The 208,694-nt window shown below is 42.7% G+C and overlaps 1 protein-coding gene across 1 annotated transcript; it reads right to left on the bottom strand.

Annotated features, from left to right (window-relative positions):
* Positions 1-41,991: 41,991 nt before the first annotated feature.
* On the bottom strand, positions 41,992-173,066 carry SGCD (sarcoglycan delta). The gene is made up of 7 exons (XM_086621499.1): positions 172,881-173,066; positions 117,073-117,174; positions 92,971-93,058; positions 90,194-90,313; positions 75,121-75,193; positions 43,828-43,951; positions 41,992-42,165 (listed from the first exon to the last, which is right to left on the bottom strand). The coding sequence occupies exons 1-7, from the start codon at positions 173,064-173,066 to the stop codon at positions 41,992-41,994; spliced, it is 867 nt and encodes a 288-aa protein (XP_086477625.1).
* Positions 173,067-208,694: the final 35,628 nt, after the last annotated feature.

Here is a 208,694-nt window from a genome sequence, read left to right as displayed (position 1 = left end):
CTGCAGTGTAGGACACAAGGCCTTATGATCCATTGTGAATCTGGCTTTTTTGGTTTGGGATTGGAAGTTTGTTCTGTACAAGGATTTTTTTTGCAGAGACAACAGTGATTCTGGGTGTGCTTTGTTTTGCTTCCTCAGCCATAATTTATTTATTCTTATTTGCCCCTTTCTGAAAGAATTAAAAATTAATCTGGAGTGTCATGTCTGGAAGGTCATATACAATTTTTATATATATATATATATACACAAACACACATGGGTCATATACAATTTATATATATACACACACACACACATACACAATCTTTCGGTCCCTCTTGCAAATTGCTAACATCATTCAGTTGCCCTGAGTGGACTTTTAACAGTTTCTTCAATTTTATGATTTTTTAAAGTTTCCTAATTTGCTTTAGCTCATTTCATGTCCCCGGAGTTGTGGATTCTCTTTAAACCCTGTATTTCCCACCAACTGTTTGGAGGTCTCAAGTACTGGTGTACAGCAACACCTAGTTTTAAAAAAATTTCCTGGAAAAGAGGGTGTCCTTTTCAAATCTCACCTGCATTTAGTCATCACTTGAAAAACGAGGAGCATAAGATTTTACAAAAGCATTTCAGTTCCCTTTCGCTCATTCAGAATCTTGTCGCTCTGAAACAAATTGGAAAAATTCCGCAGTACCTTCTTGAAAAGTCTCACCTCTCTCAGATTGTGTGTGATAGAAAAGCACCTGCCTCCTACTTTTAGTCTTGAGAAATTTCCATCTACCCACAGAGGAATACGAAGCCAAAGCTGATGACTCTGTCTGGAAGTAGCCCACTGTGATGTGACAGCTCCTCCTCCCCGGAGCAGAGCAGCAGCCCCAGCAGCCTGGGAGAAATACTGTTGGCTGTAACAACTGATTCACTTGGTTTTCCTTTTCCTCCCTGGAAAGAGTTTGTTCAAAGCCCTCTGCAGTCAGGGAGCCTGAGAGAATAGTTTTAAAAGGTCTAGGAAAGGATCTACTCTTTGCATTAGTCGACGAACTGCAATCTTCAGTGTAGAGCAGTTAATTGAAAACCAGGGAAGGGAAGACTGTTAAAAGGCGAGTATCATGTGAATCTTGGCTCACGGTAGTTAAAGCCCAGCTTTCAAGCTAGTTTCTTCCCTGTTGCTCTCTTGAAAGAGGTGCAAGTTCAAGGGACAGAGATCTGAGGGGTTTTGGATGGTCATAAAGCTGCTTGGTAATGAGTGGAACATCTCCTGCCACAGAGCAGAGCAAGCGCGTGGTTCTCACTGCGAAAGCTCGATGGGGCTTTGACAGAATGCTTGTTAGAGTAACTGATTTCCTCTATTTCTATAAAAATAGTGTATAAGCTTCCCAAATTGCTCTTGCATCTGGGCTCTTTCCTCTAGCAGTCTGGGTTTTGGGTCCAGCACACCGTGACATGGCCAATGCCCCGACTCCGTGCCTCCTGCTGCCTCGCAGGTGGATGCTGCCTTTGCGCTTGACAGATTTGTCCAGGAGCTTCATGATTTGGAAGATCACTTTCCAAACTGTGGTCTCTTAACGGTGTATAATATTGGCACTGGATGTGAACCTCCCTTTAGGAAAGGCTGGTATAAATCCTTTAAGAACAAGTATAACCAGCAAGTTTGCCCATGTGTGCCAGTGTGTGCAGTGGACTCCCTTTTCTACCCTCTGCAGGAAGGATTTGAGATCTCCTTGGCTGATGTTACATTTTCTGATGGAGATGCATTAAAAATTGATTACTTTTTTTTAGCAGGCTCCACTACTTTCCTGCTGGGGCTATTTATGTAGAACTAGATTTAAACATCTCCTATTTACTCATAAATTGTATTGACCTGGTAAAATCCATGCCATTTTCAGCAAAATCTGTTCCATTTGGAAATAAATCTCCTGACTTTAGAAAGCTTTTCTAAAAGCCCTCATCTGAAGCACAAGTGAGGCCAAAGCAAGCTAGAAACTGGGATCCAACATTTTCTGTGCCTCTTCACCAAACTTTACCAGTGGTGTTTTCCCAAATTAAATGCCCCCAACCATCAGAAAATTTTACTTCTGGGCACTTTTATTTGTGGATTAATAAAATCCACAGTCTTAAGACTTGAGTGCTTTCATCCTGCTGCACCATCTTTAACCTCTCTGAGATCCAGAAACAAGGCATGCAGCTGGACATCACATCCAAGGCGACTCAGCCTCTGACTTGCTCCCAGGGTGATACCATGCCTCAATAGGAAGTTTCCTATAAAATCTAATTGCTGCTGTTTTCTTTTAAGACATGACTGGAGGAAGGAGAGATGCTGAGGGCAAAAATCTCATATTTATAAAATAACCTGTGAGTTAGTGTGTGCTCATGCATTGGAAATTAGGAATTTGTTTCAACCTTTCTCCTAAGGGAGTCTAAACCCACTTCTCCCAAGAAAGTGGGTGTGCCAGTGGCTGCTTTGGAGTAGGGACACTTTCCTCCATCATCTCGAGCTAGGATACTGGAGAAAAAAAAAAAAAAGAAAGAAAAATAATAGGTCCCACTGGTGGCAGAGAAAGTACTGTCAGAAAGGAATGTGGTCCAGTGAAAGGGAGACCTGGGCTCTGGACTCTACTCCACCATTGCTTTGCATTTTCTATTCAACACCCATTCAACCCAATATATAAACTTTTGAACCAGGAACAAAGTCTTTTCCCTCTCTGTGAATGTCTTAGCAAGCAGCTTATACCCACATTGATCCTGTGCCCCTTTTGCCTGTTAAGAAGATTGCAGGTGGATCATTCCTCTGGATGGTTCAGCTTTGGCTGGATTACTTCCAAGGCAGCTACTAATCCCTGTGTAATGCCCCTCTTCCAGGCCTTTCTCTCCACAATCTGGACCCACTCCAGTAGCCAAGCACCTTTACTCAACCTCAGAAATTGCCATGCCTAAATTTCAGATGCAGAAGGTACTTTCATCCAGCCCCGAGTGTATGCACACAGGAATAAGTGAGCTACTTGATGAACTGATTAAAGATTTATAGTTCTTAGAGCACATAGCCGTCTTTTGGGGAAAATCCTGGATCAGAAATCCATCTCCGTCCTCACTAATCCACATATTATTCTCTCTCATTACTTTGTATTGATTCATTTCCATTTCGTGTTGCAGCATTGAGTCACCAGTGTGTGTCTGATAGTGCAATACATTACTTAGCTGTCTCCTGGCTCTCTTTGGTATTTGGTGGTATCCGTTGGCATGGTTGACTCATCTCTGTCTGCTTATTTAATGATGGTACCTAATTTTTTTTCTTAATAATACCAACATCCTAGTGGTCCATTAGCTGGTTGTATTCTGCCTGAACCCAAAGTTAACTGTTTTGTGCCTTCTCTTTTCTTTCCATTATACTACATGCAAAATGTTATCGGGGATTGGTTTTGTCTCCTCTGACTTTCCAAGTGATACAAACCCCATTTGTGGTGTCATCCCATGGGAATTCGCACAGGAAAACAGAGCAGAGAGCTCTCCTCTGCTATCAAACACCTCTAGGCTGCCATTCAACCACTGGAGTAAAGTACCCAGGATATTTAGGGAGCTTTACAAGAGAATATCTACCCAGACTGAGTGCCACGCAGACCCAATGTAGCAGGACCAGACTTCTGGCTATTTTCCCTCTTCATGCATACATTTTTGACTAAATGTTTCAAGTCAGGGATTCCCCTCCCTCTAAGGGAGGGAGGGTGGGACCTGATTTTTCTGATCAGGGTTCCTAGGCGTTATTTCAATATAAATAGAAATCCTTTTCTCTTCCCAAAGCCCACCACATCCCAGATACTTGTCTCTAAGAATACAGGAGGAAACTAGCAAGTGATTCTGGCTTTCTAGTGACAAGCAAGTCGCTGCAGCAAACAGCAAGCCCAGTGCTGTGCCGGCACAGACACGGACACAACGGAGCGACGTGTTCTCCAGCTGCCTGCTCGCACAGCCCTGGTCTTTCTCAGCGACCCGTCCCTCTGCAGAGGGGCTGCTCCGAGTCTCTCTGGGCATGACCCACTTGCTGCCTCTCATCCATTGTGATGGGCTTTTAATATTTTAAAATGTCAGAGAAGGTGTACCAGCCCCAGCAGTGATGAAATCTTTCTTCCCTTCTAGCCTATGCCGTTCTATGATTCTGTGATGCGATGTTCCCAGGCTTGTACCAGTGGTGTTGTAAGGGACTGCGGAGCACTTCTGTTTAGTTTCAAACCTGCTTGTAGCAGCCGGGCTGTGTCAGCCCCCGTGCTCACAGCAGCGCAGTGCCGTGACCCCTCTCAGCAGGCTGCTTGCTCATCTTGCCTCCATCCCTTCAGGGTGTCTCTCATCCGACTGGCCCTTCCTGAAATGCATAGCAGGTGCAGAGCAACAGTTTCCTCTTGGGATTTCTCATCATTTTCCTTTGCTGAACTGCCAGAGCAGCAGTGGCAATACCTCTAGCATTGCTCTCCATCAATTAGAAAATCCTGCGAGCTCCCTAAATTGCAGCTATTCCTGTCACTTCCTCTGGATTCACTATGATAGCAAAAGACAGCCAGGCTGTGCTGTGTAACTCCTTCCTTGCTTGGCCAGCACTTCCTGTTTCACAAATTTTGAGGACATGGCAATACCTTAACTCCAGGACTTCAGTAACCTGACTGTGCCAACAACAGCTCCATCCCACCGCTTGACAGAAGAGTCTGCTGTTGGAGGGACATCACAGCAGGGTTTAAGAGAGGCTTGGCTGCTGGAAATAAGTGTTGCTCAGAAACACCTCTGTGGGCTCCTTACAACACGGAGATCTTGCAGATAATCCACTCAAGTATTTTTAGAAGGACTAAAGGCTCTCAAATTTTTAATTCCTTTTTTATATTACACCTTATCAAACACATGGGCCTCAGCTGTTATAGTATCCCTAACCAGACTGGAAAGGAGGTCCGATTGTCCAAAGTGACAGTTTCTGCCACCCCTGTTCAGACTTTTGCTCCAAATCATCTGAGAAGGGCTGCACCCCTGGAGAGCAATGCAGGTGTTGGTGCACCAGGGCTGACCTCCCAGCAAATGCAGTTTTTATTTCCTGGGTTGTGGGTGGCATCTGATCTACGCCTGTCCCTGCTGCAATGAGAAGAGCTTTGACTCAGTTGTCTCATTCCACCCAGCACCAGTATTTCTGCCCCTGAAAACATTTCCAATACTGACTGGCTTTTATTTTCTTGACAAACAAATTTGACCTTTAAAATGTTTCACAGTCTTTTGCTTTTCTAAACCTTAAATTATTTTGTGTTTCTCTTCTTCAGCTAGTTAAATTTTTTAACAGGCTTTTAAAAAAGCCATTGGCACCAGGGTGAAACCAACATCCTGGGTTTGTCTCGCCAGTGGCACAGTTGGGAGTAAAGCTCACCTTCTTCCTTCTGCTGACTTATGTGTGCTTGAGCTGGATACATCCCCAGTCTTTAATTCAAATACTTCCTGTGATAGAAAAATCTATCAGGTGCTAATGGAAGATGTTCCTATGGTTAATTATTCTCTTTGGTTTGAAAAAAAATTAGAAAATGACTCCCCATACTTAGCTTGGATTGATCCAGTTTCAGCTTCCAGCCATTGGGTTTTATCCTGCCCCTGTCTACTAGATTAAAGAGCTCTTTCTTAATAGAAAATCATGTGGATACTTTAACGACCTCTTAACCTTCTCTTGGTGAAATCAAATAAATTGAAGCTTTTTGGTCTTTCACTGCAAGGCAAGCGTTCCTGACGAGGGTCAGGGCAGGCCAGCAGGGTCCAGGTCAGAGATCACAATAAAAGAAAATATTTATGTTCTTGGCCCACTTTCTGGAAACCCAAAATAGATGATCTGTGAGAAGGAATTAGGCATTTACTACATTTCCTCTCTCCCCTCTTCATGATTCAAATTAGCAAAGAACTAATGGATAAAATTAATCATGTGCTCTTTCATCCATCTCTTTTGTGAAAAGGCAGGTGAACATTAAACTACATCGAATACTACTTTCTTATGAGCAAATTGAGATTCCATACAAATACAGTTAATTAAAGATTGACACCAGCCAATTACGTGAATATATACAAGAATGATTTGAGTACGCATGCTACAAGATTGGAGGAGGGAAGAAGGAAACCCATCCATGGCCCTAAAAACCCATTTAAACAGCTTAGTGCAGCATTTCATATTTAACTTAATAAAGGCATTTACTGTTAGAGATGATAAATGTGCTGGGAAATAGGACTAAGTGATTAAAATAGGAAGTTCTTGAGGTGTAGCACTTGACAAGGGTGGACATGGGATGGAAATGGGTTACTGGGAACATCTGACAGGAAGGGCTGTGCTGGGCCTCAGCAGACAGGCAAGTGGGCACCCAAAGAGGTGTCCTGTAGTCCCTTCTTGGCTCTTTGGCTTCCTACCCTTCCCTCTTTCTTCCCGCTCTTCCTGATGTTGCCAACCGTGTTGCTAACGAGCCCTGATCATGCTGTTGCTCTGTAGGTCTGCAAATGAATATAAATGAATCTCTGCCCAGAGATTTTTGCAACCTATGTGCATTTGCTTGTCCAAAATAGCAGTACTGGAGGCTAGGTGAATAACAAGTTGGTCACAGGAGCCGAGTCCTGTTGAATAAAGGTAGCATAATTTAGCCCTTAAATTATAGGAGATTTGGGAGATTATTGAATTATGCTAGTATAGCTGGGTGAATTTCATGGTTTTAGTGACCTCCAAGCAAGGACAAAAAAATACTGCTTTCTGTTTAAAGCCATTTTCTGCAAAAATGTTTCTGGACGCAGAAGAATGAAGGCATGGTAGTTTCAGAAACTATGTATGGGACTTAAATTTGCAAGTTTTTCATTTGTTATAAAACATCAATAGGATGAATTCAGTGTCTCCATTCCCCTCTGGAACTGACCTTCTCCTGGGAACGGGCTGCTGAAGCATTTAATATTTAGATTGCTGCAAAAACTACCTGCAGCAAAAACTGCACCAAGAAAATGGGAACACGTTATTAGGGTTTTGTCGCAGCGTGCCTTCATTGCCCTTTCAAGTCAGGTTAAGGAACATTAGGCAACAAAACCCTCTCAAATCTCACTTCGCAATTGCAGAGCTCGCAATTCAGAGCACGGTGCTGGGATAGTGAAGGTAGGTTTGGCTCTGCCTTTCCTTTCCTTCTTTGTTGAAGGGATGAAGTCTTGTCTTTCTGGGCATAAATCACTTTTAGTTATGGGAGGTTAGGAGGAAACGTCCCTGGAAATGGGTTACCCAGTGAATGACTACTGAAGAGGCTTTGCACCTTTCTTTGAAGTATTTGGCTGTCGTCACACCCTTGCTTGACAGTTGTGAGGACAAGAAAGCTGTGTTGGCTCCTAAAATTCAGAAGACTTTAATGCAACAACAGCCACAAATACGTTAGAGGAGGGTGCTTATGAGGAGGGAAGAAAATCCATGGAGTGATCACAGGAGTGTCTTGCTGGTGTCATAAAAACTAAAGAATAACAGCCAGAAATGGACTGGAGACCATCCTCCTTGGAGGATTTAGTCTTTGTCTGAGATCTCCCAGAGATGGCATGTACCAGCTCACACTGATAATGCCACACAGGTTGGGTCAGAGAAAATCTGAGCTGTGTATTATGCATACGTTTAAACTATGTGACACACAGGACAGAGGAGAAAACAAACACTGTTTATTTTGATTTTAGATGTATAGGTGCTGTCTCTGCCAGGGAATTAAAAAAAGAATCTGTGAAAGGAAAGGCAGTGTCTTTTGGTTTGTATTGTGCAGAATAGGGTAAGGAGTAGCACAGGAATGCTACTAATGATAAGGTAGAAAAGGAGGGACAGAGCTGCTCCTTGACAGTGTAGGGTTTCTTTGGCCGTTAGGTGACACTCTTCTGCTATATTTCCAACAGCCAGCGCTGCAGGTGGACAACACTAGGCAGACACAAACTCTTTTATTTTGGGTAAAATAAGCGAAACTGTTTCCTCAGTCTACAGGTTTAATTCATGTGGGAACTTTACAAGAAATTTTCTCATCAAGAACCTTCCACTTCATCCAATTTCTGATTAATTTGATTCTCCACTTTAATGTGATTGAAAATTCAGGAACCAGCTCCCTTGCGTTCAGAATAATCACTTCCCATATATTTTGCTCGATTTAAATCTCTTTAGGTAGGTATTGTGAGATAATTCAATCATCAGCTCCAGGGTGTAACTATTTAATTTGTGCAGAGGGTGGCATCTCAGCACCATGGAAGGCAGAGAAGTCCAAGAAATATACATGACTAACAAGAAGAAAGAGAGGGATGATCAGGGAGTTATTTTGCTGATATTTCTGGTTATGCCACTGAGCTACCTAATGACTTGGTCAAAATGAGGACCCTGAAAGCAGCACGGAATAACCCCGAATTCAGAGAGGAGAGTTTTCTGTTTTCTGGTGGCAAAGTCTGCATAAGCATGTTTGTTCCACCTGCTTTTCCACTGCCTTCTACAACTATAACAAAAGATAAATATATGCTTGTCCAGCCCTTGAAAGAGCATTACTGACTTCTCACATCACATCGACATCATAATGACTCAGTTGACAGTGATGACTTACATGGAAAAAGCAGTAGCACTAGTTTTTTTCAGGGACATTTGAAAAATTTATAGAAAACTTACATCTTAGTTCTAGGGAAGTAACTACATTAGTACTAATTAAAGACTACATTTTAAATTTAAAAAAAAAACCAGTCATTTATGGACTGCAGATATAAAACTCCCTTTTTTTTTTGCTCCTGACTAAGATTTTGTTTGTTGTTGCTGCAGTCAGCAAATGGAAAGCTCCTGTTTTCTGCAGCATACCTTGCTGGGAGGAAAATTGTCAACAGAAGAAGTGAAGGAGACTAGTGGGGAAGGTATTATATATTCCTTTTAAATCTTTTTAATATCCATGTATAAGAGACATATAGCCTGCAGTGACCCCTCCCCAGGTGATGGAATGCCTCTGCTCAAGGTCACTTATTCATGCCTCTATTTGTTTGCTCTGGAGCCCACCTATATCTTCTTGAATAATTCACGAGCACGCTTGGGTCCAGGAACTCTCTTTAATGAGTTCAGGAAGCAGCCAGGGCTCAGTGCTGCAATCAGTTTCAGGCTGCTGAAGTGCAGAGCATGGGGCAGCCGTATGCCAGCCCAGGGCTCCAGCGTGTGCCTAAACAATATTGGTCTTCCAGCAACTTACACTCGGTGAGGGCAGAATAGGGAATAGGCTCCAACGGGAAGCTACCAAACTCATCCCTGTGTTTCTTCTTCTTTAACCCTTCAAGATAATTAAACTTGCTAAGAAGTGAGGGGCAGAGATTTAATTTCTAGTGGAACGAGAAATACGAAAAGATCCATGAATGCACTTGCTGTGCACCAGGCTGTGCAACTAGCCACCAGCCTTCATCCTCCTGCTGCTGAGCACCTTCTCTCTGGGAGGAGCCAGTGAGGAACAGGATTCACATGCCCACTCCAGCCTAGCTGGTATTCATAAGCTTGCTTACAAGTTCTCAGAGAAAAATCAGCTTTGCAGATATGCTCCACTAATCTGCAATGACTTCGGTGTTGGTTTTTCATTCCATTGGCATACTTATATTTACTTTTTTGCAATGCTTTAGGTATTTTTTTTGCTGTCTTCCTTTCTGCATTTGTGTGAAGTAGGCAAGGCAATTTTCTGTTTGAATTGCTTCTGGGGAAGGCACATTTAAAGCTATACATGTGCTTGAAAGACATGTTAAAGACTTCAAGGGTCATCTTGGGGACCCAGTTGCATACCTCGAGTCCTCCAGTACGTAAAAAAGGGCCATAATCTGGATAGGTTCTTCTGATCCTTTCAGGAAAGGTAAGAAAAAAATAGCTTAATTTGCAGTAGTTTTTTGGATGGTTATTATGAAAAGCTTTCTAACTACAAGTTCCTTGGAACAAGCTGAAGGAGTCTTTTGACAGCAAGTCAAGCCATCACCCATCAAATCTTGGTATATTAGATCCTGCGATAAAAGAAAAAATGGACTTGATGTCTTTTTGGATTTGCTGTTTCTGACCTGATCTCCCAGATAAGGGTAAGCAAGCATTGCATTATTGACCTCAGTGAGTTTACAAAGACTACGGTCTGTTTGGCTTTTCTTCTACAAACCTGAACTAGACTGGTGGTTAGACGAGATTTCTGTCCTCCCTCATGTAGTGATCCTTTCTGTAAGATGGTTTTGCTCCCTTTGTTAGTAGCATGGGCTAAGGTGGGATTGTCAAACCTGGGAAATCATGTTTTCGGAATACTTATTTCTGTCGCAAAATGCACTTTGAAGAGCAAGGTTCATGTCCCATGAAGCTATATTTTTGGATGATAATTTTTTTGTCTGGTCAGTTGAAACATTTGATCTTTTACATAAAGCAAAATAAATGCTGGAATGAAGAGCTATACCACTCTGCTGCTGAAGAGGTTGAAGTGCTTCATCTTGACATTTTCAGAATAGAAGACAGATGTTAGCAAGATATTTATGGGATGGCCTGTGTTTTTCTTTAATGAAAAATTATTAGAGAGCAAATGTCCACAGAAGGTCTGAACTTTAATGAAATGGAATTTTTCTGATAGAAGATGTTTTACAGAAACTTACTGTTGCTTTTTTTGGCAATGGAATTTTTCTGATAGAAGATGTTTTACAGAAACTTACTGTTGCTTTTTTTGGCAGTTGATTGGCATACCCTTTCTGTGCATATGCCCTTAATCCTGCCTGCATCTTCCTCCCAGAAGATATTGCTCTGCATACTACTCTATGCCACATGCCCAGGGCTTTTTCCTCTAAGAAGGTGGTCTGTGAGAGCTGCCCAGTTTTTCTCAAATGGGGCTATGGGATTTGTGCTGGCCTGTAAATAAAAGTGAATTGTGTCTTTAGAGACCAGTTGGCTGTAGCTTCAGTACTAGTGGAATACTATCCTTGAGGACCAGCGCAGGAGGTTTGTGATCAGTTGCTGGAGCTGAGGTGAACCCCATGGACTATTTCATGGTGGCTGCTTGTGGAAATCATGTGTAATAGCATGTGTGGATTCTCTCTGTGACCATGTCTTGTTGCAAAGCCTGGGCTTAGAGATGGGCTAGCTGAGACATGTTGGGGAACTCTGAAGTGCTCTGCACTGTTATACTTCAGAGAAAATGGAAAGAAGAGGCTATATTTGTGTGTATGTAAAATCTGGTGAGGCTGGTGTCTTTTCTCAATGTGGCTATGTTGTGCTTGTTCTTCTGTGCTACTTATGACTACAGAATGTAATGGTGATTATCCTTTAATTGCCCGCTGATTGATTGAAAACATAACTAAGGTGTTACCATGTAAGTCTATTTTCACTGGATTAGAACGATTAACATTAGCAAATTGATATTAAACAGAGATTCATGGCAGTAGCAGCTCCGGTGCAATCACTACTTATTCTTTTGAAAGCCCTCGGCAGAAGTTACCATCCTACAGGCCAGCATGGGAGGAGCAGCACTGGGTCTTAACCTTAGCCTTTCACTGGTGGGGCAAAGAGAAGAGCTTGATGGAAAAAAGGGCATCCAAGACCTGAAGGGATAATGTGAAAAAAAGATGTGATGAGTGGAATCCCCCAGCCAACAGAAAGTATTGTGGGAAGGTTTGCTCATTGTCACACTCATTTTCACTCCACTGTGAAATTATTCAGAGGTGATGGTCTTCGCAGTGTTGCTAAGAGTCCACTGTTTCCCCACAGCTGCTGGAAGAAGAGGTGATCCAGCTGCAGGGGTTGAAGATCCTGGAACTCGCTCGCTCGTGGGCTGTCAGGACCGAGCTGGCTGCGGTGCGCTCTGAGCACTGGCAAAGCTGCTGCTGCTCTGGGCAGGCACGGTCCAAAATCTGCATGCACACAGCTGGCTGGAGCTCGCTTTGAATTTGTTGCAAGCATCAAAGTCTACCTTCATTCAGCTGATGTTTTAGGAAAAAAAACAACGCAGAGATCCCCACGTTTAAAAAGCATTGAGCTCACTATCTTTGCAGGATGGTTTCCCTGAAAGTCAGATCGATATATGGACCAAAGGAAAATTGCTGCTTGATACTCACCCTGCAGACTCGGATCCCTGAGGCTGGAGACCTACGTTTCAGTCTTCCTGCTGCAGGTGGCACTACTGTTCCTTTTCTTTCAATCGTCCCAAATCTGAAGTGATGAGTTATTTGCTATGGTCCAAAGGGCAGCAGAAAAGCCTGACCAAATTTAACTAAATCAGAAGGGCACGAAAAGGATTTTGAACAAAATGTGAGTGACTTGCTTGCCCTGCCCATCCCTTCTCAATTACTGAGAGCAAATAACTTGCATGTAATGGCTATGGGGGAGAGGCATGGAGATGAATCAGAAAAGTCTTTTTGGCAAAAACAGTGAGCTTCGGGCGGAAAAAGAAGATGAATTCCACAGTGTTTGCACAAATACGGTGTGTGCTTGGCTGGCCTGGGACTTCACAACTGGCCTCATAGCTGACACTGAGCAGCAGCAGTCTGGCACTCAGGGCTCTGTCCTGGGGACTCTTTCACATTTAATTGTCACCCTTTGCACCCTGACTTGGCGGAGCAGTTCTCCACAGCGCCAGTCCCCCAGAATAAGTGCCAGCACGTTTGTCCTAACTTCCCTAAGGACATATGAGACTTACCCCTCTCAGCACCACGGCGATGCTTCCTCTCCTCCAGTCTGATGTCCTGGCGGGTGCGAATCAGAAGATCCCCAGGACCCATCACATGGATGATGTCTCTAGGATAGTCAAGGTCAGATTTCCCTGTCAGGATCTGGGCAGCCAGATTTCTTCCATTTCTTAAAATCCAGATGAAGCTTTGTTTTCCCTTGTGAACTATGTTGGGGTAGTGGGAGAGAGGAAGCCAGCAGCAGTTAGTGGAGCAAATGCAATTATCAGATAGTGTTCAGATAGGAGGATGGAGGTGGTGAGACCTCTTCCCACCATCCCAAATAAGTCAGCAAGGGAACATAGTGTTTAGGCCAGTTCCACCTGCCCAAAATAGTCCATCAGATCAACGCAGATTAAAAAAGAACAACAAAACTTGAAGACAAAAATGTGTGGGGCTGAAGAAGCTAAGATATTTGGGGCTTTTATCCAAGGGAAAGTTAAGAGGTGACTCAGTCACAGCCTGTAAGTTAACAACAGCAGACAGAATAGTTTTTTAATTGAAGGGAAAGAGTAAAAGTAAACTTCAAAGGCTGTAAATAGAAGCTGCATAAATCCAAATGGGAAATAAAGTTGGTGAAATGCCATTCAGTGGCTACCCTGGGCAGGTAACAAGAGAGTAAGAGTGAGATGTATTTCTTGCCTGTGTGCAACACCATATGCACTAATCTAAAAAGCCCATAAAAATCTTCCTGCAGTTTAGCTTGATTCCATGCAGTACAGGAAGAGTAAACAGAGAGGAAAAGTATATGGATTGAGTTGATGGAAATTTACTTTCAAATGATTGAAAGTGAGGTGACATAAAGCAGATGGAATTTTTTCTCACCACTGCTAGCTTAAGGAAATGAAGTCTTTCATGATGATCCAATTTTTTTATTAATTTTCATATAAAGAACACAAAATATTGTGGCTGTGAAAGAGCTGAATATGAAGCAGAAATAAAATATGTACATAAACCAGGATAACTGACAGGTTTAATACATTTTCAATTTATATGTGAATATAGACACAATCCCACCCTGCATAAACCAAACACCTAGCCACAGGGTATAACATGGGAAGCATAAAATCAAAGCAATATGCAGCACTTGAGCTGGAGAAAGGGTGGTAGAATGGTGGCAGAGAGCCTGTTGGCTTGACGGGATCAGCACCCCCCTCCTTCCATGCCCATCGCTGTAGAAGACACCAGACTTGCTCAGGACCTGGCAGGCACAAATCTCTTTGTGCAGTGTCTAACACTTTCTTCATCAGCGGCTTGGATGTTCTGCTAGAATCAGAGAAATCATCAAGGTTAAGGAGTTGATTGTAATGGCCAGGTGTGACAGAAGGCAATTGGAAGGCAAAGCTGCTGTGACCAGGCTGTAGCTGCTCCCTAACAACTCCCAGATGACCCACACAGGCCACAAGATTGTTCTAAATTGCCTCTGGCCCTGTGTGACTGTGGGCACACTGGTGCCACAAAGGCGCCCTACCACCTTACACCCCGTCATGCCTGCGCTTCATCCACAATTTTTGGCTTGCTTAGGAAAAAAAAATGAAAGGAAGGAGGAACAAAAAAAGAGAAAGGAAAGAACAGAAACACAAACAGAGAGGAGTAGAGTAAGACAGAGAAGAGATTAAAATTTTCTGCACTCACAGCAGAAACCTGCCCGACCCCCAGGCTCCCCGGCTGTGCCCGACGCTGCCTTTTTAATTATTGGCATAATCAGGTCACGCAGCTAATCGGCACCCCGGTGTGGGAGCGCAGGCTCAGGCTGCACCTCTCCTCTGCCAAGGCTCTTCTGGAATTTGTTTAGCTGCACGACACGGCGCTACCTCATTAGGAATGAGACCGGCTCTCCATAAAGGATAAGTTCTGATGAGTGGGTCTTTTCTCTGCTGCTTCAGCTACTGTAAGGGCTTCTTGAATTATTTTAATATAAGCAGCAACAAAAGCCTCTCAGACGGCTCTGCGCTCTCCTTCCTCAAATGGCCGTTTATAAGGATTCCGCTGTCCTACCCGATGTTTTTCGGCACAGAATTTGCAAATATTTAGCAGACACCAGCAGGGCCTGCTGCAGCTGCTCGTCGCTCCTCGGGGACGACTGTGCTCATGCGGCAGAGTCGTCGTTGTGTCGCAGGGAACCGGCACGTTCTGCTGAGGCTGCTTCGTCCCCAGAGGGGCTGGGTGGTGGTAACACAGCGGGAGAATGAGGTTGTGCTATGCCTAAAGAAAAACATCTCCAAGGAAAATGGGCTAGGGATTTCCCATGGCTTTTGAGGAACATCCCGATCTAGACTCTCTCTCTAGACTCTCTCATGGTTTTCCAGCAATGCCTTAATCTAGATCTTTTCTAGGAATTTCCCATATCTTTCCAGGAATCCAAAACCATTCTAGGAAATCCCCATGGCTTTCTAAGAATGTAACAGTTGCTTTCCAGGACTCCTTGCCTTAGAAGGTTTGGGGCAATTTCCCTGTTTTTTTCAGGAATTCCTCAAGCTAGAGTCCTCCTAGGAATTCACCTAGTGCTTTCCAACAATTGCTTGGGCTAGAATCTGTCTAGGAAGTTTCCTGATGCTTTCTGGGCAATTTCTTGCTTCTTCTAATGACTTTTTCCAGCTGCTTTTCAGAATTTTTTGTGACTTTGTAGGCCATTTTTTCACAGCCTTTCAACATGTGCTTTCTACAAATATTTCTATGGCTTTTTGTGACTTCTTCCCATACTTTCTAGGATTTTTCCTACTCTTTTCTAGGAATTTTCTGATTTCTTTTTAGGAATTTTCCCACTGCTTTCTAGGAATTCAATTGGTGCTTTTCAAATTGATTGTTAAATTAATTAATTAAATTCATTAATTTAACTAAAATTAATATGTTACTTTCTAGGAATTTTACTGATGCTTTCTAGAAATTTTCCCATCACTTTGTAAGAAATCACATGGTGCTTTCCAGGCATTTACCCTTAGATTTCTAGGAATTCACATCAAATCTCCTAGAAATTCCCCCATACTTTCTAGGAATTGTCTCCTGTGTTGGCAGACTTTTCTGTTGCTCTCCAGAAGTTTGCATGGTGCCTTGGGGGCATTGTCTTGTGCTTTCTACTAATTTTCCTGCTCCTTCTTAGGCATTTTCCTACTACTTCCAAGGATTTCATCCACTAATTTTGAGGCTTTTTTCTCACTATTTCCTAGGAATAAGCTTTGCTGCCTCAATTTGGTTTTGAGGTGAAAACTCTGTAAGCCACTTTCTGCTCTGCTAGTATGTCGTGACTGGGGTAGTGGTGCCCAGATTAACAGCATCTACCATCTGTGACTGGATAAAACAGACCAATGAGACAGGCCAATGGCGTGGAGAGGAAAATATGGCAACTCTTACACCTTCACTCATGATTATAACTTGATTCTGCTATTTCAATTTCTACCTATGTTACATCAAAGCTAAGATTTGAGGAGAAACTTCTTTGTTTTTAAAAGTTGACTTTTTCCATTAGAGTAACACTTAAAGAAATTTTGCAATTAGAATTGCTAATGTTCAAGTGTGGTAACAGCCAAGCACGATGCAGCCTTTCTGTTTGGCACAGCGCTGATGAGTTGTTAGGAAAAAAGGAACTGATTCACTTTACTAAATTAGAACTGATGCCACGGGCACTAGGAACATTAACATCCATGTGATTATGCAAAATGTTTGTACTTTTATCTACATAAGTATGGTACAAGTGTACAAGACACAGAGGCTGTCAGAAAAACATCCACAACTTAGCCAAAAGAAAAGTTTCTTATCTCCTTGGTTCCCAGCAAAAAAAAAAAGAAAGGTGCAGTGATAGGTTCCATCTAAGTCTGCTTTCCATAGTGTATCATTAGACACAAAATAAAGCAGAAATCAAAGTCTGGGGTCTCCTGATTGTTCAGAAGAAGAGCTGGCCTGCCGTGCTGGGAGCACTGCTCTTTTGGTTGCAGTGTGAGCTATGCAGCCCAGAGAAAACAGAGGGTCACCATTCCTCCCTGTGAAATAAGACATGAAGGTAACCATGAAGTCTGCACAAGGAAGTGGAAGATTAATGTATGACCCAGACAACTGATCTAAGGAGAAGTCAGGCACACTTAACAGTCCCTTTCTTCATACCCCTTGCTAAAAGAGAATTTCGAGGTGGTGTTTTTGTTTTCTATTTCCATGTAGTTATCACCCTTCCCTGCAGTACCAGAGGACAACTCACCTGTCTGAAGTTACTCTCAAGACCTCAGATAAGGTAAGTCACATACAACACTATAGTGGCCATTGATTAACCTTTTCTTCTTGCCAACTTGGACTTGTCTTGGTGGTAGGACTTGATACAGGACAAGGCAGGTAACAGTCTGTGGAAAGACACCAGCATGTTTCACCCTGACAGACCCTCTCAGGCTGAACTAACTGAAAGGATAAGCATTTTTAGAAGTGATAATGTGCCTATTCCACTTGTGTTCACATACCTATGGTGACACTGAAATCTTTGCAGACCTGTGATGACATTGTATTCATACTTCTCTCTATTTGGGGAAAAAGTTAAATCTTTATAATTTAAACACTAAATCATCCCACATGTTCAGAGCTGCCGAAGGAATTGCAGAAATAACCCAAAATATATGATTTTACTTTCAACTGTTTAAAGTTTTAATCTGAATTTAATTACATTTAGGGAGTGGAGGTGGTAGTGGAGGTGTTACTACAGAACACTAAAGATTCAGCACTTGCTGATTTGAAGGTGAATTTTCAAAGGAGAAACTGTCTTAAGAAGGGTTTCAAGGTCAGTCACACTTATTTTTAACCAAAAGGAAGGCTCTTGAAAAAGATTCTGATCAGCAAAACCCTTGATACTTCACTTTTTGGTTTCATAGATTCTTTTTAGAAGACTTTGTTGCTTTTTCCTGCTCATTATTTAAGACGCTTCACGCCTATGCTCAGAGAGATATTTGACCTTTTTATGTTAAAAGTTGTTCAGGTAGCAACTCCTTTAATAGAACAAGCATCTTCCTTCAGTCAGCTGAACCTTGGCTGACATGTATAAAACCATCACAGTCTGGACAGTAAAAATCCATAGTCCTGAGAGATTCAACAGGCTTGGGAAGTAAATGACTTTTCATCACTATTAACATGGTTCTGGAAGTCAATACCTCTGCTTATACTCCAGGAGATGATTTGAGATAGATATACATAGAGATGAAATTCCTCCATGAGGTCAGTGGTGTAAAAACTTTGGCATTTTATTCAGTTTTCTACTTTTCTGCCAGCCATTGGAGAAAGGTGTTATTTGTGAACCAAAGTGTCTCAGTTAACCTCAAAAATATCTTGAGAGCTTTGTATGCTGTGAGTTTCTGGGCTGGATATCAGTGTAGAAAGGGGTTGCTATTTTCTTTAACACACAATATGAGTATTAATTACTAATACTGTTATCATCAGCCAAGTAAGTATCAGCATAGTGTGGCACTGCTCAGGCTAGGTTCTATCATACCTGGAGAGAGTTAAGGTGAAGAGATGTCTGCTGTCACCTGTGACAGATTCAGGATTTAGCCCTTACATATTCTGGGTTCGTTGGTTGGGTTTTCTTTGAAAAAAAAAAAAAAAAAAAAAGAGAAAGAGAAAATTGGTGACTCTGAAGCACCAGCCTGTTGTAAGCCTGTAAAGCTGTATTCCAGCACATCTCCTAATCCATCTCATTCACAAAATCATCAGCTAATCCTTTCTACTGGTTGTGATGATCCACAAAGCTTCAAAGCAGTTTCTTTTTCGGATAGTACGTTAAACAATCGGTTCTGCTGTAGGTACTGTACTGCTCAGCAGAAGTAGTCATGGTTAAGTGAGAAACTGTGGTAAGTGGGATGTAGCTGTAACAGCCATGGAACACCAGTGGTGGCTGCTGTCTGCCCTCACAAGGGATGGTCTCAGAGCAGGCGTTCCCGTGGCCACTGTTGCAGTTTAGGCTCAAGGCTTTGCAAGCATAGTTCATGCTGTTGGAGAATTACCTCTTCTTTTACTAAGATCATCTTTATCATCTTATATGTGATACGAGAGTTTATGACACAGGACTACTGACGGGCACTGCTCCAAAGAGCGCTGGGAGCCTGGATGTGGGACGGTCAGAGGTGGATTGCAAATGAGCCCTGTCCCAGTAGGATGCATGATTGTCCTCTTCCCTGAGACTGTCCAAACAACTCACAGCGATCATTTAGAAATGACTGGGTGAAACATTTTATCAGTCATGAAATCTATTCTAAATCCCAGAGAACTGCTGAGAAAGAAGCAGTTTGTACGTGATCACAAACCAGCAGTTTCTTCAGACTTTCTGTATATTTACAGCTCTCCTCCTCAGGAGTTTTCCTATTTCAATTAGAAGTCAGGATGCATAAGAAAAATGCTTTCTCTGTCTCCTACATAGATTTAGTTCAGCACAGGAGAATCAGGGCGAGTCAGCTGAGCAGTGGCTAGTGTATGTAGGAGGAATTTGATTTATATTAACTGTCATAAATACGTTGAGCTCCAATACATGATTCCAATGGGAGACTCCCAAACTTCTGTGTCAACATCACAGTGGCAACAATCAAAAAAGAAAGAAGGAAAGACTACCACAAAGAGCAAGCTCTGGGGACAATCCTTCATGGTGTGACTTTCTGCATTGTTAGACAAAGAGGGAGCAACTAATTGGAGCATTATTTTCCTAACAGAAGCTCACATTTTACTCTCTGTTACATGTCAGCAACTACACTAAAGTAATTGGAATAACACCTCCAGCAGAAGTTCAGGTACCGTGGTGATGAGTGCTAATAAAGAGACTGGGTAGATAAAGCAGGATGCATAGATGACAGATCGGTTCAGTTAAATATATTTTACAAGTTAGAAAGATTTTTCACCTGTGTCTTTCTTTTGAACCAAACACTAAGACAGATAGCTTTGGAAGTCTTCTTCCTAGAGAGGTGTTCATTTGCAGGAATTATATGTTTGCTGTACTAATGCTTTAGAGATCCACATTCTGTTTTCTTTGAAGTCAACAGAAATTTCGTAGTTATACATTTTGAGCCTGGTTATGAAATCTTATTTACTACTGGAAATTTAGACAATATACATTTCTACCATATCTGCTATACGATTAGAAAGAATTTTCTATGTAATACTTTTACAGGTGTGCAGGTCATGAGTTTTCAGAGTAGGATAATGACACCTGGATGCTAGTTCTGAAACATGGCTAGAAAATCTGTAGGTAAACCTAAGCAGCATGTCTATAAATGTTTCATTGCTATGAATATTTGCTGAAGATTTATTCCCCAGGCACTAACTACAGAGGCTAGAAACCAATTTTTAAAATTCCCTTTTATATTTTACCCAGCTAACACTCAAATAAGATTAACAAAACCTTTCTTGACTATGATTTTTCTTTTATTTTTCTTTGTTCAAAGCATCTGGAACTAGCTATTAGGGAGTTTAAATGATTAAACTTGTGATAATTCTATGACAGGCCAAAGTTGACATGAACTTTATTCTTTGAACTGTATCTCGGGTAAATTACTGTGTCTGGGAGGGAACTGGGCTGACATGCCCAGAGAAGAAATCAAACTGGTTTATATGCAGTAAAAGCAGTCACCATATGCCTACCAAAATCTAGATAATCCACTCAGAGTGGGACTTAGCCACTGTTCCCAAACAGTCTGTGGGCATCTCTCTAGGCAGTTTAAAGGGAGCTGATTTGCACCTCAGATTGAAGATTTCTTCACTGGTGTCCCCTGAAAAAACATAGCAGTGCCATCTAGGACAGCAGCTCCTCCACCTCCTCTCTTCCTACCTCAGAACTGGTATCTTCCATCTAGTGGTTACTCAGGAAGATGTACACTGGCTGACAAAGTTTTGCAACTTCATTAATGGGTTACTTTATGGAGTAGGGCCTTCAAAACTGATGCTTGTGAGAGCATTTGCTTACAATTGCTTGTAAGCACTAATTGAGCTGTTCAGCCACTAAAATACCGCTTGCACTGAAAGACACCGGAGTGTTGAATTGTGATGATCTTCAACCACTTTTGCTTAGGAAGCTTCAGAGGAAATAATGTCATGCTTCGGTTTCGTATAGCTCAATAGTATATCAAAGCTTCATTCAGTGCTGCAGAAGTACGGATGTTCATCCAGAAAATGGAAGCGTTGACCTATACATAAATCAACTTGCATGAATTTTTAGAAATCAAAGTTCAGCTTTATAAGAGGAATTATCCCTTTCTTTTTAGCAGTGTATGGAAGTTAAAGTCACTGCTTGATGGGTTGTAGCTGACAACGAAAATTATATGATCTGACAGCCTTCCTGCTTAAAGTATAAGGTCAACTTCTGTGGTTTCAGGAATAATTCCTTTTATAATTGTTCTGGGTAAATATAGGTTTCTTTTCTAAATTTCAGCCAGACTCCAATATAAAAGCCTGTAGATCAGACACAGTGGGAAGCATATTGTCTCTTCATAGGTGTCTCAAAGCTCATTCAATGCAAGAATTCAGCAAAAGATAACTGCTACAGGTATCTTCTAGTGATGTCATGTGGTCTCTGCTTTATTTCTTTTCTTCCTTAACTTCTGCTTTTCCCAGATTTTGTCTAAGCCTTTTAGGCAAACAGCTTCTGCATTATGTAATGCTCAGGGTATGTTGCAAATAGAAGGGTTCTGTGTTAACCTTTGCAAGAGGGCTGTAAGTTTGTATTTCTCCTAATATGATAGATACTGGAGTAGAACTAGGAAAGGGTTCTGTACTCAGGTTACCTGAATTTTCTTTGTGCTAATTATTTCACTATGTGTTAGAAAAGAATCTCCCAAGAAACGTATTAATCCCAGAATTAGAGCTGCAGGCAGAGATACTAAATGGCTTACATGGAATTGTTCTAAGCACAAGGTTTCCTGGACCCTCGTGCATTAGTCTCGAAGTCAATCTTCCTCAAATAGTTTGCTTTGTTTATTTCTATCATAAATTCACAAATTTGTCCCAAGTTCCACTTTGCAGCTAGAAGCCAGAAGTAATAACACTTTGCTGAATATTAATGTTTCCCCCTACAAGGAGGCTCCTTCAAGTCTGTGTCAGTGAGTGGCTACTCTGACAGTGTGAGGGACTGACATAGACAAGAAGTTTCAGAGCCCTGAATGGAGAAGTTCAGCTCTTTTCTCCTACTTAACTATATGTCAAATAGTTAATTCCACATTGGAGGTAGCTAAGATGTCTCTAAATTCTTGGGCTAGAGCTACGTGAACTCACTCAGATGAGCCTCAGGGTTAGTATCTGTTTAACCTGATGTCATCTCTCTGTGCTGCTCTTCACATATTGGTTTCATGTCTAGCCAGGGGGGTAGAAGAATGTTGTTTCCACATAAAATTCATGTTACTTGCTTGTCTTTATCATTTTGGAAAGCAACTTTTTGCATCTCAGAGATATCTGACCTGAAGTCTGCAGAATCTACTGTAGGGAATGTCAAATCAACATTTCCAAACTTCTGCTAGTTAGAGGGAAAATAATCAGAGGAAGGCAGCTGTCAGTCTTTTGCCAGCTGAACATCTGGGAAATACAAAAGTAGTACCAGAAAAGTTCGTGCACTGAGGCATTTTTAACAGCTATTTGCTAAGCAAACATTGGTAATTAACAACTTGAGAACATTGCCTATCAGGTTTTCCATGTGCCTGGCATCTCATTACCTAGTTTACAATTCACAGCTCCATTTGCTGCTCAGTATCAGGCTGAGAGGACCACCTTAGGAGGCGCCCCAGGGAGAAACCAGAGGCTGTACAGTAACATTTGAAAAAGAAAGACAGAACAAAGCAGTCTTGGATGGAGCATCTTCTGCACCCATGATTTTGGACTCCTCTCTCCCGATTATCTTTATTCTGGGGCAAGTCCCAAGTTTCTTGGAGTCAGGAGCTAAATTCAAACTGGTGTTCAGTTCCACCCAAGGACCATACTAAAAATAGCTGTTTTTTCCTACTACTGCTCAGTTGTGCTGTTATTTTCCTTCCTTTGGAATGAGCCAAGTCTGAAGACTGGAGGCTCTTTCCAAACAGCTCTCCTTTTTCTTGAGAAGTCATTGTTACTTCTGTGGTAGTACTGTTGTTGACGGCTCCTTGCTTCCTCACTTCTCCTCAACACATGGGTGCAGGGAAAGCTCCATCCGGCCTGAAAGGGCAAAGGCACGAGAGCCAGAGATGGAGGGCCTTTTGGTTTGGTGTTGCTCCAACATTGCATTAGTCCTGTATGTGTTTTGTCTGCTGTGTTTAACTTTTGAATCTTAGTGTTAGGAAGGAAGGGAAGGAACTGCCTTTCCAGGGAGCCGTTCCATACAATTTATCTTTGCATGAAAGAAGATGGACTAATATCAAAATACCAGTTCTCTTTACAGTGATGATATTTGCTTGTCTTCTAACCCTGTTGTCCCATTTTGACACTGTCTTCACATCTGCCATGCAGCAGCAGATGTCCGGGATGTAGAAGCTTGGCCTCAGTGATCGATAATTAACACTAGTAAGAGCATTTCTTCCAAAGACTCAACACTTGCTTATTTACAAAGATAAAGTCCTGGAGGGCTGGACCTCCCAACACTGCCTGTGGCTTTTCCTGTTATAGGATTCAGCCATCTACCTGGGCTTCACTAAACCCAATATTTAAGACCATGAATACCACAAGGTGAGAGAGAAGTTGTGTGAGAGTTGAATATCTTGGCATCAGAGTCTTGCTCTAGCCAGACTCCCAGCTTGGGATTTGACTGAGGACTGGATTTCTTTGCAAGAGTGGGAACTGTTCCTGGTCCCCAGGAGTCTTGCTCCCTTTTGAGGGACAGCAGATGCCCTTGACTTCCCACCCTCTGCAGAACCGACTGCTGAAGAGGCTGCAAGCCCGGCAGCTTAGGCTGCAGGCAGTTGGCTTTAAGAGGAGCATTTGCATAAGGGATGTTTCAGTCTGCTTTAGCCTCTCTCTCTCTGCACCTAATCAGCCCTCTCATCTTGAGGGATGGAGGTGTTGTGGAGAGGTGTCAGGATGTCAGAGGCTTTCTGTGCCAGCTCCCCCCACAAGCCAAGCCGAACTAGTTTCCCCTCTCAGGCAGATTGGGACATAATCCATCCCATTTTCCACAATGACTGTAATCCTAGCAGTGTTTATTCAAGCATGGCCATGCTACAATTAGAGCCCAGGGCTTTGAACATCCAAATGATGCCATTGGCAGAGCTTGTGCTCTGATGAGCAAACTGCCAGCACCTCCTCTATGGTTTGAGCAGCCTTTCCCCAACCAGTAACTGAAGTGCCTTAGTGTGGGCTTGAACCTAAGTGGAAGAAAGGGCTTTTCCAGTCTCACCTCTGACTTTCATATGCTCCCCTCATTCCTTCAGCACACCTTGTCTCTGGGCTTTTAAATAATTGACAATGCTGAGCAGCCCTTCTTTTTCTTCTGAAGCTTTAAACTTTCACTCCAGGCAGGACAATCTCCTATCTGAATGCTGGGTGAAGTCCTCAACACCAGCTCCACAGCCAGAAGAGAGAAACCTTTAATCCCTCTGGAAATTCCTCTCCATGCAGCATGGAAAAAAATCCTGTCTCCTGTTGATGAAGAGAAAAACCCATCCTGCTCACTCGTCCACCTCCAAAGAAGAAGCTTCTTTGCAGCCTGCCAGCGGCTGCTTCAGAAGGATGTGCCTCTCTTTCAGTACGTGACTGTTCCCACTGAAGCTCTTGCCTCGACACTCTGCATCAGGAAATACGAATTCATCACTAATTCTTTCAACTATCTTTTTGTTCGAGCCTTCCTGTTCGAAGAGGTGTTTGCTAAGGTCAACAGCTGCCTGAAAGGCTTAAACTGGAACAATGTTCTCTGGAAAATGCAAGTTAAAGCTAGCTGTTAGCAGTCTAATGCAGACAGGCTTTTTTTTTTTTTTTTTTTTTGGCCCAACAAGCATCTAATGCCTGTTAGTTGACCTGTTGTTATATTAAAGATTCCCAGTTGCCCACTCCGGCTCCGCGTTCCCGTCACCGACAGCGAGGCGCGGCGTGGGGCCGGGCTGTCCGTGCGGTGCAGCGCAGCAGAGATGTGAGAGCGGGTGCAGGACGGGGCCGGGGGTGCACCCGCCCGACATCGTAGTCTTTTGTGCTGAGCGAGGAGTTTGTCGTCTGCTGCTTTGGTGGAGGACGACTGCCTCCGCTGCGCCACGCTGCTGGCTGGCTGTGTGTTTAGTGTAAGGGACTCCGAATCCTGTCTTTAACTTCATCCCAGTATGCCAAGGGGCACAGAAAAATCCAAGGTGGAAAATCACTGCTGAATCGATTTTGCAGTTCAGCAAGGATCATTTAGAATTGGCCATTTATCCAACTGCAGCCAACCGAGTATTTTATAGGAACATTATATATGACTTCATCTCAGCATAGAGCAGACTCAAACAAGCTGGGACAGTTCCAGTGTCACTCTGTCGCGACATCCCCTGGGGATTTTCTAGATTTGACCAAAGAGCAGTTGTTTCTAGATTTGCCAGAGTGTTTGTGGATTTGCAGCTGTGCTGGTTTTGGTGGGGATAGAGTTAATTTTTTTTCATAGTAGCTGGCATGGGGCTGGTTCGGGTTTGTGCTGAAAACAGTGTTGGTAACACAGGGATGTTTTTGTTAGTGCTGAGCAGTGCTGACACAGCACCAAGGCCTTTTCTGCTTCTCAGCCCACCCCACCAGCGAGCAGGCTGGGGGTGCGCAAGAAGCTGGAAGGGACACAGCTGGGACAGCTGACCCCAACTGACCACAGGGATATTCCATCCCATATGGCGTCGTGCTCAACATATAAAACTGGGGGAAGAAGGAGGAAGGGAGAGATGTTCAGAGTGATGGCGTTTGTCTTCCCAAGTAACTGTTACGTGTGACAGAGCCCTGCTTTCCTGGAGATGGCTGAACACCTGCCTGCCCACGGGAAGCAGTGAAGGAATTCCTTGTTTGCTTTGCTTGTGTGTGGCTTTCCCTACTAAACTGTCTTCATCTCAACCCACGAGTTTTCTCACTCTTACCCTTCCAATTTTCTCCCCCATCCCACCGTCACGGAATGAATGAGCGGCTGTGTGAGGCTTACTTGCTGGCTGGGGTTAAGCCACGACAGCAGCCCAGGCATTGTCATCATGGCTTTTAACTATTTTGTTCAGGTGCAGAAGCCCACATACCCTGGGCTCCTGCGCAGCACCATGTGGCTGGCTGGTAGCTGGCAGATGGTTGTTTGTGTGATGCAGACTCAGTGACTGGTACTTCTCCATTTCTTTGGGATGATAGGAGGTGAATTTAACATTTCTGGATTTTCTTTAGTTCCTCCTAAGGCAAGTGTCAGGCATGTGTGATGAAGCTTGTTCTTTCCATTCTGTCAACAGTAGCAATATTCCCAAGTCCTTACTGCTCTCATAAATTGATTGATTGTGGTCAGGTCAGATGCTGTTATTTTCTGGAGTCCATGTAACTTTACAACCGCCTGGCAGTGACTTCTGATGCACCTGACACCAAAGCCATCACAGTGTTTGATCAGCTCTGCATCTGAGGAAGGAAACCAGTTTCTCAGTGGTCTCAAGTATATTGTAGTCATTCCTGTTGCATCCAGATTTGTGCTCCAGCCCAAATGTAGCTATATATTAGCACTATAGCACTACATTAATGTAACACTATAATAGGTGCATTATAGCTTTCAGCCTACAGCCTGCTGCACGATGGGCTGGTTTGGGCAATGTGCTCCTCACCTAATTATTTTTTACGTGGTGAGATGAAAACAGAAAAAGATAGGTCCTTCTTTAATAAGCAATTAGGAGTCATTTTATATGGGCCACGCAATGTTAATGGAATTTAGCAGCTTATAAATGTTTTGTAGTTGCAAATAATTCATTGTAATTTATTTAATGAATTGTTTACCCTGAATTTCATGCCATCTCTGCACCTTCTAAGGCTTATCTTAAAGTCCTCCTTGCAGTTCTCATGCAAAGTGGGGATGAAAATATTCTTCCGAGGGCAGTAGCCCTCAGATTACTAACCTTTATTCTTATCTTCCTGTTTTAGCCCTGATTTTAGTCTTGTATTTCTCAGGAAGTGAGTAGCCCACATCAGCTCTCTTGAGCCAAATCAGGCTATGGTTTAGAAGAACCTGGATCCAAACTGTCACTTACATTATGCCAAACTTTGACCTTTTCATTTTAAACTGGCTGTTGTGTCTCTTAGAAATGAGAGTGACAGTCTGTATGTAGCCAGAGCACCTACTGATTTCAGTGGGAACTGCTTGAAGTTGCTCCAGGGTTGCAGAGCTTTAAATATTTCTGCTGTCATTTTCACTGTCTCCCATCACCTTCTTGAAGAAGGAAAGAGCAAAGCAGTGGATATGTCTTAAAATGGCAGTGGGGGAAGAGTTAAGGTGTCTTGTCTCTGCTGAGCTCCCTAACGGTGATCATCTACAGAGATCCAAAATTCAAATCAGAAAACTAAGAAGAAAATGAATGAGGTAGAAGTTTGGTCGATATCCCCTCGACCCAGTCGTTTGTGAGAGGGGAAAAAAGTGAGAAGTAAGATCCATCAGTCACTGCTGCAAGTTGGCGGTTGTGTCTACCTACCTTTCTCATCCCTGAGACACATGGGCCCCACTAGCTTCCATCTGCCTCTCTGTGCTCTTACCTCCCTCCGTGATACAAGTTATATGTGCAAAGTCCTTGTCCTGGAAAACTGCCAAAACCCAGATTTCTCCTTGGCACATTGTGCTCATCAGTTTTGTTCCACCCAAGTGTTTGATTTGATGGACACCAAGCACATGTGGAAGAGGCTTCAGGTCCAGAAGTCAATGGAGAATGTAGAAAGGAAGAAAAAGGAGAAAAACTGGAAAATCATCTCCTGATTCTGCTGTTCTCAGCTGCTCTGCTCAGTCTGCTCTCTTCAGGAGGAAAACATTAACCATCTTCCCAACAGCCAAAGTCTGAGCAGAGTTTGAACTGTGAAGGTGTCTTAAATGTTTCATCTGGTTCCTAAGGTCAGATGACGTGAACTCCTTTAAACTATCATAGCATCTTTCTGCTTTTACTTTCAGTCTTTCTGGTGGAAAAACAACACAAAGAGCTTTTGGGAAATATCATGGCTTCACCTTGTCATTCAGGTGTGAGTCAGACTTACCAGGGGATGCAATCCTGCTCTTCTTCCCACAGAGAAACGCAAGCTGTCTGGACACAGGGTTTCCATTGCAGCCCTGCCAAAAAAACCCTGTGCCCCATCTGGCTCGCAGGACAGTGCACTACCACGCTGGACTTGGGGCCAGAGGTGCAGCCAGGGTTAAGGGTAGCTGAGATGAATTTATCTTAAAAAAGTGCCCATTATAAAAGTCATTGTGGGAGGGGAGCTAAGCCATGCTCAGCGGTACTGTGCTTGAAGGGGGGGCCGCAATCTCAGCCACCCCACTGAACCAGGCAGGACTCTGGTGTTGCTCCAGAAATAAATAAAAAAAAAAGATCCAAAAGCATTTATAAACTATTCACTGTATTTGCTAGGGTCAAAGTACAGAAGCCAGGAGCTATGTGGGGAAGTGTCCTGCTGCTCTGTTTGCACAAGTAAAGGTGACCCAGCACAGCTCGTGCCTGGCGATGCCGCAGGAAGCCCAGGCTGGGCCAATCTGCTCTGCTTTTGGTCTCTCCCAGGCTTTTCCTGCCTATGTTCTCCTGCTAGCTCCCACCTCACCCCTGCCCCAGGAGCTATTGAATGCAATTCTCAGCTCTTCCAAGAATCCAGCCAGGTTTGTTTATGCCCGTGACCCGTGCTTGTGTGAGAGAAATAAGGCGTGCAACAGCTGGCCAGCCTCACGGCATGCCCCGCAGCGGCGCGGCCAGCATCAGGAGCGTGGCTCAGCTGCAGCCCCGCAGTCAGTCCAGGGATCCCAGCTGAGAAGGAGGAAAAAAAACTCCACAAAAGCATTAATTTAATGTCACACTAAAGGCCACTACTGGTATGGAGCTCACACTGCAGAGCCCATTCCAGTGCTGGGCAGGGACAGCCCTTTTTATAGCCTGGCTATAAAGAATTAATTTAAAAGTAAGAATGGCCTTTATATCTCCTGATTTCCTTGTTCCCGTCATTAGCCTTTAAGCAGTAGCTCACTGTACGTGTGTTTTAGCTTAGCATAAAAACAGAGCGGTGGGGGAAAGGTGCGAGGCCGTGGGCGACCTCCTGCCAGGGTGGTTACAGCCCTAGCATGGGTCTGCAGCCCTCAAAGCGCTCGTGGCTGTCACTGGCACTGGATGGGCAATGACACGTGCCAGTGCAGAGTGCAGGCGGGGTCACAGGGTATGGTGGGATAGTCGTACATCAGGCCGGTGTTTGCTAGGAATCAGGTTTTTGTCTTAAACTTCCTTAGTGTGCAGCTCATGTACACTGCTAAATGTCGTCCTGCCACGGGAAGAGTGCGCTCGTGTCCCCTGCCATCACCCCAGGCAGGGCTGCGCTGCCACTTTGTGTTTCCTTTGACTGCTAAACCCTTCGTTGCAAATTAATTCATAAATAATTCATTGCATGTTGCATTCTGTGCTTAAAAGTTCATCGTGTAGGTGGTGGGTTGTGGGTTTTCTTGGAAGTGACAATGCTTTTCTCCTTTCTTTTTTCTTTGTTAATCGTGTGTGTGTGTGTATGTGTGCAGAGATCCCATAACATTCACAGCCTGATGGTTCCGCTGTAGATGTTTTAATGCCTTTATAGCAGATGATACTTATTTTCAAATTTGGTTATTATGGTTCAAGATGACTGTGTTGCAAAAACTCTCTTCCAAGATTGGGGTTTATTGAAATACCCGAATGTTTTTGGAAGTTGCTACAACTGACACAAAAATAACGTTATTCAGAAATGTGTCTTCCTGCACCCCCATGCACGCATGTGTGTACACACACTCTTTGTCTCTCACACTTCCCAATCAGTTGGTTATTATTCCTAAGCCTGCTGATACTGGATAGTAATGGGAACTTTTCATCACCCTGTATTTGGCAGTCAGCTGCTTTGCAGAGATGGTTTGCAAAGGCAGGTTGTGTTTGTGGGGGCATTAAGACAAACACGGCCCTCTCTGGGACCAACATCAGCTCTAACACTGCTTATTTCAGCCCTGGGGCCTCCTCAGTTTGTTCCTGTAAGAGCACTGAAACCCTTATTAATGTTATGTGGGACACACTTGGGTGAAAATCGTATCTCATTCCTCCTGACAGACTTCTTGCTATGGAGGGGAGGGAATGTCTTGCTATGGAGCACCCATGTGCTTGCACGGCTGTGTCCTGCCGTGCTGGGAGGTGCGGGGCATCTCCCCATCACGCTGCCCGGGTCCTGAATGCATCGGGATGCAGCAGTTTGCAGCCATTGGGGTGCGATGCAACCAGCTCCAGCTGCAGCAGCTGCCAGCAGACCCCCCTTCCCCAGGGCAGGAGAAGTGGCGTGTTGGATGGACAAAGAAGGGAGGCTCAGGCTGAGCAGCAGCCGTACAGAGACACAGCACCGTGTTTTGGCATGTACTGCTTCTTATCTTTGTGTTTTTTTTTTTTTTGTTTAGATCTCCCCAGTCTGGCAAAGCAGAAGTAAGACCCATATTCAATGAGTAAAATCCCACCTCAGCCATGTCCAGCATCCTTTGGCTGACCTGGAGCCCTCAGCTGCTAACCTCAAGTTGTAGGAAGCGTCGAGGCCAGGTAATACAAATACGTTTTTATTTGAAAAGGTGCTGAAATACTGAGCAGCATTGAGGTCTTACTGTCTCCTGTGTACTTGTGAGTTATGTTGTCATTTAAAATATTTCTGTTTCCTGGTCTGGATCAGGTAGTGGCATGGGAAGAGGGTCCAAACCCGGCAGGAGCCCAGGATGCTGCCAACTCTGCCCTGCAGCTGCATGCTGCAGCCGGGGTGGTGGTGTCAGAAAAAACATGCCAAATACGGTTATTTTAGAGATTTAAAAGGTGTTTTGTGCTTTTCCCCTCCCTATGTGCACCCACCAAACACAGCAAAGCAGTCACACGCGTTTCGCAGCAAGGAGGTGGTGGGCTTTTCTGCCTGCATTGCTGTGCTGCTTATGAGCTGAAAGCAAAGCCTAGAAGTAGGGTAAAAAAATGTCCTTGTAGGTGTGAGAGGGGAAAATATCATGGCTGATGTTACACAAGCTTAGTTGTGTGATGGCCTGAAGCAGAGCTGTTATGTGAAGGGTTATTCACAAACCCCAATTTTTTAAAAAAGTGCAGATCGTACCGGTAATGTATATTACAATAGCCCGATAGCGTGAATCAAATATTTAAAGTCTATCTATGCTCTGCTTTTTATTCTGAAATGACTGCAGAAAAGAGCCAAGTTCTAGCTGCTGGCCAGACTTCTTGCTTTTTTGCTATTAAATGAGGCCATATAATTTTCCTCTGGGATACATTGGGCACTGGAGCTATTTAGATCTGAACCTTCATCACTAAATTCAGGAGGATTTTTCTGTTCAGTTTAAGAAGAGAGGAATCAAGGTCACAGCACTGAAGAAAAACTGTCAAAAACAGATACTTCTCATCACTGATTTCTGGACACTGTTAATAAAAATAAAAATAATTGCCCTGATTTAACAACTGAACTTCAACAGCAGCAACTTGTCTGTGTTAGACTTAGATAAAAAAACAAAATCCTGGCTGCATATAACATTTTAAAATGTTGAAGTTGTTATCATTTTACAGAGTATGAAATGGAATCATTTAATCTCTGATTCTTTTCTGGTTTTGTAATTCTTTTTTTGTTTGGTTCATCTGTTTGCTATTTAGGGAAAAAAATGAAACAATGAATTGTCTATAGAGGTAGAAAGGAAAGAAAGCAAAAATTGGGAAGTACTCCTTTAAAAGTGAAAGGCAAGATACCTAGGAAAAAATTACATTTTGATAATTTTCTCAGGAGTCAATTTTGAAAGACGAATCCTGTTTTTAACTACAGCTTCCCAGGCTTTAAAAAATGGTTAACATATTGTTGCTACTGAGTACTGCACTTTGCATTTCTAGCATGGGGGCACTGGAAATATGCTGCTGTTAAGGCTGAATTTCATAACTACTTGCTGCTTAAATCACAACACATTTACAGGCAGCTGATGAGGAATGTGCTGGGACCAGGGACGCATCCAGCCGCGGCAGCGCTGGGTGCTGCTCGTGCCGCTACATAGAGCTGCATCTCTTATGGGTGCTGTGAAGTTCCCGCCAACATGCTGCTTAATGGGGGTTAATTAATGAATTATTTCATTGTCAGTTTGCTCGAAATTCCAAATGCAGGCCAAGAACTGCAGCTGAAGTTCAGATGAAAGATGTATTTTTTTTTTTTTTTTTTATTTAACAAAAAGGTGCAAACAGCCCAAAACCCAGCGAGCGAGAGAAAGACTGTGCGTGTCCACCGAGCAGTACTGAGTGAACTTATTTGGAGACTGGTAAACAGTAGCCCCTACAAACTGGTAAACAAGTATCCCTACAGCCTGGATTTTGGCAGCATCTCAGCTGCGAGGACTGGCTGTGCGCTTGGAAGGCACGCACGTCTTTTCAGCCGGATTGAATTCTGGCTATTCGTTCAGATAATGAGCCTCAATCAATGCTCTCATTTACTGACAAAATCCAGGGCGAACGAATTCATATTTAAAACCCAGCTCCTGCAAAATGCCCTCACAAGTGATTGCCTGGCATGTGCAGAGTCACCCATGAGCATCTGATTAGTTAGCCAATTAAAATAAAACTGATGGATCGTTAAAGCAGCCAGAGGTTTTCAAGAGGCTTTCTGTGAGTTGGACCAGGCTGCTGGGATGGGTTTTTTTTAATCATTTTTTTTTGCAGGCAGACTTGAGCTCGTGCTCTATGCTGTGCTCAGGCAGGGGCTCGTTCCTGGACTCATGCACCTGCCTCTGGTCCTCCCTGGACAACCAAGAGTTCCTGCTGGTTTGGGGCACAAGCAGCACCAGATCCCCTCTGCCAAGAGAGGCAGCGATCCTCTCTGAAAGGGTTTATGATGCTCAGGCAGGACCTTAAAGCCTGCAACATTTCTTGGCTGTGAGACTCGAAAGCCAGGACAACGGGGAGAAGTTCAACAAAACTGTAAGCTAGACGGTAACTCAACTTTCCCCAAAGAGAAGATTTTTTGTTTTTCTGACAACAGGTTTTCTTCCAACAGCCATCCGCAGAGATTCTCACCTCATTCTGCAGCATTTTTGGCATGAACAAGTCCAGGGACTTGATGCTGTGAAATGGATCACTAGTGTGATCCAGTCTGGCATATCCTACAGACATAGAGATATCTATATCCTATAGACATTCAGACATAGCCTATCTGTATCCTGCAGACGTACGAAAGTTTGAGGTCTAATTCATGTTTGCTGTGCTCAAACAAACAAACAAAAAAATCTCAACATCTCTTTCCTTCTTAACAATCATTATTTTATTAATATATTTTACAAGATTGCAGTTGAAATCATTTAAATACAAATATTTTTTTATACAGAAAGTGTAATAAAGTTAAAATAGTTCCTTGTGTAATTCATAGCATTATTGCAATGCTTACAAAATTTTGCATAGAGTGTGCAAGGATTGATGTTATTTGATACAAAAAAGCTTTATATTTTCCCACACAACCACACACATACATAAATTAAAAAGAAAAAAGCCAAAAAAATCTGAATTTCTTAATGAGAACTGTGATAAGACTTTAAATTAATTTTGTCCTGTTTACACAATCAGGGTCGTTGGTGGTTATCAGAGTAGAGGTCAGACAAGGTATTTTACCATCACAGATGAAAACTGCTATAGCATATGGGTCATGCCTTTTATGCTACGGCTGTAGATGAACAGGGTTTTACTTTGACTCGCACTGAATGTTGTTTTGCTGTTGGGTTAATCTCCAGAACTCTGTTGGCATTCGCACACAAGGAAACTAATTCAAATAAGAGGTGGGGAAAAAAAAAAACAAACCCCGAAGGGATCTGAGTCAGATCCAGCAGGTCAATCCCTTCCCCATTCCCAAACCACTGCACAGTGCAGACCCAGACCGGCATCTGGGGTCGCAGCTCAGGAAAAGCTCTGACCTAGGGAGAAATCCAGGTGTGACTGCTGTCAACTGAGCCCTTCTTCAATAAACACAGCATATGATTGCTCAGATCTGCTCTTTGTGAGGTTCCTGGCATGCTCTGACTCTGCTGAGCAAGGGCAGGATCTGTTCATTTCTGTGCTTGCTCTGATAATCCACAAAAAGGGACAACAAAGTGAATTCCTCCTGCAGCGCTGGCCCTGTGAGACCTCGTCTGCAAAGAGCACAGCCCTGTCCTACCACCGCTGGCATCCACAGACCCCCGGTGCCGGCCCGGCCAGACCACCTGTGTCACACATCACCCACCACATCACCAGCTGAACCCAACCATGGTTTGTGGTGGTGGCAAGGAACGAAGCTGGATGAACTTGCCTCTGTTTTCAGGCAGAGGCTTGAGCTGGCAGCGATGGGAAGAACAGCCACAGCTCTTTATCTGCACCTACGTGAAGGGTGACCCCAGACGCAGGAGGAGCCCCAGGCTGCCCCAGCAGCACCCAGGCTGGAGTTTAGACAGGGCAGCCAAACTCTTCCTTCTGATTTCATAAAAGGTGCTAAACCTTTAGGGCCAAACCCTCAGGTGGTGTAGGCTACCAGTGAGTTAAATGGAGCCAAATCCTGCTGTACACCAGCTACAGAGTCGAATCCCTGTGCTGTGAACGGCCCTGCTGCACTGCTCCAGCCCACTCTGCCAAGGCCGGCATCATGCCTTGCTGCTGTTCCCAGTGCGGAGGACCTGGCGATGGGATGGAGATAAAGGAGAAAGGGCAAAGCCACCCACCAGCCTCCCCCATCTCGCAGGCTTCCTGAGTGGAGGCAGCAGACAGGGGTACCATCCCTGCGGCATCCCCTTGGATGCTGTACAGATGTTACCAGGACAAAGCAGCGGTGGCTTTAAGAGCTGCTCAGCTGCACCTTCTGGAGTTACTGCTGATGCCTTCAGGGTGGTCCAAGGCTTGTTAGAACAGCAACCACCAGCACTATTTATACCACTTAGATTGCAGATACAAAACATCCGTAAAATCACTAATACTGCTGAAGTGTTTCATTATCCGCTACATCAATAACAGCACTGATATACCGAGAGCACAAGCCCAGCGGAGGACCCAGATGAAGACAAAATTATCAGGGTCTGGTTTAGCAAAGGAGAAATCTAGCTGCAGTGCTGGCGGGTGGTGGTGGTTGCAGCTAAGCAAGTGTGGGAGAAACTCTAACAGCAACATTTTTTCATCTACAATCCAGCCTTTGATAAAAATAGAACCGCCCACAAATAATTATTCTTTTGCTCTCCAGCGTGAGCCTGCCTCAAGATGTTTCAAGGACTCCGTTATAAGGAAATTTTTTAAAAGACCAAAGAAACTGCATTGCTTTAGAAAGTGATAATGCATTTAGCAGTAGCAGGCTTCCGAACACGTTATCTCCTATCGGCGGTTAAGCCTTTTGAATGGGGTAAAAATGTGGGAGTACAACGCAATTTAAAATTCCTGGTATATGCAAAGATGCACATGACCTGTGCTTTGCAATGGGCCTATTCCTATAACGGCAAATACGTTAGAAATGGTGAGACTTTCCATTTGGGTAGGACCTGATGAAAGGCTCCAAAGAGTCCTTTTTAATTTTAGAAGAAAAGGCTGTTTAACTAAGGCTGCATGTTTTTATCTAAAGCATTTGGTAGCAGGGCACAATGTAAATGTAACGCTTCCGCACAAAGTTCTCCTTCTGATATTTCCTCTTGCTGGCAGAAAGAATAAACCGACTAAATGCAAGACAAACATACAATTACGTATCGCTTCACAGTGGACAAATCCTTCCTATTTTTTAACACTGGTCAAAACCCAACAAAAACTCAATCCACAGATATGAGTTGCCTCAAAGGAAATCTGGCTTCCTCTGAGCAGGCAGCTGTCGGTACCGACTGGTGGCAGAACATCCCAGGCACCTTGTGGCTTCGAGCAGGATCACGGTGAGACATTCCCTGGGAGTGACACCAGTGCTAACTTTCTTGCAGGAATTACACTTTGTAGCAAATTAATTTTTAAGGGACTCACACCTCTAGCTTAAAGTGACTTGGATAGGAAATCTCAGCGGTGTGCTATGATTATATTTTCTTCTTCAGTTTGGATAAAAATCCTGCACCTTTAAACATGCATCTTTTCCTGTATCAAGAAAGTGTGTCGCTTTTCACAAGGGCACAATACAATTCAAATGGTAGGACAAGAGAGTCTGAAATGATAAAGCCTCGGGGCTGTATGTGCATAACCACGGGCTTCTCAACCACAGCAGACTTAAAAGCTTTCTAAATACAAGCTATTCATTGCAATTTCCATCCAAGCCCCAAGCCACTGCGGTTATTGTGGATGGAAACAACACCCTGGCAATCCTGAACAGCCCAAGCGGTAAGTGGTTTCAGTGACAGTAATTCCACTGTGCACCATGAAAGATCAAGCATAATTGCTACTGTATTTAGTAAAATGGATGTTATTAATCTAAAGTATAACAGTGTAAACAGAGAGAGAAGTTTGCTGCATTACTGTGATTAGGATGATGTCTCTCGCCATTTCTTCCCTCTCCCTCCTACCTGCCGGGTTTAATTCACCCCGTTCTTGCTGGAATAACCTCATCAGAGCCACGTCAGTGTTTAACCCTGCTCCACTCACAGCTGGAAAGTCAGCTACATCAGGTGTGAAAACACTGCAATTGCAGCACAGAATTTACCTAAAAGTCCCAAATTTCACCTTAGTGCCACTGCTACATGCAGGGTTTGGTTTTGGGGGATATGTGAGATCGAGAAGCGACACGATGGGGGTTCGGGGGCTGCTGGACACCTGCACGTCGCCCTAGGTGTGGCAGGACACTGGCTATCCAAATATTACACAGCAATTTCAGAACTGAGGAAAAGGGTTAAAATGGGGAAAACGGAAATGTTGCTGGGGTTTTGTTCCTCAGCGGCAACGGCAATAAAAAGGCTGGTATTTTTGCGTTCGAAAAGCACCAATCCAGTGCTTGGCAAAACTTTGCAGGAACGCGCCCTGCGTTTGCTGGGGTGAATTCTGGATGATGACATTTCAAAATTTAAAATGTCAGCCATAAAAAAAAAAAAAATAAAAAAAGAACGCAGCCACTAACTTTCTTTGTTTTTACTGTATGCACTTTTAAAATGAAATCATTAGGGCACAGTTACTCTTCTTCACTGAGCAGCTACTGGAGTTCCTGATCTGCTAATGCTCCAGTGCAGGTAAGTGAAGAGCCAGTAGCATTTACTCAGTTTATTTATCCTTTCAGCCCAGGATGATGTCTTTTAGCATTCTGGGTTATTTCTTCACATTTCAAGTTTCAGGTAACCTTGTCCTCTGCACACGTTTAAAGATTTTTCACATTATTTCCCTTTCTCCTCATCAACAAAGTTAAGAGTTTTCCTGCCACTTTACTCTCTCAAACACAGCTTGGTGATAAACCTGTATTTTTCCTGCCCAGTTTGAAAAAGCACCATTAAAGTTAATGCATTTCAGGCGTGAGGGCAACCAGAGAAGCGATGAATTTCTGTAAGTCTTTGGTCTTTGTCTCACTCTCTTTTGCAATGTGAAACTTAAAGCCATAACAACAAACGCAAAGAAAATTGGCTTTTGCTGTAAACAAGTAAATGTGAGCCTCTGTGTGTGCATATATATATATTATATATATACACAGAGATACATGTATTTGTGTGTGGGTGTGTGTGTGCGCACCTTATGACAACAAAAGCTAATTTCCTTTAAGAACATGTGTATTTGCAGACTAGGTATGATGTGAATTAACCTGACATCTTCACAAGTTGCACAGGAATCTCTCTTTAAGCTTGGAGAAATTTCTAGGAATTTTTTATTTTTTTTTATGATTTAGACATAATTTTGCTATACTGTATATTGCAGATGGTATTTTTAGGTTTATGTCTTAAACTTTTTTGTTTGTGCATATATGTGATATTTCTGATTAAAGAAGAAAAAAACCACCTCAAACTCAAAATACAGCTGTTTGACAGCACATGACTGAGAGAACCAAATATAAATCATTCTCATGCATGCCTGTTTTTTAAAAAAAGTATACCTAGGAGAGGCCTTATACATATTTGAGTAGTTAGTGTCTTCCTTTTTTGATGACTTTCTTTAGTGTTAACATTTCTTTGTACTCTTAAAATACCCATTGCACTGACTACTGGGTAATATATTTCAAAAAGTGGTTAAAAAAAACCAAAAAACAAAAAAATCCACAAAAAAAACCTTTGAGAATGGATACAGTTGTATAATCAGTATTAGGATCTCTGCTTTTGCTAACGGCAAAGACTTTTTACTTTAGAAAGCCCATCCTAATTCACTTGTGACAGCAGAAGGGCCATACACTACAAATGGATAAGGTAGCGGTGTACAGGTGAGCACTGACAGTCACCTTCCTGACTGCTTAAAGCAAATTTAACAAGGTCCCAAAGCCCTATAAAGTTAAGAGTTACAATACATAAACGCATTTATCTTGAACTGCAGTATTTGTGATTGCCTAAGGTACATTGACATTAGTATCGCAGGCCCTTGATTAGCACTTCAGAGGGGTTTTAGTGCCCACAGCTGCAATGTGGACTCGGACACAGTGATGATCTGTGAGGTCCCTTCCAACCCTAACCATTCTATGAGTTTATGAATCAGGAGTCAGTGCCATGACCACCCCAAGGGCTGGCAGTGTTTCCACTGCCCTCAGTGTCCTGAATTTTCACCTATCCAGCTCTTGTCCTAGCTCAAGCCATGAATTCATTGGCATCTCTTCCACTGAACTCAGTAGAAACACGTTCACCACCCACCCCAGCCTTGCCTCAGAGTTGGGAGGTAAAACTAAACTCCGGTTTGAGATAAATGCCACCTCCCCAAGTAGCAAATACTCAACTGAAGTGAACTTCAGGCCCAATTCATAAAGAAATACACAAACCCTTGGTCGTTTTCGGCATTTTATCGCTGGCAGGTAGAGCATACGGATGAAAATTCCAGCCAGGGAGGCGCTAGTTTAAAAGGACTGAGGGAAAACCAACCCATAGAGGTACAGCAACCGTGAGGGATTTCTGGGCAAGGCAGGAGGAAAAGGGACTCTCATGCATTTACCTCATCCAACAGGTGAGTCAATCACTCCCCAACAGCCCTCAACAACAAACTATGAAGCGTGAGATGGCTGGATGGGTTCACATGCTGCTTTTTAAACAAATTGCCTGTTTTTTCCCCTGGGATCTCAGGCACGCAGTCCTGTTTGCTCTGGTTCACCCCTCACTGAGCACATGGGACTCGTGGTGTGGCCAACGCAAGCACAGGCAGTGTCGTCTAAACCACTGTCCTAAAACTTGAGTGGGGCTCAAATGATTTACAGGTGTCTATACAGGGTCAACTTCTCTAGCAACAAATTCTTGTTTTTCAACACAGTGTATCATTTTATGCTTTTTAAGATAGAAATATGATTGTAAAATACACTGAAGCAACTGGAATTCCTTTAAGTAGACATAATTAAGGTACCCTTTGTTCACCTCAGAGAAGCATCTGCAGGGATGGCACAGGTGTGTAAGGTCGCTCCCTAACAGCTCCCCCACAGAAATTCCTACCAAAATAAATGGCTGAATGTCCTTTAGCAATTTCATGGCCTTTGTGATACAAGAAGGTGACAGCCTCATCCAAGAGCCCAGCTGAGAAGACCAGCCACTCAGAACTAATTTGTTGGGATGGAAATCCTCAGCAGAGCAGGCAGAGGGTGCACAGGGGATGAGGACTGAGCCACCAGCCCCTCGGGAGTGGAGCATGGGAATCAGGATGCAGTGTCGCTGCTGGGTCAGTCCTTGTATCCAGCCCTGCCTTTCTCAGGGCACAGATGGAGACGTTAAAGTTAATGCAACTCGTTTTCTGTACAGAGTACTCTGTCTGCAGCACGTATCTTCACCACTGCTCGCGCGGGATTTGTTTATGAATTGGGCTGTGGTTGCTATGAGGTTTGTGATCAGTACTAAATGAAACGGGTAAAAAACTCTACAGTAAATGCAGGACTATGAATGGGACTTCGGTTGTGGTCCCAGAGGTAACGTACACAGTATTTTGCCATATTTAACATGGTAAAAAAAAAAGTCTGTATCACTCTAAGTGCCCCTACAGTCTTAATGCATTTCATTAATATCCGTTTTAAGTTGCATGACCAGTTCCCAAGACACCCTCCTGTCCCTCCCCCCCAAATAAACTAGTTTTAATAACAAGATAAATATGATGTGCTTCTCCTTGCTGAGTGCATTGACTTAAGGCATAGGCACAATTCCCCTCTTTGAACAGAGATGGTATAGTCCTGTGTCCCAATACAATTGTTACCCTGGGTGACCCTTTGCATTCAAACGTTGACTCAAGACATAATAATTACAGGAATCATTCATTAACAAATAGTTTGAATTCATTAATTAATCAGAAAACATTACTGAAATAAAAGTAGATAATTCGATCCTCTTTCAGGAATAAATTTTATGGGAGTGTTGCTTTGTTAGGCAGGAATATATCTAAACTAAACTTCATAGAAATCCTTCCTTTGGGTCCAGCCAGTTTTGGATTAACCAGAATTGTTCATTTGAAAAAAAAAATAATCAAACCCTGGTACTCTTCAGACCACAAGAAAATATGTGGAAATCTGTAATGAAAGGAATGGGCTGAATTATTTCTAAATGTTTCTGTCAGCTACATTTTTTCTCGAAGATCACTTACAGAATACCAGTTTTGCTTAGATATCACTAGGGATGGGCACAGACCTGTCACATTTGCACATGAGGTAATACTTTCAAAACGTCTCAGTGGCTTAGAAACCTTGCTGTCCTCGTGAGATTTACTGCGACTCCGACACTTCTGCAGTAATTGGTACATTTGTTTTTCAAGGACTTTTACATGCATGTGGATGCAATTATGGGTCAGAATTCAATGATCTGGGCTCTTCTCATTATTTTTCAAAACTTGAACTGTGGAAGTAATGTTACCAGATCAGATTTTGTGTTTTATCCTGCCCGAAAGTGACTCATGGACTTAGATAAAGAAAAATGCACCCATGAAGAGATTCAAACCACAGTTTTTGGGGCTCAAATTCTAGAGGCATCAGCACCCAAAGCCCTTGCTTTCCAGTAATCTGGCTTTGTCACAGTCTTTATAAATCCTTAATCCATTCTCAGCATCTCTGATATTTGCAGTCTCCATAAAATCTAAGTGACACCTTGGACTGTATATTCTGAAAAGAAAGATGACAAAAATTCTGGCACAGCATGGACAATACACACCTAATTTGTATAAGCTTCTCTGTATCTATGGGTAGAACAGGTAATTTTCTCTGTTTCTATAGGTATTGATAGGTACTGTCCAAATCTTAAATCTTCATGCCTTCACATGGTATCTTAAATCTTTTCAAAATTAAAGGTGCTAATGGAGGGTGTGTAGGGTGATCCAGGACACCTGTTAACTAAGGAGGTTCAAGATTTTTCTATTTAGTCCAACTTTCACAATTTTTTTCCTTCCAAGAACTACTTGCAATGCCAGTTTTGTTAGCACAGAGATGACTTTAGGTTAGCGTTAGAGCTGATGCATCACATCTGAACAGCACAAGGCATCCTTGGCCATGCACAGGCAAGTCTCAAACCTCTTCAGAAAAATACATGATTATTCCAGCAAGATCTAGTCTTTTCTACTGGCCAAGTGCAATCCATATCTCCCAACACGGAGCCCTGTTTCAGGTGAAAACTGAAGAGTGTAATTTAACCTCAGGTATCTTGGATCACTCTAGGTGATCAGTACAGCACATCTGGCAATTCTGTCCATGCCACTGATTTAATGGTGCAAAAACAATCAGAGATGCTTCTCTTCCCTTTGTACGTTGGTGGGTCTACATCAGTTCCAGGGTCTTGCCCAGCCAGCAATCCCATTGCTCTGAGAACGTGATCAAAAATGAGGGGGTGATCATTAGACTATATTAATACGGAAGGGTCCAGGGGAGCATTGAGTCCAATTCAGCAGATTGTACCAGTAAATTTTGGTGTGGGAAAGAGAAATGCTACACAAATGTAACAGGGTCACCCTGGGATTCCTTGTACTGAAACATCATTTTACACAGAGGATATATATATATTTTATATATATATTTTTATATATATATTCACACACACGCGCGCGCACACACAAAAAAAGTCTTTGATAGGCTTTCTGTGTTCTAGTAAAAATAGTTGGCAGCTGCAATCTGTGAGACCAGAACTGGCTTTTGTGCTGCCTGCGATGCCCCACTGCAAATTGTCTCTCAAAGGCAGACGCTCGTATTTATCTGGCAGGTCGAGCTAGTGCCTGCCTGAGACAGAAATAACCTCCCATTGGGACACACACAGAGCTCGTAGATTTTTTGCCTGGACCCTGCAGAAGAGGAAGATCCTTGAGGCAAGTTAGGTAGTTTGATTTTTGCAGAATTCAACGTTATCTGAAGTTGGAGGCAGGGAGAGAGAGAAAGAGAGAGAGTTAGTGGTGAGCTCTTATTTTTGATCTTATGTTTAAAGAAGCTTCTTTTGGACAACTCGACTGCTACAAAAACTGGGTTGGCAAGTGTATTGAGAAGGGAAAGTCTGATACAAATCTGGGTGAGCATATTATCTACCTTTACCATGAGCCACCTACGACCTCCAGTTTGTTTCTGCTAATCTATCCACTGGGTTTTCTTGGCTAGTAGCTTCCTGGGGCACCTCCGAGTTTGGGTTAACCCAACCAGAGGAACCCCACTGCGAGGCGGGGAGCGTGTGTGATTCACATCCACACAATGACTCCTCTCCTCCAGTGAGACTTCTGGCACTGTGATCCCATCGCCAGTTACGTTTTCCAGCTCTCAGCACTGGCTTTTATGTATTTTTTATGTATACGTGTAATGCTTTTATGCATGTTAAAAATAACTTAAATGCTGCAACAGACCCAAATTTCTCCTTATAAATCAGAACATAAAAGTGAACATGTGGCAGCTCTTAGACACATGGCAGCTACAGGGGACTGCTCTAACATCACCAGGAAGAGCACAGTAAGACAACCCACACAGCAGAATATTACAGGGAGACTGACGGTATCTGCTCTTATCTTGCAATTACAGTAAGAGTTTCCACTTCAGGTTTAGTATCGAACCGTCTAATCTCCCGAGAGGGACAGGTCAATATAAGCATTTTAAAAGCAAATTAGAGTTTAAAACATTAAGGCAACTGCTTGCAGTAGTGAAGTGCCTTGGATTTCAATTGTAGTATATTAGGTAGTTTTTTGTTGTTGTTGTTGTTGTTGCTGTTGTTGTTGTTGTTGTTAACACCCCTGGTATGGGCTTGGAATGTCTTAAAATGCAAATGTTTAGAAATAACAAGAATTGCAACAAAAATCCCATCCTGTTTATTACATGTAACAGTAAGATAGGAAAACGTTAGCTTATGTTGGAGCCCTATTGCTGGGAGGTTTGCCTTCAATGGGAAGCTCCTCCTGCCAAGGCTCTCAGTGGGTTCCCCACATCCTTCGATGTCTTCCATCATTGTGGCAGGAGGAGAGGATGAGAACCATGTGCCCATGTGTTTTTGACACCAGAAGAGGCTTAACTCAACACTTATTTTACTTTTGCTCTATGTTAGCAGTTTTAATTATTCTTTCTTCCCCTCTGGAAGTTTCCCCAGTGCAACAACCTGTGTCTCCTAATGTTCCCTTTATTTCCAAATGAAAATATCAGCTACAAAAGCTTTTCAGCTCAATACCCATGAATTAAGCTCTTCTTATAGAAAAATGTATGACAAAAGATTTAATTACGTTGGCCAAGTAAATCTTGTTTTAAAGTGACAAGGAAACAAAGAATTTAGGAACGCTGTGTATTTTACAGTCGCATAAATCTGCTCGAAGAGCAGATGCTATTATCCAAGCACTTTAAAAATAATGAATCAGCCTTTGCCACAGAGTGAGGCTCGTTTGCATATGATATGTTCCATCACTGCTAGCAGAAACTAAGCTAGGATGGCCTGCTTCACCAGTGCTTCAAATCGAGCGGCTCAGTGACTGAGCAGGCTACAAATCTGCAGGAGACCCGTGGCTTGGTTCGGTTTTGCTGCAGGGCTTCACATCCTTCACTTACCTCTCCATCTTTGGATTCCAGCCTGAGCTCTGTCCTGCACGTGGCTTTCAAGCTGCCGGCCTCGGCGTTGATCTCAATGCCTTTCGGAGCCTCCATCACCAGCGCGCGCGTGGGCGACTCCAGTCTGTAACAGAAAGGGCAGTTACAGAGCCCGGTGGGTTCAATGTTCCCCCTTAATCTCAGGCTGTTGTCTCGCACAGCCTGACTGCCCGTTAATGGCACCTTAGGACCTGCCGACGTTCAGATCGACGCCTGGTTTAATCCATGGAAAAAATTCATGCACAGGGTGGTAAACGTTTCACATCAGCTTTGCCATGCTGTAAATGCTGGGATGAGATGCAAGATGCAAGAAAGCTTCCCCAGTGATCAACTCGCTCATGTGCAAGATGTGAGGTGTGGAAGGGTTTAAGGGAATAACGAAATCAACAGAGAGGAAAAAGAAAAGGCTGAAGGCCCCAAAATTCCTGGTCTCCAGCCCTACGCTCACACCCTACTGCTCACAGCAAGGCCCCCCTTGTGCAGTGCTTTGACCACTCCTAACTGTGGATACACCACACAGGGACCTGACAACCCTGTCTCAGCACTGGCTAACACAGCCAAACCTTTTCCTTCAGGCAATTGGGGTTAACACTGTAAGACGTAGAAGCAGGAGGTTCAGTCTTCCTTGCTGATTCTTAGGTCTCGTATTATACTCGCTCTTCTTTATAATACAGTCTCTTATTACTTTCTGTATTGCAAATGATAATAAAACCCAATTCTCCCTCTTTGGGAATATCCTCTTAGGTGATTTTATCACCATTTATTTACTGTACCATCACAAAATCTAGATTATGATCTCCCCAGGTGAAGCAGGCAGGAAGACTGGAGCAGAAACTCCTCTGCTTGGGGCAGGCAGCAGCGATCACGCTGACAAAGCCGAAGCCCAAAGGCAGCACAAAGCACCGAGCTCACTCGGGCAGCTCCTTGGATTCGCTTGCATTACTGCCACGGCACTTCAGCTGGTTCTCTGCTTCATATATAATCATTTGTGCAAGTAACTGTATTCTTAAATGGACTCCTGCTGGTACTGAGACAACATTATGGGAGACTGAGGGAATTCAGCTGTATTTATTGGAGCCAACAGTTCAATAAAGCAAAGGCACAGTTCCCTCTGTCTGGCACTTTTCAAGTTATGACTTTCCCTCTTGCTGGTGTCTTCATATTGCTGCTTTTCAAACACCTTTCCCTCCAGACCCCAAACTCATCTGTAATTTCCTGGCTGACTCAACTAAATCTGAATTTCAGGGAAGAACTGAGGCATGCACAGCCCAAGGAATGAGTGTGGTCTCATGGTGTAGCAGACTCTGCACCATCTTTCTGAGCTACTTTCTGTTTGCTCTCTGCAGGGAAGCTACATCTTACACAAACGTTCTTATCCCTCCACTGAGATCACCCCTTGGCTGGTTCCTGTACGAGGAACCTAAGGTTAAGACTGCTGCTACTTACTTTCCCCACCCCCGATTGAATTGCAGATCACATGGAGGAGAAAAAGCTTGCGAAGAATGATTTACATTAAATAGTGCTACCTGGGATATGATTCCATCTGACCTTCCAATTGCAATAACTGCCTTTCCAACAGCTGTTAGAATTTCTTGATGGTAAAAATACCCAGAGCAATAGCCTCAGGGCTCTGGCACATGCACCCTGGTGGCCTTCATTACAGTGGCTTAACATGCTGTCTGCCCCACATTTTCCCTGGAGGTTTCTGCCCAAGGACACAGTACGCTCTCATCCTTGGTGGTGTAGCTCACAAGCAGGTATCTACCCTGAAAAATGAAGGATGTTCTGCTTGCACTAAGCCCCCAGGAACTGAGCTGTAGTGGCTGAGACGCAGGCACATATTCCCTCCTGCTGCCTCTGCTCCAGAGGTAGGATCCTCAGAGGAGAAGCAGAGAGCTGAGGCCAGTAATGTCTTAAGTCACTGCAGCTAAATTCAGCAGAGGATGTGTCCAAACCCCAAGACAGCTGAGCTAATCTGAGGATAAAATAATTCCTAAGAACCATGGGCAGGTGACTCTTCAGCTCTCCAACATCTTAGTGACTCTTCAATTTCTTTGATGTCTTGGCTGTCTCAGTATATTTGTTCATCTGTTAATCTTGTAGCTCTTCTGCCCACTGAGAAATAAATCTTGTAAGTGCAAAACAGTGTTCAGACACCACAGTGCAAATGCACTCATTTGCAGCAGCAGCAGCTCTCAGTTCCTGCCCTGTACTGGAGCAGCCTCCCAGTCCCACAGCAGCGCTTTACTGGAGAGTGTGGAGAGCTGGGAAATTGGTGAATGTCTTCCCATGGTCAGGGAGATCCAGAGGGACCTTCTCCTTCCATGCATACAAGTCCCCATAACATCAAACTCAGTTAAATTCACGCTTTGAACAAGCTACCGAGTACCTGGGAGTCTATTAGATAACACCGTCCCAAAGTTTGATTCTCTTTTCATATCTAACAAAGTGACTGAGTTGTTCTCCCTCCTCCACTCAATGAAAACCCACAGGCAGGATAACAGCATCTTACAAACGCTGATGAAAACCCACGCAATTAGACGCATCTTAATCCCTCCAGAGCTGCTTGCCTCACGGAGGCACAAACGACCCTCTCGAGCACCTCCTGATAGCCCACCGTGTACCACGGGACCAGCACATGATGCCAGGGCTTTGCTCCGGAACCCACCCCGCTCCCTGCAGCACCACGTGTGTTTTTTAAAGTTAGCTGGGCTGATCCCCGCTCTGGCATCCTAGATTGCAAGCTCAGACAGCTGCAATCTTGCTGACGTGCTGACTTAACCAAAACCCATCCCTTCAATGGCAAAAATATCATTTTGAAGCCCAGGAGGGGTTTTTTATTACCTTAAAACTATGGAAATGAGTGCAAGTACTATAACAGCAAAGTGCAGCTTCCAATGATGAGAAACTCAGGTTTGCAGCCCCCCTGGTTTTGTACTTGTGCCGCGGGTTTGCAGTCTGACTCCTCTCTCTTACACATTTGATATTGGTGTAACTCCACCTGTTCGCATGGGACTTTTGTCCCAATTTATGTTACCGTAAATGAAGACAGAAAGGTCTTAAAAAAATCTCCCTTAGTGTTTCAGGGGCGTATGATTGTAAGGGATTTAATTTGGTTATTTTCTGATATCCGGAATGAATCCCTGAGACACCTGTCTTTAAACCAGGAGCTGAAAAATCTATGCAAAGCCAGCGAAAGCAGTAGAGGAGTTTATGCTCTAGGGAGCTTGAGTAATGTTTACCGAATACTTTCATTTGAAGCAAGTGTTTAAGAGACACTTTGCTTTTAAACCTAATTCCGTCTTCCAGAGCAGAACCAATTTGGAGACTAATAATGAAAGAAAATGATTTAGCGATGAACAGATCATTTGTTCAAAATCAACATTTGTTTTCCAGTGTGATACTCTGGAGCTTTCAGTAGGATTCACACCTCCCAGTTAGGCGTAAGCCTGTACTTACAGCAGTAGGCTGGGAAGGCGGCTGCATGAATATAGATTGTTTCATTATTTGCTCCTGCTCTTGAATTTTCCATCCCAGCAATTGGCACATAAGCCCTTTTTATTGACCATGGGTGCTGCTTATTTTTACTCCAGTATTTCCAGGACCAGATTCTGACCTCTCTCACAGAGTGGTGCAAGGAGGGTTAATTCACCACTACCCAGAGTCACACCACACTGAATTCAAGACTGAGATAAGCTACTTCCTCCTACTGCCATAAAATTGCTCCTGTCCCACCTACAGTCTCCTAGTAGGCGGATGAACAGACACTCTCCTGTCTAGGCGACTACCCACAACATGGGAACCTCTCTTACGGATCCCAGGGTGTCATGTAAGTCCAAAATTTTAAAAGAAAAAGGCACAAGTAATAGGATTTTCAGAACTATCAAAGTTCCCAGGTTCCACTTATTACAATGGGTGTTGGGTACTTTTGAAAATCCCATTGAGCACCTAAAAGCCGTAACAAATCTGACCCTTAATCTCAGTTCTTAGTTCTGCAACAGAGGTAATAGCACTTCCCAACTCCCCAGGGAGGATGAAAAGATAAATATATTAGTGGTTGTGAAGCGGTTACATATCGCAAGAACTGAGGCCAGGTAAGGACCATAGCCAAAGACAGGCAGCTGGGAGATGGATAACTGATCTTTCCAAAGCTGCGATATTAAGCTCTTACCTTCATCAAAAATACTATTAGTCTTGTTCCTGCCTCTGAGCACGCTTGGCCTGCATATCAATGGTGTATGTAGGGGAAGCCTTTCTCCAGCTCACCATGCTTAATGGGCAGTGCTAAATGTGCCTCTTTAGCCCTTTTACTCAAACCTATCACCAAAGAATCTCACATTTTGAAGTACGTGTACATCTCACAGTGAACCCCTCTCCTGCTGTCACTGGAAATTCTGTCCTCCTGGGAATCAACAAGGGAGTAAAATTTTCAGTGCCATCTCTGTTTTGGTCTGAAAACTTCAGCAATAATGTAAAGGAGGTCAGCATGTGAGTTTGTATTGTCGTTCCAGTGAAAGTTATTCTCTTGGAACGATCATTACTTACCCGAATTCTAGTTTTCATTTCCTTCATCATCAACAGTCACATTAATCACTCCAGCAGCATGGATTATATTTCCTTCTTGTCCCTCTCCTCTCCTCTCCTCATCCCATCCAGGATAATGCATTGTTTTCCCTACTATTACGAACAGCTTTTTGAACTTGGGGAGAAGAGAGGATATTACAGATGTGAAGGCAGTACCACCAACAGCTAGAGGCTGCTGATCTGATTCCAAGAAAGTGGACATAATTTCCTTAAAAAAACAGAATCATAGAATCCTAGAACGGTTTGGGTTGGAAGGGACCTTAAAGATCATCTAGTTCCAACCCCTCTGCCATGGGCAGGGACACCCTCCACTACACCAGGTTGCTCAAAGCCTCATCCAACCTGGCCTTGAACACTTCCAGGGATGGGGCATCCACAACTTCTCTAGGCAACCTGTTCCTGTGCCTCATCACCCTCAGAGGGAAGAATTTCTTTGTTAGATCTAATGAAAATCTAAATCTAAATCTAAATCTACTCTCTTTCAGTTTAAAGCCATTGTCTCTGTCCTTGTAAGAAGTCCCTCTTCAGCTTTCTTGTAGGCCCCTTTAGGTATTGGAAGGTTGCTAGAAGGTGTCCCTGGAGCCTTCTCTTCTCCAGGTGGAACAGCCTCAACTCTCTCAGCCTGTCTCCATAGGCGAGGTGTGTAAATAAAGGTTAATGTGAGTAGTTCGGGGGGAAAAATATTTGCCCGGGTCCAGCCTTGATGCAAACAGGATTTGCAATTCATGGTTGGCACCAAAGGCTGCAGCACAGTGGAGGGATGATCCTCAACAAGTGAAAGGAGTTAATGCGAGCTGGAGACCTATTGCTGCCACTTTTAAACTGTTTTTCTTTTTTTTTTCTTTTTTTTTTTTTTTTTTTAACAAGGAACGACCCCAAGCTTCAGAATTTCTTTTCCCCAACAGGAGATTTTTCTGCATGGGGCACAAACTTTGCTTGCAGTATGGAAATGGAAAGGGAAGTTTACGCTCAGGAGGTGAGGAGCATATGATGCAGCAGTGTGGTAACATGAGCTAATTTAATTTTGCTTAGAAACCTCTGGACTGAGAATACAGCATGTATTACTGCAGCTGTAGCCCATTACTTCTAATGACTCTAATTATTTCTTATGGTATCCATCTGACCAGCTATAAGATTTCACATTGAGCATAAAATTAGCCAATGTTACCACTGTGCCTGCTTACGTCTCATACAATTGGTAAATTATGCTAGCAAGTAAACATAGAGCTCCATCAATTTGCCGGTAATGAACCAGTATCACAGGTTGAAATTTGTTTTCACTTTTAACTCCCTTGTTTCAATGAAATCAATGGGATCATCCATTGCAGTGACTTACACTTCTGACTGCATTATTTTTGTGTTATCTTATATATATGTATTCACAGAAGAAAACAACAATACTTTTCTCTGTATTAACTGGGAGTTAATTAGCTGTTACTGAATTGCAAAGAAACCGTGCTTAGTTTCTATTTCTAGAATGCTTTTAAACTTTTTTTTAAAAATTGCCTTACCTTTGCTTGTAGTGGAACAGAAAAATTTTGGGAGGAGGACGAGGGGTTGGGTTTGGACTCACTTGGTGAGAACTTCAACTGATAATAAGTTCAAGCAAAGTCCTGTCACGTCCCAAAAAGCAAAAGGCTCTGCCTCAAGCTCTACCCTTCATCCCTAGATTTCCTTCCTACTGGAAGGCACTGCCATTTCACGAGAACAAAATAAGCCAAAAATATGGCAACAACGGCGAGCCTAATAATATAAAACAGGAATGCGAAAAAAAGAGAGGTGGCCTCGGTACATCAGAGTGAGAGGTTAAAATCAAAAGCGGAAAATGCACAATGCCTTTTTCCAAGATACTGTGATTTTGACAAAATTTGACCTACATGGCACAGTATAAAAGCAGCAAGTACTCTCGAAAGCTTACAGAAGAGAACATCACTAATAAGAAAATATGTATCCTTGCTATTTATTGCCTAGCATTGACATAAATCTTGTTTTCAATTACATTTTAATGAAGCACACCAATTACTGTTTGAATGGGGACATCTGATTACAGTCTCAATCAACAGAAATAAATCTTGCTTATGGAAGGTTTCCAGGGTATTTTCTTTAGGAGCATTAATTACAGAAGTAAACAAGGATATATTATTATCATGTCATCTAATTGTAAATCCTGTCTATCGCTGTAAATACTGTTTAGTTTGAGAGCAAGTATCACCATGCAGTTTCCAGTGTTTATGCTCCAAATCTAATAAGTGACAATTCCAGTGCGGCCATACTCCAAAACAGATTCTTATGGCTGGTGGTCCAAAGCCTCATGTAATTCCTAATATGATCCAGCAGACAATGAATGAAAATTCTTTCATCTATCATCCACAAACTATGGTTAATTCCTAAGGAAAATCCAGTTAAATCTGTCAGAGACCTGACAGGAGCAGAGGTCTAATGATGCTTTATTGGAAATTACATTTTTCTAATTGAGCCAGAGATAAGTCTGGTTCAAACGGCAAGGGGTGCAGCAACTTTGCCTCTCTGTATTTGGGCAACACAGATGCTAAAGAAATTTTGTATAAAGCTGTGTCAAGAGAAAGAGAAAAAGGAATTGAGAAAAAAATACTAATTACCCTTGTGCTTAACGTTGTTCATAAGCTTTAATATTCCCTTGGATAGGGATCTTAGAGAACATGCTGCATGAATATCCTGCTTGGACTCTGCCAGTGCTGCAGTCACTGATGGATGAACGAACGGGTGGGAGTGTGTGTGTGTGTGTGGTACCTGTGTGCTTGCCCCATCCTCCCCTCCTGCTGCACTGCTTCTATCAAGTCCTCACCATTTCTCCCTGCTCAAACTCTGCTAATTCAGTCTCAAGATAATGCCTTAAATATCAGTTTACAACTTTTTTTTTTTTTTTTTGAAATAGAGCTCTTACCTCTGCAACACAAGAAGTGTAATAAATCTGCTACTGGTTTTGCTAACTCCAGTTTAGCGCCAAACCAACCAGTTTATATACTTCTCACCTAGTTTGAACTGCAGGTACTGTGTTTAGTGAACTTTTCCTAAATAAAGTCCACACTAAAACAATACTCTCCTGAACATATAATGGAAATATCTTAACACCTCGAGAGAGACTGCAACTCCAGGAGGAGCGCCACTTGAGTAACAGGGCGGTTTGACACCATTATGAAGCAGGTCAAAGCCAGCATTAGGAAGATGCTCGGCTAATATTCAAACAAGATTTGAGTGGGTCTATACAAATGAGGAAGCAGAGGAGTTTGTCGGTGTGGTACTGGCTTGCAGCACTTAGCAGGTGAGAACCAGCTTTCATGTTCCTCTGAAAAAAATGTCATTCCTCAGCTAGACGAAATGTTTGAGCACGCAGTTTCTCCCAGCACACTGCAAATCCCCTGTTACAGTCTTCCAGCACACTTTGCACTAGCTGAAGCTTATTCAGAGCACTAAAAAGCAGTAAACCTAGAAAATATGGGCAAATCAAAATAGAATTGTAAATTCTTTGTGATTGCCTACCGTGCTACAGCACAAGAATTGCTGAAGGAGATGTAATTATGTAGAGTTGTCCTAAATGTTTTAGGGTTTTGGTTTTTTTTTTTTGACTTTTAAAGTAATCTCTGGAATTAGTATAATACAGTATTTAGAAGATGAAAGCAGAGATCAAACAGAAGATATCAAATTAATCTAGAGAGAAAAATGTGCTGTGTAATACTATTGAGATCTAGTTTCATTATGAACTGGAAAAGCGGTGAAGGGTAGAGATTGTCAAAGAAAAAAGTAGGAGATTAATGTTTAACGAAGTGGACGTATGGCTGAGAAAATTAAAATCATCTGGATAATTAAAAAATTCTGTTGCTTATAAATCAAGGAAGGAAATTATCATAGAAATTGGAAGATAGTTGAAAATGATGTGTGGTAAATACAGGTGTGGTTTAAGAAGATGATGCGTTTAAGTGGCCCGGGATTCAGGGACGCAAAATGAATTATTCCTACTTTAAGTGTAGAGATGACTGCAACTTCACTCTCCTCACTGGTGGGTTGTAAGCAGATTGCTTTTGCTCCGAATCCCTACTGTGCCTGACAGACCCGAGCGGTGAGCTGTCTACAGGATCCTGCGGTGCTCAATCTTTCAGCCTTAATTGATAAGCTGGAACATCCAGAGTCATTAGTGTGTCATGTGGCAGGAAACCTCCACGTTCACATGGCCTGGCTGTGGCCAGAAGAAGACGCTGAGCGGCTGGGGGCCACATCCTAAGCAGGCACAGTGTCCTGCGCACCTCGGCAGAGGGGTTATCAGCCGAGAGCACGGGTGTGATGGATAACACCACAGCAATTGTAGGTGGATAGCCCTGTACGTTAACATACCTCTGCCAGGAGCCAGCCATACGAGGCACTATGAAATACAGGAGCAGAGAGTCAGCTCTGGGGAGGAAAACCAAAGGACAGATGCCCGCTACGCTGGCACAATCAGAAATGGAACAGTAAATGACATTATCACAGAGCTCTAACTAAGCCACAGCGCTGCTACTGATGCTCCTAGCTGAAACTTAAGAGCCTGACATTATTTTTATTACAAAAAACTCACCACCAAATGTCTTTCATCACAAGTTACACAGCCTGGGTCAAAACTGGTCAAGTAATGCTCTGGAAATTCCTTTGTGGCTGCATGGGCTAATCAAAGGGCTTGGAGCTGCAGCATGGCCATGCCTCTGCTCCTGCTGACCGCAGCTCCTCCGCACTCCCAGCGTGGCAAAGTAAGACTCGGTAGTTAGACATGCCCCATCTACTACCTAAATCACCTTTTTTTTGGCTTGTCTGATATACCTTGTTATGTAACTCACTGCAATAAAATAAAACAAATCGAAACAAAATAAAATCCTCCGCCCGCTGGGTGTATTAATGAGCACACTCATTTCACACATGGAGAAAAATAATTACTTTTTATGTTACCATAATTGCCTAAACTAGAAACGCATTTTTCAGAAACAAAGGTTGGGCCGGTGTAAGTTTCTAATTACAGGTTGAAAGCTTCTAATTAAAAGGCATAAATTGGAAGAAACCCTTTCAACCAGAATTACAGAAGAGGCTGCTAAGATTGGGTATGATCTTGACGTCCTGTCACTAAGCAAGGGAGAAGAAGAAACAGAAACAAAGCGCTGCAGCTTTTCAGTGGGGCCACTGACACCGCTTGCTACCTAATGTCTAACAAAATGCTGCCAAGAGGAACACGGAGGAGATGAACACGTCACAAAGTAGGTTTGTGGGGCCACCAAATTTCATAGCAACCCTGAGCTGTTGGAGTGGTGAGAGGGACAGCTATATTGGAGCCTGGAGGTAACAGCTGAGGTTTAAATGGAAAAATTGAACTTTTTCCTGAAGTTCATACTGGCTTCCGGATGGAGGCTGGAGGACAAAAGCCACATGAGTTGGCCTAAAATCATAAAACCCAATGGAAAGATGGTACTTGAGTCAGCTAAAACATGCTGGATTAACCCACAGAATATTTGTTAACAGAGACAGTACATAGTGCTCTACTTTGGGGTGACTTCCACGGGCAGTACAGCTGGGGGTTGACCTCTGGGCCCATTTGGGCCAACTCCCCACTACTTTCAAGGCTTGTTCTTCTGCTCTGCTTTGGAAGAAGACTGCACCATATGAATTTTTATCTTATTCTTGTTTTTCAGGGTGTTAAATAATCCTGCTGAGCAGACCAGCATGTCACCACTGACAGAGAAATCACTTTCTAGTGATAACCCAACGTACTCAAATGAGAGGATTACTGGCAGTGGTGCGGCGCTATGCAAATATTGCAGTCATTATCATCAGTAGCTTGCACGCAGTCTTCTACATCAGAACCACTTTATGAAGAGAAGAAATGTTCATCTAGATTTCCATTTTTAAATTCTTTTTGAAGTGTATCTGCCATGGGATTTCACCTGCCGTGTGGTCAGACATAAAGGAAAAGGGTCAGGTAGATTAAAATCTCACGTGGATAGCGCACAGGTTCAGCCTACAGTGCTTTCTGCCGTGATGATTTACCTTTTCTCTTCTCTGATCGTTTATTCTATTCCTTCTAAAAAGACTGGACTTGATAGTAAATCACTTACAACAAGAAATATAGTGATAACAAAACTAAAAAGGATTTGAAATGGTAGAATATAAAACCTCCTGGGAGAAAAGGTATGTCTGTATGCATCATATACTTGGTGGCGATATCCTTTGGAAACATGTACAGGCTAGCCTAAGTGGATTTGAAGAGCTTATTTAGCATGACAAATTGGCTACAACCTGATGGCTATTTCTGAAAACCCATTTATAGACCTTCAGACACTCATACTCCTGTGGCATATCCATTCATTGTACAGTCAATTTATAATGATTCCACCAAATTAAATCTTTATTAACAAACTTATTGACTCTGGCTTTGACTTTTTGTCCCCCCTTTTAATTAACTGCAGTAATGAGACAAGCAACATCCAATTCAACAACTGACCAAACATTTAGTTTAAAACCTGCAGTTTATTTCAAGCAACTTCACAAAAACTGAAGGCTGAATCGCTATTTGCTAAATGTCAATTTTTACACTGTTGAACCTTTTCTGAAGCTTGTCAACCACAAATCTGTAGTCATTTTTCCTTCTCTGATCAGAGCTATATAGAGCATATAACAGCTTTTCAGTCACTTTTCATTTTTATGCAGAAGATGTACCATTTGCTGTCCCCAGTATACTTCATAAAATGGTAAACATGCATAAATTGTAAATCTAAAGGGATGCATATGCCAAATTTGTGGCCTCTTTTACAGTCAGAATTTACACGAGCAATACACCTGTATGTCTGCACGTGCGTGCGTAAGGCCACAGAAAGGATCCAAATTCCTCGAGTCCAGCCCATTATTATGCAACAATACTGCATCACCCTCTTTTCAAATGAGTTGGGCTCCTGCTCAGAGCTAGGGAGAGGTTTCATCCTCCAAGAGTCCCAGCAGACGGCTCCTTCTCAGCCTTGCTCCCTGATTAGAGGCACAATTCCTACTTCCAGCTGCAATTCCCTGGCCTGCTGCCTGGCAGGCACAAAGCAGCCTCACTTTATCACAAGCACACATACGTTTCCTTGAACAAGAAACTATGACCATGCACAAAGATGTAGGACTTGACTCCAGTAAAAAGAAATACCTTTTACAGGGACAAAACCCCTGGCAATCCCTGAATTTGACCTAACTTTTCCTATATTTATTATTATTTGTTAAAGCTGGGATAGCAAAGAGGAACAACAAAAGATGCTGCCTAGGGTCAGGATACTGCCACTGAACAGGGCAATAACCAGTGCCTAGTCTGATTTCTGGCATAATTCAACCTGGAAGTCAGTGGCTTATTCCTCTATCAAACCTAGCTGAACTGAAATCTGCCTTTTAGCAAGACAGCCAACATTTAATAAGCATCCACTGACGTAAGATTCCTCTACATCCCTCCATTATAGCACTGCTTCGTACCCTGTTTTGACAATTCGGAAATTCTCCCGTGTACAACTTACAATGTGCAATATAGAATACAAATAAGTGAAAAAATGAACATATCTTCTTTGGAGAAACACCAAGACAAAGCCAAGGAATGGGCAAGACCACTGAGGACAGAGAGAGGCTCAGTGCTCCTCCGTGTGACCGGTTGCCTTTTGGCACTGAGGAGTTTGGCAGGGCAACAGGAAGGATGGGAAGTATTTGAAGAAGTTAGTTTCAAAGCTCTTCTATAGCCTAGAACTGAAGATCTTAAAGCTATTTGAGATTTCCAACTAATTTCTTGCTTTCAAATATGCAAAGGAAAATAGGTTGGGAAATGGTGCAGAGAAGAAAATAAAGGGATTGCGTGGGTGGGTGGAGGGAGGAATGGAGCAGAGAGAAAAAGAGTTTGGGAAACAAAAAAACCCTAACCTGCTGAAAAAAAGGAGTATAAAGATGTCTCCAAAGAGACAACTTTAATTCTGGGAACAGGATGTTTTGCAAATTCTCAGTATCAATTTATCTTCAGCTAAAAGTGAAACTGTTTTCTGTTTATCTTTTGCACATAATTACTCCTGAGTAAAACATACATTTTAAGGTAAGGTTTGGCAATCTTTCAAGAGATATGCTAGACGATATTTTTCTTAGCTAAAAGAGAGGCTGAGCCTGGTGGTGGCAATTCACCGTGTGCTGGGAGATGACCATACTGGCATCAACCCACCTCTGTGTAGGGCAGCTACATCCCTGTCCTGTTCCACCTGGAACCGGTGGTTACTGGGAGCTATGAAGCACTGCTGCTCACAGGAGCTTGTCTCAAGAAGCTGTGATCCCTTCCCTTGGCTCTGCTTATGCTATTTGACATATAGAATCATAGAATCGTTAGGGCTGGAAGGGACCTTCAAAGGTCATCTAGTCCAACCCCCCTGCAAGGAACAGGGATATCTCCAACTAGATCAGGTTGCTCAGGGCCTCATCCAACCTGGCCTTGAACGTCTCCAGGGATGGAGCATCCACCACCTCTCTGGGCAACCTGTTCCAGTGTTCTACAACTCTCAGGGTAAAAAATTTTTTCCTAATATCCAACCTGAATCTACCTCCCTCTATTTTAAAACCATTACCCCTTGTCCTATCACAAATGGCCCTCCTGAACAGCCTCTCCCCATCTTTCTTGTAGGCCCCCTTGAGGTACTGGAAGACCGCTATAAGGTCACCCCGGAGCCTCCTCTTCTCCAGGCTGAACAGCCCCAACTCTTTCAGCCTGTCCTCATAGGAAAGGTGCTCCAGCCCTCTTATCATCTTCGTGGCCCTCCTCTGGACCCTCTCCAACTGGTCCATGTCCTTCTTATGTTGGGGACTCCAGAACTGGACGCAATACTCCAAGTGAGGTCTCACGAGGGCAGAGTAGAGGGGGAGAATCACCTCTCTCGACCTGCTGGCCACGCTCCTCTTGATGCAGCCCAGGACGCGGTTGGTCTTCTGGGCTGCAAGAGCACATATGCCACTGTGCTATCGCTAGCATCCATGCTGTAGGTTGTGGACCTTGTTTGGCTTAAGGTATAGAAATCTGTTCTCCGGCTCCCTGAGCCAACCACAGCAAAATGAGAAAATGTTCAACATCTCTTGACTTCCATGAGGGTCCTTCCATCTTTCCTTGGGTAAGTCTGCATTTTGACTGTAATAACCTCCCTTATATGACTTTTTAGAAGATCACAAAGAGACAATTACAGCTGCTAATGGAAGAGGTCAAATGGAGGTGAAATGAAATGGATTAAAAAAAAGAAATGAACTGATGTCAGAAAAGCCTCTGTACCACTCAGTGGCATAATCACTTCCTTGAACAGGTTTTTAGCTGGGAATTTCATTTCATTTTACTCTATTTTATTTTGATTTTAAAAAGAGAGGCAGGCAGGTAGGCGGACTGACTTTGTGGCTGAAGCACTGGAATTCAATTTCCAGCCCTCTGGAACTGCCTTTGTGACTATGTGCGAGCGCGTTCAGCGGTCTCTGGGTTTGTTGCAGTAGAGCGGCAGCAGGGATGGCTCAGCACAGCCCAGGAGGAGTAATTCTCCCCAACACAGCAAAGTGATACAGGCAACTCTTTGCCACTGATTCCTCCTAGTACACAAGCCAACTCATCCGAAAACTTTCTTATAGCAGACTGCCACCTCTGCTGCAGAGCACGGCTCTGAGCCATCGCCTCCACAATGAACTTCACCAGATGGTCTCATGCGGTGGGAACGCCCCCAGGCACACAGAGGTAACCCCACTGACTTCCTAGGTACTGTCTTTAAAAGAAGTCAATAGAGTTACCTTGGAAACATAACATGGGAAAGGATATTGGTCCTTAAAATCAAACTTAATTCTTCCTTTGCCTGGCCAAACAAAACAATAATAATGAAGAACCACATGTTTCTTCCCTTCTCTTTAAAATGCTGGTGTGTTTCTGTTCTTTCAAGCAAAAAGTATGTGAGATGTCTTGATTTCTAGCATTCGAAGCTGCCACTCTGCCAGGTGGAAACCTGCTCCCCATAGACAGAGAAGTGCTACGTGCTAAGGCTAGCCCGTCACACCCCTAGCAGGGGAACACTGAAATTCAGCATTCCTTGTAACACCACAATGTTCCAGCAGCCAGGAGTGGTTAATTCCAGTTCCAGAATAGTGAATCTAGTCCTCACTTTTTGGCCTCAATGAAATTAGGACATTTGTGTCACATCCACACACCACGCTAAGGAGCCACGTCCAACACCGGACCTTCCAGTCTAAACCAGTACCTCCACCCACTTGACAACGTTACCTAGCATCACTGCCGGGATAAAACACTGGAATGAGACAACATAAAAGATCACTTGTTTTGACACTGAATGTCAAGCCTGCCATATAGAACTCAGAGAAATCTATATATCTGTATCACAGAAATACAGTAGACAATTTCCTTCAGAGAAATCTTAGTAGGGAGGAGGCACTCAAAGCTGAGTACCTCCTGTCCCTCCTTTCCAAGATGGATAAGGACTGTTCTCAACATTAATGACGCACAGATTTTTCCAACATTTCCTTTCGTTTTTCATGATTGGACTTCAAGGTTGCCCATATTTCCAAACACAACTTTTCAAGTTGGATCCAAACATTTACCAAGACTCAGCTGCAATTTAGGAAGGTGAAGAACCAACAACTCCAAACCCATGGCCGTACATCAACATGCCAGGGAAGTGTTTAATACTACAAGCTTAAAGCTTCAAAACAAGAACTTTGGTGTTTCTTGAGCTGCTATCCTAAAATACATTCTCATGTCCATACAACATCCCAGCATGCCAGTTTATTATGGCAGTAAATATTTGCTTTTCAAAGCTTCAAAGCAATTTAGAAGTGCTGGAGAGGCAATGGCCTGGGAGACAACCTGGGTCCTCTCCTGCCTCAGCCCTTGCTTTGCTCTACACGACCAGAAAGGTCATTTCAGCGTGCTGTGCCCGTTCTCCTTTTCTTGTTTGCTCAGGACACAGTTAGGTGCAGGGACTATCGCTTTCACTGTCTACACAGCATTACACACAGTAAGAACTTCCATCTACAGCATTTAGGAACTAATCCCACAGAGGAAAATCGTAGTCAAACGTGCTCTGGTTACCCAAACTGAATTAGTTGTGAATTGGAAAGGAAAATATTTAAAATAACAGGATCATTACAAGATTGGAGATTTGTAAAGATGTTAACATGCCTGCTGGCCTGTTTTTAGAATTCTGCTGTTGCATGTTCCTGTGCCCACTGCATGTGAAGCAGGTAACTGTATCTTATCTTCACGCAGTATCTGCTGCCAGATCTTCTGGTCTAAATGATTTTCATCCTTACATAACACATCACGTTAATGCTCAAGGGAAGGACTTGGACTCAATAAAACATGGACAATGGGATCACGAGTCCCATCTCACAGGTCTCTCAGTAGAACCTGACCCTGGCGTAAACAGGAGGGGAGAGGGAAACGGCTGCCTCTTATGAAACTTGGAAATTGCCAAAGAATTACTTCTCTGTCCCTCAGATATCATTAAGTTCACTGCAGTTCTTCCCTCCATCTTACTCCAACGATTCCCACAGTCCTATTTTTTCCTGTGTACTGCTATAGAGCAAGTCACTACATATAAACAACATTTGCTGTTACTCTAAAACCAAACATTTGCATTTTTTAGTTTACAGATGACGACAGTAACGCAGTACCCAGGGCGAAACCACCGCAACCACACGACTCCCTCAAACCAATATAAACATACTCTGCCACTTCAAAAGAGTTCACACAACTCCATCCCAGCAGTATTCATGGTGGACGAGGCAGGATCTGCCTCAGGTCCCGTGGTGGGAATGCCTGCCTGGGGCCGCAGGGCACGGCCAGGGCTGGCAGGACACGGGTCTGGCAGCAGGGATGCGGAGTCAAACCTGGGGGCAGGTTTTACCCAGTGATGCTGACTACACTCCTAGTATGCTTCTACAGATGACAGTGCAGTGAGCATCTTTAGCTCCTCTAAAGGGTATCTTTTATAAAGCAGTCACATCCTGACAGTCATGCTGCTTTAACTTTACTGCTCTAGTTAGAGGTATAATGTGGAGAGAGCTTAAAGAGATATAACTGGACAGGTCTGTTTTAATTGTTCCCACTAGACCCGTGCTCTGTGACCTTGGACATCTATAGAGCCATAAATATGAGCTTTGATTGCTGTTCCCATAGTGACTGGCAGGAAGAACACACTGGAGGGTGGACTAGGACCGCTTCAAGCAGGCAAGCAGCAACTGGCAATGATTAAGTTCAGAAGCTCTGGGACACTAATGTCGCTGCAGGCCAGCCAACCTGGAAGATAAACATTGCTGGGCACTGCGAAAATGATTTTTCTATTTGCTTTCCACTGAGAGAGTGAACTAGGCTATACTGCAGGCACTGGGCTTGGCAAATGAGACCGTGAGCTCTTCTGAGGCAAATTTACCAGTCCTTTCTGCTGCTGGAGATGTCAAAGCTACTAGAGGGGCCTGTCACGTTTGTGCTGTGCACACTTGCTGTTGAGGAGCAGGAACACCAGCCCTTGAGCTCAGTTAGACCCACAGAGCAGGCACGGCTGATGCACGGAGAACATTTCTACCTGGAGCAACACACAATGTGGGAAGCAAAATCATCCTGCGCAAAGCTGGCAGGTACCTAGGCTGTCCCTCTGCCAGTGCCACAGCCAGCGTGGTTATTCTGTAGTGCTCTGCATTGTGCATCAGGGGCCATCTCAGGGTTTGGTGTGGAAACAGGAGATCTTTGGCATCCCACTCCAAAAGGGTAAGGACCTGGGGGTGCAGTCGGGGAGAGGAATGCAGCTTGTCCTGTCACTGACATCCAGCTCTCACTCTCATATCTGTGCTCTGTGCTGTGATTACGGAAATAGAATTCAAATAGCTCTAAACTCTCCTATTTCAATACAAGAAATGTTAGGGTTTGAGGAAAAAAGTCGAGACACATGCTGGTGGCCTGGGTATATATAACAACAGCTCAGGAATATTTACATTAGCAGAGCGCACAGCAGGAAAAGCTGAGCTGTGCTAAGGGCAAAGCTGCCGGAGTATTTCCGAGCGCCTTGCTCCATCGCACAGCACGGCGCGCTCGCTGGCTGCCCATCCACACGCAGCTTCAGCAGCTCCCCGGCCATCAGGGCCTCACACATCACAGAGGAATGGAATTTACATGTGGTCAGATCTAGCATCGCCCATAGATCACTCAAAAGTTATAACCCTCAAAAACACAGCAGCCTCACTGTGTCCATGAGTGTATTAAGGTTTGGAATGGAAAATAGCTGTTCTGCCATCCAGGATAAATCAGTAACTATTCAGATGGAAAATAAGACTGAACCTACCTGTCTAAACACTTTGTACACTATCCAAAGTCTCCAATTCACGTATCTTAAACTCTTCAGATTTTGTTACTGCAGTAACTTTAATGTGAAAAGAAAACAGATAAGCCAAGAAAAGAAGAAGCACAAGGCATCACTTCTCCCTTACTACATATAGCACTTCTACATACATGCATAGGTGTGTTAAAAACCCATGGTAATTCTGACATGTTTTGAAGACAAGATTACACGGTCTTTTATGAGAAGTTTAGTGGCATCCCAAAGGGACACACCGTACTGTTCTCATGCAACAACTGATCATCCCAGTCTCTTTCCTACGCCTCTAGCCTTTCAATGAAAGTAGATTCCCATCATTTTTCAAGTAGTTGAGTCAGATTTGCAAAGTCTGCACATTCTTATAGTGGCCACAATCACTTAAAGCATCAGCTTTTTTTTTTTCTAAGTTTGGTTCCTCTTACTTTTTTATTATTATTATTTTTTAACCAAGTAGAAGAAAATGCCAGAATTGTCCAATTCTTTTTTAAAATGACCAGCTCGTGACTCCCTGATATTATATAGTATAGATCATCATACTCTGAAGAATAAAGTCTTATAAAATATGAACCTCTGAAATTAGTTGCTCAAATGGCTTAAGTTACATTTGGAAATATTGACTAATAATAATTATTTGCTCTGCTTCACTGTTAATCTCTCTTTCAGAAAATGAACTGCTTGAACTGTAGAAAAACGACATTTTAAAGAAGAATTTTGCATTTTTCTGACTGCAGCAAAGCATGTGGAGAGTGGCTGAAGGGTCCTGATGGATAACACATATACTAGCAGCTTCCCAGAATACTTAACTCTGAACAGAATGAAGCTCTGAAGAAGTGGCCTGGATAGGTCCATAAATCAACGCCACATTGTTCATTCCTGGCAGCTACTAAAAATTAAGAGATGGTCAATTGTAAGGATTGGTCCTACAAAACTCTTGTAATCATTCTTTGAAACGAGCCATAATCTCCACTTGGGGAAGCAAGAGAACCGCTATATGCAAGTGTGTGGTGCCTCTGTCGCAATTTCAGCCTAGCTCTTGGAAGCTAGTAGGTAAAAGCACATCCAAAAATGTTTCTTTCGTTAATACCATTTCTTTTCCCCAGGAAATTCAAATCTAAAAAAGCAATTAATTTGTTGTGGAATAGTTTGGTCACACTGGTAGGTTAGCCAGTGCTGTAGCCGACCATAGCCTGGCCTAGGAAAGCCAGTCTTTAAGGAAACAGTATCCATTTTGCTTCACTTGGAAGCAGAGAACTGGCATCCAGCTGGAGCGAAGCTTCCTCAAAGAGATGATTATGAAACCAGCCTTCACTTTGGTATCGCACAGACGTTTTGACACGCCGTGTGAGTCAGAGAAACACTTTTACTGTGTCTCTGAGCACCTTTGCCTGCTGAACTCCCATCACATTGACACCAATTCCCCTTTCAAGTCACATCAGTTCACGAGGTATGATGCAACATCATTGAGAATGTGCATGTATTTATTAGAGGTTACAGCATAAAACACACAGGCACCTTGAAATATATTTCAGACTGTGACGGAAGGCAGAGTGACTGAATATATGTCAGAGGTTTATGATGAACTCTAAAGTGTCTTCATTTAAGAGGCAGCATCCTTTTTTTATAGGCATCTTTTATTGCTTGATTTATTCTTTCTATCTGTACCTAACCTCGAGACTCATAGATTTAGACTCCTGGTGTGATGTTGCTTGAATGCCATGCACCTTAGAGCTCTGCAAAATGTTCTGACAAAGTCCTTGCTTGGTCCTCTCTCACTGTTCAGAACAATGCCAAAGGATGGAGAGATTAAATGATACCCCACCGCTCAACTGAGAACCCATAAAATCAACATATTTAGTGGGTGTTTTAGAAAATTTGTCACATGCTAAGCAGGACAGGACTTGGAGAGATTTAGTGTTCTATTTTCCACTCTCTTCAGCTGAATTGCCCTTGATGTTTTCAGTAAGAGGTTTTTTTTTCAAAGAATTAGGCATGAACCGATGGTGGGGATGAGGAACCGAGCGTAAGTAAATGACCAATTACTCTCTTCTTGATACATTCAATCTGATCCCACATAGAAAAAACTGAGAAATTATGGAAGTATGCAGGGCATACATGGGCCAAGTCCTTCGCTAAGGCAGCTACCAGATCCCAATGCTGAATTCAGGACCCAGGTTGCTTCCAGATGTGCCGCTTATGGAGAAAAGCCTACACTGTGTTTACAAGAAGATTCCATTAACTTGGATCGAGTTATACAGAAGTGATCAAGGGACATAACGTGCTGTGTAAGGGCATCATTACCTCATGATTTCATATGAGAACTTTTTTTTGTTAATAAAGTCTAAGCATTGCCTACAGGATTTAGCCTATTAATACTAACACCACAACCATATTGGTAATTCCACATTACCAAAGTTTTTGTACTTCAAAAAGTATTAGTGAATTAAGCTGATGCCTGCAGAATGATGCACACCTAAAGGTCTGGGTTTGGCGAGGAGCAGAAATGCATTGCCCAAGTCTCCTGGCACCATGTGGTTGGGACTGGCTTTTTCCACTGTGCTCCCAGCACAGCTCCTTCTGCCCCAGGGAAACGAGAACTGATTATCTGGTACTGAGAGGTTTGGAGGCTTTAGATAGAAATGAACAGCAATTATGAAGGACTTAATTTTTGTACCCTAAAAGGCTCTGCCCGAAATGTCATTTCTAATTAATCAGAAGTATATAAACCAGACAAAAGCCTGTTAGTCAAGTAGTTTTTAACGCAGGGAACTCTGGGTTTCAACCGCTGGCTAAAAGCTCAGGATCTTTTCATAAGTTTTTCTGTGCTTTTCAGGTGATCCTTCTGGCAGCACTGGAGTTTCCAAAATGAAATTCTTCAGGCTTATAAAAAACCTTCCACCTTCAGACACAGCTCCTCAGCTGATTCTTGTAAGATATCCTGTTTTTCTAAAGAGACTTTTATTGTGATATGAATTTATTACAAACCATTTCACATGTACACATTTTCAATCATATCTCATGGGTCGTAAGAGAGAGAATTTAATTTTGGAAACCTTAGGAAGCAATAATAATCTTTAACCTCTGGCATTGCACAAGAAGATACCACATATTTTCTATCAAAATGAACAGCTCTAATAACCCTCCATTGATATCCACTTATATTTATTACTCCTTCATTAAAGTTAAGACACCAAATCCTTAATAAAAAAAAATTAAATTGACACTTTGCTTCTTTCTCTGTCTTTTAAAATGTTAATACTACGGGAAGTGGACAGGACATGACATATTTTTATCACTGCCACACAGTTCAGCACTAGCGGCATAAACCCTTTGTGTCTTGCTTTTTGCCCTTATTATATCAAATACAAGCAGATTTTCACCGAGTTCACTGGCAGGGAACATCTCCTTACAGCAGCACATCCTCTCATTATTCGGCCCTCTCAGCTGTTCTCAAACTCACCAGAAGGTCATTTCCCCTCTGCTTTACAATCTCTTTTATGATCTTTGATGGCCTAAGTTTTGGGTTTTTTTTTGGTTTACTTTCTTGCTTGATTCCCCAGTGTCACTTTATAACACGTCCTCAGCCGGCCTTCCCATAGCCGTCCTTAATGACATGAAACCAGGCAAAGAAGGAAAGAATGTGGTTTTCTTTCTGTATTGTGAAAAGCAAGAGATAACTCATGAACTGAGGTCAACTCAACATGAGAAATGGAGAATTGCAACTGCCAGAGGGTCCCAAGAGCCCGACATCTGTTTGTGTTAGCCTAACCCAGGGGAAAGCTCCTCTCCTTCTGCAGCTCCTGCCCACTCCCTGGAAGATTTGATCCATCTCTCTAGAGAATCAAGCTGTATTTCTGAACTAGTTTTTCACGATTCTTGGAGCCATTCACCTGCTTTTTGGCTGTTACTGGGTTGAAGTCACATTTCTGCTTCCTCCTCTCCTGCACAGCCCTGAAGCCACGCAATACCATGTGAAACACATGCTTACAAGTTTGGCTTCTTCTATCCAAGGACACAATGTCCTTGTGCGGCTGGAGTGAAACACGACATTATTTGACTTGCCAGCAAAGCCGTGTGTATGTACTGAGGTCTGTATTTATAGCAGCCACCTCTGCTGATGGATGAAACGGTGGCTGCCACTCTGCCTCTCAAACCAGCAATGCTCCACCTTTAAAATGCTGCTTTCACACATTTGGCTTCAAAAAACCTGCTGCTTTTTCAGTGAGTCACACCAATGCCAACACAGCTGGGAACCAGAGCAGGGGACTGGCAACTTCAGAAGTGTCAGCAGAATCTGGGAATGAGGCGGAGAAGTCCACGGGCTCTCGACTTTACTAAGACCGAGAAGAGAAAGAGGAACCTTCTGCCTGCGCTGTTAGCACAAGTAGCTTCTGCATTTCCACTTCCTCCCTTCATGGGACACGAGTATGCAAAAGGTGCAAGATGGTTCACTGATCATCTCCAGTCCAACGCTGCTGAGCCAACTCTGCTGAGCCCAGAGAGTGCACAGCAGCACGCAGCTAACGCTCACACACTAGTAAGATATTACTACCCTTCTAGGTGAAGTAGAGACCAGGGGAGCAACTACGGGTTGTGCAGGGGTCCCCAAAGATGAGAGGTTTGACTGTTGAGTCCTATTTAGAAAGGGGTTCTTATCAGCCACGTGCTGCCTCCAAATGGAGAGGCAGAGCTGAGTCCAAACACCATTCGAGAGCACGGAGTGACATTCCTTTAGTATGAACTCAGCAACACTGTTTGGTTGGAAATTATTACTATTCAAAACAGCCAGAGGTGCCACAATAACCCATGGGATAAATCCATATTGCAAAATACACATGAGGGGTAGAGAAGCAGCAGCAGCCACTGCACATTAAAAAAGGAAAATCAATTCAAGTCATGAGGAAACGACATAGCTACTTCTATTTGGCCTAGAGAAAACAACTCTATTCCACATGAAACATAAATTGAGAATAAAGATTCTGTAGGCACAGTGAATATTTATGATCTTTCTTAATAAGTATACAAAATATTGCTTTCAAAAGAAAGGATCCCATTACGGTTATGGACACATTTTTCTCCTCTCTTTAATAGGGTTATGCAACAGCTATTGATTCCTGGCTACAGTCTGAAGTACAATTAGCGTATTTGTAAAAGTGTCCTTTTTAATCACAGTGGACTTGTATAGCTCAAAGCACCTGGCTCACACTAAATAACCAGTATGACTACCTTGATACAGCCAAACCCTCCGGCATCAGCAGACGGCAGTAGGAAACAAAACCCTGAGGAACTCCTCACTTGGGTAGGAAAGCATCTCAACCATCCTTTGTACCAGGTTAATGAGAAGCTCGTGTTAAACGCTGGGTTTTCGGGAAGCTGGTTTGTAACTGCTGCTCTCCAGCCGAGGAAACCCCCGCTGCGGTTACCGCGCTGGGCTCTGCACGGCCGCGGCGCGGGGAGCTGCGTTTGCCAGGCGGCTCCCCGGCTCGTGGGCGAAGCCTCGGTGGGGAGACAGTCCTTCCTTAAAAGCAGGTACCAAGTGCTGAGTAAGGCAAAGATTTTTGATTTTGACTGCTTTGCTTTTCACTTTGGGTTTTAGAAATGTGAGATACGCAGCTGGAGAGAAGTATAAAGGGATAGAGAGAAATATTAAAGAAAACCATGTACTTCTCTACCCAAAAGCAAACATGGTGCTCAGTGGATTACATTTCTCTCATTTCTTTAAGATAAGACGACTGTTCAAAGGAAAAGCTCCTTCTCTTCTGAGCTATTCAGTCATTTTGAACACGATTACATCCTAAATATCACAGTATTTGCAAAGGATTGGGATCACAGTGATAGGCGGGTACCTTGCCACCTTTCTATTTACTTCTGTATTTCATGCTCAATATCTGTGGTACAAATAGCTCTATCTCAAGTACAAACATTATGACAAAACAATAGTTATTGAGCCTCTCACAGAGCATTACAAAAGCTGCATCCCAGCCCAGCCCACCAACTGATTCACGAAGCAGCATTTCCCGACTACCCTACGTAACAGCAGCACTAGCCAGACCCTGCTGCAAGGCGAACGTGTTGCCCGACTTGCACTGAAACAAGTGCTGGTTTACCTGCCCTTCTCTCTGGGCAGTCATCTAATGATTGTTTTTAGGACAGTTAGGGCTGCAGTTAGTCAATAACCTGCAGATTCTATTACAGTTGACACCCCAAAAAAGGTCCTTTGAGCCTGCAGACCAGGATTTCCTCCCAGGGCACAAGCAGCATGACAAGCCACTCTGCAACACGGTAGCCCTCCTTAATCATTATCAAAATGTAAATGAAAGGCAACATTTTCTACAAATGCCTGCATTCTAGAGGCTAAAGGGTATTTTCATCATTTTCTGAATACCACCTCAGGGAGCAGACTAACCTACTAGACAGATACATCATGTTAGATGTGTCACCACATCCTTTTAATCAGTGCATAGTCAATATTCTGTATTATATGAATAACTAATTAGTTTTGCAACTTAATTCCACAGATGTCATTGCAAAATCTATCTGAGGAATGTCATCTGCACTTGAAAGAAGGACAAGCATTGTAATTAAGTATTAAGCCATTTCACCAGTGTGAGTCTGCCATGGAGTGTGAAATGGTTATAATTCACATTTTTAAGACCTTGCATTTATTAGCATCTATTTTCTACTCAAGGTTAGCAGTGTGCTGCACACAGAGTTAAAAAAAGCTTCCATTTTTGTTATTCAAATGGATACACATTCATGTCTGACTGTACCAATTGGTCACACCGATAGGGTTTCTCTCAAGTCCCAGAGGACTTTTGGCTCACACACCTTTGTGCAGGGCACTCGAAGGTTAGATGAATGCTCTGATTACAGAGCAAGTGACGTTCTGCTGTTGAAAGCTAATGACAGTCCTGGGCGCAACACACCTGGGCAGGATACAGATCTTGTATACAAGAAAGATACTAAATCTGAGATAAGTCAGGATTGATGATTAATATCTCCCAGAAAAAAAGCTTTCTTTGCAGTAGGAAACCCTTACAGAGTAAATGCAGAGAGAGGATAATGAACCAGGCTGTTGTATTTCATTCAGAGCCCAAGAAAAGTTAAACTGGTCTCTGCCTGGAGCCACTGCTCCTGTTGTGATAATGCTGCTTAATTATATGCAGAAGAAGAGTCTTGTGCATCCTCCCACCAATCACCAAATGAGAGGGATGTTTCCACTGCTCTCTATCCCATAGGCTATGCCATTTGGCAGTAATTTCCTTTAGGAATCTGCCTCCTTACCTCCCTGTCCCCACTCCTCTGCTTCCACTTGAAGTGCCATGTAGCTCTGGTGGGACAGAGCTCCTGCAGCACAGGGGACACGAGGGCACCTGGGAAGAGCCATGCACCCCACTGCAGGCTGCCCAGCCACAAATTCCAACCACCTTTTCTTTTTTCCCTAGCTCCAACTTATCTCATTTTTCACTTCAGCAATATACTGTGTTCGAAACACCTTCATGCCAAGCTTCCATTCCTGCCAAGCCTGCTTTCACTGTCCATAGCCTTCTCTGAAGAGGATCTGCCTCTCTATGGACAGATCCCATTAGCAGCACTGCGAACAGGGCAGAGCCGTGATTTATCCAGCTGGGATAAGGCAGCAAAGCTCTTTCAGTGCCTCCCAAGCATCTGATCTGTACCTAGGCTTCACCTGGTAAAAACAGGGAAAGAAAGGACACCAAAAGCTAAATCCCCTGTTTCTGATGCTGGGTATGAAAGAGGTGAAGGCCATTAAGAGAAGATTTGCTGGGGTAAGGAAAGAGAACAGCAACCCCTCTCTCCTTTTCTTTGCAATAGAAATACTTTAATAGATGGAAAGTCCCAGCAACCCTCTGCCTCCTTAATTCCAAGCCTTATATCCAGTGGTATAAAGAGACCTTAATACATTGCCCACAAGAAGTTTATGGAAAGACTACCTTTGATTTGGGAGGGCTGTGGATTGTCTTCTATAATAGCTGAACAGGCAGAAGCTTTGAAAAGATGTCAACAGGAGGAAAGGCTAAAGCAAAGTGGCCATGGCTGAGAAATCAGTTTGGATTCTGCTGTGAGAAAGTCTCATCCAACAGCAAGCATTTCAGGAAGCCTTAGCTGTCACGGGAAAATTATTAGATCAGATGTGCTCTTCTGGATTAGAAAATGGAGAGTGATAAGGACCTCTGCATATCATTCAAAAGCAACTCATCAGAGTTCACTTGAATTAGCTTGAAGTTTAGAAACCGGGAACCTGTTCTCTCATTTTAGTTGTACGCAAATAGCTATGTGTTGACTTCAGTGGAGACAGTCATATAAATACAACTGATCTGTGTCATATGAAAATAGTTGTATTTGTTACAATGTAGAAAGTAAAGCTCATCCCACGGCAAAATTCTGCTGTCTTTTAAGCTGGTAGGACTATCAAAATTATTGGGATTGCACTGGTATAACAGAGAAAAGAATTGCATCCTTTCTGGCAAATCAATTGGAAAATAACACCAGCTAGATACGAGGCTACATTGACCATTCTTCCCTTGCTGAAACCTCCCAGGAACCCCCAAGTGTTCGCTGTAAACTAAGCAGTGTTTCAGTATCACACACTAGTCTCTATAAACGACTTCCCTTTCCTACCAATTACTTCCTCTTTCATACCATTCATTTTTTGCATTTCCTCAAATTTTCGTCTCTTAATCTTTATTAATGGGTTTTAGACAGAAACATTATTTGTGTTCGTACTTACTGAAAATGTCTCTGCTGCCTTGTGAAACACAGCTGAGAGAAACCTTAATTCGATAAGAATTATTGTTTTGCAAAATGAGTATTGTTACATTAGCTGAGCACTGTATTTAAATTGCTTTTTGTTACAATGGGTCTCACTTGGACTATTTGGATAGTTCAGTTCAGTACGTGGTAAGGTAGAATTGCACTAATAAAATCAAGCTGCAAGTACATTTCATCTGCCATTTGGTACTTTCAGTGCTTCATAATTAACTTTGGTCAAAAATTACCCCTTCAAGCCCAAGGGATTAATTCTCCCTTAACTATATTTGTGCATTACAGGAAAAACAGTCATCCCTTGGTTTCCTGGCCTTGGATGAGTGGTTTACTGCATTTGCAACCTACAATACTTGTGGAATGAATTCCAGGTGTGAGGTTGCACCTCGTGGAGTGAATTTCATGCTGCCTGATTTCTTTTTATTTAACTCTGGGAAGAGAAATGCCCTCAACCAAGTTTCCATGCTCTGTGTGCCCCTGCCCAGCATGATCTGGCCGTCGGAGAGGTACCTGAGGGCAGCTTTGAGCCCAGGGACCAGGATGGATGCTATTACACCATGCCCATTTGCTGTGCACCCTCCCAGCTTCCAGCACTTAGCAGTTTAACAACTTCCTCCTAATATTTTTTCTTATATTGGATCACCTACTTTTTATTCTCCTCCCCTTAAATTATTTTCCTTACTCACTGGCTAGCCTAGCCTTTATCCCTTGCCTTGGAGGAGTGCTGATCTTGTCTTTGTCAGACAACTTCTGTTAGCCTCCTTGGCATATATTTGCCTTTTGGAAGAAGATAAATAGAGGAAGGCAGGTGATTCCTGCCAGTGTCAAGGAGAGGGTCTCAAGACAGTATCTTGCCAGGTTACCTGAGTGCTACTAAAATAATCCAGTGAGAAAAGGTCATCTTTAATCCAACCTTTATACACAGGCAATCACATTACCATATGTCAAAGACCTGCATTAAAAAGAGTCAATGCAGATGAGTATAAATATTTCAATGTACTAACAAATCTTCCAAGCCCTTCCCCTGAACTATTTTGGGATGATACTGAATGGCAGTGTTAAACATTTCAAGAACTTGAAAATAATTTGAATTTGTTTCCTTTTTACTGTTTTTGACTGATTTAGAACCCAATGAACAACTATCAAAATTTTCAAGAGTCTAAAATTACTTTAAATAAGTAAAAACATGGAAATGCTCACAGAAGTATACCAAATAGTTTTTCAACCATTTCTAGTCTCAGGTCATTATTAAAGAATATTCTAGATCCCAAATAGAAAACATGAACTGTTAACAACACCCTGCATGAAACAAGACATTTATGAGCTCTGGCATTTCTACGAGAAATTATACTGGGCTGAACAGGATTCTTGTTCCAGGACACGAGTTTATCTGCAACACAGGAGAGCACCTCCTGAGAAGACTCAGCAGCAAAGTCCAGACCTGGCTCAAACAAGCACCAATGCGATTTTTGCAGCCTTGTGGCTCTCTGATGGGCTTAGCATGTGACGAGAAAGCTCCGCACATATTGCCACCTGATTCTTCTCCATCTAAACCGTTGCAGACAAAAGTGTTTTAAAAAGAGCACTCAGAAAAGAGGACCACCCCTTGCCTGTTCTCCAGGATGGTGACCACCCTGTAGAGCAGCCAGTTACTAATAAATGAATTAGGCTATATGAACCAAAGACTGTCAGAAAAATGGGGGCAGAAAGTCTGTTGAGAACGTGTGCGCCATCACTCAAAGTGCGTCAGTCTTTGTGACACATGGGCATGACTGGAGGCCTTTTGGAGATGGGAGGAAAAGAGGAAAGAAATAGAGATGACTCGCCTGATGGCGCACTGCCTATCTTGCAGGGGAGATCAGCCTGTCTGAGAGGAGGAGGAAGGGAAAGAAGACATACAGATGGTCTGACTCCCAGCAGTGACAGGAGCCCTTGGTCTCCTGTCTTTCTGATAGTGACAGTTGCTGTCACCTTATTTTGAAGTCTCCTACAGAAGAAGTGGGAGTCAGTATGGTACTGAAAAGAGCAAAGGGATAAATCACGTAACTAATTGTAACCATTTGGTCTAGGAGGAGTGATGGAGGTTGGTGGCGTCTGTTGAGAGCCTGCAGTAGCTGAATGTGCACTTTCCTACCTCCTTCCACCTATGAAGAAAGTTTGCACTACTTATTACAGAAGAAGGTCTTTTAGGGTCAAACCAGCTACTGAGTGCATGTTTACAGTGCTGCTTTCCTAGCAGCGTGTGACAGCTTGGGACCCATAGGCTGCCATCTCGTTCAGTCAAATTTTACTACAGCATCTTTTTAAATAGACCAAAAGGACACCTTATGCACACACACTGTCATCAAAAGAGGAAGCTGCCAAAAAAAGTCCCCCCGAGGGTAAGATTATTTTTTCTATTAACTCTGTACTGGACCCAAAAGGCATCATTCTGCCTAAGAAGCAGCCAGTGCTCCAACACGTGTATGCGTAGAGAGAGATGGACAGTTCTTGGTTTGAGGAGGAATAGAGCATTTGCTCTTAGGAAGCCTTGCTTTCTCTACCCAGTGCTACCACTGGGTCTTTTCTTTTCAAGGTGGTGGAAAAGACATTTAGTTTCACCAAGAAGCGCACAAAATGTTTTAGGAACCCGTGGGACTTTCTTTTCAAAGTAAATCCTATTCAATAATTTTCCCTTAAAAAAAACAAAAACAAACCCCTACCAGATTTTTAAAGGATTTTTTTCACCCATCCCACTAATTCCAAAGAAAGTTATCTAACAGCTACATAAAATAAGTGAAATAACAACATGAATTTAAGGCAGATCAAATATACTGAATGAACCCTTAGCATGGATACTGCCATTAATTAATTTCAATTTCATTTAGCTTAATTCTCTTTGAAGCAGAGCATACTCAATCAGATTAAGGTCATTTTAATTCACATTTGGCCTCTCTAATATGACACCCTACACTTACTTGGATTAACTTCCCCTCCTATATTTAGAAAAATCCTAAGTAACCACAAACCTGGAGCTAAATCTTGTGTCTCTTTTGCACTACTGAAAACAGGACCTGGTTTTGTAAGTTATTTAGATGCTATTGGATATTTTAACCATGATCATTTTTTTTTTTTTTCCTGAAAATGTCAACAAAGATGGGCTGTGCCAGAAAGCCTTTGTCACCTGAACCTCACCTACAAATCCACCCACCCACTGACGGCTTCATTTACTTGCTCTGCCTGGAGAAAACACACTCTGCCCTCCTGGGGCTCCTGTCTCCGCAGCAGACCCTGGAGCTGCCCTGGCACTTGCATGTTAGGCTGAGCAAAGACCCTGTTTCCTCTTTTTTTTTTAAAGGAAGTATACCAAGACTGGGAAAACCACTAGGCAGGGTTAAAGTCACTGCATGGAGAAAGAGAACAAACTTTCTTAACAAACTGAATCACACCACCACTGCACTGCTTGTCTGACATACGATCCCCAGAGTGCAAAATTAGAGGGTTTCCAGAGAGAAACTGAAAGATAGCAATAGGCCCAAGGGAAGGCAGCCAGGATATTCTTTTGTCTTCAAAGGAGATCTAGCTGGGCCCTAACTATCCCCAGTATCAGAGCAGAGAGTTAATGAGAAGTCTTCTCCCATCTTGGTGCATCCGCAGTAAATCTGCAGCACTCCTGCAGCACTCCTGCACAACTTCAGCTGTCTGAAGGTTGCTTCATCCCCAGCAGTTACCAGGAAAGGAGAGTTTGCAACCCAAGAGCTAAGGACAAGATGTCCTTCTGGAGATTTTTTTTCACCTTTTCTCTCTCTCTCTTTTTCTAAGTAAGGCTAATTAGAGCATCGATGGCAAATCCTTACAGCTCTCTTGGTCAGAAGGTATCAGGAGATTCAGTCAATAATTTATTAGGCCACATGATTAGTGTCTTTTCAGAGACCAGTCATCCAAACTAACCTGTAGTGCCACACTTTAAAAAAAAAAAAAAAAAATGCCCAGCATTAGCTTGAGGGCAAAGCTGGTTCTCAGGAGCTGTGCTCTTTATTCCTTCCTGATATATTGCTGTCAGCAAGTGGCATCTCTGCAAGTGTCAGCAGTTACCTGCGTGCACAGCTAGACTCTGAGTAGTGCAGGGAGGGTTTGCTTTTCTGCAAGACACAATGCTGGAGAGTATCATCCTTTTGCCTGCTGCTACTCCTTGTGATTCAGCACAGATTCCAGTACCTCCCTGCACAACCAGGAAAAGATTTCTCTATTTTTTTTCAAATGCTGAGCCCAGGGCATGCAGAGCATGTTACAGAGAAGAAACGATGCTCTCATGACCCGTCATTGCCTTTAGCTTGGTCATTTTACACGTAAACATGGCAGGTCCCTTCTCTTCCATGGCATCCTCTCGGTGATGCCTTCCAAAGTGAATCCCCAAGCTCTTATGCAAAAGCAGAAATGATGCCCAGCAGTATGCACAACTCCAACAAGGCGCCACTGAGTTACCATTAAACCAGATTCCAAAGTTTACCTTAGTTCCTTGAAGGGGTCTGCCCTGACATTGGGAGTTTCTATAGATTTAGGGAACACTGTGCCTTCTGCTCCTGAAATCACAAAACAAAACAGAAGACAAATTGTAAATATTAGAAGCCGTTATCAGGGGAGTGATTGTCAAATCATATCTAGGTGCAATTTAACCCATCACCTGACCCCATTTCTCTCTTACACTCATCCCTTCTGTCCCCAGGAAAAGTCAGACCTTGGTCATCTGAAATTGGTTGCCTTCATTACAACTGCTCATTTCCCCCTGCTTTTAGAGACGGTGGGGAAGGCAGCGCTACCCCATTTGCTGACTTTTTAGATTGTGAGCTGTAAACTTCCAGGTAATATGAACAGCCTTCCTAAGTTTCAGGCCACTGCAATCCTCTTCTGTGGCCACCTGCATAGCCCAGGTTGGACCATCTCACCCAGCCATCTCTGCGTCGGGTCTGTATTTTGTGACCAAGACAGGCTGTGTCTCTCTAGAAAGATGTGCTCTCCCCACATTGTTGTTTTAAGCCAATGGAAGCACATGTCATCTTCTGGCAAGCCTTTCCACTAATTGTTCTAATTTAAGAATGTGCATCTAATCCGAATTAGTCTCACTTCAGCTTTCAGCCAGTACATCTTCTCATGTCCTCGCACGCCAGCCAACCAGCCCTGCATGAGCAGACTCTCCACCTTCTGTAGTTACCGACAGCGACTCAACCACCCAACCTTCTCCAATTCTCTGAAAAGTTACAGCTTTCTTAATCATTCACTGTGAAGCAGATTTTCTGGAGTTCTTATTGCTCTTTTCTGAACCCATTCCACTTTTAAAAATCTCTGTTGGGACACAGGAGTCCCCAAGTGCTGTCACTGATGCTCTATGCTGCAGAACGTCACATTCTCGCTCCCATTGGAACTTCCAATTAAAACACAGATAAGAATGGTACTAACTGCCTTACACACAGCAGTGCACTAGAAATTAATGTTTGTGTTGTCTAATATATAGCTGCCTATCCAGTGGGCAAGTATGACCTGTATCCTTAAATTTAGACCTGTGATCTCGTGTTCAGACACACTGTGAACAATTGAGTCATTCATTGTCAGTAGTCATCGCAGCAATTTCAGTGCCAGCATGCAAACAGCACCAGTGGCATTTTTTTATTTCCTTATTTTTTAATTTGATAAAGCTATTGGTGCAAACTACAGATCCTGATGAGATCTTTTACATATACTGTTTGAGATCTCTCTTAACACATGCTATTATAATTGTTACCTATGTGCAGTCCAGAGTCATCACTACAGAATAAAAAGTGTTCTGAGTTGATGCAAAACATGTTAATACAACATCCTCTGTAAATTCTGCTATAAGTGAGAAACACCTACGGCTACAATAACACTACAATTTCTTTGAACTGAAATAAATTAACTAAGCAGCCCCACTGTCTTAAAGAAAAAAAATCACAATGAAAATAAGCACTCTAACATTTATTAAAAAACCCAACTCCTTTTTAACCTACAGAAAAACAAAGTAATCCCAAAGATGATAAAAGCAGTCTAAAGTTTGAAGCTTTATACTTGGGAATTGAAATTGATCCAATGGCATAATACAGATATTTAGCTCTTAACTTTACTATAAACCTTCATCATTACAAGTTGTCAAAAGCAGCTGTAACTTGCCAGCCATGAAGGTTATTATTATCAGATCTGTCCTCTCTCAACAGTTTCCAAATGATTTAAGTCTCTGCTTATCCACACAACTGCCTTGGCTATTAGCTTTGCAATGAAACTTAGCAAAAGACGCAGCCTGCATGTATCTGTATAATAAAACAATGATTTTCGAGGGGAGGAAGATGAGGAAGTGCAGCTGGAGAGGTGCACATAGATGTTCTGGTACCCTTTCCACCTGTATTGCTTAAATGGTGACTTTACGTTAGTAATTTTAATTCATTTTTACACACTAAGTCAGCTACTTAAGTTATGCAAAGCCCAAAATAACAATCTGCATGTAACCAGAAATACCTGCAGAATAAGAAGAAACTTTAGCACATTTTTAATGACTTGGGGTTTTCCAGACTTTCATTACTTTATTTAAATGCAGGAAGTAACTTTGGAAACAAAGTCAACAAAGACTCCCATGCAGTCATTTCAGGAAGGCTGAAAGTAAAAAAGCCTGGCTATTCCTTTCCTCCATCTCCCTGTTTTCCTTTCCCTACACACAGTTCCTAAACCCTCTTTTCCTGTCTTCTTTATTCCCAGATGCATGGATGAGTCCCTTATGCACTGGGAACAGGAATGAGATTTCCAAATTCTTCTGTTTCTCTCCTTTGATACTGATTAGAAATGAATGCTACCTGCCTTGATAAGGCTTCCTGCCTTGACAATATCATTTCTTATTATTCTGTTTTAAGAGCACAAGATCTCTCAAAGGGCCACCTGTCCCTGTCACTGAGCAGGACATCAGCCATGAGGGGATGCCTAGGGACCACGACCAAGACATCCCTCCTTTGACTCTGGCTGTCAGCAGCTGAGGGACTTCTTGAGCTGTCCGTGTCATCCAGCCACTGGAGAGACACTGATAAGCTTTCCTCACCTAATTATAATTTTAAGAGTTCCCTTTTCTGTAGCAGGGTGTTCATGGATGAATTAAACACTCTGGAGCAATTCTTCCTTTGATTCAACCTGCTGCCTGATGATTTTACTGGGTGCTTGTTCTGCCTTGGACAATGAAAAACAGTAAATGACCATCCTCTTCTCTTTGTGCTGCTGGGAATTGTTATAGACCTCACGTGTCCACTCCCACCAGCCCTCTCTCTTCTACGCTGAAGAGTCTCAGTCTCTGCCTGGGGAATTGGCAGCTCCCCCAGGGCCTCCCAACGGAAACAACTACCTTGGAGAGATTCAACTACACTGGACATCTGTGTCAAAGTCTGGCTCTTGGCCACTATGGAAGTCCCTAGCCAGACTGTGATAGCATCAATGTTGGATGGTGTTGAAAGTGAAGGCATTAGGCTGGAGGAAGTGACCTCATTTAGTGGTTTTAGTAAAGGTTTTGGCAAAAAAAGAAGGAAAGTTTGAGGGAAATGTGCTGTTGACACTGAAATGGGCTATTCTGGCTCTGCAGAGGAGAACTGGGATGTCATGGAGAAACAAACGTTTGACCTCAGGGAGTGGAAAAACACAAAGAGGGTGAAATTTAAAAACACGAAATCCAAGGTCATGTGCTTAGAAAGCAGTAAAAATTCCTTCTCCAAGTTGGATGCTTCCAGGATGGGAACGTCCCCGGATAAAGGCTGAGTGCTACTCATGATTCATGGCAGCGGGACAGATCCGAAGGGAAGGCAAACGTGACATTAAACTGAAAGGCAAGAGGCAAGTCTAATAGGAACATGAAAAAAATCACATTATTGTAAGAATCATCAATGAATCCTTGAACTATTATGTAGCCCCAGCTCATCCCCAGTGAGGAAAGTGTACAGAGAGGAAATACTGGCATGACTGCACGAAGAGAAAAAGTCTATTCTACAAAAGAAGACTAGAAGGACTTGGCTCTTCAGCTTAGCAGCATGATGGCTAAAGAAGGATACGAATGCTGTGTATAAGTACATCAGGAGGATAAAAAAAAATCAAAGAAAAAGAACTACTGGCTCTAGGTCAATGTTGGCGTGTCCCAAATACATTTGGGAAGAAAAGTAAGTGTTTTCTAGCCAAAAGAGGGGCAAAACCAGGAGCAGCTTTTCAGTTCAATGGGACAGACAATCTAATGGATTTGACAAATTCATGACTATAAGATGTGCTGTCTCAAAACCACAGGACAAGATTTGCAGGACCAGAAAGTGCTTTCTAGTCTTACTCCCCTAGTCTTATTTTCACTGCCCTCTACTTGAGGAACGCTGGATTTTGGCAAATGATATTAATGCACAGCTCCAACAGTTCAAGAATTAGCTGCTACAATCCCCTTCTCAATCAAAGCTCCTATATCCTCTTCTCCTTTTACTGAGTATAAAACAAATGTAAATTAAACTTATTATCATACAACAATAACATCAACAATTCTGCTTCCTGAATTATCTGTTATTAAAACATTTGCTCTCTACTATGAAAAATGCATAATACAAAATTTCTATTTCATTGCAAAGTACTGAAAATATTCTTTTTTATCTTCTGAGACGCTCTAATGCTGCTAAGGGTAACTTACCTGCAAACAGTCAAAGACAGGAGAAAACAATAATATAATTTGTATTTAAACATACTATACTGTACATCCCTAGGCAATAAATTATTCTTTCTCATAGTATTGTATCAGAGCGACTTCTATGAAAAGCCATACCTACCGACTCCCTCTTCTGACACTGTGTAATTTACCACCTATAAATGTTCATAAACAGTTTGACTGAAAAATCCATAAAGCCATTTCAGCTTTATTTTAAGTTCCATTTAATGTCCCTCAAAAATGATTTCATCAATGTGTTTCCATTAGCTGGTTCTCTGCCCAATAACTTAATTCCACACAATCAGTCAGGAACTTATAAAGCATATGACAGGATCTACCTAAAGCGTTTTGAATGACCATAAAGATTCACTCTAAGAGTGTTTCTTTTTCCCCTTCTAGTGCATAAGGTGTAGGGGCACAAATGTCCAAGACTCCTATATATGTTCACTTCATGCAAGAACAAAAACCAGGAGTCCCATGGCAAGGGAACATTTATAGGTCAATTTCAGGGCTTGTTTTTTTTTTTTTAATTTATTTTTTGGTTCTTTCTCTTCTTTCATCTGAGACTCAGAAGACTGCATGAGAACAAGTCTGCCAAATAAGAGTTCATCTTCTCTGGCACTAGTAGTTTCTTAGAAGTCTACTGCCACATCCAAGAGACAAGCCTGGCTGCAGTTTGGACCAGTGCAAGTGTGTTGCTGGAGTGACATCCAGCTTCTGGAGACCTCCTCTCACCTCCCTCCTCCCATTCTGCAGCCGCCATAGAGGCCTCCAGTGCCACAGGTCTGTTGCATCTTCTGAACAGCTCCAGCTCTTGCACAGGAAGATGCTGTCCTTCCTTGCTGCAGAGCACGAGCCTGGCACAGCTATCTGCCCTCACTGTTTCCAACATGGAAGCACAAAAAGAGCCAGTGGGCTGGGCTTTTGGCAATCATCTTGCTCTATGACATGAATCCAAGGCAGTTTTTTATCCCAGTTTCACAATGAAACAGAGCAGAAGTATCATGTTCTGTGTGTAGATGCTGGTCCGCCAGTCTCCTGTCAAAGAGTGCCTTTTGAAGCATTAGCCCTCTTCATCCACACGTGGAGTTGGTTGATCAATCTCATGAACTTCGTGAGAAAAGACTGGGAGATTACTAACACCTCACCAAGACAAAGGCTCTGGTGTGAGCTCCATGTTGGCTGGATGCCTGCAACTCCGCAGGGGAGAGATGAGTTACAAGTGTTCCAAGAAGGGAGCAAATCCCTGCTGGAACATGCATCTTCTTAGGCAGCAACAAATCCAACCACAGGAAAGGAGGCAGTAACAGTTCAGCTTTCTAAGTTGCCTCTTACTTTCCCCGTGAGCTGCAAAAGCACCTCAGCGGCATGACACTGTCCTGGCACCTTCCCTGGTGCAAAGGCCAGGGTCATCCCTGCTCTCTGAGGCCAGACCTGGCTCCAGCCATCAGCACCTACCACTCCCTCTGCACAAAACTGGCTCTAGACTTCTACTGCTATCAGCTGGAAGGGAGAGAAGATGAGCTCAAATGCAATGTGATGAGAGGTATTTTTAGACTAATGATTGATGCTCCTACTGTCAAGGGTAGGTGGCAATCAGCTGAACAGCACTTGGGCATGAACAGAATGCGAAGGGAAAGAAATCAGGTTTCTGCTCAGGTGCAGATGCACCTGGTTAGCTACCCCCAACTTTCCTTTTTCTTTTCTTTCTAGAGAATACATTTCTTTACCACTCCATATATTCTCTTAGTAATAATTCCAGACCCACAGTACACCTTTAGTGTTGCATATCACTGCTTTATAATGAAACTGGGGTCTGAGAGCCCTGTGACAAACTTGGTGATCAAATTGGCTTAAATATATCTTCTCCTTAGTGCTCTGCCTTAATGCAGTACTGTGCAAATGAGAGAAGGAGAAGGATTTGTTATGATTATTTTCTAGCTAAAGTCAAGAGGCAACACACAGTGTGTTGGTGATCTTCATAACTACCTCTATTCCCACTATTATCAATCAGGACAGATTCAGCGATTTGCTCATGGAAACACTGTCTGACGAGGTTCTCTCCTCTGTAGGTCTCATCAGGGTAATATGTGACAGTCTCAGAAGGTGTCTGTGCAAACAAATGTCGACGAAGTAAATCCAATGTAATACATGTAGAAATGATTTCTGCCCACTTCTTTTAATTCCTAGCTTTAAAAGCCTTATTCATCCTTAATTTATGTTTTTAAATGGATGAACATAGTAATTGCTGTTACTCCTCTTGAATCCCATCGAATCTGGAATCAATAAGAGCTCCATTTCAGGGCTCAACAATAATAGCCTGGCTAGGTTAAGCCAGTGTACTGAACAAATGCCATAAAGCTTCATTCATGTTTCTTTCTAGGATACTATAAAAATAGTTCATTGTGAAGGTCTGTCTGTCTGCCCACCTTTGCTGTCGAAGGGTTGAGGAGTTGTTCAACAAAGGTGTTTATAATAAAAATCTAATATAAATTATTTAGAATCTTTTAGGTGTTGGTCTTGGCCCTGTAGGCACATGAGGAGTGCGTCAACCCCTAGGCATTGGGCCGTGGTTGATTTAGGCCAGATGGGAACAACTGTGACTCCGACCGCCAGCTCTGCTGGGTGGAGGAGGTGCAGTTATCTGACTCACAGTCCCAAGAAATAATTGGAGCTTGGTTTTAAGCTAGAAAACTTGAAAACAAGACAAGCCACAAGCTCTAAGATGAGCATGTCAGTCATTAGTAATGCGTGCGTCTACAGACACGTGTTGAACCTCAACAGCATACTCCAGTGGTTGAATGTCTAAGAAATATAAGGGGAATAACAGAAAAGAACAGAACAGCTTGCATCCAAACTGAGAAGAGACATCGGAAGAAAAGTTGCTACAACTTATGCTGACCTCCAGATATTTCCTTCTTGACTAGTTTTGGGGTCCTTCAACACTTTTTTCTGCAGCTCAACAATAGCAATGTCATCACTGAATTCCTTTGAAGCTCTTCTTGGCATTCTTGTGCAAAGTTGCAAAGAAACTCAGGAGAGCACCTGAAGTAGGAATACACAGTGGAAATTTATCAAGGAGAATACTATGTGAGCTTCAAACAGATCAGGTTGTGAAGGCTGGGGAAGACACTTAGGAAATAAAATATAAATCTGCCACACTTTTAAACTTGATTTCAGTGTTTGGTAAGCGTACAGTATGTTTCTTTCATAATCCTTTTGACATTTAATCAATATTAATCTGATGGTGAATGATTCTTCTTTTTCCTTAAACAGGATTAAGGTAACACAATCTGAACACACATTTCAGCTTGGACTAGAAGCCTATACACTTTACATAAATGCTATTCTTTTTGCCTGGAATGTACTTTGAATTAAAAGCAAACACAAGGAAAACTTCTCAGTGTATCTCCCTCCCAACACACATCGTTCCCTCCAACAAAGTTTACGATCTGGGTGAGTGGATTTTTCATACCTGACTTTTACATTGATACAGCAATAGCGCAATTCCTAACTGAGAGCAAAAAAAGAGCTTTCTTGTGGCTTTAATCACTGATAGGAAACATATTCTTTTTCCCTGCTGCTCCTTAATTTTGCTAAACATTTTTTTTTTTTCTAGCACCACAGCTCTGCAATGAATGTAAAGAAATTTGATGAAACTCCACTGCCATGACCGAATGCTACAAACAGTGGAGGCTGTTCCCAGTCTTGCTACTGCCAGTGCGAAAACCTGGTATCGTCATTTGCCAGTGTATTTCCCTACTTTCCTCATTTTATTCTCTGTCCCTTTTCTGCAGGACCAACGACTACATGACAGCTTGGCAATCGCTCTGGGACTGCATTAGTATTACTGCTTAATTACCTACAGTTAGTGTGGAGTGAATATTCATAGCTGCTTCCTAAAGAAGTTCATACATCTCCAGCAAAAGGTCAAATGCCTGACCAAGCCTCATGAGCAGCACGGTCGTGGCACGCTCTTTTCTCTTGCCGAGAGCACAGAAGGGAGCTCTGCAGCAACTGCATCCTCCAGCTGTCTTGACACAGCCTGAGCGAGCAGGAGCTCATTTGCAACTGGATGAACTGGGAAAGGCCTCTGACCCCAGGCTGATGCTACAGCGTTCACTTCCAGCTGCTCAGGGAAGTACCCCAGTGAGGTACCCCAGCAAGGTACCATGGCCATGCTTCAGCAGCACCGAGCCATCTTCGAGTTAGATGCAACTTCCTCTCCATTGCCTTTGTAAAGTAAAAGGATCATAGTAGGAAAATGTTTCAATATGCCAAGAAATGAGTCTTGGAGCACCATTTCTCCTTTGAAAAAGCTATTTACAGACCTGTAGTGAGGATACATTTTTCAGGAAAATGTAGCAAATCCACAACACAAAGTTCAAGCCTGCATTTATCCTCAGGAGTAAAGCTGCAGCAGCCTCAATGGTGAGGCCAGAAAGCTCCATTTCCTCTAGATCAGGCCTGATTTCAACACTTGGCTACAAAAGTTGTTCCCTGTGCCACAAACAAATCAGCAAAATGCCATTTTGAAATCATAATGGCTGCTGTAAAGGGCAACCGTGCACGTCCTGACCCATAAGTAATCGCTTCTGAAGACAGATGCATGCAGTAAAAATGGGTGGTAATTCCTGGGAGTTAAATCTCTAGCTCACACCACCCTCTAAAATGACTGGTAGCAGTCAAATAGCTTTGTAGATTATTTTCATGAAATATAACTACTCTTGCACTCATCAAAGTTACTCTGCTGTAAAGATAGCAGCAAACACAAGCTAGAAAGGATGCGCCAAGAAGTCACTAAAATTGTAATATTGAGGAAATGTGAGCAGAGTCCTTTAACCAGGCTGGCACTATATCTGCAGTTCTCCAGGGATCCTCCTAGACCAAGCTAATTCAAGGTTCCCTGAAAACATATGTAGATATGAAGCTTTAAAGACAGCTGGGCCAGCTTACACAGACGTATTAGTTCACCACATTCACATTAGATTGTGTTCTCCTCTTGTCCAAAATGAAGGACACTGCAAATGCTTTTTTAACCCTTCCATGGGTAATGAAACCCAGCACTTTGTATTCTGCAAATACAGAGCAGGTTACCCCCTCTGCCCCCAACAACAGAAAATCCAAACCCAAACCCTCCCATTGAAAACAGGTTTCTATGAGCCAATCATGCACTGACCTCATTGACTATAAGCTTGGGCTATGTTGCTTTTATTGTTCATGTTCCTCCACTAAAGCCTCTAAAGTCCTTAATAGATAGCTCATAAATAAAATGCTGGAATTAATTACTCCAAACTAATTAACAAATTTGCAATAACATTGCAACAGCTGACTCCTCTTTTCAAGTCCATTCCCAGGCACCTGCAGAGAACAAAACATTTCTGAAAGTCTAACCTGTGGTCAGCATTTGCATGCCTCACATGGTTCATTGCCTGGAGGGAATATGCCACAGTGGAAAAAAGCTACAAGGTAGAAATAGAGCTACTGGCTAATTACTTGAAGGGAGGGTTGGTGAGATCAAAGGTACATTTTAGCCAGCCATGGTGCTGGGGAGGACTGAACTGCATGGCAGGTGGGTCACACATCTGCAGCAAAGCTCCTGTAGAATCACAGAATCATAGAATGTTAGGGATTGGAAGGGACCTCAAAGGATCATCTAGTCCAATCCCCCTGCTGGAGCAGGACCACCTAGATCAGATCACACAAGAACGCGTCCAGGCAGGTTTTGAACATCTCCAGAGAAGGAGACTCCACAACCTCTCTGGGCAGCCTGTTCCAGTGTTCTGTTACCCTTACTGGGAAGAAGTTCTTCCTCATGTTTAAGCGGAACCTCCTATGTTCCAGCTTATATCCATTTCCCCTTGTCCTATCATTGGATGCCACTGAGAAGAGCCTGGCTCCATCCTCATGACAGTCACCCTTTACATATTTATAAACATTAATGAGGTCCCCCCTCAGTCTCCTCTTCTCCAAGCTAAAGAGACCTAGCTCCTTCAGCCTTTCCTCATAAGGGAGATGCTCCACTCCCTTAATCATCTTTGTGGCCCTGCGCTGGACTCTCTCAAGCAGGTCCTTGTCCTTCTTGAACTGAGGGGCCCAGAACCGGACACAATATTCCAGATGCGGCCTCACCAGGGCAGAGTAGAGGGGGAGGAGAACCTCTCTCAATTTGCTAACCACACCCCTTCTAATACACTCCAGGATGCCATTTGCCTTCTTGGCCACAAGGGCACATTGCTCGCTCATGGTCATCCTGCTGCCCACCAGGACCCCCAGACTTTATATTGGGAGATTAAAGGCATCCTATTCCACTCGAAATACAGCTATTTTAGTTAGGGTTTGCCACAGGGAAAGGCTTTAGCCAAATTTTTATCATTAGGTTATATTAGAAGAAAAGTTTATGCTATAGCAGTACAAATGTCTAAGTGAGAGGCACATTTTCTAGGGACGTAGAGTGGGGGCAATTTGGGAGCAATCTCTGTATTATTCTACTACAGAAAAGGGATCTTGCAGTTTTATGGTTAATCCTATCCTTATTGCAAAGCAAAATGGTAATCTCAAGAGTGATTTGTAACAGGACAGCGTCCAGCCCATGCAGTCCTACCTCCCACGCCAACCTTCCTCCACCACTCAAAACCAGGGACTGCGAAAGCCTGTAAGCTGCAGGAACACGTCTTTTATGTTTCTATCTCAGCTCACTGCAACGCATGTGGATTCCCATCAATATTTAGTCTTAAAAAAAAAATTGGTTAAATCCATCATAAATATTAAACACCAGAGTATACTGGCAAGTTTCCCTGAAAACAAACTTCAAAAAATAATCTCCAAAAAAGATGTCAAGGCCCTTGGGAGAACTGACACTGGCATGTCATCAGATGTTGTCTTATAAGGCTAAATTATGCATCTGACCAGAGTTTAATATCTGTAAAAACTCATGCTAATTTAAATTGCTTTAGATTTAATTAAAAATGCTTTTGTATAGAGATAATAGTGTAACTCTGTTAATTAGTATCAAGTGGCATCTAGAGGGCATATTTAAAAACTAATCCGGAGAATAAATAGAGCTAATTAACAGTCAGAATAATGCTTTATGATTGTCTTTTGTTTATAAATGCTATAACGTTCAAAATGCTATTAAACGAAATTGGTAATTAATATATATCAAAGTTTTCTTTTAATGCATTTTTAACTAAAGAGTATTTCTTATGCACCATTTTTCAGACAGTCTGAACACGTTTCATTTCTGGAGGGAGGAGAGGGGAAGGAGAACCGCTGTATGACGTACCACATACCAATGCAATTAGGACCAGCTCATTCATCTCCCATAACGCAGACCGTATGTGTTTATGAACCCGTGGGGGACATCCAGAGAGACATCAGTTTGCGTCTATGTGGTGCTTGCCAAAGCTCACTGCTGACCACGGCAACGGCCAGCGCACGGAAGGTTTGAACTTGACCCCATGCACCACCCCAGGGGCAGCACCGTGGTGCTGTTTAGCGGGCAGAGAAGTGGCAGATTTTGCCTTCGCAAACGGGAGCCTTGCAAAAGCAGAGTCGCGGCTCTGAGGAATGAGCACGGCTCCAAGGTTTGCTTTCAAAGGACCATGAGGTGCTCAAATACTGCAGGAGTGAAGCTTGCAAAAGAAAGTGGAGCTAACATTAAGGAAGGATGTGCTGCTGTCCAATCCCACCACAAGAGTGGAGGAGATGGCTGGGCAATTGCAGGCACTGACAGACGAGCTTGGAAGAATAAGGGCAGAGCAGATTTGGCAGAAAGCTCAGTTTCTACATGACTTTTTGTAGGCAAACATGAGCTCCTTCTGAGTCATCTGGACCAATGCAGCTGCTGAGCTCGCGGTTGGCTTCGAGCAAGGCAGAGGGAACTGGTGCTTGTGTCTGGAAAAGGTTGTGTAGATGTTATCTGAGCTGACCACTGCCAAAGGGCTCAGAGGGCTGCCCTTGTCCTCAAACAGAAGTTCCCGTTATCCTCCAATCTCTCCTATGACAATCACTTTGACTAGATTCACTAAATCAAATAAACCCATTGAAGTACTCTACATTACATCATGCATGAAAAGCAGAGGGGACCAACGCTGTCTTTCAGTGTCCTTTAATGGTTAAAAATCAGAAATAACCCCCTAAAATACAATTAAAATAATAAGCGCTTTCATTTGGTAATCTGCACTACCCAGGCTGTGCAATTTTTTGAAGCATCAATGCAGCACATATCCTACTTGTATTTCTTTTTATCCATAATTCTGTGTACTCCTCCCTTTTTAATGCCTTGCTAATGTTGAAAAATTCTTTAGCTACCCAGAGTAGAGTCCGTTTCAAAACAGGAAAGCATCTCTTTTCTTGTGACAAGGCTTCAGCATTACTTTGTACAACAAACTTTCAGAATAAACTTTGAAGAGTGTACAAAGAAAAAAGGTAATTATTATTAATAAGATTAAAAGCTGTCCACAAGCCAAATAACTGCTGCTCTAACCTCTGTGAGGTTGACTTTCCTGCCAGACTGCAGACACACACTTCCTTCTATAACCAGAACGTGTTCAGCAATAACAAGTTGAGATTATTTACATTGTGTAGACTGGTGTCAGCAGACACATACCGACAGCACCTGAGATCTCAAACACCAGAAAAATGATCAAAGGAATTTTTCTGCATACTACAAGCTGAACTAGCCTCAAGTGTAGACAAAAACACTGGAAGAAATACGACCATATGGTATAACACTTCCCAGCATGGCAAACAGCCACGGCAAACACTTTTGGAGATAAAATTAGATTGGGGAAGCAAAGCTGGAGAAAAACAAAGCCAAGCATGGACTCTGAAAGCATTTCAGCTCAAGGTCATTGAAATACTTGCCATGTAACATCACCAGTGGTATCATTCTATCTTTTCTGATAGATCTGTGTAAGCCAAATAAACCCTGAGAAACACTCCGTTGCAGATAAAAATGAAAGTGCTCTACAGTGGTTAGCAATATTTTTGATGCTGTTTATTCTGGAGACTAAACAAGGCAGAAACTCAAAGTAACTATCAAAATAATTGCTGGTTTCTCCGAAGTACAAAGTAAATAAAAAGCAATATTTTTGTAAGCATGCAATCCGAAAAGGAGTACTTGCAACTTGTAAGGAAAAGTTTCTGTATTTTTTTTGAAGAACGAATGAATCTCTCTCATTTTAAGGTCTCCAAGAAAACACTCATAAACTGTTGCTTCCTGACTTCATCTCCCCTGCACAAAAGACTGTACAATTAATTAGCTCTGAAGGGTGCAGTGGGAAGGGAGATTTGTGGTAGAACACGGATTATGACAGATGTTCCCCAGCTCTGTAACACTGCGAGAATTTCAAATGGTCCTTTTCAAAGTTTGAAGCTAAAAAAGACACTGTTATTTTTGTGATGTTCAACATTTACCCTGTAAAAATCACCTAACTTTGTATAGCTGGGGACTGAACTAGTCCAGTATGTACCAACAGTGACTGGCAAAGAGCTCCATCTGGCCTTTCTACAAACAGGAATCATCTAGAATAGCACGACATCAGCCAACGAAAAACGTTAAGGGTTGGATATAAAGTCCCATTCATGATGGTCAGATTCTGAGGCACTCGTTTTAAGCTCCTTTAGATTATACATAATATACTAATAATACACTTCATAATATGTAGAAATGGTAATAATTAAAAATACCTCATTCTAAGCTCCTTCATTGATCTTTGTGTTTAGGAGCTTACTGGAGAAGTAAGGAACAATTTGGAGCAAATAGATACATCCAAATCAAGCCATTAGAAAACAGGTATCAGTGCATCCACAGAGCCCAGTGGCACTGCTATGTGACTAACGGCTAGCACTAGCGAGCTACCCAGTCTGGTACTACGAGAAAATATTTACAAGCACATCTCAGACTAATCAAAGAGCACAGTTTAAACTGGAGAGCAAGAGAATTCAAGTTCCTAAGAGATAATTTCATATAACTACCAAATATATTTTAAAATTTTACAATTACCATAACTGCTTATTTTCTCTAATCATAAAAAACACCTCAACGAACCAAACAATAAACAACCCCCACTCCCCAAACTCAAAGTGCATCCTCAGTTTTTACTAGGAACTATTGATGTAAAGCCTAGCAGGCAGGAGAGTTGGAGAGGCAGATCCCACACAGGCAAAAGCAGAGCTCAAGCTGCCCCGTCTGTCTCAAAAGGCAGACGAGGAAGCGGTGGCATTGGCAAGGTTGACCCCTCCTCCCGCACACAGGATGCTTAACCTTACCCACAGCATAGCTGAAGATGGCTCAGAGATGCACACGGTGCTCTTGCATGTGGCTAAGGAAAGACAGCCAATATAAAGGCCACCAAACTAGTCAAAGAATTAACGTGGGACCCCAATTCATGTTGACTTTTTTTACTGCAGGACTCCTCCCCGGTGTTTGCTTTAGAATGAAGGAGGAGCTGGTGAAAGGGCTGTGATCAAAAACATGAAGCCTGAGGTTTCCCTACGCACAGGGACTGCAGCCATGGAAGCATCCTTAGAGCGACCCCTCACTGTCCTTCATCCCCAAGCCAAGAGATAAAGTCATTCAGTTTCCAAAGTTGGTTTTAAAGCTACTTCACTGAGCCAGACAGACCACTTCCAGGGGAGATTTTTTTCTGGAGGGGAAATAACGTATTATGCAAGTTAAGAAACGCCTCAGATAGAAACTCCTGGCCATTATCTGCTTGGGGAAGATTCAAAGCAATAAAGACAGCGAAAAGCTTTGTCTCCAAAAGAAGCTTTTTGCAAGCATGAAGGAAAGTCAAGCAAAACTATACTAAAATTTGAAGAGGCGCATATTAAAACAGTGATTTAGTGAATAATCTTTTACCTAAAACTCTCAATCTCTCTGCTCCGACCACCACTTCATTGTCATCTGCAGAAAACAGCAATTTTCCAGAGAGGGTTTTCACCTCAAATTTTTGGCTGTGTGCTTCCACTGCTTGGGGACCTAGAAGGAAGAAGAGATTTAGCACAATCTTTTAGTGAAAAATATAAGAAAATCACGTAGTAGCTTCATACATTTATTAAACCCATCTGCTGAGATTATCCTAATAGCTCTGCAGACACAACCTGCATCTGACACATCAAGCAGGGAGGTCTGTGCTTTTCAGAGGATGACCTCTCATTAGAAAAGGGCGCTGTTTTCTACCCAAATGACAACCCCTCAACTATTTCTACTTATGTTTTTGTTAATGTTTCTGTGTGTCATAAAATCATCATTAAACTTGGGATAGCTGGGGATTTTTTACAAAAAGACAGACCCACATGTGAAACAGCAACAATTATACCCAGCCATGCTTTGAGAGTATTGGTGTAGCTATAAGAGGCATCAAGAGTTCCTGAGTACATTTTGTTTGGATTGATGCTGTGGTGTAAAAAAACCCTGGTTTTCTGCCTCTTAAATATACCTGGATTAAAATGGTATCAGTGTTATGCACAGTCCAATTTCATAGAATCATAGAATGGTTAGAGTTGGAAGGGACCTTAAAGATCATCCAGTTCCAACCTCCCTGCCATGGGCAGGGACACCTTCCACTACACCAGGTTGCTCAAAACCTCATCTGACCTGGCCTTGAACACTTCCAGGGATGGGGCATCCACAACTTCTCTGGGCAACCTGTTCCAGTGCCTCACCACCCTCAGAGTAAGAACTTCTTCCTTAAATCTAATCTAAATCTCCCCTCTTTCAGTTTAAAGCCATTGCCCCTTCTCCTGTCACTAAACACCCTTGTAAAAAGCCCCTCTCCAGCTTTCTTGTAGCCCCTTTAGGTACTGGAAGGCTGCTAGAAGGTGTCCCCAGACCCTTCTATTCTCCAGGCTGAACAACCCCAATCTAAAGAAGAAAAAAGACAAACAGCACCACAGGAGCAAATGTTTTCTTTCAGACCATCTCAACCAGGTGCAGGCCAAGACAACAGCAGGGTCTCTCACGTTTCAGAAAGTTTTTAGATGAGTAAAACTTTCCTTTGTAGCTGTTATTTGAATTCTGCTGCTTCTCCTTCAGGCTGCTGTGCACAGCGATGCTGGAAAGCCTCTGGCAATGCGTTTTGTTGTGGAGCCTGATAAACATCAGCTCCCTGAGTAGCAATTCTGTGCAGCTCTGTGGCTCAAAGGCTACAAAGAGCAGACCCCTCTGTTACCTGACCTAGGCTAAACTTCGGACAAATCAGCATCTAACAGCCCTGTGCAACCCAGTCCCAGCCCCTGGCACAAGGCAGGTCATCAGACTTTGCATTACTGCTGGTCATCTTCCTGACTAGTCTCGTTTCTCAAAAGACAAGAGGAATAAGAGCTGACAGCCAGCGTTTTCTTATAGGAAGTTTCTAACTCCATCTATGCCCAGCATTTACCTGCACAGGTCACCTGTATCAGCATCAGGGCACATAAAGAATCACGTGCATGGTTCAGACTACAGAAAAGTGAGGCTACGCCAAGATCCCTGGGAACACTTAAAAATCCTGCAGCCATTCTGAGAAAATCCAGTACTTTTGAGTTTTAAGTTTGATTTGTAACTTGCTAATTAACTGCCTCCCTACTCATCACTGCAGCATAGACTACATGTGACGATGTCTTTGCTCCACTCTGAACCCAAAGCTGCTGCTGAACTCAGGAACAAGCTCAATAACCAGAATGTCACGGTGGGAGACGTCACTGACTGCGTCCTCCCAAGTTCTTATGAAATGGAGGTGCCTAAGTGAACCAAATATCCTCTTGAAAAACTATGGAGAACCAACAAACTAAACACGTTCATTCTGAATGTGAGAATCAGGGAGCTTGGGGTTGAATTTATTTCCTTCCTCCAGGCAATTTTCATGCGTGCTGCTTAAATCACTGCTTACTGAAGCTGCATATTTAATTATTTAATACTGTGACTAGAGGCCAAGATGTTATATAAGCAAACCAAACAACTCAGTCTCACGTAGAAACAACATGTTTATGGATTATTGGCTCTGCCACACAGCAACACTTCTCCCAGTCCCTAGATAAATCTCAATAAATAAATATCTATCCTATATCATATATATATATTATATATTAGCATGTATAATGCATTAGCTCTTTCAACCCAAATGACACATGCATTCATTCAAAGGCTACTGTGCACTGGGGATTTATGAAGCACCCATTTCCCCATCAAACACGCTCATGCTTGGGAGCAGGAGAGCGTTCTTTATCAGCAGAACCGCACAGAGGGCTCTAAATTGCAAAGTGTCCCAACCCAGTCGCAGTTAATCAGCAGAGTTCCCAAGATCTCAGGCAAGTTAACAGTGTCTCAGGAAAAGCCTGTGCCTGTTACAACAGAAATGTCAGCCTGCATATGTTCTTCTTGACCCCTGAAGTCGTACAACTAACCTTTCCATCTCTGGATTGGCTTTCAAATGAAAACAATGGTCTGCTGCATTACCAGAAAGCACCCACCAGCTGCCTCTCCAGCACCGCTTTCATGTCTCCAGCTTTGTTTCTACAAAGTGGAGTGAAGTTTTCATTTGTACTTCACAAGACACCTGGGCTCCCCTCCTGTGTGCTAAAGCCAACACAGCATCCCATGACACACTCTCTTTGATCCCTCCTTGATTCCTCCACGCAGTCTTTCCCCCTCCTTACCTGTTACAAGGCGAGTAAGGACTTTAGTCTTCTCATTGAGGATGTTCACTGTCACATTTCTGGCAGACTGGAAGTACAGTGGGTTGCCCTGGAACGAAACCACGAGAGCAGGCATGTGAGACGGGGCAGCTGCCCAAGAGGAGCCTGCCTGCAACACCTGGAGCTTTGCCTAATGCTGCTGGGCTGCTGTTAACGGCCCCAGGGTTGGGCATGTGGTTGAGGTGCAGGCTACCCTGCCTTAATTTGTACTGTCTAACCACAGTCCACACCTCTGGCCCAGATAACATCCCAGAGACCAGCCTTGGTTTCGGGATGGTTAGCTTTATGGCCAGTATAAGCCAACCAACCTGTTAGTTTAAAATGTACAGGTGATATGGGACCTGACCTAAGCTTCCCAAAGGTCATGGTGTTTTGGGAGGGTGGCTGACTGCAGTGGTGCATTTCAGAATCAAATCTGCAATATGGCACACAGCTTCAGATGACTCCAATGGGTGACTGTGTCTGGGTACCACATGGCCATGTGAGCGAGCTGTGCCCAAGGGCTGCCAATAGAAAACCTTATTAACATGTAGAAAGTGCTTTTGATCTCAAAGCACTTACGAACCATCCGGTACGTACCACCATCACATTCCAGTCTGGGACAGACCCACCCCATCGGGTCTGGCAGTACACAACACATGAAGTCTTCCCCACTCCCCACTTGACCACACAGATTTCTGCTCATTTTTTATTTTTATGCTTTAAATATACTTCTGAGAGAAGAGTTAGAGCAGCTGTTAACACACAGAAGCCACACAGCTACCCAGCAGCATCCATCTCAGGTATTTCTCCCACAGAGTGAAGCCAAAGAAAACCCACAGAGAAAACCATCTGGCTCCTTCTGTGTGCAAATGCATCCAAGACACCCGGGAACTCGTGTTTACTACAAGCAGCCCCAGTCTACACAGTTGGTTTCTCCAGGGCTATTAGACACCTAAGATGCTAGCACACGGTGACCTCAACTTAAATCAGCCAAAAATCTAATGTGTGAGGTGGAAATTCACTGCCAGGATCTCTTCATAATGTCTAAAGCCGGCAGCTGATTAAATTCATCAACGGACTAAGCCATAGGAGTGGTGGAGGGGATAAATTAGCAAGAAAATCAGCAAGGAGTTGAACATTTTAGGTCTGTATGCTTCCTACACCATGTCTCTTTCCAATCTTTCAAAATCTTTCTGTTAGGAATGAATAATCAGGATGAGGATGGAGGTTGGTGTAGGCCAGGCATGTTGTCCTTGCCTCTTGAAGTTATAAGGAACATAACTAATATTTGCACTGATGCCGTTTTTCTGGATTGTGGCAGAAGGACTAGGCTGTCTGCATGTAAAACATCCCAGAAATGCACTCATGGGAGTCCTGTGATGGACTGGAGCTTCAAGGAACACTTCTAGTGACAAGTAAATGATTTCCAGCAGTGTTTGCAGAAAACAAACCTCAAAAAACTAAAATAAAACCAGCCCCCCGTGAACAAATATTCACAATAACTACATTTGGTGTCTTAACTATTTGTGCTGCATGACCCATGGGATCAGCCCTTCAGCAAAAAAGTGGGAAAGGAGATTTGTTTTATTAATTACAACTAGACCACTACGGCTACATTCAGACTGTTTACAACTAAATAAGAATAATAAAGAATTCCACTTAATCATTTCCAGACCTTGGAAAAGTTTCAGAAGCTCTTAGTGCCCCTGTCTCCTCATACACTAAATGAGGACAAATCATCCTTATATACCCCTGTGATGTGCTTGACAGCTTAAGTAATATAGTATCTGAAACTGAAACACGATGAATAAGTTAGAAGTAAGGAGCAGCGGTAATGATTTTGTGCTTTTTTCTTAATTTTTATTTGTGTTCTTCTAGAACCTAGAAATTAATGTCAATTACTATTTTATGGTTAATAGCACAGAAAAAAAGATGGCTTGACTTGAATCCCCACTTGCTCTGGTATTAATTCACCATAGCCCTGATCAGGGACCTAATTTGAGCACTCCCAGCGACAGCAGTTTACTGCTGTATTTTCATTTCACACTTAGAGATGAAAGGTATTTTTAAAGGCAAATAGCTACAATCTGCATAATCTACAGTCATAGGTGAGACTATAAGCAGATCAAGCACAGCAAGGTCGCATTTTTGACTTTCAGTATTTGACTTTTGTTTATGGAGTTATGCAAGTAGCTAGAGTGTTTTGAAAAGGCCACGAAACCTTCTAGTCCAAATTCAGGTAGGAAAAATCATTCAAACCCCACGGCTTTTAAAACTTTGTTACTGATCTACATAACAGGAGACTGCGCTACAAAAGTACTATAAGAGAAGCCAAGTGGTTAGTACAAAAAGAATGAAAGAAAAAGGGGCTCCAAAGAAGTCTGACAAGATAAGCTAAAAGCTCGTATCCACCTATGAAAGGCTCAAAATACATAATCAGACCTTGAAACGCTTATCCCAGCGTAGTCATCTCATTCACTGATTCAGAGCTCAGATTCACGCAACCTTCAAAAACCTAAATTTCCCTAATGGAAGAGTTATGTTTTTATTGGTCTGTAGGGAAGGAACATTTCAAGCACTTAATGCAATGCCTGCTCTCATTTCCATAATTCTTCTTCCATTAAGAAATGAAAAAGCTGAAAAAATTACTCCCTTTTGCTGAAAATTCGGCAGATTTTCTGTCCATCATCTTCTGTTTACAAAGGTAATAACACCAACAACTTTTACAAACCAAACATTTAAAATGCGTTTCCTCTCTTGCAAGCTTGGTGATGACGCCAGCTTCGTTCAATCACACGGGAAAAAAAACCATTAAAGCATTAAAAAATTCTTAGTTAGAATTAAGTTAGAAATTATAACTGAAAAGGTGAAAACCTTCACTTCTCTTACACTCATGTTATTATGACATAAAATTAAGTATTCTGATGCACAGGAGCAAAAGTAAGTCTAGATCAATATGGCATCATCACGACAATAAAAATAATCATGTAGTGAAGTAATCTCACAAACTGTCATAACATTTGATAGACCTAGAGTTAGAATATCAGCATGCAATAAATAAGCATGTCTGACTAATTATAACACTGTAAGTACGAGACACACCACATGTCTGAAGTATAATACACAACGATCCAGTTCCAAGTCTTTCCAGATAAATAATATTAAAGAAATAAATATATTTTACTCTTGGGATTGATGCAAAGAAAATAGAAGTGAATGAAAAACTGGATTAAGTATTCTTTTGGCATGAGAAAATTAGAGAAAACAATCTTTTTCTCTTTGTCTGCCTGTTTTTCTCCAAAAGGTTCAACCCGATTCTTCAGCAAAGCACATTTGTGATAAAATACATCCGATATCTCTGATCACACAACAACCCAACATATTTCACTGCCTGCATGCTGTCTGATGCACTGAGAAATCTCCTTCTCTGTCATTTGTTCCTCTTCCCCTCATCAGAAACATGACAACGAGGTTTCCCCTCACCTCTCTGCGCAAGAGCAGCCGCTGCTCGCAGCCCACACGCTGCCACCGACCTGTTCTTTACGCCCCGACTCGGCTGTTACGACTTCAACCTCTTCACAACAGCCCTCTACGAGCTCTGGCGCTGCGGCGCCTTAGCGGAGTCGCGGTTCCCGTCCGCCTGAGCCGTCCCATCGCGCGGCACTGAACTGCAGCCTTTGATTTAGCTTCCTGGGAAACTCTGCAAATTAAATCAGCGGTCACCTCCTTTCTGACACTATTTTGCAATACTGTTTCTTTCCAGCGGTTTCTTTGATCTGAGGTAGGCCTGAGAAACTGAGGTAGAAATATTGATGGGAGTAGGATGCATTTTTTTTCCCCTTCTGCATGTTTTCCTGACTTATTTCAAGCATTTTCCTTGCAGGACGTTGATGAAGGATCCGACTCTGCTCAGCAATTATTTAAAATATTTGGAAATCCTTTTAAATTTTAACAGGTCATTTTAAAACAATGCATCATAGTCAGTGTGTTTATAATTTGGATGGCCAAAAGGAGTAGCTTTGATTTGATCCTGTGGATTCAAAGAATTCACACAGCAAGTGCAAGTGAAGCTTGTGGAAATTAAGGAAATGGTGAATTTCCTGCAGACTTGACAAAGTAGTGGGAAAAATTAAAATATTAAAGCATAATCCAGGTTGACAAGGAGCAGTCTATGGAGAAGCCATTCAGAGCACTATGTATCTCTCACTGATGTCACAGAAAGCAAACACTGCTATAGACAGCTGGACGGTCAGAAGGCAAAAGCACGTTTTCTGTAAAGCAAGCAGCCAGCCCACGACGAGAGTCAAAGCTCTCCTTCACCTGGTCTACAGGCACAAGCAGCACATCCACTTGCCTGCACCCTTGAGTGCTGTTTTAAGGAGCTGCTGATAGAGAGAGGAAGGATTCATGTGGGTTATAACAAATATATTCCTCTCCTGAAGTCAAATCAGTCCTACTATACTAGTAGCTAAATACAATACTAGTAATAACATCAATGATACTCACTGTCCTGTACTGCCATCTCCATTGGTAGGGACAACTCATAGCTGCACAAGGTAACATTTTGGTTTTGTCTGGTTTGGAGTGACAAGTATCCATTGTCCTTTAACTGAGACACAGCAATCATTTCAGAGCACAAGACGTCCTTCACCAAGAATGGCAAACTTTGCAAAGGAAAAGTCACAAAGACATCCCCTCTGCCGAATCTCCCGACGTAACCAGACCCAGCAGCACACACTGCTCAGGACATAGTGCTGCGTACAAGCTGTTTTTTGCAGTTGTCAGGAATGCCCCGAGACCTACCAGAAAAGCTGACTGTTTAACTGGCACTCCATCATTTTTGGTCAGTTGACACAGATGTGCCTGAATTAGTATCCCTGATCCAGTTTTGCATGTTCCCAGACGACTTGCTCATCCTTCAAAGGATGCGGAGTAACACCTGCAGTGCATGGCACTAAAAGAGTTTCCTAACTACAAAGATCTCCAGAACATGCTGTGAGCACATGGTCAGAAAAGCCAGACCTGACACCGAGCAGGCATTTCATTTCATTCCCCTCCTGGGTACAGAAACTCCTTTGGGGAGTGTGCGATGCTGGAACAGCTCAGAGCTGCCCCAAAAACCAGAGAGTTGGCAGGAAACAATTGGGTAAAAAAACTTAAGAATTGGTAACAGATGCTGTAGAGATCAGGCAACTGGTACCACCGTGAATCACAGTAAACCTCACCAGAACATTGTACAGACATCGTGCACGTCCTGAAAAAACAAACAGACAAAACACTGGACAGCATCTATCTTTGGCTGTGAGGAAGACGAACTTGGGAGTATGTAGTGAACCCCGTCCCTAAGATCTTGCTAGGAACAGCAGTCTGGCCTTCATCTAAGTCAACAGAAAATCTAGACTTCAGATCAGACTTGCAAGCCAACCATTACTGTTTCTATTTCAAACGTAAACCCAAAAGCTCTTCCTCCTGTTTCTGATCTAGCTCCCCACAACGAGAACAGGATTTTGCCCAGAAGCCTTCTGGCTCAAAAATTTACGTCATGTAGCTAAATCCCTAGGTGCTAGATTGAAAACATCCCTTAACATGATTTGAACGTACTTTTTGCTGTTTAATCACTGAGTCTCTTTTGATCTTGACTTTGTCCTTCCAACAGCTGAATATAATTTTCACGTAACTAAATCCCTTTTTAGTAAAACTTCTGATTTGACAGGGTAAGCTTTTCATAGCATAATGAAAGCAAACCGTGAACGGAATTGCTAACAAATATTGAAACAAATGCTACAAAATGCCCCACTATGTGCTGTATTTATGTGTAAAGATGATTGCTTTTAGGGAGGAGGAGGAGGTAACAATAGGTCCAGTGCAGAGATAACAAAATGCAGTCTGCATCTTCTTCTTCCAGGAAACAAACTTTTCACAAGTGTAATGTGCCCAAGTCACGTAACCTGGATCAGTAACGGAGCTGATACATCTCTGACCTGCAACTGGCACTCAAAGACATAAACGTAGTACCATGAGCTTAGTCAGTGTACTGTGTTCAAACTTTTGACATTTTATTAAGTATTCAAGTGCTTAGAACCAAAAAATTCAAGTCCCAAACAAGGTACAGTCACGTTTGCAGAAAGATATGTTTTACAGCACCATGAAGCTCAGAAAACACTGTGGCCCCATCCACCTTGATACATTTTAATGGCATAGATAGTGCACATGTTGGAGTTTTATGTTCAATACCACAAACTCTCCTCTTATGGCATTTCCTGGAGTTCATTTTAATAACAATAGAAACAAAAGATAAATTTTCCATTGCTGCATTAAAGCAATTGCATCTCTGACTCTTCTTTTTCAAGTGCAAAGAAGGCAGGTCAGTGATGTGAGATCTAAATGACTGGGTTCTGCTTTTGGATAGCTACGCAAGGGGGTTTGAATCCTTCAAAGTGATTTATCTCTGGCAATCTAGCAGTTTCTTTCTTTAGAAGAATACCTGTAATAATCTCATAAAGACAGTGCTTTGAGGGAGTGGTTGCTTTTTCCCAGATGCCTAATCAGCATTGAAAAAATCTCCAAGACATTACATCTGCCTCAACTTCTTTGCCATTCTTTTTTCTTTTTTACTCCGATGACTTATAATATGAGGAAAACCACAGATGACATGATGAAACAGTAAACATACACATACAAATAAAACGTGACTGTGCTTGCTGAAGTTCTATTCAGTATCCATGGGGGTGGGAAATCTGGATTTGTAATGTCTGAAGGCTGCTACACATTCACAAAACTTTCTGTATCGGTAGGACTGAACTGATGTTGGATAAAACCCCACGCATCAAGCGTGTTCAGCACCAGAGGTCCTCTGGGAAGACACCTTTAGACAACATCTGAAATGAAGAGAACAGCACAACTTGTAAAATGACCAAATAATTCTGAAAATGATTCAAGCACTTCACGGCAGAGTTCACCCAAAGGTGTTATACCAGAGTCAATCAACCGGGCACTGATGATCAACTTTGCATCACTGGGGAACAGCTCTCCCTCGTCCAAATCAAGCAGGACTCGAGAAACCCTTACGCTCTTAAACAGGAGAACCGCAGCCCTAGGTTCTCAACACATTGAACACCACTTCCAGTAAAAATCAAGCAAGTATTCACTAAACATTCCAATTTACTTGAATTCCTCTGCAGAAATACCTAACTGCAGCAGCTGCTCAGTGGCAGCTTGCACTGATCTGATCCCCATCAATAGGAGGTGTTGTAGCAGCGGGACTATGGATTTGTGCTAAGTTATAGTCCATTTTCTGCCTGGGGCTATCCTAGTTATGGTCAGACTCCAGTGGTGACAGATCTCTTGCTGAAGTGAGCACACTGTAGATGGGCACAGGACCATAGGAGAGAGGGAGAGAAAAGAGCTCTCCTGAGGTTTAAAATATTCTCAATCATCCAACTATATAACTACTCCAATGCTCATAACTTTTACTCCAGACAAGTGTGCAGACCTCTGTTCAGGTGTTTTCATTTTTATGGCCTTTCTGGTATGCTTACTGTCTGCCTTAAACAACTTTTAAAACTGCTGGTAAATCATACCTCACTATCTATAAAAGGCAATATATATTGCCTCACCCGAAGACAATATTACAATTATACAGAAGTAGTAATTTCTGACTTACTTTCTCTTACTTTCAGCATTACTTGGACCACAGCACAACTAGAAACAAACAGGATCTCACGCAGCTAGTGAGATGAATATACATTAAAGAGTACATATGGTTAATACTAAGAAAGGTACAGTAATATTTTCCAAAAATCTGATTCAGCAGAGGCACTTGGGTTCGGCAACGCTCACACCACCTTTTAGGCATTTTGTTACTGCACTGCATAATGCTGAGTTATGTATCCAGATATTTTTCCCCAAGAAGGCTAATAGCATCACCATCTCTGAACATTCCTTTGAAATTATAACCTTCCTTTGCTGCATGTCATGGATTGCTTACTTCTTGTATTAGATTATAAATGGCCGTGCCAACTTAGGTGTGCATGTACGGCACGGAACACAGGCAAGATCTTAGCAGAGGCCCCTGGTGTTACTGAAATTCAGCTGCTGCTAATAAGAAGAAGGGACAACATTTCCATCTGTCTGGATTGGGGAAAGAGGATTCACGAGTCTCTGATTCATCTGCATCCATATGCTGATATGCAGACAATACTTATGGACACACAGACGTATGCAAGGTAGCCAGCAACAGAAATCAAATCAATCACAGATCACAGCATGTGATTTGCCTAATTATGAGTAACACCTCACATTTTTTATGTACGCAAAAAGCACTTTGTGAATAAGCAGATGGCATTGCTATGGGATGGCACCGTCCTCGACAGTTGCAGATGCAGAGCATTTACACAGCACACTGAAAAAATGACACAACACAAGCTGCTTCCTGGGAAAAAGATTCAAATTGAACAAGTGTCACCAAACAAAATACACATATTTATTGATGTTCTGAACTTATCTGATCCAGCCTCTCTCCTCAAATCAAATACATACGCGCAGGCTAGGGAGTGATGCTATCTAGACATCATTAAAGTCTCTTAGATGGAACTGTCACGTAAGCTGCCTAGCACAGAAAAGCAGAGATGCAGACCAACTCGAGTCTAGTTCCAACCCGCAAACAATTTAAATCCACACAAGCAGAATCAATAGGAAGAAGCCCTGCAGAGAAAGCAATTACACTGCAAAAGCAACTATATTACAGCACGGTTACGGCTGGGAGGCAGGACGCAGAAGGCCATCCTCACTTCTCTGATTACCCAGTGGAGTTCTCTCCAAAGCATCTGGCCTGTGAAATGACAAGGTTCAGCCTGGACATGTTCCTGCAATCAGAGCATTTCTGTTTCTGGGTTTCTGTTGTAATTATAAGGCTCTTCTTTGCAATACCCATCCTTCAGGTTTGCTGTGCTCCATTGGCAAATGTGAACCTGTGCATCATGAAAAAGGTTTGAGGGGCTCAGAGCGCTCTCCTCTTCAATAAATTCATGGGAGTAATAATCTCATTTCCTGGATCTGCAATTATTTATTCGTTGGAGACTGTGCACTTGCCACTGTACAAGACACAAAGAAAGATCATCTGACCCTTCCAGGCGACAGGAAATTCAGGTTTTCTATTCAAATTCTTGCTTTTATTTGTGGTTTGTCTGCATTTTTTTCACAAGCTGCTGTAAGCACATACACTGGTGTGACAGGTTTGAAGCAGCTATAAAATGATTGATGAAAACCCTATTTTGGCCTTGTTATAGGAATATTTATTGCAGAAATACACTCAGTTAGCTCTGTATGGGCACATCTGGGAAAATGGGAAGGAAAGAAAAGAAAGGCCGGGCCTGCAACTGTACCTCTGATAACAAAGTGATTTGATCTTTAATTTTGATACATAATTATGGGGCCACATTTGCACATAATGTTCTTGAATTGCTTTTACCTAATCACTTTGTTTCTTTTGCTGAAATGATCAATACTCGGCGTTAAGAAGGATGCTCTGCTGATCTATATGACTAGACAGAGGCTTCCCCACAGGAATAAACACAGGGGCCAAACTCCGACCTGCAGTGCCATAACAGTCCATGTGTGGGTTAATGTCAGACTGCAACTGTCTCGGAGGGGAAGAACTGCAGACCTCCATCCATCTCAGAGAGGCAGAACCTCTAACAGCCAAGGCAGTAGTACACTTGAAAAGGTAAAATGACAGATGCAGTTAAGCATGTGACACAAAATTGGATTGATCTGGAGGAAAGATGCTAAATCCTGCTTGATGTTGCTACTCCAAACACACACACCTCAGATAGCAGGACAGCAAAGGTCTGATCAGTGGGACAATTGCACGAGTAGGAATAGGGTGCTCTGTGTTGGGATTTGACTGTATCTTGTGGCTGTCATTCAACAAACACTCTTGAGTACCTGCTTCAGGGTGAAGAGAAGAGAGGAACTCAAGGTATTGCCATGGTACAGGGCTGATGAGCAAAAATACATCCTCAAACAACACCACTGAGGAGTGGTATTTCAAGAGATGTCAGGCTCGCAGGAAGAGCAGCAGATGCTACTTCTATGCATGGAAGAAGACAGGAATGTTGTTTGGGGAAAATGGTGAGTAATGGCAAAAGCAGCCAAAGAGATTAGGATGTGTGAAGGTAAAACAGAGCACAGGGAGGGATATAAAAGCCAAGGACCCTCAGTTACTCTTTGGGCAATCAGCAGGGTGGCTCAGCCTGTCTGGTTGCCTCCACTTTTAAACAGAAGGTGTTTGCATCCTGGTGTTTTTACTCCTGAAGGTCTTACAAAACTCTGGAGGAAGAAAATTGATCAGTGAAGACACCCGATCAGTGGCTCCTACCAGAAGCGTGTTCCTGTTTCTTCCACTTCTGCTAAGCCACACTTCCCAGAACGCTGCATAACAAGCAATGTTGCAGAGAGAAAGAAAAAGCCTGCTGCTCTGCCAACTGTGTACCAATATCAAGGTTCATAATTTATAACTAACAGTTGTAACCTTAAAGAAACATATACAGCAAAATTCAGTTTGCAGTAGGAGTTGGGGATTTCAAGAGGTACCAGCAATACACAAAATATTTTAGCTGGAAGCAACAGCAAACATGCAATAAATGGTGCTTCTCAACCCAGCAGCATTGACAACATACATGCCATTGCCCTGCCTGGCCTTTACTTCATTCAAAGAGTGAAGGATGTTCTGCAAAACACTGGAGCACATAGCCTCTGAACACTCAACCACAAGAAGTATCAGAGGAACTTGTCCAGGTTCCTCCCATCAGCCGACCGTCTTGGAAACCAAGTCACTAAACCAGCTCAGGTTGATGACTTACTCTTGATCTTTCACAGCGGTTAACGTGCATTTATGTGCTGGTTTTGGCTGGGATGGGTTAATTTTCTTCCTAGTAGCTGGTATGGGGCTGGTTTGGGTTTGTGCTGAAAACAGCGTTGGTAACACAGGGATGTTTTTGTTAGTGCTGAGCAGTGCTGACACAGCACCAAGGCCTTTTCTGCTTCTCACCCCACCAGCAAGCAGGCTGGGGGTGCACAAGAAGCTGGGAGGGGACACAGCTGGGACAGCTGACTCCAATTGACCACAGGGATATTCCATCCCATATGGTGTCATGCTCAGCACATAAAGCTGGGGGAAGGAGGAAAGAGGGGACCTTCGGAGTGATGGCCTTTGTCTTCCCAAGTAACTGTTATGTGTGACAGAGCCCTGCTTTCCTGGAGATGGCTGAACATCTACCGGCCCACAGGAAGCAGTGAAGGAATTTCTTGTTTTGCTTTGCTTGTGTGCGCAGCTTTTGCTTTACTTATTAAACTCTCTTTATCTCAACCCATGAGTTTTCTCACTTTTACATTTCCAATTCTCTCCTCCATCCCACTGGCGGGGAATGAGTATGGGGCTTAGTTGCTGGCTGGGGTTAAACCATGACAGTTTGGGTTATGGATTATTTGGCCATTCACTGTGTGGCTTCACCTGTGTGTACAACACAACAGTGAATCTGTTTAAAGGGAAATATCAACTGCTCTAAGGTGATGAACAGCTATGCCCACTTCGCACTTCTAACCAGCAAAATAAACCTAGAAAAATCATGATTTTAAGAAAAACAATGAGTTGTTTGCACTCTTACAGATCAACCTAATCAAAAGAAAGACGACAGCTTCTGGCTAAAGAACTGAATGCCCTGCTGGGGAGATATCCATGTTCTGTCAGGCAGATGACCTCTCTTCTCCCCTCAATCAACCCAACTGTCTGTAATTTTATTTCTCTGCTTTTACATATTGATGTCTTACAAAAATTCTCATGGGAAAAAAACACATCTTATTCTTCAGCTGTGCTGCCTTGGGCTGAGGTCCTGTCAGAGCACATCCAGGAGGAAGGCTCAGCTTCCATTAGTACTTGGAAAAGAAGACTTGCCAGGCACTGCCAAGAGTGATACAGATGAGTCAGGGGACAGCAAGCTTCTCTACAAATCAGTAGCCACCCATTCATGGTGCCATTGGCAATCTTTTGCAGCTGCTGTTGGTTTCTTAGCAGAGAAACCGAACTTGGATGTTAACCACTTTTATTCATTAAATGCATAAAGACAAATCCATCCCTTGTCTAAATCGAGAGAAATGATGAAACAGTGTATTGTTTTGCTCAAGGAGAAAAAAAACTATAAGCAGAATATCAACCTGTAGCTGGAAAGAAAGAGAAAAATCCTAGGTCATAAAAGCAATTTTCATTGCGTACTTTTAGACTACAAATTAAGAATCCAACAAAGTATCCTGCACTAAGATACTGCGCAAATCTTGGCATACATTTACTCACCATTTTCACAGACAGTGATTTACAAATCAAATTTTAGCACTGCTGCATTTGAAATAAACTTTAAATAAAATCTTCCCTCACAGTCCATAAAGAAGGACTTTCCAAAGAAAGACGTCTCTCTATCCTTAGAAGGGATGTTTCTTGGGGAAGCTGGATGACAGCAGCGCTGTACAGTTGATGCTATCTGGGGAACCTCAGCAGTGAGAGGACAAAAACCATGGACCCTTTTGCTCCACTCCTGCTCACGGAAAATGCAAGGTTTGAAAGTGAGGAATCTGCTGCTATTCCATGGAAGGATGGTAAACAAGGATTGTGCCCTGATGGATGAACAAGGAAGAAATATTGCGAGCTGAAACACCTTGAATTTTCCTTCTGTTCCATTGATTATTCTCTTTCAGAGAGAAATGAGAATCAGACTCCCTGCTAGTACTTCGTACAACCTGTCTCAGAAAATTATCCCACCTTTTAAGGCCAGACTGGAAGTAAACCTAAAAAGTCCATTGGACTCAGAATCACAGCAAATCAAGAGGAAATCAATGAACACATGACATTTTACATTGAAAGCCTCCAGTAAAAAATGAAAAAAGGAAGAACGAAAATAAAAGGGTATCACAGAAACTCTTTCCTCTGCTCCCCCTGAGAAGGACGTTTTTACCATATCATTTTTTATTTGAAAATATCTGCCAGCTCTATCATCACACTTCTTTACACTTGGGGCACGTGATCTACTAAAATGAGTGTGCACATGGACACAGGACTATTCACACCAACCCTCAGCTGCTGTAGGAGAGAATGAGCAAGCTGCTTTGCTCACCCTCATCCCTATCTCCTGTCCCACTCTCCAGCTACCTATTGACAACGCAAAACCATTTGGAGGAAAGGGCAGTGCCTGTCCCCACATTTGTACAGAGACCAGCAGGATGGACTCCAGCCAGCGGCTTTGCTCTGTTACACACATGCAGCACATGTAGAGATTACAGGGCGCAATCCAGCAAAGAACACAACCATCGTGGTTTAATCCCAGCTGGCAACTAAGCTCCATCCAGCCGCTCACTCATTCCCTGCCCCTGGAATCGGGGAGAGAATTGGAAGAGTAAAAGTGAGAAAACTCATGGGTTCAGATAAAGACAGTATAATAGGGAAAGCAAAAGCTGCAGGCACAAGCAAAGTAAAACAAGGAATTCCTTCAGTGCTTCCCATGGGCAGACAGGTGTTCAGCCATCTCCAGGAAAGCAGGGCTCTGTCACGCATAAAGGTGACTTGGTGACACTTGGGAAGACAAACACTATAACTCTGAACATCTCCCCCTTCCTCCTTCTTCCCCCAGCTTTATATGCTGAGCACGACGCCATATGGGATGGAATATCCCTGTGGTCAGTTGGGGTCAGCTGTCCCAGCTGCGTCCCCTCCCAGCTCCTTGTGCACTCCCAGCCTGCTCACTGGTGGGGTGGGCTGAGAAGCAGAAAAGGCCTTGACGCTGTGTCAGCACTGCTCAGCACTAACAAAAACATCCCTGTGTTACCAACGCTGTTTTCAGCACAAACCCAAACTAGCCCCATACCAGCTACTACGAAGAAAATTAACTCTACCTCAGCCAAAACCAGCACAACAACGTACACCCAACTCTATGCCTGCGAAGAGCCTCACTGATGTCAATGAAATTACTTGAGTCTGTAAATTATGCAGATAATTCAATATCTGGTTGGACTGAAGCCTAAATGAACGATTCACTGACAAGTCAGAAAGTCTATCTCTGTGACTAGATTTATAGCCATTTTTATGACACACGTGCAGTAGTGTCCTGCACTCCAACACTGTGCCACTAATGCTGCCGTGAGACAGTCTCTTCCCAAAAAATGCTGGCATACATGGGAATAGATGGTCAGGCACAGCCTCAGAGAAACAGAGATCAAAAATAGAGATGTTCCAGCCAGGGAAATGTTAACAGCTAAAGGAATCTTACTTTTTCTTTCAAACAAAACAAGTTAGTTTTCCCAAGAGCCTCAACCAGTTTGCCCTAAAAGAACAGGAGCAAATTCAGAGTTGTTCTTGTTTCTCCCTGCGTTCTTTCTCCAAATCCAACATCTGTCATTTAGAAACAGAACAACCAGAGAATCTCTTATTACATGCATAGCCACTTGTAAATGAAACCTGGAAGGTCTGTCTTTCCTTTCCTGTTGCAAATCAAAGCACACACAAACTGAACTGTCTGTAAAACCAGTTGTGTGTGCCTGCACTTCCTAATGGCAGCACAGCTGGTCTTGTCAAGTAACGCTTGCCTTACAAAATACATAACTTTGCTGCCAAAATAGTTTTGATCAGCAGAAGAGTTGCAGAAGTGTTTGCTGCCCTGTGGTAAGAAGACACGAAGCTCTGCTTGAGGCTTCTCAGAAATATCAGAAAAACATTCTTTTTCTTTATAATTGGATCTTGCTATTTGTCTTTTAGTGTTTCCTTTGTCTACTTGTCTCTATCTTCTCACTATCCATACTGTATAAAGTTTTATTCCCTTTTCATTTTTAGTATTAAGAAGTTGTTTTTATATTTCAGCCTTTCCCAAGCAGTCAGAATCCTGATTGTCAGCAGTGATGTCTAGACATAGTAAATCCTTAAACTCAAGGACTTTGCTCTTGAGAGAGAAATGCAGCAGTACAAGATTGCACACATTTTTCCCTGAGCAGTTTCAGGTGCTTTGTAAGGTTTACTTCTTTTTGAGGCTACAGCTTGTTACGATGAAATTTGGATCAAGTTTTCGACTGAGAATTCAAGGCTACTCTACAAATGCGTTCAGTCCCATGGGCTGGTTCAGGTCAGCTGTAGTCAAATATCAGCACAGCTTCTCTTTTAACAGTAATACCTGTCTGGCAACACAAGTAAGCAACAGCAATCCCATAATCAGTAGGTGTGACTGATGTGTCCCTCCCACAGTCACGAATCACCCAGTAAACCCTCTGTGCTTTTCTTCACACTCATGAATCCCCCAATAAACCTCTGTGCTTTTTTTTTTAAAGTAAGATTAAACATAGAAAAATAAGGATGATGTACAGCTCCTGAAGGTTTACAAGCCTGTAGGAATACTGTGAGGCTGTAATAAATGGTTAATTAGGAAAAAAGAGCTTCCCAGCAGCTTTACAGTTAATTCATCAAGGTAGCATGCAAACTCACAATGCCAAACCAAAGCTGAAATAACAGACCTTAGAAGCCTGGTGCATGTCCAAGGAAGCCAGGGAACTGCCTGCCAAATTCATTCAGTTCAGCCATTTTTTCTTTCAATTTTAAAATCAGTAATTCCATGAGTTTTCTTCTTTCTTTTTGAGGGAACAAACTAAATCAAATGCTTATTCTATTTTTTTTAAGTTCTAGTGCCTGCACTTCCATCTCAAGGCTCACAACTCAGCTGAAAACATGATGTTAGTTGATTTGCAACATTTCTGTGGAAATACAGCCCCAACACACAACTCAGCCCCACCACACAACTCAGCCTCACCATCCTCCTCTTCACAGCTGAAACATGAGCCATTTCTGGGATCATGGCAAAAATGCAATGCAAAAGCTTAGTGACCACAGAGCACCCAGCCTTAAGGCAGCAGCTCACTTTGAGCTGTGATGAACATCGCTTGTTTTGATGACCGCAGAGCCCAGCTACAAACGTTTAAAACAAGGAGAAGGGAATCTGTTGCTCACCAGCCTAGGCTGCAGCTCCAAGGATGTCATTGCATCTCCCACAGCCAGGAGGAAATGACCCACCTTTTGTAGGCAGGGTCTAAACCTTAATTAGGAAATTCAATCAATTCAGCCCAGCTGGGCAATCCGGGCAATAGCCACAGTTGCAATAGCCCCAGTTGCAATAGCCCTAGGAATCGGTTCAGAACAGCAAAACAAACACATGATCTGAACTGCTCCCCTCTCCTTACACAACCAGCTCGAGCAGAGAAACTTCACCTCTCCAAGGAAAAAAAGTCAACAAAACTGGGAGATCATTTAGGACATTCTCCATCTCCTTCATACTTGGCTCCAGAGCTGTTACCTAGTCCGCATCAACTCCATGGCCCAAACTCCCTCCCTAAAAGGTGAAAACCACTGACTATAAAGTGCTTATTCAGCTTATGGGTTCAGATACTTCTGCAATGACCATAGCAGGTTTTCTGGACACAAAATCTCCACTGATGTTAGGATAAGAAAGTACAAACACGTTGTTCCCAGAGTTAGTTCAGAGGTGTACCCATGACGAAAACATAGACAAAAGCCGAGGTAGGTAGCCCGCTTGGCACAGCTGATTGACTTTAATAGGTGTTGATTACACTGCTCATATTGCATGAAATTAAAAAGCTTACAAATGTTATGAGCCATTACCCTTCCATTTAAGAGAGCTTATGACAAGTTAGCAACATTTAATGAAATCCTTTTCTAAATGCCATAGGCAGCCTCCACAAGATTTTGCTTTGAACTGCAACTTGTGGAGTTATTTCAAAAAGTTTGTTTACTTCAGAGCTTCCTCTCTCGCTTTTCTTTGGGATACTTGGATTTTGCAGCTGGCGGGATACTTCAGCTCCCTGTTGTGCTCCCAGTGTGCGGCACATAACACCAGCTTGTTAGAGGGGAACCGACAAAGCAGCACTTGATTCCGATGTTCTTGGAAGTACCCCTTCAGCCAGCCTCCAAAATTTCCTTCAAAATTCAAAGCTGAGAGACTTCTGGTTGATTTTACTCTGAAGGTAAAGGGAAATGTTTTCATAGTTGCTGTAAAATTTACTTAAACTTCCACCTTTTCAACACACTGGCAATATCAGAGCGCCACTAACTGCCCCCAAAGTGCTGGGGTGACCAAGGTTCAGTCTGAAGTAGGCTCTCCGCGTTTTATTGCTTAAGAATGAAATTTATTAAGAGGAGAGTATATCAATTTTATAAATCCCACTGGATGCTCACAGCCTACCGCCGTATGCAGACTCAAACCCGCTTTGGGTGGTGATGCCAACAGAACCTGTGCAGCAGGTGAAGGCGCATCTGCCAAAGCGATACCTTTTGCAACTTGCTCGGCTGCCTCTATTTTTACTGTTTGCCCCACTGACTGCCACCTCTCCTCTCTGCTGATAGCTGTTGGGCAAGCAAGGCTCAAACTGACCAAAGTGAGAGACATTTATAGCAAAAGCACACTGGCACAGAATCTAACGACAAGGTGTCTGGAGTGAAGCCGCAGTGAATGCTTAACAAACCTTATAGGGTGAATATGAGATGGCCAGGCACGGCTGCGAGGAGCTTCCTTTTGTTGGCTGTGCCATCATAAGAAATCTTGGGGTTTTTAAATATTATTAGGGCTTTTAAACAATATTTTAACATCTGCTGCCAAAAATCAAGGATCAGTTAGAGGAAGCGTTGTGCTTCAGAAGTCAGCCTTGGATAGTGTGCGGTTTTGCTACCTGAAGCCACAGCGGCAGCTGAACTGCCCCAGAGGCAAATGTCAACATCTCCATGAGCTGCCAGGAGCTCCTACAGGTTCGTTCGTATCCTAATATGAAAAAAAAGAAGGTTCCTCTCGTCTTTGAAGAATCAATCGCTAAAGGAATAGTTAAATGCTGGGAAGAATAATGGCCAAAGAGGTGGTGGGGGTGCGCAGAGACCACTAACTGATGGCAGCATGGTGACACAAACTTCATTTCCACCCTGCAATGGTTTCAGTGAGCGTGCTGAAATCCTTAAACACTTTGCTAGACCAAATCATCAGGAACTAATTCAATACCCTTTTATTGCTCTGTAAACTCTGACAAAGGAAGAAAGAGAATTATTCTGTCTCCTTCCTCAAAAAATAGCAGCCTTCTTTCACGCTATCTACCTGAGCCTTTACTGAAAGCTAGATTTCTCCTACACAGTTTGAGCATTGTACAAAGTTGCAATTATCTTGCCATCTGCATTGCCTTTCCTCACGGGTGAATGTTGCCTTTTAATCCAAATTAGTATGTTATATTGTTTATAAATATGTATTTATGGCTATGAGGCAGGTATGCCCCATTGTGGGCACATGTCATTGTTTAATCCAAATACATGGTTTATTGTTTTTCAGGGCGTATTTTTAGCTTTGAGGCAGGTAGACCTGCAGAGCAAATAATACAAAAGAATATGTCCATTACAGAACTGCTTCTGTGCTTCAAAATTATACCACTCTTCCAGATCTGAACATAGTGAGACAAGTAGATTGGCAAAATAATTATTTATCACTCTTAAAAGCTTCCTTTAACATTTCTATCATTCAAGTACTGGCTGGGGAAAATGTAAAGTACAGACAAGCATATTTTATGCACTTGCTAGTCTAGCTTTTACGGTGATGAGAACTTACTAAACACCAGGAAAGGGAGCAGCAGTTATCAGTCCTAATTCACAGCCGTGAGTTTTTTAGGCCAAACAGGTGCCCTTGCAGAATCACAGCCAAGTGTTAATGACAGGCCCAGTCCTTCTTCCACTGTAGTCACTGGTCATTGTGTACCGCTTCACATGAGGCCAGGTTTGCTGCAACGCAATGAGTGAGCACGCTGCTCAGTGAGGCACTCATTGCCACGGTGCGCAGGATAGGGACCTCTAACATCACCCAAAGAAAGGAAAATAATAAAAAAAGAAACTGTACTTTGCCTCAGGCTTTTTTCTTTGATGTATAGGATTCTTCTTTTAAACTATTTTTTCAGTTGATTAAAAATAATGGGAAGCAGACCTTCAACATGAAACTGGCTAAAGACACTAAGAGATCTCTTTTAAAAGACATTTAACATCTCCTCAAAATCTGTGCAGTGATTTTTGCCATCACTTATACCTGTGCAACAACAGAATAGCTTGGAGCTTCCCCCCGGAAGCAGAGGACAGACAAGAAAAGTTGGGGCCCATGTTTGGATCTGTGCTCCCAGACCCATCCATCAGGATGAGAGTCTGAGTGAGCAGGGCCCCCATCAGGAGCTTTACACTACAAAAAATCTTTGTCAGGCAAATCCACACTCTTGTCTTTACAAGGATTCAGGGTAAGAAAATTCAAGCCCACATGCAAACATTTGCAAACTGAGGTTTGTCTTTTCTATCTCTGCACTTGAAATAAACATTGAAAGGGCAAACCCATCCTAATCCTATCACGGCAATGTCTTTTTCTGCTTCCTAAAGCTGAGATTATCATCTCATTGGTTGTCACGCAGCTCCTGGGAGAAGTAATTCAGTTGATTTTCCTGTGTAATCACAGCACAGGATTTTATTTCAGTTGTTATTGGAATGGAAAATGCACGTAGCCTGTTCTCTGTCTTGCTCCTTTTAAGTTACTCACAGACCTGGATGTGGAAAGCTTCAAAATACCCCAACTGCACTAAGAAAGCTAAATCTATGCCCACTGTAAGCTTCAAGCAACCTGCTTATTAGCTCCTCTTCTCAACAAAGGCAGGAAAATTTCCAGTTTTACATTTCTATCCAAATTACGGTAATGTAGACTGAAGACCACAAAACTGTTGCCATTGCTTTCCAGCACATAAAATTAACAATTTGTGCTGCTGCGTGCAACTTTCAGTCAAAGTTTGTCTGATTTATAAGCAAGCAGATGGTTCACACGATAGTCCACAATAAATTACACCAGTTAGAAAGACAGCTACATTTTGAGAGTGACAGTGCAGCTGAGCTACAGATGGGTTTATAGATGACCCTTCCAATTTTTAATAATCTCCATAATTTATGTGCAAGTAAAGAAATGCGAGGATTCCTAATGCACCTTCTTGACTAAGTACAAATCACTTTTATTTACACAGGCAATACTTCATGGTCCAGTTAACTTCTTAATTAAAGGCAGCAAGATGCTCATGTTCCATGCAAGTGGCATGGAAAATACTGTTTAGTGTGCAATATGTTCAACTGGGAGTTTCAGATGTTCTGAACACTCCTGGAAAAGGGAACATTATCTATCTCATTTCTTTAAAACAAGACTACAAGAGTGCAAACGCTTCTACCACCAGTCACTATCCATTAACCTCCAGATAAACTTTAGGCTCATGCAGTAACGAGGTTATGTTTATTTGCAAGCTCTGATGCTTCGAAATAGGCTCCTAATGCAGGAGGCACTACAAACCCAGTATTACTGAGCCAGGACTTGGATGGGGAAACAAGAGGAACAGAGACCCTCATTATATGAAGAGAGAGGGATTTGGGGAGTCACTCTTGAATGGGTGAGGAAAAAGAAAAGTGAGACTGGAGGGTGTCATTCCTGAGACAGGAGGCAGCAGTGATGCAGAAAGAAACTGGCTGTAAGCAGCTTTAAGAAGCCCATTCATGTCAGTGATTTTAATGGCCACTTCTCCAGCATGGGACCAAACTACGTTGGTCCAATCCTTCTGCAAAGACTTTTTGAAGGGACTCCCAGAAAGATGCCTGTGTTGGGTTGTCATCAGTTGTGTGCCACAGTACAACAAACTAGGTTCTTCTTGGTTGTCATTTCACTTGCAATGAGTCACCTTCCAAAGGAGCACAGCTAATTACAACTACTCTGTCCAGAGGTGATGGAAGGCGCAGTGCCTACTAGAGCTCTTCAAGGCACAAACTACAGAAACTCAGAGGTTCCCACACAGCCCGTCTCTTGGAATGACATTTGAGGGATTCTCCTTCTCTCTAAACCTGTCTTCCCTCCCTGCTAAATTAATTTGAAAAAGAAATTAACTTTTAAGTGGAAATTCAAAACTATCTGTAAAGCAGAAGGCACAGCACCTAGGAAAACAAGTCTGCGTGTACTTTTAATCAACACTTTCCTGGGACTTCAGAGATGCAGCACAGAAGAGGCGTAAGTGACAAATTCAGGCTTTGCAGAATTACCACAATTCATGTTTTGGAGATATTTTGGCAGGGATTGCTCAGCTCTGCCTGCGGCAGGGCAGCGTGGGGAGCAGCGCTGCAGAGACACACGAGTGGGAAAACCCACTGCTCGGAGGACACAGGACTGCAGCTGCTTACACAAAAAGGGATTCTCCCCTGACATTTCCATGAAGCACTAACACCCCTTCATCTACTATAAAGAACAACAGTGAAATTATTTTTTTTTTTTAAATGAAAGTCTTCTATAAATAACCAGCATCTGAAAGTCTTTTGAGCTTTATATAAAATCAGTATCTTTTACTGTACACAGCTTTTAGGTTGTTATGCTGGTTTCGGCTGGGATAGAGTTAATTTTCTTCCAGTAGCTGGTATAGTGCTGTGTTTGAGATTTAGGATGAGAACAATGTTGATAACACATTTTAGTTGTTGCGGAGCAGCACTCACATTAAGTCAAGGACTTTTTGGCTTTTCATACTGCTCTGCCAGTGAGGAGGCTGGGGGTGCACAAGAAACTGGGAGGGGACACAGTGAGGACAGCTGACCCCAACTGGCCAAAGGGATGTTCCATACCATATGACGTCATGCTACTGTGACCATACCATATGACGTCATGCAGTTGGCCACTGTTCGGGGACCAGCTGGGCATCGGTCAGCGAGTGGTAAGCAACTGCATTGTGCATCACTTGTTTTGTATATTCTATTATTATTATTATTATTACTATCATTATTATTATTTCCCCTTTCTTTTCTGACCTATTAAACTGTCTTTATCTCAATCCACAAGTTTTACCTTTTTCCTCCCTCAATTCTCTCCCTCATCCCACTGAGGGAGGTAGAGAAGAATGGCTGTGTGGTGCTTAGTTGCTGGCTGGGGTTAAACCACATCAATTTTTTCATTAAACATTTGAAAAATATTGTATGTCAGTTTATCTCTGGGATGCTCTTTACTGTTATTTGTCATATTGTTTCTGTTACACTTTGCATATTTAACGCCCTATTATGCACTTTTGACAACCCAGAGAAGATTACTATGGAATTAGTATGGATGTTCATCTGTACTACTGAGTGCTGAATTTGTTTTAGCAATATTCATCAAGTTCAGGAATTGCTAGTACGCTTCCCTCCAAGAGAATATTGGGTCATACTACTGTTCTTTAAAAAAAATAGTGTTGATTATTTAATAATATTTTTAAATATTCCATAACTATCCTCCTTGGATTGACTGCAACTCTTTCATTTGCTTACAAGAGGCCAAAGTCACACACAGCACTAGACAGCAGAAGTTGACTGAAACCAAGAGGATTGTCCCTGTTGTCCCCAGCCCAACAGTAATTCCAGCACTATTGTGAGCTAAGCCAGGACAGGCTACTCCAGTTTAACTCCACTGAGAAGTCAGAGAAGCTATGCACATGGTTTATACGTAACTGGATAGTTAATACAGTTTCCAGGACTCATCTACCGAAGCCGGCAGGGATGCTCCAACTCACTAGGCTGTAGATCAGACCTTCTGGCTGGTAGCTAGATCCTTCTCTGCTAACAGCAAAAATAATCCTGGAGGTGGGATAATGCAAGGAACACATACAAAGGCCTCTCTTTATCTTTCTTGCATTCATTACACTGTCAATGGTGGAGAAACTGGTTTCATAACCTCAAGAAGGAGACACCTTTTGTCCCCCTCGCTGTATTAAAATGTAGATCAATATGATAATACGTAAACTCCCCACTAGGAAGAAGTGGTTTTCGGTTCTCTTAGTAATCAAATATTATTTCCAGCAATCCAACTAGAGAAAAAGAAATGTAAGTAGCAATTTGTCAGTCTATTTATCAAACCAAGAGCTGCACCTTTTTCCACACATTTTACATTACAAAGTGTATGACATGTAAGGTTCTGCAGTTCCATTTTAATTCAGGGATGAAAACATTTATAGATATGAATGTTTTCTCATTAACTTTTCTTCCTAAATGATTATGCTTGTTCAAATCAATTCCTAGCCATCTTACAGAGGTTACAACCTTCAATAATTAAATCAGATATTGTATTCGATGTTGTGTTGATTATGCTACAAGTTCCAATTTCTACAAGACCACTGAAATACTGAGATAAAGGGTTGTTAATTTTATTTAATTAGCTATCTGCCATTGTTATCAAAATGGAAGGTTGGTACCTGACTCAAATTAACACTTTGGATCAGGAAACAAGATAGATGACATCTTCTGAGAAGGATCCTGGAAACTCTATAATTGTTTCAGTTATTTTAAAGCTGCTCAGGACAAACAGGATTGCAATAGAAAGAGCAAAAGTCACTGACAGTCAATGAAGTGCTGCTATGAAAATGCTATTTCAATCACACTTGGGTTCTTTCTCATTTTCAGTTGTTAACATCCTTGCCACTTTTGTCAAGCAGTCTCTCTTTGAGCAGCATTGAATTTTAACTGCACATAATTTCAAAACGCAACGTGAAATAGGACTGAGCACACAATATGGGTTTATTGTGCCAGCTAACAGCAGATCAGGCCCTTGTGCCAAGGCAGCACCTCTCTGCTCTCTGCAGAAAAGGAGTAACTAGTTAAACGTGAGCTAGATTTCACCACTGCCTGTCACCACTCTACCTCGGAAACATTAGGTCTGGCAGTTGAGGGTTGTTTATGATGTATCTCAAAAGGAGACAAAAACACAACGTGACATCTCAGAGGTCCGGGAAGCATTTTAACTACAAATTCAACCTTGCAACTGCCCAGAGGATACAGTATCCAGACGAGGGACCCAAAGGACACCCACTCTCTCACTCCCCAAATTACATTTGCATAGAGTGACCAAAGTAATTTATCCAATAACCACGCTACTCTGCCACTTCATGGTTTCTTTCAATTATGGCCACAGAAACGTGCTTATTCCTTTCCCAGCAACTTACTGGTCTCGACCGGATTTCTTTGGCGTAGAGAGGTTTCAAGAATTCTGAATCTCCTTCCAGCTTTAGACCCTTTTCTGTGATTCTCAGGTTCCCCATTCCATCCTAAAACACAGACAAAAAGAAACAACCCCATTAGTTACAATTACTAAATTCACCAGGCTGCCAATAGCTGATTTTTTTCTTACCCATAGAAGAGAACATGTAAAGCACCGGGAGGCACTAGAGAATGTAATTACTTGTGTTATCCTTTTAGCTCTGTTTCTGTGAAAAAAACCTCTGTTCAGAACAATCTGCAATGCCCCCCAGTAAACCATTTACACAGATGAAAGATGTTCTTTTAAGCTAGTCATCTGTACTCAAAGAGATGCAGCGATGCTCTGTGCTAACAGGAAGCTACTGACGGTAATATTCGCTGGATGCCTGTATATTAATATACCTTCTCATTCATAGCGAAACCATGTAAAGACTATGTGATTAATTCTACTTAACTCCATCTAGAGAATACGTGATTAATTCCACTGAATTGACAAAATCAGGTTTGGCTATGTAGGAGTATTGCAATAAAATGTGATAGGGAACTTGACCTCTGTTATTTGGGGACATCTCTGCAAAATACAGACTCTTTGGTGGGGTTTCTTTAGGGCTATCGGTCCTTACAGCAAAAACATGTGGAAACCTGTTGATCGGTTTCAAGTCTCACAGTCTTTCCTGCGCTTTCAATCTTGTCAAGATGCTACACAGCTTTACTGGAAAATACATTATGCAAATATTTGCTCTGAGAGAAGCAAGGACAGAACAGGAACATCTTTCCAACAGACTGCTCTCCTGTCTTGGGCTAACTCCTGACTTCTCTCTCGCACAGTGATCCGCTCAGGATTGCAGCCTTTGCTCTGCTCCTTGCACAGCCCAAGCACACCCCAGTGATGTGAACCTCTATATCCAAATGTTTGGGTCTCCTGAGCCATTCTCTTGCCTTTCAAATAACCACTGCAAACTCCCAGTGACTGGGCAACAAAGTGACTGATGCAACATGCATTTCTCGCCTCTCCTCATTTGGATTCCATAGTTGCAGCTACCAGTTCCCACCCTCTCCCCAGCCCTGCACCGCACCAGGCTCCCCGAGTCCCCACCGCTCCCTCCGCTTCGATGGCAAAAATCTCCTTGACAAATGGGGTGAAGCGTTGGCTGCAGGCCTCCAGCAGATGACTGCAAATAGTCCATTTTCTTTAGAAATTGTTTAGTTATGTGTGTCCAAGATGTAATGAAACATCTGACAAAGCATAATAGCAAACAAAATATATGTCGAAATTTTATATGAGTTTTTCTTATGGTTTTTATTCAATAAGACAGGTGTATGGGTACATTGGCACAGAGTAGAATTGGACCAAACTATATTTTACCTTTAACTTGTGAAAGTTGTAACTTTCACTAAGATGAGGGATTTACGTTCATTTAAGCTGTAATTGCTTAGAAAGGGGGGTGCACGTGTAAGAAAGATGGTGTGAGGAGGCAATTGCAAAGGTAAATGCATTATGGAAAACACCTCCTGTGCAAGGTATTATTTCTAAGATTCAGGGTCATCATCAAAGTCTGCAGGGATTAAGGTAAATTGAGTTCTTTTCCTGAGAAAAAGATGTTTTGAAGCATATCTTTTAGAATGAATTTGACTGACATCACTAGGATTTGAGACTGACGCTAGCAAAAGCTACGTCTCCGCATGTATAAATTAAGACTGGGAAATGACCAAGAGTTGGGTAGTCAAGAACAGGCACAACAATCCTCAAACATACCCTTTAAGGTATCTTTCCATCTGTTGTTTTGTTTTTTTTTTTTACTATTTCTACAGGCTAGAGAAGCAGGAGGATGATGCTATACAATGCCTCAGGCCTCCAAGATAAGGCAGGATACAAAAATCACAAAACCTACAATAGCTGGAGCTGAGCGTGGGGAGGACGTTGCAATGAGAGACACACACATTGGCATTTATAGCAACAGAACTCATTTTGCAGTTAGAGAGACATTGAAACCAAGGGTCATGCAGGCCACAGGATGGCAGGAGTAGTAATTTCAAGGAATTACTGATCTATAAATACAGACATGCCATATGGACTTCATGGCAACTCATCATGCAATTTAGAGACTCATTGAGAGGGATGGGGCTGCCTCCTTCTCAAGTGCTGCTAGGAATGTCCTTAAACACTGAAGTCCAAATCAAAAGGGCCACCTCAGCATCTGACTCGCAGCTGTTTCAGGGATTTTAGAGTAAAAGAGTATGTACTTGGGTAGAAGCCCTAAGAAGATCAAGAGAAGACCAGGAAAATCCAGGAAAACCACATGTATTTGGATATACATCTTGCACGTTTTCTAGTCCAGCTGCTAAAAATAAAACACATCTGTCTACTTTCTGTTCCTCCCATTGCGTGTGCACCTCCAGCACTGCAAGAGGAATCACTGTCACTAAAGCGGAATGGCTAACCAAAGCAGATTTGAATGAACTGTTGCCAAAAGACATGAATTTGGAGGGATAAAAATCAAAGACATAGCACGGCTCAGCAGCGACACTGGTCACTTGCCAGAGGTTCTCCTGTTCCAAGAAGTATCTCTCCCAAGGTGTACCCTGCCAAGTCAAGATCATTTTTGCCAGAGCGTGGTGTCTTACAAACAAAGGCAGGCTCAGCAGTGCTGGGTGATAAAATGACCGCTGCCATCTCATTTTGAAATGAAAGCTGCAAGTAAACTTTAAATAGACATAGGCTGAATATGCTATTGATTGTTGAAGGGAGAGGAATGAGAGACGGGTCATAAAGTGCCACTTGCACCCCTTGTCCTGGGTGTAAAACACTGGCTTATGAATTCAGGGTTGGTGATGGCACAGAAGGGGTTCATTTATTTCAAGCAAAAGGATGAAGGAAAATGAGTGAAATATGATTATGCTCCAAAGAGCCCAGATTAAATTTTGATAGCAGTATGCTTTGCAATTTGAGTGAGCAGGAATTATTACTGCTATCTGCAGACCCTCACACTTTTTGTGCTGCTAAAAAAACTCTACAGTTTTTTTTTCCCAAAATCGGTATTTCAGTAAGGTTACAAGCCCTGAGGGCTTTCACATTGCAGGCTCTTCTCTGGTTTCATTAAGAAAAGTTGCAGGTCATGCGAGCGGCCATATGCCACATATAGCTGCAAGAATGACCACCTCTGTGGATACACAGTCCTGACCACTCCCAGGGCTCACTCCTGAGCTGAAGTGGGGCAATACTTTACCAGTACCATGGACCAATGGATAAAGGGACTGGTCAAGTCACCACTGAAGCTGTGGCAAACCAGCAATTTCAATGGCTCACAACAATATTTCATCTCCTGAGCAGTGATACAGACCCAGCATTCCACTCTGCTCTTCTCTTGCATATTTCTCTTCCTTTCTCTCCTTCACCTCCTGTCTCCCAGGTATATCCCATAGGATTGTTATATATGAAAAACACACATACGGGACATTTAGCTCACAGCTAGCAGGCCCTATACATCCCAAAAGAGATATCAAGCCCATGGGACAACATACTACAACCAAAACATCAAGAATACATTTCATGTGTATCGTATAGGCAGGCGCATTCTCTAACAAAACCACTGGGTTGGTGAAAAAGAGACACTTCCCTACGTTATTTTCAACCTTTGATCCTTCTCAACCTCCAGCCCCACTCACTTTTCTCTCCTCCTGTGGCTGCCAAACTTAATAAAAGCTGCACCCACCAGACATCACCTCTTGACTTTCCTGGTGTTTGGGATGGGCATGCAACGCTTAGCACTGCCTCTTACCCAATTAACGCTCTGCTGCTCATGTTTCTCACCGTTAAGGATGATGGCTTTTTATAGTGACAGTCTGGGTCAGCAGGTGAAAAAACAGGCAAAGGTTGTAATCTAAGTTTAAACTTAATGAGGATCCTGGCCTCAATCAATATGGAATCATGTTAAATCATTACTACAATCATTATTAAATCATATTCATTTATTATTTCCCATTAGAAAAAAATAAGCAGCTTGCAGAATTATATAGATGTCAAAATACAGATACATTAGAGAGAAATCATTGTATGAAAGACTACCTTGCATGTTGTTTTGGATAAAGCATCTTCATCCTCCTTAAATTACATGGTTTAGTAACAAATAGATGTCATACTCTGCTACAGAGAATATATATGAAAGTTCCTATGAAATTTCACGGACCGTGACCTACAAAATGTAGCAGAAAGCTGCCCAGAGTGTCAGAGACTACAAGTTTTTATTGAACATTGTGTCTGTGATTAGTATATAACCTTATCTGGCACTCTATTGCTCGTGAATAAGGAAAAAAAGGCAGTATTGTTTGTTTGATACACTGACATCTGACAATCTTTGATTCTCCCCTTTTTATTAGTAGACTCCTCAGCAGAGAGTGAATTATTTTACTGTGCAGGCACAAGCCAGCTTTGTGGGGGCTGCCAGGAAGCAAGCCCCAAACAGGAGGCACAGAGTTGGGAACTTTCCATTACCACCTGCTTTGAATTATTCAGCTTTTTGGTAGGGCATGGTGAAAATTTTCACATCAATTTTACCATCTACGCCACCTCTCTTTTTATACAGTGCCTTGTGATGTGCAGGCATAAAAATTTATGTGCTACTGCTGACTGCTCTGTGGTGAAAGAGGAGAGCAACGGTAAAATCCTGAATAACATAAATGTCATTTCGGTGATGCTGAATGAGAAAGGATTACTATTTCTTTTTTATTAGCTTGAGAAGCAAGTCAGTTTAACAACCAATTACAAATGATGGTGTTAGCGTTAGGGGAAGAGCCCGGCATTGCTGCTGTCTGATCACCAAGGCTTCTGTCTGGCTCTTGGTTAGCAATGTGGCTGTACACGTGGGTAAAGCCGAGCTTTTTCTTTGTTTTCCACTCTAATAGTTGTGGGTCACTTTAGCTTTTTTATTTTTTTTTTAAATGATATGGCTGGTAGAAGGGAGATTCAGTTAACAGAAAAAGAAAAACCAGGCAACCTAACCTGAGCTACATAATTGCAGTGGTAAATACCTGGAAGTGGCATTAGCCACACCAATCCGGACTGCTTTCCCACAGGAACAGGGGTAATTTTCAGTGGTGGCTGCCATCCACGTGTGGCTTTATTAGATCAGGTTGGGCTCACACCACAGATTAACCTGGTCAAGGACCGGGGTGGTGATAACACGTATTTGCTGCGGCCCTTTGTGCCACGGTGCTTTGTCCTTCGCAAACAATAAATTCAGTCTCGCACTCCCCTGCGCTTCCTCTGCTCTCCTGGCATTTCTGAACATCGAGGCAAATTTGCTGTTTACTGAGGTCTTTCTAAGGATTTTAGGGACACCGGTGATGGGGAACACAGAGCTCCAGCCGTCTGCTGGCCACCACCAGCCCTGGCACATGCCGATGTTAGGAGGAAGGGGAGTGTTTCCCCATGCTTTTTCCTGCACCTCCATCCCCCTTCAGCTTTCAGGGGAAAAACTGTTGGCAAGGTTTGTCACTGCACAGCAGGTAAGCATTTTTTTTTTTTCACTAGGAATAAACTGAAGTTATGTTTGGCAATGTCCTGTGGGAGAGAATTATCTTTGGAGACTGCTCATGTCAGATGGCTGAAACACCTGATTATCGTTGCTTGTATTATTGATTGCTGTGCTCTGCATCGCTTCCAGATATGTGCAAGTTATTACACAGCTCAATACATCCAAAGTCAGGGAAAAAAAAAACAACAGCAAATGCAAGTGACCTGTTTTTTTCTTTTCCCACTGGGAAGATTTCTGTGCTGTCCTACCTCTGACTTGACACTAAATGTTTCCAGATTCCACAGATTAAAGGAAGGTCTGTACACCATTGTTCAGTTCTTCACAGCCTCAAACACCTACTTGCTCTGACAGGATCTGCCCTCCCTCCTTCTCCTCATCTTCTTCAGTTAATTCGTTATCTCAATCAAGATCCCAGTATCTAGCTATAGATCAGCAGCAGTATTTTCCTATGGAAGCCAGAAGAGCCTCAACACTCACCAGCAGCCCCAGTCCTATAAAGTTAAAGTTGGTTACACAGCACAGTCCAGAGCAACATAAGCTCCCAGCTAAGGAGACAATGCGTGACAGGTTCTACCTCCGACATAAGACCTTGTTTCGAGGCCTCACCTACAGACTCAGCTTTGTGTGGACAGTAGAGAAAACCAAGCCAGTGTAGCGTTACCCAGCATATATGATCCTATCCCTGTATGTGAGGTCTCATGAACACAACTGGTATCCTTCTCCGTCTTTTTCTGCCTACTTGTTGACCTCAGATGTCCCTGTTAGATGTTGTACTGGTAGTGTTTTTCATTTAAAGGTGATGGGCACAGCATAGGACAGCTGTGAAGGGTGAAGAAAGGTGGCCCCAAGCGCCTTGCATCGCTGCGAGACAGCATACATGTCCTCTCCAGGGAAGGAGGGAGACGCAGACGAAGCACAGCTAAAATCTTTGCAGCAAATTTGTGCACTAAACCAACATTATAAATTGCAAGACTAGCGAGTGCTAACTCGCAGAAGGCTCCCTCCAGAAGCTCGTGACAGTCTGTGGGAAGACACCTCTATATAATCTCCGGCGCTGCAGTAATCAGTCACAGGGAGACAAGGAGCTGAATGAGCAGACCAGCTGTGGGAGGCACCCACTGGAAAGTGACCTCTAGAAGCTGCTGTTAAAGTTGTAGGTACTTTTACTTCCTTCCACAGGTGTGAGGTCAGTTGCAATAGCAACAGGAAAGTCAGGCTGCTGCTCACTTACCCAGGAATTATGTACAAATGGAGGCAATTGCCTGCAGATCACTATGGTTAATGTAAAATTCAGCCCAAACCAAGCCTATGCAAAGCTCAGAGCCCTTCTTTTCGAGTGAGTTCCTCTGCATGACTGCAGAAAGAGAGGCAGACAATGAGAAGAGAGGATACAATGAGGAGAGCACAAGAACCAAGAGGACATTTCGCAGTTATGGCAATAAGCTGCGATGCAGAAAATCTTGACTTCATTCCCGTCGGACTCACATGCCATGACGGTGTCAGGGACATCTTCCACATGCACATTCCCATGGTGCCTGTCCCCTCTATCAGTTCCGTCTGCACTGCCCGAGCGCTCACTGGAGCCAATGCCATTTACTACAAAGATTACTCAGAGCGCCCTAGGCAGCTGTCATTGAAGGCAAAACAAACTTCGGCATTGACTTCAGTGGGAGTTAGAAGAAAGGTGCTAAGTAGGAAGAACAGGATCAAACGTGGTTTTCCAATTACTGTTTCAAATAAGTTACAACTGACCAAAGCAACTAAATCCCATCCCTTGAAACAGTTCTAAACTAGTGCTGGAATAATTTCTAAAGAAATCGTTCAGCCAGAGCCTGAAGGACACTCAGCTCAGGATTTACTGCATATTGCTGGAACTACTTTGGGCAGGAGGTATTTCTTTTCAAAGCAAACTGCTAGTGAGCTTACTCCAAGTATGACCATGTGTGGCACAACAAAACCAAGATTTCTATGAAGTAAGCTGCCCCATTTGAGAGCACATTTTTGCAGGGAAAAAGATGAGCAGACCTTTTGGGGAAATGATTATGAATCCCAATATTGTTACTACAACACGCCCATCATATGCAGAATTCCTGTCTAGAGTAGTAATTTCCCTTTCCATTGGTACAGCAGGGAAGAGATCAAAATTTGTCTTTCATGCCTCCCAACTCCCTGTTACAGAGCACTTTGGCACTGAAGCATCATAAAATGAGCCACGTTCTCGAGGGCTTTTCTGCTTTTTTGCTCCGACACAAATAATAAGGTTTCACACCTTATCATCAACTTATATTCCAAAAGTGTCCCTTAAATTCTCCATCTTTTTCAGTCTAGCTCATTACTAGAATTAGGCTAACTGGGAGAGAAAAGTCTCCTCCTGCAGAAATTTCTGCTCACTCAGAGGTGGAAAAAAAGATTCTTATACTCGTAGGAACAAGTACTCTTATAATGCAGCAATTTAATAATAAAATCAACATGTGAATTCGCTGTACAGTTCAAGGGGTTGCAGAAACAAGTTTTCTAAACTATGGTCTAATATTCCTGAATTATGATAAGTCTGTCAATCACCAAATGAAGGGTAGAATAAACACTTCTTTTTTTTAAACTATAAAGATCTTGGACCCAACATTCTCTGCAGCATCGCTTCTCCAAGTTGCATCAAGGCTAAATTGGTGCACTCATCTTCATATTGTTGGAAGAAGTTTCCAGGGAGAAGGAGGATTTTTTTTTTTTCCCCCTACTATCTTAGTGGATCCATTTTGTGTTCTGTACTTATACTCCGAAGCAAGATTTTTCTGACTAATCCAGTATTTAGCAATTCCCCCCACCAGCAATCAAGCTGGAAGATTAAGGCCTGACAATGTGAAAAGGAAAGTATCAGGTCTCACGCGGCGTCTCTGAAGGTGAGCTCTTGGAAATGGGGTCAATTATTGGGTCATTTTTGTCTGATGTGAACATGTCAAAATAGCCCAGGGGCATTAACTAGAGCATAATACCAGGTCTATTCAAAGAAATAAGGCTCACACAAACACACTCTGGTTTCAAACCCCTGTTCAAGATCCACGCCAACACTCAAGATACTAAAAATACAAGCACAGGTGGAGAGAGACTGAGTAGGGCTGTGGCCGCTCTCGCAAGTCCCGTCTGTAAGGCACATCTGAGGATTCCATCTCAGCAGACTGACTTATAAGCTACGGGAATACTCAGAGGAGGCACTTGTTGCACTGACCTTCTCAAAAACCACCACACCTGCACTACATACTCGCTGCTATGGCAACATCAGCCTCCGAAAGTAGGATAATCACGATGCGAACTCGTATTTTCAGTTGCTTCGTTCACTCTCCTCTACTATTATCTCCTCTATTTCCAAAAGCCAGGAGAAAACAGGGTGGATGGGGAGGAATATTTGCAATGCGCCTCAATTAATCACTTCTGAGCCTGGTTTCAGCTAATATTAGGCACTTAACTGATGAGCCTGCATTTGGATGATAATCATTCCGTGCTACCTCTGCAGTCAGGGGAGAGAAAATGGCAATGGAGTCCACCTAGAACCCAAATCACTGCCTGGAAATGCTTCTTCCCAGCTGCTGCAGAGCTCCTCCAAGGTGACTTAGGCATCTTTTCTGGATGCCTATAGATAACTGGGATAAACTTAGACCTCAGTAGTGTGCAACAGGATTCAAATAGAAAATAAATGGGTTGCTAGGCAAAACAATAAACAGATATCATGAAATAAAATATACTTCAAAAATGTGATTCCAACTATACCAACGCAGAGTTCCTTCAGGGATTATTTTAATCTTTTTTTTTTTTTTAATCAAGACTCATACTTTCAGTAAGAGACAGGAGATTGGGCACATTCAATTTATTTGCACAGGTAGGTAAAAAGAAATTTGCTTTAAAATCAAATTCACTGTGTTAAGAGGAATCCATAGTCTCATTGTTAAGAAGCTGCCCTCATGGCTAAGCAACCACCGTAGAATTTTTATAGCTCTATTTGTCACAAAAATATATGATTTAGCTCTTCCACTATCAGAATATACTGAAAAATAATTTAAACTGTCTTCCAGACTTATCTACAGTGTGTATATGACATTGTTGTTAGCAAGGGAGGCTCTGGGGACAGCGAAGAAATGAGAGAACTGAAAGCGCTGCTCCCAAAGAGGCTGAAATAAGTATATTGCTTCTATTGCTTTTTGAACAATTGCCAGCAAATAATTATTCACAGAGGAAAATATATGGGTATGTTTAGGGTCCCTCGCCACCGCAAGCGGTGCGTAAACAACGAGATCAGATCTCTGGAGCGCATCCACTGATTTCAAATAGCTCCACCGATTTACACCCACCTGGTACCTGGCCCCAGAGCAAAGAGGTAGGAAACGAAGGGCTTTGGCAAAGCGCTGGTGGCTGTGGTGGCATTTGTTCAGGCAGCGTGCCAGTGCTGCAGCCGCTGCAGGTCATGGCACGTGGAGGAAAGCCCGGCACGCACCCGCTGCGCTTTGCTGGGGGTACGGACACGCAGCCAAAAGCAACCAAGCCCCCATGGCTTGCCCTAATGCTCCATGATGGGCTGTGACTGCCCCAGAGCAGCTATGGGGGACCAGAGGATGAGTAGCAGTTTCATTACCTGTCATCCTTTACTCCTCCCCAAAACCTCAGCAGCAAAATACTTGGCAGCAGAACTAACACAGCCACCTAACACACCTTGAAGCTGTTCTCACAGCTGTGTGTGGCACAAGCTATGCTGCGTGCATGCTGCTGCACGTGAGCACCCTCTTGGGGGAAACTGAGGCACAAAGTCAGGCATCCACCGACGCTCACACGAGAAAGCTGCGTTAAAGGAAGAGCTGACAAGGTTTTTCTCCAGCATCTTGTTGTGGCACAGCACTGCAGCTAAGAAACTATATATATCCTGCTCCTAAGAAACAACAGGTTAATTTTAGCAACTTTCAAACGCCAACAATTCAGACTTCAGATACTCTCTCTTCTCCCTGCAGTTTGTGTTCCTCTGCCTCCTTGCCAGACGATGCATTATGCTTCATGCCCCCCATCTTCTTCACACTTTTTAGTGCACATTCAAAAGCATTCACTAGAATAAAAATAATGATCATTACACAGCAAGGGAACTAGGAGCTCACGAGTCATCAACCTGAGCCCAGAAGCATCCTGCAAGACGGCGCTTCCTGACATAATTTCCAAAACTATCATCATAGTAGTTTATACTCCTTAAGCTGTGAAGTAACTGGAAAACACCGAGATAATTTTCTTACTGTTTACTTTTTGAGGAAAATAGAGGTAAAATGGCTTTTTTTTTTCATATCCAGAACCCATGCGTGGGGTGTTTTTAATTTCAGATTATTTATTGAGTGGGTGCTTACTGAGTCATAGGGGACTTCTGCCAGATGCCAAGAGATTCTCTTGGAAGTCAGGAGTACAATATTATGTGCATGAAAATCAGGCGCTTATGTGAAATAGCCAAGAATCATATGCAAAAATATACAACTGGCATTGGCAAACTACAGCAGAGCAAGACACAGCACCTTTGTTTTAATTCTTTTTTAAACAGAGAATCTTAAAGTCACAGGAAAGCGATTGCTTCTACTGCTCTTTGGCCTTTAGAGAACATGGCTCTGTGTGTCACTTCCTTGCAGAAATATGCCTTATTTGGGGATATTAGCATTTCTTCCTTCTTCTGCTCCTTTTTAATACATGACACCAGCAGGAACAAATTGGGTGACTCACCATCTGCATATTTATTTATTTATTTGACTGCTGTGTGGAACCTCACCTCTGCTTTTTCTTTTTTCTTTTTTTTTTTACCAGCACCAAGAACATAGAATGGTTAGAGTTGGAAGAGATCTTAAAGACAATCTAGTTCCAAACCCCCTGCCATGGGCAGGGACACCTTCCACTACACCAGGTTGCCCAAAGCCTCATCCAACCTGGCCTTGAACACTTCCAGGGATGAGGCATCCACAGCTTCTCTGGGCAACCTGTTCCAGTGCCTCACCACCCTCAGAGGGAAGAATTTCTTCCTTAGATCTAATCTAAATCTCCCCTCTTTCAGTTTAAAACCCTTACCCCTTGTCCCATCACTACACGCCCTTGTAAAAAGTCCCTCTCCAGCTTTCCTGTAGGCCCCCTTTAGGTACCGGAACACTGCTAGAAGGTGTCCCCAGAGCCTTCTCTTCTTCAGGCTGAACAATCTGAACCATCTAAACAATGAAATCTTTTTAAATAAATCCTAAGTGTCTCAGATCTGGATTTCCTTTATTGTGTACCACATTTGAACCTTCTGCCAGGCTACGTGCATTTCGGAGGTGAGCTGCTCCTGGGTGCAGTTTTGCAGCAACACCAGCTTGAACAATGCCCACTCCCTCCAGCCTGGCAGAACGAGCAAGGACAAGCCAGAGCACGTGATACCATCAATTTAAACACGTTATATTCTCCAGTGGGTATCCACAAAGTTTGGCAGAAGCCCCCGGTTATGGTTTCAAGGAACTTTTCAAAGAAAATAAACAAGTCGCAGGAGGAGGACGCAGCCCTCGCCGGGAGCAGCTGTGTAGTCCCACAAGGCAGCCCTGACTGGCACTTGGCACGCTTGTATGCAGACCACAGCACGCGGGGAGATGGTAGACAGGATCAGGCTGTGTTAAAATAACGTTAAAATAATGAACTCAGTGAAATGTTTTCAATCAATGAGTGCTGCTGGTTGGAAGCGCACTGGTAGGCTCTTCCACGCAGCCCTTCGCAGGTAGAGTTGGGCTCTCATTGGCGACTCAGCTCTCCATCACAGTCCAGACAGGGCTCTGAGGCCAACCGAGACTCTTACAGTTTTTTTGGCCATTTTGACAGCCTGTGCTTATTACTGTCTGGATAAGACTTTTCCTTCCAAAAGAAGAACCACTGGAGGATAATGACACATAATCACTAACTGCTGCACTTGGACAGGGACCAAAAACGCTTGAGAAGGAATTTTTATCCCTTAAAAGAACACAAAGCATAGAGCTGAGGCAAACATTTGTATTTCTCTTTGGCTGAGCATCCAGAGCCTGTCTTCAGTCTGCCTGAAGCCACAGGATTTCTCTCCCTCTCTGCACTGGGGAGGGGATTTCTCATGGAGGTGGCACATCAGCACCTTTGCCTGGAACATGGCTGGGACAATGGGGTAGGAGCTCTGCACCACTGTTACCTCCTCTCCTTCTCATCCATCTATATCCTAAAGAAGACTTCTGTCTTGTTTTGGCCTTCATCATCGACCTACTTGACAACTTTGGTGAATTTAATCTCAAAACACTCAGGGATAAAGGGCAAAAAATATTTTTCCCAGGCTACAGATAAAGACAGTAGTTTCAGGGAGCTTAAATGGCTCAACGGGACATTTTGGTGACCGGAGGAAACTTAGAACTTTATGATAAATTTGGGATATTAATGAAAGAATAAAGTCACACTGCTAGAAGCAACGTCTTATTGACAAAACTGCTAGAAAGTTGCAAAGGTAATAAACAAGGAATTGAGATGGATTACTGGTGATATGCTTTTGAATGCGTTAGTCGATGCCAGCTGTCAGTTACCCTGTGAAGTACTTATATACCCGGGTAAAATACTGCATCCAGATATATCTTTCTTGAATGGGACTATTAATGAGAGTAACTATGGTAATTGTGGTCAGTCATCTTGTTATCAAAGGAGGGGTATGAATACAAGCATTATAGTTTATTATTCCCATTGGTTATTTCAAATCTGTCTTTATTGACACTATAAGAAATGTATAGTTTATAGCTATAGCTATGACTACATATCATGGCTACTTACTCATGGTTTATTAAAAATTTTTTTTTTCCTTTCAGTTATTAGTAGGTCTTTAAAGACTTCAGCAGCCTTGGCAATCAGTGCAATACACTGTGTATTTCTAGGAAATCCTCAAAAAATATCTAAAATTCCTAACATGGGGAATGGGACCAGCTCCCAAAATGACATTCCTATGGGATGTTTCCAGCTTAATCAAAGATTTCTAAATTATGAAACGTCTGACAAAAATTTCTTACTTTAATTAGTGTTCCAAGCTTCTGTAGTCTGTAGAAGACATTCCTTAGAAAACCATGTTTATTCCTCAAATGCTTAAAGATTATGTCACAATGTTTATTTCCAACATTTGTTACCAAATGCAAGGAGCAAACGCTGCAGATCAAAATGCTGCAAGACTTTGTCAGAAGTCCCAGAATTTGTTAAAACACAAGACGTTGTCTAAGTACAGGATATTTCTATTAAATGAAAAACTATTTAAATATTTGCTAGTGGTCAACAATAACCTTTCCAAAATAAAAAAGAAAAAAGCCCACAGTTCTTAAGAAGTGGCAGTGGAAGCCTTTGTAGCTTTAAAAACTTTATTTAAGACTAAGCTCGAAACGGTCTGTCTGGGAGCTGAAAATCCTTTATATGTAACTTAAGGATATTCTGAGTTATTTTGGGCAGAATTTTAATTTCTGTGAAATGATGAAAGAACTACAGGAATATCTCAAAAGGCAGACTCAACTGAAGGAAAACAAACATTAAAACACTAATTATATAGACACAGGGAGTATTTCTGCTACTCAAAAAAATAAACAGAAAGAAAATTGGGATTCAGCTGCAAACTCATTAACAACCTGTATTTTCAAAGCTTACTGATGTGTCTAGGGCAAATATTTCAAGAGAAATACTGAAATTTACAGTAACGCTAAGGAAAGTGAAAAAAAAAATCTCTGACTCAAACCCGTCCTTCATTCAGCATTTCTCTGGTCTCAGTACTTTTGTTTTATCTCAGCTTGGCCACCTCTTTCTATTCCTCAGCAGCTCTCCACTGCTTCTACAATACAAGTATATCACTTACACATCTACCATGAAACTGTGCAATGACTTTGTTAAAGTCCAGCTAAAGGTTTGTGGTTTGTTTTTGGTTGTTTTTTTTTTTTTCCCTTCTTAATCACTATCATGGGGGAAGAAAATCTTATGTAAGTTAAGATAATAATAGCTTCGCTTGTTAAACATCAGACTAAGCATTTCTGGAGAAGCGATGGAAAGTAACATCAGTAAATAGAGAAAATAGCAGGGTATGAAATTCTTAATAGTCATTAATTTGTCTCTTTCAAGACAGCTCCCTGAATGACACGCAGGTAAGTGAAACAAAACATATTAATTGCATTCACAGAATTGCGTTCAGAGCTTCACCTTTGCCCATTTTAAACAGTTTAAAGTACCAAGGGTGTGCCAAAGAGGACCCAAGTCACTTTTAGCAAAAGTCTGTCACCTATGAACTTCTTTGTTTACTGTGACATGAAAGAGGACCCTCTGCTAATATTTCTTTCTTTTTTTCCTCTCTGTAATTCATGGCTCGAGAAGATCAGTCTAAACTTCTTTTGGCTGGAATTGGCCACAGAAGCTCTGCAGAGATGTCAAATGGTGTGTGCCCAAGCTGGTCCTCTCAGGGACCACAGGCACAGGTGCCTCAGGTCACACAGGGCTCTCAGGCTCTCCAGGATGAATTTGGAGGACGTTCCAAGAGCCTGGGCAAGGGGCATTGGAGGGAGGGCCAGGGCCGGGCGATGGGTGGGAAGGGTGACACTGCTGCTCTGACACATGCACTGAGCTCGACAGTGCTTAGCATCTCCAAACTCTCCATTTTTCTCCAGACCTCACCCACAGAGCACACGGGCAGCCTCACCAACCCTTGCTGGGGGAGCAAGCTCCTCCAAATCCAACACGGGTACGTCTGCACGGTGCTGCCCAGCACGCACAGAGATACCTGAGGTGGAGGAGCTGTCGGCAGCACTGAAACTCTGTTAGTGCAACACTTCACGGCGCTCTGAATAAGTGACCTTGTGGCTCTCTACACAAAACTGCACCGTACAGTACAAATTTACCCATATGAGCCTTCAGCTATTTCATTTCCCACAGGTCTCTTGTCATCGATTCATTACACGCCGTCCTTTTACGTTTTCCTTAAAAAGGGCTAAGAACAATAAACGCAGCTGTCGTTGAACAAACAAGTCAGGTCTGTGGCTGTACCAAACTTTTATAGGAATCTTGCAACACTTTCTCATTTACACTGAATGGACTGAACTTTGCTTTGCTATATCGTTAGAAGTAACTGCTCTGCCTGCAAAGCAACTACTTTTTAATTTTCTGATGAATCTTATGTTTTGTTTTGTTTTTTTACAGAATTTCTCATTTGTTAGAGTAAGGCAGAGATTTCTAAATCACAGAAAAATACAATTTTGTTAATTTTTGAATAATGCGAACAACTTACACATTCGCTTTTTAAATTCTCCCCGGCTACTGACTTTGTACATTATTAGTGTCTTGTTAAGCTCACTACAAATCTTTCAAAAGGAGTCATTTAAATCCATAAGCTCTCTGTGTTTTGGCTCCCAGTTGTATTTGGGACTGTGTTCAAAAATTTCTGTTCTTCAAGCTCCAAGAAACGTCTTATCTGTCCCTACCATCACTGAAGGAATTTTGGCATAAAACTGCCTTCTATTTTCTGAACAAACACAAAATATTTGACAATCATGTTCTCTTTCAGCTGACAAACGCAGACGCTGCCTCCCTGGTTCCTGGCCAGGCGTGTTCAAGTACTCACCTCTGCAACAAGCTGACACCCTGCAGAAGGGGAGCATGCGCATGGCAATGCTGAAACTGGCTTTCTGCTCCCTATTGTCTGAAATTTTGATGAAAGCCAGTCTTCAGATTAGTTCAATTAGTTCACTAAAGTAACATGAATTCCACTCCATAGACTTCAAACTCCTGTTTATTGCTCACATTATTTTAAAGACTCACAGTTAACAAAAGCTTGTGCCATGGTTAATAGAGGTAATATCTTTAATTGCCTTAGCCATGAAACATCAACAGCTGTCCCAGGATTATCTACAGAGTGTCTTTTGGTTGGAATGGGAGTAGAGATGAATGCCCATTAATTCAAGTTAATTAACAGCCCTATACATTCTAGCGTGGACATTCAGTAGATGCTTGTTCAGCAAAACAAACGGGTGTGTGCTTAATTGTGGTTCATTCCAGGCTGATCCATTAACTGTTGTGTGTCTTCCCAAGAATGCATGTTCATTAACTGAAGTTAATTGCTATTCAATTACCTTGAGTTATAATATGTCCCAAAACAGTACTGCAGACAGACCCCCTAGAGATTTCATGAGCTTCAACCGTTAATTAAGCCATATCGCGTATTGTTGGTAACTGACTACATCTAGTTTTGAAATAATAACTTCACAGTTACGCTTAAATTGTTTCCTATTAGGTTTTTTTCAAATCTCCTATATAGGTAATTGGAGTGATAACATTTCTTCCTTGCAATAAAGCACACTTGCACTAATATTATTATTACTATTGCACTTGGCTGAAGGTGTTCCCTGCCATCAGTTTTTTTATATAACCCGTTTGTTTACATAGAAAAAACATCATATATTTGACCTGGTTATCCCAGAATGACACCCATATGACAGCAGATGTTTTGTAAATTTTAGGGTTATTTATCTTAATTTTCAAATGTTTTCAAGATTTTTCCAGTGTCTTTTTGTAGAAATTTCAAAAAGGTGCCTCACCGTTTCACGTTTTGATTTTTTCGCTCCTGCTAACAGAAAGACAGCATGGCCAAAGCCTTTCTTTTCACAAACTACAGCAACTCTGATAAACAATAGCTAGGAACAATTCACAAAGATCTCAGGCAATCATCACAGCAAGAAACTAAAGCTTTTTAATAGCAAAGCACACCAGCGAATGAATAATATGCTGGCATCCCTCTGCAACACTGAAATGTATTTAAAATAATTAAAGTGATCAATTCCTCCACAGTTTTTTAAAAGAAGACAGAAGTTAAGGCAATGACCTTAGGGTACAACTTCATAAAAAAAGTATTAATATAAAAACATAATCCCCACATTGAAAGTAAGAAAAAAAGAATTAGTCAGAGCTAAGACTGAAGACGAAGCTGTAGCAATAAATATTTTTAAAACTGTTGATTTGAATATATTTCTAGTCAATATGTCCTCCTGAAACTAATGGAGCCCCTCCTGGGCACTTGTATCAGACGAATAAAGAATAATTGGAAACTCTTAAAGTTGTTATATCCAACCAGCCCTCTAAAGCTTCTCCTGATGTGAGCTGGGGATGTGAGGAGGGAAGCCCACCCCAGCAGCTCCCCATCTAACAATCACCCCGTGAAAAGCTTTGTCCCAGAGGAGAATTTTATCATAACATCAACAAAGCAAAGCTATCATAAGCACCCATTTGCTCTTAATATTCTTTAGTCCATGCCAAGAGAGAAGCTTCGCAAATTTTGCAAACTTGTTAAAGCTCTAAACAAAAACTGAAACTCGGTTTTGCATGTGTATGTGTGGAAGTCCACCCAACTTCTGCCAAAGCAACTTGCAGGGCTCCTGGTTATGGTAATTGTCAATCCAAGAAAGAAAATCATCCTGGTTTTGGTCTCCTCTGTGTTATTGGGAAAGAGGCAGGGGTGGCACTATGGGCTCTGAATGCACCTCTGCATCGCAATGGTGGCTGATGGGCAGCAGGAATGGAAGAGACAGATGGAAAACAAGTGAAGGACAAAGGAAGCACTAGAGTAGGCAGTTTTGCTAGGAATATATTTAAAACAAAACATATATAACAGTAGCAGCAGATTTCTTAGTTTCTGAAGATCAGTTGCTCTGTTAACACTCATTAAACCACGTAAAACTGAACTATCTGCTTATGCTCACTGAAGCCACAGAGCTCACAAGCAATACAAGGCCCTTCCCTTCCCTGGGCCATGTTGCAGAAAGCTATAGAGGTGAGGCAAAGCTACAGCAATGGGATGAAGACACTCAGGCAGGAGATATGATCCTGCACGCTGTGGAACGGGCTGTAGCCCCTGCCAGCTACTCTGGCTCTCTTGCAGGGCAGCGCTACGCCGTGAGCACGCAACGTCGCTGCACCGAGCTTCAGGGGCTGGAGAAGTCCTGGTTTGGAGAGTTGGGATGAGCATCAGTCATCGAGCCCATGTCTTATCCCTCCCACCCGCTGACTTCCCAATGCCACTGATCGTAGGACTCCCTTTATGCCAACACACTTTCTTCCCTCCTTCCTCCTCCCCGGTACAGTAATGAATTATGGCACCTCCGGTGCCAAGCAGAAAACCCAAGCCAAGGAGAGGCCGCAACAGGGCTGTGCTGAGCTGCATAGCATATGGTTAGCACTATCAAAGCAGCCAAAAAGCAACAGCAACTCGCAGCAAATTTCACACAAGACTCCCATCAGGATGGGCTCTTGCCAATCTCTAATATCAGCGTAATAGAAGGGAAAAAATTCCAGGCTTTACATGGCCAATGAGCATCCTCTCCGCTCCATGACAGCACCTTGGGAAGCTGATGCTAAATGACACTCGTCTCCTGAAAATCTTTTCAATGTCTCCAATCGTCTAAAAAAGAAAGGAAAACCCAACCCCCTCTGTCAGAGCCCAAAAGCCATGCAGTACACATCTTCCCAGCAGTGTAGAAGACCTCTCCATGCAGTTCATAGGGGAAAAAAATTCCATTAACTTCCCCCAAGTGAGACACTGAGGGTTGTCCCAATTCCATAGATTCAGCTCCCACATGCAACATATGGAATGTATATCGACCTGCAAAGCATCAGGAGCTACAGCCAACTGCACAAAATTTTTAGGTGCCTTTAGCTAAAGCTCAGGCAATTTGTTAATATTCCCTTTCTCAAAATGATACGTTTCTTATTAATCCAAAAATATTTTCAAAGATGACTGGGAATTGGCACTTCAAATGTGGGGGCTGCAAACACAGAACATCCAGAGGATCTGGATTTTTTAGAGCAGGCTAATATCTCCTGTCTGAAGACCAGTCCTTCATAAAGCAGCTGAGCTGAAATATCTATATATTTCACTATATGAAGCAAGAGCCCAGTTTGGATTCCTTCAGACATCTCTCCAGGACTGATGTGCCCACATGTCCCAATTACACGGGCTCTGTTAACACCTCACGGTACAGCTGCATGATAATTTATTCACAAGCATTTTAAAAAAAATTTTACATTTCCAAACGAAGTCATGCATGCTGCCGATTCATTTACCCCAAATTAAAAAGCTTCATCTTCATCTCTCTCTCCCAGATTTAACTTTCAGCATTTTAATTGTTTCTTCCTTCATTGTTAGATCAATATCAATCATCGTCTTGAGTTACCAGAACTTGTGTTTTCCTGAAAATTATGTTAAATTTAGATGCTAATGAAAACTGTTTACACTGCTTAACCACAGAAATGAAACCTCTATTACAAACCATAAAAACTGTTAGTTATAACAAGAAACCTTAATTTCCACCTCAATCTCCTTTCTACCATCTGCTGCCCTACAAGACCCATCCCAGAAGCCGGGGACTAAACAAACAAACAAACAATAAAAAGGGTAATTGTTAACTTTGCTTCACAACACAACACACATTAAAAGAATTAAAGTAGTCCCATTAACCATTACACTGAAAATTATGTTATAAAGCAAACTAATCCATGTATGCCAGGACATGCCAATATTCCTTCTCTCCAATCATCTTCCCAAACAACCAGACACCCTATATAGAAGCATGTAATTGACCCACAACACCAACTGAACACTCTGCATCGTCCCAGAAGGAATAAGACAAAAAACTCGCAGCCATTTAAAGGGTTACCACAAATATACCCCACCATAGTAACAGGTGATAATTATTCTTACATCTAAAGCACTACACAGTTCAGTAGCTATAATATAATTATTTTAAATATTTATGGTTTAAATATATAAATAATACTTCCTCTGGCCAAACCCTCAGAACCAGCTACGTGAAACACTGAGATTCCATCTACGTCTGTTGTTCCCGGATGTTTTTCTCATGGGTCACCATGTGCCTTCATACAATTACAGACATTATCATGCTCTGGGAAATTCTGCATCAATCAGCATCAGCTTCTCTGCGTGGTGGGATGGAGAGAGCTTAAGGCAGGCAGTGGGTTTCCGGATAAGGGCCATACACAGAATGCACAAAAAAAGTTTAAATCTCCTAACATAAACTGTCATTCTCATTTCTTGTATAAATCCAGAATCTAAATTGTACATGGGGAGGGAGAGGAGAAAAGGGAAGGTTAAAATTATTACAAAATTCTAATACAATGTTTTAATTATTTTCTGTCCTGCAGAAGCCAAGTAATCTTAGAGAGTTATCAGAGTTATCCTTCCTTTTTATTGAGTTTAAATGAGATACAATCAGATAAGGTACAACCAGATAAGGTAAGACACTCTGCACTGTATTTTACTTCTTAACGGTTAAAAATCTTTGTTTCTTGCTTTTGCCTGATATGCCTTGAAAGAACACTCAACACATCTCCATCAGGATTATAGTACAAACAAAATTGTTCCATGTGTGACTTGCACATTAGTCATGTCCCAAGGAAGACCAAGCAAAATCAGACACACACAGCTACGCTACACTGCTGCTAAATAAAGTCCCATGAAATAAGAAGCTAACGAGTTCATTTGAGTAATAATGTGGTAACATGGTTTATGCCATCTGGAATGCAGAACCAACATCTCGTTCACTCTCTGCTTCCTCCCTCAGAGTCCTAAACCTCTCAGCTAATACACATGACTACAGGGAGACGGTTTTGATTCCTGATGTAAATCCATTGACTACCAGAGACAAAAGCATGGATTTGTACCTCCCTCTCCCCCCTAAAAAAGCAGAAGAAAAAGAAATTGTACATAAATACATAATTCTTTTTACAATCTGGACACTTTAGTCAAGAACTATAGTCTACCTCTTGACTGAGCTGATTCTCTACTTCAGTTATCTTACACACCTTCTTTAATGAATACATGTTCCTTTGATTAAATTAACATTTTTGTCTAGTTAATTAGCCCGAAAAACCTGCACTGAACCAATCTAAAAGTGACTTCATTACTGCTCATTGGTGCATGTGTGCTACCCATCACTGTCAACTCAACAGGCGAAGGATTAGAACATTAACTCTGGCTTATTTGGCTTTCCATAGCAATCGTCGTGCTCGGAGCATGCAGCCAATCCAAGCTTTCAATCGACCCGGCAGGACAGTGACAGATGTTTTAATCATGTGGCTTCATTCATTAGTGCTCATTTGCCTGGTTGGCCAGGTTTGTGGTTCTAAGAGACAGTTGAAACAAAAAATAATTAAACCTAACCATCTTAATTACCTTTTTACATTCATCCTTCAGCTGGTACAGTTCATAAGTAATGACAAATTGAAAATATAAATAAAAACCAGTTTATCCAGACCAACGAGCTAATAAGTACGCTCACCAGAAGATGCATCCTTGCCTGTCTAGGAACATAAGCACAAGTTGCTTAATAGGCACTTAATGTACATTGGTTAATGAAATCATACCAGAGCTAATGAATATACATAATTGGGTAGGCAGCTGCCACTAAAAAAAAAGTTAGTGAAACCATCTTGCTAATTCAGTTTGCAGAGACAATTAGAGAAGGCCCTTGAAGACAATTCAATAGACCCTGCTAATACTGCGACTACTATAGATTATTTTCATGGTGATAACGCATTGCTTCTTTCCTGACTGGCTTCTTAAAAAACTCCTGTCCTCCTTTAAAATTCTAAATAAATACATTCAAATAAATTTCAAAATAAAATTAAGTAAATTTAAAATACATTATATTAAAAAACATCTAAAACAGTGACTGAGTGTCCACAGCTCAGTGAACCTGCCGGGACTGCTCTCATCAGCCATCGGTTCAGATTTCATCCAATGCAGAGATAATAATGTGACTAAAATAAAATCTTTACTGAGTAAGCTCAGAGGAGAGCTACATCTTAAATTTGTGGTGATAATTATTGAAATTTACACTGTAAATTTGGTATGTGAGTCCCTGGAAATCTTATGCCAGTGAAGCTGCTATAGAACAATATTTATCACAAACTCTCCAGCTGTTTTGACTTTTTGCTTTCACCTGCTTTGTTCTTTCACTATCAGAGACCCTCGAGTCTTGCATCATTAAATGTCATTCTTCAATGAAAAGATCTCTTCCTCTACCCTCTTGTAGAAACCCTTCAAAATATTAAGAAGTTTTCATGTAATTTCATGTATTATAGGAAATCCAACATCTGGATGGGGTGAGAGAACGCCTCTGAGGATTTTTATTAAAGGTCCATTTGATTTTTTTCAGCATGGCCACAGATTGTTTTTTTTTTTCAGTTCCCAGTAGTTGAACCAATAAGACAGCAAGCTGAGGAAGAAAGGTTAGAGCATCATTTTCAAGAGCTTCCTTGAATATACCAAGACCGGATGCTTCAGCGAGCAGGGATGGTTCCCCTGGCACACCCAAGAGTCCACAGCACCGAGGGCAGGGAGGTGAGGCACAGCCCCCACCCAGACATCTCCCACCTGCGGCAGACGGGAACCCCAGCTCAATGTGCAAGAAATCTGGAGATGGGAAAACACGATAGCATGGTCTTCCCTCAAAGAACCTCAACTAAAATTCAAGACACCTGCAGCATAATTTAGAAGGCCACAGCTACATTTTTTGCTATTCATGATTTTTTAGAAAGCTCTGGATAAATAATAAAAATATCAGTATATGCATTTCATCCCGGTCATAGTTTGTTCTTATCTTTTCAAAAAGATTTTTTTTTTCCCAAAATAGCCTGTGGAGACCATTTGGAGTTTGTTTTCATTTTCAGGCTCTGCTGAACTAAGCATTTGATTCAGAGAAAATAACAGGTTTGAAAGAAAGGCTCTGGGAAACTTAAACATAACAGATGCTTATTTGCAGACATCTGATTTAACTGAACTGAAAACCCCAGTCTAAATCCTGAAAACCATAAATGTCAGCCAGCTAGAACAGAATAATAACCACTTATCGATAGGATGCACCTAGTAGATAACAGAGTTCCTGGATCATAATATTCATATAACTGCTCTCAGTTTGCTTCTCCCGAGCTCTCAAATTACAACTGGCAATACCGTATCTCATTTCTCAGCGATGTGCGTTGATGGTTCACAGTGAAGGAACTGGTTTGTTACAAGCTGGTAGTCTTCTTCCAGTACCAGGTGTGAACTATTTTGTCTGCAATTAATATCTGAAGGAAGCTCATATAGGATATTCCCAGCAGTGTAAATGCCAAGAGGGGCCACCTCTGCGATTTTCAAAAGAGCCCATCGAATGCAAGCTGACAACTCGCACCTCGTAAATCTAAATCTGTTAATCTTTGAAATTACAGAATTTTTGTGGTCAAAGCAAAGTCACAAACAAAACCACTCCGAAACTGCAAAGCGGCCTGGATCAGGATGTGGCTTTTCTGCGTTTGCAAAAATTTGGTGAAGATAACAAGCTGAAAACTTAGGATCATTTCAAACAAAAACCTTAGCACCATAAATCAGCCTGAATCTACAGAGCAGAGAGGACACCAGCGTTTTAAGAGCAGTGAAATTTCAGCTTAGAAATCAGCGTCAAGACAGGCTGTTCAAGACTTTCTTGTACTTTTTCTCTTTTCCTGGGTAAGGGATAAGATACTCACAGCCCGAATAACTTGGATGGCCTTTTGCCCTTTAGTTTAGAAGCTACGATTTGTTCCCCATGCTCTTGCCCTTTCCAAATCAGGCCCAGATTACCTTCATAAAACATAAGTCACCTAAGCATTAGATGCACCATCTCTGCGAGGTGCTCAGGTTAACTCCATAGTCAACTAAAATAGAAAGCAGTCACCAGAGGGTGATTCATCCTGCCCAAGTCAGATGTCTACTCTGGGATGTGCTACAACAACTCTCTCTTTGGATACCTGAAACTTGGCAGAGGAAATTTCCTATCAGATGCATAATATTCTTGATTCCTTAAGCCAATGGTCTATCTGAGCAGAGTTAAAACCATCGCATTCTCTGTTTGCACTTCTAATTACTTTTCATTACATTTTCAAACTTGAGACGTATTTTGAGAAATTTTGGCAGCTTGATTCCCCCATGATTTCTTAAAATCATGGCTAAAAGCCCAATGTGACATTAATAGATTTTAATTAAATTAATTAGGCCGTTAATTGAAAGTGATCTGAGGTAGTCTAGAACTTTGTTGCTGATCTCAGTGGGAACTTGGCTGAACATTTTCAGGACAGATGAGCTGACAGACAAGGAGGTGGCTGGCTAAGGTTGACTGGAGATACAGTTTATGTGTTATGGGCTGCATTTTCAGGTGATAATATCCTAGAACTACTGTATTATGCACTACGTATATTTTGTTGGGCAATGAAGTGTTCTCCAAAATTTGATGAAAGTATACAGCAGCTTCAGTGAGATTTTATGCAAATCTCTCAAGAGGAAATATGGATGCTGTATCCCTTAAAATATTCACTGAAAATGAGGAAAAACCTTTTTTATTAAATACTCCCTGATGTACATGTAAATGTTAAAATTGAGAAAAAGATGAGACTCTAGCATCAGTCACCATAAAGAGAAAAATCAATTTTGTATACAAAGCAGCTTATTCAAGTTAGTTGTGAAACAGAAGAAATTGATTGCATCACTACATATTGCAAAAAGGTTGTTCTATCATGTTGTATTTGGCAAGTCAGGCCACTGGGAAGAGAGAGAGTTATTGAATGAGACAACAGTAAGAAAAAAAAGGAGGAACAGCAACATGAGAAAAAAAAAAAAGAGAGACAAGGAGCTAATAATGACATGCTCTGTGAGTGGTCAGGAAAGCAAGAGAAGACAGATCACTATACAGTCAGAGAAGTCAAGAAGAGAAATCAATATAATACATACCATGGGGCATAAGTCAAGAAGTGCAACGTATAATGAAGGGAAACATTGTTAAAAACTTGGGTCAGGACTCACTGGGTGCTGTATCCTCTTGGCTCTGCTCTGGCAGCCCAGAGGGATTTAAGCCATCAGTGGGACACCTAGTCAACACAGACAAATCCTGGTCTGGGGTAACGTGTCCCTGAAAAACACTCTAGAGCTGCCTGTGGCCAGCTGAACACAGCTCAAACTGATGTCATGGCTGCTTCAGTCCACCCTGGCCAAAGGGCATTTACTACAAAATGCAAAGCTGAGAAAAGAAGGGAGCAGCGACGCGAAGGGGCCCCGGCAGCCCAGCTCAGGCATGAACGCTGCAAGAGGTGCAGGATTTCTCCATGCTCTTGATGGGACTCAATGTTATCTTCATTTAAAGACATTCATGAAGAACAGAAGGCAAAAAAGGTCACATGGACACAATATAAAAAGTGAACTCATAGCTTGAATATTACATGCACTTCAGCAAACACAAAAATGTCACTGCATTTAACACAGCTTTGCCTTGCATCCATGCTCCTTCTGAGTACACAAAAATCATTACTCTTCTTTTTCCAAAGGCCTGTAGCAGAATATCCTTTACATCCCTAATAAAGCCGAGTGCTCCAGCACACCTCAGTTCTGGCAGTGTCACCCCACCAACAGGCAGCCTTATTCGATCTGCTCATTGCTGACAAGCAACTGTGCTTATGGTCAGCAGGGCACAACCCCATGTGCACGGCTGAGGCACTGGCTTCAAAGAATCAAAGCACAGATCAGAAACACAGTGCTAAAAAAGCACTTCAATATTATTTTGGCTGTTCTGTGACATTGATATTCATTTTTCCCTGCGTTATAGCCTCACTTCCGAAGTCAGAGTAGTAAAAGTAATATCCCGTTGCTACAGGGCAAAAACTTTCATTACACACTTATGTAACGTATGTTACTACAGCAAGGAAAGTTAGTGAAAAATGAGCTTGTAGAAGAGCCTCTCCTTAAAGTTAATGTTCCAAACTTTTTTTAATATGGTATAAGTAAGTGAAGTTTTACATCCAGAATTTATTAAGTAAGAGGAGTTGGGCCTTAGAGGTGCTATCAAAGCCCTGAGGACACTGCAAGAATATAGTCCAGCCTTTTAAATTAGATACTTTTTTTTTCTTTCTTTCTTTCTTATTCATGGACTGCTTGAGGTGAACAGCTACACAGAAAATAAAAAGGAGAGTCTGACAGATATTGCTGAAAATCACATCCAAGTATTTCACTACCCATACTGACGTAGGGCAGAACGGTATCTCACGTCATCTGGAGCATCCATTTAATCTGCCAAAACCCCATTAGTAATCACTTTCATTATCCCTGTCCCAAAAAGGCTATTATCTTTATCAAGTAATTGATAGTCCTGGCTGCCCCCTTTCAAAGGTTGCAGTCTAAAATTTTTGAGAGAAAAACCAGATCGGATGCCTAAGTGCTGGGTGTTTGCAGCCAGATAAACCGGCGGCTAAGCCTGTGCAGTAAACACTTGGGCACAGTCAAACGCGCTGGTGAGGGTCTACCCAGCCATTTTATCGTGCCTGTTCATATTTGAAACTTGTGGGAAAAGTTGGGTGACCATAAAGAGTATTCTGCAGCTAAACAGAGTTACGCTAACACGAGTTACCTTGCGTGTGCACAGACAAGCAGCATTCAGCTGCACAACCTGTTCTTTAGGCTTTGGTTGCACATGGTAGCTCTTGAAAATACATTTGAGTGTTTTGCTGAGGCACAGCCAGGCCTGGAGGCTGTGCCCAAGGAGGGCTTGACCAGCACCTGGGAACCTAAAGAAATAATCACCTTCACCCTGTCACTCGTTCATCATAATCCACTGAGGCCGGGAACAGACTCGTTCACCCACGTTCTTCTCCTGACAAGTAAAGGATGTTATGTGCCCTTGTAAACATGCCCATTTTTCCTCTGTTTTCACAAATAATGAAAACTATTTCACTTTAGAATTTACTTGCTTTTATGTTGTATAGTACATAAATGCTTCCATATTTACAGTTGGCCTTGATGAGCAACAATAATAGTTATGTTTTGCTTCAGCACTTACACATACGGCAGCGGTGATAACCCACAGGGCGTCATGAAACCCACTAAAAGGATCGCAACACTAAAGCTTTAAAGATATTTAGATTGAGGATCCAGTTTTTCTCCCAGTAGAAATTTCAGAAGCGAGCACAATTTATGACTAGCTAGTCCTGAATACGCCTGGGCACTCAATGCAACCTCTGCCACTCTGCATGCGCTGGGGAGGGATGCAGCGACCCCGTGAGCAGAGCGTGGGGCAGGCAGTTTGGGTTGGGGGCACATGGGCACCACTGCCTCGCTGAAGGCTCCAAATGGCCAGAACACTTATTTCAAAACTTACCAAATATGCAATCTCAAGCAAATGCTTTGGATTTTTATATATTGCAAATCTTATATATATTATAAAAATGAATCTGTGGTTCTGCTTATGTGCTCAACATATTTTACAGTCCAAAATTTTGAGACCTTACTCAGCTCAGCCATAAACATATTTGTTTAGGATAAGGTTTTACTGGGTTAAATTTTGGCTCATGTCGTAAGAAAGAAGATTTCCTAGGCCACGTAAAGGGCACAGTGCTCTACATTAGAGTGCAGTTCTTGCTTTTAAGCAACTTCATGAAGAAGTCTCCCTTCCTTCCTTCCTGAAAGAAAAACTTTTCAGTTTTCATAAAGCAGTTCAGAGTATTTAACGATTACCCATCTCCAAAGGCATGTTTAACTTCCCTCGTTTATAGAGCTGCTGGATAATATTTACATGTTCTCAGCTCTCACTGAGCTCCTCCGGTGAACTCTCCTTCCCTACCAACACTACTCCTAACTTTGCATACTTTCAAAAGTAAATATTTTTACTTTCTTTATAAGCGCACTGGAGTCATTAATCCCTTTAGAATTCCATGTATTCATCTCTCTGGGTATAAAAGATCTCATCTTTGGCTGTACAGAATATTTTCAATCTACCCTGAACTGCAGGAAGGCTCAAAGTTTGCAGAAGGCATTCATCACCTCAGCACACCCGACCCTCATGGCTTGCCTGTTCTTCCTGGCTACAATTCAAGCTTCTCACTTTTGTCCTCCCTACAACAGTCAGAGAGATCAGGCAATTTGTGGGACTAACTAACAATTTCTCAACACGATGATCGGTTGTATAATAAAGTTGCATGTGTTTTTGAACAATTTTGAACAATTCTGTAATTCACATGGAGAGATGAGCACTTAAACATAGTGATCACATGTATAGAAGGTGAAAGATCCACTTCCAAACCCCTACCACACATTTTAACAAACAACTAGAAAGAAGAGATGATTAAGATTGAAAATAATTTTTTAAAAAAGTGTAAATGTGCACAGGATGGCAAAAATGTGATTTGTTTTCCTGTTTCTACTTCAGGTATTTAAGATTATATCAAAAGACGAGGACTAATTAAATGATACATATTCTTGCCTGGTTTTTAACATTGTAAGCTCATTGAACCTGGCAGAACATTTCCTAAAGGCTGCCAAAATCTGAAATCAATTTGCGGAAGAAACAATAATCAGTCACTAATTGATTTCTGATTCCCACTCATCCCAATCAAATTCATTCACGTGTTCTCATACGAAGCAATGATTGCTTATCAGATTCACCTTATCACTGTTTTCCGGCCCTGCAGGATGGAGCACAAAAGCCTGGCAAGAAAAAGTCACTGTCAGTCTACGGGATGCCACCAGCCAGGCACTACACCGACCTACACACATCAGGTTTCCCTTTATTTTTGCATGGTTTGTTTTAAAGATTGCATGACAAAAATGCGCATATCTGTGTACAGCTGCACCAGTTATATTTGCATGCTTGGCTGTAGATGAGGGAAATCCCCCCTTGAAAGTCCCAGTTCAAAATCTGAGGAACAAGTAAACCCACGGTTGGCCTTAAATGGGCAGAACATACACAGCACCCTGCACTCAGATTAATTTTACCTTCTTCCTTAGCAATTTCTGTAGGTAAATTTTCATGTTTTGGCTGTAATAGAAAAAAAAAAAAGTATCTCCAAAAAAGTCTTGACTTCATTCAAGCATTTTTCTGATACAATTTCATCAAACTTCATTTCCATTTCCCTGGCTGAAGATCAGAACTCATACATCTTTTTCATATCTGATGTTTCACTTGCTCCATTTACAAAACACACAAAGAAAGAAAGAAATGCATCTCAGAGCAGCAGAGGGGTGAGCAGAATGAATTCAACAATGGGATTCACCTTCACAGTTCAGGTTTGAGCATGAAGCAGGGTCTCTGGGAAGCCAGTCCCACAATTCAGCTGTGCTCCGGTGGAGGATAACCCACAGCCCTACCCAAAGCCCAGCTCATCACGATTCAGTGTGTGCCCTGATTTCAAATGACAAAACGCGTTCTGCAGCATGCTGTGTACAGGGGGAGATGGGACAGAGATGGGACAAACTCACTGCTAGAAACAGGAGAACAATTTGCTCTTCTTTTCCATTTGGCATCTCTAATGGTTGACAAGACATCCTGCAACCAGTCTATGGGCTGCTCAGGAGACAAGCCCTGGTCAGCATTCAGATGAATATTTTTGGATGTCACTTGGGAGCATTTCTCCAGAAACACTTTTTGCTCATTAGAAGCGTTTGAGCTGCTGCCACAGTCGCAGGGGAAGCTCATCGAATGTCCTACCAATAACTGAACCCAGGTGAAAGTAAAACTTCAGTCTCAAGCATTGCTTAGCCTTCTGGGCAGCAAAACCCCCAGCACTACTACGAAAAAGAAAAAAAAAACTATTTCAAACTCTTCAACCACATTATACTCTTTTCCTTACACTATCTCATCATGAACTATTACATTTACTTTCATTCTGCTCTGGAAGCCATTTGCAGTTTATGCAAATAAAACCCTCACTTTTATAAAGAAATACTATGCATCAAATTGTAATTCTTCATCTGCTTAAAGAGAGTTAGTAAAGGGCTTTTAGGACTTCGGCAGGGCTACATCTATATTTCAGGGCTGCTTTGAGGGGTAATAAATCATGATGGCGGGCCCTATGCACCCTCCCATGCATATATAACTTAAATTAGAAAGTCAGTGACATATTTATACTACAATTAAAAACATGTTTAGCATTTCTCTAAGGAACTACCCTTTCCAATTATCCTCTTAAAGGTGCGTTAACCTGCACAGCAGCCCACCACGATAAAGACAACGCTGAAGTTTAAATACTGAGCGTGAAAACCAATTTTGGATTTCGATAACCTTGAAATGTCACCACACATGGATTACACTTACGCTTAAACACAGCCTGCTCTTTTAAACAGCATCTTTAGAAGTCCTCACACACAAACACGGCTTCGTGCTCTTTGGCAATAACACATTTCGCCGAGAAGTGTGTGATTCCATTTGCTGCGGGAATGCAATAAACAAAAGGCGAACGTGTAATCACGCGGCTAGGGAAAAAGGTAATACACAGGCAGGGAAAAAAAAAAACCAAACCAACACCCAGGGACAAAAAGGAACGAGCAAGACAAAACAGACAACGTAGCTTCACGCTAACCTTTTCATTACACCGAAAAAGATGACATAAAATAAGTTTTGCTGCACTGCAGCGAGGCCATTTCAACTCACATCTGCCGCGGACAACTCGTCTTCTCAAAACACTGCTGGGGCATCCCACCTTACCACCGGTGAGCAGCTGGCTGCTGGAGTGCCACCAAGGATCCCCAGACCAGGGACCAACTATTCCTGACTTATTCTGGAATCTGCAGCACCTATAAATCACACTTTTGCAGAAACAGCACGAACTTTGCCTTTGCAGCTTTTCTGCATTGATTACTTAACAATTTCCAAAGGTATTGCACAGTTCCAGTCCGAGGCGTGATGACAGCTCGCTACATCACTTGGAAGTCGGTTTCTGCGCACAGCTACTGCTATTATCTTGTACGGAACTCCAACAGCTCAGCCGATATTTGAGAGCGAACAGAAGCTGCACAATGACAACTTGGCTACTGATCTGCTCGGCAAATCGCTCAGACTAGCTTGAGCTTATCGAAATCTGTCTTCTCCAGAACAACCTCCAAAACATGACTAATGGGCTGATTCTCCTCCAACAATATCTATCCTGGTTCCTGCTGTAAAATAATCAATTACACTAAATGGAATTATTTATACAGAATCCGAAAGCAGTTTGGCTTTGGTGGAAGTAATATGCTTATCAGATGGATTAAGATCTAATAGGCTTTTCTCTCTGAAAGTATAGCTGTTCCTGATAGTCTATCAAACCTCTTATGTAAATTACTTTGCTCTTGACAACATATATTAGATAAAAGAACTGTATTTTGTTTACAGACTTTGAGTAACAAGATTTTAAATACATTTTAAAGCTGTGCTAAGAGAATCAAAACCTATGTTTATGAACTGAAATTGCCTTAGCTTATTTCAACTAATGAAACAAAAGTGAACTCTGCATACTTTTTGTTAATACAGTGACTCCGAGCAAATCAAATATTTATGTTTCTGGTCTAGATGAATTAATACACAATTTCTCTATGACAGGAAAAAGAAGGCAATGTCTTCCTTAATGCGTGCCTTAATGGAATATCTTATTTCTCTGGGATCAGCTCTGGAGAGCTGAGGGCTGCACAATGAGGTTCAAGGCAATGGCTAGAGGGAAGGGAGCAGTAAGAGCTGCTGACCAAAGCCAGCTTGGGGAACACCACCAGCACATAAGGACACCAAACGCTGCCTGTTCAGAGACTGCACAGTTAACTGATGCTCCATGAAATCTTACTCAGAAATACATTTGGGAAAATTTACTCAGATTTCTAGGGGCTGGGCTTTGACTTCTCTTCTTGCTCCTTTCCTTCAGGAAGACAGTAGAGGAGCCCTCATACTGCAGTAGGAATAAGAGGAAATGTGTTTCTCCTGTCTTTGGAGACACATTACAAGTCCTAAAAGTATTCTTTGTAATACCTTTATTGTATACAAGTTAAAAAAACCCCATTTCTTAAAACGTATGCAAGAAGTAGAGGCAGTGTCTAACTTAGGAATATATTTAGTATATTTAGCATAAAGAAATGGTATTTTACAAAACAAAACTTTGGGCTTGCATTGATCTGAAATTCCAGATGAGAAAGAGATTTGAGAATTTGTAGATTCATTTTTAAAAACTGGGTAATACAGTGCAAAAGCAGTTTGGCTCTGTATGCCCACTTCACAGCTCCGGACTAATTAATATCAAATAAATTACACTTGGCCCAGAGCTTGGCTAAACAAAAAATAACAACCCACACTGAAATGAGTCTGAAATAATTTAAAAAAAGCCCAGATGATTTCCTTTATGAGATGCAACTAAGCATTTTTGCCAAAAGAGAACAAATAATTTATGATGCCATTTAAAAGCTGGTAACTGCTTCTTACCTGAAAAATAAAAAAAAGGAAAAAAAAGAGTCCCTGGCTTGATTATGATTCACTGTGTGTATCAGTCCTCTGCGTCATGGGACTAGAGTATCCTTTTATCTGTGTTATTCGTCAGGACAGATTGAATAATGACAAGTGGAGTGCCGAGCCGGAGTTTACTCACAGATTGGTTAACATCATTTTGTTCCCAGAGCAAGGCTCATCGGCCCTTATCAGGAGTTTCCCAGAATTGTTTGAAAGTTACAGGCAGCACACCAAGAAAATTAATTTCCCTGTCTCCCTCCTAGTGTTGTCCAAATCTTGTTATCCTTATTCACACAAAGTAATTCAACGATCTCAGCGCAAAGTGCCGCTGCATTTTTGCTTAGTCTTGTAAAAATCAGTAATGTATAATTTCTAGGGACCCAAGCAGGGTTCACTTTCCACTAGATCTTCAAATGACATTTTATTTTATATACAGATATTTTATTGCTGTTTACTCTTCATTTACTTGTAGCAATTATGAACTTCGCTCATCAACAAACTACAGCATTAGGAGGGTCTTAAGAGAAATACGGTTCATCCTGCAACTGCTGCTCGCACTCAAGAGCGTGGAGCCAGCTCCATCCGGCGAAGGAGCTATGCTGGCACTGGAATTCCATTTTTCATTTATGGTAAGATACACTAGGGATGTTTTTACGCCTCGGGAAACTCAACGTTCAGTATTTTCAAAGACTGTAGATTTTCTGAGCTCACTACCAGAATTAGGAAAAATATATGTGAATCAGGTTATGATTTTTTTCACTCTTTCAAGTCTACCCTGAGATTTCAGCTTTATGAATGAATCAAATAGAAATGATACAATGGGAAGCAGTTTGTACAATGGATTGACCAGAGAAATGAATTCAGGAAGGAAGATTTTGGGATAAAAAGAATTGCACTAAGATCTTCCAACTCAAGCAAGGATGGATGCAACTTTTAATGATGATTTCCTACAACAAACATCGGCTGTATGATTGCACTCCGTATGTGTCCATGAGCGACTGTGGGTCTGTGCTATGAATTTTTAAACACATATTGCATTTTTAATCAAATTCAGCAGAGAACTTCTTGATGATTTCATTTACCTTCCACTTTAGTGCAGACTGTAGCACGCAGCGATGTAGTAAAGAAAACAAATCTATGGTTTGAGCTTTACGCTTCTTCTCAAACAAACTTCCAGTGTTTTATCTCACATCAGCATCTGTGGAAGCTGTCCAAAACTATTCACAGCAGCACAGCCTCAAGTGAGAGGTGCTTTCCATCCAATCTGAGTAGTCTTAGTCCTGGGACTTGTTTAGAGATCCTGCCTGCGGCTCTTTCCAGTCATCCTAATTCTTGGGAAAGTTTGGCATTGCAGCTTTTCATTTCAAGCGACTTTGCTCCAACTCAGGCACACAGGTAAAAGCGCAACGGTGACTCACGGGGCAATCGCTAGATTAGGTTTCTGTTTCCAAACCAGCAAATCTAAATATATTCCTCCGAACAGACACTGCGGTCAGACGTGCTGTTCTGCACAAAGCCGAGCGATTGCCAAGTCACCACCTCACCCCCACGCTCAGCCACTCCTCCATCCACCCCCGCGCAGGGCACAGCACATCCAACCATCCCTCGACCCAGTTCTGTCAAATCAGTCTGGATTTCTAAAGACTTGCTATTAAAAGGGTTTAAACCAGTTTGGATGTTTGTGACAGGACCAAGAGAAGGAACAATGCTTTCTGCGTTTATCCCAGTAGACCCGAGACAAGCAAGAAATCTCCAATGGATGAACCTCTCCTAGATCAGCTTGGCACTTCTGACCACTGCGTAACCCTCCCTGGGACCAGTCACCTTGTTGATCCAAGCTGCACGTCAGCCCACAGTCTGCAATACATCTGCGTGGGCAACAGCAAAGAGAGTTTAAAAACTAATTCAATGCTCAGTTTTTACCTTCACTGGGTTTGAAGATCTGTTTTTTGTGTGTTTTTTGTTGTTGTTTTTTTTTTAATTTATAGGCTAGAGGCAGTCATATTAAATAAAATTTACAGTACTTTACTGAGAATAAGGGAAAAACATTGAGGCTGAAGACCTCTCCAACACGGATACTGAACAGATGTTTTCAATGTCTATTTGCATTTTGAACTGAAATTAAAGGGCACAAATCCCAATAGCTTTAAGATCTCTGCCAACAACTTGTGAATACTAACAAACGGCACCTAACGGTCCATCAAAATGGGTGATTTTTCTAATTCTTCTTTTTGGGAAGTAAAGATTTAACCAAGTAAATGAAATAAAAGAGAGAGAGGCAAAAAAATATCAAACAATAAAATCAAGAACTTAAAACAGGATCTTAAAGCCCCAGCTGCAAAGCCTGACAGCCGTGCAGAAGTCTGACAGCAAAGATAGGGTTTAATATTCTCTTATATGAGGAAGCTTTGAATCTCATTTAATTTTATCAGATTTAGAATCATTTGCTAGGGGCCAGACAGCCAACTAGTGTAAATCAGTTGAGCTCCATTAACTTCTACGGAATTACAGTTTCCAATTTACATCAGCTGCAAACCTTGCAGTTACGCTACTATTATTAGCTGCTATTTATAATGCAATAATACCTACAGCAGTCATCTCAAACATGGGGCTCAACAGGCTTTCTGACATCGCCTGCAGACACTGGAAGACTCTTCATCTCTAGTCCTTGTTGCCCAAAAAAAGCTGTCTGTATTTACTGCTTGCTCCATATTCAACCAAATGGACTAGTGAGGCCAGAGGTTACCAATTAATACTGAAATCTGAGCCTAGGTTCACCATGATATATATTAACGTAAGAATTACAAACCTAATAATAATAATAATGCACATTATTATACAAAAGCTATACCTTCCAAAAAATCTCATAGCGGCAATAATTTGCAACGGATTAGGAAGGAGCAAAAAGGGCCAGAGAAATGATGTGAGGTTCGCAGAGGCCAGCTGTAGAGCTGCAGGGAGAAGAGGAACCCCAGCACTGTCCTGTGTGACGGCTGGGCCACCCGCTTCTCAAGGAGTCAAAAATCATCCAAATTCAAAGCTGTTCAGGGTGACTACGGAGATCCGAGTCCTTCAGCTCTTACAGTGAAAAGAGTCAGTTCTGAGCTTAGAAGTTCCTAGTTTTAAAAAGAAGTTTCTGAAGTTGATGCATGGGGAATATTCCCGCTAACTAAATTTAAGATCTAACTTCTATGCTTAAATTAGGTGGCTAGAGACATTCCTCCAAGTGCCTTTCAGCGCAGAGCATAACTTAGGTGCCCTGAATTATTTTCTGAAGGATTCTAATTCTCCCTCTTGGCTATTCAGAAGACACTAAGGAACTCCCCTCCTCCTTGCCATTAGACATCAAAACAGGTTGGTAACAGAAACAGTTTCCCACACCCATCTTAGGGACACAGACAGGTCTTGGTACCTTCTTGTCTCTCTCTGTTCAGTGTTCATTTATTATGGATGTACATCCTACGTCCAAAGAAATAACTGTCTGTGCCCACAAAGCCCACTCAGTCACAGTCCTTTGCATTACGTAGGAGGTGTTTTCTCCCTGACTCCATAGGGCAGACAGAAACAAAAGAGGACATGTCATGGTTTTGGTCTACTTCTTCCATCTGCTACTTGACCTTCATACAAAATCAGGAAAAGCTTTCACTCACACCTGCTAGATTTCCTGCAGATCCTGTTTCTTGATCAGATATGCCTCCTTTTCTGCAACATACAGTGATGGCAGACCCCAATCACGAACTTGAAATCCCCTTCAGAGAAGAACCAGACTTTTCTCTGAGGTTTGGCACTGCCCTGTTCCCACATCCAGGCAACGTGGGAGGATGGAGACTGACGTGCACAGCTCTGCCGGGACCAGGAGGTAGACAGAGACGAGACACCAGAAGAACGATCATTGCCATTAACAAACGAAGCACGAGGCCGTATCTCATGGCATGATCAAAACTTTGCAGCACTTCTAATCAAAGCCGCCTGTGTTCATTCCCTGGTTGGCTCCCTGTTTTGAAGCTGAACTTCCCTTAAGTTCAAGGGCTCAGGAAGAGAAATCTGGTGCAGAGCTTTCTCTTTTTATTTATGAACTTCTACTCAGTAGACTTCAATCTCACCAAGTGTTTAAGCTTATGCAAAGTCTCTCTGAAGCAAACGGGACAGTTCACACGCCTGAGGTGCAGTCCTTTGCTGGATCAGGGTGGCAGCTCACTTCTTGTCAGTCTTTCTGAGCTCTATACGTTCTGTTCAAGCATTTTCTAAGGCACACGGGTTAGTGTTAAATATAGAAAGTGCTCTGTTCAATTTTTTCTTCTCCGAGACTGTCACACGTTGCTGAGTTTTACAGCAGCGCTGTGCACAGATCTGCAGAGCACAAGGCTGCCACTGCTTGGCCACCGAGACGGTGGGTGCTTGGAGGGGTGTAAGACAGATCATCTCTGAATTTATAAATATTGAGAAAAAGTTTTCCATTAGGACCCAATAACTGTACTTGCCCATAGCAAACATCACACTAGAACATCTTATTCTGCCCCTGTCAAAAATCTGTCTGACTACAAATCCTGAGTCGTTTGCTGGTTTTGTGCTGCTCTCTAGAAGGACTGAGAGCTCTGTATAGACTGATCAAGCAACCCATTAATATTTCACAGCTGGGCTTGGGTTGACTGGCAGTAATTATTCCACAGATTACTTTTTCATTTGAAGTGCAGCTGGTCATCCATTACTTTCTCCACGGCTTTGAAGGTCCAATAATTCCAATTATTTTTATCAACAGGAGACAGGTAAACTGGCTCTATGGAAATCTTCCCCGACATGGGCTCTAAGTAGGTGACTGGAAGTCCACCTCCATTACAAATCCACTCTTGAGGTAGCAAACTCTTTCCCTGATTTTCCAATCTAGAACACAGTATGTATCACTGCTGCTAAAGCCTGTGGCACTGGCCTGTGCTTAATGCTGGCAGTCACTAGACTTTCCCTGTGTGCTCAGTTACCTTGGACAGGACTGGACCATCAATTGGTTTCCATTCATGAAGATATTGATCAAATCTGTAAGTGGCATACCCCAAAAAATAAAGCCTTGCAGTGCCACAGGACAGCAATGGCCCATCTGGTTCCTGAAGGCCACATAGTGTCTTCTTCACTGATCAGCTGCCCCACCAGTCATGTAACACAGTCCAGGCAGGACCATCAGCTTTGAGCTGCTGGAGAGCTGTGTGTGGCTGAAGGGACGCAAGGGCGACTGTCTCACGTTGAGGCCATCTGTGGAATCCAGATACTGAAAGGAAGGATGGCTTTCACAAGGCATCGTAGCAGAAATTGTCTACATTATTCAGAGCAAAGGAAGACTTTCAAGGGCTCCCACATTTCTTGCCAGCTTTCTCTTTGCATACAGCACCGTAACTTATGTGAGGGACTGCAGCGGTCCAAATACCGAAAATTGTAATGACAGAAAGGGTTCACCAGAAAATTGGCAATTGGATCCGGTCTGCAAGTATGCCTTTAATCTTGGAAACATTAGCTGGATTGAACGTGACTGCTGATGAGTTATTCTATCTTGCTTGACTGGAAGGTCATAAACATCCCTGATATTAATGGCCTGGTGGAAGTCAAGGCTCCATGCAGATGGACTGTTCTCTCCTCGTTCCTCATCCGCTGAGAACTTTCTGCTCCACTTGTTCAGCAAGTGGACACTTTGAATAATGTGGGAAAATGCCACTTATCTATTCATAGGGTTCCTCCATCTCACTGCCGCAGTACTGCCTAGTTTGCTTCAGGACAGAATTTTATTCTGCACCTATTTTTCTTAATCTAAAGGTCCATTTATGAGATCCGTTCTACGAAATGATAGTTCTGGTATTCACTGCTCTGCTCTAATAGCAGCTGTGTTTATTTCATCCTTTCGGCAGGAGTGAGATTGCTTCTCTCTGACTCAGTGGGAGGGAAATTTCTGCGATTTTTTTCATGCCATTGCTTGAGCATGTGCATTGCAGCAGCTTCTCTTACATTGGGACCCAGCTTGTAAGATTAACAAAGTGAGGCTGTAGGGTTCTTCCTTTCCCCGTTATTCTGGTCAAGCTCTTTGTTCTCCGCAGTGTCACTCACAAGCGAAGTGACTGAAGGTGCGTGCTAAGTGTGCGCTGCCCTCTGTGTTCCTCTACAGACTACTCCTACTATGACTTCATGCTCCACGAGAAACACAGAGGCAGCGAGACTTCAGAGGCACAGGAAGCCTCAGAGGCAGCCGCGGAAATTTGGGATACTCTCCTCCATAGACTGCATCGCAGCTATTGCCTCAAACCCACATTGCTGGCGATCCTCACGATGTCCGTGCTTTGCCGTGATGTGAGAGTCTGCGCTCCCACACAGCACCATGTGGAGAGACACCCCCAAAGCAGGGAGGCATTTACAGCCAGCAGGTCCCGGCTTTCTGTGGGCAGGTACCATGTGTTCGTGAATGCTGAACTGAATTTCTCCTCTCAAGAAGCTACTTGTAAGGCAGAAGACCCAACTCTGCCCGGTGGCAGTGCCAATAACAGCCTCACCTACAAGCTGGGCTTTCTTATGCCAGACACAAGAGATTGTTCCTACACAACACATTTAAAATACTTGAAAAGTGCTATAAAAAGTCCCCGTATTTCAGCTCACTGAGTATGAAATACATGCATAATATTCAGGAAAGTTACCAGAAGATAATTTTATTGGCTATAATATCCCATCCTACTGAGTCCCTGAAGGCACATTCCACAATCCGCCAAGCACAGGAGTATCCCAGTGGGTACGTCTATATTGCTTCCTTAAAAAAAGAGTAAAAAGGAGCCCCGGGAGCAGCCGAGAGCCCGGCACGCTGCCACACTTGCCTCCTGGCCACACAGGCGACCTGCAGACTCTTCCCCAGCAAGTCTGCCTGAGCACAGCTCCTGCCATCCTAAATCACCTCCCAGCAGCCCAAGCCACCCGGCCAGCACGGCTCCAGGCGACCCTTCCCAGACACGGCCCCCGTCTGCCGTCTGCAGGGGTGACGGGATTTGCATCGGGAGTTTGCTCATCCTGATGTGTGCCCCGCTCTATCTGGAAAGCTCTGGCAATCAAATATTTAAGGTATTGAACGAGAGCACTCCCAGCTAAGAGGAATAGCGATTAAAGACCTGCTGACTCATCAGATATCAACGGGGAAGCGACACAGCGGGGAACAGAAATATTCCAAAGGAGCCAGACGTTTGCAGTGTGCTGGGCCAGGAATTCACATTAACGGCATCACGAACGAACTGGGAACAATGTTTGCTTAAAATCCCCAGTGGGGAGCTGCACCATCAAGAGGGGAAAAAACAAAGGAAAATGTATATTTCAAAATTTATAAAGAATACATCCTTTATTCTGCAATAAAAACGGCGGAAGATAGCGGTGTTACGGTCCTAGATGCCTGCAACTTGTCTGCACACCACAGAAAGCAATTCAGATATTTTGGAAAACATGCTATTTCAGCTTTCTCTGCAAGCTTAGCCACTTCTCCGTGCATACATCAGGCATCCACGTATGTTTTATTATGGGGCCAATCCTGATATTTCCGCTTAGTGTCTGCCCGTGTGTGTGCTGCCTGCTGCCCTGAACCAACATCCTGACTGAAGGAAGATCCGGTGACTTTGATCACACCTACCAGATCTTCAGGTTACACCTGGTTTTGCTTGAGCCAAAAGACAGTGTGCGTAATCGCTGAATCAGCATACAGATGACGCTCATGGAAAGGGATTAGAAGGCAAACCTCAAGTTCAATAAACTCATCCACGAGCCTAATGAAAGCAAAACTGGACCTGCAGGCATTAATACCCACACGAGCACGACTGCCATGAGTACACAGGTTCTGTAAGTGCCAATACTATGTGAACTGACCTGGAATTTTCTGTGTTTGATTGTCAGGAGACATTAAAAGCAAAGTCTCAGAAACTGAGAAGTTCCTATAGCTGACGATGCTGAACAGATACCTACCGCGTATTTCCACACCCTGACAGATAAGCCTGTGGCATCGCTCCCCCGGTCAGCAGCCAGCAGCACAGAACTAGACAGGACTCCAAATCTTTGTGATTACTAGAGAGATTTAGCACCTTAATTGCTGCAAAACCATGCTTAAAAGCAAGTAACTGCAGAAGTCAGTAGAGGACTGGTGACTTACAACTTATCAGCCGTTCCTCTGGTATAATGTCCTTTATGTCACGTATGATTTACTTCTCCAAATGTCATAACGAAAGACAAATAAACTTCCCCTCTGCAATATCAGAAGCGTGATTTACAAACCACGAGGACAAGCCAAAGCTGCTGTTTCTCTCTGCTCCAAAATGTTCCTCTGCTTCCTTTCCATAAACCTTCCTGACGTCCTGCAAATATCCCCACAAAATTACCCACCTGCAGAGATAATATCCTGATTCCACTGCCAGAAGGTCACTGGAGCGAGTCTGTATCCCTCAGCTCAGGTGCTCATTTTTAAGTTTGGCAAACCTTAAAGCAAAGTGCCCTTTAAGTGCATATCACTTTAGCCCTAAAATATTTAATCATTAACGATTTAAAGCAGAAAGGAATTGAAGTGAGTTAGACATCCTGTAATAGGCCTTTTGACTAGGGCCATTAGGAACATTTTGGTTCAGCTCAGACATAATTTATCATCCTGAGTGGAATTCACCTGAAAGGCAGGCAGCGCTTTCTGCTCTTCTCTTAAGGAAAAAAAAAAAAAAAAAGGGGAGGGGGGAAAATCCATTCAGCTTTTCTGATTTCCTAAATAGCTTAAGGTTATGAATGCCAGGTAGCTCCCAGCTAGGCATTTACTGCTGTCTTTAATAGCCAAAACCTATCAGAAACCTCCTGAGGCTAAATACAGAGGAGAGAGCAAGAACTAATCATTTTATATTCCAACCCCTGGTAGGAAAACCTGCTGAAAGAAGGTTAAAGCACTATAGACTGGTCTCCTTACCATTTCTAACTCACCAGTCAATTATTGCGGCTTGGCTAATTCCTTCCCCGACACGCCGCTGCGCTGACTTCAGGGCACCCATGAAAGCAGCAGAGCTACCCCGGGACCTCTCCAGCAGCATCCTCCAACACTAATGTACTTCTGGATAGCGACAATAAATTAAGAAAAGGGCACAGCTTAGCTATTAAATAGCAACAGGGCCATAAAATAAGACATTTCAGCATCTATATGTGATTTTTAGGCTGGTGTCAACTCACAGTGAAGCTCCAGTTATTCTGCGGAATAGAAAGTCTGGCAGCCTCTATAAGCATGGCTCATTTTTATATGGGAAACATATAAAAATGCTGATACATTATGCTGTTGTATATAAACATGAAAAATAGCAAAGGTAAGCCAGAAAAGGTTTAAGTCCTTGAGAATTTAATAGAAAAAACATCCGGCCATCTTTCCGAGTGATTACAGAAAATTATATCCCTACCAAAGAACTGTGAAAGATAACAAAAAGCTGCTAGGATGGACATGTTCTCTGCTTAATTTAGTAGATTTTCAATGTAATTTCTATCGAGATATAGTGATTTCATTGCTTTTAAGTTTTAAAGATTTTTTTTTTTCCTATACAGACAAGCATGGAAAAGGTATGACATATCTGAAAAACACCTCAAAATACCAGAATATAAAAACGCCATGTTCTCACATCACACTGCAAATACTGACATGTATTACCTCTCTCCTCTCCCCATAATTGAAAACCATCCATGCCACCGCATTTCTTTAACACAAGGCAGGGACCATCCTGGTGCTTCGACTGCAGCAATCCGGGTGCAGTGGGGCTGGCAGGCGTCGGCACAGGAAAAAGAGTGTATCCAAAGGAAGGTTCATTCCTTTGATTATAACAAGAGGATGTTCAGTGCCTGACTTGGCATGGCTGTGAATGATTTTTAATGGAACTAAGGTCAAGCAAGATGGGAACTTATTAATAATAAATACATCAGACCGCCTGTTACCAGTGAACACGGATGGAGAGTGAGGAAGGAACGTGCATGCTCTGAGACTACCATTGACTCCAGACTTTTAAAAACTCTAATTTACTCATTAAAACTCAACGGAGACACCCCTGATTGGACTCTTTATCCACAGGATAAAAAAGGAGGTGCAGAAAAATAGTGATTGAGCAACACGTCACAGTGATGAAGATCACACCACATCCATCGAGGTCACCTGTCCCTAATCCTCACGGCACAGACATGACAACTGGCTTCTGGCACCTGACTGCAGCCTGAGAGTACAGGCAACTGCTCTGCTTCCACTTTTTATCGTTTTAAAGGATTTTAACGGAGGGCTGGTAGCTTTGGTAACCGATTAGTATATATTACTAAGACAATTCACAGGGCTTCCATAAGCCAGAAGGAGTCACGCTGGGAGATCTGCTTTCTGCTCTAAATATAGCAGCATAAGAAATGAAATTCAAGAGCCAGATTTCAGTGGGATTTCCCAGGGTGAAATGCATCACACACATGGCTCATTAGAGATCTTTAAAACAAAAACAAGAACTACAGATTGCACCAGTGTATTCCCTTCCCGGTGCTGTTACTGAAAACATTTTGGATGAATGGTGGTCATTCCCCCACCATGAACCTCATCATCTCTCTACACGTGTTTTCAGTAAGCGTTTCAGCCAGCTCATCCAATATGAACATCAGTTGTAATTGTGACTGAGCAGTGAATTGAGCCATTTACCTTCACATTTCTTATCAAATGGATTACTTTTAAGAACTTGAAAACATGAAATGAGGAAAAGGAAAGTAAGAAATGACTAAACCAGACTAGTTTACTGTTGTATACTGGGGTTCACATATAATTGTCCACAATTTCCAAGCTCCCATGCCATATTTCCAAAGCTGGAAGCCTGCTTCTGTAAGACTTCAAAGCACAGATTTGTAGTTGTTTCCAGCCAGTTCTGTTCACAGAGCTGTCTCAGGTCCTTCTCTGGGTTTTGTACTGCATAAATTCCCACAGCATCTATGTATTTATTTCAAACTGACAAACTTAATAAGTGAGTGAAATCCATTTAATGTGTCATCTTGTAGATTATTACCAACTCCTCTTTTGTTCCCTATGGGGGGAAAAAATCCTCACAAAAAAACCCAAACAAACCAGGACACACTCTTCTTTCCAATCGCCCAGATACTGTCTATATTTCAAAGGTTAAAACCCTTTCCTTTGCAGCCTGCCTTCTGGAGCTGAACGCTGCCAGCCTGTTCTCCTCTCATTTATACCCATGTAACCCAGAAGCGATGCCATGGATTTTGCATCTCTGCAAGAGGAGAACCAAGTCATGCATCAAACAACTGGCTGCTCCGTGTTTATTTAGCATACTATACAGACAAAAGGGAATTAATTGCCTTCCCAGCCCCAGGCACTGACCCCACCTGCAGAACAGATTCTCCTCCAAAGCATGAAGCCCTTCCCTCGTGAAGACTGCTCCTGTACGGGAATATTTTAATGCTTTTCATTTTGGTGAGTGCAAATTTCTTATGAGTTACAGTGAGTTGCTCTGGCTGGTACCTGGGAGGATGGGGAACACGACCACGGTGCTGCTCCCAGGGGCAAAGGAGCACAGGATGCCCCGTCTCCCACTGCCTCGCAAGGCTCCCGACACTGAAAGTACAATGGTCTCACTGGGATCTTTACTGGCCTGTCTCCCCATACAGAGAAATGTTATTTTAGCCCTGAATATATAAAAACTCCTCGTTCTCAGCTCAAAACAAAAAGGACTGACAAAGCAAAGTGTTCTGCAGAAACGCTTCCTATTAGAAGAAAGGTATAATGGCAATAAATGTAGCTCCACTGGGAAGAAGCGAGGAATTAAACACATCTGCCTTCTAACATACAGGGATTTTCTTGGGCAATGTGCAAGACTGAATCCTTTATAATCCTAACAAAGACAATTCTCTTTGGTCATTAGGTCTTGACATGTAATTTCAAATAAAAACAAAATTTGCATTATAATCTATACCTGTTGGTGAAGTGAATCGTGCTCCCTTCTAGACAATGCACTTTTCTGTAAAACAACAGCAGAATTGCTGAGACCCACCCAATCTTCCTATAACCCAGCCATCAGCTGCTCAGGCTAAGGTTCTTCCCCTTCACAAGATCTGCTTTGCTGCAGACCTTCTAGCAGTCTCTGTTGATGACATCTCTCCGTAAATAAGTGCTTGATTCAGAAGTGGTTTGTGTGCACAAATAAATAATTAGCAGCAATTCCCTTTCTAGCATGCAGGGGAAGTAAAGACTGTAAAAGGCACTTGATTTCCTAGTTTCCCAGAACAAAGGTCTTTACTGTCTTATTTTGAAAGATTAAATATTTCTTGTCAGAAACAATACCACCCTACTAAATAATCTGAATCAAAATCAGCACCTACATACATCTATATGACTTGCACCTACACAAAATACCAGTATTTCAGGGCACTGCATACAGAACTAAAGCACTTTTATTTTTCTTTTTCCTGAAGTGAAGAGGTGCACTTTGCCAAGCATGTTCACCCGCTAAGAAATAACAGAGGCAGGTCACACACGTTTTCATGTATTTAACTGTAGCTGCAACTTCAAAAAATATGACAAATCTATTGCTGACAAACAATGACATTTCCATTTCTGACTCACCTGTAGCCCTCTAAGAGGTCACTCTGAAAGATTTCAGTCCATCTAGATATTTATGTGTTTCAGCATACATTAAATAGAATCTTCACGACAAAAAGCAGAAATCAGACGCATATTCCTGCTGGCTTGTGTGATACGAGGCATTAATGAACAACGCACGAACACGGGAAAGCAGAACGCTCTCATGTTTTTCAACATCGGTATCTTCAGCAGAGAGAATAAATGGTAGAAAATGGCCATGTCTGCTGCTACAACATACACTTTGATTTTTGTCATGCCTGTTTTCAGATCAGTAATGTGAGGAGGGATTTTAATAGAGCCGAAGGGTGCAATCAGAGCGTCTGTGCTGCCAGAAGCGGCACGGAAACGCTGATAGTCGTAATTAGGCAGAATGTGTAATTGAAGTGCCGCACGCTTGAGTCTGACGGGGTGGCTTTACCGCGAGGTGCTGTGCTCCTCCCTGGACACAGCACCCACTGGCTCCCATCACATCCCCCGGCACCAAACAGGCACCGCGGCAAGAGGAGCAGGACTGGTTTTTAACACCTATGCCACAGACGGTGGCTTATAAAACGCCACGTCTGTTTTAGGGGCACACTCCATGCACCAGGATCACCGATGCATGGTGCTGGCAAGCATCCTAGAAAAGGTTGCCCAAGCCCACATTCCCATGTCAACAGCAACTGCCAAACTATAAAGTTTGTCATGAGAAAAGAAGAGCTTTTTGAAGCAACAAAGAGTAACCTCTTGGAGGCCTGTACAGGTGCAGGAGCAGGGAGATGCCTGAGATGTTCCCAACCGCAGAGGCAGTGCTGCTGCTCAGACCCACACACCTTGAGATGGAAGTGCCCTTCTCCTGGGCTTCACAGGGCACACCACCGCAAAAGGCTTGCCATTTTTTTTCTAGAACAACCAAATTACTGTTGGAAGTCAACAAGAACTGTACAAAGCCAGAAATCCTTGATGGAAATGAAACCATCAAGAGGACTCAGGCAAGACACGTGCAGTTGCACCCCCTGTGCTCGTCTGCGGGGGACACTGTCACGCGGCATTGCCAGTTTGGGATGATGGACAGTGCCCTTGGACGTCTCACAAACACACCACAAACACTCTTTTGAGTAATTAAACTTTAATTTTAGCTGATTAACCATCATGGAAGAATCATTTATGAGGACCCTCAGTCACCTTAATTGCATAAAGATAAAACAATTTTCAGGGATCTCATGTGTGGGAGTAAACTTTGCAGGTTTGGTGTTTTTTTTTTCTTTTCCGTGGTGGGGTGGAAACTCCAAACACTTCAATTAGAAGCAATTACTCGAGATGTAGAGGCTTTTCTGAGGTTAAGCCGCCCTTGATTTTCTCAAGAGAAGCCTTTAATTAAATGCAAATAATCACAAATTTCATATAGCAGATTGTCATAATTTCACTTTTAGTTACTGGATCTCATTTAAAAAGGAAAGAAGTGGGCAGTAGTGCTGGGTGGACACAAAGTAATGAGAACTCAATAGGTCAAGGCTGAATTACCTGCGTAAATCCATTTCTTTTCTGTAAATCTGTCCGCAACCACATCATTTCAGTGTTAACGGGTTGTCCTTCAAGCAAGTGCACTGGAGTGTAGTCCCATAGAAACTTGGGCCTCAATAGAAATAATTACCTCAGTCCATCTTACTGTTGACCACAGCAGTGAAGGCAGGATGGGTAATGGGGAAGATGTAATAGAAGAGGAAATGACCAGAACTAAAACGCAAGCGATGATGAATTCAAATGGTATATTCAAGCTCGTCTCCATAGCAGAGCTCTGGAAGAACAGGCACATGAAATGGCAGCAAGTGTTTTAAACACATCCATCAAATCGGCTATGGCAGCGTATAAGTAGAGAAGAGATAATACAGTGTCTGCAGGAGGGGAGGGGAAAGGCAGACTCCACACAACCACGTCTGTAGTTCTGCCCTCAAAACCATCAGTCTTTAGGGCAGGTTCTGCCACCTACAGAAGGTAAATAAAGCAAATGCATACAACTGCAGAGAAAATATGCCATTTTTTCTTATTCCTTTTGTTTAGCCAAACACAAGGTCATTGTAGCTTAAGGACAGCAGCAAGCCCACAAACTGGGACTTCACCCAAGGCAGGTGAAGGTTTCTCCTGCTCAGTACTTTGTGCTTCGCACAGTCATTTACAGTGTAAGAGACAGCAGCCTCTGTCCCCTTTCCACGGATTATGTTACAACCCAAGATGCCAAACAGGACCAAACTCCAAGAAATGTTTTAAGAAGCAGCTTTCTGGGAAGCTGATGGCTTTCACATTCCCAGGACAAGTTGAAAGAGGCATGGAGGCTACTCCAAGCGACACCTCAGCCTTCAGGCAACCACGCAGAAGAGGTGCTTCAGAAGAATTACATTTTCGCTATAGTAATGACTGCTGTGTTTTCAAAGCTGAGAAGATCATTGGTCTCTGCTGTGCAGAGTTCAGAAGAGATGTCAGGAAGCTCAGAAGCAAAAAAAAAAAAGTGCAAGGAACACGAGAAGCAGCAGTGGAAAACTTACTCTACAGCTCAGTTTGGCATGTCACTTCTGTGTAGATTCCCAAATTAAATCATTTCTCCTACTGTACTGTGAGAATATGGGGAGGGATCAGACTGTAAGCTATTCAGAGGAGTAACTGATTATTGGCACTTTAGCAGCGAGCTTGTTTCTGTTCTTTAGCACATTTATAATAATACCTTTTACATGTTCTCTAAGAGACAAATCTCTCTCCGCTTCAGAACTGCTAGTCTGAAGATCTTTTGTTGGCACTGAGACGAATGCTAATGTGAAATATCTTATTTCTTCAGATGAAAGAGAAGCTGAGAACAATCCCCTCTGGAGGGAGGTGGCAGAAGGCAGGATCTGGGATCAAAAGTTTATGACTCACCCCCTCACACAGCCCACCCATGCCCTCCTCGCTATTCGCCGGGCCCTACTGCCATCGCACCGAGCAGCAGCTCCTCCCAGTCCAGCCAAGCTTCCCATCGTGCTCCCCGCAGCACAGCATGGACGTGGGGCACCAGCAGACGGGACCTTCCCCATTCACAGGCAGAAATACGTTATGCCAGAGACCAAATGCTCAACCGCACATTGCAAACCACCCAAATCCCTGCCACTCTCTTCCCTTCTCCAGCTATTTTTATCCTTCTGTTCTTGGAGGGACCAAACAAAGCCATACAGTAATTTTAAGGCAGCAATGTATTTTCCTGCTGTGGAGATATGCAGAAGACTGGTTACACAGGCTCGACTGTGGCCCATACAGCAAACCTGCCAGATGATGCTTCCCTGTATGCATGCAAGTATGAGGAGAGGGGTGTTGTTGAGTTTCCAACAGCTTCCTTCAAACCAGAAGCAGTACTAACCAAGAGATGCTGAGATATCTGGGTGTCAGGGCTAAATTCTCCAGGGTCCAGTAGGAAAACAGCACCAACAAAAGCTTTTTCTGGTATAGGGACATTTATAATATCTCTCACTCCTGGTGAGTAGTAAGTACAGAGCTCATGCAGCAGCTTGTTCCACAGTAGGGATACTAACAAGCGAGATTGCTTCCTACTGCCTCTGAAAAATATAGAAACTGAATATGATCGAGATATTTCTGTCTCCCGGACACAGACTTTTGTTCGGATGGCTTGAGTATGAATAGTGGCTTAGAAACAATTGAGAAGTGAGAGCTAGCAGCCTGTCCATCGAGATGGGAGCACAGTCACCTATGCCTCAGTTCTCCACAAAACCCAATCCAAAAATATAGGTGAGAAAAGGGCCAACTGCTGTCGTAACACTCTGTGCACCACAGACTGCCTTGTGCAATAGGCAAAGAAAAAAAACAAAAAAATTACCTAAATGATTGGAGTGCAGCATATCCAGCTTGGTTCAGTGGTACTAGTGGAAGACTCACTATTTCACTATTTCTTTTGCTCCCGTGACATATTTTTAAGCATATCCAACACTATGGCAGGCCTCTGAAAAACTCAATGGTTCAGCAGAGGGTTGAGACAGTGAGGTGAAAACATGGGGTCCTTTCAGCACTTTTCAGTAACAAGGAAGATGAAAGCTTTAAATGCTTAAGCTGGCTGAGAAAATGTGGTATTAGGATAATAAAAATTAAATATTATCAGAGACTGAGTTTCCAAGGTGTAGGACCAGAAGAAACTGATGCACTATAAACTCAGCAAGTCACCAATGCCAAATGCTTGACGCTCCCAAGGATGCAGCAACAAAGGTGTCAAACTTGTAATAACATCATGCAATATCCTATTAAAACTGACTATATCATTCTAAACTCCAAAGGAGTGAAGGCAAAAAAGTACTACATGTATCTTTAAAAAAGACAAGTAATTCCAATTGCTTTTCACACAGAAACAGAAACTCTCTAGGAATGAAATTCAGATATCTAAAAAGAGTAAAAGAAAAGCGTAACACATTTTTTCCTCAAGAAAGGAAGGAAATCAGAATTTACTGCAAAAATTTTGCAAATAAAAAGTGTTACGGTGAAGAGCTTGATCCACTGATTTCAATGCCAAGATTCCTACTAAATTTCAGAGGGTAAGGATTTCACCCGTAGACACTTCTCCACTTAATAGTACAGTCACTCACAGTATGGCTGGTGTTATCAGACCACTACAAAATGAACATCTTTATATCACAAGATGCATCCATGTGAATGAAGAAAGAAGGGAAGTACACAAAGCTCTTGGGTCATGCAGGCAGTCTCAAAACAATTACTTGTTTTATAAAAAGAGCAACATGAATTAGGATGGAAAAGTGCACAATTTTGTATGCTCTGTGTGAAGGACAGAGAGGGAAAAAAACCTTCACTCTTTCCTCCACTAGGATATAGAAATATTAATTCTAATGCTAAACAATTTTAGCTGACTGATTACAGTTGCACTACAAAGCAGAAGCTGAAAAACACATCAGATTTCTTTCCCGTGTTGGCCTTACCATTGCACCTAAAGAGACCCCAGAGAAATCAGGAAAATGGACTATAAACTGCACAGTCATTTTATTCTGAGGTAATTTTTAATTTAAAAAAAAAATTAGATCTAAGTCTGTTCCTTTCAATCATTAATAGAAGAATCCTGCCTGTTAGGGCAGCGAGCTTTCCTAACTCTAATCCATCTTTACTGCTGTGTTATTACATACCGTTTTCCTGTAATTAAAATGTGGCAGGTAGTTTACACACAAGAGGGAGTAATTGTATTGGAAATAACTGTTCATAACCAAATTTTAAAAGCTCATTTTTCTTATCAACTTTTAATAAAGAAAGCAAGATAATAATGATATTTAGCATTTGTGCCACCTACAGCAGCATTTTGTCTCTCTAAATTGCTAACATTTCATTCAACGATGCTAAAACATACCCCTTCAGCTATGAACGCAGCCTGCAGCCAAAAAAAAAGGAAAAATCTGAACAATCACAGTCATTTGTTCCTGTTCCATTGAAATCATAAAATACGATTGAACATGCTAAAGGATGCAAATCTTCAGAAAACCTTGCATGGTTCTGGAAGAAGAACACAGAGTTTGCATGTGCTGTGGCTGGGGAGCACCCCAACCTCAGCCTGACCAGCCAGGAGGAGGAGATCCCCCTCTCTCTACGTCCTAAGGAAGATGGAATGAGGCATTGCATTTCCTCGAAAGTGCATGCACAGATGGCACAAGCAGCCTGCATGGATTTGCACAGACCTGGAAGCAGTACATGGTCTTCTGGTTTGGAGAAATGCTAAGTTTAGCTCATGAAGGGCCTCCTGAATACCAAAGTTGCAGAATATTTTCCTTACAAAAACTATTCTGGAGCATTCACTTTGGATGATTCTTAGAAGAGAGTTCTGCAGGAATTTGAAGCCTTGCAAGCTGATAAGGGGAAAATTTTTCCACTTATTATTATTTACAGTCTAGCAGAACCTGCCGATATTTAGGACTACAGGGTGCCACATGCAAACAGCTTCTGCCCCAAAGAGCACACAATCCAAAGCGTGCAAACAAGGGAAGGGCAAAGGAAAAGTACAGGGTCCTCAGTGGTTTGATAGGCAGGCAGTAGGTGGACGACATTTGCCATCTAAATGAAGTCACAACAGAACACAGTTCTCATCTCTCCTATTTAGAGGTCTTCCTGACGCCTAACAGACTATAAAGGGGGACTAATGGATAACGCTTTAGACTCCTAAGACTGCTTAAAATACTAGGCATTGTATGTTACCTTGTGGAAAGAGGTCAATGCACTGTCATTGCCCATTTCCTGAGCCTTCTGAGTCTGGTACTGTTTAACATAAGGATATTGGTTTGCTGTGTTTATGTGAAACATCTTTTGTTGTAATATTCAGAAACTAATACAACAGGAAGCTTTAAAAAAATTATTTAAGCTCACTAGTAACAGCTGAAACGAGATCCCCAGCACATCATAGGCATACAGCATAAAAGATGCATGTGCTTATACACATAGTCATAGACTATCCTACTGCTAAAGAGCTGTATCACTGGATGCTAATGCAGGTGGACCACAAAGAGGAAGGCCGTTAAGAGGTCTGATTCCAGCCTTTAATTAGATTGGCACGTACAAGTCCTTGCAGAGGCTATGCCAGCCTCAGCTGAGCTCCGTGCAGGTCATAGTTGAGCACTCCACAGCTCGAAGTTGAGCCTTTCACCATTCAGGTATGACAGCAGGATACAGCCCAAGCTTGTGCTGGACCTGCAGACTGAGCAGCTGAGTCACATACACAGCCCGCTGGCACTAGTGTTTTCTCCCCAGACCCAACACATGCAAACCACGTACTTCTACCAGGCTTGTCCAAGACCTAAACGTAGCAGAGCTCCCTTTACCTAGATATATCATCGAAAAGTTGAATGCTGGATGGTGGTTTCTACCTCAATTAGGTTAGGCCACCTTCAGGGTGCATTTGAATTTCAACCCTAAGTGGTGGCTTTGGTCCAGATTAATTCCGTGGTTTGGCTTAAAAATCAAAGTAAGGTTTAGAGGTAGGAACCTTCACAGAGCTTCCCGCAGTTCCAGAGCAGCGCCGCACTGATGTAAATTAATGGGATAAATGAACTTGGCTATGGGAACCAGCTGTGGGACAGGCAGATGACATCTGAGGTCCCCTCCAGGCCTGTTTTTCATACAGTCTGTGCCTGTTAAAGGCATTTAAAATGAACCAAGGATCAAATACTACATGAGAGGTGAACGATTGCGCCAGAGGATAGACTAGGCAGTGACCAGCTGGCCCCATGTGAAAGTGACACTGCCTTGACAGTCCCATGTAGAAAGCAATAGCCACACGTTAATTTGTGTAAGCCTTGAACATACAGATAAAAGCAAAACCCAGAATAAATTAGAGATGCCTTGCTTATTAAAAGCCACGGATTGGAAGCTTACAGTTTGATTTTAGAGGAGTTGTCTCCTGGAGCACGATCTAGTGGGGCACACAGAGAGGAGAGAAAGGGAGGTCAGGGTTGACGTGGAAGTGGAGTGGACAGGTACTGCTACAACATGCATGAGAAAGTGGTGGGTTTTTTCCCTGAGATTGTCTTGCTTCATCTCCTCCTTCCTTCTCCACTCCCCATTATCAGTATTTAAAACATCTCCAAGTTTTCTTGAGCAGGTTTGCTGTGCTCATTAAAATACCGTGAGCACTTACTGGCTATAATGAGCGCTCGTTAAATTCTGGTAAGTGCCAGGACTGTCCTGTGGAGTTGAACAGACTGAGGTTCGGGGATGAGAGCTCAGGGGTGGGAAGATACTGGAAATACCACATTTTCCACAAGAACAGAACTACAACATTCTCCTCCTTTTCTGCTCTGCAAGCACTGGGGTAACTCAGACCTGTGGAGCTGCAGCTATTGCGTACTGACTACTCAAATCATTCCTCCGCCCCAGAAGGACTCTCAGCTCCTCTTATCAGAACAGGAACAAATTAAAGATTTTTTTATATTTGCATCTCCTCATTTGAGAACTTTGCTATATTTGTTATATAGAGATAAAAGCCTGCCTGGAAGAATTCACTTAGCAAAGTGGTTTTCTCAGCCTTAGGGAATGGTGCAGGAGGGATTGCAGAGCGGGATCCAAAGCAGCTGGCGAGGCTGCAGGAGCAGCAGGAGATCAGGAGATGAATGGGTCCATACCAGGCCAAGGATCACATTTTACATGCCTTGTTCTTGTATTTATTTCCAATCGGTTGTGTCAGACACACACACCCTGACTAGGGTGGCCATGCCTATACCATAAAGCAGTTCCCATGGCAGGATTCTGTGCTACCATCTGTGTTTTTATCACCAAATGTTCATCAACTACTAATATTAGAAGATATGAATTCACTAAAACCATATACAAATAGACTTTACCCTGGACTAATCCCCAGTGAATCAGAGGGCACGGGAAACATGAAGGAAGCAGAATCAGACAAGAACTTGAAGATCAGTGCATCCCCCCAAAAACCAGTGTATATCCTAGTGGGGAGGAGAGAGCTGCTGGAAAGGGGAGGTTTTTGTATGTATCCCTTGGAGATGACACTTCTGCAGATGGCCTGAAAAATGCAACACATCAGGAGAGGGCAGTGAGGGAGAAAGGAACGGAGAAGTTCACCTGGCTTCCCAAGCAACTTGTAGAGAGTTGACTGACCATCATCACCAAATAGGTGAAAGCACGGGACTGACACATCGATGTTATGCTATTCGAAAGAAATAAAGCTGCATTTCTGACAAGTAAGAATCTGAAATCCTGTTATTTTGTGCTTAGGCTGATACCCATACCACTGCCTGTACAATGAGCATATGACCAAGTCTTGCGTCACCTCAGAAATATCTATTTTTCAACTACATGAATCTAAAGACCACAGTTCAGCATGAAACGTGTATCAAAATGGCATCAGTTTCCCAAGATTAAATAACTGGTTTGGTTAAGCATTAATTGCTCCAGTTTGGCTCACTCTTCACCCACTCAGGAGCTTTTTGTGGATTACTGCTTTATAATTGCTTGCTCCCTAAGCACACATGCATTGCAATCTTCTGCACACCTTGACAGCATCCTGGTTAGAGAAAATGAATGCTACATGTTCCCCTGACACTGCATTTTATCTGCTGGATACAGTAAGTCGGAGATTGTTTACTCTACTTCTCATGGCCCATTAATGACATAATGTTGGACACAGCTGTTCAGGGCTTCACAAGACCAAAGCAGAGAAAGAAATGCCGGGAGACTTCAAACACACTGCTCACATTAGAGCTTGGCTGGGAAAGTCCTTGAAAGTGGTCTAGGGGAATTTAGCCTTATAGCTCTCTCATGAAGTAAATCCAGGATTAAAGCCTCAAACTTAGTTTCTCCTGAAAACTTGAATGATCTTAAAATAACTCCATCTGACCAAGGTGACAATGACTGCTTTGAAGAAGAGGGGACCAATCATCTCATCCTAACTCTGCTTGGCCAAATTATCTACTGAAAAATTAGGACCTGCCATATACGAAGGCTCACTAGCCCTGGAAGTGGGGTGTGCCTGGTTCATCATGTCCTGACTTTCAGCGTGTTTGAGCAGGAAAGGTGAAGCTCACCCTGTACAAAGGCACCTTAAGGTTGAGGCATCCCTTAAGATCTCAAAAAGAGTTTGAACAGAGTTCCAGTGACGCACAGCGCACTCAATGTCCAGAAGGCATCATCTGCCCCAGTGAAATCCACCTCCCAGTACAGTTGCCCAACGTTTTTGTAGGGGCTTCTAGAAAGCTAAGCCTGGCCAGTGGATCTGTGCAGCAAGGGAGTGCTGCTAGCAGGGCTGATGTGCACCAACCACAGCAAAAGGATAAAGATATGCTCCATCTAATTATCACACCCAGAGAGCCACTCTGGAAATTTTATTTTCCTTCTTGAAGCTTCAGGAACCATGTCATTACGGAACAACATTAATTTTCCCTAAGAAAAAGGCAAATCAAGTAAGTTTGTTGACTTCCCAGTCATGAAGAAAAGCAGAAAAAGTCTAAGAGGAAGGCTAAAACCCATCCCTGTAGCCCAGTTCAAAATAACCTATTTCATTAATTTTAAAACACTTTATAATTCAAAACTGGGGGAGGATGGTATACATTGTTTACATATACACATGTGTATATATATAGCATGTAGGAGGAACACAATTTGCAATGCTGAGCTGATTCCTCGGCTTGGCGATACTGCAGACATCTCCAGCAGAAAAAGGGGATCACTCAGTAAAGTTTTTCCTCCCTGTAATAACACCCCGTTATCGAAGCCGTGTCTGAATTCATGCTCAGAGGAAAGACCGTTACCCTCCCTCATCTTCCCCAGACCTTTCCATGGTAACCCTTACTTACAATTGTGAAGTTCATAACCTTCAGAATCCAGATGGTCATAGCAAGGTTCACCAGGATTAAAATCATTAGGAGCAGCACAAAGAAATAGAGGCACCTCTTCCTCCAGCCATAAATCCCCACTTTGTATACCTGGGGTCCTTCCGAGGTCTGCATGGTGCTCCGGTGCGCGTACTGTTCCTGAGGCATCTGAAATGATCACAAAGAAATAACCACATGTATTAAGTGCCAAGAGAAAGGTGATGGTAAAAACCGCTTATGTCTGTGCCTTTTGTTTTTTCTTTTTCAGAGTTTACCAGCTGAGCAGCATCTTTTTCGACATCTTGGTTCTGCGTCATTTTCCTTTCTGCTCACTGTATGCAGTAACAGACTGAAAGAGAATTTTATGTATTAAACTATATATATATATATAGTTATAAATACACGTAAGCACACTGTCTGAAGGTATCCTATGGAGATCACTCTTGAGTGACTCTGTTCACCGCCCCAGGATTTGCAAGGCAGGCACTCCAGGGCCTCTAAGGATCCTGAGGGGAAAATTTTGCATGCGTTTGGTAAAAGCATTTGAGTTCAGCAGTTTGTTTTGAAGATGCAATATTACTTCTCAGAGGCTTTAATTTTAAAAAAAAAACCACTCAAATAAAATTATTCCTTCCAGTCAAAGAAAAAAGGCAAAGGGGAAATGTTTGCCTTTCTCCCTTCCCACACTCTGATCTTTCTTAACCAAGTAAACCTGAAGCACAAGGTTCTCCAGCTGCCATATCCTTAACAAACTATCTCCAAATATCTGGTTGAACAAGGACTCTGATACCCTGGGAGGACATGGCACGGTAGGACAACACCGGAGACCAAAACAAAGGAAAGAGGGAAGGAAGGAAGGAAGGAAGCTGGTGCCAAGGAAACCAGTGTGGCAGCATCCCAGGAAGAATTGCTTTACAGTCCCCCGTGGCAAGCACCGTCCTCCATCCTACACCCTGGTACCCGGCTGGCTCTGGGCACTCGGGGACCTGGCTGCTCCCCCCAGGATGGAAAGAGATGGGTGCTTTCAAAGGGCACTGCAGCCAGCTGGGACGGGGGTGTGCGAACAGCCGCGTGTGCACGGGGTTGGGATCATGGGGGTATTTTGTGGCACACGAATAAAGTATTCACGTTCTCGCCCTTTGCATTCGGGGTGCGGAAAGCCACTTCAATGGGCTTCCCCATGGGATCAATTTCTTATGTTTCCAGACTTTTTTGATGCACAGACTGAGGATCTCATATCATCTCTAATACCACACAGTTCGCTGAATGTTCTGTGTTTTAGGCTCTAGAGAGATAAGAAGCCACCAAACGCCTTCTTGCACTACTGATTCGACACCACGAGCGTCTTCATCTGGGTATCTGGCATTGACGTTTGTATTCAGTGAATTATAAAATTCACATAACAGGAGGAAACAATGTGAGTTCCTCTCTGTGGGAGTGTGCTCTGCGAGAAGGCAGAATGACACAACAGCAGAAATTAGATGCTCATTGATAGCAGCTCATCTTTGTTTACCATTAGTTTCCTGGTTTTTTCCTTACTTTTTTGCTAATAGCTTCATACTCCAGCATCTAGTAAAATATAGCTTGCAGGCGACAGCGGTGCAGAGCCCATTGCAGGCTGATGCAAGCTGAGTTTCTTCACAGCAGAACTTTCATTCCAGTAGTATTGCACCAGGGATGAAGTTAACACGTTGCTGCTCCGATGCTAAAGCTCACATATTTGAGGCAAGGGCTACCTGAAGAACCAGTTACCTTTTTTTTTAACCTTTCACTGCTCCAAAAGTCACTAAGACCTGTGTTTTCTAACGCTGCCTGGTGTTGTCACCTGCAGTGTAGGGAATCAGCCACCTCTCCCTTCCTCCACAAGCCCTCACCCCTCAGCCAGGCTGAAACACGGTCTCAGGTGCTAAATAAATCCATTCAGGCACTAAATCCTTTTCAGATCAGAGGCATTGACACCTCTCCTGATCCAGACCTAGAAAGCAAAGCCTACTTGGCAGCATATTCAGGAAGGCTGTGTTTAGCCCAGGGAGGCTGGTGTGCTCGCACTGTGCTCTCAACCCAGCAGCGATGCTCCTTGGGAGGTAGATGTGCCCCTCTGCCTCCTTCTCTAATGTCAGCAGCCGTGTTAACCCCTCCCACTCAAAATTCATGACAGTGGTTGAAAACCATCAGTTTTTAAAAAACAGTAACAGATGAGGTTCTCCTATCATTTTCCTCTCAGGTTTCTGAACCATCACATTTTAAAGAATTTTTTCCCCTTAAATGCTTGAGGGCTACAGTCTACAATCATAGAAGCATAGAATGGTTTGGGTTGGAACGGACCTTAAATATCATCTAGTTCCAATCCCCCTGCCACGGGCAGGGACACCCTCCACTACACCAGGTTGCTCAAAGCCTCATCCAACCTGGCCTTGAACAATTCCAGGGATGGGGCAGCCACAACTCCTCTGGGCAACCTGTTCCACTGCCTCACCACCCTCAGTGTAAAAAAATTTCTTCCTTATGTCTAATCTAAATCTCCCCTCTTTCGGTTCAAAGCCATTGCCCCTTGTCCTGTCACTACACACCCTTGTAAAAAGCCCCTCTCCAGCTTTCCTGTAGCCTCCCTTTAGGTACTGGAAGGGTGCTAGAAGGTGTCCCCGGAGCCTTCTCTTCTCCAGGCTGAACAATCCCAACTCTCTCAGCCTGTGTTCATAGGAGAGGTGCTCCAGTCCTCGGATCATCTTCATGGCCCTCCTCTGGACCCGCTACAGCAGCTCCACCAAGGAGAAAAAGCAGGTCAGACTTGTGCAACAGTCGGGTGCTGCAAAGGACACCTGCAAGAGGAGACCCCAGGCACCACCACTGCCCATCTGCAGGCAGCTGCCAGTCTGAGTTCCCTCCTCTTGAACGAAGGTGCTGCCGCGCTCGCTAAACTAAAACTAGAACAAGTCGAGCTTCAGCCAGCCCGTCCACGCCTCCGAGCCCGTCTGCTTTCTCCAGCTTTCTCAGCTGGTCTAAAAAAGGGATCTCACATCCCCCCACAAACCATGCCTCAAGTACAACCTCAGACTACCCCAGCCCCAGCTCACACCAAGATCTGCAGCGTCAATTAGTGCAGACGGTCACAGCGCGTCGGGAGGAGCCAACAGCTCCCGGCAAATAGCCCTGTTCTTAATACGGGTTGGCTCAGCCATTTTAGCCAACGGGCATTAAAAGTCCACAACCAAAGAAAGGTGTGTTTGTACTGAGCAGCAGTTTTCATAATTCACCATAGATCACTTTTGCCGTTCAGAGCAGCTGAGGTGTCTCTCTCTATACCACAAAAACACCCAAAGCCCGGGCAGACCTGTTGCTTTTACCAAGGAGAAGCAAAACCAGTTGCTCACAACAGATCCAACTCAGTCTTCACCAGTGTTTTTGCTCACAGATGCCAAGTCAGCAGCTGCGGAGGGCTTTGCAGCACGGAGCTCATCAGAGAGAGGAGCAGGTCACCAGCAAACACAGGCACTTGGAGAAGAACAGGCCTTTTTACACTGCTACAGCCACTCCGGTCTGAGCAAAGGGAAAACTTAAACAACAATAAATAACAGAATTTCCACTACCTGGGGGAAATTATAATCACAACTGCTGTATGGTCAAGGATTTTATTGCCTAATATTTTAACAGGGGATCCTGGAGAGCACATAATAAATGCAGCCTCTCCCTTGCAGAAAATGAATAAATTGCATCACTAACTCTCTCAAATCACCAAAAAGGTTTGACCATTAAGAAACGATATGAAATACTCAGCTCAAAATATCTCTCTATTGCAGAACTTGTTTCTTCTCTTTATCTCTTTCCTGCTCTCTCTCTCCCCTTTTCTTTCTTCTTTTTTGTTCACTTGCAGTCTCTAGGGTGGAGAAAAGGACATATGCAGCTGTGGCAAAATTTTGCAGACAATTGATAGGAACAGAACATAACCACAAAGAGCAACTTCCATCTACACAGCAGCCTGATTTTGAGAATTTCTCCAGTTCCAATAAAATATTTAGCTCACACTGCCCTAAAAGAGATAGAGCAACTAAAGTACTACAACACGCATGATGAGCATGACTTAGTAATAGACCATAAATTTGTATCAAGAAAATAACATGGGAATCATAGATAGCATCTTCTCTCTATACAAACTCTCACACAGCTACATTTACAGCTATCCATGATTTCTAGCTAGCATGTTCCCCCTGAATTGTGAACACCGAAAGAAAATGCTCTTGTCTGTAGTTCTCCACGAAGAGAAGACAGAATGATGGACGGAGAGTGCTGAGGTGTGTTAAACAAGTAGAAGAACGTGGCCTGCAAGGAAACTACACGAGGAACCAGCTATATCTGCTATCAAGAATCTGCTCTGTGTGGGAGGGAAAAGTATGCTACTTATAATTTACATTTTCACATCTTCTCTTGACTCAAACATTAGAAAGAAGTAAGGCATCAGGAAAAAAAACAGTATTGCTGTGAAAAGACATCCAGTTGTTGCATTTGCAAGGTACCTCTCCCTTTCAATTACTGAGCTAAGGGGAAAGGCTGCGAGTTGCTTAATGGGATTTTTTTTTTTTTCCAGGAAAACATTAGGAACAACTAGCTAATTTCATAATAGCAGTGAAAAAATAACACTGAAACAAATATAGAAATTGGAAAGAGAAGCAATCCTTCCAAAAGTCAAATCTGAAAGTGTCTGCCTGCCATGAAAGGGCTTAAAGACACATGTGCACAGCACTGGACTATCATTAGTGCATGAACAGTCCCATTTACGATACAAAAAATGCTGCATGCCAAATCTTGCAGTTTAGCCACAGACATTACCATGACTACAAAAGTATAGCCTGGAACCTAGGTCATTCTCCAAGGAAATTTTGCTGCTGCAAAAACAATGGGTAATAAGTTTTTGCACAAGAGCTGTGCACTGAGTCCTTATACACCAACACTGCAAACAGGGCCCGATACAAAATCCAGTCCATTTAGAAAAGCTATTCATCCTTTCACTTTAGCATACCTTAGAGACATGATCCATGACAAGAAAGATTTACTTGCTTTTTTTAAGATCACTGGAAGAGTCATGTCACTACGTCCTCTGATCCACATGGGCTGCACGCCGAGCACTTCTGGCAAAGAAGCTTCAGCATTTTCCTTCAGTAAAGCTGAAGCCCAGCTCAGCTGAAAGGCATCACAAATCAGAACTGGCACCGAGCTTCCAAGAATCACATCAGACCTCACTAGTTATGGCAAATCCTCATTGCGTGCCCCTCTCCTTCCACCACATCCTCCTCTGCCCTGGAAGAAAGCTTCTCACTGAGGATGCGTGACTCAGATGAACGATTCATCAGGCAGAAGAAGTGTTGTATCTGCACAAGGACGGATAAGCACCTTTCCCTTGCAAACACCGGAGCTGTAACATCCCCTGGCCAAGCCGGCTGCATGGGCTCGATGGGGGCAGTGAACGGGGTGAGGTGTAACAAGAGGAATCAATAACGTTTCTGTGTCATGGAGGTTTCTTTGATCAGTGCTTAAATGATGCACGTTTGGTAACACAACAATTTAAAGCTGAAAGGAGATGCATCTGGGAAGGCAGCTTCTCTTTTATGAACCCACTCAGAATTTGCTGCGGAAAACGCTCGAGAGCTCATCGAAACTGCTCACTACGGCACAGACCAAAAGCCCCTAAGCCCTGCGCAGCCGACACGGCTTCTCTCCTCCCTGTCTGCTTCCATATAGCCGAGGTGTAACAACTTCATCTGAAAAACGAAGAGCATCCGACCCCAGGCTAACCCGTAGCACGGTGATGGGAACATGTTTCTAGAGATGAGAGAGGGGTTCAAATTCCCTTGGGCCTTGGACCTGCACCTCCCACATCTGCCTGCTCTTTGTGTCCATATCACCGACATCCCTTTCTCTTTCTCTTTGTTTTTTTGAAACAGAAATCTTTTCTTTTGGGCTGACATGAGAAAAGCAAAAACTAAAAAACCTTCAGAGGTGCTCTCTGCCATATCACTGGAAGGCAATGTACTTGTATTCGCTAGCTGAAAATGCTCTGCAGATTCATCCTCTTTAATTTCTCTGTCTTTTAAGTGCACACTATCCACCGGGTTCAAAAGAACAGACATTTCTGGACTGTGACTGAGAACAAAATTTGGCACGAAGAAATGAGCTTTGAGCCATCTATCAACAAGACTTTTTGCCGCTCCACTCCCCATAGAACTCTCTCTCAAGTTTGATGCCCCAGGCCCCTTAATACACCAGTGTCATGACCTAAAAGTGATTTATGGCCCTGCACACAAGCCCGGGTCTCCATAAAAGGATCTGGCTCGGGAAAATGACTTCTCACTTGCAGCTTGGCCAGCAAGGGCTGAGCACTGAGGAGTGGCCCAAAGGATGAAACACCAGCAGGGGCAGTTAAATCTCATAGCACTTTTCTGCAGCTCCATCTAAGCTGTGAACTCAGGCTCTGCTACCCCAATGGCTGTGCCAGTGTGTTCTCTGCCACCACTATAAGTGTCCCCAAAACCAAAATCTTCCCTCTCTGCTTGTCCCTCTGCTGCTGTCAACAGTTCCCATCCCTCCACAGAGGGAACAGCTCTCCCATGAGTTGGGAAGACCATCATCACTCAACACCTACTTCTTGGGTAACACTGCAATGCGATATATGCCCAGAGAGACAAGAAATGCAAGGAAACATCCTAAGGAATGTTTTCTTCTTTTCTGACCAGTTTCTATCAGTGGGGTACATCACACATAGGGTTCTTCAAATATCTAGCCTGATTCTGGCAAACATAAGCACATCAACAAGCTTTTCTTGGTCTATACAGTCCATTGGTGCATGCTCTGCCTGGTGCAGTAGGAAATACCTCTTTCCCATTCCCATCTCTTCTGTCTTGAGGATATCTTGGACTCACTCAGCACGAGCAGCTGGGGAGACCTTGGGGATTCATCTCCTGGTAAAGCATCTCTAATCCAGACCCCTCAACCCTCCAGGCTATCCCCTACCTCTAACATCTTGAGAGCTCATGTAATTTCCCCGGTCGCTAGGACTGACAGCATTCCGACAATAAACGTGCTTGAGGATAAGGGCACTGCAAAAGTCTCATTTTATAAACCAGTATCTTCGAGCAGAGAGACTGAACGAAAAGCTGAATGCGATACTTTTGCTTTGCTCTGTCACTGCTCTGAATTCAAGAAGCACTTACAGCAAAACTCAAAACATTAGATTTTGCCAGAACAAAACAAAGTAACAGGTAGCTCCACCTCTGCATAACATCTCTCTTCTAATGTTTAGACTTTTTTCTTGGTAGTTACCTTGTTTTGATTATTTATTTTTTTTCAGAATTAAGTATGAAATGGAAAGGAAAGTTAAGAAGGAAGAAAAAGTTTCTACAGTGAGTTCTCTTATGTATCGAGCTAGTCAACAAAGAATGTCTTTCACAAAATGCCCCACAATTTGTAGTGATACGTTCACGCTGCATGCAAACATCATACCGGCTTTGCTGCGTTCACACGCTGGTTCCTTTGCACCCCTCAGACGATGCGAAGCAGTCATAAGCCCATGTCCATCTGTGCCAAGTTTATAAACGTTCTTTCCCACTGGAGTGTCTCAAAGCAGGATGAACAAATACGAGAACGACACTAAAATAGCCAGCAGCAGGTGCGACTGCAGGAGGCTGTGGGAACAGCAAGAGGGATACGATCCACTGAGCTCGAATCGAAGCAAGCTACAGGAGGTGATACTTTGCAGACTTCTGCCCCAACACATCCTCACCCCACACTACCAAGAAGAGTGAGATGGCTTGTAGGAATGTGCAAAGCAGGATCATAATATGGATTTATACGGCTGGAATCCAACCGGCATGGCACAAACTGAGAACTGCGGGCTTGAGCGTGTGCCAGGATCCAGAGTACAGTCCCTGCAGTGATCCTGCTCTCACAAGTTAAAACTTGTTCTGCTGCATCTTCCCTCCACCATCTTCCCTCCACATGATGCGCTCACCCATTTGTTTGCACAGATACACTTGCTGTCTAGTTTGCTCTTGGGAAGGACCAGGAGAAGGAATACACATATTAGGGTGTGCTAATGGCTCTCTTATCTGTATGCTTCCAAGATGAAGAGACTCTCCAATTTCACTTTAGATGCATAACATTTTGTCCACACACTCTTCAGTCCTTTTGGATACAAAGAACAGTTTGAATTCTTGACCCGGGTGGTGTTGCAGAAAGGTCACCTCTGGCAGGAGGAGGCTCAGGAGCAGGTGCCAGGGTTAGGGAGGAAATCACCACCTCCCTCCATCAAATCCAGCCCAGGGTGCTGGAAAGAGCCTCCCCTGCCCTGCCTGGACTCACACCCACGCACCAGTGTCTCCACTGGGGCCCTGCCAAGAGAGGGTACGGCAAACAGCCCAGCGAAGCACTCGGGACATCCCATGATCCAGACTGATCTCATACCTGATGAAACACCTGTGCTGCCCTTCTCACCCAGACATGGGGCAGGAGCACCCCAAAAGCCAGGTACGGCAGTGCAGCCCTGGCTGCACCTTGCTGAGACAGATATATTCCAACCTCTTTGTCTCTCTGGTTCTTCAACACTGATGATCAGATTTGGGAGGTGGGATGCTGCACAATCAGAGGCAGGAACTTGAATTTTCCTTTTTTTAAAAAAATTTAAACTTATAGCTAGCAGTGAAGAAGATAATAGGCTGACTGAGTGCCTAAATTAACAGCTGCTGAGACAAGCAATAGAGCTGCGAGTCTGCAGGGTAAGATGGCAGCCTGTGAAGGCTCCAGCAGTCCGGATCATATGAGACCTTCATTTAACACAGCATTTTCACCTCAGGTGCATTTTCTGCAAAACAAACTTTGAGTTTGTCAGGTCTCTTAATTTTCATCGTATGGCTTCCTCTTGCACAGTTCATCTCTGTCTTTCCTCCTGTTCTCTTCACCTCCATCAGCCTTCAGGAAACCACATTATATCCATATCTCTTGGAGAATGCCCTTCCTGCACCCCAAACCAGCAAAGTCCTCACTTGGGCCAAACCAACCCATTTCAGCTGAGCATTACTTTCATAGTAAAAACCAGATACAGTGGCAAGGAGAAGATGCTCCCAATTTCTTTTCTCCCTTTCATCACATAGAATCTGTTTGCATTGGACCAGATAATATTTCCACTGAAGATCCAAATCTGCTGATTTCCACTGTGTCCAGGTAGGGTTTGCTGCCTGCCTGAACCTGCAGTCATCCCTTGGAGTTGCCTACATACACGCTTCACCAGAGTTACTGGGAGAAGGCTCTGGCCCCTCTCCCATACTGGATCTGATACACTTTGGTGGCCAACCTCACCTTATCACTGAATATTTTGTATTGTCAAGAGGAATGACTGTTTGAGCCCTATACGTGCAGTCCTGCAGGATGGAGGCAAAGCGAACTGTGGGTCTACTCCCATAAACCAGCCAGAAACACTTAGCACTGTCCCACTGTATAATTTAATATCCTTAATTCATTCCTTGTTGAAAGAAAAAACCAACCACCACCACCATAAAACACGGCTAAAAAAGCATTTTCAACACATCAAATAACATTGCTGTGAAAATCCGAGGAAGAGGCACTGGCAGAGGGAAGGAAGCTTCTGAAGCTACGCGAGGCGGACTCCTCCCGACACCTCCATCCATCCGCCTTGACGAACGCGCCGTACCCTCGCTCCCAAAGACGAGCCTGCCATATACGGTGCTGATATCTCTGCAAAGGCAAGACAAGCTTTCATGCCGCGACTAAAAGGATGAGAGAGCACTGCCTAAATCTGGCAGGCTCCTAAAGAGAGAGAGCGAGCTTTTTATCATAAATGTTTCTTAAGTTATTTGGGGAAAGAAACGCAAATCAGAAGAGAAGTTACAGATAGAACAGCCCCTAAATTAATGTTTTTCCTTCTAATCTGCTCTACGTGGCTTCCGACTGTGCTGTCTGTTGCAGTTTGCTCATGCTTTATAAAATACAGAAAAAATTACACAGAGAAATCACAAGGCAATGATTATTACTGAATTACTGCCTGTCTTCACGAGCTAGCAGTACCAGGAATTGCCAAACGACCTCTGGACAAACATGCTTTCAACCCATTAAACAACTATAATACAATGTAGGTATAAATGGATTTACCGTGACTGTACCGCATTTTTCATCAAAATCTGTAAGTGACACATGGTACAGAGCCAACCTTTTGGTAGCTTGAGGTTATATACATACTTATTCCTCAAAATGAAAAAGTTGGGAATTATTTGGTTACAGCGTTCACGCAGCCAGAGACACAGCGCAGGAGTTGCGGAATCACCGCCCAAGCAAAGTTCGCCAGAAACCACCACCCAGCCCCAAACTACTGCCCATCCCTTCACAGATCTGCCACAACCTCCCTGTCTTGACTTTTTCCCTCCTCTAAACAACAGCCTGAAAGCAAGAAGCCTCTTTGCACGAGCACAAAAGAATGGCAGATCACCCCGGCCGCAGCGGGAAGGAGCAACGCGGCTCTTACCTCTCGGTCGGCGGGCAGATGGAAACCCAGAGGGGTGCTGGAAGCTGGGGGGAAGACGCAGCGCGGCTTTCCGAGCAGCACGAGGCCTGGCCTGTGCTCATGAGCTGCCCCTGTCAGATTTTCCAACAGCAGAATCGCAGCCAAGTCCCTGCCCATGCCTGAAGAATTTCCTGAACAGCATTCCCGTTCTTTTTCTAACTGCTTTGAAACCGCACTGTCTGTACTTCAATAAGGCTTTGTCAGGCCAAGTTGGAGCTACTGGGCTGGCTCCAGAGAGCAATTGAAAACACATGTGTTTTGCATTAAAAGCCCCCTTCTCCGTGCACACATTCAGACACAGCCACCCCCGTCTGCTCTGAGCCCTGGAGCCTGCGTGCCGTGCCTTTGCGGCTACAAAGCTAGCCATTTCTGTTCAAAAGAAGAAAAGGATTATGTTGGTGGGGATTTTCTTTGGGAAGAGTTAAAAAGGGGGTGGGAGGGATCCCACTCCCGCGGGTGACACCTCACCCTGCCTTGTGATGTTTGCTGCTAGCAGTGGTCACGGGTGCCCAGGTGAATAGACAGCTTTGCCAAACCCCAACGAGCAAGGAAGCACAGGAATTAAAATTTCAGTTTACTATGACTCTCCCCTTACCTTTGCCTCTTCTAAAAACTGTGAGAAAAGAAAGTGTATTTTAAGCATCTCCAGACTCAGTTCAGCACATCAGAACTATATCCTAATCTTGACATACTCCTGTATCTGCTTATACTAAAAATAATACAACTATTTTTGAGTACTTTCATCCCTCTCTGCTTTCCAGCTGTCCTAACCCTTAAAAATATTTTAAGCACCTTGCATCTCCTTTTAAAGAGCATTAACGTTGCTCTGGCATTGGCTTAAGGAAAAGAAAGAGAAAATATAACGTTATACCTTTAATCAGAATGGGTCCCAGTTCCTAGTGCCTGTGATCATTTCCAGACAGCACCATGGGTCAAGGCAGCAAACGTGGGCTCTGCAGCTCGCGATGCCCTGTGCCTGGCATGTGTCCGTGAAGCGGAGCCAGAGTAGATGTCGAAACGCACATGGATGTCCCCCTTATTCCACCACGGCTAAGTCCCACCAAAGATGAAACACAGCAGCAGAGTTGTCAAGGTAACAATATAGAAAAGAGACAGTTTAAAGAGAGAGAGTTGTATTTTTCACTCTTAGTGTTCCTTTTCAAAACCGTGCGCTCCACTTCTAACGGGTTATTCTGTTCTGCGATTTACAGAGGTGCGGTGGCCAGATGAAGTGTTTACAAGAGACAAATGCAGCTGGGGATTGGAAATAACTGAGAGCGAGCCTTATGTATGGTCTGATCCAGAGGTCACTGAAGGCAGTAGGAAGCCTGTTGTCTTCCATAGGCTGTGGATTAGGTCTGTAGCAAGGACTCATTTATCCACTGGAAAGTGAGATCCGCCTTTCACACACCCACTCAATGCTACAGGCTTGGGGAAGAGTGGCTGGAAAGCTGTCTGGCGGAAAAGGACCTGGGGGTGTTGGTCAACAGCCGGCTGAACATGAGCCGGCAGTGTGCCCGGGTGGCCAAGAAGGCCAAGAGCATCCTGGCTTGTATCAGAAATAGCATGGCCAGCAGGGCTAGGGAGGGACTGTCCTCCTTTACTCAGCACTGGTGAGGCCACACCTCAAATACTGTGTTCAGTTTTGGGCCTCTCACTACAAGAGAGACATTGAGGTGCTGGAGTGTGTCCAGAGAAGGGCAACGAAGCTGGTGAAGGGTCTGGAGCACAAGTCTCATCAGGAGCAGCTGAGGGAACTGAGGTTGTTGAGCCTGGAGAAAAGGAGGCTGAGGGGAGACCTTATTGCTCTCTACAACTACCTGAAAGGAGCCTGTAGCGAGTTGGGTGTCAGTCTCTTCTCCCAAGCAACAAGCAACAGGGCAAGAGGAAATAGCCTCAACTTGCACCAGGGGAGGTTTAGATTGGATATTAGGAAAACTTTCTTCACTGAAAGGTTGTCAAGCATTGGGACAGGCTGTCCAGGGAAGTGGTGGAGTCACCATCCCTGGAGGTATTTAAAAGACATGTAGATGTGGTACTTTGGGACATGGTTTAGTGGTGGACTTGGCAGTGCTAGGTTAACAGTTGGACTTAATGATCTTCAAGGTCTTTTCCAACCTAAACGATTCTATGATTCCATGAAACCATCCGATCATTCTGCCTCAGTTTTCAAGACTGTAAGCCAGGCGAAAGGCATGCACACAAGCCACACACATACAACCACTGGCGATAGCATTTCAGATTTATTTGCACAGCTTGTGAGGAGTTGGTTTGTGCCAGAACAGAAACCACAGACTTTTGGATCACAAATCAGGACAGCTATCAAAGCAGCTAAAAGAGAGTCTCCTAAACTGACTGCAATGGCAATGATAATAGTCTTTGGGTTGGCAACCAGTAATGGCTGAAACCAACGGCGCCTAAAACCTTTGGAGTCTCTTAGTATAAATAAACTGAAATAGAAAAATATGAACTGCAGATTCACATAACCAGATTTTCAGTTGTACAAGACAGTCAGGCATCTGCAGAGCTGTTTGCACAATGATACTAGTCCTTGCCTTCTGTCTTAAATTTCCCCTTGGCCTTTTCTTAGCAAACCAGTTATGCATGGTGACAGGCAGTAACTTCAACAGATCAACGTGTGTTTTGAGTTAAGCACATGCTTTAGTGCTTTGTGGTCCAGGACTTTTTATGGCAGCCTGGCTGCGGCAGGACCAATAGTCAAATCATTCACCACATGGCAGTACTGTACTTTGAAATTATTCAGTTCTTTACAGAAATACAGTAAATCAGTGGGTTTCAAATTTTTGTCAGTGTATGGACCCCTAAACGTTTGCCAAAGGCGGTGCATACCCCTGTAATAATTTCACAGAGAGAGATTTCTACGTACCTTACACAAAACTCTCTTTTTTCTGTCATTTTTCACAGTTCCCTTGGGCATAGTCTGCAGGCCTCCCATACGTCTGTGGACCACAGGTTGGAAACTACTGCTGGAGATAACTTAATCCCTTATTAAAAATGTAAATTATCTCTCCTGTTTATATGCCATACTTTCTATCTTCAGAATATTTATGCAAGCTGGCAGCGTGCTGGCAGGTAGAGACATAGGGAGGTGACAGCATTAATATCGCATTTTTTCCATTGGCATAATTAGTAGGCCAAGTCTATAAATATTTACATTAAATCTGTCAGGCATCACACCAAGCTCACTGATAACTTAAGGGTGTCTTACTGTAAACTGCATTAATGCCTAACTATTTTGTCATCAAGTAACACATAAAATGCCCCTTCAAGCTAAGCCACTTTGACTAGGCTGTTTTTATCTCTTTCTCATTTGGGTACAGAGTTTAAAGATGCTTCAAGCATCAGAACTGTGGCTCAGGGACTGTTCTATTTTTCTGTTATTGAGCTATCATTTGTATTAGTGCCAGTGCCACCAAAAATATATGAACCTTGCAAGCGTAAAACTTAAGTTGATGTCGACATAACTATCTGCGTAACTGCCATTATTTCTCAGTACTGGCAGGGTTATGAGGATTAAAAAAACCTACTAGAGCTCTTTGGGAAGATAAAAACAAATTAACCCTCCTCAAAGCTCCAATATCTTTGCAGCTGGAGACTTCAACATGTAGGGACTTCCATTTTGTGCGAGCGATCCACTCCACCTGGATCCATGAATTTCTACACAAAGAAACACATGAGACCTACAAACAGAAGGAAGGAAAGTTCCTTCTCTACCATTTATATCTGTCCTGCATTTTGGCATCCAGAATTTTCATAATTCATAACTAATTTAGTTTAACTGATACTAGCTATTTGCATACAAAACGAAACTCAGGATTTTCATGCCGAGCAGATTTCGAAAGACTGCCTCAAACATTCCCAAAACCTTCCTAAGAAAATGAGGGCAAAACAAATATGCAGACAGAATCAGCATGTACACGCAGGTGTGTGTGCACCTGGAGTGGAGGAAGAAGTCAAAATGAAAATTTTAATATCTGAATGAGATAATTAAGCAATCCCTTGTTTGAGCTTTCTCTCCAAATGACTTTTTTTAATCCATTAAATCTCTTGAAATATCACAACAGAATAAATACAAATGTCCAAATATTTTTAAACTATAAACTGAAAGAAATCATCTGCCTAATTATTATTATTTTAAATCACCCTCGGCCTTGGACTCTTGTAACAGATCTCTCGTGTATGCGTGTGTAAAATGAGAAGCCAAGACTCATTTGAGTTCCATCTCCTTAAATACAGAATTAAAGTATCTGACGGATTAGAAAGTTAACTATTTTGGGTCAGGAACAGCAAACCGTGGGAAGGCAGCTATTGGCATTCCTGGCAGATCTGCCCAGCCCTGAGCATCCAGAGAGGATGGAGGGTAATGTAATGAGAAAGGGAGGGGAAGAGGGGGTTCCCTGAATTTGTTTAGCTAATGGCAGTAGTTGCAGGAGAAGAATGGAATGCAATGGAAGCAGAAAACTCATCTGTGTGTGTGTGTGCGCGCGCGCAGGGAGCGAAGGTCTGATTTGATGGTAGGGAGCAAAATCCTATTTAAGTGCTGCAGCTGCGAATGAACGAAGGCACACAGGTCATCAGGTAATCACACAACGGGCTGAGATGGGCTTGTCGGACAAGTGAAAAGGAAATGGGAGAAAATGAAAAAGCACTCGTGTGTGTGTGTGTGTTTGACTGCACGGAGCCTGTTGTGACTCTGCCTGAAGAGCAACTGACTGCCGGCGCACGCAACCGTGTGCTGGAAGCAGCCAGACCCGCAGCGCCTACATCCTCACCCACTGCTCTAGTTTCTTCAGAGGAGATAAATATGGCTACATTTTAGTAAGAAGCTATAAATACAGGACTGATAATGAGATGCAAGTTCTAAACCTCAGAAACTAAAGACAAATAGACAAAGAGGGGCAGAGCTAATGCTGCTGCGGCCCTGCTCTCGCAGACAGGCATTTGAGGATGCCCTGAATTCCACGCAGATGAGAAACTCCCACAACAGCAGAGGTGACCCTGAAGTGGAGACCTTGCTTCACACGACACTGGATTATTTAGATCTGGATACTAAATTTTGCCCCTTCTCTTCATCTAGAGTTAGCAAACAGTACAATAGCACAAACAAACCAAGGGAAATACAGCAAAAAGTCCCAGTTTCACAGAAATTTCACAGGTGAGCTGGGGAACGGGAGGTCAAGGCAGCAGCCAGTGTCGCTTGCACAAGGTGGAAAACACAACAAGAGTTCAGGTGAAGGGCACAAGGAGGCAAAGGGCTGAGCTGTTATGAGAGGCCAGACCTGGAGAGCTGCTGCTCAGGGTCGGGAGTTCAGAAACATCAGCATCTCCACCACTGCCACGAGACAAGGATCGAAGCGGCAAAAAGTCATCACCAAAGGCAGAGATCTCCCACTGCATAGGCTCAAGAGCTGCAGAAAAGGAAGGGCGGAGGATGGAGATTCAAATATCCAGCGTGTCAGAACAACAGCGGGCTCACGCTTGACGTTGCACAGGTTGACGTGTAACACCTACACTGAGAGCAACCTACTCCCGATGGCTATTTTCCCCATAGGGTCCAAGACCCGCAGACTCCCTAAGCCCGTTTGCAGACCGTGGTGCACGTAATCAGAAACCCCTATGCCGTGCTCCTGCTTCCACAAAAGCAGCAGCAGCGTTTACCCACCGGCCAAAGAGCCACAGCCAGGGCCTCATCCAGCCCTCCCTCCCACCCCAATCACTGCTTCGTAATTATTCTGATGATTTCAGCCATTTGCAGGCTCTTCTCAGAAATAATTTAAGGCCAGTAGAGCTTGTTAATAGGTAAAATGGAAAGTGTTCCTTTTCATTTCTCCGGCAACATTAATGTAATTATCCTGAATCATTCTCAAACTACGTGGGCTGTAATTTCAAGGCAATATTACTATTACAAAGCCCTGTTCTTCCAGCCAGCGTGTGTCATACTCCCCATCCAGAAGTTACTTATCAATAATCAGAAAGGTTTTCATTTACAAACAATAGAACCTCTTCATTTGCAGCATGACAAGGAAGCAGGACGGGTGTCACCACGTAAAAGCTGTGCCACTTCCCTGGCTTCTACCCCTCTGGCATAAGAAATGCAAGGAAGAAAAAATAACTGTGAAGATTAATTTCATACAGATGTATGAGCAAATATTCAGTTGGCCAGGCCAAAAATTGTTCTTCTATTAAAGTCTTAACGGTATCCAAATTTATTACTCTTATCTGAGCAACCTCACCCTTCCTTCTTTCGGAAATCAGGTTTAAGGCACGCAGCTGCTCTCTAAGCTTTGGCTAGGTGTATGCTCCAATACAAATCTTCAACCTCAGCCTGCAATAATCATCTTCTGGGGGAAAAGTTTCAGTTTCTCTGCCAGGTCTGTTGCAGTGGGGATTTCTGGAGTCTGGCTATGCCAGGCTGCTCATGTTTAACGCAGGGCGCGGTTGCTGGTCAAGCAGAGCTGTTCAGCAGCCTGTGGGTATCACACTCTTTCCTTTTGCAGTCCCAGCTGTTTTCATTCCGGCAAGAAAGAAGCTCTGCCTGTTCTTGCACTTAGATATCCTAATATATCACAATGTTTAACACCACTCGATGCACCCAAAGGCTCCACAGAACAATTTTTCTAGGCAGCATATCTGTATTTCCACAAAGCAATTAGCAGGATGCTTGCAGAACACTAACGAGGCAGACTGTCGGTCCAGGAGCAGCCCTGGACATTGCCATCTGTTTTAATGAGCTGTGGTGTGTCACTCCAGACACCAAGACTTTTCCACGATGGTGTGAGCCTCCTGAGATGAGCAGCAGTGACCTTCATACGTAATACCTGATCCAAAGCAGAACTCTTGCCCTCCTCTTCCCATGACAACATTAGCCACTCACCATCAGGCTAAAATCTGATGTAAAACATCCACTCTAGAATAAGAAGCAAGGAGACAGTGGTTCTGGTCATCAAAATGATGAGCAATCTTTGGCCAAATTTTGCAAAGTCTCCCTGCTTATATTCTGCAAGAGATGATGAGATATATAGTGTTCATAAAGCAGCTCATGACAGTATGCAGATACTTGGAGATGTAGCAGAGTAAAGAATGATTATGCTTGTATATAAATAAATGCACACATGCACATATACTCACATATTTTGAGTTTCGACAGAGAATGAGGGGGAAGGTTTAAAAAGCAAATTGATAGGCACATTAAGCTACACTGAGATTTTGCAGAATGCGTGAGCCAGAGGGAAGGAAAAAAGATGTAATGGCCTGAGAAATAAATGCATGTTTGTATGTCAGTAATCACGCCTGACCTTTGCCAGAGAACTCAATATCGTAGAGGCATATCTGCGAGGATATTTACTCCAAGGACCATGAAAAGGCCACTGTGCAAAAATCCCAGACTCAGATTTATCTACAGAGATCTACCCGATGGCCTCTCAATCTCAGCATCTCTGCTTCAGTTATTGGCAGGGTGTCGCAAAGCGTAGAAAGCAATTTATTTGGGAAATCCCTTTATTGCTGTAGCTGTTACTTCTCAGTTTCTGAAAGGATTCCTTGTGCTCTCCCATACCTAACCAGTTTCTTGGAGCCTGGGCTAGGGGTTTTTCCTGTGTGTTCAACAGCAGCCGTAAGGGCTGCGATGTCCAAGAAAGTTGATGAGACCATTTTCTCTTGGTCTGCTGTCCTCTTCCAAATATTTATCTAACTCAGCAGCTGGTAAGGCTTAGCCCTCACTCCAGTGTCAGAGAGGGCTGCCGCTGCTTCCAAATCTCTGTGTGAGCCAAAAGACCCACACTAAGGATGAGTGTAAAAATGTTTGGTCCCATAAGAGTACGGACAAGAGAAACAAATGTCCTGTCCCTTCCTCTGCAGAGCTGAGAGTCAGCATACAGCTCAGTTCTTGGCCCCATCTTTCTCTCCTATAACGTAATAATTATGGTCCTGGATTACCTGCGAGCACAGTGACCCTATAGTTTGGCAGAAACAGGATCTTTTTTTCATTAGTCGGACACAGGGAAAATCTCGTTTCATTCGTATATTTTGGAATGAAATTTCATCACTGCTTTGATTTATGTTACCATCATTTCTGTCCCAAAATTCTCTATTCTTTCAGGCTAAAAATACCCTCCTGGGTTCCCTGATATTGTCCAATGAGAATCACAAAGGCAGTGAGAGCAAGGAGAGAAAAAGCGACAGAGAGGCTTTGTGTCTTGGACCCAGACTTGCTTTTTGGGCAAAGTAGCTGGCATGAAGGTAAGAGAGCTGTTCCCTTCTAAAATGTGAGGGACTTCTACCTTCCCACTTTTCTCCCAAAATGATAGATAAAAGTTCATGTGGGTGCTTTTCAAAGAGTGGCAGAGTTTACATTCCTCACTCAGAGATACATTTACAATTATAGTTCAACTCTATGAAATCACTAACTGGTAATTAAAAAAAAAAAAGCTTTTTTAACTTTTTTTTTTTCTTTTTACAAGTGCTCATGCAGCTTATTCTTATTGTTCAGAAACGTCCTGCCCTCTCGGTTTCTGTGGGTTAGAGCACATTCAAGTTGGAGTAAACTCTCCCTTCGCTACGGCAGGAAACATACAAAGTGAAAAATGAACTCCCTTTTCCACAAAACCCGTTTCCAAATGCAAAGATGACCTAATAAAAGGCTTAGTGTTTTTGTAACCCCCTGCCTTACAGAAGAGCAGCATGAGAGAAATCAACCCATAGCATTTCCTCTCAATTGTATGTAGAAACATATACATATATTTAAGTAGAGCGATATTTCAGTAACAAGTAGTGGATTGTTACAGTGGGGTTAGGTGTGAATTCTGCAGCACCAGCTCCTACCTGAGGCAGCCAGAGGTTAAGTGTTTCTCAACAGGCTGCTCTAGCAAGTGAGCATCTGCCCCTGGCACGCAGCAGCACTGCCCTGCATTCGCACCAGCGCTGCTGAGCAAAGCCTCCTCCTTCCACCCCTCCAGCTATTTATCATCATCACAGCAAATCGGGAGCAACTTAGCGCAGCGTTCTAGAAGTCTCCATCCCTACTGCCAACACAGAGGTTAAACCGATCTCCCTGCAATGCAACAGCAAAGCCAGAGCATTTCTTTTAACCTAAATCACCCCAATAGTTAAGACTTTAAAGGAGAGGTGGTGGGGAACGCGTGTGTTTGCAGGGGATGCTGCCTGCAGCATGGTCTGGAATAGCCCCAGAGTTTTATGGGTTTATCATCCCAACACATAAACTTTCTCCCAGTAGAGCTCCTTTTCACTTACCTGTTTTTATTATTCTACAGTTGGAACTCTACAGCAAATCTCTCAAAGGTTAACAGGCCTGTCCAGAAAGTGCAAGAAACAGCCTGGCTACAGCCTATGAATTTTAATGCTCTACATTACAACAACGTGCTATTTTTATACCGGATAGCAGTCCACAATCAGCACTATTTCGGTAACTGTGTAAGATATGACAGAGGCCAAGGAAAGGTGCAATAACAGTTGTAAGACAACCTGCCTGCAAATAATAATAGGGACCACCATAAAGATGGAAGGGGGGAGAGAGGGGAAATAACAAACCAGGGAGATTCAGAGAAACTCCAGCAAGGGCACCTCCATCTGCTACCTTAGAAACCAAGTAAATGTTGTTGTGCTGCAGCAGGTCGGCAGGCATTTCAGACAGATGGTGATCCCCATGTGAAATTAGTCAATCTTTCTTTGATAGGTTTCAGAAAGCCCCACTGCTGTCTTCCTAAGAGAAATGACACCTTTATGCTGAAAGTTACAGGTTGTTGCAGGCAAAAGGACAGAAATACACCCACACGCTTTCCTTATCCGCTGTACGCTCAAGCTGTCCATGTATTTCGCAACAAGAAATGCTTGCAGGCACTGAGACATCTCTCAGACACATGCTCTCGAAACCAACATGTTTTAGAAGCTATTAAAAAAAAAAAAAAAAGAAAAAAGCTGGCGACCAGAATACTTGTGTTGCATTTCCTCATTCACTGCAATGCAGTGAAGAGCAAATCTTTAAGTGATGCTTCAGCCTCACACATCTCAGTAAAGGATTGCTAACCACCTTATGATGAGAGATTGTCCCTGGGCCAAAATCAGGCCCCACCAGTTCGTTGGTTGCACAATGAACCCTGAACTTGCTTCAGCACTAGAGTAAAGGTATTCGTCACATCAGCCTTGCAAAGGTTGAGTAATACCTGATTCTTGCCAAGGACCAGATATTGGCCTGTGTGGTATCAGTGCAGCTCTGGCTGGGATCCATGGCTGCACTGCACTGCCGAAGGTGTTACTGGAGGCTCCTGGGTCCGTGGATGCACCCAGGAGGCTGCAGCCCCTGCGCAAGCAAAGCACTAGAGTACAAGTTGTATTTCAAGTACTTTCTGTAGAAGATGCTCACATGAGCATTCGACATAACCCAAATTACATGCAATTCCATCCACAGACAACTGGAGTAACCCATGAATAAAATATTTCACAAAACACCTGCTTCAGTGACTTCTTTAAACGAGAATCGGAAGTCTATTAGCCTTACGCTTTCTCCATATTGTGGTGTTGTTTTTTTTTTAATCTACTTTGAAAACTAAGCCAGGTTGCCCATTTGAACTCTTTCCAACCTTAAAGCTGTGAGAGTAAGGGTCAAACTCTCTGGCTGGAGGACACAAGGGGAGCCGAGGTGCCAACAGTCAGCCCAGTAATGAAGGTTGGGACCATGCCTGGAGAGTAAGGGCTGGCAGGTCTGCACCGCTATAATGTCTCTTAGACCAGGGCCCAGAGAGAGTTTAGGCCTGCCTATCCCAAATTATTTGCATTTCTATATAAAGACAAACCCAAGGATTCCTTAAACATGCAATTTGCCACAATTATGCGCTGGCGTTTCTTTATAATTATCTTAAATACTTCACTCTCAAGAAAATGTGGTTGAAAATGCAAGAAAATTATGCTGATCATTTGCTCATAATTAGATATATTCAATAAAACCTGGTGCTTAGCACGTTTTGCATCTGTATGCTCTTTATACAAAATTAATCTCAAAGATATCTCTATCATTTTTCAGTCCTTTGCTATCAAGCACATCTGATCTGGCAAGGATGGTCTTCATAAACTGATACCTCTTGAGGATTATTTAAAATCATTACTTTGCTCACAAGACAGTTCCCTAGCACTCCATTTTTCCCTTCTGCTACTGTTATGCAAAAGCTCAGAGAATTATGGGCTTTGGCTTGTTCTGAGAAAAACTGATTATGAAACTAGTGATTTTTGTCGGAAGCCTGGTTATTTATGAAGAAAATAAGAGGTCTTGTTTCCGTGGAGGGAAGAACGTGGGGGTAAAAAAAAAAAAAAGTAGTAAACTTGTGGCCCACTGCTCCCAATGTCTTTCAACCAGCATTTAACCAAAATGGTTGCTCAAAACGTCAGCTGCCTCTTGAAGCTAAAAGCAAGGATGACTATGTACGTCTCAGCACAAAAGGCGCCTTACCTAGGGGGCACCGATGAAGCTAAAGCAACTGGTAGACTCGTAAACTCGATTGACGTAGTTCACCTGTGGATAAAACTTCCATCTCCCGATCCAGACAGAGAAAATCTCTAGGAGCTGATAAACAAATGCCTGTTTTCCTACGCAAAATGGTCCTTGTGTCAAGGAAGTCCTATTAATTTTCCTGAGAGTGCACAAAATTAGCTAAAAATGCTCATGTGTACTGAAAAAGGTAAAAGATATTTATGGAGCTCCTTTCTGCTTCTTTTCAGAGCAGTCCAATGTGTATTGCATCTCATATATAAGCACCTCTGTTTAGTACTCTGAGTATCTGATCTTCTTTTCTCTGTATGAGAAATTTTTCTTCTTCCTTCACAGTACTGTCCCCATTTCTAAACCTAAAGAATATGAAATAAATCTAGTACTGCATATAAACAATGCACAATATAACAGAGCTTCTAAATTCAGAGTCAGCTGAAGATATCAAGTTTGTTTTCTTTCTTAGTGATTGATGCCCTCTAGAAGAAATAATAATTATATGGTACAAGGAGGAAGAAAAAAGGCATGTTGAGCGATATAACCATTTAGTCAAAACATAACTGAAACAGTAAGAAAAAAAAAATGCTTTAAAACTGCTTAGCCTAAGACAGCATTAATATCTGTAACATGGATGAAAAATAAAACCCCTCCAATAAGAAAAGGACTTAAGAAATTTGTTATACGCTAATGCCATCTACCAGACATCAGTGGAAGTAGCAGAAAAAAAGTCAGATGAAACAGCGAATGCAACCAAGGTTAAGTAAGAATTTGTGCACAGCCTCAAGTCTTCTTTTAGCAAGTACCGAATTCAAAATCTTTCCTTTTTTCTCAGAGCAAGGATTTCAGGGCATCCATGAATGCAAATATTTATCACTTCTTCTAATTAACAAAGTTGCAGAATAAGCTTTTCAACTCCCCTTCCAACACAGCTTTGAGGCATAACATGCATTTACGAGACTTTGAACTATCATTATTCTTCTGCAAGGTGCCACTCTCTTATGCAAGGAAGAAAACTTACTTTGTGTCAAATTTCGTGTTGTTTCAGGGCCTCTTCAACCTATCTTGACTGTCTTGATCAGTGAGTCCAAGCTCAGTGAGCTTTGCAAGGAGCTACACTGTCAACTTAATCACAGCCCTTACGTGCATGTGGAGGTCAGTTCCCAAGGATGGCCTGATAACTGTACATGGATTGCTACTTCTCTTCTTGTCCCAAGTGCCCCCAGATTTACAGCCAGCTCCAAAACACACTGCAAAGACCTGTGCCAAACGTTAACAATGCCATCACTTTTCTAGGAGAAAGATTTCCACCACCATTGAGGATGAGCTCCTTGAGTTGCCTCCTCCTAGAGCTCCTCCTCCCTTCCATCTTCTCAGCCATGCCTTTTGTGCTACAACAGAAAGCTGAAACAAATGAGCCCCAAAGGCAGCATCACTTTCAAGAGCCTTTCTGTGTTATTTTAGAGAACCAAGAACATCTGTGCATTCTTGTCTTTTGGAGATTGCAGATGGGATAGAAAACTTTTATTGTCACATCAAGACAGCCGACTCGCTTGGCCAGTGATGCTTTGACTTCTTTCTCTGGCAGGTCACCTTTGTTAGCAAACCCATGGCAGTCAGGCTCGCAAGTCACATTCTGCCTTAGTCTTGTAACCACAAAGACTGTTGCAGCAGGACCATTTCTTTGGCTAAACCTTCTACAACTGCTGATCCAACCATCATCTCATGTCTACCTACAGATCATTCCTTAACTCCTACCAGGAAAAATTCTAGACACAGTCTGAATTCTTTCCTGCAATCACTAGCTCTTGTCTCAGGGTTCGTTTCCTTTTGCAAAGTTTAGAGCTTCTTGGAAAACTATTTTAAGTCTACTTATGAAGGCTTCAGCTTAAGTTCTGGGACTTGCCTTGTATAAATTTTTATGGATTCTCAAACACACACTCTTCACGTGGAAGCAGAAAGCTATCAAATCAGTGGGACTTCGCATGCATGATCTTGTGCTGTAGCTTGGGAAAAAAAAAGGCCAAAACACAAAAAATGTAAGTATAATTTCACAGCAGAGGTCTACGAGCAGCACAGGACCCTAGAACTTATGTGACTGAGACAAGAAACATGGCCATGACTCTGTCTTTAGTCTTCGTACTTTTCAAAATCCGAAGTTTTTTCCTTTTGGATGCTCACCAGAAATAAATAACAGATGCCTGTTTAGTCTCAAGACAGTAAGAAATAGATGCAGCTACAAAAATCTGCCACCGCTGTGCCATGGACATGGTCTCCATCTGCTGCTGCAGACACGTGTATGCATAGAAAGTGGGAGATGGACAAAGCAATATCTGAAACCAGCAGAGCACGTGGACCTGAACTGTTTTGACAGACCAGAGAACACTTCCATTTCAAAAGGAACATCATCTACCTATGTGCCTGTTAGTTCAGACACAACATCATTTTTTCCAGTACATCCTCACTCCAAACTAACAAAATGTTAGACATTTAGTCTCTAATATCTCTTTAGGAAAATATTCCAGAAACTCTGACAGTTAGAAAGAATACAATTTTCTGCATAAATGCATTCAGATCAGCGACACCTCTTTGCATCAACTTTACTTTTTTTCCCCTCCTCCTCCAAAATAAATTTGCTTTAACGAAGCATTCCAGAAGTATTTACACATACCAACTAACAAAGGCATCATCCAGAAATTCTGCCGGTATTTGTCTCTTTCTGATCTTCCAGAAGGACAGAAACAAGAGCTATTTGGCTGCCACACTTAGCCTGTCTCTACAACGGAAAGGTTCAAATGATGAAGCTGTACTGAATAGCCACTGATTAAGAAATTGCAGTAGGGCGAGGAGTTGCTGTTGATTCAAGGTGAGAGGAATCGCACTGAGCTGGAGTTAGCTGGCAATGCACAAAGAGGAATTTCCATGTTGTCAAAAATCTTCCGCTGTGTCTGATTCCAGCATTATTTCCTACCGGCTTGTTAAGAAAAAAACAAGCCCTCATCACACTCCTCTGGTGCTTCCTTTGCTCCTTGGATGAATATTCGGCAAGTGCAAATAAAACGTTCTACAGCAGCAATTTATTTTCTGTCTCTTACAAAAAGGATCGCAGGCAGCCAGGCTTTTGTACCGGGAGCTGGAAGCAAAGGTGTTACAGCAAAGCTTCCCTGCCAGGTCTGAGCTCCCCTCCTTCTGTCCTTTTCTGCCTGGGAGATAATAGCCATAAGGCAGCACGAGAGTCACATGAATATGGTACTGGTTCTCTGACTTTGTCTCATCGCTACTACTGTAAGTGCCTGTACTGTAAGTAGCAGGATGCAGCCACTCAAGAAATTTAGTCAGGAAGATGCAAACCCACATTCCTGAACTGCAAAGGCAGTCTCAAACTGGGCAGAGAATCAATACTGGGGAGGAATATCTCATTATTATCGCAACGTAAGTCTAGGGTTTAAATAACCCACGCCAGAAGAGCTAAGGCATGCCATCACAACCAAAACTTTTATTTCCTGCCTGTTGGGCTTTTAAGCTTCCAGCTGCCCAGAGCAACAGTTTTGCCTGAGACTGTAAACATTCTTTTTCCCTGTCTCCAAAATTGCAAACACACAGTGCAACCATGCTTAAGCCTGAGGGCTCTCCTCTCTCTTACAGAACAATATTCACTGTCTATCTTTTCTTTCCCAGGATGCTGGCAGCATGTGGGTTAACAAGACAAAAATTTGAAAGAAAGATCGCAAAAGGGAAAAAGGCCTTGAGTAATTTTTTCTGCTCACAATTTCATTACGCTCTTGGCTTTGAGCCATTATAAGGTAAATCACCCAAGTCATGTTGCATAGACGTTTCTGAAAGGACTTTTATTTAAATCACTCTGTAAGCTACACTCCTTGTTTTGAATGGAGAATCCTGCTTGTTTTGTATGGCACTTTACGCTCATTCAAAAGAGCTGCAGTCAAAGCTGGAGCTGTAATTTGGCTGCAAACAGCACATCATGGCACTGGCCTCGGTGTTGTCCCCATAGCTCACGTTCCCCTTTCCCTCCCGCACCAGACCTGAGAGCAGCATCCCAGCAAACGGGCACACATCCTCCCTCTTCCGCTCCCTTTTGGCAACAAACCTGGAGAGTTATGCTGTCCAAAGAAGGGATGATTGCTTCTGTTACCTTGACCTGGGCGAGTCTGCTGAGCTTTAACTAACCCCCTCCCCAAGTTTTCACATCCATCAGCCTCTGGTGTTTACTCGCTAGACACTGACTCATGGCTTTTTGGTAAACATAGAAAACTGCAAAAACGTCCTGTTTTCAACACTGGGAAAACTCTCCTCAGATGAAACTCCTGGAACAAGGAAATAGCGATTGCTGGCAAAAAGTTTATAGTTTTGACAGAACTTGGTCTTCTAGTTTTCTTTCTCCCCCATGACATCAGTGTGATCAAGAGAAGACAGAGCAAAGAGTGACACAACAGCAGAACATCGTGGATGAAGAAGATGAGGGATGAAGAAAAGGCAAATACCATGGTGCTGCTGGTGGCCTTGAAAGCACCAGCTTGTCTCTGCACAGAATGTCTTCTGGCCATTTTTAATGGCTTCTAACTCTGCACAGTGTTGGTAATGTTCAGTATTTTCCTTTTTGTAGCTCAGCTTTCAACTTCATGTGTTCATTGTTACCTCCTCACCCAGAAGTCACTGAAAGTGCCTTTACCTTCATGATTTGGATTCTCACCCAATTTACTGAAATACTGAGCATCAGTTATAAAAACCACACATAAAAGCCAAACACACTGTAAGAATCTTGAGTTAACACAATAAAAGCATCCTCACACATCCGCTGGCAGATAGGAATCCCAATTCCTTACAAAGAAAGACAAGCTCTTCATGCTTAACCCTCAGATTTGGAGTGGGAACCCAGTGTGTGCTGCAAGTAGCTGCGGCACAGTTTAGATGTTTCATTTCTGACTGTTCAAAACAGAGTGGAGGCTGCTTGCTTTCCCCCTCCATCCATCCACCAACCTCTCACCAGTTTCTGAACTAGTTGACAGACATTTCCAGCTGCTTTTCAATGCACGTTCCACTGTCAATCAAAATTACAGGGTATAATTAAGCAGGCAACAGCTAAGCAATGTCTGTCTTCTACCCAAGAACCCAATGAACAGATCAATTTAACAGTGAAACAGAGTAAGATGAGTTCCTCTGAAAAAAAACCCTGGCAGAATCAAGGCACCATCAATTTTTTTCCTATCTAACAGCAGGTTAAATATTGTATTTTTCTGCAATGCAGAGTTTCAAAAGTCGCCAAGAACTCAAAACTTTCTGTATTATCCCATATTAATATGGGTGATCTCAGTTCAACCTGCAAATTCAATTCAGGATGACCTACAATGTGTCATTCAGCCTCATGACCGGGATAACAGTATCTTATACCAGGTAAGCTCCAGTTTGGTGTCCCACAAAAATGGCATTTTCTGCCCTGCACTGGGAACCCACCGACACTGGTCATGCCAGACATGGAGCAGTGCCCCATCCCACCACCTAGCATCAGCTCTCAGCTCCCAAGAAACAGAATTGCCCCAAGGAAATATCCCAGAGAGATTCAATTAGCTTACAGAATCATCGAATGGTTTGGGTTGGAAGGGACTTGTAAAGGTCATCTAGTCCAACCCCCCTGCAATAAGCAGGAACATCTTCAACTACATCAGGTTGCTCAGAGCCCTGTCCAACCTGACCTTGAATGTTTCCAGGGATGGGGCATCTACCACTACCGTAGGAACAGCAGAATCCACCCACCCCAAGCTGTTGCAGGCTCCTGAGACCTTCTAAATACCTCGCTCTACCTGACATTTCTTTGTGCAATATCTGGTATCTTCACTTTGCATCCGTGAACTTTAATTATTTTAAAAACTTGCAGGGGACTTTTAAAATAATATTTTATTTAATCAACAGGTTTTTCATTGTAATGTTCGGCTGCAGCAAGAGATCACGCTAAAATAATGAAAAGTATTGGAGCAGTTGAAAACTTAATTAAAACACGTAAAAATTAATTATCCCGCTCATCATTGATTTTGTCTGAAAAAGCTGATATTGTAAATAGGAAATCAAAAGTAAGGAGGTCATGTAGAGAATTGCTGATGCGAAAGTGATATATTACAGAAAAAAATACGTTCATGCTGAGAGGAACCATTCACTCCGGGTCCATGACCCAGTGCTGAGCTGAATTCCATCCCACATCGCAAAATTGCCAATCAAGCATCAATAAGGAGGCTGATTAAGGTGAAGCCAGAAGAACAGAGTACATACAATACAACTATTATGTAGATGATTGTATCTGAGATTAGAATCACACCATTAATACAGTCAGCCTTTTCGGAATCTTTTTGTGCCTCTCTACGACAAAAGGAGTTTAGTAGCGTAACATGGAATGTCATTCTTTTGGCTTTCTGAAAGCGTCCCAGATAGGTGCCTGGGTTAGGACTAAGCCACTTGGTGTTACAAATAGGGATTACAACACTCTTTACTGGCCACAACTAAATAGGACCATGCTCAAATCTGCATTCAGTCAGCAGTGTTCGGGTGGCGAGGGGAGCAGCTGGACGGTTTAACTCTTTCTGCTTTATCCTGGAAAAAATTACGCACCGTCCTCTAACTTAAGTAACAATTATCTCCCTCCTGTCAGTTCCTGAGCTTGTTTGTAAAACACTATTATATCTTATTTCATTTTGGAATCAGTAGAACAAGTTAATATATCTTTGTAATAAATATCACAGTACAGAAAGGCCAACCTGGTGGCACAATAAATTTTATCTGGAGCTCTACCACAGACTGCTTTGGGCAAGTCACTCCACTTCTCTGAGCCTAAAGTACAGAATGTAGGGAGATGGGGGTCAGTCTCTTCTCCCATGTTATAAATGATAGGACGAGAGGGAATGGCCTCAAGTTGCGCCAGGGGAAATTTAGATTAGATATCAGGAAGAATTTCTTTACAGAGAGGGTTGTGAAGTACTGGAACAGGCTGCCTAGGGAGGTGGTGGAGTCCCCATCCCTGGAGGTGTTTAAAAAATGTGTAGATTTGGTGTTGAGCAACATGGTTCAGGGACCCTGACAGTGCAGGGTGAATGGTTGGACTCGAAGATCTTGAAGATCTCTTCCAACCAGATGATTCTACGATTCTATGAATGAAGGAAACACCGTTGTAACAAACTCAGCAGAGAGATTATCTAATGCTATCTAATATTTATAAAGAACTTTCAGATCCTCAAGTAAAGACCACAGAAATGTAAAGAAGTAGTGACCCAGATAAGGGTTAAGAGCAAAATCTTTTTCCCAGTGACAGCTCTCAATGACCTTGTAATGTTAGGATTTATTTTCAACAACGCAAAGGAAGATCTGTCAGGTCTAGGAGCCATGTTCTGCTCTAACTGTGGATGACTTGCTATCAACAGCAAAACAAGTTTAGTCACTGATCCAAATGTCAAGAGCTGCCAAATCAGCGCTTTGATGAAACGACAGGAATACTAACGTGGTTTCAGGTCTGCACTGATTTAACATTGCACAGCCAAAATGGAATCTGGCCACACCGTTGTTTTTCCCCAGGAAAATAACAAGTAACCAGCAATATATACACTATATACACTTCTTCACTTTCTTTGAAGTGAAGCTGAACAAGCTAAGAAAACATCTAAAGCCATAAATATTTCCACTTCTGTGCTTTAAAGGAGTCTGATCTCCACATGCTGCAACTTCACGAGTACAAATATCTCATTTAATATAAGACAACCAAAGCATTCAGGGACTTTTTTCCACACCTGCCACTATGCCTTTCACAGGAAGATACCCTGCAAAGGGAGTCTTCCAGACATAAGGCTACTCAGAGGAATGAAAATACAATATTTTACAAGACTAAACATTGAAAGCACAGAAAGCAGAGCAGGCACATTCCAAAAAGATGATTATATACTTTAAGATTGTTTTCATAGCCAGAAAAAAAAAAAAATTAATAGCTGGTATTTAAATTAATGAAACTAATCCCAAATGGATGTCTCTTTTTGTTACAGTAACCAGATGTTTCCAAAGAAAATATTTAAAATATCCGCATGCTGTTGTGAGTAAAACTCTGTGTGAAAAGGATGGCAATCAAACCCTTGTCATTGCAAGAAAAGTGCTGAAGAATTTCAGTGCTGGGAGAAACTGTAGATGTCTAACCCATTGGGGAACTGTAAGAAGCTCTGCCCCAGCAATTAAATACAATCTTACAAAAACACACGTAAGAACGATTTGCCATATTCCTAATTCCACACTTTATACTCTTGCTCACCTCACTGAACACAGAGGAAGTATAACTAAACAGAAACAAAACCACCTCCTCTTCTAAGAAAGAAGTGAGCTGCACGTTCCCTTTCTGCACCCAACCACTGATAAGGAGATGCGTGTAAAAGGGCAGCACGTGCAGCTGGCTATCTGCAGAGCAGGGTGCTGCCCCTGTTGCACGTCAACAGCGGAGTGGTTTACTGCTGAGAAGCAGGGATGATGTTTCACATGGTGAGTGTGTTGATAAACACTGGCTGAGTTGTTGCAAAAATACAACTCTCACAACTGACACTACCACCACTACTAGCTCTAGATGATACCCTGCAATAATCCATAAATGTCATCCTGTATTGACACATACTTGAATGTTTCTAACACAAAGGAGCCTTTATGTAAAAAGTATAATTTTGGTCTCAAGTTTTGGCACATACTTTAAGCTAATTATCCATCCAGTACTGCACACTGAGGAAGTCATACCGTGGTACCTGAAAACCCAAATAACATCCCATTGCCAGCCTGGCAGTGATTCGTTTTTATAATTCAACCTGGACACCACTTCCACAGGAGGGAATATAAAAGTATCTCCTGCCAGGAAAGCACTGCCAGGTCTTTTATAAATACTACAGAAGTTTCCTGAGCAGGTGGCCCATCAAACTCAAATAATTGATCCATGTCAGTTGGACTTGGAAGCTCAATAGTACAGCACATCATTACAGCAGTCAACATAAGAAGAAAGTCCTTGTGGTTTCCCCTGCAGCAGCAGTTGAAAGGAAACAGAAAAGCTCTGCTATCTTTTCAGCTTTGCACATACTTCCCTTGAAGTCTTCAGGGGAACGGCAAATACTAATAACCGCTGCAACAGGCCCCTCCTCTAAGGCTCACCTGCTTTTCTGACACATAACAGTGTTGTAATATTCTCTGTTTCTTTATTGGAAACAGTTCAATGTGGATGAAAAAAACCCATCCTCAGCAGGTTCCAGCGGTGCCATTAAATGGCCCATTTCTTGATGTAATGCACAGTTTTAATGGGTGACTTTCCTCATGGTCAGTAACAGCACATTCTCTTGCTCTCTTGGTGGCACTGCCACGATGGCTTTGAGAGCAAAGGCTGTAATGAAGGGCACTGACTCATCATCACAGGTAGATTTAGCAGTTATGGCTGAAATTGCTACTGCCTCAAACCTACTCGCTGTAGGGGATGGCTGGGGACATCTCTGTGGATGGGGTCTCTGCTGTTCACAGCCTGGCTCATCCATGCCAAGGGAATTGCTCCCAGTTACAGTGGTTCTCCCTGGACACGCATGGACATGACTGTCTGGATCTCCTCCATCACTGCGCTTTCTTGGGTCAACCACAGGCTAGTTAAGTTGGTTATATTTTTTGCTTAAGCATCCAAGCTTTAAATTTCCAGCGCTATGGCTTCCAATGAACAAGTAAAGTCACTCACTAATTATGCATTAGGACTTAGAAAAGATAAAAGTGATGTCTGAATCATTGGAAGCACAGAAGAAAGCTCTATCAGCCACAATCATTTCATGAATTATTTATTGAATTTGCACAGGAAAGTCAGAGGAAATATAGCTATTACAGCAGTAGTCCACAACCTGTGGCTTATGACCAGTACTTTGTACGATCTCCCAGTGCTACCCACATACAAGGGAAATCAAGATGTTTCCACCAAAACTGGTAAGAAGGCCAAAGACTGACACTGCCTTTGGTGTGTTGCTCCTCCAGTATCACATCTGTGGCTCATGAAAAGTGAGAGATGGCTCCATTAAGGAGACATCAATACAAACCAGAATCCACACAATGTATTTCTTATGCTAAGCATCTCTGTTCTTAGTTTTTTAACTAACATGTAACAGTTCCACAGATGCTTATACAAGTTGTTTCAAAACACTGCAAACAGTGCAGCAAGCTAGCTAGGGTGGATGCTGATTGCCAGGCAGGAGGAGGAAGGTTAGAGATATCCTACAAGGCCACCTGCAACCTGAGTGGACCCTATAAGCACTGGCACCTTTTCCAACCGAGAAAGATGCTAAATATGACTTGGACATAGGACCACTGCTATAAACAAGTTTGGGAGCTTTGGGGTTTCGCCCCCAACAAATTTTTTTAGGCAGCAAAGCACCACAGACAGTGAGCTCAGACCTACCAGAGCACCTACCAGTGCTCCCACCTGATCTCAGAGCAGCTCTCAGCAGAAAATGAGGGCAACGCTCCGGTGGGTCAAATCACCCTCCAGAGAGTCCTGGTCTCTCTCCTACCTAAATGGGAATTTTACATGTCTGTTCTCCCACCTAAACCCTCCAGCAAGATGTATAATGCAAGATGAAATTACATTAAGCCTTTATTTTTCAGTTTCCACCTTCATAAAATAGGTATAATAATACTTACTTACTTTCAAAGAGAATTGTAAGGCTTAATTAGATAATTAACATGAAAGTGCCTTTAAAAAGGCTATGTACACACAAAGCACTACTGTATTATTAGTGTAGGCAGGCATGGGGAGCTCTTAGAGATTTTTCTAGCAGGTTATTTGTTATTCTGGAAGAAGTCTTTGGCTGCATGCAGCAGTAGTATAATTATTATCATCATCAGATTCACTCCTAAAGTTATTTATGAAATAACTATAAAAAAAAAAAAATAAGTTAAGTAGCACTGAGCTGAGCTTCTGTTTTGTTGCATCTGCTGATTAGGAAAGCTGTTAAACTGTTGCTTTGCTGTAGTGAAAATGCTGGTGCCAGAAATTTAGTTGTATATTTGTTACTAGAACCACCATTATTTAGATGTAAGTGGTGGGTAGCAGCGATTGCCACGTCATTTTGTTTTTATTTGCATTTTTTTCTGGAGTCTACTGGAATATTACAAGAACATGCAGAAACTTAGAAACTTGAATTGCACTGTTGCACAGCTGATTTTGACTGAACCACACATCTAGGGATTTCTCTCTTCTGTGCATTGCATAAATATGGTACATATAAAAAAAAAATCACTGAATTATGACCATGAGCAGGGATTTCCATCAGGCAATAACTATGCTATTCTACTTTCATTAAAAGATACAAATTACAAGTACTCCCGCTCAATGGTAGCACTTGGTATGGGAATAGGCAGCCAAATTTACTTACTGAAGTCATATAAATACTTTCATAGTCCATAAAATTTCCCTCATGAGCCACGTGAGAAAGATTTCACCCTGCAACTCTATTTCTCTGGTTCTTTTTCAACCAAATGTCATGGTAAACTATACTATGATCCAGTTCACATGAGCTTCATACATCTTCCCTCAGCAAATTTCTCTTGACTGACTCCCATACGCGGTGAAACCAGATACAGTCTTATCAGAGATATGTCTGCACAGCTCAGGACTGGGCCCTGAAACACTGCATCAGTTACGTTCCTATAGAAGTTTAAGGACAGCCAGAGTGCTGGACCCAGCAAGGCTGCTCCTCAGTATCTAAGAATCAGGCGAAACCAAGGCTGCTTTTCCATTTAAAAAATTTCTCTAGAGAGAATTTTGTACTGTCTGTACTGTTATGGCATAAGGAATGAAGAGGTCAATTCTCCCATCAGTGTACAGAGGCTTTCATGTTTACTTCCTATCAGCAAGAACAAGAATTAGCTGAACAAATTCTTTTCAGAGTGATGGAATAATAAAATTGCGAGGAATTTATTCACCACCTTACAGCTTCTAATAGTCCACATCAGTACTTTTTATTTTGAAGAAATCAATAAAGCAATATATTCCCCAAAGAGAAAATATCTATAAATCTCATTTTCAATAATAAATTTAATTTTTAAATCTGTTCATTCTGATCAGTCTCCATGATTCTGGTACAAAACTGGGCAGAAAATGTGTTTCCATCCAACTCTAATTGAGTAGAAAATCCTCCATAAAAGAACAGGAAAGAAATCTAAACAACATCAAATATTTATATCATGGGAAAACATCAAGAGATCTTTTTTGCAGCTTGTACTGTATATATTTTACATGTAAATTAAGCTGAATGGTTCCTCTTCATAGCTTCAAGCTGCTGCTAATGCTTCATAGATTTTTCAGGCAGACAAATATTGGTGAAAAGAGTTTTATAACCTTCATACTGAAGATTTATGATTACACGTGAACTAGAAGTCTAATGCACTGACATGCAGCCTTGGCTCAGTCTCATTATAGAGTAATTTATACCCCTAGTTTAATTGCTGTTGTTTGAATGTAAATCATCCTCTCCTTTCATGCAGCTCTGCCATGTTTGATTTCAGAGTGGAACGTACTGGATCTGCTGGAGTTTACACGGCTTACACTGACACTAGTGTTAGCTTAACCTAAAACTCTCGCAGCTTTGGAAGAAAGTTCGAAAAATCCCGTTCCGCTCTCTTTCCCAATGCAAATCGGCACTCCTTCTTACTGCCCCAGCTCCACTTAGGAGAAATAATCTGTTTGCTATTTTGAAATGCTTAGCCACACTGCTTCGATTTGGCCCCTGTACTGCTCCTACTCGAACAACAGAGTAACACCGGCACGTGAGACGAGGCGGATCGCGGTACCTCCAGCAGCTGGCAACTCTCACGTCAGCAATTCATTGAGATTTCCAAACAGCATCACGATAAATTAATGCGTGTGATGGAAACGGGCCAATGCAATTAGAACATGGTACTTACACTATGACATTTTCTATTAGGAAAAAATGTATGCCCATACCGCTAGGTATTGTGCATGCAATAAGAGACAATTAAGGCGACGGACTGCCACTTACCGAAACAATGGACTTCAGTATGAGCTGATGGCAAAATTCTGCATTTTTCCTACCTGCTTTCAGCCTCAAATCTCTGGCTGACAACAAAAGCAAACTGCATCGGTTCAAAATATATAACCAGTAACTATTGTAATTAGGAAAACCATCACCTTGGTGGATATTTTCCAAGCTCACGAACTACTGGAAAGTTTAAATGGTTTTCAAAGGGAGTTAAACGCATTCTTAGAGGGCAGGTCCATGGTGGTCTAAATGCAATTGCTGGCTCAGAAAGTCCTTGTGAACTACAAACTGTCAGAATCTAGCAGCATATGGTCTGGGATGGATCACTTCATCCATCCTGTTTACTGCTCGTATTTCAGCATCCACTACCAGTGACAGCCAAAGAAGAAACGTTTTGGACTTTAGCCAGACTGGCGCAATGGTTCTTATGCATTTCATACAACCAGGACCTCTAGGAATAAGCTCTCTGGGAGCAGAGCAAGTCAGTGGGTGCTCTGCAGAGCCAAACAGCAGCCGGGATTGGGGACAGTGCTCCACAGCCAACCCGGCACAGCTATGTCAAGTGTCTGAGATGAGATATCTGTGTCTCAGACATTTTGCACCATCCTAATGGGAGAAGAGGGAGAAGACCTTTTAACCCAGCCCTGTAAATCCACATCTGCTTTATGAGTTGCACG

This window comes from Tauraco erythrolophus, chromosome 16, assembly GCF_009769465.1.
Source record: "Tauraco erythrolophus isolate bTauEry1 chromosome 16, bTauEry1.pri, whole genome shotgun sequence".
NCBI lineage: Eukaryota > Metazoa > Chordata > Aves > Musophagiformes > Musophagidae > Tauraco > Tauraco erythrolophus.
Note: the sequence above shows the minus strand (reverse complement) of the source record. Positions and strands in the feature narration are given on the sequence as shown.

What these genes read in the sequence shown, in the direction of transcription:
- SGCD (XM_086621499.1), bottom strand. Translation starts at nt 173,066, where the DNA reads ATGCCTCAGGAACAGTACGCGCACCGGAGCACCATGCAGACCTCGGAA. An exon ending in AAGAAATCCGGTCGAGACCA is followed by an intron (nt 93,059 to 117,072) that starts GTAAGTTGCTGG and finishes GTTTCGTTCCAG; the next exon opens with GGCAACCCACTGTACTTCCA. An exon ending in AGAGAGATTGAGAGTTTTAG is followed by an intron (nt 75,194 to 90,193) that starts GTAAAAGATTAT and finishes TTGTGATTTCAG; the next exon opens with GAGCAGAAGGCACAGTGTTC.